The sequence below is a fragment of the Mchenga conophoros genome, linkage group LG1, assembly GCF_057382185.1.
Source record: "Mchenga conophoros isolate Kocher_MC1m ecotype Shallow Benthic linkage group LG1, M_conophoros_male_GT1.1, whole genome shotgun sequence".
NCBI classification, from domain to species: domain Eukaryota; kingdom Metazoa; phylum Chordata; class Actinopteri; order Cichliformes; family Cichlidae; genus Mchenga; species Mchenga conophoros.
Window position 1 is genome coordinate 13,361,290 of NC_140526.1, and position 223,201 is coordinate 13,584,490.

A 223,201-nucleotide genomic window follows, 5' to 3' on the forward strand; every position below is an offset into this window, starting at 1 on the left:
CAGAGCAATGAATGAGGCCTAGCACACACCCTGCAGCCTATATCTGGACATCTGTCTGTCAGCAAGGCCACATCCCTAACTCACTTATCCAGTAATAATAATAATAAAATACCATGAAAAGCAGTTATGACGGGGTAAGCTATCCATATGGCCAAAACTATATTCTGTACCAGGCTCTATACATGCTTTTTTATTGCTGTAAAGTTTGAAATGTTACAAGTCTTGGGAGTTTCTGCAGTTTTTGCCACTTCCACCCTGGCTCCTTTTTTTTTTTTTTATCTCCGCAGCTGGCCGTTGGATTTTAGATATTATATGTGTCTTGTTTTGATATATTAGTAATGTTTCATAAACACAAAGATTTTTAAAAAAGGGTTTTATTTGATGTGCTGGTGTTGCAAGTCCTTGAAGATGAGAAACTACAGAATCCATGCAAATCCATCATAGCTGTCAATGTAGAACCGCAGGCTCGCTTGGTCATGGGAACCCCCTTTTGTTCTTGCTTCTTATCTCTGTGGGCAGGTCAGCAGGTCAGAGAGATTAGATTGTGAGGAACATGGCAGAATTTGGGAAGTGAGTCAAACAGTTTCCTTACAGCTGTCTGCTACTTCCTCACCCATCACTGCTCCAACCCATTTCGTGCTTATTGAAATCTTTGAATGCTACTATAATTAAAATAGGATACATAGCATATTTTTTAAAAAACATTAAATATTTCTGGCTATGTTTTTTTTTTCAGATAAAGATAACATAGGTGATGTGCAGGTGGTTGAATGGCATGTCTGCAAAATTATAAAATCTTTGACTGATCAAGGTTTTACTTCATTCTGTGGGTATATAATTTTAAAAGCTCACTTTGTTCTCTTAAATATTTATGAAATTATTTTCTCTTAAAGTCAGTGTGTATTAAGGATGCAGGTGAAGAATTTGCCTTCATAGCTGCTGATGACCTGCCCGGGGCACCATGTACACAGAGCTCTCCAGAGCCTGGCAATTAGTTAATTGAAAAGTTATGTACTTGGCATGAATAATTGAATACAGTGTCTGAGGAATTAGCACTGCATTCAGAGTCACAAATGAATCCGGCAACAGTATAAATGCAAGATAGAGTCACCTCTGTTTGCGTGGATTTCTTAAAATTAAATCTCAACGGCTCAAAGCTCGTCTATAGCTTTTCAAGCCAAAAAATTTGAGCCACACATTTGTAGCGTTCACATAAATACCTCCCTGAAAGAATCCTTATTGGTTATATAAGAAATTCTCTGTTTTCTCTGGTAATTTAATTTGTTTCACGGTGCAATAATGGGTTATTTTTAAAGCCTATCTTTTAATCAAAAGACGGCAGCGATGTTGAATTTGTCACATTTTCATATAAACGGAATGAGGCAGACTAAACAATGTGGACTTGTCAGAATCATTCAAAAGAATGAAACACACATGGCTCATATTAGAAAACACCCAAATCAAATGGCTTTGACTGTTGCATTTGTGGTCTGTGAGGCCACTGAATTGAGAGTCTAACAGAAAGTTGATTCTAAGAAGTGTTTCCAAATACCATAAAACTATAAAACACAAATTACACATTGTATAAAGATAGCATTAGAGATTATGTGATTTATTATGCAAAATAATTATTATTGTAATTATTATTATAATGTATCATCAGGTATTAAAAATATCTAAGCTAGAATCGAGGGAACATGATAGGATGTCATATTATTAAAAGTTTGTTTTGTTCTTTTTTTTAAATCCTATTTCCTAATTATCACAAAGTGTGGTACACAGTTCTTCATTTGACATTACTCGCTATTTTTTGTTAACTAGACTCCTATACATTTACAGTAAGTGTGTCACAGTCCCAAAAACTCCAGTTGATATCAAGTTTAAAAGATGACTTCCCTATTTTCCACTGTTACTTGTACTGTCTGGTTTTCCTCCTCTTTATTTCTCCGTGCTTCTGTCCTTTTCTGTCTGTGCTTTACATTCTTTCTATCTAACAAGCTTCCTTTGAGCTCAGACTATAATGTCCTTCTGAAGTGTTAATTCTGGGATTGGAAGGTTGGCTCTGTAAAGCTTCCCTAGTTTGGCTCAGTGTTTAGCCGTGGTTTTCTGAACAGGGCTAACATGACCTGCAGGGCTCTGTTATACCCTGCTGCAAACACTTCCGAGACTTCTCACTTGCCTTTCTTTTGGCACCCAACCAGAAAGCATCTGTCACCGTGACTTCTACTAACCAGCTTCAGCCCTGAGCTTATTAATAATATAGAGACATGTGCTATTATTCATGCTGCAATGCTGTGGGATTCTCACCGAGACTAATCATCTATGAGAAGATACAATGCGCTTTGAAATTTTATGCAATGAAAATGTAAGTAATTTAAATTTAAAATTGTGCCTTTTTTTTTTTTATTTATCAAAGTATCATCTGATGCTTTTTAGTAGAATTTTTTGTTTTCATATTTAGTAATCTGACATCTGTCTTGTGGGGAAACAACTCTAGCAAATTGTTATTAACATATTTGCAGGTAGACTGTTAGATTTGCATTATTATGAGTTTCAGCTGTGAAATATCACATGCTTTATTGTAACTATGAATAAATTCACCAGTCCTATTTTTCCCTCCAAGCTTTCTCTGTCTTTCAGCAGGCCTCCTTCATCATGGTGACAGACGAATCAGCCCTGTGCAGGGTTTCCCTGCTTTGACGAAGGCGATCACTTACCGTATGAACATGAGCCAAACATTAGTACTACCACCTCTCTGTTAGCTAGCATGGCGAAGTGCTGGCCTGGCACGGTGCCTGTTTAAAACTGGCCAGCTCTGGAATTAGAACAGAGCAAGGATTCCATGACTGAGCTGTATTTACAGAGGACATTCAGATGTTGATCGTCTGTGCTTACAAGTGGATACATCATTTATATGAATAACTTGCTGATAGATAGTGTTTAATATTTATGAAGAGTTTTTAATTGAGCCCACTTTTCACTGGGTGCTGGCAGAGTCTTCTAGTGATGCCTTGTGGCGTAAATGATCACGGCCAGTCACTGAGATACAATTAGGTAATGCACAGATACTGTCACTCTTAAAATGCTACAATTAACTGTCTGCTCGCAGTGAAATTTGTGTTCATTAAAATTTATTCAGAGATCAAATTATGCTTGAGTTAATGGAATGAGGAAAGGCCAGCCATCCATTATTGGAGAGGCCGAGGAAAAGGGGTTTTAATCCACAATAAACAAAATGCGGCTGAATTGAGAGCAAGTGTGAAGTACTGGTCAGTCAGTAAATGACTCAAATCCTTCAAGCACTGTCTTACATGACAGTGCTTGAAGGATTATTCTTCTCAGCTTGCTGCCTGTAAACATTTCAGCTTGTTTAGATTTCAGCATTAGTTATTGTAAATACTTTTGTGCTATTCACATTTCATGTAGTTTTTTCATTGTTTATGATGATATAATTGCAAGAGCCATATTTCTTCTGCTTAAAAGCCAGAGAAATATAAACATGTTATTTTAAGATGCTTAAGACTTTCAAATCTTCATGATTATTGTAAATGTCACTCCACAATAGTAATTTGTAAATATATACAAATGATATACAAATTACTATTGTGATTATATGCAAAAGATATCTTTTAGGTTTGGAAATTTGAAACTAGAGCCACATTACATAAAATGAGTGACATAGCATCATAAAGGTGTGCATTTTAACATAACCTACCTCTTAAAAGATCACAGAGAAGTCTGTAATTTGAGGTAAATCACAATAAACTTTCATGTCCAAAGACTGACAAACTGACAATAGATGCTTTAGCAAACCCTTTTAGGTAAAGATTGTCATAACAACAAGCTTAAGTCCTATCGTGACATGTGACACACAGAGTAGGGAGACTGTGAGTAGTTTGAAATTGTAATTACTGCTGCATGTAAAGTCCGCAGTGACTGACAGCTCTAACAACGATGTGAATGAGTGGAATTGTCTTGGAGAAGGGGAAAGCTGAAAAAGGGCTCTTAGCAGCAATGATCGAACGCGGCGCAGCCTGCAGAGCTGACTTGATGTATTCTGACACACTGGGAGGTCTGGTGATGGACAGCTCTCTCTGCAGGGTATACCTTTAAGAGAAGTGGACTGCAGTCCCTTGGGGGCAGACATACCTGAGCCACTCAGACAAGGTGAGACAGATCCCTCCACTGGCTCGTCACAGGGCTCATAGAGCCTGACTACAGAAGCAGACCTGGTGACAGGGTAATAGGCCAATTACCAGTGATTTGTCCTACAGTGGGCGGAGAGAGAAAGTTCTCTGGAACTGTCACTGCCAGACAAATGTGTGATATCCCAATAGTGCTTTGTCATGGTGGACTCTTTCTAAAGGTTAGAGTATTGAGTTTCAGTTTCCCTTTGTTGGTGGATTTTCCCATTGTTGGAGAATGTTTTGTCATTCCCTGCTCCTCTGTACTTTGCTGCTATATGCCAGATGGACATTTCATATGAACAAAAAATAAATACTTTTTTAAAAAGGTAAAATAAATAAATAAACAGAGAGAAATATGATATAAGGTTTATTTTTATTTAATGTATGTCTAATTGTTTTCCCCAAGAATATCCACTTTTCCAGGATCTGTCTTGTCTCTTTCCACTACAGCTTGCTGGCATTGCTTCAGAAGCAGTCGTTTTGGCACAGAACTTCCTCTATTTCCTCTTCGACTATCAAATTTTCCTTTGTCACTTTCCACTGCCATCCAGCAAAAGGTGCCTTTCATTTACTGTCTGCATTATTCATTATTTTTATTTTTGGGGTTTTTTGTTTTGTTTTGTTTTTTCATTGTAGCAGTTAAAAGTTGCCAATTTTTCATTCAGGTACAAATGTAAGTGTGAGGAAGGGTTTCTTAAGTTTATTTAGGAGAAATAGAAGTACATCCCCTTATTTCCTCGGATTTTGATGGTCATGGTTTGCATTTTAGTCGTAGTCCATTGAGATATTATGCTAAGGCTGTTGTTTGGCAAAGCAGTGGACTGGCAGCCTGTTCAGGATGTACTCTGCCTCTCACTCACTGCACAGTACGTTACTAATAAACATGATTAATGTCACTTTTCTTTTTTGCCTGATGTTTATTCCAGTTCTTCAAAAGAAATTGTACCAGCAGTATGACATATCTTACATCTACGTTACTGATTCCTGTCTGTGTCAGCGTCGGCCCTCACTGTCTGCTCCTGCCAGCTACCATGTCAGCCCCAGCTGCCATGCTCTAATGACAGCCAGCTGTTTGATCGGCTGTGCTCCTGTCACTGAATATGTGTGAGAAACCTGCCCCTTGTTCCCTTGTTCATTCCACAGTCACATCATAACAGCAGTTTTCACAGTAGCCAGTAAATGTAACTTATAGTCATGGATATGAGAGAGTTATTGTCTGGGAATTCTGGAGCTGTGTTACTTACAGCAGCATGGCCGGGTGAGAAGGAGAAAAGAGGCTTCACTTCACTATGCATTTATCCAAGATTTAGTCCTCATACCCTGGTGTGTATCTATCTTTTAAAACATTACCTTTTGCACAGAGGCTCACTTGTCTTTGATAGTGTCTCAGAAGAGTCCATCAAGAAGTACCCCGTGGCATCTAGGAGACCTAATGATGTCTCTTTAGTGCCATTTGACAGCCCTGACCCTGTGGTGTCCAAGAGATGCATTGATTTTAGGCAGAGGAGGTGGAAATGAGCGCTTCTTCTCTCTTCCTCTTTCCTGCCTTGGTTTTCAGAGGACAAGAGTGCCACAGAGCACCGTTGGCTGAGGTACAATAGATGTGCTCCATACTCAAATGTCTTAGTGCAGCATTAAGTGTGACCAGGCAACCCCACACACAATCAGTCCCTTACACTGTGGAGGTATTGGCATACAGGTCTCCATCCTGTGCTAAGCATGCCACTGAGTAAGAGATACCTGTCCATGGTATTTATAGGAGGAAGTCCGTCTCTCTGATTTAGGGTGGAAAGTGGTGCAAATGTGCAATGAAAATGTTTGCTGACTCATTATAAATCCTGAAAGGGGTTTAAGTCACAGCACTCTGAGAGATCAGACATGTTGGTGTTTGTTTGTGTACTTGCTGTGAACAAGTTTAACATTTATTGGGTTGGACCTGGACACTAATTACATAATTAGTTTAGACAACTTGGATAATTAGGTGAAATCAAGTAATCGCTTGTCCAGCCTGTTGCTTTCCATCCTTTCATCTCAGCACAGTGATTTCTTTTCAGGATGTGGACTTTGACAGCTAAACCTCAACATTTAACGTCTCCTTCTTTGCAGACAGACTGCAAACATTTTTTTTATTATGCTGAATGTAAGTCAGTTACACCCCTGATGATTTGCACAAGTAATATTCTCACAAAGGGAGTATCTTGGAAAAATGTTTAGAACAATGAGCAGATTTTCTGCTGTCAAAATAATAAATACCTTATATTTATTTGAAAGCACAGTTCAATATGTCACTGAGATGTTACTCTACTTGAGTCACTCAATTCTACTTACGTTACATATTTATGCTTTACTCAATGTGTAAATTACGTTTTATACTCATTACTTAACAGACATTAGGACAAAAAACACAGTGTATGACTTCTTCAGTATATCGCTTTAAATCACTACCAAATGATCGCTTTTTTGTTGCCTTAATATTAATACATATGTGAGGGACTAAGTCTTGTTTGCCACAAGTCCATCCTAATGTGCCAGTACTCAGGGAAAAGTATTCTCATTTTACCTCTAAACTGTCATTAGGATAAGATGTTTCCTCTGCAAGAATGAACAAGTGTGACCTTTGGCCCCCGCCCATCCATCTTCAGGGTGGATAAGACAGAGCTATGAGATAGTGTTGTTTATTGCGTCAGCCAAACTCAGCAAACCTGCTGTTTTTCAAGCTTGCAACCTGAGTAATATGAGAAGGCAGAGAACACATTTTTTCTGTTATTTGCTTTGGGTGTTTTAGGAGAAGTGTCTATAAATAAGTTTGCTTTTTAAGATCATCTGCAAACTGTTCTGTTGAGAAAGACAGGCACTAAGCCATAAACAAACAAACAGGAGGAACAAGAGCTGAGAAAGAGTCCATATATCAGAGTTTCAGTGTGATTACTTTGAATTATTCTAATGTGATTTCCTCCCTTGCCCCTGCTGTAACTCAGAGCTTACTTGTGAAATATTTCCTCCTAAAAAAAAAAATCTGTTAGACAGCACAGACTCAGAGCCAGTCAAAGACGTGACGCAAAGGTTGAATGTGTGGTCAGTGATTCAAGTTTAAAGAAATCCAAAAGTCAGACTGCAGTTGTCTATAATATATACGGTTTCTTTAACTTGATTACTACAGAACCAGTCACGATGAGAAGAGTAAATATTTCCAAGTTTGTACAGCTGGCTGGACAATAAGCTGTGTGACAGACACGAGTGGAATGACTCATGCGAGATTACTAAATGCAGTGCCATTTGAATGAAAATATTTATTCAGATGGTAGTGATGACTTTTTGGAGTAGTTTTACAAAAATATGCAGGCTACACTAACTCAATTTAAGATCTTAAAGGTACTACACTTTATTTCAATATGTAGTGACACTGAGGCACACCTAATCCCCACAAGGTTTGGGAAAAAATGTTAAAAGGAGGAGCACAGCATTCACTCAGTCAGCGACAATGGTGACAAAATGAAATCAGCTGACTTTAAAAATTAGATGCTAAATATGTGCTTGCAGTCAATATACTTTACATTTCTTCCAAACGTAGAAAAAAAAGATGAATTTAAGATTTATTTTTTGAAGTTTACTGGGACGCAAAACTGTGATTTCTTATTGTCACGTCAACTGACTGTTAGCTGGTTATCCTAGAATATATGCAACATAGTCACTAAACAATGAAACAAAGTTTAAGAGCAGCATTTATGATCTAAAATGAAAAAAATATTCAGAAAATGTCTGACTTTAAGCTATTTGCACACCTAACACCGTCAATGTTGCAAATTTCCTAAATAAGGAAAAAAGTTCACTGATTGAAAAAGAGAATCTACTAGTATTTTATGTTGGTTTAACATAAAGATTATGCACTACAAAGAGGATGTGCAGTGTAAACAATCGTATTTCTCTATGGGCACATCTACTGTGGATATATTGGCAGAGCGGGAGATAGTGGACAAGCTATCACTGCAGTGTATTTTGTCATGTGTCAGTTTACATGTCTCTACATCCTCACTCAAACTCACTCCCACTTTAATCTACTGAGCTCCTGACCTGCTGCTGTTCTGTCACCCTGACATGTTTAACAAATACTGTCTGGTTCAGGCGGGATAGACCACGGTGTTACCGAGGTGTTGTTGTCTGTCGCCACAGAGGGTGATGGATTATGCAGGATTCTAACTTCTTCAAACTTCAAACGCCCCTGCTCTTTTCTTCAAGGCAGAAAAACAGATAAATCTTTGAAATACAAATATTTTTAATTTTAAAAGACAAAAAGTGATCTATGTATTGCCCTTTCCTGTATTTAATCCAGTGACTTCCTTTTCAACAGCAGCAGCACCACACAGACTGCCTGAACAGCTCCCTTCAATCACTCAGCACAAAAGCAACAAAACACTCCTCTGTAAATATTTCAGTGGCTTCAGCACCTCGTCCAGAGCCCTGCTGCTCGCTGTCTGCTGGTCCTCGGACTGAGCCATTGTGTGTCCCATGGCAAACTGTTTTGTGTTGTGCTGCTGGACATGGCTGTGCTGTTGTAGGAAGGCAGCAGTGCCTGCATGCATGCAGTAGCAGAGGAGAGGATTAGGGGTGGTGTTTCTCTGTCTAACTGGCTGCCAGGCATGCTCTGCTGACTTGGCACAGAATGCACAATTTACATCATTTAGTTCTGCTTATTGCTGACTGAAAATCCAGTTTAAATAGAGTTCTGATTGTTCATTAAGGTGGGGCAACAACCAAGAAGAAAAGAGAACATTTTGCTCACTAAGTTGTATTGACATTTTATTTGCTTTATTTTGTCACAGTGCCAACAATAGTCATCGCTTCTCTTTGTAAAAGATTTTTTAGTATGATAACAGTTTTACGGTTTGCAGTCTTTTGAGGGAAGTTGTTTATGCTCACATTCCAGGATCACTGCTATAATAAATAGGAATCCTGTTTTAGAATGGATTTGCCCTTGATATGAGCCACTGTGCTTCCGTGAACCAGTCTTCAGGGAGCGCTTTCCAATAAGAGTAATGTCCCCCCTGTGCATGGCCACCATTCAACAATTTACGGGCAGATTACAGATTCTAATAAAATTTTTGCAGCCTTAATTAAAGAATCTGCTCCCCATTTTATGATTGTCCAGTTCCCCTCCACCACTTCTATCCAATTTAATTATTCTGATGTACATAATTAGCACGAGCTGGCCATTGTTCACCTCATTTGCATATTATATTGGATAATTGAATGAGAGTGGCTGATGATTAAATTAGGGTGAATGACAGATGATTCAGCTCGCAGTGTGGAAAAGTTAACAGAATGAGCAGACTGGGAATACGACATGTACCTTTTGAATATTTATACGCCCCACCAAGGTCCTCCCCCAGCAGACGCACTCTGCTAATTTAAAAAATGTGCAGCAGTGCAGCAGCAAAAATTGGGTGCTTCCAAGTAACAGGATGTTGTTTTTTCACTTCTAGCTGCTCCTTGGTGCTTATTGCTTTGCATAAAGAGGAATGAAGCCAGTTTCGAGCATATGAGAAACACCTTTTTGAATGTTTTAAATGTGCCTCTCCATCATCAAGGCAGCACATTTACAGATTGATAAGACAAATGAGACTAGTGTGGGGAAATTCATTTCCAGGCACTTCCAGTGTAAACACAGACTCCCGGTGCCTGCCTGCCTGCCATACTATAGACAGGCTGGACTTTTCTGATGAAGGAAGAGACATGTGGAACATGTTTTAAACCCATGTGAAAATGGAAATAAAATGCAAATATATAAACTCCTAAATCCCAACTACGCAAACTTATTTCCTAATCAAACCCAAGAGTAAATAACTTTTTTTTTCAGTCAGTTAGAATCCTTTTTTCTCTGTTTATTGGTTGAACATGCATTTTGTCACCTTGTTAATTGATTTGTCATGACAAAAGCTAATTAGTAGTTGCATCCTACATCCATCCCTCTCCCTGGAATTTTTCCATGCGGGGTTCAGGCAGGATAAATGTTTAGAGGGAATATTTGGAACAGCTTTAGCCTTTCACATGCTAATGTAAGCACTGGCGGCACAAGAAAGCTGGCCTGACCCAGAGGCCACTCGGTGACACAGTCTGCTGATTCAGTGCCGGCAGCCCTGGCTTTGTTTATGTGTGTGCACGAGAAATAATGCACGTCATAAAAAGGAAAACTTTGAAGGGGAGCCACTATCCCCGGATGATAAATGCCCCCAGCTCTTCGGATGTAAATAACTCTTTCCAATAGTACAAAAGCCATCTCAGGAGTGACTTATACACCGTCATTTTACAATAACACTGAGCCATGTTTCCAACCCTGGAGTTCTTCACACATTGAATCATCCTCTTGTCATCTACAAATTTGAACAAAACTGTATGACTATTTAGAGGAGATTTTTTAAGTAAAATGTACTCATGCTACTGAGCCATCAAAGCAAAGCTTCTGATAAATACAGTAAATTAATATACTTACTTAATATACTGATGTATCCTGCAGGAGTTTTGTGCTAAATCACAGAGTGAGTATATGCAGACAGGGTATAAAGCACGCTCCATTAGTTTACTTCAAGGATTGTCCATTTTCAAACACAATTTGCAACACATGTAACTTGTGTTTGTCTTTGTGTCCCACATACCTTGTAAAATCTCTTCTGTTCTCTGTGTTATAGTAAACATCAGTACACAAAGTGTCGTCTCATTGTCTGGTCGGAGTCATTTCAAGGGGCAGAGGAATTTACACAGTCTTGGGATCTGTCAGCAGGTGGTATAGGAAACTGTAAAGATAAGTCTCTTCAGCAGCTTAAGTCTAGCTTCCTTTTCACAAGAGCCTTCGGCATTTCTCAGATCTCCCAGATACAGCCGTGCCCTCACTCTTATCAGAAACCTGACCATGCCCACTTCCAGCTCCTATTAGACCAATGCATATCTCAGATCTCCCAGTAAAGGATGTCCAGGATGTCTACACTAGGAACAAACATGTATCTCTTTTGTTCTTTAATATGTTGCGTTATTGTTTGTGCTTCGTGTCATTGTTGCAAAAAACAGCACATTACCAAATAAAGCAAGGGGATGACCATTTCCTTTATGGGTTACGGTTGAAATAAAAAACAATATGAAAAAAGTAAAAATCAAATGTTGTACAGCTATTGATGCTTAACGTTAAAGGTGAATAAAGTATACTAGCTAACAACAACCAGCTTAAATATGTGTAGATTTAGCTCTATCTTAGATGAATTGTTCATAGTTCTTTATTTAATACAGGTAACAATTTCACATAACACCCAACTCCCAGAAATACTTTTTTGATAAAGTTGGTGCTAGATGAATAGTCAGAAGTTACAATCATCCTTTGGAGTCACCATCTGGGCACCATGGCTATCTGTATAAAAAATTCATAATAATCCACTAGTGGATCTCCATCTCCAGAGCCACAGAACAAGAGCAGAAAAAAATCTATAAATCTACTTGAAAGCAGGCATTCAAAGGATTTGCTCGCTTATACATGCATGTTTTATTTTTAATCTAGTCTAAAAAGGAGTTATTTGTGAAACTGTAGTCTTGTGACTCTAAAGAACTGAAGGAGTTTACTTTATTTGACTCTGATAAACCGTTGCAGGAATAAGATGAGAGAAGAGCACATGTGCCCGTTTGTCTTATCGAGTGGTCCTTCAGTGCCTCTGTTATCCTTGAAATCTCTTTCACAAAAAGTTGCAAAGGGAAGTTTAATGTAGGCTGACAGGCTGAGAGTCGCAAAGACTTTATCGTTCTGTTTCCTAAAGCTACGAAGAGACTGCCACTGCTCTAGATCCAAGCCTATAGTTCTGCCCAGCTATCTGGTTTTGCTTTATGTCTTCCCCTGCAGCGAGCACTTGACGAAGGACAATTTGTTTGGACGTTTAATGCTGTGGCACTGCCTGGCGTAGGATTATATGAGATGGCCTAGTGATTTGTGGTGGCTGGTAGTGGGTTGGGTAATGTGTGTTAGTGCAAGGGGAGAGCGTAGGTCCATAAAGCATACATGCGCATCAGTCTTTGTGAGTGTGTCAGTGTGGGTGTGCGTTCAGTTCCAGTTCCTCGCTCTAGCACAGACTAGGTCTTGCACTGCTTATGCTTACATTTATGACAATAGCGTCTCAGTTCCCATAGGAAGACATTTGTTCTATGTTTATCCTTTTTTCACACTATAACATTCTTTGCTTGCTGAAAGATGACTAATCTTTGAATTTCATTGTTTGAAGATTTATGAAAGCCTTGCTGAGTCCTCTTTATATGTCTTGGCAGTCAGGAGAATCATTAACTTATCCTGTGAGGCTTTGCACACTGAAAAGTCCAGCCAAACGCTACCGTGAGCTTTCCCAGATCTCACTTACCTACTGACACACACACACACACACGCACACACACGCGCACGCACACACACACTTAAATGAGTGTATAGCACAACGGAGCCATGTTGACTTAACATGAGTCTAAAAAAATGCAGTTTTTTACAGGGGGAGCAGGATGTAAATCTATAGTTCTCTAGCTCTTTGCTGCCTTTTTTTTTACCACTTAAACAGACGCACAGTGATAGGTTCTTTTCTTACATTAAAAACTTGCCTCGCCTTTTAATGTTGAATATCCAGAGGACCATGCACATGACCGAAGAGTCTTCCTGCCCCATCTCATGACACAAGCCAGTAACTTCTGTTACAAGTACTTTTGTTTATTCGTTTCAGTATCGGTGTCCCTTTAAAATGTTGCCCAGTTCTTGGGAAAATGAACCCTAGTGTACTTTAATCCTCAAGAAAGAAAAGTGATCACCAGTTACGTCTCAACTGTTGCCCAAAACATCTTGCGACAGCCATTCATTTCATCTGTTTGTGGACCCTTTGAACACTGCTGTAGAAGACAGTCCTGAAGGGCTTCACCCTCAGATGATAAAAAAGTGAATTATTGGTTTGTTTATCATGCTCTTAAAACCTAAAGTGCATTATTAAACAGAGAGCACATTAAAAGGGGAGTATTGTTAAAAGTGTTTTAAAAATCTTGTAAATCCCAGTAATTTATGTCACTGTGGTCGAAGAGGCTCGCCCTGGCCTTCTGGTTTTAATTTGCTCTAGGGTCTGTACCTGTGATGCTGCCTTTTTTCCCAGACACAATCTGACCGATGAAATGGAACCCAAGCAGAGCAGCAGTGGCCTTGTATAAAAATAAATAAATAAATGAACAAAAAAAGCAATTTACTGGCTAAAAAACCAATTAATCACTTTTCCATAACAAATAACAACACAAGGAAAAAAGGTCAAAAAGATTTGTGAATGGACATCAGTCTTTTCATTCACAGTGTTTTCTTCTCTATTTTGGGAATCTGCATCTATATTGGTGATGATGATTTATTATGAAGATGCTTTCAATATTTAGTTTTTTAAATGTCACATTTCTCACCAGTACTGGAATACTGAGACACTCGAATACAAAATGAGAAAAAACAGGGATGTTGAATATAATGATGCAGACAGGGAATCCAGAAACTTCTAATGAAAACGAAAACAGTAACAAATAAGTCCACAGTACTAGCACCTGTATGAGAATGAAGTGTTTAAGAATACAGCGGTGGTTTGAGAATTAATTTAAATTAGAAGTGTTGTGCGTACATCATGATGATGTCGTTTGAGTAAAAATCCCATCATCACCTAAGTTAATGGGACTCATCCTTTAAATATTTGTAAAAGACTTTGTGTCAGTCCATTAAATCTAAAAGCTATGATGCTATAATTGACAGAATAAATGAAAACTTGACTTGTGTAGTGTGCTGATAGTGTAGTAATATAACAGTATCACCAAGTCAAAGCCACTACATCCTCTGAGCACTAGAAAATGTTTCCCAGCTACTTATTCATCCACTGTTGTGAAATATCAGTGTCACTGGTGGAAGAATGAGGAAACCTGAAAGTTGTTGGATTTATCCTCTGGGAATCATGAATGTCTACTTATCAAATAGACATGAAGATATATGAGTCTGGATCAAAGTTGCAAACGGCCATATTCTTACAGTTGAAAGATCCGCTGTGTTGATGTAAAAATAAATAAATAAATAAAAATAAAAACAGCATATGCATTTTTAAGTAGCTGTCTTTCTGTATTATTTGATATCCTAAGTGTGTGTGGCGCTGTATTTGGGTTTTTTTTAATATAACTCTTGGATGTTGGCCTCACATAACCCACAGTGAATTTGAAAAATTCAGTTTCCTTTTCCCAAATAAACACGCTTCATCCAGCATGAGTCATTTCTGCAAGCTATGTCTGACCATTGTTTGACATGAGCCTCTGCCCATGCTGACAAGTGTAAGAGAAAACAAAACAAAAAATTTCAACATTTTGGACTGACTCTGCATCAGTCTAAAGGGTTGTGACTGGGCCCTGTCTGTGGCCAAAACCTGTTCCAGCCTCTGGGGACTCCCTGGCAAAGGCAACAATGGGTCAGAGCCCCTCCTTTGTGCAGTTGCCCTCCTTAATCAAACTAGCCAGAGGAGTGATTGGATTTTAATACTGCTGGGCCTACCGTAATAGTGTGATGGACGGGGGACTGGTGAATTGGAGCAAGATGTCAGCCCTCAGAGGCCTCCATTAATGATATTGCTTCATTTCTTAAAGTGGCAGGACTGTCTTGGGACGAGGGGATCACAGCAGTTGGCATACAGAGCCCTCCCCTCCCTTTTTGTACCCTCTTCCCCCTTTTTTCATTTTGTTCTCTTTATCTCTCACTGACTCAGGACCATTTGTGCTGCTCCCTGTGTGTCCTCAGTGCCGAGGACCATTTCTTAAGCTGGTCACAGTATGTGGGCGTTTCCAGGCTGCTGCTGCTGCTGCTGCTGCTGTGGCACTGATGAAAAGGTGGACCTAACGCCTGTTTTTTAGGAACGATTTTGCATTGATATTTAAAAATATTTCCACATCCAACAGATGCAAATAGATGTAAAGCACACATATATAAAATTACGTATACTTCAGTGAGTGCATATATATGTGTTTTTGACAAACTATGGCCTCCCTTGGATGAAAAGATCAATATAAACTTGAACTTAATTTCCCTCTTTCATGAAAAGATGAGTCACTGTATTTGAAGCTGACAGGAACAGTATTTCAGCGGCATTTACATTTCATTTTCTGCTCTGAATGCTATAATTAAAGGTTATTTCTTTCCAAATTTTAACTCGTGAGTCAGGAGGTTAATTGAGCTTTAGTCCTAAATCTAAAACACAAAACATTCTTGAACTCCTGAACTGACACTGATATGACCCTCACGAACGCCAGTGTGTCTCCCTCAAACCTTTTGATGCCGTTTCTCATCTTAAGTGACTCACGCTCACTGCCTCATTGTTTGCTTCCAGTGACACTTGTTTATCCTTTTTGTTCGGCTAATGACAGTTTTCCTTCTCAAAGGGAGGTGGCAAGTACAGGTGAACCCTCATTGTGTTTTATAGCAAGTCATTGTAAAGCGGGGCGGCTCCAGCCTTTCTCTCTCCTCCTAATGGGTGTTGGTGTGTTGTTTTTGCAGTAGATTTATGTGTGGGTGGGGCGCTGTGATTTACAGAGATCTGACACTGTCTCAGCAGCGATACCAGAGAGGCTGATTGTGGCTCTCTGTGTGTGTTCCAGGTAAGCCTGAGGTCTGCTCACCATCCCTGCTCACGCACACAACATGCCCAGAAACTTTTGCATGCACGGATGAGAGCATGCATGCTTCAGTGCACACACATATGGCTTTTGTGGTGTAATGCAAGTTGCTACTGTTGCAATGTCTTTCCCAACAGATTCACCTAAAGTACCATAGAATATAAGAAAGAAACTTTGCTGCATGCAAAGTTCCCTCCTTTTGCAGTTTTAACTCATTTAAATCGAGATAGAAAATTGGCCTTAAAAATAAAACATGTCGGTCAAAATAGGTCACAGCACATAAAGGGACAATTTTTTTAAATTCAGCATTCTAAAATATCTCATCACACCTCAGGGATTTAAAATGTTTACAGGATAATATGTGGATATTTACTCACTGTGTCATTTTCCCGTAAAAGCAGCATTTATTCTCCAGGATCAATAGTGCACAAGATGCAAGGTAATACACACAGATGTTGACACTATCCTTTCATCATCACTGTAACCTAAGAGTACAGATGATTAAATTCTTGTCACCAGATGTTAAATTGGCTATTACCCATCTAAGATAAATTGGTCCTTAAATTTCACATTTAACACCTTGCCAGAGGTGCAGAAAACGTGTAAATACAGAATAAGATGCATTGAATTTCATACTGAGGGCAATGCTTGGTTTTTTTTGGCTGTTTCACATTAGAACAAATAAGACAAATAAAGATTTTTTTTTATTTCATAGGAATCAATAATTTTTAAAGGAGTAATTCATTTCTAGGTTTGCTTCCTAGTTAGTTAGCCAGAATGCCAGAATAAGTAGACTTTGCTTCACATCTTTGTCATATTAAATTATTTAATTTTAATAAATCTACTGAGAATCTCAGTCAACTCATTGTTTCCAAACGTGTTCTCTTACCCCACCACACTGAGCCCCCTTTTGTCTTGTCTCTCTCTCTCTCTCTCTCTCTCTCTCCCTCTTTTAAAATAGAACAAAACGTCCAGATATGTCTCTGCATTAAGTCAGTTTGTCAGAAAGCTTCCCTTGAGAGTTTCGGACTTGAAGTTCGTCCCGGCTGTTCCTCTGCTGGTGGCCCCCAAAGCTACACCAAGGTCACAGTGGAACTCAAGAGTCGAAACTTTCGCAGAGACTTCACAGAAATCATGCACACGCCACTTTTACAAAATTTCGACTATGTAGTAATGCTAATTGAACAGTATGAGCTCACTTTTTTTTCTAAAAGCAGTTTTCTGTCGTTCACTTTTTTTCTTTTTGTTTTTCTATCCGTACGAAATTCAACCTTTCTAAAAGCAGAATATAAACTGTCTTGATGAGAAAATCAGAGACGGTCAACATGAGGATGTTAGTTTAACAATAATACTAATAATAATAATAATTTGTGGTCTACCAATGGCAAGGCTGTTAGATTAAGTGGGTGGTTCACATAATATGACAGTTCTACATTTTTTAAAATTACTTATGCAAGTCAAATCGAGACAAAGTACATTAATCTCTTTACTCTGTGTCCCATTTTTTTTTTTTTGTCTATGTGCCTAAATAGTTGGATAGCTTCACTTTAACCACTGATTACCTAAAATTCATCAAAAGAAAAAAAAGAAAAGGAAAAACGAGTTCGGAGTGTCTTTATTTTTCTGTATTATTATTTTAACTTTATCAGATGTAATATCACATTTAGTAAACGGCAAACTGCTACGTTTGATGAACGCGAATGTGTATTATGAATGTGTTCGTGTTCAGTGCAGGATTACTGTAGATTATTACTAAAAATTACCAAGCAAGAAAAAGTAAGAAAGAAAGCAGCAATTTCATGAGGAAATGACTTCATTGGGGCCTAAAGAGCTCAAGATAAATAGTGCCGTAGCAATACCTAGAAAACGTTAAAATTTAACAGCAATTAAGGATCATTAATAAGAATAAATAATAATTATAAAGTGATGAAGGTCCATAAATATCTGACCCGTTCTATTAAATCATATAGAGTGCCATTTTGAATATTAGCTACAGTTGTTGTTTGGGGGGGGGGGGACGAATGCAAAAACGGATGTGGAAATCCAAAACGAGGCATTGTTATTTCCTTGTGCATTTCTTGTTTTTCTCTAGAAAACAGAACAAAAACTTGTCGAAAAAAAAATCTAATAAATAAATAAGTGATCCACTCGTGAAAGATGCGTCTTGAGGAGGACGGCACTGCTACTTCCCTCCTGATCTAATTACGCCCACCCCTCCACCAATTAGAGAATTACATCACACCTTTAAATGGACTCCTCCTCTTAATCATTAATGACATCGTGTCACTCCCTCCAACAGCATCTAGTTGCACTGTGGCAACATGACACGCGCAGACTCGTTATCAGCTCTGCTAGTTAATCGGGTGTCGGTGGTTCTGGGTCAAAGTTGGGAGGTATAGATTTAACAGGGTATCTGTCATAGCTTTAATGCAACGAACCGGGACACAACAAAGCCTACAATGTCTCCATTAAAATTAAGTCTGTATGGAAAAGAGTGAGAGCTGCAGACAAAGTAGCCATGCGTGTGTGTTAGTGCGTCTACTGAGCAGGGATCAGCGGTGTTTATTTTGGTTCTTATTTAACACACTGGGAGGAAACGCCCACTGATGGACGTGATAGAAGATCGTACTCCCAGCAGCTGGGCTACTTAAGCTCATTGTATAGATGTCAGAGGGTCTGATCTCTGATCTGTATTGGTAGCGCGGGATCGCATAAGAACTGAAAACACAAGATGGAAAATAAACTTCACACCCGAACGCCTGAGTCAAATGATTTTTGTCGAGTGTAATTGTGCGTTTAAAGGTTATTGAAGAGTTCGCCCTTTTCTAATTCAGTGAAAGTTCTCTTTTTTTCAGTTACATTTGAAGCATGTCCGGATTTTAAAACAGACTTGAAGAGCATCTAAGCAACAAAGGAATTATTTTTCACTTTAAGCAGAATCGATGATGTTACTCCACAAATAAAGCCTGAGCTTGTGTTATTTTAACAAATGTGGCTCGATTTGATTTTATTATTTTTTTATTATTATTGTTTTAAAATAATAATAGAAATTGCAACAGCGTCCATACATTATAGGAAAACGTCCCTTAATGATTTTCTGGGAGGGAGAGTTAATAGGCCTCGCATTCTTGCCTGTAAACGCCATTGTTATTCCTCGCTTATCTATGTTATCTTAATCAGCTCGCATTGTTTGCCTATCTTATTTGAAATAGCTCGATTACAAATCTATTATCTGCCCTTTGTCATTCAGCTTCACAATTAAGACACTGACAGAGCACGAAAAACAAAAACTGCAAACATTTGTTTTGGTGAAAAGGCGCCCGGTGTAAATACGAAAAATAAATCACTATATTGAGTCTAAAAGAAAGGAAACGATGCTCAAAATGTTTCTAGTTATTTCCGATAGAAATCGATTAAGAGAATTATCCGAAACCATTAAGTCTGTTGTTGGCACTGAAGACGCTTTTCACTCTTGTATCTTCCCTTTTGTTTTAGATTCCACAGAACCAAAAGTGCATTGAGTGAGAAATTCTTTAGAGCAAATGTAATAGACTAAATACCTAACAAAAAAAATTAAAGTGAGTAAATTCCTACGTACATCTTAAAATGCTTTATCCACAGATTTCACATAAATGATGACTTTGGTTTGTGTGTGGTTTGTTACACAGTGCAAGATATGCCAGTCCATTTAGTCTGAGCTGTCATCTCGGCTGACCCGAGTGCAATAACGCAATTTAGTAAAGGAAAATAAACCGAAGAGGAGAAGTGACCCTTTACGAGCTGCTCTCAGTTCCCCTCAGTTACGAGGGGCTTTGCTGAGGGTTTGAGTGTGTCAAAGGTGGGGGGTGTTTAGTTTGTTGTGGCTTCAGTCAGTGTATCGTTTGCAGGTGATGCCAGGACTAGATAAGAGGTCGCCGATCCCTGCGCGCTGTCTAGACCGGCTTGTGACTCAACTAGAGTAACTGGACTGAGCAGAATTTACAGCAGATTTTTGCCCCCGAGATAGTAAATGACCACTGGCCGATTCCTGCCATATAACCGAAGGGGAATACACCGCAAGATGGAGGGGGGTGATAAGACCACAGAGCCAGCTTCACTTAGGTTGAACAGGACAAACAACATATTCAGCGTAGCAGAAATTAATGCTTTTAAAATACGAAACACGCCCTAGAATGAAATTTGTAGGTAATTTGTTGCTGTGTTTTTTTAATCAGAAATTACACGCTGTCAGGAAGAGTGAAAATCTGTTCCCTGTATTTGGGACTGGACTGAATTTATTTTTATCACAATAAAAGCGCCTGAAAATCTTAATTAGGTCCATAAAGTGGCAGATGGGCAGTAGTTACTAATTTTAAAGCGTTTTTTAAAATATATTAAATTGCATTGCTTTATAAATGCACATGTGAAATAATAATGCGCCTGTACAATGACTGGTCACGAAGACACTTTATGTATTCAGTGTTTTTATTTTTTTCTCAGTTAATAATCCCTTAGCGAATCGCTTTCCTAACAATAAATAATATAACAATAATTTACTTTTTGTTCGAGAAGCTCAAACAACCTGTTTCTTGCCCTTAAGATAAAATATTTTACAACACGAATACTTTGCAGATTATCATGCTCTGACCTTAAGACAAAACGTCAACTGGACTCGACAACGAAATGAATGTATCAAAAATTCTCATGTTGAAAAAAAACAAGACACATTATGATCACATTAAATTGCAAGATGTCCATCTGGATCACCGTGGAAATGTTTCCAATTTGTTTCTGACGGTTGGTTTGTTGTAATATATCCATCGGGAGGTATTCTGTACATCTTCGTTCTCCGTATCAAGTCATGCAACAATTGTTCTGCTTAGTTTTTTGTCAATGAAAACTCCGGAAAAAAAGAAAGAAAAAGAAAAGTCGGAGTCAATTGGTGCTCTCTTGGTTCCGACTTCTGCGTGTCAGGAAAAAAAATGCTTTCTCCACTGAAAATTCGGGCGATGTGATGAGTTGGTCACATGCAAGGGACCGGGATCATGCTGCAACTGTCCTTGCAGGAGGGATGACCATTAGGATGGATGGATGGCCCCGTTTCACGTCTCCACCGGGCTGGGTACCATACTGTTCGGGGTGTCCGGTAACTGAGAAGACAAAGAAGTCACGTCGCTGCCCGAGGAGTTCCCGAGAGATCCCGATTCAGAGAAAGACACCTGAGAGCAGAAAACAACGTACCAGAATACTGCTTTAGTACCTTTTTTTTTAGTTTTTGTTTTTTGCAAGTGTGAAAGTGTGAAAGTCCAGCTTTACTTTTGCAAAGCACACGACGCACACGTGGCCCAATATAATTACTTTGCATGTGAGTGCGTGCATGTGTTGCATATCTGTATTTGACCGCATGCTACAGAATTTACTGGCTATTGTTTTCGTGCACATGCAGTGCACCAGCAGCCTGTATAAATCATGTCACATTCAGTCTGTCCTGAACACACACACCAGTTGTTGAAAAGCTGGCTGATCCAGGTCGCTCTGCAGGGCGAATTCACTCAAAGCTTTCCACGGAGGCTGGTAGGTCTGAACCTCCACTGGGTTTCCCTGCACGTTCCCCTCGTGTCGAATTGGACTCCCAGCCACAAGTGGCGTCCCCGTGAGGCCCTGCAGGCTCTGAGAATATTTTACAAAAACACACAGAATAAGAACGATGTGTCTCTTTTCTGCAAGGAAGAATTTGTCAACAACTGTGGTGTCCAGAGAACTTCTGTTTATCCTTCTGACCCCTATAAACCCTGCACATGCTCATCTTCATGGACCACTTGTGATGAGTGCAATATTTGTGGGAGGAAAATAAATAATAATAAATAATAAATAAAGGACGGGGTTTTTATTGAAGTTTTTTTAGGGGCGGAAAAAAGACTGAAAAACTGATCTAATACAGAGAAAGCTTGTATACCCTTTTTATCTTTTATGGCAGGCAGCTGAAGTCAAAGTAGGTGATTTATTATTCATTGACATAAAGTTTGAATACAGCATAGCACTGCAAGGGTGCACTGGGCCTCACTCTAAGTAAAGGTAAGTCGAATCACAAGTTTACAAAAGGTTAAACGCAAAGGATTAGCTTCTACTAATGGAAAAATAAAAATTCACAAAGCAAACAAAAAGAAAAAATTCACAAGCTATCAGGTTATTTTCGTGGGAGTTGCATCTGTTTGCAACTTTGCAGGAGAACTTGTATGTCACAAAGATGTATGGCAGCATCAAACAAATAACCGAGTTCACATTCAGGTCATGGCTTTAAATGAAAGAACGATTGAAGATAGTAATTAAGCGGTCAAACTTACGAAGATGCTTACAGTCTTATCGCTCTGCTGCTGCTGCTGGAGCTGCTTCATGAGGATAGATTTCTTTTTGTCTTTGCAGCGCTTGTTCTGGAACCAGACCCGGATAACCCTTGGGCTCAGGCCAGTCATTTCCACCAGCTGCTCCTTCATCAGCGCGTCCGGCCTCGGGTTGGCGTTGTAGCAGGTCCGCAACGTGTGGAGCTGTTTCTCGTTCAGCACCGTCCTGACCCGCGTTGTCTTCTCCGACTGCTTGTGGACGTGGTTCCGATGCGGAGCCTGCCGCACCGTTACAGGATCTGCTGAGGACGGAGAAAGGGTCTGTCAGTGACTGTGACACACTAAGAAGGTCTTGTACAGGAAACATTAATGTTTTGATACAATTACTCTGCAGCCCATTCGTCTCAATCTGTGCACTTTCGCCTTCTAAATCACTTTAGATGGATTTGCATTATGCAGGAAAAACCAGCCATATTCATCAGCCTGACGTGAATTAAACTAAGACAAGAAAAAAAACTCTGCAACGTTTTTAAACCACGTTCCAGTAAACTGCTGTTTAAATCAATATTGCCAGAAATGCCCGCTGCTTTAATTTTTATCTGAAGATAAGAAAAACAATTATGATTTCTACAGTCTCTCGCAGTGTAATAAAATAACGCACAATAAGCGTAAAAATCGATTTGTTACAATTAATAACTGTTTTTCAAGGCTGCACTTTCCGGCTGAACTCACGTCGTGAATCGCTGTCGCCATAAAATGGAACATTTTTATTAAATGTGAAAAAGGAGCAGCTATGGCACAGCTAGAGACCTGTGTTTTACTGACGTGTACAAACCTGTTCTGTTTTACTAATCAGGAAGTTGTGAGCATAATTCTCACGTTTACTTTATTTTCTTTCTGTGGTCAAACGCCCTCAGGATCTCTGCGAACACACGTACACACACGCACACACTGTCACAGCCGACTCAAATACCAGATTATTCAGATAATGGCAACAGAGCAGGTTACTCCTAACGAGATCAATTATGAAATTAGCCCTAAGAAAGGTCGCAGCACACAGCTGACGCACACAAACACACACACACACACACACACACAGTCCAATCACAACAAATTACTTGCATGCTGAGGAGCGGAAGAAGTTTTAAATAATAATAATAAGAATAAACCTTGACCATTTTACAAGGATTTTATTCATAATTTGTACATAAACTCTTATAATTTACAAGTTTTTATAAAAGAGCGTTTTTAGGACATAGTTTCAATAAATGCACAGGGCCAACAAGAACAATAATAATAATAATAATAATAATAATAATAATAATAATAATAATAATAATAATAATAATAATAACTGACCTGCCAGGTGCAGCGGTCTGTTGGAGTGGATGTGTCCGGGACTGACGGGGCTTCCTGCGGAGCTCCTCTCCAGCAGCAGGCTGTGGTCTGCCCGGCACAGCAGCTCCTCTTCCCGGAGAGAAAACTCGTCTCCCGGCAGCAGTTGCCTGCTGCACACGGAGCACCGAAAACACTCGATGTGGTACACGTTATCCCGAGCTCTCATCACCAAATCGCTGCTGCTGAATCCCAGGTTGCATTTTGCGCATTTAATTCCAAACAGCCTGGCAAGAATAGATTCATTGAATAGCATTAAAAATCTGCGGGAAATGTAAATAACAACACACACACACACACACACAAACTTTGGGGTGTTCAGTCAAAGATGTAAGTTTTAGCTCTTTTAAGCGTTTAAGGCATCATATCATATATTTTCATTGATAACATGTTAAAGCAGTGTGTAGGCCTAGATATGTTTTTCGTTAGTGCAAAATTTTATAATAAATTGCGCATTTAGGATGTATGTTACAGAGGTTTTCTTGTGATTTAGATTTTATTTTGTGTCCACAGTTCACTCACTTTTTTCATAATAGAAATTGTAATCAATAGCCTAAATACATCCAACATTAAATTTATACCGACTAATATCACTCGATAATTAGGGGATTTTTTTAATCCTACCTTACATAATCTCTTTTGCAGTAGGTTTTGCCGTCCCGGACGAAACAAGTACAGGTCTCATCCAAGTACTGGCTGCACTCCGCACACTTTAGACAGGCTGCGTGCCACTCCAGATCGGGAGAGACTCTCAGTATGTACTGGTCATGGATCTGACTTCCACATCCTACACACATCGCGAATCCTGGCTTCTCTGCAAAGAGTCCACAGACTGAAAATGCATCCGAAAGAAACACGACAAACAGCTGCACCATTTATTTCTATAATGTTTCACTGTGAGGGGGGGTTTTAAAGTAACTTCTCTGTTTTGCAGACTTGACAACACTTGCTGTTATGTAACAGCTGGGGACTTTAGCCAGTACTCAAAAAGCAAAATACGGAATCGTTTCGTTTATCACAATCTCACCTGAAACACACAGCCACACAAATTACTTTAGTATTACTGAGAAAATAAGTGAAATAATCGGCGCACTGCCCAATATATCATGTAGCCACAGCGACGAAAACAAAATCTGCCACTTAAAACTTGACCGAACAGCTTGGCTTACTTACTTTTGGAATGATCCCCCATATCACCCAAGAAAGAAGAGCTGAAAATAATATCCACCATACAGGACGGGTAGAGGGGATTGTAGACGAGGAAAAGATGTAAGAAGATGAACTGCCCCTTCGCCTGCCTCCCTGATAACTTGTGTCTCTCCGGACTGGAGGGGGGCCGAAGAGGCTGCAGGGTCCCACGCGCTGTTCTTCTGACGTCATTACGTCAACATCGGACTCTCCAATCGCTCCACCGCACCTCTCCTCCATTCTGTCAAATAATAAATAAATCTCGTTGATGTGTATGACTGACAAAAGCGTCGGAGTAAAGATGTTCATATTTTGTTTGTTTTTTAACAAAGATAAAATAAAACCGTATAAAGGCAACGAATCATTTTGACTCGTGTTGGTAAGAAAAATATGTTCATTATCAAAATCCTGTTGAATCATTTACCATTAAAATAAAAAAAAAACATCTAAATGATCCTTATGTTTTTACTAAAATTACTCTTAAGATTAAAATCCTTCTTTACTCAATGAAATGAGCCTGATTATTAAAGATGATATTATTTAGAGCACCTTGGGAATTACTCGTCAGTGTTCAGCTCGGTTCAGCTGTACTGCATAGATTCAAGAGGTGCAGCATTTCCATATTGCTTCCAATGAATTATTGATTAATCAAATAAACTATCTTAAATATCAGATAGAGCAAACTGAATCTGCCATGGCAAAATATGTTGCTGCTTTCTTCCATATCACATTTGCAAGCCTGGAAGAAAAGTCCGTGCATATTACCGCCCATATCTTCTTTTAAGTGTCTTTGAACCCAAAATAAGACATTAGTTCAGTTATAAGTACTTTTATAAATAAATTCAGTGTTTCTGAGCACAGTCAAAGTCTTCTGCTCTGTTCGGTCTGCTCATCTATGAGAACAAGGCCACCTACTGGAGGAAAACCAGAACTGCGTGTTAAAGGGCAGAATTGAGCGTGGGGCTGAGCATAGCAATTAGGACTGGCATCAAATAAATCAGTTAGTCAATCTACAAGAAAACTAAAGCTAACTAAAGAGAACTACAGATCTATGAATTTCCACAGGTCTACTTTAATTAATCATACAATTAAAGTTTACTGGTCTTTGTGAGTAGATGGAAACAACTAATGAAAGCATTCTCAACAGATGTTGATTTTTACATGTAAGGTCACTTTTCCCAGTTTAATTATATTAAAAGGATCTCTGCATGGGAAAATGAAAATTGTCGGCTCAGCAATTGCATTCGGAACCATTGTGACAGTCATTTCCACACTCTGTCAGGGTCAAGTCCATATGCAAAAATTTGATAAGAAATAAATATTGAAATAATTGCAAAACACTCAATTTTTTCTCTCTCCCCTCTCTCTCTGTCTTTTTCTATATGTTCCATAGAATTAGTTAAACCAAACAATTAGAAGCTTTTTGTTCTCGATTTGGACGTCTGAGTTTCTCCTTAGGCAATAATAATCGTTGAATGTTATCTTGTGATGTTTCTGTTGATATTTTTGTTTCTCTTTGTCAGTTTATTTTCAACTCTAGATATTTTTCTGCATCTTCCTCCTCTATATTCTCTCTTGTTTGCACGGGTTTAACAAGCACAACAACTGACAGAAGGGCTCCCAAATAAGTGTTGATAATATCCTTCAACTCTGGTTCATGCTAAGGGTAAAAAAATGTGTCCAAAGTTCTGTAAAGAGTTAGAGCAGATTCTTTGAGATTTTAACTCATAAAAAGCAAATCAAATTGCACTGCTGCCAGTGGTGCCATCAGCGAGGTGGGAAGAGGGTTGTCATGCCTAATCACCAGAGTAATCCAGTTTTTACCACTCAAAATTACCAAAATTAGCAGAAGTAGCTGATTTATAAAGTGTAGCTTTGAGAAATACATGTAGGTTTTGATGGTGTTTAGTTTTCTAGAGAGAATTGAATTTTATTAAATGAAATCTACATTTATAAGCAAAAATGCTAATGGTAAAAAATTGTGATTTTTTACCATTAGCATACATAATTATATGTATGCTAATGGTCAATATCTCTCTGCTGTTCTGCTTTAGAAAAATGAAATCCACTTTCTTGAGTACGTTAAGTCACATGTAAGCCACTTCCTATTATACAGTCTATGTGCAATACCTAATATTAAACATTGTATCTTTTACTTAATATCAACAAGAAACATGGTTAGCAGTTTAGCTCCAAACAGAATTTTTTTTTTTTTTTAAAAAAAAGCACTTTTTTCTTGTTTACTTTACTTTCGCTTTTATTTTTGCCTTAATATTCCAAGTAATAAGAATGCACACAAGGAATCATACAATAACGTCATATCTGGTAAACCCAGGCTCACTCTATAGCGTATTCTCTATTATAATATTATAATATTGATACATTTATATAGTGAAGTGCTTGGATAGACATGAAAGAGCCAGATGTCCAGATATATATTTTATTATGCATATTGGATTTTTCATCACAATGTTCTCGTGCATATAAAATGTCTTTCTTTTAGATCAGTGACCTAATTTTGTAACCTGTGATTGTTCAATAGAACTGTCAGCTTGCAGATCTAATGGTATTTCAATTGAATTAGGTTGCATTAGACTACATCATAGGTATTCCAATTCAACTCATATTGATCTTTATTTCTAGACTAGGCTTTAGTCTGTTTAGTATTAAAACAATATGTTGTGTGTGACTGATTCAATATGTCTGATTCACCAGCATCGGTCACTTTAGGTTGCATTAAATATAAAATATATTTCAGAAAGCAGTATGATATTAAAGCCACTGTTTTTACCATTTCAGAAGGAAGTTGTTGCTGATGTTTTTGAAACCAGACAGAATGGTGTATGCTTTCACATGACCTTTTCGCCCAACCTTAAGTGGGCTTATTATAACCATTACTTTAACTTTCATGGGCTCAGTCATGGTCACTGAAGATCTTTGATGGCTTTGTAAGCCTAAAATGTTATGGTTCTCTTTACAGCCGAGAACTTCCTTTTTAATCCTCCCCCAAGTGTCTACTCACCTGGCTGTTGAACTATTTCAGATCTAATTGAGTTCAAATCTCAAGAAACGTTTGTCAGGGCCGTGTATCCTGATCAGGTTTGTGCTAGGCTAAAAGTTAAGTACTATAAATAAAATGAAGGAAATTTATGTCTCTGTCATTGCTACCTTTCCTCCTGAGGAAGAATTATAAAGCGATATCATGGAAATATATCATAATATTAATAAAGAATTGACAAGGCCTGGTCGATTCTGTAGAAACATCCATTACGTTTGGTGCTCTTAATCATTCAACTTTTTTTGGGCAGTGTTTTAGCCAGAATGTGTAGTCTAAAGAATAAAACTCTGAATAAAAAGTATCAGGTACCGTCACTGTGTGGCTAATACTGTGGGGTCAAGGGTTGCGTGTGTTTTATTTATATATTCAGTCTGCAGTGTCAGGAAATATCACACACAGCAACATTGTTTGTGACCTGTTACTGACTTGATCTGGCCCAGCCAACCTAGTTGTCACTCTGGAATAAAAGCCTCCCAGAAGAATCTCTAATCACTGTTTGATGGGGCCCATTAACCTCATGAAATATATATGTGTGACTGAACTCATCCACTTAAACTTTGGCAAGAGCCAAATGTTCTTGTTTGGAATTCAGTTGGGCATTCCCGCTCCGCATTACTGAACTTTTCACAGTGACTCGTTTGCTCTTGAATGTTTTGGGTTCGATGGCACTTTGCCTCCATTGTCAGACCTATAAGTTATTTACGACGCCCATCCGTTCAAACCCTCCACAAGCTGGATTCAGTTGACATTGTGCCAGTTTGTATATCTCTGCTGGAGCATCTTTTTTTCTTTCATATCGACACACATTGTTATAATTAAAAAGATATGTGTCATTTTTCCAAAAGCATTTTTCATTTTGGACATGTTGGACTTGTTCATGAAAAGTTAGAACAACTGAGAACATGTTTTTTTGTTTATTCATCATGTCTGTCGTATTTGCCAGGCCACAGTGTGTACATGTGTGATTTGCTCATGAATTGTCTGTCATTGCTGGTTTAAATGAAGCTTGGTATGTATTCAAAAAGTAAATGAAGTTTTAATATATACAGTCTCAGAGGGGAAAAAATCTCACACCTCAAGTCAGTTTACATTTATATTTTCACATTAATTAAGGGGCTGAACAGCAGAGATAACATCATACTACTGTGTGACCTGGTGAATGAACTGAATTTTGGATGTTATGCTAATTTTTTGTATATGCAAATGTGAGGTTTTGTGATGTGTGTGCATTCCTTTGTGTATGGCTGTGTGTGTCTTTTTCGCTGCATGTGTGTTGTGACATAACTGCTGTCTTTCTCCCCTGTGATGTGCAGATTTGCCATAAGCCGAAAATTGTAATGGACACACTGTTTATCTGTCTCAAACCAATGACTCAATGCATTTTTTTATGCAGTGTCATTTTAATTTTTTTTTTATAAAAACCAAACACAAAAATCATGAACTGGAATATTTTTAATAATCACTTAAAATTCACTTTTAATTGAAGATTACTTTTATCTGATTTAAATACACCTGTTTATTCAAATAAAAATAAACATAACTGATACATAATAACCAAGACTTCTACTATTAGTGTAACACATTTTACCCCTGCATAAGATTTTTTGTTTTGACATGCTCATTTAAATATTTCCGCTAAAAAAAATTCATTCAAACATCCAGATTCTAAGATCTGATCAAAATCTTCTGAAGTCACTGTAATTATTTCAATACATAACATTGTTTTATTGTTGTGTGTTTTTCAGTGTTATATGTCCTCAAAAATGCCAGTGCTAGAAAAAAAAAGAGCACAAAAACACTTCCTTTATGCAAGTGAGGTCGTTCTGAGAGGGTAACCATGTTGCAGATTTATAATTCATCATTCTTCAGAGTTAATGCAGTATTCACGTGATAATTAGTATTAATTTTTGATTGGTGCCTCAGGGCAGCTCTGCATTGTTGGACTGAAAAACCTGCACCATTATTACCTTATTAGTGTAACTGTCAGCCGCCTGTTTTATTTTACAAATGCACATCTTGTATTTTTCTTATCAGCTGCTCTCATCAGCACAGAGCAGGCATCTTGTTATCGCTTATCAGTGACTTTACCAACAGGATGTCACTTAAATGAGCAAAGAAATATCTTTGTTCGGACCAGTCAAAACAAGACCATCAGTTAGTGTGAGGGCCTCACCACAATGAATCATATCATGTATATACTTCTAATGTTCAGTTTTATGTTTATGTTTTACTATTAACAAATTCATTTTACTAATTGTTTATTGATTAAGTAATTTTGTTAAGTTTACTGTAGCATTGTATCTGCATTTTGTCTAGTTTTAGTACAGATGGATTCATAAGGTTTTTGGACAATAAAATGTTTTTTATTTTTTGCCTCTGTACACCATCACAATAGATTTTAGATCGATGTGCAACTGAAATGCAGTCTTTCAGCTTTAATTTGAGGTTTTTTGGCTCTTAATTTGGTCTTCAGTAACTGAAAAGGATGAAACACATTCTTTGTTGGGGCTGAAATCAGGTGGCCAATTTAGACTGTGACCATTTGCAGCATCTAATCGAATCTGAGTGCTGTACTCTTCAGAATAAATGGTACTTCTATCATTATCACTTCTATCAGTAGTCACATCATCTTTTTAACAATACTGGCGTGGTTCCACTACATCCTGATGCCTCCACCATGTTCTGATCACAAGCTGTTTCTCTCTTTCTCCATACTTTTCTCTTGTTGTAAACACTTAGTATGTTTTAATTTGTAAAGTGCTGTCTTGATTGTAGACTTTGACCATGATATACCTGCTGCCTGACTGTGTGTTTGACTTGGTTAGATGTTGTGAACTTGTTGTTCTTCACTATGTTTAGTTGTCTGGTTTTTTGGTGTAGCTGAGCTGGCCGGCACATTCGTTCTTTTTAAGAATGTTGATTCATTTTCTTTTTTTATTTCTCTGATGGGTTTATTTTGGTCTTTGGCTCTCATATTGAGAGTTCCAGTGAAAAGCAGCCACACTTGGAATCAACGTCACATCTTCTATCTGCTTCTATTGTCATGAAAAAACAAGTTAACAGCTGGCTATAAAGCTGAAATTCTGCACTCTTAAATTTACAAAAATTGGGAAATTGTCCAAAAATTTATGGACCTAACTGAAATGAGTTTTGGAGTGGTGGCAGAAAGTAAGTCGTTTTTATTGTGATCTCCATGTGTTTATTTTTTACCACACTCACACTGTGATGGGGGCTTTTAAATAGACATTTTTCTATTTTTTTTTCCTAACAAAAAAAAGAGAGTCTGCTTACAGACCAGCTGATAATCTTAGCTGTGTCAGGATTTCCCGGTTTTGTAAAGCACTCATGTCCTTACACCTGAGGGGAGCTTTTCTGTGTGAAGGAAGAGGTTTCAGCATCACTTTGGGGTATTTTATTAACAGGACAGCAGGTGCAAGATTCCCTGACCTGCTGCCTCCACCAGCTGTGTGAGTGTGTGTGTGTGTGTGTGTGTGTGCACATGGTGTGTGTGGGCGAGTGCATGTATGTTTATGAGCATGGCGAAACTAAATGGCAGACAGCCAGAGCTCTGGGAAAACTGACTGACCTGGCAAAACTACTGGTGACTCTGGTGAACCAAAAACCTGCCGACTGCTGCCTCAGTCATTTTTTCTCCTGAAAAAGCTGTTTGTTTCCAGTTGGATACTGAAGGCAAAGGGTCTGCTTTTCTTGGGGCTTTTTTTTGTTTGTTTTTTTCTCAAGTGAAAAAAGGCCCTCTAGATTGACAGCACCTTTCATACTGTATTATCCGGCCTGGCTTTTAACTCCAGGAGAACTGTGTTCACAAATTGATGCTCTGCTCCTCTGGGGCTGTAGCTGAAACATTAAATTGTACTAAAATATTCATATGTGAGTGCATTTAGCTGAGAGCAATTGATGTGCGACTCCCCAGAGGCCAGATGGAAATGCTGCAGGGCCCCAGCACGCGCTGGCAGACACCCTGAGCTCTAGTCGGGACAGTGATTGTGATTTAGCTGAGGCTACAAAGTAAGGCCAAATTAAAGGCTACTGAAGTCAGGATGTCAGTGACTGCACTAGTGTCCAGAGATACAGCAAAATATCGAATCACTCATGCGCAGTTGAAAAATTAAAGACTATCTAGACTTTTAAGGCAAGAAAAATCATTAAGAAAACAACTGAATGATTTATTGGTGAATTACTTTTCTACTCATTCTGAACAAATAAGTAATTAGTACAAAAATGAAAGATCGGGTCAATCTGATAGAAACCCTGCTTCTTGTTCTGAAACATTTTAAGGAGAGAATAGAATTTATTTTTATTTTTTGAATTTTTAGTTGACCTTCTGTACACTGAGTGTAATTTGCATGTTATTTTAACCCATATTTGTACCTACAGTATTATTATTACATATTCATATTGTAGGAAACACAGTATAGGCTTTGCAGTTGACAAAACTTGTGTTTTTTATTCATTTTATAAAGTTTGCAGTTTGCAGTTAACATTTTCACTGAGTGTGCTCACATCTCCTAAAACCATGTGTGTAAATGTGTGTTTAGACTGGTTGTGCATTTGTTGCAAAAGTAGAATGCTGAATATGTAAATGTACTTCAACAGGATTTTTAAAAAATATGTTAACTGCAGAAAAAACATTTCCCAAAAGTTTTCCTTTAAAAAAATGTTTGTTAATTTATTCTTTATGTATCCAGTCAAGCATAGCTGTCTTCTTACATGCTGGATTGCTGAATACATTTAGATGTTCAGTATTTTATTGAGGTTCTTGGAGCACAAGCTGATGTTCCTTATCCCAAAGGGCTAAGTGAGTAGCGCCCTTGTGATTTTCACATGATAGTGTACAACTTCTTTTGATTACGTTAACATATGAAGGAGCAATGCACAATATTTTGTTGTTTTGTTGGGGTTTTTTTTTTTTCGAAAATAAGTGAAAAAAAAGCCAAAGAATTTTAATAATTTTACAAAATTTGTAAAGTTTACAAAAAAATTACAAAAACTTTGCAAAATCAGACTCAGGCAAACGTAGTTTCTGACTTTATTTATCTTCATACTTTACTACAAACAGGTTTAATAATTGATATTATTCCTCCAGAGAACTGAAGTGATTGAGCTTAGTCACTCACAGGGTCTTGTTTCGAGTTCTCTTTTTTTCTGCTGTTGACCCACTTTTACCCAAAGAAGCAAAGGAAGAATCTGAGGGGAGGGTACCACAAGAAACTGTTTTATGTAAATGCAGAGAAAAAAAATCTTCTGTAGCCATGACAACAGTCTCCCGAGTGGATTTTTTCCACCAGGCAAACCTCTGGATCCTGTGCACTTAAGAAGTATGTTTCAAAAAGAAAACCTGAGAAGCTTTTTAAAGAATGATTTATAATTTATTTGTATTTTTCTCCTACATCAGAGCCTCTTGAAGGAGTGTCCTGTGTGAGATGTGTTCTCAATCTGTCAGGCCACAGCAGCTGTGTTCCCCACATCTATTTGTTCTCAATGAGCTTTACTCTATTTAATATATACCCAGCTGTTCTGTGTCACAGGACCGTATTCAAAATCTCTTACATGCACTTTATAAAAAGTCACATTGACAAGCAAGAGCTCTTTGGAGTTGCATCAGTAAGGTCCCTCGAAAGAACACTTTTTTTTTCCTGTATACCTGTTGGTTTTAATGGTGTAAACATTCTTCATATTCCAGTTCATTTTACATCACAGTCAGTGTACATCTTCTAAATGGCAGACTAACGCTTTTTAAACATAACTGCAATTAATTTGAGCCTTTATAAGAAGTCATGAAATGTAACCTATTTTTAACTTTTTTGTTATAAAGCTGGCAGCACACGGCAGGATTCCCTGCTCTTGCATCACCACCAACAAACCCCGTTTTAGTCAAGTGCACTGTTAGATGCTGGTAACTAGGGTGTCAAAAAAAGTAAGAAGGCAGAAGTAAAAAAAAGAAAAAAGAAATGTGTCTGTAGAGAAATACTGTACAAATTATGAATAAAGATCAATGACAAGATTCTCCAGAAGTGAAGCCAAAAATTTCAGACATCCCTGTGGCTCAGTGTAGGTTATAAAACCTATATCCTTATTTAATACTATGAAGTTTGATTTGTTTTTAAGTAAGCTAAGCTTGAATGATAACTTTATTAGTACGCTAAAGTTTAGCCATAGATAAGAACACAACCAGTCCAGATTATTTTAGATTTCATGTGAACTACCAGTTATTAGTTATTATTATTATTACTTATCTCAAAAGATTTATTTTAACCCAAATTTTACAGTGAACATAGAGCAAGCATACCTCAAGAATCCGCAACAGTCCAGAATAAGATTCAGCCCAATTTCCATCATATTTTGGATTTACTTTGCTTCGCTGTCCTTCTGAAGTCATAAACACTGACATTATTGACCTTTAAAATGAATGCAAATACCTTGATAACTAACAGTTGCTTTAAAACTTTAAGCAACTGTGTTGCCTAGCAAATATCTAATACGGAGTCAGTTTTTGTCTAAAGACTCTAGTAACTCTTTAAGGTCTTTACCTGTTAAAAGTTAAGCAGGATGTTCACAATGTCTATAATACATGCCTAAATGAACTGAGCTGCTCCCATGTGATTGGCTGATGTGATCATGCACTTCATACTCTGATCATGGTAGAACCAGGATGACAAAGACACCTTAAGTTAGACATTATTAAAAAAGATATATTCTGCTACAAAGTACGCTCTTTTTGTTGTATAGCAGCTTTCTTTTAGCTAAAGATACATTAGCTAATAAAATAGTAATAAAGCTGTTTTTTGATTTTCTAAAACAAATAGCTTATCTTTTCCACAATGACTTTCAAACTTTCAGAGGTGGGGTCCTCTTGATCTCAAGGGTCCACAGATAATTCCATTAATACACACGAAAATCTGCAGTGACTGTTCAAAGTTCTTCGTCTATCATTTACAGAATTTGTTTAGTTATTAGTTTAGTTTATATTTTAGTAATAGGAGCCTTAATGTTACTATAGATTAGGAACTTGCATATTAAAGGAAAGAAGAAACACAGATATATGCTCCTTAGTCTTACAGTACCAAAGGGCTCGATAATGCAAATCTAATCCATTGGTTTTCCTTTGTTAACGAGAATGAAAACAATGATCATGTAATGTTAATGTAGCTAAAGGGACTCCCTCTGTGCCATTATTAAAACATTTCAATTATTAAGTGTCTAATGGTCACTGTAAATGTACCTCCTGTGAGTGTGACAAGACCTACCCAGTGGTTTCATTGGAGAGATCCCAAAAGCAATTTACTTCTTAGGATGTCTTCTGAAAGTGATGGGACACTTACAGACAGTTTAATTAACTAGGTAAATGTACTTTCTCACGGATGCCTATACTAGTACTTTAGTTTCATCACTGGACAGTGCTGTTCAGGGTTGAGTTGGAAATTGAACCATATGAGTTATCGCTTCTTTTACATGGCTGGTTGAGCTGGAAGGAGTTTAGGTTAGAGGCAGAGTACCAGGGTTTGGCAGGGTTTGGCACCCATATTCAACTGGATTCCTTTGTGTGTGTCAGGAGCCAAGCGGATCATTATTTATTTACTTGTTCCCCGGCATGCGATAGGCATTGTTGTTTTTGTGAAGTAGACTGATGTGATGAGTCTGGTAATGTCTAATAAGTTGCAGATTCAGGTTATCACATTACATGTCAGCTGTTTAAAAAAAAACACAGTTGGCTGCTGAAGCTTTTTTTTTTCCAGACATTTTTTTCTTACTAAGCTCAATTCATGCCATTTTTTTCTCAAGTGACAATGCTTGAATTGTGCAGCTCTGTATTGTTTATTGTTTAGGTACAATGTATCCATGATTATTTAATGTGTGAGTCTTATTTAAGAAATTGAAACAGTTATGGCTACATGGAGCAACTATTGCAAAATAGCTTTTTTTAAATATATATATGAACTTAAGAAATGTATAAAGTAACTTCTTTGTTACTTATAGTTACAGTTATAGTTACTTATAGCTACATATAGCTTTCAAATAGTTCGATAGTTTATCTTCTGAATTAATGATTCCAGCTTTAAGACAATAAAGTTATTCTATTTATTTCTAAATTTCACATTTTGAATGCGCCCTACTCACTACATCGACACTTATTTGGTCTAAGATGAACACTTTTCTACCATCTATGTCCATAAGACTGGTCTGTGGTTTTGTTACTCTGTATTCTTTGCTCTTCAAAAAGAGAGAAAGATCGAGATTTCTTAGAAATTAAAACTGATATTAACCTTATTATCTTATTATTGTAATAATATATTGTAATGTGTAATAGATAGATACGGTCTCATTTATGAATTAATTAAAAAAGAATAGTAATACCAATCCTCAAAGTCCGTTTTGCAAATTAAATACTGAACTCTGAAAACTTGTGTCGATAGTGTAACTACAACCATAATCGTTATTAACAATTAAAACATTCTCTGGATACTTGTAAACATTTGACAAGCAACAAAATGTAACAGCAGTTTATCTTCTGAATTAATGATACGGGAGGGTAATTAGGGGGGATGTCTCCTCTCACGACACACTTACAGTGACTTCACCAATTAGTGGTTGTTGTGACAGGTCCAATGTTAATAACCTTAAATAATTAAAATTTTTCAAAATCATATGCAAATAAGAAGATGACGCTAATGAAACAACGTGACAGTGGCGTGTGCAGCAAGAAGCGTGTGAAAAGAACATCTTTGATAAGAGTAATCACACGGTTCAATTATGTTTTATCCTGGTGAAGTATCTTTGGTACACCTTTAAATCATTTAACATCATAAATTCACAAGAGTCAGTGATCTAAGAGCAGTTAAAGAAATACTATCTTTTATTTTTTGCTATTTTCATTCAATTGACAACACCTTCATTTGGCAATGACTTCCTCCATATGAAGTTTACAAAAGTGTCTGTAAACATTAAAGTGCAAAGAATTTGCTCACCGTTTATGGCACATTTCTTTTAAAGGTTCATGCTACAAGCACTCCAGTCTAGTTCCATGTGAAGAGCCCAGTCAGTTACCGTTTCATTTCAACCACACAAATATACCCTACTAACAACTTCTGAAAACAAAACTGCTATTTAATAAATTTTGATGATGGTCCATGGTCTTTAAATCAAACAGGTGACAAAAAGGCAAAGGTAGAAAATTGGCTTTTCAATAGTTTAGCCAGTCTTACAGTATTTACCCTGTGGCTGTTTAAACAAAGAACAGCATAATTAATGTTTAAACTTGAAAATAAAACTGAAAAGAAACAGAACAACAACAAAAAGCAATAGAAAACACTCCTTTTACTGCTTGAAATTCTCAAGAGCAGTGTCTAAGATGGCAACACTGCTCAGCATTTATGTTTTTGTTCAGTATAGGCTTGAATGGCCCTTTGCTGGTTTTAATTCACGTAAAGTTCAGTGCATTTAGGACCTATTCAAAGTGAGAATTCCTGATGAAGAATGTGTCCAAAAACACATGCCCCTTTGATAGGGTGGTATTGTCTTTGTTGTGCTATATCTGGGGTTTTTTGGATTTCAAAAATCTATTAAGGAGAAACAGGGGAGGTTAGACAGGATGCCAAAGGGCCTAAAAATGATCATTTTTAATTTCTACTAATGACAGCTGAAAACAACAACTCAAGGAGCATCGCTGTTAGCTAGAAGCTAAGGCTTGAGCTTGCTCTGAATTGGCTAAGTCTCGATTTACTCAGTAACAGATGAATCCAATTTTCAAATCTTGTGTGGTCCCTCTCATGAGGTTTGATCTGTCACAAAAGTTCAGATATATGCCAAATGGGATGGCAGTAAAAAATAAAAAGAGTAAAAGCTTCTGTTCCTGTGTAAATAACGCTTGCTTATGTATCAGACATATGCCCTAGAGGTGAGTCAGCTGGTCCCAGTAGCCGGTACTTCTCCTCCAGTGACGGCTCAGTGCTGCTGCCCTGCAGGTGGATCAGTGGCTTGGTCTGCAACAGCACACAACCCCTTCCCCGGCCCCGTCTCTCCTCTTGGTTCCTGCGATTGAAAATGTTTATTCTGTTGTCCAGTTCGGGGCTGGCATTTTCTGAGCCAGTTGGACTGGGAAGCTTGAGGTTGACAGGGTCTACTACTAGGCCCTTTTGAGCAAGGCAGGAGTCCTCAGAGAGGGAGGAGAGTAGCTCCTGCACCACCATGCTGGGGTCCTTGCAGGGGTCCTGGCCTGAGAAGGAAGGGGGGCAGCAGCGATGGGAGCTGTAGCTCAGACTGAAGTCCTGAGCTGCGCTGCTGCTGCAGTCTGTCATTGATGAACCCGGAGTATGGCTACTCAGGCTGTGGGGGCGGGCTGTGAGGCTGCCACTGGACCGTGATATGCTGGTGGAGGCATCACTTACAGCGCTGCCCACCCGCTCCATAGCAAGCATAGGATTTGACTGGATGACGTTTGTACTGGTGGGTAGGTGAACGTCAATGGCTGCTGTTGTGATGACCCGCGCACCTAAGCCAGAAGCCCCAGCATCTTGACAGACACGTGTTTAGAAAAAGTATATGCAGATAAAGACATCCATACAAATATGGCTTTTTTTATTTGCTACTGTCACTTACCGCTGCTTGCTTCACTGTAATATTGGCTGATGTAGTTGTTCATGTCATCACGTACAACTGGATCTGAGTTAAAAATAGAGAATAAAACAATGACAGTTATTTTTGTTTCAGCTGATTTCTAAATTAAAATACTGAAACATGCATGAATATTTTTTTCAGAATCAATTTTTCTGGTTGCATTCTTACTTCCACTCATCCGTACTTTTTAACCATCCTCTTTATTTGTTTCTTTGGCTTGCTGTGCAACAGGAGATTCGTGGATGGTTAACTATGTGATGCTGTCATATCCCTATGGAAAAACATTTCCGAGAAATGTTTCCAACACCTTATTAAATCTATGTCACAAACAGGCGAATGAAATGCCAGTGAATGTATATCACAACTACAGCATGTGCATGTGTGTCTGCAAACCTCTGCATAGCACTAAACCAACCAATTGGATGCTGGGGCATGGACACGTCCAGTATATGTTAGGGCAAGTATATATAATCTATTTGCTAAAAGATGCCAGGCCCAGTTTTTCTTGCCTGTCATACAGTGTTTTGTATCCTCTCATGTATAGTTGACATGATAACTAAACAAACTAAACAAATCTAATTACTGTTGTTACTAACAGTACTGTAAACACTTTTTAACTATTATGAATATAAAATGGAATCAAAAGTATAATTATCTTACAGTAGTGTGAGATTAGGATTAAATATACTTTAACGGACACATCCTAATAATCATGTGTAAGTCACTGGGTTTGGATTACACACCTATTTGTCCAAACCTTGGTCCATGTCAATGTTCATAGTGCAAACTAGTCCAAATGGAAAATATCTTGTATGTTTACAACAGAATATTGACAGAGATGACTTCTGCCCCAGGCCACAGGTGCTTTATAGACAAGTGGCCTGGATCACGCACTGCTACATTTGTGCATTAGCCAAACCTTAGTGTACTAGGAATAAACTGGGACAGAGACAGGGTGGGGTTGGTTTCAGGGATTAGAGAAATGGGGGAGAGTGAGAGAGTCTAGGAGCTCTTTGTTCAGGCTCTGAGCCCTCCAGTCTAGCCTGCCTCAGTGTGCATGGTGAATAACTGTGATCTGCTGTGCTCTTCTGTTCGCTTGATTGGTCTTAAGCTCACTGTCCGCTGGCTGAGTGCGAACCCAGAGTACCCTGAGTGCTAGCCCCTGTCCCGCGGGACATGCTGCAGACTCTGATGGGTAATTTCATTTATTTTTCAGTCTAAAATATTAATCCCTGAGCCACCCCTGGAGAGGAAGCATTGCACTCACTAAAACAAGGCTGAGACAATCACTCCACAATTAATAACACATGAGTCTTAAGAAAAAAGAATGCGCAGTCCAGCATACATAAAGACTCTCCTCTTCTTTCTGTGACAGTCAAGTTACCAAGTCGTCATCTCTGTGGAAAAGGAGAGGTGACATGCCGAGGTTCTTTTAGTTCAAACTACAACTATAAAATTATTTTAGCACACCAAGCAATAAACCACAGGTGAAATAGTTGGGACAGATCCTGGGAAACAGAACAATTATGGAAACTAATGGTGACATATAAAAATTAAAGATAACTTTAGATTTGGAACATATGACTTTTGATTTTATAACACAATGTTTCTGAAGAGTTAGTGTCCAACACCTGTCTATAGAGACCTTTTAGCTACGCTAACTAAAAGTGTCATTAGAGGGACAGCTTAGGTTGATTGCATTAAAGACAAAGTCAGAGAGGTAAGGCTAAATAAAGTGTATATAACAGACAAAGGACGGCGAAGATCAGTCGAAGACCACTGAGAAGATTCAAGGATGCAGTGACGGAGAACATCCAGAGGGTTGGTGTGACAGAAGAGGATGCTAGGGAAAGACTGAGATGGAAGCAGATGAGCTGCTCCAGTGACCCCAAAGCAGAACACCCGAAAGAAGTACAAGAAGAATTTAAAAGTGTCAGTCTGTCATCTGGACTCAACAACAGAATATCTGATATTTTGTGCATTTTTTGTGCTCAAAATTCTTTAGAGACATTAGTGGTCTCTCTATACACTGTACAATACTATATGGTGATCCCATGAGTCTTTATCTAATGTCATCACTGATATCAATTTGTTTGTAATGCTCGCCAGCCTCTTATTGTAACCTTATGGTAACCCTGGGAGGCAAAAACTGAATTGTAACGTTATAAGTTCTTGACTTAAGAAGAGTTGAGTAAAGGTTTTTCCAGCTTGTGTGTCATTTTGTTCCCATTTCCACCCATTTTCAGTTTTTTTTTTTGCAATACTCAACTCGACCACAAGATGCCCACCTATCCTATGATAGGAAAAAATATGCCTTCATGCATTTCATCCTGAAATTAAGGCAGGTCTTTATAAGGAAGGACATGTAGTGAATGAAACTGCATTAGACTTATTCTTTGAATGTTTGTCTTTCAGTCTCGGTTTGGTTAAGATTAGGTAACAAAATTGGGTTTGAAATAGAAAGACCTGTGCTCTTTTAGTGTAATATCTAACTTAAGCATTTCTTTTAATAGTCACAGTAGGGTTTTTTAAAAATGCTCACTACAATCAAGAATGTTGATCCACCTTTTGTTTTACTGTTTCTGTACTATTGCAGCATTCAGAGTACATGTAGGTGTCAAAATCATCACACTCCTGATATATAGCTTATTCTTGCCTTTTATGAGCGCTTGGAGGTTTAATGGCTCTCCATGTGGAGGGTGAGAAGCCAGCTGAAACATTGTGTGTAAAACAAATAAGCTTGAATTGAGTTCACCTGACTTGACTTGAGCTTTGTGGTCTAAGTGCTCATCCCAGTGACCATGTTTCTGTAAAAAGCCCCACTTGTTTCTGTGTGCCAGATTTCCCACTATGCCCTCGGGGTAATATTGTGGCCACCATGGAGCCTCTTGGTGCCCTATTGTGGTTTGCAGGTGAAGGGGAACAGATGTTGACAGGAGCCGACTCCCTACTAACAAGGCCCAATGCACAGAACACTCTGTACCTGAAACAGCCCAGTCAGTTTGGGATTGCTCCGCTGGCCTTGCCATGAGGGGGGCAGTAAGAGAGATAGTTGGGGCATGACAGAAGCCATGCAACCTGACGTAGTGTCAGTGAACATACTTGTTTTCTCCAGGATTCACCAGATGCTAAAAGCTTTTTTGCCCCCGCATTGATCCCAGAGCGCCTGCGGTCAGATGGGTATTGCATGTGAGCATGGAAGGGCTAAGAGCTTGGCCTCAAAGATGCTCCAGGGGTACTGCTCCAGATTAAGTGTACACTGCTCTGGCATTCAGTTCACCTGATGCTACCGTGTAACAGACTTTTTGTTCCACATAATTATGTACATACTTTATGTTGCACCTCTCTTCTGGTTTGTTACACTGTTTCCTCAAACAAAATTTGCACCTGGTAGGGTATATAACCAATCAATCCATTCATCCATCCATGCATGTCCAGTTCAGAGTCTAAGCATGGATGAGAATCAAGAACTGGTTTTTGTAGAGAACTGGTTCCCAGCAGTCCAATTCCTTGGAATCGTTAGTCTGCCTGCCTATTGATCCCACTTATCGGTTCTTGCATTCTCGCAACGATCAGCTGATTTCAGTTCGTAGTCAGAGATGAAAAATATTGGAGCAGTCTACAGCATGGAATGGACATTACTTTTAATTTTATTGCACAAAAGTATGAGAGAATGATGGTAAAGTGGAGACTGCTCCAGGACAAAAACAACTGCATCATACTGTTAACACAACTTCAGATCTTCACAAGCGCAGCGTGCTAACTCTAAGCTAGCCAAGAACCCAGAGTGATTTTAAAGCTTGGTGAGTGCTAAAGGTTTATATTGTTAATTGATAATTATAAGACAATGAGTTTCAGGTCATTTTACAGAATAAGATGAAAGTAACGTTAACGTAAGTCTTTCTCTTGGGTGTAATTAAGTAACATACTGCACAACTTTAAGAGGAGTGTTCTTTATAATATGCATAACAATTTTTTTTACTTTATTTTACTTTATTTGACTTTTTTCGAGTAATGACCCTCAAAACTGATCAAAACAAAGAGGGAAAATACCTCCAGCATGCACAAACATTTGACTACACAGCATGGAATGTTCACCAGTCTGTTGCAGGGCAGATGAAGATACAACCATTGACACTAGCATTCATACCTAAAGCCAATTTAGAAGTCCCAATTATCCTAATATACATATCTTTGGACTGTGGGAAGAAGCCAGAGCCATGCTGGCACGGGGAGAACAAGGTCCACACAAAAATTCACCAGCCAGCCTGTGATTTCAGATCTTTTTGCTATGAAGCAACAGTGCTAACCACTGTGCTATTTTTTGAAGTTACAGATTTTAGTCTTTGATTCAGTCATTTTCAGTTTTTTAATTCATCTTTTATAACCAATTCAAACACCCTTCAGTTGATATAAGCTCAGTTTTAAAAGCTATACTATACCTGAAGTGACATGTGGCTCCCTGGGGTTTCTCTGACCACCCTCATCGTCAGACTCCCCAGGAGGCAAACCTTCCACAACCTGAAAATTCCTGCCCTGTTTGTCCCAAACATGGTGGATCTGCATGGCTGCTTCACGCTCTGCTGCAAGGTCCAGGTCCTGCTGGGCCAGATGTGCCCTCAGTTGCCTGATCTCAAACTTAAGAATAAATATGAAGAGGAAAAACACAAATAAATATGGAAAGTCACAGGGGGTTGTAGAAAAGGGTGAGCAAGTAGTTTGAGAAAGTGCAGGAACGTGAAAATTGAAGCCCGATAAAAAATTTGGAGAACAGCAAAACGAGACAAAAACAAAATAGAAGAAAGGGAAGAGAGAGGACAGGGAAGGATGAGGTGGTGCAGGAATAAGAGAAAAAACAGGAAAAGAAAGCATGTTTCTGGAATACACAAAAGTAGAAACAAGCAAACATTTTTTATACAGATACTGTGAAATACTGTCTCCTTTTTTTTAAAGAACCAGAATTTGGTAACTGTCTTCATCATAATTGTGGGAGTGTCAGAGTGTGTTTCCATTTTCTTCCGCTGATCCGAATCAGGTAAGCAGGAAACATGTTTGTGATGTTTTGCTGCCCTCTTCTGGTGAGAGATCAACTTACAGTCGCTTATGTGACCAAGAACAACGTGTATCCTTAATCAGTCCTTTAGTGCAGTAAAGAGTTTAATAAGGACAGCTAGATCCATGGCGTCTAAAGTTAAAATAAATGTTCTTCATTGCAATACAATGCAGTATGACTACATGCGCTATTAGCCAACACAAATTATTGTGCCTGCATCCAAGGTGCTTTTAAAGCTCTATTCTTGTCAGTTAATGTCCTTCGAGTTTTACACAGGCACTACTACAGAAAATGAGACCATCAAAGTTTTGTACTGTAAAGTCGCCATTAGAAAACCTTTCCACATCAATTAAAAGTAAGTAATGCAAAGTAAATCTCAGATGTGTTGGTACTCACAGCCTGCTCCTGACAAATCTGAGTGAGACGCTCCAGCTGCTCCTCTCTCACAGCCTTGGTCTTCTCACACTGCTGGATCTCCAGTTCCATTTCAACTTTGACTTGTAACACATACGCTAAAATTGGAGAGAAGGGTGAGAACGAGAATGGGCTGAAAATATTTGTAATGTATAAAGAGGCATTAAGACTTACTAACGAAAGTGTCACAGGTAACAGAGCTGGTTCAGTTAGTTAAGGCAATTTACATCAAGCACATCAAGGTCAGAGGGCAGAGATATTTCTTGACCCTGTGTCATTTGTTCCTAAGAACTCTGTCATCACACACACAACCTTTATTAATGCAATTAGTAACACTATACTGAATACTAAAGAATGAAACTAGATGCAAAAGATTTTGATCTGACTTAATGAGTCATAAAGTGTAAGTACATTCTCAGCCTATATTCAGTGCAAACATGTCACTGGACCTTTACAAAAACAGCACCTTAAAGTGAAGACACAACTCCATTGTGGTCCTGGAAACCACTTTAGATGCGAGGGTCTTCAAAGAACACCAAAAAACACAGGTATTTTGGCCTGACATTCAGACACTTGTGGTTAATGTCTTGCATCAATCTACCCTTCTCCAACTTATCCTGAGCAGAACAGTGAGCAGTAATTAGAAAATGAATCAAGCGCACATATATTGTAAAAATGTCACAGACATGAATACTCAGTCTGTTTGCATCACTTAATGTGATAAAAACAGAAATGTGAAGCTTTAAGATTCTTTAAATAAATGCTGCTATTGTGGCATGTGTGGTATGTTTCAATGTTTTTCTGATAGAATTTTCTGAATGTGTACTTTTGCATGGCCAGCAGACGATCACCTTCTACTTCATCTTCATCTAATAAGAGTTTATTGCTGGAGTGTTGCTAGAATACTTTATTTGACCTTTAATAACTCTTGCTTTTCTGTCAGTCAGTAACAGCTCTTCCTATAATTTGTATTTTATTTATACATGACACACTTTGTGGAGTAGGACATGAAGGAACCTAAAAAAAGAATGGTGAGAATAATTGTGGACTGCTGCTGTCAACACAGTTGGAAGACAATCAGTCTTTTACACCTTTTTTTGTCACATTTGTAAGTCTGCCACATGATATCACACATGCTAATGCTGCGTATCCTGCAATGAGTGGCATAAACTTGTCAAATATAATCATTAATTCTATGGGTCCTAGTCACAAGGACACACTAGGATTTTTCTGAACATGCTGAGATGACAATGAAACTAGGCCTTTTGCTACAGAGAGTAGCTGAGCAAAGCACACAGCCATCGCCACATGCTCCTTGTATCTATTTATAGTAATGTTGCGCACGCGCACACACATCAAACAGGAGAAGACATTAGATGGGGTCAGTTCAGTCAGAAATCAAACCAGCATGAAAAGCTCAATCAGAGCTTCAATTATTTAGCTACACAATGCAATACATTTGTGTGGCACTGTGCATTTACAAGTTTAGCAGGGTTGGTTATGTGATTATAGTGTCTGTGCGTGCATGTGTGTGCCACAGCTGTGGTGACAGTTTCTGCCAGCACTTGCACAACAGTGTAATTCACACCACAATTAATCCAACAACTTCTCAGAGTCCAGTGTTGGTGGTGGTTTGATTGCCCTGGCCTCTGTCCCAGTGTCCCAGGCACTGAACCTAAAGGCAGGCCAGTGCCTTGCATGGAATTGGTGAATGCATGAAAAATAAACACATTTTCTAGACTTTTCTAGACTGTATGTCAGGTTACATGATGTAGAATAAGTGCATTTTAACACAATCAGTGCATGAAAACATCCACAATCCTCACAGATTCCTTGCTGCACTTTCTCCACTCACATGTTTCACAGATCCCTTGTGTATTGAAGCCATAAAATCAACTCTCTCTCCAATCTGCTACACCCAAAAGTTACATTTCTTTTTTTTAATTACATTTCATTATATATTATGTACACACTATATACATATGCTTTGCTCAAGGTGTTGCATAGTAGCTTGTTGGATTTGTATTTTACAGACGTTTATCTGTACTACAAATTTTGGTATCAGAGGTCAATGCAGAAAATCAAAAACATCTTATTAGGCATTTATAATAAAGTATAGATAATTCATATTCAGTGATTTAGACCAACCTCTAGCTTACATTCAGCATGAAAAAATAGCAACTTAACCTTCCTGGTTCATTGTTAAGCAGTGTTCAAGCGCTGGTGAGTCAAACTGATAATGATGGAGATTTTTTTCTGTTTTTTGGTTGTTTTGTTTCTAGAGAACTAATTTCAAAGTTTGAGAGATTAACATTACCTGATGATCATGACAAATTGTGGTGAAATTCACTCTTGCACAGAGAAATAGAATGTGTGGGTGTGTGTTTCCCTAAACTCTGTATTAAAGCTTTGTAGAAAACAACAGACACATATTTACATTAAAATACTGGACGTGGACGAACTGTACACTGAATTCCTATGTGCTCTGCATGCACCTCATCCTGTATGCATTCAGAGATCCGTCATGAGGGTGACCTCTGAGCGGATATCGAACCAGTCTATATTAGCATAGGAGAGAACAACCACTATATTCATTATGGCTTCTGTGAATCTACTTAGCTAGACGCTTGCAATCAATACAAGTTAGAGTAGCAGAGTGGAAGCAATTTACTCTGAGGAATGATCAATAGCTGTATTGTTCTGAATCACAAATAATTTGTATAATCATGGAAAGAATGGGGTCACTTAGCTGCATCTGTGTGACCCCTTTGAAAAAGAAAAAGAAGAAGACCACTGGCATGCTGTGTGAATTTTATGTGTCACTTTCAAATTTCTGGAAATTGAGTCTGGATTTTGATGGAAAAAGAGTTTTTGTCTGCCTTACCATCAATGATCCTCTTGACCCTCCAAATGCGTAGTGTGATGATGAGGCTGATGGCGTCCCAGGGGCTGCTGGGCCCATTGGCCACTGTGGATGCCACCATTGGGGCCAGGGACAGCACAATAACTGCACCATCAAACACCTTTTTGGGACAAAAGTAAATACAGAATTAAAACAAGTTCAGCGTACGAGCCATAACTCCATTCCGTTAACCCTCAACCCCTGACCCCAGTTCTATGGTCTTGATTTAGCGAGACTCAAATATAATATTTATATGTGGATTTTATTCATGGATGTATGTAGTTTTTTGCTTCAGAGGAATATTTTAACATTTTGGTAAAGTCCTTATTTACCTAATTGAATTCTATCTGAGGTTCAGTTGACATGAACAGATGCGATCACAAACAAAAATAAAAATACCATGCCTTAAAGCGACCTCTTACGACTCTCGACTACTTTTAGATCGCTCCCCGTAAGTCACTTCTAACTACTTTCAGTGCACTTGCATTTTCACCATGGACCTCAACAAACAAACAGAAAGGAAACTGTGGCTCCAACAAACTACCTTCAGTGTAATGTGGAAGCTGCAGATTTCAATGAAAAAAGTCCCAGAACAGCCAGAAATGTGCACTTCATTTTCTTCAAAATTAATGGAATTGTGCCCCATGAACTCCTCCTCCAGTGTCATACTGCCAGCATTAAGTTCAGTAAGATTGCAATAAAGGGCACCCAATTTTTTGGGACACACCAACATAATCATTGTATATCACCCACTTTATTCACTAAAACCAATTCCCTGTGACTCCTTTTTTTCCCAAAAATTTAAACTGAGTTAAAGGTTATCGATTTTAATGCAGGAATACCAGCAGCTGCAAACACACGACAGCAAATAACTGGAATAGGGCATCCAGTGAGAGATTAGTAATAGCAAAGGATGCTATATTTTGATCTGTCGCAAATGACGCATTGCTCCACAAGAAGATTGCATTAAAGAGAATAACCACACGCTATCAATTTTTCGTTTTTAATGTATTTAATTTAACGTTCTGATCGTACTTCTCATCTGTCTACCAGAAACTGGCTGACACAGCTTAGCACTACTGGTGAAAACAGATAGCAGGCTGTGGCCCTGTCAAAAGGTTCAAAAGTTGTCACATAAGCATGAGTCAGTGCTGCTAACAACCTTTTTATATCTCATTTATTTTTGTATGGTTGGTATAGTTTTCTTACCTTGGGCACAACCAGCTATTTTCAAATGTTTCCAGTGTTTCTGTTAACCTCCAGCTAGTGAGTTTTTAGCATGTAGAAATGTCATGTTTACCTTGATGTTATTATTTATACAATCTTTCCATCAACCTTCATCAAGAAGGTCAATAAGAGTGTTTAAGTGGGAAAGGTCAGTATGGTCATACCATGCAAGAACCGGAGGCTAAATTAAAAATAATAAAAATAGAAAACGTTAAAAATAAATATTCAGATTAAACTGAATTAAACATAATATACTAAAATCTGACATGAAGATTTGTCGGTATAGCAGTACTAACCTCAACTTTGTTTTCTATGTAGTCCCAGATCCCAAGAACAACAATTCTGAAGACAGTCTGAGGCACACAGAGAGATAAAGGGATATTTTGAAATGAATAATTGAGGCAGCAAGCTGATAGATGTGAAAGACTCCTTTAAGTCATGTTTACATCCAAAAATTGCTAATTTTCTAATATATGGGAAAGAAAGTATTTTCTTCTTAATAGAAAAGTATCCAAAAATAAATATATAAATTACATTTACATTAAATATCTCAGTGGAGGTATTTAGTTACTGCACTTCTACATGATACCTTCCACTGATAATACTCTGTGGTAAATCTGTTATTGCATAATTATTTCTGTTGATGGAAATATGGCATGAAATTTGCGAAAACACATACACACATATCAAATTCTACTTATGCTCTGGAAAATGTGGCTAGCTGCAGTACACTGTTAAGCAGGGACATTGATTTACACTCTAATTAGCTAGAGGTGGTCCTGCTAATCCATCATCTGGAGCACATGTTAGACAATAATGCTGGTATCAGGTGAGACGAGCAGCTGCTCCGCCCACATGTAAGAATTGTGTTTTCTGATTGGTGCAGGGGGACTGGCTGGTGCACCTCTTCTTCTGTGATGCCAGTGGGTGCCCTGTGTGCATGGATCACATCACTGTAACCCCATCCCCACTGCTCTGTAAGCTCAGCTTTAATTATTGCTCATGCTGGCTCACCGGTAATTAAAGTTTGGGTTAGGGCATTGGGGCTGAGGCTGTCAGGGTAATTGGTTTGCACTGGAGTGGAGGCCTCTAGGCCATATTCTCCTCTTTATGTTATTTTCATAATCACAAAGTAATGAAAAGACATTACTTTATCAAACAATGGCTTAAATTTAATTCTGATTCTGCTTCCAGGTAGCATTTTTAAGCTATAGCTTAATCAAGACTAGACAATATTGGAATATAAATGGTAGCAACTACCTACTCTAGTTCCCTTAGGTTTGAACCTGGTTTGCAGATATGGAGGTGTTACATAGTTTAGCTGGTTTAATTTAATTGCAAATGAACAAGAAAAGTGAGATCTTAGTGAATCTTTGCAATTTAAACGTTCTGTGATTATTACGTTGGCCCAAGAGCAAAGATTTCGGAAAGTAAAAGAGGTTATGTTAATGATGGAACCAAAATGTGACGTAATTGAGAATAATATACAGATCTTACCTCTGAGAAGAAGAGTGACAGAATGATAAGGCTGATCCAGTGGATAATGCTGGCAAATTGGAACGCATTGGAAACTATTTAGAGAGGAAACAGAATAAATGTTTATTTGCACTGTCCTTAAGGTGCACAGTGTAAGAAAACTAATTGGTGTAATCATGTCCATCCATTAACTCACTGTGCTACCAGCATACCCACTTCCTATACTACTAATATGTTTCTGCACTCTCTTGCCCAATCCCATGTTATTGCCCATCTGCTATTTCTCTTGTGGGGCAGGTAGTGGACTTGAGAACTAGATTACAATAGATCTAAAGTGACTAGAGTCCTGCAGTCCCCACAGCGAGACTCGAGTATCAACAGAGCTGGACGCTGGCCAGTAATCGATGAGGATGGCTGCCTGCTGCCACTGACAAGAATCTTGGTTCATTATCACCTCTATCCATCACTCTCCATCATAACCATTTATTGTCCAGCTCCACAAGTTGTTTGTGTAGTAGGACTACACAAACAGCAAAAATGCGCACAAAATACAGTTAAATGTGGACATTATCACAAGAAGTTCAACAGAAAATTACTAATAGTTTCAATGGCACCTACAATAAATGTAATGGATCTTTACAGGGGTTATTTTTGTTGTTTTTGTTTGTTTTTTTTAAATAAATTACTATACATACTGAGGTGAAATAGTATAAGAGCCAGATTTCGGAGTTGCACGTATTGTGTAACTGTAAACTCTACAATATGTGACCATGACTGTAAACACAATCTAAGTCATATGCATTTATTTTAATGGAAAATTAGGTCTTTGTAAACAGCAGCATGTATTTTCATAATGGCATTATTGGAAGATATATTGAGAGGCTTTATTTGATCAAAAGCACAGATACAACAAGCGAAAGTTCAATATAAGTAAAAATATCAAGTATCTGGTACAGGTACTTATTCTGTAGAAAAATAACTCCTATTATAATATCATAGCTGTTTATAGTAATATGGAAGAAGCCCTTTTCTTTTGAAGCTCAGTAAAGTGAAGATAGTTTCAGCTTCTTTAAATGCATTATTTACATTACTTATACTTCTGCTTGACCTTAAAAGGGTTCCCTTTAAAGACATTTAGGCTGCAAAGCAGCGATGACTGCCCAGGTTGATGTATAGAGAAAGTCCAGTGTAAACAATAATGAAAAAAAATAATGGCACACCTTATATATTTCTGAAACTATATTTCCTTAATGTGATCCTAGCAGAAGGTAGGGCACAGTGCAGACACAGCATCAGTGTTTAATTCTCGAGGACACTAAACTGTTTAACTCCCCACTGCTCCAGTGGAGCTGCTACTATATGCCTCCCAAGTGTTTTATGAACGTCACACTGTGTATTAATGGATAAGAATATGCATGCTCAGCAGATTTTTCCTTACATAATGGTACCGGCTAAAACGGGACAAATAAAAGCACACTGTTTACATTGTAAGAGTTTGGTGTCTATGAGCAGCTCCAAAGACAGGAAAAGCACCACCAGGATAACGCAGGCCACCAGGATGCAATTGAAGCCAGCACTGAGCAGACAGACCTGCCACAGGGCCACTCGATGCCCACAGCATGGCTTCAGCCAGTTGGACCTAAAGGGACAAGGAAGGGGGGGATATTTTAATGCAACGTAAATTTCAACCAGCATTTACGATTTTAATTTAAATACCAAAGCAGAGTCAGAAGCTTGTAAAACCACAACCGAACCCTTAATAAAAACCACTGCCTTTTTTTTGGGTCTTTATCAACTTTATTGTTAGATTCAGTGAAGAAATGACAGGAAAGCAGGGTCAGAGAGAAAAGGGGGAAGACAAGAGGCAAAGGGCCACAGGTCGGTCTCGAACCCAGGCCCATGGGCACCCGCTCAATGCACTGAGCTAAACCAGGATCCAAAACCACTGACTTTTTGACTGTGTAGATTTATCCTTTTATCTACTTTAACTGTTTAATGTACACGGTAGAAATGAAAATTTAGGTTAAAAAAATAGCACAAAATAAAGTACTGATATGTGTACATATCATGTTTATATATACCATTTAGAATTGCATTTCTGACTGCAGAACTCTCTGTGACTGATTGCATGACCCCAGTAATTATATTTCAGTAGGTATATGAATATGAACAGCTGAACTCCCCGACATGGCCAAGAGAGGGTGGTAGTTTACACTTATGAAAGGTGATGTCTGTTTAAATCTGGCCAAAGTTTGGTAGTGATGGCCAAAGAAAAGTGTACTCAGAGGGAGCATTGACAGAGAAAAAGACAGTGAAGCTCTGTGAACTAGTGTTCTGACCATCAGCAGTGTGAGTGGAATACTGATGGCCTCTTTTTTATATGGGGATGAAGGGAGTCACTGTAGAGGATGCTGCTAAGAAGGAATGATTTCACATGTTTAGCTTGGGACATAAGTTAAATGTGGTGTGGAATGAAGGGGAAAAAAATGTAATTAATTTTAATAACCCAGTGTCTGTGGCCTATTTCTTTGGCTACGGCATACAGGTTTAAATAAAACATCAATGTTACTGTATAGAAAATGATAGTCTGTCATATAATTTAAAAACAGACAGACTGGTTTATGTTTAAGATAAAATGACAGATTAACATTTCAATACATTTCAGACTAAGCTTTATTTTCACTGTAAGAAATCAGCATTTAGGCCACTAGTGTGTCTGGCGAGATAGCCTAATTCTATTTTGAAATAGTGGGATGGTCATACAGATCAGCTACTACAAGGGCTGACAGGAGCTGAGAGAAACAATGCCTTTCACCGGCTCTCCAGCTGGTATGGAAAGTTGGCACTGCCCACCACCTTTCCCTTCTCCCCATGCTCTGGCATAGAAGAGGCAGACATTGGCAGAGCATTTCCCTCCTCTGATCATGTCTTCATTCCTTGGCATGCCACTAATATGAGCTGCAACGGTGGCAAAATGGCTCCATTTTCACCATAGCTTCAAAATGAATTTGCTATATTCATCACAGAAGTCATATCTAAACTCTCCACGTTCCCTGTTTTAAAATGTTGGAGGAATTTCTGTCTATCCTTGAAATTACTTCTTTTAAATGCTGTGTTGGAAGGGATGATATTAATGAACTCTAGGAGTACTTGAAGCATAAAAGTCCATTTTTATCATCTACTACCAGAAATCTTTGAGGCAAGTATATAGTGTATACTATATACTCACTTCACACGTATTTTTGATTATCCGATCAAGTGCAAGTGTTGAAACAGAACCTGCAAAATTATTATTCACAGTAAAATCAAGAATATCCCTTAAGAAGGAAATCCTAACAAAAGCATTTTCAGAGGGCCCCTCTTTATAATTTCCTCCCGCAGTGGCATGTTTACGTAGCAATGAGGAAAATGTTTTTAGCAGCTGTCGAGCTGATCACTCCACCCCCCCACTGCTTTCTCACATAAAAGTATTCCTTACAGCCTGGCATGGGTAGAGCCACAAGTCTGTAAACAATGCACGGCTAATGTAATAAAGGCATAATCATGCTGATAGCAATCATCTTCTTGGCACTGGGTGGGGTGGCACAAGTGTGCAAGCTCCAGATGGTATAAAATCTGCACCACCAGTCTTGCAGAGACTCTGTGGATGCCAGGTATGATGCCATTATGTGTATCAGCCTATATTCCAGAACACCTGGGCATCCTGCGATAAGAAAATATTGATGTATTTGTGATGCATATTTTTAATACATGTGCTTTCAGTTGTTTTGGAGTTAGTGTTAACACCTTCAAGGCCATAAAGTTTCTCAGAGTTAGAGAGCTCAAATCACAATGTGCAAAATAGGAAATTGACAAACTGATTAAGCTTTTGGAGATTTTGCATAAATATACATCATAATCTGACACGCTGAGCAAATTATCTAAAGAAAATTTTTGTGCAGTCTTGACCAAACTCAATCAGGGACCCACAGTTGATTTCACTTATCCTGTGTAACTGATTTGATCCTTGTTACTTACCATGGCTAAATATGCAGTTACGAGAGAAAGAAAGTTTTAACAAAATTCTGTGCAGACATGTGAACAGCCAAGTACATTTCATTATTCAATATCCTGTAGCACCACCGTTAGTTAGCAATCATTTTCTACATGAATTTATACATTTCTTACATTGTTATGGAGGAATTCCTGCTCGCTCTTCTTTACAACATTGCTTCAGTTCATTGAGGCTGGTGGACATTCATTTATGTACAGTTCTCTTAAGGCCCTATTACACCTATATCCATTCTGTTGTAGCTTTGCTGCTGTGTTTGGGATTATTGTCCTGTTACACGACCTAACTTTGGCCAACCTTCAACTGGTGGACAAATGGCCTCAAATTTCACATTACCACCCCTGCACCACCGTGCTTGACAGCTAGTATAAGGTGTATGAGCTGATATGCTGTGTTTGGTTTTTGCCAAACATGACACTGTGCCTTATATATATGAAATATTTTCACTTTGGTCTCATCTGTCCTAAGTAAGTTGTTCCAGAAGTCTTATTATTATATTATTATTATTTTTGTAGGGTCTACCTTACAGTATAAAGCGTCTTGAGGTGATGGTTGTTGTCATTTGGCGCTGTATAAATAAGAATTGAACTGAATAGAATACAAGAGAAGTGAATGTAATAGCAATTAAGTACACTACAATAAGAACAAAAAAGGCTTCCCAAAAAGTGTTAAACCTAAAGTAACATAATGAAACTGAGCTAGACGCTAAAAGAGAAAGCTGAGTTGACAGAACTGTTTTTTACTTGGTCTGTTTGCAGTTAAGACCAAAACAGACAAACAGAACTTGCTCTTGTAGCAAACAAATATTATCTCCAAAACACTGATCCTTGTGTGTTAGTTTCTTCCATGCAATGCAAGTTTTTCTTCTAGCAACCTGTGCACTGCTGCTCATGTTAGGTGTATACAATGCAAAGCAACTATTCTTTTAAAGTTTGAAGGTTGATCTTACTTTTCATCACTATATTTGTTAAAAAATGAAGAAAATATATATATAAAAAAAAAAAACACCCAGCACGCCCCTGCGGGCGGTTTATCCTTCAAGCTCGGGTCCTCTACCAGAGGCCTGGGAGCTTGAGGGTCCTGCGCAGTATCTTAGCTGTTCCCAGGACTGCGCTCTTCTGGACAGAGATCTCCGATGTTGTTCCTGGGATCTGCTGGAGCCACTCGCCTAGCTTGGGAGTCACCGCACCTAGTGCTCCGATTACCACGGGGACCACCGTTACCTTCACCCTCCACATCCTCTCGAGCTCTTCTCTGAGCCCTTGGTATTTCTCCAGCTTCTCGTGTTCCTTCTTCCTGATATTGCTGTCATTCGGAACCGCTACATCGATCACTACGGCCGTCTTCTTCTTTTTGTCTACCACCACTATGTCCGGTTGGTTAGCCACCACCATTTTGTCCGTCTGTATCTGGAAGTCCCACAGGATCTTAGCTCGGTCATTCTCCACCACCCTTGGGGGCATCTCCCATTTTGACCTCGGGACTTCCAGGTTATACTCGGCACAGATGTTCCTGTACACTATGCCGGCCACTTGGTTATGGCGTTCCATGTATGCCTTGCCTGCTAGCATCTTGCACCCTGCTGTTATGTGCTGGATTGTCTCTGGGGCATCTTTACACAGCCTGCACCTGGGGTCTTGTCTGGTGTGATAGACCCCAGCCTCTATGGATCTTGTGCTCAGAGCTTGTTCTTGTGCTGCCATGATTAGTGCCTCTGTGCTGTCTTTCAGTCCAGCTTTGTCCAGCCACTGGTAGGATTTCTGGATATCAGCCACCTCCTCTATCTGCCAGTGGTACATACCGTGCAGGGGCCTGTCCTTCCATGATGGTTCCTCGTCTCCCTCCTCTTTCTTGGGTTTCTGCTGCCTGAGGTATTCACTGAGCACTCGGTCAGTTGGGGCCATCTTCCCAATGTATTCTTGGATGTTCGTTGTCTCATCCTGGACTGTGGTGCTGACACTCACCAGTCCCCGGCCCCCTTCCTTCCGCTTAGCGTACAGCCTCAGGGTGCTGGACTTGGGGTGAAACCCTCCATGCATGGTAAGGAGCTTTCTTGTCTTTATGTCAGTGGCTTCTATCTCCTCCTTTGGCCAGCCTATTACCCCAGCAGGGTACCTGATCACGGGCAGGGCGTACGTGTTGATGGCCCGGATCTTGTTCTTACCATTCAGCTGACTCCTCAGGACTTGCCTGACCCTCTGCAGGTACTTGGTGGTTGCAGCTTTTCTAGCGGCCTCTTCATGGTTCCCATTCGCCTGCGGGATCCCCAAGTACTTGTAACTGTCCTCTATGTCTGCAATGTTGCCTTCTGGTAGTTCAATCCCCTCAGTTCTGACTACCTTCCCTCTCTTTGTTACCATCAGACTACACTTCTCCAGTCCGAACGACATTCCAATGTCATTGCTGTATAGCCTGGTAGTGTGGATCAGTGAACCGATGTCTCGTTCACACTTGGCATACAGCTTGATGTCATCCATGTACAGGAGGTGGCTGACAATTGCTCCATTCCGTAGTCGGTATCCGTAGCCAGTCTTGTTAATGATCTCACTGAGGGGGTTCAGGCCTATGCAGAACAGCAGTGGGGACAGAGCATCTCCTTGGTAGATCCCGCACTTGATGGTGACTTGTGCTATGGGCTTGGAGTTGGCCTCTAGTGTTGTACGCCACATCCCCATTGAGTTCCTGATGAAGGCTCTTAGGGTCCCATTGATCTTGTACAATTCTAGGCATTCCAGTATCCAGCTGTGGGGCATTGAGTCATAGGCCTTCTTGTAATCAATCCAGGCAGTGCACAGGTTGGTCAGTCTGGTCTTGCAGTCTCGGCTGATTGTTCTGTCTACCAGTAGCTGGTGTTTTGCGCCTCTGGTATTCTTGCCAATTCCTTTCTGTGTCCCGCTCATGTATTGACCCATGTGCCTGTTCATCTTAGCCGATATGATGCCTGACAGGAGCTTCCATGTAGTACTGAGGCAGGTTATTGGTCGGTAGTTGGAGGGGACCGGTCCCTTCTTGGGGTCCTTTTATATATATATATATATATATATATATATATATATATATATATCTATATATATATATAGATATATATATATATATTTATTTATTTATTTATTTATTTATTTATTTCTTGTCTGACATAAAGACAAGAAAGCTCCTCACCATGCATGGAGGGTTTCACCCCAAGTCCAGCACCCTGAGGCTGTACGCTAAGCGGAAGGAAGGGGGCCGGGGACTGGTGAGTGTCAGCACCACAGTCCAGGATGAGACAACGAACATCCAAGAATACATTGGGAAGATGGCCCCAACTGACCGAGTGCTCAGTGAATACCTCAGGCAGCAGAAACCCAAGAAAGAGGAGGGAAACGAGGAACCATCATGGAAGGACAGGCCCCTGCACGGTATGTACCACCGGCAGATAGAGGAGGTGGCTGATATCCAGAAATCCTACCAGTGGCTGGACAAAGCTGGACTGAAAGACAGCACAGAGGCACTAATCATGGCAGCACAAGAACAAGCTCTGAGCACAAGATCCATAGAGGCTGGGGTCTATCACACCAGGCAAGACCCCAGGTGCAGGCTGTGTAAAGATGCCCCAGAGACAATCCAGCACATAACAGCAGGGTGCAAGATGCTAGCAGGCAAGGCATACATGGAACGCCATAACCAAGTGGCCGGCATAGTGTACAGGAACATCTGTGCCGAGTATAACCTGGAAGTCCCGAGGTCAAAATGGGAGATGCCCCCAAGGGTGGTGGAGAATGACCGAGCTAAGATCCTGTGGGACTTCCAGATACAGACGGACAAAATGGTGGTGGCTAACCAACCGGACATAGTGGTGGTAGACAAAAAGAAGAAGACGGCCGTAGTGATCGATGTAGCGGTTCCGAATGACAGCAATATCAGGAAGAAGGAACACGAGAAGCTGGAGAAATACCAAGGGCTCAGAGAAGAGCTCGAGAGGATGTGGAGGGTGAAGGTAACGGTGGTCCCCGTGGTAATCGGAGCACTAGGTGCGGTGACTCCCAAGCTAGGCGAGTGGCTCCAGCAGATCCCGGGAACAACATCGGAGATCTCTGTCCAGAAGAGCGCAGTCCTGGGAACAGCTAAGATACTGCGCAGGACCCTCAAGCTCCCAGGCCTCTGGTAGAGGACCCGAGCTTAAGGATAAACCGCCCGCAGGGGCGTGCTGGGTGTTTTATATATATATATATTAGGGGTGCAACGATATTCGTATCGATATTGAACCGTTCGATACAGTGCTTTCGGTTCGGTACGCATATGTATCGAACAATACAACATTTGTAATTTATTTTATCAACTTTCCTTCTGACGATGCTGTCTGTGTTGAGCGCTCAGTGAATCTGCGTTCGACTACTCCACCTAGGCTGCACTGTCGAGCGCAGATCCACTGAGCGCTCAACACAGACAGCATAGTCAGGAGGAAGAGCGCAGGGCAAGCTAGCGAGACAGAAGTTAAGCTCTCCTTGCAAGATGGACCTCCCCCACCCTCATTCAGATCTGGCGTTTGGAATTATTTTGGTTTTCATGTGACGTATGACCCTGAAGGTAAGCGAGTCATGGACTAAAGTAAAACAGTATGTTGGATGTGCCATGCAATGCTCAATTACATTGGTGTGAACTAGTGTGTTAGCGCAGTTAGCTCGTTAACGTGTTGGCCGTCTAGCCCCATGCACGGGGCGATCGGCGGTAGCTCGTTAACGGAGATTTGCCGTGTTGTGGCGTTAAGGTCATTTCAACGAGATTAACCTGAAAGCACTAGTGGGAACACAACGAATATGACTGCACATTTACGCCGACATCATCCTAGTGCAAAGACAAAAACAACAAGCATGCTACTAACTTTACCCGAGTCATTTAGACAGCTGTTAGCACGTGATTCTCCTTATGCTGCTGAGAATATAGCCCAGAAGAAGCGGATAGTATAGCTTTTATTTTGGAAAGAGACATTTCTCTGTAATAAACTCTCTTTTCCAAAGATGAGTGATTCCTCAATCAGATACAGGGCTTGCAAAATCGCTAGCCCGACGTCCCGGAGCTAGCGATCTTTCCAGTCGGGCTACAAAAATCTATCTCTTCCCTGCCCGTCAGGCTATTGTAGGAAAAATATATGTCAATGCTTTTGCATTCTTTCAGAAATGTAGCTGGGTAATTATGTCATTGGCATCGGTGAGCCACTGTCAATATGTGACATATTGAAATCGCGTTTGAATTTGCGCTTGTTTTTTTGCTTTCACTTTGCAATGACAGCACTGATCTGTGAGTGATGATAATTTGTGCACCAATTCCTCTGACATCGTCTTATTAATCGTTAGCTTACTATGCAAACATGACAAGTGAAATCTCCCGCAGCAAGCTTAAACATGTGAGAGGTTGATCGCGCAGAGAATCGCTGAGCTTATGTGAGTCCGTGTGTAAAAGTAGCAGTATATATATTTTAGTTCTGCTGAGCCAAATAAGACAGGTCAGGGTGAAGAAGTGACAGCCAAAGAAAAGCTTACCACAAAACGGAGAAGTTATGACAAATGAGACTATAAGGCAAAAAGAAAGTGCAGCTTTATGGTTTCATGGACAAAAGAATTTCTGTGGCTGCAATATGACGAGGTAAATAACCAGGGCTGCACATAAGTGGTCCGCAGGTGCGCATTCGCTGTCAAAATAAAAAACGCGCACAAGGGTTAGGGTTAAATTTAAAAACTGTACTTTTGAGTTAAAATATATATTTATAATTTTAATAAATGACAAATTAAAAAGGCATGAACATTTTTTTGTATCGAAAAAATATCGAACTGTGACACCAAAGTATCGAACCGAACCGAACCGTGAATTTTGTGTATCGTTGCACCCCTAATATATATATATATATATATATATATATATATATATATATAAGCAATGAAACAAAAAAAACAATGACAATAAATCTGCAGCAGATTTTGCAATTAAATTTTTTTTAAAAGCTTCTCTTCTTTTATGAGTCAGAGATGTATCTCTTGTTTGTATGGGGGGTTTTGCAGTTCCTCTGGGCAGTCTGGCCTTGAGGTGAATTTGCTGGGATATTTACTGAAAATTGTGGCATTGTGTTAACACACACCTGGTCCAACAGCAGCAGCAAGGGTATATATAGTTTGCACGAAACTTTCCTTTCACATGACTGTATCGTTATGCAACTTCTTTACCATGATTTGCTGAAGCTGAATTTATCCAAACTTGTTTCATTTAAAGTAATTATTAAATAATTATAAGTACAATAGATTCTTGTCAATTCAAGTAATGCAAGTAAGGTATAGTTTTGAAAGGATAAACAAGGCCTTGTCAAATCTAAAAACAGAAATAAATGAAAATATACCAAAGTAAAGCAGTCTCTCTCCTTTCATCTCAGACAGTGCTGTCATAAAGCTCCTCACCTGTCAATATGTGCATCCAGCCACTACATTACTGCCGTCTTGTGGCTGGAGTCAGTTATTGGCTGAAAGCTGTGCTTATTTTAATCTCGTAAGAGACTGCAGCTCTCTCTGTTTTGAGTGTGTGTCTGTCTTCCTTTGACAATGACAATGATATAATGTTGTTATATCATTAACAACATTAACGTAAGAGCCTTCTTTTTTCTGCACATGCAAGGCAAGTTGTCGCTGGGTCTGCTCTCAGTGCTGTGAGATCAGTTACGATCTGCACTTTTTGTAGAAACACAGCTAGCATAGCATAGCTAGTAAACCAGTTTCAGTGATTTATCTTTGTAACAGATGATTGTAACAGCTTTGCCCTGCTAACCACCATGGCCAACTTGTATGATGTATACAAGATTAAATTTAACTCATTTAGTACATTAGTAAGGACAGCTTTGACAATGAATGGCGAGGGGATGGTACCTCTGATTATGTCCAGTCTAATAAACAGGCAAGGTGACCAAGTGTAGGGTCAGATTAGCATCTATGAGAATCTCTAAGTGTAATAAGTTTAGCAAGCTGCTTTGCCAACACTCCACGTTTGTTTTTCATTCATATTTTAATCCACCCGTACATACTGACAATTAACCATGTCACACACTACAGCAGGTTTTTTGTTGTCAATATTTCAATATACTTTGTTTAAAATCGAGATGAACAACTGATCTTTTTCAGTGATCCAATTTATCTTATTAAATAGGTAAATAGTAGATGCTTGTGTGTACGGGGGGGGGTTCTGGTTTCCTGTCTGTGAAAGTCACCGTCGTAAGCCATAGTTTGAAAAACTACTCTATGCCTTCAAGTCAATCCAGACATGTCTCTGGTGGAAACAAACTCGATTTCCGGACGTGAAACTTTTACCATAGGATCTGACGGTCCATAAAAGTGCATCAAATGATTTCATGCTTCATCAAACCTCTGCAAGGGGGTAAAAATAATAATAAGAAAAACATTACAAGTACTATAAAACTCTTTGAGGGGGAGTAGTAAAATGAAGTGCAGAAAAATGAAATATTATCCTCACAACAATTTTAAAGGGTACAGTCTTCTCAAGCTTTAATGGATCACAGCAATTATGCCAAAGTCAAGCCAATTACAAAGAAGAGTATTAAAAGCAATTTTTAAAGGCAAGGTCCACATCTTGGTAAATTTTACTGTATATCCCTTCATGGCAGTGGTGATCACTTTTAGATACCATAGAAAGCCTGCTTTCCTCATAAATTGGCATATTTTTCTTTAAAAACTTTTTTTCCAATCTTGCCATGTATATTATACAATTTTATACAATTTTTATAGAGACCCTGTCCTCTATTCCAGCCGCCACCACGCATGGCCAATAAATGCTTGGGGTCCCAGGCCAGTGGAGGTGCACCAAGGACTAATAAACTTTAAACTACAGCAGGGTACAGTGCAAAGTTTGCAATGACAGTGGTGGATACCTAACATTATTAACATTATTAAATTTACAATAACATAATGGAGATGACCCACTGGTTGGAGGGAGGCACATGCTCCCAACAGACCCTAGTAACACCACCGTCAGATGCTCTGTGAAACAGACAAATTAGATAAGCTAAAACAAATTTTAGCAACTTTAGCCATTTTAAACAGTTACATCTATTAATGCTCATCAAGGGATCAGTGCTGAAAGATAACTTTTGGTATATACACATACAGTGTTTCAATGTTTTTCTGCACAAATAAGTTACTAAATATATATTTTTTTTTTTTACAGTATGATTATTATATTTTAAAAATTGATGCTCATAATAAATGACCAACTCACCTTTACAAATACTGCCTTCTAATGAAGTCATTATCATCGTTTAAGAAAACTGCTTGTACTGATCTCCAGTAAGCTGGCAAACAACACATTGTGTAGTCAGAGGGGAACCAAGCAAAATTGACAGATTTGAGTTTCTTCAAACAAGAAATCAAAGCTTGAAATATAAAGTAACATCAAAAAGAACTAGGCATACATTGAGTTAAATGAGAAGCTAGCTCCTTTTCTGATGGATAGCAGGCTAAAACTGAATCATTAAGCACAAATCTAAACTTGCTCATGGAGCAAGATAAAATGTATTACTCCCATGGGCCATTAAGAGGCACTGGACAGTCATATTATATCTCAAACTCGAAGACAAGGATAAACCATGCACATATGTGCAATAAACATGAGAAGGTTTACCCAACCAGGTGAAATTAATAGGTCATTTATTATAGTTTAGTATATATGCACAATTCCCCACACACACACACAAGCCCTAAATAGTCCCTGTAAACTCATGTGTTTATAGTGCCTCAAAAGATATTCAAGATCGAATCTATTATGTGAGGATATTAAAATGAGTCAGCAAAGCAATAAATCTGTGGAACAATCTGTCCAAAATCAATAACATCCACCTGCTTTATACAGGATAAAGGACCACGCAAGTCGATACAACACAACACAGATAAATAAGAGGTGAGAGTTCACAGGCGGTTTGAAGACTCATCCTTGATATGTATGACAAATAGGCTGAATTCAGCGACTGTGTGTGTCCTTAACTTCATGTCATGCCAAAACTAGCCCAGCCCAGAGGGGACGCAGTCAGACGCTGCTGGTGACACATGCAGTATATTAATGAGTCTTATTAAAGCAACAGAACAGTGGCAAATGTTGTTTCTCTGACCCCGTCGGCCCTGACAGTCTGACAGAACCACCTGGCCCAAATCAGTAGCAGACAAGCACATTTAGTGGACAAGGTCACCCCTCAAACCGGTTGTTTTCAGACTGTCTTTGGCTTTTTCACAACCTAATATTGATTTACCAAATAACAGTTATAGTGCCTTTGTAATTTTTGGTCAACTTGCACGACAGACTATTTGAACACAAACACAAAGATATTTCTGCATTTCTGTCTCTCTACACTTCTGCTTTATGTCTGCTATTATCTCGCTATTCTCTGCGCTCCTTCCCTTGGCTCTGCATCCCTTCTGATATCAGTGCACGTTTAGCAGGTTGATATAGCTGTCAGTGTTCCCCTCTACTGGTGAGACTGAGAGAAGCTCGACAGGGAAATAGAGGAGGGAGATTAAATCAGGCAAAGTGATCAATACGAGCATGTCGAGTGAGCCACCAAACACTGGGACTGTCAGACTAACAGCACCTGATGGTCTCATCAGATAAAGTACTCCACTGCAGAGATGCTTCTTAAACGTTTACTCTTTGTACATATTAGAGTTCAAGTGCTATACTTCTGCGTCTCCTTATTTTATCCTTCCTTTTATTCTGCCATATTGGCAGATTATCAGCAATGGCAACACAATAAACTCAAGACTTTTTATTGTGCTTAAGGAAAGACGAGGCTTGATTGATGAACCGTTGTTGTTGATTTCTTTATGGATGTATAAATATCTAAAATTATTATTTAGGAGATGTGAAGACTTAAATTCATAATTATTAATAATAGAACAAATTCTCCTTTTTTTATTGGTTTGATTCATAATCATTGGATTTAAACATGGGATGAGAGCCAAGTTAATGGTCAATTGTTCAAACTAGTTTACAGCTAATGGTGGTGTCACATTATAGTGACCTGATGGACTGGACTGCATTTCCATGATGTAATAAATTCAGCTGAATCTTGGCAATGCATTAGTGATATCTGATGTAATGAATTGGGGCAAAACCTGCTGTAATTTTTATTTTTAGCCAAAACTACTAAAAAAAAAAAAATTCTTTGACTTGAGTTCTATTATTGGCTAGGTGCCCAAGGAGCTTTGAAAATAGCGATGACAGCTAATCCTGGGAAGAGAAGTGTGAGTGTGAATTTAGAAGTTAAGTGAGATCATCTCAACACTTATTTATATTGCAGTGCTATGCTAGAAATGTGACCCCGGTGGAACAAACACATTTATACCCATACAGAGACAGAGAACAAAAACTGCTGCACTGTGTTCATTTAATTTAGCATTTATTGTCTTGTTTGTTTCTTTGCTTAATCTTTATCATCCTGAGCCATTTTCATGCACATGCGCTGCTGCCCTGAGGTCCACGTAGGTGCATTCAGAGGAGCCAGATTTTCTTGTAATTTATTTTTTATGGTAGTTTTCATGCTTTTCCAGCTCTTTAAACATTTTTCTTTGGACTTCAACTGCTTTTTTTACTCATTTTCATTCCAGTCCTCGTACCTGACCTTTTCCAATAAATATGTGGAACACCTGACACAAAGGATGAGCCATTGTTGTGTCTACATATAACAGACAACTTGCAAATTGCATCTTTTGGCAGTTTGTTACACACAGCCTGTCATAAAACAAATAACTTGTTCCCACTTCTTTAGTTAATTTTTTTTTAAATGCTAATACAACAGAGTTTCATAGACATATAAATATAATTTTCACAACAAAAAGGTGATTTACAAAGAGTTATTAGCCAAAAACTTGACATATCTTAGCATGGTGTACAGTATATCATTAAAACAATTGGAGGAAACTCTACAAGTGTAAGACAAAAGCACAGTTCGTTAGTACCAAACCAGAAACCGCTACAGAGTGTGATAAAGCATACTGTGAAAAGGCACTGCTAGAATTACATAATTTGATTTTAACAAAAAAGAAGACAAGGGATAAAAGCCTTATTCTGAAGTAATGATTATGTGCATCCCTTAGGCAAAGTCTCTACCCGCCAATGACAAATTTAGTCCCAGCAAATAAAAATGGTGAACCAGATAGGAAGCATAGAAACAGACAGAGCTTGACAGCAGGCAAGCCTGGAAAAGAAGGCGTACCAGCTAAGCATAAAATACATGCTGAGTTTTCCCGATGCTGTCAGATTGCAGGTAATTAATTTTACATTTGAAAGTTTCCCCATTACCAATGCCTGTGTGCCATTCATCACAACACATCAGCAATGAGAAGGTAAGCCCCAAAACACCAGAAAAGCACTGACTCCTTTTTTTTCTTTGACTTTTGCAATCTAAAAGTAAATATAGCGACTGCATTTTTAGTACCGCATTTACCTTCTTACATAAACAACATCTCCAGACGGGCAAATTATTTATACTAATCGTTCACTTATTTGCACAGCGCCGGTAGAGGCAAAAGGATTCAAGTTTAAATGATTACTGTCTAAATGGTGACAGCCAGTGTACACAAAAGCAAACCTGAAAATTTACAAATTTACAGACTAAAAGAAATATTGTGTGTGTTCTTATTAGGATAAGGATTTTTAATATTTTATACCAGTACAGGTGTTGATTTTCTTACAGTGAATCAGAGATCAGAGGCCATCTGTCAGTGTTGTGGAGCAATGCAAAGCTAATGTAATGTGTAGTGAAGCACATTACTTTCTCCACAGAGTTCTCAAGTAACATAAAGTATTACATGTTTTTAAAAGTAACAAATAGTAATGACTGTGCAACTCTAATAGAAGCCAGGGACACAACCTCTGCATCAAAGGTCTGATATCACTCGTTGTTACAAAGTGAAGCCAACCTACAAAGAAAGACCTATAAGAGGCACAAAGCAACTACAAAGCCGGAGACTGTAGTTTTTTTAGAACTGCCAGTAGCAGCTGTTTCTTAATTTAATTTTACATTCAAAAGTCTTAACTAGTGTCGTTTATATTAAATTATATTAAATTATTATTGCTAGGAACCAGGGCTTTACATTTCATTTCCAATTTTCACTCACTACACATCTTTGAATCTGAGACTGAGTCATACAGAGAATGCCACCATACTACTTTTATATGGTTATAGATGCATTTTATGCCATACTTCCCAGAGCTGCATAATTACAAGCCTTTAAGCTTGATGCTAAAAGACATCACATTGATGTTATGTGTAGGCTACAAGAAAGATTTTAGATTACGCTGAACCTGCAGCAGCTAGAGGCTTAAGTTTACCGTGAGTAGTGCAAAACACAACGAACAAGGGCAACTGGTGTTCAGCTTCCCCCCTGAGTCCCGTGGGAGCGCTGAGGAAAGACTCATTTGTATGTTACAAGGGGACTGGAAGGTCAGTATGTGCACGTGTGTGTCTCTGTGTGTGTATGCCTGCATTTGATGTATTCTGTATTCCGTGTGTATATCGCATACTGTATATGTGCACTGATAAGGGTGCATGCACCCAATCACAGCAAGCTTTAATCAGTATAGCGTCACGACTGCAGATCGTTATGGATGTCAGTTCAGAATTGAGTAAATCTCAAACCATTTTGCTGCTTATTTAAGATGCAGGAAACAAAACCTGACAGGTTTTGACTTCATGGACAAGAAAGACTAATGAGACTGTGCATGGTGCTTTCAAAACAACACTTTCACATATCCCTGATAACAGAGCTAAATGACCATGCACCTTAAGGATGCAGCTGAGCAAAACACTCTAATAAATTGGCTTTTAAGGATCAATATTATTACACTTTACATCAGAAACTGAAATCTCCATGTGTTTCTTTAGATCTTAACATGTGCCATGTCACTACTGCTTTAGTACAGAGTAAAAAAAATACACAATACAATACGAATTTTCACTGACCAAAAGAAAAGTAAATTCATAATAAAAGATGTCAATTGTGTCTTAATTATTATGAGATAGATTAAAATAAGCACACTACTGTAGCTGGTTCAGCAGGCAACCCATATACCAAAGGTTAGTAGGAGCACACATTATCTTTGATTTACTGTAAGCTTTCCTTACTATTCCCTCTTAAAAAAGGCTAAAATATATTTAAAAAAATGTTTTTTAAAAAGCCAGGTGTCAACATTTAAGAGATTTCTTTAGATGACTTGAGTCCCACACATTGATTAGTGTGTGTGTGTGTGTGTGTGTATGTATGTATAGAAATATACTCTTAGACTGGACAAAGCCACTATTATATCAACACTTGGATAGAGAAGCCTTGTCATGATGTGTCGAACTTAGCATTTTGGTTGTTGTGATGTTTTGAACCCAAAACTGGTGAGAAAGGGGGTAGATCTGACTGAGATCTTTTTTAAATCTAATGGGGACCATGACTTAAAAAATGAACATCAGGCTGTAGTCAGTACAACTAAAAACTAGCAAATTAGACCATAAACTAATCAGGAAAGCATTTAAGATCAAAATTTAAGTAAACTACCATTTCCCTAGCAACCACTTTTGTTATAGTAAATGAGTAAAACTCTTCAGCCAGCAAAACTTTCTGAGTATCAGTGTGTTTCATGCACAGTTATTAGCTAACCTTTGTTTTTAATGAACACAGATCACATATAATTATTTTGTTTTGGGGAGTAAGATATCAGTTTGTTAGATAAATTATGCTTTAAATACAGATGTAAACACACAGAAATCTGCAACAAAACTTTCAAAATGGTCTCGACTTTTACTCAGACACTTCAACTCTTCTCCTTTGTGCCATGTGCAATGTGAACATGGTTATATGTGGTATATATGGCATGGCTTTCTACTAGAAACTGGTCGTTTTGTGTATCAAAATTACCATTTTTTGTGACAAAAATATTGCATCTTATGGTAAATGAGCAGGCCAATTATTGTATGAAAACCAGTTTCAATAAAACAATGTACACATAGTGATTTAGTGTTAAATTAACTGCTTTGCAGGAGGAACAGTAATGGCAGGGTGGCAAACTACAGAATCTATCATCTATACAGTTATCGTTTCAAAATCTAAAAATTTTGGTTTATATTTCAGGCCATCCCTGGCAGTAAAGGTTCACCATGTTTATTTTTCCTCAAAAGTTATGGATAATTGTGATTTGGCAAACAGTGAACTCCTACACTATACAGGCCTACAGCTGTCCCATTGGCAGAGGAATTAAGAAGTCTGGGAGATAACGAGAAGGACGGTCACTCCCTGGTCGCCGTCTCAGACAACTTCCCGTTCTCTCTAATTAAATCAGGCCAAATTGGCTCGACCGGGTGAAAGCCTTCAGAGAATGCATTATTCCAAAAAGTAAGACTTCAATATTTAATCTTTGCTCTCTAACAAAGTTAAAGCAGGTTGAGTAAAAATAGTGTGCTATCAACAAAAATACTAACTAGCAGCACAGATCTCACACCTCCAAATTCAGGTTAACAAACGTCTTTCTTATTTGACATATTCATGAAATCAAGATTGCTCTGAGATGTTTTAACAAGAAAGGTTTAAAAGTCCCACTATTCAAAACAGTAACAGTTTCGTTCATGCCCACGTTTTTAAAAAGTCTAATCTCAGAACCAATTTGATGACAAAATCACTCCAGAGTTGTTTGTGATTGTATAAAGAGGGAAGTGTTTATTTTCCTTCATCAACCACTTTCTAAGACTTGCAAATGGGCCAGTAGTTATTTCCAAAATAGAACATTTGGAACCCTGGCCTAAAGCTGTTGGGTGGTAAAGGGTAGGAGTCCTTTTTTTTTTCCTCCCCCCCACCCCTGCTCACTACAGATTTAGATGAACCATCTGGTGTTGGTACCTAACCCTGGACTCCTTGCACATTTGGACCAGCCGTATCAGCAACATATGCTTCTGTCTCCGTGTCTGGCAACCATGCGCCCATCACAACGATGGGAGGTGACATCATTCCACTGCTCAGGTGTGCACTTGTAATTGCAGTCCAGGAGCAGGGGCTGGACTGGTCTGGCAACTTGAATTTTAATATAATTTTACACTGCACTTTTTATCTAGATCCCTTGAGCTCAGACAATAATAAGATCAGCTAGTTCCCCTTATCCCTTAGCACAATGTCAGCATCATACCCCATACCATGACCAGCTTTTCATACCTTTTTATGTGCACATCAGACCTCGGAGGCTGGAAGTGATATAAGTTCAGGTACAGAGCAGGCTGAGCAGCTGCTGCAATTTTTTTATTTTAGTTGAAGGTTAAATTTTATTCTATATAATGTTTGCACTATACGCAGAGTTCTAATCATCACGATAGGCTTTATCAAGCAGTTGGCTTACAAAAAGCTGGTCTACTTTCTGTCTGGCTGATTATAGGGATAGTCCATTTGGCTCAAAATGTGTTTTTCAAGTTTAAAATAAGAGAAAATACGGTAAAGCTGGAAATTCTTTCAAAAAATATGTAATTTTGTTAAGAAGTCATCATCATCATATTGTCATCATCAGTCTTATGTTCAGTTTAAACCAAAAACGGAGCCTTTGATTAATGCCGTACCTGCAGATCTTCTTCTCTGTCGTTCTTTGTTACGCCCAAAAATCTTTTTCCGATGAAGTCGCACACTAGCAGCAGCCAACACAAATACAAGCTGAAATGCACCAAAAGAACCCTTCAACATAAAAAAAAGTGAGCAAACAAACAAAAGCAGCTTGATGACTATGGGGAGAGTGGGCGGCCATGAAAGTGCTGAACACAAGCCCACGCCACCTTGGTCCTCCCAGCATTTTTCCTAGACAGGAAGATGGATGGGCCCAACTCTAATAATAACTACACTCCACTTACCATGGCGCCAAAACTGCTAACACTGCAACTGCCCCCTGATGCTAGCTAGAACAACCACCTCCCACAATGTCGCCCACTTCTCTCCTGATAGGAACATTCTGTTAGGCAACAGTACAGAAAGCTGGTGGTGGAAATCTCCAACCTGTCCACCTTTCTTCAACATCACCACCGAATGACAATCCTGGATGTTCCTGCAGGATTGTGAAGGGGCTTCTGTACTGGTGGTACAGCAATGCAAAAAAAGAGAGCTTTTTTGGCATTTAGTCTAGTTACAGTCGAGATTGGTATTCAGTATGGGAAGGTGTACTTTGTGTGAAATTCGGCAGAAAAAGATGAGACGGTGAATGTGAAAAGAAGCAAGAAGCTGAGGGAATAAGAGAAGAAGCAAGAATACAGAGAAACAATGGAAATATGTAAAAAGGTGGTGAAAGAGAGAGAAAGAAGAGCCTATCTAAATGTGCAGAAGCATCAATGAAGGAGCACTATTGTTCCTAATGAGGTGTGACAGCCCAGTATAAACTGGAATATGAAGTGAACCATGATTACAGAGGGTTAGATAACAACCACTACGCAATGCAGTGAGAAAGCTTTTCAGGCCTGGCCTTGTTTCCTTTCTGTTCTCAGTCTATATATCCTCTACGTACTCTCCTTCTGTTCATGCATGCATATACATATGTGTGTGTGTGTGTGTGTGTGTGTGTGTGTGTGTGTGTGTGTGTGTGTAAGGAAGAGAGAGGAAAAGTAAATAAATGAGCGGCGATCTGTGAGTGACTACTTTCCCACTGTGTGAAGTGAGGGCAGCACACTATACGAGAGAGATAGCAGTAAGGTCAGCTCCACCTTCACAATGCTAAAGGCTATGATATGCGAACATGCCTGACAGTAGGTGCTTCATCACACAGTGGCAGCTTGACACAGGAGCCTTTTCTCTTGATTAATCCCCTCTGCTTGCATCCTGCTATGAAACACGCTGCATCTTTATAGTATTGGCAAACCATAATAACACAAACTGCTTTTCATTTTGCAATTAATCTGTAAATCTGTGAGAGGAGGAAAAAAGAAAAACAGCTTGTGCCTTGTCTTCCACTCCCAACATATAAATGTGTGATTTATTTTCCATGCAGATTTTCATTTCAGGATCTCATCAACAAAAGTGATTAGTTCAATAACTTTAAAATATGCTGCAAGCTGGTACATTAAATTTACTGTAAACTGTGTCTTTAAAGAGAAAACATATCTGTTTTGAATTTGCATATTTTTCATTTACACCCACTTTCTCTCTGGAATGAGTAGACGAGAAAAGTTTAGCTGACAGTAACACATTCCCAAACTGCCACTGAAAATAACTTCAGCCCCTCATCCAATGAACCATCACCTTGTTGATGAAACACCTCTACCATGCTTGTGACATTCTCACTTTCATGGGCGTGCACTCTCGTTTTGCCAAACATCGCTACAGAGCATGCCTAAACATTTCCCATGCACTGTTTTCTTCATGACGCTCTTTCACTCTCAGAAAGCCAATGAGCCATCTAATGCAGACTGAAAGTGGCGGGGTCTGCGGGGGTGTGGTGTCGGTGGCAATCGACTTTCCCAGGTAAAGTCAGCGGAGCAGCCAACAGATTTCTCTCCGACATACATTTTCATTTTGATGACTGTGGATTGCCATCGCGCTGCCGCTGTCTTGCCTCCTCTCAACTTCACTTCATCATTCCTCACGCCCATAAGAAAGGTTCATTTCCCCTGCCCCATTTCCCTAAAGGTGAGTTTTCCCATCAGTCACTCTGGTAGATGCACTCCAGTGGTTCCCATTTGCATTCTGAAGGCGAAGACAGATACGGGCAGGATGGTGCGTACACACTGTTACGACCCAACAAAGTCAACTCACTGGGAGGTGATGTTAAAGCGCTGATTTAAGAAAGCTGCCCACTGCCGCAGGGGAACATAGTAAAACATGATGATGGGGCATGGGGCGTGATGTTTGTGAATGTCATTTAAGGAGGGCTAATGGCTGCTGTCTCTTTGAAAGGTAGATCGATACGGTAATGAGGAGACGGAGGCACAGGCGTAATCACCGAAAGCCCAGCGGTGCTGAAACCCACAGAATAAAATAGATTCGGGTCTTGGAGGGCGTCAGGCTGAGTGACGCGTTCATTTGGACACACTTGCAACATCTTGCATTTTCTAATGGCCTTAATGTCAGTAGGCACTTTGTTTTTTTTAAATATTTTACGATTTTCACATCCAGTGCTTGCTTATGACTACTTCAGAGGGCTTTTGTTAAATCTCAAAATCTCATAGTTTAGAAAAAAAAATGTGATCTGACACGAGACCTATAAACAGCAAAGGTTTTTGAAATTTCTACACATTAGCCACAAAGGAGGAGATATGGGAACATCCTAACAAACCGGACAAACCAAAGGCCAGCGACAAGGACCGGTAACAGTGATTAATTTGAAAGATTAGTACATCGTTTAAGGTTTAGAGAAGATGCAAAGTACACGTTACTGAAGCTCATGCCTGGTGGATTTAAATGGAATTTCATTAAAGCTAAAAGAAAGAATGATGACTTTTACAACTCCCACTGGCAGCGTTTTTACAGGCAGACGTTTTACACTAATGGCTTGAATATGAAATAGTGACCCCATCACGCTAAGCTCGTTTTGAGTAAATTGAGCCCACTGGTAAAATAACCTTTAAAACGGTGTCTGCTAAATCTGTTGTTCTAGCCTCTTACAGCAGGGCTTCTTAAAGTTTTTCAGCATCTGGACCAGAAGGAGAAATTTAGTCTCATGCCCTCAAACCCAAGCTCATTTGGAGAGATTGCTGTTCTCATTTTTGTGATTACAACGGCAGGGACGTGACCCATTTACCGGATAACTCTTGGTTTAAGAAATGCCTTCCAGGTATATGTCACAGGTTGAGCTACAATAGGAAATGCTGCATTCATAATTCATATCTGTACACTAAAGTGTTTCCTAACAACACCAAATCCAGACACTGAGCTGGTGGTGTCACAGCACATTCACAACAAACACTGAAACATCTAACCATTAAGTATAGGGAAGGAAATGCATGGTACCAGTGACCCTGATCTGGAATAGGACACACAAGGACTGTACTGGTTGTAATACTGGCGCAGTGTGAGTGTCAGCACGATGCGTCTGTGAAATCCATCTGTTTCTGGCCATGAGAGGCTAACTGAAGCGAACCAATGGAGTGAGACCTGATTTGGTGTCAAACGGAGTACTTGGATGAGGCAGCATGTATGGATATGTTGTGTGTGTTTGTGTATGTGTGCATGTTTTGGATCCTGTAGTACAGCTTATGGTGTTTATGTGCATCCTAGTGAGATCTCACGCTAAGAGCCAGGTTTGAGTCACAGTTGCTGGACAGAATGCAAAGACTGGACGGTGGGCAGATTTTGCATGGTGAAAAAAAAGGTTGTTAATGTTGTGACTAATCTCAAAGACAGCTGTGATCTGACCTCATATCCATATGTCAAACCTAAAATTTGCACAATCATGTGAAAGGATAGAATAACAAGGACTGTGATAAGCAGTTCGTAAGTATCACACAATTACTGAGACAAAATTATTGTCTCGCTCACAGTAACTGAGATATGTTTAACATTTTACACTCTAGTACTTTATAATAAAGTACTAGAGTGTAAAGTACTACTACTACTACAAAGTGCTACTTCTAGTACTTTGTCTTGGAACAACTGTAGCCACACGATTTCCTTAAAGTATTCTGATTCTGATTAAACTTGAGTCCCATTTTCGTAAAGTTTACCTGAGAATCATGGAAAAGTCCAGGATTCCCAGTCATAGGGAAAAGTATGAATAAAAGAAAAAAAAAACACAAGATAATAATGACTAGTTACTGTATAATATGGATACAAAGCACAAATCATTATGGAACAGCTTTTGATCATTTTCAGGATTTAAATTACTTAAACATCAAAGACTAAGGAAAACTTGGAAGCGTGGAGGCGTACAACCTTTAACTGCCAACTTTTGATCAACTGCGGACTCAATAAAGTAATTAAACGTGACAGCATGTATAGTTAGACAGTAAAAGAAATTAAGTGTGTGATACTATCGGCTTCTGGCTCATGCACTGTAAAATGTCACTTACAATAAAGGCTCCTATTGTCAGCAGGCAGGCGAGGAGGGCAGATATTTAGCCTGAAATGATGAATTGATCTCAGTTAACTTATGGACGCAGGACAACCCAGAGGTTGTCACTTAATGATAAATGGACGTAATACTGAGCAACGGGGACAGCAAGTCAAGGACTTGGGGCGGGAGATTTAACACATGATGGATGATAATCTTGCATACCATGTGGCATTTATGCAAGTGTGATGGGTCGTGTGCATGTGTGTGTTGGTGTGTAAGTCTACAAACAGTGGCTGCTGTTTTATGTAAACTTAAAATCTACATTGTTGGCTGCGATAACCGCAGACAGCAGATTTAAGTGCCTGTTCCACAATGGCTGTGTTAATGGTCTTAACACTGGAAGGTTGCATGCCTCTAAATATAAAATTTAGACACATGCATACATGTACAGTACACATGAAATAAAAATATATAACAGCATAAGTGCATATAAATATAGGACTGCAAAATGTGCTAATACATACCTACTTTCTGTACCTAAACAGTATAGAAGAACTGGGACTGAGGTATGAGGCATGCAGTGCTATGAAAAAGTATACCACATGATTCAGTAGCTTTTAGAACCACATTTAGCAGCAATAACGTGAAGTAATGGTTTTCTGTATGACTCTTCTTTAGAACATTGCTTCAGTTCATTCAGGTTTGTGGACATTAGTTTGTGCTCAGATCCCTTAAGGTCCCACCACAGCAGGACCACAGCAGTCTAGACCTCAAATAAGTGGAGGTCTGGACTTTCAGTGGGCCATTGCAATGCCTTGATTTTGTTCTGTTTCAGCCATTATCATTGCATGACCCAATTTAGGCCAGGCTTTAGCTGTCAGACAGATGGCCTCACATTTGACTCAAGAATACTTTGGTAAACAGAGGAGTTCGTGGCTCACTCAGTGACTGCAAGGTGCCCAGGTCCTGCAGCTGCAAAGAAAACCCAAATCATCTCCCCAGTACCTCTGTGCTTGAGGTATGACGTATTTGTGTTGATATGCTGTGTTTGATTTTCACCACAACTGATTCACGTTTATGCATTATGGCCAAATATTTACACTTTGGTCATGTCTGTCCAAAGGACGTTGTTCCAGAAGTCTTGTGATTTGTTCAGATGCATCTTTACAGACCCGAGATGTGGTGCCATGTTCTTTTTAGAGAGAAGAGGCTTCCTCCTGGGAACCCATCCAAACAAGCTACACTTGTTCAGTCTTTTTTCTTAATTTACTATCATGCTTCTTAAATTTTACTGGCGATTTTTTTTTTTCCATTGTATTAACACACACCTGCTGCTCTCAACTAGCAAACTGCCCAAACATCTGCTTTCACAGAGGTGGACACAATTGCTGATAATCAGTTAATCAAGCACATTTGATTAGCAGTACCTCGGTGAATCTTACCCTGTTAATTCCAATACAAGTAATAATGTTTCATGCAGTTTTTTATAGGACAGCACAGAGTTTAGAGAAACAAATTTTACATATATACATATAAAACACAAGTTTCACTCACCCTTCCCTGTTTTCATCTTCATCTGCATTGGAGAGCAGCTGTGAGCCAGCCAGGGAGAGGTCCAGAGCTGCAAGGGGCAGATCTCTGTAGCCAAAACTCACCAGCTGGACTGGAGGAGCCAAGCACTGGTTCTCATCCTCCACCGGCTGGGAGATGATCTCCAAATCTGACAGACCTGCCTGCTCCACTTCGCTAGTTACATGCCAGCAACAACAAACAGACAAATGACATGCACACAGACAAGCACGCAGTGGAGAAAAACAGAAAAAGACAAGCATTATTTGAGAAATGATCACATTTTTCAGATACCTTTATCAAACTCATAATTTTATCATTGATGGCAAAGAAAAATTTACAGAGAAAATAGGCAAGGTTTGTTGAAGACCTATATGTATGTATCAAAAAAGTGGTGCAATTAAAATTATTATTATTATTATTATTATTATTATTATTATTATGCTGCCCAGCAGCTTCACAAGGAAAACATTCTTATTTACTGTAATGGCATTAGGGAATAAGCATAGGGTTGGGGAGGTTTAACACCCACGCAGCACCAAAGAACGACTACAGTATGTACTCCACTGTTAAGGAGCAGCAGAGATACAGGTGCCCCTTCCTTCAAAAGATCACTGAAAGTTTGAGTGGCTGTCCTCAAACTGGCTTACTATATAATCTAAACAGCTGAACAGCATTTAAGTAATGAGCAGCTGGGCACTAAGAGGTGAATACTGACTTTTTACTTGTATTTTCTTTGTTTGTTTTTTTATAGTGGTACATGACTGAAACCATACAAATGCAAATGCTTGTCCCAGTTGAACTTTCAATTGCTCCCAGATTTACTTTGCACTTTAGTTTATTTTTAAATTTCAATAAGCACAACTGTTTTGAACATAGGCTACAGTTCTCCTTCTATCAGTAAAACTGCATTACCCGGATTACAGACATGTATAAATATTTTTATCACAAAATTGCTGAACAGACAACAATAACAGACAATTGGTGTGACAACTGAATAAACAATTACTATAAATGAAACTCCCCCCAAAAAAAATCTTGAACACTTTCTAAGATATCTAAGTGCCACAGATTTTATCAGTCAGCAGTAAGGGCTTTGAACAATTTGACATTCCTTGCAGCCTCCACGGGGTTCATTTCAGCACCCGCATCAACCCGGAGTCTTAATATCTGAACACATCTTGGGTGTTCGGTTTAAGGCCAGCAGCATGTAGCCCAGCGTGCCCACAAGCCCCAGTTGTGTAAAAGCTGGGCCATCTCAGCAGAGCGTGTAGGTGAAAACAAACGCTGAGTGCAGCTGCAGACTGACTGTGTGTGCCCTGTGGTGTGTATTTTTAGACCAGAGCAGATGCTGGTGTATCATGTCTGCTGTGACGTCACTGCCTCTCTCTTTGTCAGCTGAGTGGATCCCCACTCTCCTTCAAACGTCAAAGGAAGTCAGAAAAAAAGGTGAAAGGCAAGGGGGAAATAGAGGAGTGGTGTGAGTGTAAAGAAACCAGGGGTTATTAAAAAAAAAAAAAACCTCAATTACGGCTGGAACCAGACAGGCACAAGAAAAAGTGACAAATGAGGATGGAAGACTAAAAAGGCTCAGGAGGAGGACTAGGAGTGTCGAAGCAGATGCAACACAAAAGTAAAAGCGATAAAAAGGAAGCGAGGTAGAGAGAAAGGGGTCAGGATGGAGACGTGGGGAAGGAAGCCTGACAACAGAAAGGGCAAAGTGAAAAAGGAAATGGTAATGTAGAGCTGATAAGTTGATGAGGAAAAGAAACAATGTGGTAAAAGTAAAGGCCCCTGTGCTCTATTTCACCAAGGAAGAGAAATGAGGACAGAGCAGGAACAAACTGAGGGAAAATGACATCCATCTTTTTAGGCTCTCAAGCTGGTAGCGACGTGAGAAATTTGGCCACTAAGCACAGGACCGACACTGAATTCTCAAAATTTTGCTGCAGAAGCATGTGATACTAACAAACATAAACCATCGTATGTCATGGTCACGCAATATTTCCGCCTACTCTCTATTTACATCATGGCTGAGGCACTCAAAAAAATTTAATTGTTGATAATGGTTGTGTGGCCTGGACTCGGATTTCATACTGTAGAGACTCACAGTTCCTTTTTAAACACTTTACAAAGTAGTACAAGAGACTTAAAAAGTCCACAAAGTAGATAATAAGTGGTGTTGTAGAGTGGTTAAGCAGAGAACAGTGCATGAACACAAATCCTTATTTTATTCTTTTATTTATTGGTGGGAGGGGTGTAAAACAGAGAGGGGAGAGCTGCAGGAGGATGGTTTTATATTTTTTAATTGTCTGTTTTTTTCTACCTAGATTTTTTTACTACTGAATCATACTGGCAGCACTGCTTGGGGCGATCGTGGCTCAAGAGTTGGGAGTTCGCCTTGTAATCGGAAGGTTGCCGGTTCGAGCCCCGGCTTGGACAGTCTCGGTCGTTGTGTCCTTGGCCAAGACACTTCACCCGTTGCCTACTGGTGGTGGTCAGAGGGCCTGGTGGCGCCAGTGTCCGGCAGCCTCGCCTCTGTCAGTGCGCCCAGGGTGGCTGTGGCTACAACGTAGCTTGCCATCACCAGTGTGTGAATGTGTGTGTGAATGGGTGGATGACAGGATATGTAAAGCGCTTTGGGGTCCTTAGGGACTAGTAAAGCGCTATATAAATACAGGCCATTTACCACTGTTAATAGTGGCAAGCTAGGATATCATTGACCTCTGTTTTTGTCAGTTGCAAATTTCAAAATAAGAAGTTCAAGATTTGCGGTGTGAACTGGGTCAATTTAGTTAACAACTTAAATCAAATGTCCTGCTCCTTTTTTTAACATAAGCCGTGGCTTTTGTTAAGTGTATTTTTAGTCAGATAATACATGAAAGTTTTTCAGAAGAAAACTTGAAACTTTCTTGCATCTTTCTAAGCCTGGGTTCTCAGTGGCAGTCTCTGGTAACATGTTGTGTGGCCTGCAAGCACGACAAGGAAAGACTCCACCACTGTGTATTTAATTCATTCAACAGTCATGTCATATTATAACAGCACAGAATGAAGCCAACGGATCATGTCTCTTCAGTATTAACACTTCTGTTCACGCCATCATTGCAGACTCAACAGTGCCAACATACACAAATACAGCTGGAGTCAGAAAAAAAACAGCCACTCAACTAAAGGCTGAAAAACCACAATGTAGCACAACAATTACACCTGCCAACATAAACCACCATTGTATAAACAGGAACATTACAAACACTAACTAAAAGTGACTGATGCATTTTTTTTCTGCCTCTCTGTGTTATGTGACTCAGTGGCTCCGTAGTGTAGTGGTTTACATATTTGACAAACAAGTGAAAGGTCTTTGGTTTGATTCCAGGAGGATCCACAAATCACTTTAGGGTTCGATCAGAGAAAGAAATCTGGCATAAAACATTTGCCAAATCTAACATGAGGCTGTGGCTGCTGTGGCGAACCCTTGTGAGAGGGCAGCAGGCCAAAATAGCTCTCTCTAAACTGCCATTCAGCACCCAGAACTTAGAAAACCATGCTCTAAATCAACTTTTCAATCAGTTTCCTGTATTTGAAGTTCTATTTCATGTGTAGGGGGAAAGAAGGAACTGCAAGAAATGAACTTGATAAGTCTGCAAAAGAACAAATCTGTCCACTTGTTTCCCCGTGGATAAGCATACATGGGTAGTTGGTAATAAATCTCTGGCTGTCGAGTTAGTAGCTTATCAGCATTCTTTAGGGCCTTCCGCATATCTGCATAAGACCAACACCATCATTAATCAATGCTAGCATAATACACCAAAGCTAATTATTAGAGAACTACTTTAATGTAGTTTTAAACAATAGCTCTTTGCTATAAGGTTTGGTGAAGACATATACATTTCCTACATACTGAAAGGTATGCAGATGTAATGCCCAAACCCACTTTCTGATTTATAAAAAATAATATTAAATAGGGTTATATTTGTATCGCCAGTACAAATCCAACTGGATTACAGTGCTACACCAAGCTGTTATCAGTTTGTTGCTTCTTAAATTATGTAACTGTAACATTAAAAAAGCACCAAACTGGAGTGTTTTTTGACACATAAACGTAACAAGAGAGTAACGAGAACGTTTGGAAACTCAACCACTCACACAGAAGTTGAATGAGTTACATTTCTCGTCAGGAGGTGTATTCTACAAGGATTATTTATGGGGGATGTGATCAGTGACCCCAAAACGCTTTGTCTGTGTAAACTGAGGTTCTGGGAAAGACAGAAATAGACACCAGTCACTCGGAATAGATCATGATGTGTTTTTTCCACAAGGCCTGAATATAAATTACTTAAGGAATAAGTGAATCTTTGAATCTCCTTTTTTTTCATTTAATCAAACCAAATTAGAGGAGAGAAGAAAGAACAAAAACTTTTGCCAAATTCTTTTGATGTAGGCAGGAAGTCAGTAAACCACAACCAGATGAATTTTCCAAGCAGCTGTTCAAGCAGAAGTAGTTTGTTTGACTGATGAGAAGTTACAACCAGGAGCTAATAGATACCAGAATAATGCACAGACAAGTTTTTATGTTGATACTGATATAAATAATGGTGAAGCCTTCTTTAATAAAAAATAAATAAATAAATAAATAAAGACCAGAGTTTCTGGGAGTTTCTGAGAACAGTGTCTTTGGTTTTTCATTATTAAAAGGCTTCACTTTCTAGAAGTGTTATTGCCGTCTAGTCTCAAAGCAGCTGTCCTCATCCCAATTTGAAGGGATGATTTCCCTTGGCAAGAGGGCCTTGCATTACTTTGACGATATTTATTCTTTATAGTTATGAATATATGGACTAGAGGTTATTCTGTTATTTTGTTGACTCGTGTTCAATAATGCAATATGTTTTATATGAGTGAAATATATGGATATTACATCATTAAAAATGAATAACAGACAATAGCTCTTTCTGCCCTGTTCATAACATGGCATGACTTTGCTAAAGACAAGGTACAGTACACGTGTAGGGACATAAAATAATGAACAACTTAAAGGAATAACTGTGAAGCAGCAGATGCGTTAAAATCTGAACATTCATTAAGTTTCAAAAATGGAGAGTAGTTTTTTATGTAAACAAAGTTTTCCAAAAGTTGGAAAAAAAGCACAAATATCTATAATCATCCATAATCCATATCCATAATTGTAAACCTGGGAGAAGTTAGCAGATGTTTGCCTGAAGACCAGAGATTACACGTTGGGTTTTGGGTGTTTTCTTTTTTTTAAAGGAGAACATTTGTAATGCAACATCATCGTTACTGCTCTGTGACCAGTGTTGCACTAAACCCCAATGAGATGCATTGTGGGGGGGTTTATCTTCCATTATAGCACATGAGATGGAGTATACTGTTGTACTGTAAAAATGTATCTATATGCCTCAGTGACAAAATCCTGCAGGCATATTTTACTTTGAGGCTGGATATGTTCAATATGATACCGTAGTGTGTAGGTCTGATAGTTGTTTTCTCCACTCTTTTCCTGCAAACAACATCTCATCCATACCACCTCTCATCCACAGTACAGCAGCAGGTTTGGCTGTTTTCCCAAACAATCAGGACCATACACATAACTACTCATGACAGACACAAGCTGTCCAGAGCCTAGCAGCCCATGTGTCTGGTGCTCTGCCTGGCTGGCAGTCAAGATATCAGGAAAAGGTGCTGACCCAGGCTATGGATTTCCACAATGTTCAGCAATTTTCCTATCTAAGGGAAAGGGCTTTATCGTGAATTTTAAGATTTTTTTTGAGAAATCTTTTCATCTTAGTTTTTCCTGCTTCACTTTGTGAAACTTAAAACCTTCCTGTGCATGTCATCTATTATAGTGTATGCCCATTTTATTATATTTATCTGGACTGGAAGAGTGAAAAAGTGGACCAATTAAGTTTACATCATAGACTTTAACAGCTTTAATAATTACACATATTACATAAAGAATTTATTTATCTCCTTGCGTAAAATGTCGCTTTGCTGCAGCTTTATTATAATTGTTTAATATTAAAGATGGTAATGTCTTCAGTGTATTAACATGAAATCCAATGAACCCAAAAACCTAAAAGGCAAATATACCTCTGTTTCTATCCAAGTGCAAAAAATAAAAAAAATTCTGCTGTCTTTAATACAAATACTGACCTTTCCAGATAACCATGACGCTCTTATCTAACAGAAAGGGGCAAATGCAAAATTCTGAAATTATTTCATGGAAAGACTAACACGACTGCAAACTGCAGAAGAGTACCCACAGGAAAGGAGTGATATTCAGGGGAGCAGGTCTCCCTGAGGGTGGCAGATAAAATTAAATAGTGGATTGTGGTGTTGTGGGCCAGGTATGAAAGGTCGTTGTGTGACAAAAGCTGCTCAAGGGATTTCACTGAGCAAAACATAAGGTCATGTTAAGTAACTGTGGGCCGGCAGCACCGAAGAGTGTTGTTCCTCAAACATGTGAAAGCGTCTCACTCATGAGCCTCAGTTTGCTCATTAGCAAATGTTAGCATTTTATTACACCAAACTAAGATGCCATGTTAGCATTGTGAGCATATAATAACATACAGAAGTCAGCATTTAGCTCAAAGCATAAACTGAAGCGCTAATGCAGCTGTAGATAAATTGCTCTTGTTGAAATATCTTTGTCCCGTTCCTCAAGAGCTTCCCTTCCATAAAAGTTTTGAAAAATAAACAGATAAATAGACTCAATTCGATTTATAGAAGATGGGACACCTCTGGGCTTGAGGGACTTTGGGGTTTCTCTGCAAAAAAAAAAAAGCTTTAAAATGTATGGAAGCCTACACTTAGAATCAATTTGACTTTAAACTCGCTTCATAATTGCATTTACTTTTTTGCAACTTCAATAAATCATAAAGTCCAACTACAAACTCTGAATTATAAGAAATACAATCTACTCTGTTCTGAAAAACCACCACTACATTAGCAGTGATAAAGTGTTGTGGTGTTATTGGATTCGACATGTGCACAGGTAGTATGTATGTAGTACGGAGAAAAATGTTGCCATAAAAATGGGAATTTGTGAAATATATGTCCAACATTGCTGTGCTTTACTGTGTTGATATACAGTGTAAACATACGCATCTATCAGTAAAATGAAACATAAAAACTGTAAGCCATCATTTCAGCGCAAACATTACATCAAGCACAGGTGCTACGCTGCCTATCACCTCCCCTCCAAAGGCCCAGTGGCAGCTTTGCAAATACACAGTCTGGGGGTGTAGAGAAAATATATAAACATCCAGGCGCATTTTATACAGAACCACACTCCACTCAGTTTATGGCCTCGGTGGACTACAAGATCAACACACACATGTTAGACTGGGTTGTTTGAGGCCAACGCCTGAGGATCTAAAATACTCCCAAACTTGGCCAGAACACTGAAGAAAAAGCAGATGTTCACTGCTCTCACCAGCTGCTGTGGAGAACTTTGGAGAAGCTGGGCATCATTGTGTATTAGTGTTACAGACTCATCATCTCACATGAGTCTGGAACAGCCAGCTGTAGAGTATTTCACAAGTTATATCCTGTAGTAAGACACAATACTTGAACCATATATATGTCTACATAAAATATATTCCATACTAAATACAACACAATATAGTCTTTTGCTTCCAAGACAGCAAAAGTCTAATGATGATTTTTAATGTTGACCCACAGACAAAGTAATATGCATAAGGAAAAAGAAAGACAGAATTTATGATTCTGGCATCATTCAAGCCTTTCCAAAACAACAATGCCAACAGCCACCAGTCATTTCAAAGCAGCAACTTTGCTAACAAATCTTGGTGTTTAACAAAACGTCGAGCTTGTAGTACCTGTCACTTCTGCAGAATTTACAAACTGCCTTGGGTAATTTCCTAGAAAACCCAATTCAACTTCCAGAAAAACTTGCATAATTTCATGCCAGTGGATATTAATGAAGTCTGCCAGGCACATTAGCTCATTAATAATATTGCAGATTAACCTATGATGAATTGGAAGACTGCACAATGGACTGTTCTGGCCCTGCTGTGACCAGTCTCTTATCTGACCTTTACAGATACAAGCAGCAGAAGACACGGGAGACACAGAGACCCTTGTGGGGCAGGACTAAGACAGCAGATGTCTCCCTCATAATGGAGAGGTCCATGGACCTTTTTACACTGTGTCAGTATCCAATAATAGATTATTTTAATTTCTACAGACACTTGAAGGAAAATTGGTCTTGAAAGCTTTAAAGGCTGGAAACACGGAGTTCTGTAGACTCGTAAAGCTGATTTTAACAGTGGTTTCTTCTCCACTGCCAAACGTAAGAGAAATCATAGGAGTGCATTTGAGGTGTCGCCTGTACATGAAGTATAGCTAAAACAGAAGAAACACTTGTGTCTTTTTATTGTGTTGTATTTAAATTGCAAGGGGTGAACTATATTTACAGGAACAATTAATGCACCATGTGAATGGAGATTCCATGACCCAGATTTGTTATTGTGCATAGGTGCATATAACATCAGTATAGTAGAATGAAGGGATTATAAGGTCAAAGGCAGTGTTTCTTCCAATAGCCCAGAAAGATATGATGAGCATATAAACTCCCACCCTCCAAACTAAAAAAGAAAAACTGTACAGCCTCTCCAACCTCCCACTAGCACTGCATTAACATCAGTGTAAACAGCAATGGGGTGAGAAAGATGAATGGTCCCGTCGAGCTTCAAGGAACCCTCAAAGTTCCAAAAGGGAAAATCTAAACTAAAATGTAGTTTACTGTATAAATTATTTCCACAAAGTGAGACTCTGTGAACATGAGCACATCTTTCTCTAAAGCTTCAGTCAAGCTACAAACCTCGAGCATTGTTAGGTGAGAAAATATGGAACTGCAGCAAAAATAAAGCTGTGGTGGAAAGTAAGTAACTAGATTACACTTTTAGCTTCAATTCAAGGGGCGTAAGAACGAAATACAGCAAGTCTTTAGAAATTATGGAACTTTTAGTACATTTATGTACATATTTGTTAGACAAACTAACATAATTTTAATATTTAGGATTGTTTCTACACTCGGATTAAGAGAGAGTTAATGACCGCCTGAGGAAAGAACACATGGACACCACCAGATCTCCTCCATTAGGATGACGCAGCCACCTTCAGTTGCTGCTTGTTTGTGGGTCTTTCTGCTCTCTGCTTTGTATTTAATAACGAAAAAGCTACTTTCTTGGGTTGAGATCAGGTGACTGACTTTGCCATTAAAGAATAGCCAATTTCTTTGCCTTAAGAAACCCTTGAGTTGCTTTTGCAGTATCCTTTGGGTCATTATATAGCTGCACTGCAAAGTGGCATCCCATCAGTCCAATCAAGCCTAATTTGTCTGAATCTGAGCAGAGAGTATAGCCTATACACTTCAGAATTCATCCTGTTCCTTCTATCCTAAGTCATAACATCAGTAAACAATAGTGACCCTGATCCACTGGCAGCCATACAAGCCTATGCTATAACATTGCCTCCACCATATGTGACAGATGATGTGGTATGCTCTGGATCATGAGCTGTCTCTCTCCTTCTCCGTGCTTTTCTCGGTGTAAGTTTTTGGTTTTTATCGGGTTTACTTTTTTATATATGAATTTGTGTATTTTATAATTATTGCTTGCTTTAAATTTCGCTTTAACTTAAACCAAATTGTTATGAAGCTGAAAAGATGTGCTAATGTAGAATCAGCCTTGCAAATTTGCCTGAAACATAAATGTAAATAAATCCGGTGACATCTCATCCTTAAAAACCAAGATGAGGTGGTGAATAGTGCACAAGTGGCTGGATGTTAAGAGCAATAAAAATATTAAATTTTTTTCGTTCTGCCTATAACATACTGCGTAATCATTAGTTTCGAGTGCAAATGTGGGCCACAGTCATCTGTTTTAGGATGCGTTTCACCTTAAACACAACATGAGACAGCACTGCTACTGAGAGCTGCTGAGCTGTGCTTCATATGGGACCATCAGCAGAACCGGTTCTCTCAAAAAAGCGCAAATGTAGCAAAGCTTTAGAGCTATTCATCTAGGTCAAGAGAATAAATGCAGTTGGTTACAATGAAACAAATTACAGAGTCATTCTACCAGCAGAATCATGAAGTGACACAGAATAATGATTTTCAGCATTCTCCCATATCTCTTACTTTGCCTTCACACATTCAAAACATACACACAGGCTACAGCATGTTCCCTCAGTAATGCATCAGCTGTTCTTAGTACACAGGTTGAAGAGGGAAGATTAAAAAGGGAAAGCTTGGAGAAAACTGGGGGTGGAGATGTATGCTGAAAGAATTGTGGTCATTTGTAATGGTCACGGGGCACAATAAAGAATATAGCGGATGTTGCTCCACAGAAGATATTAACATAGTGACCTGCGTTTAAGGTTGTAGAACAGACGCTCTACAGTCAGCATTGTGCAGGTGTGTTTGCATGAATCTGCATTTCAGCATGTGCCTGTGCATTCAGAGTGAGGAGGGTCAGAGATACCTCAACGGGCGCAGTGTCTGAGTGAATAAAGATCATTATTGTAGAAATGGAGATGGAAAACCGGGAAATGGCAAAAGAGGAAATCTAAAAAAAAAAAAAAAATGGGCACACTGGGAAAATAAGAAGAAAAAGGAAGAGTGATTAAAAAAAAGTCTTATGTCCAGCTGACACAGTGTAGCGTTTATGTGATTATTTTTCTGTCATTTAATGACACTTTGATTGGGGGTTTTTCTAAGACAGGAAATGTGTAGGAGTTCAGTTTTTTGGTATACCAGTTTGCAAATTTAACAGATAATGAGGAAAAAATTTAAAAAAAATCAATCAGTGGTCAAAATTGTGTGTACGCTGTACTTACTCAGAATTAGCCATGATCCTGGGTGATGGAGGAGATAGAGATGTGGTGGAGGTTGTCAAAAGGTTTCCACTCACTTCTGTCTGTTTTAGTGCTGCAGGTCAACTTCCCACCTGAGAGATGCTGCTTTCATGCTGAACCCTGAGAAGAATACATTCATTACAGTACAGTACATAAAGTATACAAGTATCCTTTTTAACAACTTATGGATATAAGTGTAAATGTAGGTAAAATCAGCCACACCTCAAATTTCGAAATTGTGCACGCACACTGTTAAACACTCTAATAATGCCAGTTTTAACACTGTCACAATTTTAGTGCACTAATTTATTTACCGTTTACTTACTCTAAATTGTCGTCTTTCTTTAATGCCTTGGAAAAATTTGAAATTTGGCAGCTTGCTTCCAACACATAACTCGTGGCCAACACATTTTATTATAGTGATCTGACATTTGATAGTGTATCAAACTGGCTTTCCAAATTAAGCTTCTTCACAACATAGTGATAAATATCTGTTGTGCAAGCCCTGCAAGTTTTCAAAAGTGGCAATCAGATTATAATATTTACAAATATTAATAATCTGAAGTCTACATTTTGTGCGGTTATTTAAACAAAAAGACTAGCAGAATCTCAAAAGAATACACAGTAAAACTTGTGCAAAAGTAAACTTTTGCTCAGTCATAAAGCTTTTATCTTCTCTTCTCTCTCAAATATTTAGCACTCCAACAGAGTTGGAAGCATGTCAGACTTCCCACGCTCCATCAGAGTAATAATAGCACCTGATATAAACCTGCACTGATTCACTTGCTGTCATGAGAGAAACTAAATGACAGTTGTGTGTGCAACTACTAACAGATCCACTCTGCACTTACATGAATTATGTGGCACGAAGGACCTACCTGTGTGAGATTTACATTGTTGACGGGTAATTGTGCCTCCCGCTGCCCCCTTGCTGATAGAAATGTCTCTCTCGGCGGTGATCAATGTAAGTGAAGCAGCAGCAGGCTCGCACGGTGTGTAGGCTGCAGCTATCCTTAGCACTTTTGCATTGGACGAGCACCACCACCGCCGCCGTTGCTGCTGCTGCTGCTGCTTCCGCTGCTCGGATTTCAGTGCAAAACCAAAGAGGGGCTGAAGCTCAAATGCAAGAAGCATCGTCACTCGGCAAGATCATATTAGCTGTAATTGTTATCAGAGCGGTGAAATAACGGCCCTTTAAGTGCAGCCTCCTCCTCGCTGAGATTGATGAGGCTTGATCCAGATCCAGATCCAGGTTCCGCTCCCCAGCCGAGGGTTTCCCCGGCGAGCGCAGCGGGGAACCCTGCGAGGGGAGCTGTCCAGGTGCTGAAGCGAGCCCCGATGAAGCCTCGGGTCTCTAACGACCCCCTTCCACAGCTGCAGCCGGGCAACGCAAAGCGAATTTCATCCAAAGGCCACCAAAACATTGACGTTTTTGTTCCGTAGACTGACAGTAGCCAGCGAATCGTGTGACATTTGCATCGCTCCGGTCACGACATAGCAGTCTAAAAATGTTGGCCGTGGGGTGGATGTGTGTGTGCGCGCGCGTGCGTGTGTATGTATGTATGTGTGAGAGAAAAAGAAAGCCTGAGAGTAATTTTTCTCAATTCCCGAATGAGGCCAATTTGAGAGCGGATTATCGCCACAGATGATTTTATTAGCTTTACGCCTGGTTGGTCGTCCCTCTCCGTGTCATGAGCGTTTTTTATGGTTTCCCAAAATAAAGATACTATGGGAATATAAATTGCCTTTACAGCAATTGGCTTAACCGTTTGTCATTCATCGGGATTAGCCAGTCGATGGTTAAAGCGCACATCAATCAGACTGAAGCGTCTCTTCCTTTATTTAAACACGCCTGGACGTGGGCTGCTGGAGATGTTATAGGCTGAGGTGCAATTTCAGGGTGTGCGCAAAAAACGAAAACCGGTGATCTAAATTAACTGTAGTTAGCCTGTAGTTACAACCGAAGACGGATGCTTAGCACCCAGTGGGCTCAAAGGATGTCTTTCAAAGATTCACAGTGCGTTCAAAAATAGTGGGTTTAAGAAAACAAGATAACAGATATCTATTTATATTGTTTTTGGGTGTAATTTATTGAGATGAGCAAAAGAGATATGATTTGGCACATTTAGAAAAGAACTTCAACACCAAAACAAGTTTGTTCATTAAGCCATTTAGATTCAGTTTAATTTCTTCTCCAAAAACGATTAAAGATGGGGGAAAATGAACAAAAAGAGAAACACATCAACTAAGCTGCAAATAGTCTTTCAAAAAGTAAAAAATAATGTACATTTCTTGAAAACATCCACTTTTTGCTACAATCATTGCAGTTTTTACAGAAAACGTAAGCCATTTTTCAACATACAACTACCTGACAAACACAGTATAACTTGGAAATTGCACCTTTATCTCAGTTTTTTTTTTTTTCAAAGCAACCAGAGAATGTATTAAAAGACAGGGCCATCTGAGGAAAAAGCCAAGATGTGTATAACATTACAGCGTCCTAAAGTATTGTACAATTCTGACAGCTTTTCACATTTCTTCAATTATTTCCAACCATCAACACCTGCTTTATAAAGTCAGAAAGTGCAGGAGAGCCAATACTAAAAGTAAGTAGGTGTCACTTGCACACCCAACAGGGCAGCTATTTGGTCCCATTCTCTAGGAGCTTAGTTAGCTGATGTGACTTTAAGCCCAACAGTTGGGAGCAGGTAGTGGCAGATGTAACTTAGCGTGGGTGGGTGGGGGGGAGACAAACTGTATTTTCTGGACCCAATTCAATAATTGTGAATCCTATCAGTATGAACTTGTAGGCTACAGTGGCGTGTACATTATCCATTGGTAAGACAGATGTGTAAAACCTTGGCTGGATGTTTTGAGGAAGGCCCAGAGTCATCACATGAATTAAAAGTGCATTTGCAGAATCATGAATATTAAAGTGCCCCAATTATACCCCAAGTTTTTTTGTTTGTTTGTCTTTTTATGTATATAATGGTTTTCAAAGTTACCGGGAGTTACACGTTCCCATAGAAAACACTCCTACTGAACTTCCTGAAACTTCTCCTTTGCAGGCCAGGCTTTCTTCAGTGACTTATCTATCACTATGGAGCACAGTGACACAGTACCAGCCTGGCTGTCTGACCCAGCTAAGCTAACCATGAGCAAAGTGCACCAAATGATCCAATGATGGCTACAAATCCCAATAAGATTAAATCCTTTCCATATTTTTTCTGGTTGTGCTGCCATATAACAAAAGTGAATATGAAAGTGTGATGCAAACAGAGCCCATCAAGTAAAGTAGGAATTCTCAAAGTAATTTTCAGCTAGTCGTACTGCACTGCTAAAATACTGATGCTATAGCAGCAATTTAAAAAAAAAAAGAAAAAAAAAAAAAAAAGCATTTACATAAGCAAGTTACAGAAAACAGATGTGTTGTGATTTCAGTTATTTACATATAAAATGATCATTCACAAAGAATGTCAGAACCTCTTCATAATGTGGCTAATACTTTATGTTGCTCTGTGTGTACTAAGCACGCCCTCACGTTCATAGTGCCATCTGACCAATCAGGACCATCTGGGATTTTCCTAACAAACTATTAAAGATATGAGGTAAGAAACAGTTCTGCAGCACTTCATAGTGCATGTGAGCCAATTCCTTCAGATACAAAGTAAACATTGCAGTTCCTAAGTGAGCATAATAGGGGCCCTTTTTCTTGCATTTTATTATATGTGCTATATCACATTCTTCCGAGTTTGTATTGTTATGTCTGAACTGTATGAATGCACTGGTTTTAATATAAAGCCTGGGTTTCCACACAGTCTCCAAGGGATACTATGCCACATGCTGCCATTACACTGAGGGTTAAAAAGATTACTGTTCGTCTTTATGAGTAGGAATAGTGACAGCGATATTCTTCTATGCTGTACCGTTACTCTGTACACAATGTTTGTTGCTCTCGACTGCTGTTACAAACAAAAGCATGACGTGTCATCTTTCATCCTCTGTGTTGACCGCTGCTGCGGGACATTCAGCCTAGATGGACCAGGGTCATGACAGTAGTGTACTCGTGCTGCAGGTTGTCCGTGTCAGTGTCACACAGTGTGTAGTCATCTTTTATGATTCGGTCGCAGCCAATCTCGCCGTTTCCAAACAGCCCAAAGAGCGGGGTGTTGGGGAACACCTTGCGGAAAGCATCTGCCTCGACATTGCTCTGGTTGTTGTAGTAGTTCTGCCCTCTCCCCACGCAGGCAAACATAAATCCCAGGGTGTTTTTCTCTGGAATTTTGGCTGCCTTTAGTCGTCGGATTGTGGCTTCAGCCGCTTTTGCGCTGATGACGTCTTCCTCCAACAGCACAGACGCCCCCTGAACTTTAGGCCCACTCAGGGCCAGGCCTATCACACCATATGAACCCTGGCTACAGCTACAGAGTGAGAGATCATGGAATGTGTGAGTATTGTAGAGTGCATACTGAAAAGGCTATTCATAATTTACCTCAGACACTACCAGTTAATTATCAAAATCAATTACATCCTATTGGTAGTGAGATAAAGGAGATACCCAATGGAGAAATATAGATGTCAAACTTCTGTTTTGAACAGCTAATATTTACCCTGTAGCAGTAGATCGTGATTGTTGTCTCTGAGTGGGGGCAGTCAATTATACTCTTGTATTTTTCCATATACAGACTGAAATACCATTTGATAAACTACCACAGGATCAGACCAAAAATATTTGCAGGAAATCCACTACTACATTTACCCCATAAAATATCTAGTTTACACTCGGGAAATTAACTCACCAGTATCTGGAAGGAGCGAAGGCATTCTCTACCAGGCCTCCAGCAATCAGAGCTTTGGTCTTCGAAAGCGGCTCTAGTATCTGGTTAAGGAAGCGTGCGCCTCCTGGTTTATATGCCTCATAGAAGAAAATCAGTATCACACGTAGCTCTGGGTTGTCAACTAGTCCTGGAAAGAAATAACAAAACAAAACATTAAAGATTTTATTGAAGTTTATATTATTGAATAACTAACAAGCAGGTAGTCGATGCTTACCTGCTTCTTTAAGGGCTGTCGGGGAGATGGTTCTCTTACAAAAGTGAAAAGGCTGGATCTGGACACCCTCAATAGCTGGAAGCATGATTGCAAAGCCAGCTCCCCCATCTTGGTACTCCTGGGGAGGGTTGCTGCAAGAGCCGCTGGGTGTCACTGTACAGAGAGCCAATCATGAAGCACCATAAAAGTATACGTTTTTATGCATGTTTTAATGGATTATTTGTTAACCAGCATCAGCAGCATTGTTTATCCTTATACTTAGTTATAGATGTACTGAAAACTCAAATGTTTAAAAAAGAAAAAAAATATTGAGCAGAGGTATGACACAAGAGGAAACCAGTGGTGACCTACTAATGAAGGAAACAACCCTTAAAGCTTTACAGTTTTTGACAATTGATATTACCATCAATAGAACCAAAGAAGAAATTAACTAAAGCCACCTCAAGGAAATTCTCTTTCATTTTTCATTTGAAGTGAGAAGTTCACCAAATGTATCTAAAGTTTCAAAGAGTCACCATCTAGTGGCTATGAGAGGAACTGCAGCTGGTAGTGGATTCAGCACTGAACTGGGTGTGTGCTACAGGGGTGAGAACAGTTTTAAACATAGAACCAATGTTTAAGTGTTACTACACAAACTCTCAGCCTTATCTGATTAAAGATCTAATTTAGTTGAATTAGCTGGGCGTGTTGACCCTGTGGTGACCTTAGGCTACTATATCACAAAATGCGAGTGTTATCACAAACGGCTGAGGCTTCCATTAAACCTGATAGACGATGGGAGCCTGATAAGCCATCATCTTGAGGAAAGAGAACATGGCTGATGGAGTGGCACTTCTGCAGAGGGTTGTGATTATATAGAGAAATGGGGAGCACAGCATCAGGCAGACTAGGCAATCTATCAGCGAGAGAGGCACAGAGATGCAAGCCACCAGTGGTACTTTCTAACTAGGCAGCAGTGGTGGGGATTAATGCGAGTCCTCCCTGCTGATATATGAAGTATTCTCCTTGAATATGCTTGAAAAGTGGTTAGCTTTCATATTTAGAGCATGGTAGTATATTAACCAAAAGCCACATTTGTATCATGATAGCTTTGAAACTCATTAAAAATAATAGTGTTTTATATCAAATCACATGATTTATTTTGGTTTGAGGGGGAAATTTTATTTTCTTCCTCATAAATGAAGAAATATGAGAGACAGAAATAAGGAACACTTACAGACTATTCCTGGTGTAGCAACGCCCATGACATCACAGCCTCTGGGGAAGAGCTCGTTCAGTTCTGCGTCGAGACTGTTGCGACTCTTTTTTGCTTCAGTGGGGAAAAAAACATGTTAATGAGAAGAAAGGCCACACAAGTGTACTACTGTGGAAACACTTTACGTTGTGATTAATACCATTAGGGCAGCATGTGATATATGTCCATTTTGTTTTATAGCATGACGATTCCAAACATACAGTCTGAATGACAAAGTATTAGCCATAGCAACAAAGTGGACTAAGAGTCTCCATGTCCCCAACTGCTCTGCTGCAGGGCTCTTTGCCCACCTTGTTGTTCAAAACTTTTGGGGATCTGGGTTTTGGTTTTGGAATTTTCTTTCACTATATTTACACTGTACAGACTTTACTTATTCTTTTAAAAGCAACTGAAGACATTTTTTATTTATACAGATAAGATTTTGACTCGCTGGTTTATGTTTTATTCTATTATGCTTTATATTGTTTTTGATATGGCTTTTTATTTTTTGTACTTCATCGTAAACAAGTCCTGACTTGTGTCCAGTTTGTTTGACACCGCTGAAATTGCTCCTTAATAGTACACAGATTATAAACTGACTAGTCTATTAATATTATTTAGAATATCCCATCATAAAATGAATTTTTGATTTGACTAAATAATAAACAATACGAAAACACTACGGATGCCATATAAGTGACACATCATATACTATCATTTACAGGAGTGTGCACGGAGCCTGAGGAAAAAAGCCTTGGTTAACAAAGATAAGTAAGCATCAAAATAGTTTTTTCTAAGCACAGCACACATTTTTCCCCTAGTGACCACCACCTGCTAATGAAAAATGTGTATTCCCCAACCAGTTGCAAGTAGTTATGGGAGACTGCTAGCAGTCGCTAAAAAAACAAAAAAAACAAATCAAGTCTTTAAAGCCTTGTTCATGGCGGCCCAGAGACCAGTCAGTCAGTGACCCCCTCCTGATAACCAGCAGTCACCAGTGAAATAATGTATTCCACAACTAGTTGGTGAATGGTTGCTGAAAGTTCTTGACACTCGCTATCATAAAATTGGCCACAAAGAAGTTAACAGCTCTGCTCCAAAAACCTTGTTGTAATTGTTCTGGTGACTAGCAGGTTACTGTAGTCGCAGTAGTAGTAGTTTGCATAGAAGACGAAGACTTGTCTGTCAGAATTTCCAAAATACTTACCAGGCAGTAGTGAAACTGTAACACAAACCATAAAAAGAAATGCTTTTCTCTGTTAAAGTCACCATTTTCATTGGTTTCAGGGGTAATGCACAACTTCCATGCAAACTAGGGCAATCACAACAAGGTTTGTGGTGCAATTTCACCCAGTGAGTGCAAGCAATCACACGCCAACCTGTTGTGGAATACACAGTTTTTCCCTATGGACGGGAAAGGTTGCCATTGGCATCAAGCGATCTCTAGGCCTGTGTGACTAATGGGAGAGGAGACAGAAGATAGTGGACCTAAATCCATAAAAGAACTGTAATTAAGTTATCTAAGATGCTTTGAACAGCTTCATTTGAGAAACTGGGCAGGTTTTTCACCTTTCAAAAACTGTTCAGGGTGCAACAGTTTTAAAGTTTTCTAGAATTCAAATAACAATGTTCTCTGTATGCTCTCTTCAAACAAACGCTTCTAAAAAACATGTGCAACGTTGTCTATATGGATAGAATAGGTGCACCTCAAATATCATTTCAAGGAAGTATGGCAGGTAATTAAAGATACCAAACAAACACTAGCCTGCAAATGTTTATACAAACAGACTTACTGTTACAAAATGACACTAAAATAAGCTCTTATTAGAAGTACTTATTTATAGAATATGTTGTAAAGACACTTCTGCTTTCCTAGAGGATTATGCATTTGCACCTTGCAGTTAAGTCAATAATAATGTATGAGAGAGTTGTGCCTTAAGGGAAGTATACAGTTTACAAAAGAAATATATTTTGTACCAACCTTTGTTCTGTTTGTAGCAAAAGGCTCCTCCATTGAGGATCTCAGAGTCTGCCATTACCAGAACTGTTTTAGGCAGCAGGTATACTTTCTGTAAAATTATTTGAATTAGAGTTTTTAGAAAAAAAACAGTTCCTGATCATACCCTCCTGAGAACCAAACAATAAAGTCTCTTTTAGCTTAACTTTTTTTTGTGTGATATCCTGCCTCTTTGGAGCTAAAAGAGGTTACACAAGCACATGAGATATCATTGGAAAGGCCACGATGTCCTCTATTCAGTACATCAGGACATAGTAGGGTAGTTCAAATAAGTCAAAAGATATAGACCAAAAACAACCCTCCATTACAGAGAACATAAGTGAATAGGCTGGGTCTCAGGAGGATATGTATAACACAAAGTTCATATCATAGCAATCTTAGTAGCATAAAGGCTACATATCTTTTGAGATTCTCCACTTCAACTTGAAATCTTTAATACTGCTTGCACGTGCGCATTTGTGATGCTCTTTGGATTTTCTCCATTGTGTCAAAAATGCAACCCTATAACTTAAATTCTATGTTGGGGTTGAGGATGAAGTTGTAAGTAGCCAAATCTATCAGGTAAGGTGACCACAGTTCAGATTGTTTGGTGCAAATGTTCTCCCTGAGACACCTCTGGACGTTACAGAGAAATTCTCTGAGGTATGCATAATAAGGAAGGTTCCTGGCTTGATGCAACACCTTTTTGCTTGAAGACAGCAGGGTGTTCCAGGGAGGACAGCAGGTTGGTGCCTGCTTATAGCAGGAGATCTAGCTCGCACCAATGTGACAAGAAAGGAGGGGGTGGGGTCAGTTTGATACAGATGTTAATGTACGGCCTTTATACAAGTGTGAGGCCCATGGTGAACTCTCGGGAAGTGTTTGAAATAAAGCTGAACAAATTTTTTGCGCGATGGATAGCTTACTCAAGGAGTGGGTAGCATATAGGGTACTGGTATGCTGTTTTAAAACTATTAACCAAGAGCTGTCTACTCACATTTATCTTTAACGTTTTCATTTAGTGTCACTAATTATTTAAATACCATTCTATGAGAGTTTTAAAGTTTACCTCCACTTCTTCGGCTAAGATGCTATTGAGGGCATGGGACTCCGTGCTGGGATGTCCAGAGGCCGACACCCAGGTCAGCTGTTGCTGAGTCCTAAGCACTCTGCGAGCACAGTTTCTCCAGAGTCTGCACACACTGAAACGGTAAAAGATAAACTCTGTCTCACTTGCTGACCAGGTACAATCGCTTAGTTAAAAAAAAGAAAGAAAGACTCAGCTCGTCTTTATATCCAGGCAGAGTAGCTGAAAGCAAGCCCTTGATTAGAGTCCAACAGACAATAACAACCGCTAGGCTAGCTGCTGCTTTAGCTCTTCCGTAAGTTTTTGCGTCGGAGTTTCACTTCTATCGGCGGCCATTAGCGTTAGCTCACAGTGATGCGTACAAAGATCAACCACCTACCTCGCGAGCTGGAGAAGCGATTTGGTTGGTATGAACGTAAGAATCCTCTCAACCACTTCCGCAACATTGCTGAGTACGTACTCTGCCTTAGAATCCGGAAAAAAATCAACAAAATCTGAGTTCTCGCTCATGTTTCGCTCTGTAGTAGTCGTGAGACTCACAACACAGACTCCAACTACGAACTTCGACCCCTGCACTCCCACCGCTGTAGAGGGATAGCCTGTTTATTGGCGCCTCCCTGCGGCGAGGAGGAACTATAGCAGTTAAGGCACCCCTACAGGCAAGTGAAAATCTTTCACTTTGATCCAACACATAATCAAACCTTAAATAATTGGATGATAAAGATGATTTAATTTATTTTTATTAAAGGTACAATTCGGGCATTTTCATCTCTAGACCCATATGCCTTTGGATGAGAGCTGTAACAACAAGTTTAGGGAGGTCCAGTTGCCTTTTTCCCCCCCAAGCTAGAAAAGTTTAATCTTGTGTTTGCCTTTGCATGTTGAGATGGCATCAAGAAAACTTTTTTTTTTAACACTACTATGCAAATTTCTTGAGTAACCCTTTATTTCTTTAAATTTTGCTAGGAAAATGAGAAACAGCCTGAACTCTTGTATGTAAACTTTCTTGAAGTGGTTTTCAGAGTTCTCCAGGTTTCTTGATGATCCCACACTTCTTCAATAATGTTCAAGTCCAGGTTCTGAGGATTCATCACTCCAAGACCTTGACTCCTTGGAAGCAGGCAGTCAAGGTCTTGGGGGAAACTCAAGCTTCTTTCTTCCAAGAACAATTAACAATTGCAACAGCCAGGTTGATTCGCATATTTATTTATGATTTGTACATCTCCAAGATAAAAAACAAAAATGAGTGTTTCAAAAAGAAAACACCTACATAGATAAGTACGCCACAAGTATTTAGTTTGCTTAGTTGAAACAATATAATGAGTTTCGCTACTGTGCTAAGAATTCCTTCCTTGCTAAACTGGAAGAGAATATCACTTACAGTGAATACATTTTTACAATACAAAACGAAACTAACACATAAGCAACTTTACAAAAGTACACATAATAAAAGTCCCTTTCATAACCTTGGCTTAAATTATGGCTTCATTCATGACGATCATGTGCAGTATATTCCCCAAAAAAGTGCAAATTCCCCACACGTACATGTAAACAATTAAAGATGTACAGTAAACTTTAAATGACCTTTGACTACAGTGCATAAAGGAAACTGTAGATGAGCTTCTAACTTGCGCAGCGCTTGTGTCTTCAAGATGCCACGGTCAGAGGAGACAAACACAAGCTCCAGCTTTGCGTGTAGCAGTCATAGTCATATGGGAGCCAGCCATATTCAGAGCAGATGAGGCAATGTGAGGAGGGGAACAGAGCTAGGTCAAAGGTTAACCATCTCCATTAGAGTATGATCCAGCATCTGCTTTATGCTCAGGCCCTCTTCTTTAGCACGTGTGAGTTTATCTGTTAATATAGCATTGCATCAGTTAAAATCCAAAAAAAAAGAAAGAAAAACAGTTGCAAGAGACACAGAATATAGTCAGACAAAGGTTTACCTCAGGTACAGTGACAAACATATGCTGGATATCGTTACATACCCCAGTATTTTTTTTTTTTTCCCCCCAGTAAGAGGTCAGCACTTATTAGCGGAGTCGATATCCTCAAGTTATTTAGATTTTCTGATATAACTAATCAGATTTGAACTTTTATTTAAAGTATACTAGAAATAGTAAAAACTCACACTATTGACAGGGCTGTGGTCAAGAATGGACGTGGTGAGTTTATGCAAGGGGGGGGGGGGAAAGCTTTCCTTTTTTGTAATATATGATTTGGCAGTGGAATTGACCAAAGTATAAAACCCTAGCACTTTTGAGGAAAAAACTGAAAACTCTTCTAAGCACTAATAATTGTCTCCTTTTACTATTGGACCAGTATCACTTTACTTTTATTGTATATGCACACTCCACGTCCTTTTTTCTTCCCCATTCACTTAGACAAATTACTGACAGATCATACAGGGGGTACTGTGAAATCTGTTATTCACATCTTCCTTACCGCCAACACTTCCTTGTTGCTACAGGTGAATCATATGATCAATCTCCTCCTGTGCTACGATTAACAAACAGTTCGCCGCTAAATAAAACTGCACACCTTTTCTTTGAAGTTCTCTTTATCCAGCTACACTGTTTTGGCTTAAGCTGCTATGTCCTGAGGATATATAATGAAACTAAATGTTGCTTGCCTTGCTTTAAGCATCACAAGGCAAGCAACATCTTGCCTTGTGATGCTTAAAGCGCCCCAAAATAAACATTGGGAAAAATTCAGCTGGAATGTTTCTTTCCTGAAGTCACAACCCAATTATTTGGCACTTTTAGCATCGCAAGGTGAGCACCATGTAGTTTTATTATATTCTTGGAGAAGGCAGACATCTCTACAGATAACTATGAGGTTTGTGGGAACAGTTCCCAACAAAGCACTTCGCTCTCAGACTGCAGGCTTACTTGTTGTTCCTAGAATTTCTAAAAGTAGAATGGGAGACAGAGCCTTCAGATATCTGGCTCCTCTCCTATCAAATGAGCTCCCAGTTGAAGTTTGGGAAAAAAACTCTTTACTTTTAAGATTACATTTGAAAAACAAAATTATTTTGAATAAAGCTTTAGTTATTTATACTGCTACAAGTTAAGGCTGCTGGAGGACGTCCAATGATGCACTCAGGATTTCTTCACTTCCCTCTTCACCCCTGATGCATTTACATGCCACTATTGTATACCATTATTTTTCCATCTAGTCTCTCTTGGTGCGTTTAGTCATCTTTCTCCTCACACCCCAACCAATCACAGTATGCTGTCATCCTCCCCAAGATCTCCCTGTTAAAAGACAGTTCCTTTTCCCTATTGTCACAGAGTGCTTCCTCAAAGGGAATTGTTTGATTGTTGGGGTTTCCCTCTAATCTTCAGGGCCTTTACATTATAATATTTAGTGCTTTAGGTGACTGCTGCTGTAAACTAGTGCTACATAATTGAATTTATTAAATTATTGCAATTCATAATTAAAATGTGAATGCTTCGCTGAAATGCTACAAGTAAAAACTACACACCTGTCCAACCATCCATCTCACCCAAGTACAAAAAGGAAAATCTGGGTATAATCCAAGTAATTTTAAAAGTGATGATATTTGTTCAGTCCATTGCAATATTCCAAGGCCTCCTTTTCATGGATAGAAGCACATATTGCAGACCAGATTTCAATTATGTAGCCCTGACAATAACTGAGAAAATATATCAACTGAATTTCGTCCCTCTCCTGAACCTGTGTAACCTTCCACTTGAAGCAGTTATTGGAACATGCATGTGAAAATCTCTCACTTGTATTCCCACTTTTTTGAAAGCGTAACTTGTTTTGTTTTTAAGACATAACTGCTGCTGTGTATAGTTATTTAAATAAACAGTACAACAACATTCCTGGTGACTGGAATTTCAGAAACATTAAAGCATACAAGATTCCCTTCCAGTTTATGCCTCGTTTAGAGCTACTCTCAGTTCATTGGTGAGAAGACGATTTTTCTCAAGCTGCTTGTATAGGTGGTCTTGACAGTCAGAAAGCAGGTAGGAGAAAAAGGAAAGACAAAGAAAGGAGGTTAGTATAAAGAGTGACGCTTTGAAGGTAATCACAAAATAAGTTTGTTGATTTCCTGACCTAATGAACACAGAAGGCTCAAGAAATATGTTTTTGTTTTTTTAAAGACAGTCATAAGCCTGCCATCTTGGCTAACCACAGAAAACTCACACACACTACTGGTTTTACAAACACTGTTTCCTTTTCACTGCTTATTAATTACTTAGACTAGAATGATAAGACTGCAACCACCTTGGGATTAGTTAGGGGACAAAACAACACACACTCACAAATAGAAAAATAATGATGATGCACATGTTTGTACTGGATCTTTTTGCATCTAGCTGCAGCAGCCACTTTCAATCACCAGAGAACTGCAGAGGTCACCTGATGGGAGTTAACCTGGTCCAACTCTGACTGCAGACAGTTTGTGCAGCCTGTACCAATGAACACATCTTATCTGCGCAACAATGTCACCTCATTGAAGCAGTGGACTTGACTCAACCGGTTGGCACCTAGTTGAACTCTGTGTATATTCCTATATAAAGGGAACATTGCAGAGCATGTAATTCTACAGTTAAATTGCCATTCTGTAGCAACTATGTCACCATTTGTGGGGAACTTTCTATTTCTACTTTAAATCTATGAGGTTCGATCTGCATGCAATTAGTTCATGTGAACTACTGTGACTATGACATAAGACATTTGGGCCACCCCAAACAGCCTTACAATTTTGTGGCCAATCCCATTCGAGTTTCAATAGATTTAATTTAGCAAGTGAAACTAAACAAATCTTATCCTACTCAATTGTTTATAATTTACAGTCGCATTTCTCTGCAATAGCCCCTGTGACTGTATTAGCATTCTTTAAATTAAAGAATTAAAAATAAATAAATAAATAAATAAATAAAATAAAATAAAATAAAATAAATAGTAGTAGTTTTAGTGACCATGTCTGCCAATACTGGCTTGGAGTCTAGTTGATTTGCTATTTAGACCTACAATATGAGGAGTGTTTATTTTTTGGTTTTATTTTTTTGGCTACGTTCACATCTGCAAACACTCAATGAGTATTGAAAATGTTAACTTGCTATTTCTAAAGTACATCAACTGCATTTAACTACAGCTGAATCTGAAGGTGTGAGGAAGCCTTAAAACAATAAAATATAACTAAAGATATAAAATCCCCAATCAGCTGATTAAAAAATTGAATACAATTCACTGCCACTACAAGTAACTCAGGAGTTTATTCAAAAGCTACTAAACAGTATAAATTAACACAAAGAAGGTAAAACAATAACAAAAAAGGACAAATGGAAATGAAGAAGCATTGCGAGAGAAAAAGAAAAGGATGACATAGATGGAAAAATGTTTATTTTATATAAAGCAATGTGGCTCAAAGGTCTGAAAGACAGATGGACAAATGTACTCCAGCAGCCAAGGCCCAATGTGCAGTACTGCCAGGGCAGTAAAGAAATAAATAGACAAAGGAGACAGAAAGTAGGGCTGTGCTGCACAGGAGAGAAAGGATGATGCTCAAGCAGCTTCTGGAGTGAAGAGTGTGAGAATTTAGCTGTGAACAAAAACAAAAGAACAAAAATGTTGGAGGGAGAAATAAAAGAATGAAAACATATGACATGAGAGAGAAAAATGGATGCAGAACTAAGAGAACTGAGACAGGGAACAAGCTCTACTAAGTAAGCACTCATGTTAAAAGGTCTGCAAAAAAAATTGTATTAAAATATATATATTTTTTAAAAGAAATCAAACATGATTAGGTCACTCATAAATTAGTGTTAGACAAGCACGGAAGGATTTAAAGTTGTAGTTTAGCAGAGTTAAGTCACGGCACTCAAACATGCCACAAGAGGGCGCTACTGTATGTTGTTGCTGTGGTTAAGGAGATAAAGCTCTAAGACAGCACGGAAACAAGCGTGTTGTGAATTACATGGAAGTCATGTCGTTGAGGGCGTGGTCCAGCTCCTCGCTGATGGCCTTGTACTTCAGTTTCTGGGCATACAGCTCATCTATAGAGTTGTAATTATTATAGAGTGGCAGTGAGGGGGCAGTGAACAGAAAAATAACAGCGTCAAGAAATGAAAGCCAAAAGAAAATGCAAACTGAGGAACTGAAATAAAAAGGCAGGACAGAAATAGGAAGGAACATGAACAGCTGCTGACACAGTGTCAAATTCCTGAGGAGTCACCGAGAAACTGCCTCACATGTTCCGTGACCCTGTGAACACTTCTCGGGGCTAGCTGGCCTTGAACGCTCAATACACCACCATGCCAAACTGTACTGCAGTGAGAAATGTTGATGCTAACATGAATCATATCATGGCAGGTTCTGCTTATTAGTTTTGTTTTTCTTCTGGCAGACAACTGACAGTGTAGATATTTGTCCTGGGAATTATTTAACAACCTGCTGACCAGATAAATACCTCAAACAGCCCCACATGAGAGATTTGCCTTTTATTAGTTTCCCTTTCAGAAACCAGGACTCTACTTTAGACGAAGACTTGTAACTGGGTTGCTTTTTGCATCAATAAATTTTGTAATAAGAGTAACAGATGTTTGCTTATATGGAAAATGAACATGAAACGCTGCACCAAAGACTAAAAACCAAGTGTAAAACATTCATACCCTCAAGGTCATCAATGGTCTTCTCCAGCTTGGCAACTGATCTCTCAGCGAACTCGGCACGGGTCTCAGCCTATGTGGAGGACAGCAATAAAACATTGGTAATGTAAACCTCCTAATGGAAATTAATAACCACAGCCCCAGAGGAAAGGAAGCCCTTAAGTATGAGTAAAAAATATATACACACACACAGCATATTTATTCAATTAAGTAATGCAATCGATTCAATCTTCAGTTTCAAGAGAAGCTTCTATTTAAAATTTAATTTAGGATACATAAACGTATGACTCACTGATAACTCTAACTCACCTCCTTTAGCCTGTCTGTCAGGACCTTGATCTCCTCCTCGTACTTGTCCTCCTTCTGTGAGTACTGTGGTTACATACACAGGGCAGAGTCACTCAAATATACAAAACATGAAAATGCAACAAAAATAAGTTTCAAACAAACTTTATAGGTTTATACTATGAATATTTGTCAATAATCTTACCTTTTCTGCCTGGGCCTCCAGAGACTTCAGGTTGTTCTGCACAGTTTTCAGCTCCTCCTCAAGCTCAGAGCATTTGCTGCAGAGTTATGGTGTGATTAAACACGTAGAGAAAAACCACAGAAAGCAAGAGAGGTGTGAGGAAAATGTGATCATTACCTCTCAGACAGCTCAGCACGCTCTTCTGTACGTTCCAAGTCACCCTCAATGATCACCAGCTTACGGGCAACCTGAAGTCACAACTCCTTAAGTTTAGTCCCACACTAGCTTAACACATTAGTGCATCCTATACTGGTCAGACATGTCAAGCATTGCATCAAAGTAAATAACTGAACAATTGTCAAAGTTCAGGGTGCACTGAACAGCTGAGAAACTCGCCTCCTCATATTTGCGGTCAGCCTCCTCAGCGATGTGTTTGGCCTCCTTCAGCTGGATCTCCTGCAGCTCCATCTTCTCCTCGTCCTTCATTGCCCTGTTCTCAATGACCTTCATGCCTCTGAGGGAAGGGAAGTGGTATAAGGTGAGTCTTAGTAATGTTTACACTATGCGTCATAGAGGAACAGGAAATTCCACTCTTAAAAGAAACATTTAGTGCAAAGCATATGGATCATACCAATACCTTGTATTAGTGAAGTAGAGATAAAATTAGAGAGAGAGAGAGACCACTACATGACTATATGGACAAAGTGTCTAAATACTTAACACACATCCTCATCTGTCATGTTCTGCCAAGCACATGGCAACTGTCTGAGAGGATAAGGATGAATTGAATACCAAATGAAGCACAACACAAAATCATGGGCATGAACCGGAATAACGTTCTATTAAATTTCCACAGGTGTGGATTAGCCACTGATCAGGAGCTATGCATTTTCGATCATAAAGAAACAGTAACCATCTCAATATTATAATATTACACAAAGCAACAATTAAATTAAATGCAATTATTTAAATACCTGCACATTTGTGAAGAGTGATACAATACAACTTCAAGCCACCGGTGGCAGCAGTGAGCCCAATCTTAAGTGACACTCAAAGAGCATGTGTCATGTGCAAATGTTTGGTTTTATAATATAATAAAGTTTAGCAAAATCCAGTATTAAAGCGCTTCATACTTAAATTTCCATTTATGTTTAATGCTTTTAACTCACCTGTTCTCAGCTGCATTTGAATAAAGCACCAAATCCACACTGTTTAACTTTTAAGCTTAAATTTCAAAACTTACATTTTAACTACTGATTTTATTTACCTTTCCTTCCTCTTTTTTCCAGTTTAAATCATGCTTTCTGTTTTTTAATGTCTCTGTAAAGCACTTTGAATCACCTTGCTGTTGAATTGTGCTATATAAATAAACTTGCCTTGTAAAAGTTAGCAACAACAAGAGACTCAACGCAGGATTTTCTTTTCCGAGCTTGTCTTAACCCTTCTTTGTCACCCTTTTTCCATTACAGTACTCTGCAAATGAGTATGAATAATATAAGAGGGGTGGGAGAGCGGTGCCCGTTTAGTGCCAGTTTTCCAGATGCAAAATACCCACCTCTCGCTCTCATCAGCAGCCTTCTCAGCCTCCTCCAGCTTGGTCAGAGCTGTGGCCAGACGCTCCTGAGCACGGTCCAACTCCTCCTCAACCAGCTGGATACGTCTGTTCAGGGAAGCTACATCACCCTCAGCCTAGGAGAGCACAACACCAGTCATCTACAGGCACAACAAGTTTATTCATTTAACTGAAATTCGTGTGTTATGTTTGGCTCTGCAGGCTTTCAGCTGCTGTGAGATCTTAGGCAGATAAAATAACTCATGCTCTCCCTGGAGAGATTGGCCTGGGTCAGCTTGTCCAATAGAGGGATGCAGGTTGTTTATGTACATTTTCCAACACCAGTTAAAGAGTGTGCGTCATTTCTCTTTTTCTAACACATTTTATTCTAACCTTTTTTTTTTGGTTAGAATACAACAGGATTTCTTAAAGGAGACAAACTTATCCACCCTCTCTGGCGTTTTCCCAGCCAAACCTGTAATTTCGTGGCTCGCTGTGATTTAGTCTTAAACAAATTAGCTAAACGGCTACGTTTTGTTATGTCGCAAGGTGGATAAATGGAGGTCCCTGTGCCTAAACTAGCCAGTCACACAAGGGAGGGCTTTATCTCACTGGACCTGCGGTGTTGCGGGGCTGCTGTGCCGTTAGCTTACTTGAAAAGGACCGTTTTGTTTATTCGGGATCTACCGGGTGGAGTCCTTTCGCATCCACCCATCCCTTACTCACATCCATCGGTGGGCTAATTTCAAACTCGCCAACCTGCTACCTGTTTTCGACCATATACCGAGGCGGTCTGGGCCTACTTAGCAACCATGCTTTTTGACCAGATTTACTCCTAATGCTCTGGGCTCCCCGGGGACTAATTGCCTTATAGAGTCATTAGCCGCTTACTGCTTCCCTCGCACTCCTCTCCTGGTTCAGGTCCCGCTGTAGTAACGCCGCCCGGTCCTCCGCCGCATCGGCCTGCTCCTGCAATGACTTGATTTTCTTTTTCACCGCTTCCAGGGAGCTCCCACCGGCCATTTTTTTGCTCTGTTTGTCTCAGCTAAGCTAGTTTTCTCTCCGTTTTTTGCGTGCTTCCCCACACGCAGACACAAGCACACTTGGAGATGCGGCGCGTTTGATCCCTGCCCCCACCGCCTTTAATCAACCGCTGATGAGGATTGGGACGTGCCACCAACCCCGGAAGTAACTCATTTTACTCGAAAATAGTTGAATAAATTTAGTGAACTGAATATGTGGATCATAATTATTAGTAATGGTCTTTTAAAATATTTATCAAGCCATTTTAATGCTTTTTGGCTACGACAAAACTACATTATGAACCAGTTAGTTTAAGTGCGTCCCCTACTGCTAATTTGAGCTAAGCCTTTCAAAATCACAGTTCCAAACATCAACTTAATCTAAAGACAGCAAGAGAGTGCCTTAAATCACTTATACACACATAATACACACATTATAAGTTTAATTATTCGGACAGTGTTATTAATGTTCTCGATATTCATAATTGTGCTAATTAGACCTGCAGAACTTTGTCTTCCTGCACTAAACTGGCTTAAAGAGCACAGAAGACACCCATGCTCTATTGTAGTCTATAATATTCAAATATATTGCTATGTTTATACTCTGTCATTAAATCAGTCAACATGAGTCTATCTCACGGATGTTAAAAATTTTGTTGCTGCTGCTGACGTCGTCTCTGCTCCTGACGTCATCAATTAGGCTTTATTGGCGTAAGAATGAACGCTGCCAATAAACTGGTAATTTCATCTGGGTTGAGTATAACCGCGGAGTACGTTCTGTGGCCAACAGGGCCACAAATCTGTCAAAATGCACTTCATAATATGCTTGTAAAATACACGACTGAAATCAGACACTGGCCCTCAGATTCGTCCAAATGGTGGTGGAACGCAACGGTAAGCCAGTGAGCTGTGACTTTACCTTATACAGCACAAGAGCTAAATTTAACTATCCATATATTCTTATGAAGCCCAAAACTCTCTTATAATTGATTAATGCATAACTTAAGCATTAGGGTGTCTGTTTCATGGCTGGTGATCTTAGTTTCCAGACGGGACTCAAAAGGAGTGTATCAAGGTCATATCATTAGGCAGTGGGTGCGCCAAATGGGTTCCTTCGGCCCAAACTCACATCTGTGGCTTTCTTCTCTGCGAGCTCCAATTTCTCCTGGGCCTCCTTCAGGGCTTCAGAGTATTTGTCCAACTCATCCTCAGTTGCCTTCAGCTTCTTCTGCAGTGCTACCAGGTCATCCTCAAGCTGGTACGCAGAGAAACGAGAAGATTTTTATTTACGTGAGGATGATTTTCTCAGATTAATTCTCAACACAAACAACGCGGAATCAAAACACGCTTTTATTAATTAAAAAAGGGACACACACATATATATTTGTTACTAAACGAATGAATTTCTATTAAAAGACTATTATTTCTATTAATTCTATTAATTACTATTATTTAAGGATTTCTTAAATGATAATAATAATGGATTGGATTTATATAGCGCTTTTCAAGGCACCCAAAGCGCTTTACAATAACACTATTCATTCACTCTCCCATTCATACACTGGTGGAGGCAAGCTACAGTTGTAGCCACAGCTGCCCTGGGGCATCGGCCCAGGGTAGCTGTGGCTAGGTAAAGTGGGAGGTAAAGTGTCTTGTCAGTAAGGTAAAGTGTCTTGCCCAAGGACACAACGACCAGGACAGAGAGCCCAGGGATCGAACCGGCGACCTTCCGGTTACAGATGCGATTCCCAACCCCCTGAGCCAAGGTCGCCCTTGAAATTGATATTTATCTCATTGCTTAACAGCATAACTAATGAATAAAGGATCCAACTAGAAATGTGCAGTTTCCAATCGTGCCAACCTCATGCAGTCAACATATGGAGTAAAGAAACGCTAAAAGAAAAGCTATTTTTAAGGTTATTATTTAAAAGTGATTTTTTTTAAATCAAATAATAATCCTCAGTGGGAGATCATCGGAAAGAATCATGCAGCGCCTTGCGCAACGTGCCAATGGCACTGCTGCGTAAAAGCATCAGAGCGAGTTTCACACTGGATGCCGACCTGTTTGCTTCTGTCCTCAGATGCTTTCTTATCTGACTCGGCCTGCTCAGCTCTGTCCAAGGCATTCTCCTTGTCGAGCTTGAGCATCTGCATCTTCTTCTTGATGGCATCCATGGCTGGTTAGTGTCGGCGGTCTCTGCGTAAACCAAACAAAAGAAACTGAATGAAGGGATCGGAGCGTCTGGACCACTCTGAACGCCAAGCTGGAGTGCGAGCTCGGTTAGTCTGTAGTGAGTCAAATATGTATTTTGGCTGGGCAGTTACTGGATACCGAATACAGTTTCGGAATGAACTACAGCTGCTTGCCAACGTGGAGACCCTTCTTTTTTTCCTAAATCTCTTCACTGATTCGCTCTTCCGAGACATTTGACCACTTCTATGACTATACATGGGGTACAGACGTCAGGAAGGCACTACCCTCTCACAGCAAGACGTCCACTCCTGTTTCTAACACCTTCCAAGTGGAAGTAAAGTGTCAGGACTCAAAGAGTAGTTCTCTGAGGGGGGTTATTTGGAATAAATGCGTTGGTAATGACGACTCAGTTAGCACCCAGAAGGATAAGCCACAAACTACAATACATGTGAGAAAATGTACATTTAAGACATCAACTGACGTTTATCCTATAATTATTTTAAAACCTACTTTTTACACAACAGAGCCAAACTGCATCCACCAAACTGGGCCAAAACCACATTTTTTATACCTTTCCAAAGCACTTTGTGGTTGTTTTTGCCTTAAAATTTGCTATATAAATCAATTTTACTTACTTGCTTACTTAATCAAACATTTTGTTCTGTATCCAGAAATAAACACTTAAAGAATTATGGTACCAGTTCTTGCATCAAAGCTATTCCCACAAAACAAATATATCTGATTGGTTAAGCCCCTGCAAAAGTTTTTCTCCCCTGGAGGGCTGTCATATTAGCCAGTATGGCTTGTTTGCTGCTCAGGGATCATTTCAGCAGCTCCCTTACAACATAGTTCAACATCCAAGCAGCAACCAGATAGGCTTTGCTTTCGGTAGAGTTCTATCATCAAGCCTGTCCAACTCTTCTCTGAGCTAATACATGCAAGATAATTCCAGCTCAGATTTGCCACAGTGGGTACAGTGGTGTGGACATACAGAAGCTCTGGAATTTCAACATCACCCCCTCCCTGCGCCTTAGTGAGAGTTCACACAGCCACTGGCACTGCTGCAGCTGTCACACACAACATACAGTCAGGACGGTTGAGGAATGATATTTTAACCTACTGTTGACTACAGTGATTGATTATTTGCATGTAAGAAGAACTGGACCCGAAAAAGAAAGTTGTGTAATACTGTATGAACATCATTGACCTCGTCTTACATCGTAACAAATAACAAAGCATTCTAAGAATATTTTGTCATCTCCTACTCGCCTTGTCCCTTATGCTATTTGTTGAGTGCATATTTTGGAATCTTGGTGCTTGGACAGCACCTGCTGGACTCTGTCCATGACCCCATACTCTTTACAGTCTGACTTTCAGAAGAGAGGCATCAAACACTTTTTAAACAAGCAAAGCACAAGCTCACCAAATGATTCACTGATACTGTATTTGATAAACCACAATTTTATTATGTGAATGATTGTTAGTTCACATGCTTAAAGAAGAGATTACAAGATCATTAAATAATTATGGTAAAATCTTGATGTTTTTAATTCTCTCCCTTTATCTCTGTGATGTACCTTTGCATTTTATTTTGTTGGTGATCTGGCCTGAAATCCTTCCTGTGGAGCTTTATTAAGGCAGTCAGCTGTCACTGTGTTGTCATTCTGCCATGTGTTTGTGGACAGTTCAGCAGCCAGGCAGGCATACCAGTCATACACAGAGATCAGAGAGGCTCAGGGTGCAATCCATGTCACCCTAGCACCCTGGATAGATAGAGAGACGAACATCGTCACATTGTACCTGTCCAACAAATAATGATTTCTTCAGGTTAGGTTAAGGGAATTTGAATCATGAGACAGAAATGTATTAATTTGATAATTAAGAATGATGTATTTTTTATTTCTTCTGATTTTAGCAAATATAGCTATTTTCCTCCATGGCCTTGATACACAGACAACATTTTCAGCCATTTTGCTATCAGCCAAAGTGATCATTTTCTTAATCACTTGGGTCCTTTTGACCTTTTGTTTTTACCACCAGACCTAAAATTAGCAGCACCATGGCTCAGTGTTTAGCACTACTCCCTCACAGCAAGAGGTTCCTGGGTTTGAACCTTCTGTGTGGGGGTTTGTACATTCTGTCATGTATGCATGGGTATGCACTAAAAGATGCATGCTCAGTTAATGGTTCCTGTCTGGGTCCAGGACACACATAGATAATTAATCCGAAAAGTTTCAGTTCAAAAAAGACTTTTAAAAAATGTCACTATTTAAATTATATATTAAATGAGTGCTGTCAAACCTGTTAAAGCTTTAAGGCAGACAGGTGTGATAACTGAATCAAACCTCAGTGTTTCCAGAAGTCCCTACATGCAAAGAAGTGCATGGCCTTGTTACCATTATGTCGCAGTCCTGTGAAGAGCCGCATGTGAACTTTAAATGCTGCATGTCTGTGAAGGTTCTCAGTCATCCAGGTCATCGTAGTCAAAGGAGCTTGCAAAGAAAAGCGTCTGGACTTCTTTAAGTTGCTTGAAGACGTTTCACCTCTCATCCGAGAAGCTTCTTCAGTTCTAAGGTCAAATGGTGGAGAGTCTGGCTGATTGGGACCCACACCCAGTTTCACACCTTGGCTCAGGCGATTAGAGGATCATCAGGGGGTCCTTTTGTCCCTCTGTGGGGGGTCACTCCCACTAGGTTTATATCTGGGACTCTCCACCATTTGACCTTAGAACTGAAGAAGCTTCTCGGATGAGAGGTGAAATGTCTTCAAGCAACTTAAAGAAGTCCAGACGCTTTTCTTTGCAAGCTCCTTTGACTTTAAATGCTGCAATTTCATTTCATTAAGTGGTGATTGCTTAAGACCTGTTTGCTGTTGCGAGGCGCTCATAAATCTAAACGCACTATGATTGAAAGATCAGCCGGGCTTATGCGCCATCTTGTAATTGACTTCTTTTATTTATGTACTTTTGTAACGCCAAAGGTATTCAGCAGTGTTTTTACAGTTTGGTGTCAGACCACAAATATAAACTTCGTCACAGATCTGTTGAGACAGCTGTGTAAGGAGCTCCCTGACAAACAAAAATAATAAAATATGGGAGTCTGGTGATGATATCACTGTGAATGTCTAGACTGGAATTTCTCACTTCCTCCTCAATAATTAAAAGATACCCACACATACTGCTGGCGTTTCACTTAAACCTGGTGAGACAAACTTAATGAAGCTCATCAAAAGGGTTTAGACAGATTCACATGTGAGGCCGTGCAAATGAAGGAGTGTGTATGAGTGTGCAGCGTTCTCATCACGGTAATCCATTTTAGTGCATCGGTGGAATAACACCACAAAAACCAGCTGATCTGACCCTAATCTTTTTATTGAAAAGAAAAGGTGAACGTGAGGTAGTGAATGTAGAGAGATGGGATGAAAGAGCAGATGAGAAGAAGGAGATCAAGATGCCGTTTGTCCCCAAGGCACCGCTAACTAACGACGGGTAATCTTACATTGAGCACAACTGAAGCGTCAAGACTTGCTATATAGCATGCTGTAGTCATCAGTAACTGTAGCTGACTTCAATTATAATTAGATTTAGGACATAAAAATAATGGATGAGCTGTCTTCTATCACCTGCTTGTCCACATTAAATGCAATGCCCTCGTCCTTTCAGCCAGGGTTTTTGCTGTCTTGTCCACAGCCAACAGGGCCTCTTGTTACAAGTCAGACCCACTGTTAACAGAAATGTTTTAGCAGCTACACAGTTTCAGATTTGTGCCAGATAGAAAAACACGAGGTATTTGCTTTAAAAGCTGATTTAGTGAGAAAATATCAGGGAAAAAAAGGACTCCAGGCTTTAAAACAGTGCCAGGAGCAGCTGTGTCACTGCAATTGACTTTGCCTCCTCAAATTTTAGTGCTGGACAAATTTAGCATAGGCTTCATTTTATAGTCCAGACTCAATATAGAGTCAGGTTTAGTGCTGACTCAGAAATACCAACTTGTCCTGACACAGACACTTAAAGAGACCTTGTTTGTTCGCCAGAAGTTACCCCTCTTGTTATTCACTTAGAGTGGTTTCACATTCTGCAGCTCCAACATCACACATGGATGCAACAGACATGATGAATCTGATGTTCTACATTATCAGCAGACTGTTAAATTCTGCTTTCTGTAAATATGATATCCCAATATAAAAGTCTTACAGTATGCTGGTAATAAACTTCTGGTAGAGTCCTTATATAGCATGATACTGAACCTCAGTGCATTTTAACTACACACTAAAACGAGTTCTTGACACACAGGATTAAACACTGCGTGGTCAAAGTTGAACGTGATATGTTTAAATTAGAAATTATTATTATAATTATTATTAATGGTCAAGAAGTACACGTACGATCTTATTCTCACCTAATTTGGTTAAAGATATTTTAATTTATGACGCCTTTGATTCAATGTGTGTTCCAGATAAATATTATTATTATTGGCAGAGGGTTTTGCCAGAATAGAAGTGCAATCTTGGCAGCCAGTAATGATCTACGTGTGATCAGAGTTCTCAGATATATTCAGAGATAAACCATCAACAAGCTATATGACAAATTGGAGTAACTTCAGTACTTCAGTTTCTTTTCACAATAATCTTGTACTTTACAATTGAAACTAGAGCAAACTTTAGCCCACAAAAAATATTTTTTTGTTTCATAATGCAAATGTTTCTATTGTTACTGAACCTTCCTTTAAACAGTCAGAGAATAGAGATCCAGTGCATTTTACAAAATGTTTTAGTTTCTTTCAATTTTGTCCTCACTAAAAGCCCAAATGGACCGTTTCTGAGGACAGACTTTGGTGTCAGTTGTCTCCAGGAAGCTGCACTTTCAGCATACCAGCGAAAAAGATGTTTCGAATGTGAGGTTTTAGCAGTTGAGGTTAATTCTAAGTATTAAAAGTTTCTTTTTATTTACAAGAATATTGGAAATTATATGCAATTTTAGAAGTCAGAAGCCCTGCATGGTGTAACAATCACTCATGCACTCTGGATATAGCTGCACGCTCCCATGAATTGTGGAGTTTTATTATATCTATCACTCTATATATACACATCTCTCTATATATATAGTCTATATAAAGTCTGCATTTCAGTTACATATTGGCTCTTTGGTTTTGCAACTATACAGAAACTTGCAGATCTGACTGCGTGCACATTACAAGTAAAACAACCACACACATTTTTATTACATTGAAATGCTTTATTTTCAGTGAATACAAAAAATAGTTTTTATCGAGGCCAGATAAATATCTTTTATATTGTATGTTATCATTTACTTTTATTGTAGCGAATTCCTAATTTTATTTCTGTCAAGGGAAGGGGGCGAAAACCAAAACAAAACATACAGAACACTTCAAATTGTCCACAGCATTGAAAATGAATCACAACATCTTAATGGTGACAGATATATCGAAATGTTCTTATCACATGTTTCGTTCATAGTTTTAAAAGCACAAGGAAAGAAAGCCCACCCATAAGATTTCAGTGACTTCATAACACACAATAAAGCAGTCGACAGGCTCACGTGTCCAGTCTGTCGTCATTTAGAAGCACTGTGGTACATGCCCATGGAATGTGTTCATCCGTGTAATATACATATTCAGTATCTACGGCATACTGATAATACATTTTAAAGGACGACACTTTTTTTTTTTTTGACTGGCAGACAGTTCCTCCATCATCCCTAAAAGGCCTTGCATGTGGCAGAGAGGAAAATAAAGGGGGTGCAGTTGCTTTCAGCACTTAGAGGAACAGTACGCTAGCGAGTGGGAAATCAAATGTTAACAATCCACAGACATGAACCTACATTTAAAAGAAAAAGAACCAAAAAAAATAGCGTGTCCACTACCTTCTATTGACCACTGAGGTGAAACTGTCACATAAGCAGACCAAACAGTGTATGGGCTACGGACTAAGGCACTAATAAAAACACTACAGACTTGACTGATAAAGCAGTGAACCCACCCCTCGCTTCTCACGCTCACACACAAAAAAAAAAACAAAAAAACACAATGGCAGAAAATGTCTCTGAATTCAGTTCCAATGCTTCAAAACAAACAAACTTAAAGGTGATGGTCTCACGTGGAGGTCTGAAACTATCTGCATCCGAAGCACAAAGCCATGCATTTTCACAGCAGGACCTATTCTCACAATCTACTGTAATATTGAAACAGAGTCCATATAGTAAGACATGTGAACAAAACACATTACAAACAAAAGGTTGTTCTATTGCAGCGAATAGCAAGTTCAGTAACGGAGCACCCAGAACAGGAGAAGGATTAGTGTTGCAGGCTCTTCACTTTCAGGCCATTCATGTTAAAGATTTATTCGTGTATTTATTTATGTATTCATTCATCTTTTAGATTCTGAATTTTGTTGTTTCCCGAATTTAGAAATGTGGAGATAAATAACATCAGTCCCTGGCAGTGATGAATTTTGCTGGAAAAAAATGAAAGAAAAAAAAAATACTAACATATAAGGACCAAAGTAAATCTGTTGGGACTAATCATCAGGAAAAAGTGCATGCATAGAAGTGGCACTCTGCATGGCATTCGGCTAATTCAACTGATCCCTGGCATCTTTCCAGTTATTCCAAACATGCATTACGTAGTAGTCGGCCTGCAGGGTTACGCAAACTTTTCCATTCTGCACGAAAAGTATAGGCAGAGCTCTGGATTATTACTTTAAGTTTACATGGCAGAAGGGAAGCTAATACTGCCCCCTAAAGCACCATCCATCTTATTGCATCATGATCATATTCTGTTTATACTGTATATAGGTCCCATTACCTGAAATGACAAATAATTGGGGAAAAAAAAAAAAAAGACTTTTGAAGGTCTTTGAAGATATTTGATATCTTGCCAAGAAGCCACCCAGGACTCTGCTAGTGGTAGTAAATAAATGAGACCGTTTGCGACCCTGAAAGAGACCCCTCTCTGCTAAAAATACTCAGGAGTAATAAATATCCATTTTATGGTAACATGCCCTGCGTAGGAAAGCATTTACATGGTAACATAATGTAAAACATTCTATTTGAGTCTTAGAGGCTGCACATGAGGTCCTAAAGTCAAGGGTTGTGACAAACGTAGAATTTCCTGCAAGTTGCATTAAAGAAGTTTTGCACGTGGAGCAAACAAAGAGTATAAAAATGAGAAGAAAGGAAACAAAGACGCTTATATACTGTAACTCTCTACACGAAGAGAGGATTGCCAAAAAAACAAAAAAAACAAACCCCAAAACACTTTCATTGTTGAAATGGCCCAAGAAACATCCATATGCAAAATCTGGCCTTCCTTCATATTAGGTTTTATGGCCACTGAATTAAAGTCAAGTCATGCCACAGTGATTTACACGATTCAGACAGACATTAAGGTGCCAGATTGGGGTATACAGGCAAACATTCATACAATATCAGAGTACCAAGCAGAAATGTTTTTGCTTTCAGGGTGTCGTTGCAGTTAAATGGCTATGTGACGTGAACAGCAATACAATCAGTTCTTCACTTTAAAGTTTATGCACAAGAGCTGCAAATTGTTAAACATTACAAAAATGGCGCTTAAGAACAAACGTGAGAGCACATGTGCTGTTTGAACTAAGCATGTCACATTCTGGTTTAGATCACATCAGTTTGAAGTAGTTATACGTTAGGACATGAAGGAGTTCTTCAGGCGATCACCACAATCTTTTTGTTGTTTTCACAAAGTAGTCAGTATCACGCAGTAGTTTTTAATACGTGCTAGAAGATGACCTTACATGTTGTCAGTGGTGTTCAATGCAGACCTGGGTTTGTTAATCAGTCACAACTTATCTGGATTCACTGGAGGACGGCGTACCGGTCCAGGTGTGCCATTAGCAGGATACAAATATGCACACAAAAACAGATGTGCTCTTCACACTGGTGCAAGCGTACGTAGCAGCAAAGGTGAGGCTGAATAACTAGTTGCTGTCCTCTCGCAGTTCGCTGGGCAGGAACTTGTACTGCTGCTGCCTTATTTGGGCCAGTTTCTTTCTGGCTTCTTCCAGCTCTCTCTCCTTTCTCAGCATCTCTTCCTGGGCGGCAATGATCTACACAGACAGTGAGGAAACTTTTATGTCAGAGCATATATCATTTTAACCTTTTTTAATACACACACGACCCAAAACCTGCAAAATATGTAATTGTCGCAATGTAATCGCAATTTTTAGAACATTTACTACCTCAGTGTCTTTATGCCTTATGTTTCTGTGTGTTTATTGGTTGTATGGTCTAACTTAAGATGTGTGTGAATGCACTTGTGTACAAAAACAGGGGATTTGAATTCCATGTATTGACTGAAGAAGACAAAAATCTTTTCTGAGAACACTGACAACCATCAGGAGACGTGAAATAATTAACAAGTAGAGGGCATTTCAATAGCTTGTCAGCATTTTTCAGCAGCATCAAATCAATAATTGCCCAGCAGTGCTGAAGAATGAGAAACTGAAATTATTTGTAAAGCTGGTGACTAGAGATGTGTGAACCAGTGGATATGAAGGACAAATTTCACTAACAATAAAACTGCTAAACACACCAGAATGAACAGATTAATTTTTTTAATGCAACAGAAACTGGTTTCAAAATTAAATGCTGCTTAAAAGCATTACCTGCGCAATTCCACCCACAAACTTCGTCTTCACCACCACGTTGTCTTCATCGGATTTTTCAAATGCTGCCTTCTGAGCTGCCCGCACCAAATTGTCAGATGCTTTCTTCACTGCATTTCCAGCGATCTAAAGGGCAAATACATCATTTACAGAACAGAACAACAACATAAAAACAAAAATATACAAGTACTAGCAGCTCAAGATGAGAAAACTACGGTGTTTGACTAAAAGCAATCAGTTCCTTTTAACTGGTGCAAAGACGAGCATAAACATTTTCTAATTAAATGCACACCTGTAAAGTAAAAAGCTATTGAAGATGATCGCTAATCCTCTTCATATCAACGCTTTTAAATTAACCTGCTGTGTTTACCTGCAGTCTCCTCATGGCCTCAGAGTCTTGGTCAGCCTTCACCTTACAGGCCACCAGCAGCTGAGCAGTAGAGGCTGCCACCTGTTTGGCTGAAGAGATGAGTTTCTCCTCACTGGCGTGACCCTGCACCGAGGCATTAGCTGCCTCACACAGGTTGCTAGTTGCTGCTGCTACCATACGTGCCTGTTCATGAAAAAATAAGTTAATTTATTTAAAGTTAATTTCTGGCAGATGTGATTGTAACCTGTGTAAAACAACACTTTTCACTCCAGCACTTACAGCAGAGATCAGCCCCTGGGACCACTGTCCATCATCCACAGCATTTGCAGGGACAGAGCCCACTTTCCCCTGAGCCACCAGCTCTCTCTGGGCAGCTGAGGCTGATTTAACCAAAGCACTGGTGGCTGCAGCAATGGATTTAGCTGCTTCTAGGATCTGCTCCTCAAAGTTCAGGGTCTCGTCTGCTTGCTGAGGGAGAAGAGAACCATTCAAATGATTAAGTCTTTCGCCAGGGTGAAATTTAAAGAAATATCAAAGTTGATTAATCCTCTACTCAAACTGAAGTACTTATCACTGGAAACAGATGAACTTTGGATTTATTACTCTGTTGAATAACATTTTGTATGCACATTTTTAGACAGGACTTGATTGATCATCAGTGACCAAGGCTGGGACACTTGGTAAGAGAAACAAAATGATGATTCATCCAGATACAGAGCTTCTTCTCAAACTGCAAGAGCTGATAAGGAGCTACATACAACAACATCAAGCAAGACTCTATAGAAAGCATCCTATTATACTCATCTGCTTTTTTCTTTTCTTTTTCTTTTAAACACATACGCACACACACTTTTCACACAAACACATTCACACTACATGTCTGTAGACAGAGCGGGACACTGTAGGAATATGTTTGATATATAGTTGGGACTGAATAACAACCTAATATATCAAACATATCAGACAGAGCCCTGCAGAGAAGGCCTCCGGTGGTGGGGGCAGGCAGGGAAGGAATAGGGAGGGCGGGGGGTTAACTGGGAGCTAGAAGACACAGACTGGGACAGGCTTAAGCTAGAACTACAATGAACTAACACAGGTGGCTGGATCGGTGGCAGGGTGGGTGGTGGAGGAGTGGGATGAACAGGAGGGAGGGCACAGTAAACATGATGGTGTTTGAATCGATCTGAATGAAGACAATATTATGTATAGTATCATGAATTTTAGTGAGTTTGTCAATATAACAAGTGTCAGCTACAGAGATCACATTAATACTTCCATGAACATGAATATGCAATTATATATATATATATATATATATATATATATATGCACATATGCGCACAGTACTGTGTAAGACTCTTGAGCCATCCCTCATTTCTTCATAACTTGCACGAAAATAGAAAATGGGTGGAAACGGGTTATTGAATTATGTAATTTAGTTTGGACAGTTCTAATGAGGTTATGACCGCCTTTATTCTTCAGCACAGCCTGAACTCTCTTAGGTAAGCTTTTCTGTAATTTCTTTAAATTCTCTTCAAGAAAAGTTCTTCAGTCTCTTCTTTGGATGTTGGCTGCCTTTTGTTTTCTGTCCAGATGAGACAACACTGTTCCAAAAATGTTGAGGTCCGGGCTCTGGGGAGGCCAGTCCATGACGCAGTTTCCCATTGTGTGGTTTCTGTCCAAGTATGGTTTCACTGCATTGGCATCGTTTCGGGAATCATTGTCATGCTTTATTCCTGGTATTGCATGATGGATCACAATTCTGCATTCATAATTCCATGAGTTTTGACAAGGTGGCTTACTGTTGTGAATTTCTCTCCTGACCTCTGTACATACATAGTTTGGCATACCTCAGCCGTTCATCCTGGTTTCCCTTCGTTAAGAATGGCTTCTTGACAGCTACCCTTCCACTGAGACCATTTCTGCTGAGGCTTCAGTGATCAGTAGATCAATCAACTGAAGGTCCAGATGCATCTCTCAGGTTTTGTGTCAGGTATTTGCTGGATTGCTCTTCATTACTTAAGACATTACTTTCAGATACTCTCCATCTGCTGTAGACAATTTTTAGGACAATTCTTCTGTCCTCCTCTTGTCCAGTTTCCTCAATTTAAAACAGTGCCAGTGTTTTGGGAAACACGTTTTTGTAAAAATACTATTTTATACCTGTCAAAATTTGTCTTTGGCATTTTTGTAGATTCAACTAAAGAAATGGGGACAAATGGAAAATTGGAGGCCTCATCTCTTTAAAATTGGAAACATCCTGTCTGAGAGTGATGCAGAAAAACTTCTCTGAGCCTTGTTCTGCCAGAGGTTTCTTCCTGTTAAAAGGGAGTTTTTCCTTTCCACTGTTGCCAAGTGGTTGCTCAAATTGGGTTGTTGATTGTTGGGATTTCTATAACGCACCTTGAGGCGACACCTGTTGTGATTTAGTGCTATGTAAATAAAATTGAATTGAACAAACTACAAGTTTGTGATAAGCGGCAAATAATAAAGTGCCTCAAGATACAACTAGAAATTGTTTCGTGTCTGTTATGTGTAGACACAATTCAGATTCATCATTTGACTTAGACTCATTTTTTATGCTTGCATAATTCATAGGTCAATGTTAAGCAGCTTAAAAAAGTCCTCTGAAAAATTGTCAGGTTTCAAGACTGGCCAGAAAATAAACAAAGAAAAACTTTGAAAACCTGGAGAACTATAGCTCAAGATCAGTTAAGAAAAATATAAGCCAGGCTGCTTCTCTGAAGCAAAATTTAAAGAAATAAGGGATGGCTCAAGATTTTTGCACAGTTCTGAATACAACAGCTTTAAAGACAGGACAAGCGATAGAGCACCCTTTCAGTAATGCAACAAAACAAAATGTGCTATTTTGTTACCGTAAAATTGCTCCTTGTACAACTTCCAATAATAACACTGAAACTTGGATATAAACCACACAAAAAGATGTTTACAGGCATGCACAGAGCACTGTTTAGGATATACTTGAACGTATTCCTACAAAGCTCATTTATGTAATGTACAGAGCTGTAAACACTCTGCAGTCCAAAGATCAAAATAAGAAGTTTTATCTAAAAGTCAACAAATCACTTGGCAGTTACAAGGATGAGCTGTAATCTGAAAAGGTGAAATATTTAGCGCTCCGATCAAAGTGCACTCTACTCTAAATCACTAGTTTTTACATTAAATAAACTAACACATGTCCACATTACAGCACTGGTTGGCTTGTTGTTAGGTGCTTGCTGGGCAACATCATAATATCAGGTGTTTTACAGTGAGACTATCAACCACATCCAATAACATTTCAGATGCCTCCTGTGACTCTTTGCAGAGGACCTGACCTTTTATTGGTCACACACAGTCAATAATAATGCTATGATAAACAAAGCGATTACAATAGGTCCTTCACACACTAGTGCTCGGGCCATAATAACACTCTAGAGGTTATCATTTTTAGGCAATGTGTGTATATTTTTACTTTTAACAGTTACATTGTTATGTTGGTACTTTTTAATAAAACAATTTTAATTTGGTTACCTGATAAAATTAGCACCAAAGTACTCCAGCTCACTAATCTATAATCTATATTATAGAAAAGTTAGATTATCATTTTCTTTTTAGACTTAACATTCACTAAAATTGTAAAGATTTAACTAATGTGGGCAGCAGGGGATCCTGAGGGGTTTGGTTACAGGTCTTTTGTAATGTTTTTGCGGTTTATTCCCCTTTTTGCGTCTTGGAAACAACTCTCTCTTTATCTTCAAAATAATATTTAATGATTTTAAAGTATTTTAGCTGCTCATCACATCATCTTTAAAATTCCATATAAACATCACCTATAGCCATTAGTAAATGGATTGTTTAGGAATGATTTTCCATTCATTCTTTAAATTTTCAAGTCAGGACATTTTCTTGTAACAGAGTATTTCTATCCGCACATCATCTATCATGATGAAAGACTTTTATGAGCTTCATGATGAATATTTCTTCTTTATTTCCAGAGACTGCTGACAGAAACAATATCTTAGAAAGCTTTAAACTGTAAATAAAATGGAAAAAGGCCTTTTGACAGGTTGTCTTTCTCTTTAACATTATGTTGACACGATTATCTCCTTCACCTCTCTCCTCATTTATTCACCATACAGTCACCCACCTTTGGCTTGGCTCTGGGTTTGAGTTGCTCGAGCTTCTTAGCTGCTGCTTCGATGGACGCCGCTGCTCCGAGCAGCTCCGTCTCTGCGATCACTGTTGGATCCTCGGGATCCACCCACTCTGAACCTGAGGCAGGCAAGCACACCCATATTCAAGAATAAGATTTGAATTTGCAAACAGGATTTTATTAATGCTTCACAAAGCAGTGTTTTGACCGAACATGCTTCACGCTGTGATCCAAAGAAAACAAGTACACCGTGACCACACACAGGAAAGTGTGCCATGTATCTTCACATCCCATGCATAGTTGACAACAAACCATCATTCACTGCGATGGAGACAGAGTAATGGAACATAAAAGAAAGCATGATGGATAGAGCAGATGGATGTAACTGAGAAGCCTGAGAGCAGCTGGATTTGATGAGATTAAATAAAATCGATGTTAGCGCTGAGGAGAGAAATTATTTAAGAGCTCACAACTGGCACAGAACAGAAAACGGCCCTAACTTACCTCCATCTGTAGCAAGAGAAGGAGGACAGGAATATTACCAAATGTTTGAGTAAATAAATATTTTTTTCTGTTACATGAGCTTTTTAAAAATACATTCTACTATTAATAGCAATATAATATTTGTTGGGATCTTTATTAGAAAGTAAATAAAAGCTTTACTCATATGTATTTGGGTTTATTGCATGACATCTCAAAAGGACTCCTTGTGTAACATGTGGTGATGCACTGTGTGCATTACCTTTCATGGCCTCAGCAGTCTGGATGAGCTCTGTTACTGCTCCGGCTACTCGCTTGGAACAAGCTGCCAGATGCTGCTTCTGCTCTGCAGTAGGCTTCTGCAGGACCTACAAACACATGGGTGCAACAGTGTAAACTTAAAAGAAACTTTTCCTTATTATTTTTTATATATAGATACATAAATAGTGTTGCAATGGTGGATGCTTATATTAAAGATGCTTAAAGTATCAAATAATGAGATTAGCGTTTGTACAAGTCTTTTATTTTTACAGACTTGCTGGTGCAGTATTCAACCTACCAGCAGTACATGTTCCAGTAGGTCAATGTAAGCAGTTGTACACTCTGCTCCGAACATCAGTGCTCTGTTCTTCACCTCCTCACTGACCTCAGGATGGTAGGCTGCTTGCTGAAAGACACAAACACACACTTATAAATTTGTGTGGGGATGACATTTGTGGGTCAGAATTCTAATTTCAGTTTTTGGTTTGCATTTGTAGTGGCAAAAACGATTGATGCTGATGATGCTGGGCTCAGCCTTAAAGATGGAATACCCTGCTTAGCCTTTGCTACCACAACCAAATTCAGATAAGTGGGAAATAATGGGTAGATGGACACATTTTCTTTTTTTTTTTGCAACATTTTGGAAGTACCACAATAAATCAAATTTAGACATGCATGACTTGTTTGTGGCAATAGAGCACCTTGCAGGTAGTGAGCATGTCTGACATGGCTTTGCGGCTGACGTTGGCAGTATGGATGATGTCCTCCTGTCGGCCAGAGTTCCCTGCAGCCACCGCTTTAGCAGTTGCCATGGTGATTCCTTTAGTCATGCGAATGAACTCCTCAGGTGTGGTTGTCTTGTTGGGAGCATCCCTGGATTGAAACACCTGTGGACATTTCAGATCACAAACTTAATTCAGGGAATATTAAAATCAATAACTCCTAACTGTGGAAAAAAAAAAACTAAAGATGTTTACTTTGTCACTCATGCGACATTTTCAATAATTACAAAAATACTCATCATTACTCATCACACTTCCAAACTGATCAGTCCCCTTTCTGAAATGTGTGATGCCACCATACTGCTAACTAACGTTCACAAGCTTAGCCTCTCGACTCGTCCTTACCGACATTTCCTGTTTAATGCACTCGATTGTAGCCTCAAGCGCTCTGGTACCGCGAGTAGCTTCGTCTTCCACAGCTTTGACCGTCTTCAGCAGGGATGTCACATTTGTCACCATCACCTGGAGAAAACAGAGAACATCGTGTTCAGCCACATCCAAGCTCTGAATTAGAAATAGAGGAAGGACAACAGAACAAACCGCAAATGACTGACATTATGGAATATTTAAGACAACAGTCTTATTACTATGATAATATTACCAACGAGGAGGTTCAGTATTTGGTTGTGTTTTTGTAATAAATGTATATGTAGTTGTAATTTATTTAAAAAAAAAAACAAAAAACGTCTAGGACTGTTTATTTTATAAGTAATTGAGCATATAAACACATCCCCAATCAAGATATTTCACTACACTGGTGGACACAGCCCTGACGATCATCATATATGGGTGACACACTTTTTTAAATATATATATTTCCTTGGCTCATCGTGTCTTCATTTATAGTTTGAACTAATTTAATTCAGATGACATTTCTATAGCTCCGTAATTTCACACTTATGTTGGAACAATGAGAGGACATAAAAACAGAACACATCCAGTTAAAATCAGCTGTAATGCACCATACTGAAAGATAGGGGGCACACAAGCCCCATAAAGGAAAGACTGATTTGTCAGAGTTAACCCCCCCACCACCCCACCTCCGGTCCTAAAATTGTATGTGAGGCATGTTGTGATCTTCAGAGAGACTTCATGACACTCTGTGGTGTTGCTGACTGAGAACTGACTTTTTTTTTCCCAGGCTTTACAGGTTGAGGTGATAATGAGCAGTCGACAGTGTCATCGGTGAGTTATGAGCCGTGACTCTGAAAATTTACAGCGCATGTGTGCCGGAGCAAAGCACTAAGCATAATCATCTTGGTTAGAAGTATTAGACGCTTCCTGCTATCCCGAACAGCCTGACAATTTCCATTACCAAGTCTCCAGTTTAACTATTGTGGGTGATTTTACTGATTAATGACTCGGCCTGAGTAAGGGGAGGATGTCTGCGCATACAGGATGTAGGACGGTGGAATTATTGTCATCAATTTAAACTGATGTCAGTTTCAGTTTTCCATTAGTATAATCAGAAAATATGAACATAAGAGAAACCAACAAAAATCAAATAGATCTCTGATTGTTTTTGTTGAGTAAAATAAAGAAAATTCCAATATCCAGATTTCTATATTCGAGCCCACTGGAGGATGTTAAATTAGATGACAGTTTCAGCACTTGCAGACTGATCTCCTCACCTTCGCAGCGCTCTTTAGTTGGTACATAGATGGATCATCGGCTGCCTTGCCAGCGGCACACTTGGTGGCACTAATGAGCTCACCCAATGCCTTGGCCACATCTTTGACAGCATTTATCAGCACCACCTAGAGAAAGGACAGAAAGACACTGACTAATCACTGCGCAGTCCAGGAAAGCAGAAACACTGAAAGGTTATTGCCAGTCGCAGTTCATAATTCCATAATTCCTCCTATTAAACAGGCACACTGGACAAAGGACAAACAGAAATGAGAGGATTACAAACACAATAATGGTCAACCTGTGTCTCAGGGTCATCAGAGCCAATGCTGGCAGCACCCAATTTGACCACATCTGTGAGCTGGGTAATGGTCTTGGCAGAAGACTGAGCAGCCTGTGCCAACTTCTCCTGACCGGAAGCTGCGCCGGACACCAGCATCTTTGTGTCCTCAACCAGAGCTTTAGCAGTCTTCAAAATGTTTTCCCTGAAACAGAAAAGGAAAGATTAAACAAGGGGGAAAAAGACATAAAAAATCAACTGTGTGAGAACTGCTGTGAAAAGGACATACATATTGCTGCACATCTCTTTTAATATTAAAGGCATTTCTTCATGAAAGCTTGTGCAAACATTAGGAGGATTGCTAAGGTTATATAACAAGTCATGTCAGTTATTCTTTTCCTAAAATTGACAAAAGAGATTATAGCAGCTGCAGAGTTTCTTCTATTATTCTGAGGTAGCTGTGTGAGCTATGCTCGGAGATTAAGTGATTCTGTTTTCTTTCATCGTGTCCCGAGACTGCTTATCTACACTTCAAAGATTCTTCAGTGAGATACAGTGACGGGTAGCGGTAAGTGACGGAAGGAGAGGGTAAGTGACGGAAGGAGAGGTAAGTGACGGAAGTGATGTTGTAGGTGACGTCAGACGCCGGAGATTTTGGCGGAGAAAAAGCAAATGGTAGCATAGAGTTTAACAAAGGTTTTCCAAGCTTCAGTATTTCCAAATATTTTCCAAATATACTAATCAATTGTCATATAACTAACAACATCTGTTTTATCATCTCTAACACCCTGGAGGACAACGGGGAGAGTTTAGACGCTCTCCAAGATTACATCGACCGCTGTTTTCAAGATTTAGTAATGCATAAGGCCCAGAGTGCATCTTCCCCGGCCAAAATCGAGACGCCGTCATCGAAGAGAAGTCGCCAGGCAGACTCCCCCGGTACAACATCGCCTGCCGGCAAAGACATCGCAGAAATCCTGGAGTCCATCGACAAGCGATTGTCCAGTTTCGATGCGAGGCTGTCCCTGGTGGAGATTTTACACCGGGAATTTAAATCTCTGAGAGAATCCCTGGAATTCAGCCAGCGGCAGGTGGAAACGCTTGCCGCTGAAAATGCCACGCTACGGGAGTCGGTTAAATCTCTCACCGATAACGTGACCCAGCTAAACATTGAAAATAAAAAAATAAAAGAGTCCGTTATCGATTTACAAGCCCGTAGCATGAGAGATAATCTTGTGTTTTCTGGTATTCCAGAAACTGCCGGAGAGGACGCAGAGGCAACGGTGAAAAGCTTCATTAAAATCCACCTGAAGCTGCCGGAGGACACCGTAAAGAACATCGACTTCGATAGAGTACATCGCTTGGGGGGCGTGAGGTCGCGGACCGGGAGACCACGGCCTATTGTGGCCAAATTCAGCCAATTCAAACAAAAGGAACAGGTGAAGAGTCGCGGCAGAGAGCTGAAAGGAACGGACTTCAGCGTGAACGACCAGTTCCCCAAAGAGATCCTGGAACGACGCAAGGTCCTGTTCCCAGTTCGACGTAGCTTTATCCAGAAAGGCTCCCGTGCTGTCATCGCTGTGGACCGGCTCTACGTGGACGGACAGCTGTACCGCGACCCCGGCACCACACCGTGGTTATACTGACTGCACTCCAGATAAGAACCCGCTACACTCTTTTCTTATTCATTCACACTTTCTCCTTTAAAATGTGTTTAACCTAGTAATATCAGTAGGATGTCATAGCAGATATAATACCGTCACCCTCCGTCATTGCTTTAATTGGAATGTTTCCGTTTCGTTTCCTTTTTTTTGTTGTCGCTCACAGTTCATGTGGTTTCTTTCTTTCTCTTGTCTTTCACTGCTGTGATCACCTACTTCCCCACTCACCTACAAACAACACCCTCTATTTCTCCATATTTTCACAACACGATCACGCAAACACATCAGCTCAACGGCAGCACATTCACAACAGCCTCACAGCACGCACAGACTTGCAGGACACATAAGCAAGCCACGCTTGTTCATATTAGTGAATATTCACACACATAGTCAGACTTATGGAGTCTCTCACCACACTTCTTTTTCTCTTTCTATTTACAAACAAGGGATGTTTCCATATTCTCTCCACCTGTCTAAACGAAACACCCAGCATACATCATTAAACATACACGCACAATTAAGGGCATGCTGAGGTTTGTCACATGGAATGTAAATGGAGCTGGCACCAGAGGAAAGAGGTTAAAAATATTTAACCAGCTTAAAAAACTACAGGCAGATGTTGTTTTATTACAAGAAACTCACAAACCTGTCACAGGTTTAAACGAACTTAAAACACCTGAGTTTCCTAACGCGTTTGCAGCCGGTTATAATTCTAGACAACGGGGAGTAGCAATTTTAATACATAAAAATGTTAATTTTACAGTACTCGATACAGTTATAGATCCAGAGGGTAGATTTCTAATTATTAAACTATCAATATTGAACAAAAAACTATGTATTGTTAGTATATATGGTCCAAATGTTGATGAACCCTCATTCTTCCACGGTTTTTTTAGTGCACTCTCTGAACACCTTGATTGCACACTCATTCTTGGCGGTGACCTCAACCTTGGACTAAATGAAGAAATGGATAGGCTCAACACAACAGGAACTCAGCGTAATTGGCAGTCCACAAATATAATCAAACAGTATATGAACGACTTTGGTCTTTGCAATGCATGGCGCTCTCTTCACCCCACCAGTAAGGAATATACTTTTTTCTCGCATGTTCATCACTCTTACTCTCGTCTGGATTATTTTTTGGTCAGCAGCTCACTGCTGTGTGACATTTCAGACACTGAGATTCATCCTATAGCTGTCAGCGATCATGCTCCTGTATCTTTAACACTAATGCACAAGAATAATACTACGCCAAGTAAAAACTGGAGATTTAATATATCACTACTTAAAGATGAAGACTTTATTAAATACTTTAAAAAGGAATGGACTTCATATTTAGACTTTAATGACACTCCCGGAATATCTGCTTCTGTTCTATGGGAAGCAGGGAAAGCTGTGATGAGAGGTAAAATAATTTCTTTCTCATCACACAAAAAGAAAGAAGAAAACAAAAATATTCAGGAATTAGAAAAAAACATCAAATCACTAGAAGAAGCCTACGCGTGCGACCAAGATCAGGAAACATTGAACAAAATATGCAAAACAAAACTAGAATTAAATGAAATTATTAATAAAAAAACACAATTCCTTATACAAAGACTTCGCTTGCAGAATTTTGAACACAGTAACAAATCAGGTCGATTTCTAGCTAACCAGCTAAAAATAAATAAAGAAAAAACAACTATATGTGCTGCTAAAGATTTATCGGGGAACACAATATATGATCCTGGAAGAATAAACAACATTTTTAGGGATTTCTATGAAACTTTATACTCACCACAAATAAACCCATCTAAAAATGAAATTGATCTGTTTCTTGACAACGTAACTCTTCCAAAATTACTAGACAGTCAAGCAATGGAATTGGATTCGCCACTGACGCCAAGTGAACTCCAGGAAGCCCTGATAAGTATGCCCAATAATAAGGCTCCAGGTCCAGACGGCTTCCCTGCAGAATTCTACAAAGAATTCTGGACAATTTTGGCACCAGTATTCCACAGCATGTTGCAGGAAATCGAGGAAAATGGCAGACTACCACCAAATATGAATTCTGCCAACATTAGTCTCCTGCTAAAACCAGGCAAAGACCCTTTATTTCCCTCAAGCTATCGTCCAATTTCTCTTTTAAATGTAGACCTTAAAATAATCTGCAAAGCTCTCTCAAAGAGATTAGAGAAAATGACCCCCCTCTTAATTCATCCTGACCAAACTGGTTTCATAAAGGGTCGGCACTCCTCAACAAACACTCGTAGATTACTTAATTTAATAGACTACTCATACGATAAAAACATCGAAGCCATAATATTATCTCTAGATGCAGAAAAAGCATTTGACAGAGTTAATTGGAAATTTTTATTCGCAACTTTACACAAATTTGGTTTTGGAAACTCTTTCATAAACTGGATAAGAATATTATACAATTCCCCAACGGCTCGTATCAGAACAAATGACCAGACATCCTCCAGCTTCTATCTCCTGAGGGGCACCAGACAGGGATGCCCACTCTCCCCCTCACTTTTTGCAATTTTTATCGAACCTCTAGCAGCAGCATTTAGACAGGCTACAACAATTAAGGGCATAAAATGTAAGAACATAGAACATAAAATCAGTCTCTATGCGGATGATGTGTTGCTTTTTCTGCAAAACACACAAACCAACCTCTCTGAGGTAATTACTCTAATAAACTGGTTTTCAAGAGTTTCAGATTATTCAATTAACTGGCCAAAATCTACAGTTCTCCCCATTAACTGCTCCTTCCATAATTCTTCCTCTGCCCCACTGCAATCCGGAAATATTAAATATTTAGGTATTAATGTCTCTCCTAAGCTTTCAGACTTAACTAAACTAAACCACATCCCACTTCTAAAGAAAGTAGAAGGCGATCTGACTAGATGGAAATCTTTACCCATATCACTCATGGGAAGGGTCGCCACTATAAAAATGATGATCTTGCCAAAAATAAATTACTTATTTTTGATGATCCCTAACAAACCATCACAAGATTGGTTCAGATCTCTGGATTCATATATTTCCAAATTCCTTTGGAAAGATAAACCCCCGCGTATTAGCTTAAAAACGCTACAAAGAACCAAGGATAGAGGAGGATTAGATCTGCCTAATTTTCACCAATACTTCTTAGCCAACAGGCGTCAGTTCATCTCAGAATGGTTAAAACATACCTTCTTAGTTGAGCCCTGGCTAGATGTTGAACAGGCACTATGCAAGGATCTAGAGATTTCAGACCTACCATTTATTAGCTCAAACATCAAAAGACATGAATGCTTTAAAAGTATCAACATCAGCTTTTCTCTAACAGCATGGTGGGAGTTTCTAAAAATAACGGAGTCTTCATTAATCCCATGCAAACGTACACCTATCTGGAATAACCCTGACATATTACAAAACAATAATATGATTAATTTCCCAGAATGGAGTTGTAAAGGAATTAAATACTTAGAACATATATTAGAGGGAACAGAATTTATTCCATTTGACAGACTAGTTGAACAATATGGGATCAACAAGACAAGGTTTTTAGAATATCAACAAATTAAATCCATAGTAAAAAAGAAATTTAACCTCAGTCAAGTTGAATTACAAACACCACTAAGTGCGGCACATTTTCTTACTCTTAAATCCCCCAAATTATTATCTAAAATATACAGAACACTTTCTAAATTAGATGAATCAATATCCCTTCCTACTGCAAAGTGGGAAGCAGATTTATCAGTCAACCTAGACCAAAACTTCTGGTCTCAGATTTGCTTAAAAACTTTTAAATTAATTAAAAATCCCAGTCTGCAATTAATACAATACAAAATACTTCATAGAGTGCACTATACAGGTCATCGGATGTTTAAGATGGGCTTTACATCTTCCAACAACTGCTCACACTGTCAAGGCAATACACCAGACAATTACATCCACGCTCTTTGGTTCTGTCCACCAGTGCAAAAGTTTTGGCGCGAGATATGTGAAGACTTATCAAAATGTCTGAAATGTAACATTCCAACTTCCCCCTTAGTGTGTTTGTTGGGCAGCTTAGATAATGTCACTTCAGAAAAGAATATAGCCCATATGATCTTCACTGCCCTATGCATAGCCAAGAAAACAGTCCTCATGAACTGGAAAAATAAAAATAATCTTAATTCTAACCAATATAGAAATTATCTATTAGATTACATTAGTCTTGACACAGCCTCTGCCACCACATCAGATCAATTGCTCTGGGCCCCTTTTATCAGCTCCATCACCTAGTGGGGGTGGGGGGTCATAGTTTGGTCCCGCCTTCACTGTTGTGATTGGTGAGGGGGTAGGGACAGGCTTAGGGCGTCGGGGGGTTCCCCGGAGGCATCTTCCTTGGGGGGCTCAACCCGGGGTAGCGGTCACGTCCGGTTGAGGGCTCTGTTGGCTCTCAGGTGACTGTTTCCTCGCGGCTGCGTGCAGCGGGGCTAGGGGAGGGTCTGTGCTGACGGACGTGGGTTACTGACCTGGCAACCTGGCTGCCCCTGGGTGGGTCCGGGATGGGCGTGAGGTTCTGGGGGTGCTCCGTCTCTGGGCGGGGGCCCGGGCCGGGCCTCGGGGGCTCGGGTCCTGGTTGGTGTGTTGCCGGGGCTGTGGGCGGGTGGGTGCATGGGGGCCCGGCCCTGGAGCAGGGTGCCGCCGGTGCATCGAGCCGCCTGGGGGGCTCTTCAACTGGTGGGGGGGATGGTCACATCCGGCAGGAGCTTTCTTCTCTCAGGAACTCTCTGCAGGAGGGGGAGATACAGGAGAGGTGGAGGAAGATCTCAGCCTGGGCGTTTACCGTCTTATGTAGTCTGGAAGATGTGTGGTTGGTGGGGTGGGTGCAGTTTTCTCTGTGGTGGGGTTGGGTGGACTGTCCAGGTCTCTGTGGAGCCGGGGGGCGCTACTGCACTGGGCCCCGGTCTGATGGGCCTGGGCCCCCCTTCCCTGGCGGGTCGCGGAGGGTGGGAGTGCCTACTGGGGTCAGCGGGGGAGCTGGCCCCAGGGAGGGGTTACCTGCCCCTCCCTTCCTTCCCTCCCCATCTCCAGCTGCCTCCCTCTTCCCGCTCCTCCACAACCACCCACACATGCAGGGCCTTGGAGTGGGGGTATGTCACCAGGGTGCAGAGGAGGCTACCCCCCCCCCCTGTCCCCTTCTGGCTGCCTCTGCCTCAATTTTATCCCACAACTTAGACATTCACATTATTCACACTCTCATTACACATACATATAGGATCTTGGGGGTGGGCACAATCACGGAGTCCAAATCACCATCAGGGTGTATACCTCACCCCTGACGTCGTTGCCCACCTCTCAATTTTAAATACACTTAGTCATTGAGGGCTAGCAGGAGGGACCATGTGCTTACCTGCTGCTCCTTGGCAGGTAGCTCCATGCCCTCCTGGGTTTTAATTGCACCTTAGAACACATATGCATCAACACTACAATGAGCGGGTGGAGGGAGGTTTGGAGTCTTCTCCCACCCCCATTCTCTGCGGCCTGCTGGAGCGGGGGGGCTAGTAGGAGGAGTTGGCCATCCGACTGCGGTCTGGGGTGTGGGGCCTCCCTGCTGCTGCGGAGTCGGGGTGGTCTGCCTCTCCCCACCGCAGGGAAAAGGGTAACACCACCTGGGTCTGGGTGCAATTCCCCCCTCCAGGGGCAAGGGTACCTAGACCCGGTTTGTAGAGTACGCTTGGGGAGTGTGATTGTGTGTACAGCGTCTCTTTATGTCTGTCTCCACGTTGGTTGAGTGTGGAGTGAGTGCATATGAGAGCATGAGGGTGGGAATGGATGTTTGTGTCTGTGTGTGCCTGTATGTCTGTGTCTATATGTCAGGTTGGGTATCAGACGCCACCTCTCTGGGGACACCTCAGGCCCTCCAAGGTTTGGAGGCCTATCTCCACCCACCACCACTTCCCCTGCCGGTGGCGGACTCCCTCAGGTGTCGGTGTGTTGGTGGTTCTTTGTGTCTGGGGGTGGGCGTCCGGGTACACACCGGCTCACTCCTTGGCGGCCGCTTGTCGGGGCCTGGGGCCTGGGGCTCGCTCGGGCCCCTTTGGAGGTGGGGTGCCCCCGGCCTCTCGGCCTAGGGCTCGGTCACTCAGGCGCAGCTGGGGGCCGGCGGAGCTCACGGGCGCGTCACTGCAACCCCCCCTGGCTTCTGCTCCGCGGCTGCTGGGTGAGCCCTCATCTGGGACTCTCCTCAGCTCTTACTGGAACAGTGGCGCGGCTGCCCCTCTGTTGGTCTTCCATGGTCTCTTGTGTTCTGGGGGCCTCTGGATGTCTGGAGTTTTGATCTCCTCCATACCCGCTTCACACCCTGGAGGATGGGGCTGTGGCCCCCCCACACTCCCTAGCAGATCATTACATGGAGAAACCTTTGGAATGCAAGCATGCTGATCCACACAGGTATGCACACATGGGTATTCACAGACGCGGACTAAAGCTTTCTTGGCTGCTGCCTCAAAGCACACTGTGCGCTGTCTATCTTGCGTGCTGCACAATATCGTTTATTACTTAGTAAATACTGATATCTATGACTAGCTAGTTTATTGTGATGGTGCTTTGTTTTCTCTATTATTATGTTGCTCTTTGTTGTTTGCTGTCTCCTCTGTTTGTTTGTTTGTTTGTTTGTTTGTTTTTTCTCCATACAGGTGACCCAGGAGTTTTTTTTTTTTTTTGTCTCTCTTCCCCCCCCTTCTCACCGTCTCTTCTCCCCTTGGGTTTTCTTTCTTTCTCTCCCCCTCTCTCTCTCATTCATTCCCCCTGTCCTATTTATTAAAAAAAAAAAAAAAAAAAAAAAAAAAAAAATGACAAAGGATGAACTGAAGCTCTGCCATCACGTAATGTCGCATACTGCTGTTTCTGATGTCATTTAAAAAAAAAAAAAAAAAAAAAAAAAAAAAAAGAGATACAGTGAAACGTCACAAACAACCATCTGTAAGGAACTACAATGATAATTAAGTAATGGAACACGTCTATTCTCTACTTGTTTTGCTGTATTTTTCTTCACGCACTAGTATTTAACGGCGGAAGTGCTGCCTTAGAGCGGACAAGTGTGAGAGCAGGACAATAAGAGAAGTGTCACTCTGTGCATTTTTCAAAGCCTTAGGATAATTTATTGTTTCTATCAGCAGAGATTTCCTCCCCGTTCAGCAGGTAATATGTCACTCTGTCAGTCTGGGATGAAAGATAACAACAGGGTGGATTTTAGACTCCTGTTGGGTCTTGTAGAAATGTCTTGCACCACTGGGTGCGTTTCAAGCACTAACCTGTGGTCGGCAAAGGACTCTTCGTTCTCTGCGTTGAGTGTGCCGGCGGACGCAAACATTATTGTGGTATCCAGATCAGCAATGATCCCAGACACAGCAGTGGCTGCTGTAATGCAAGCCTGAGTGCCCTTATTGCCTGCCTGGAGGGCTGAAAGCACCAAAGACACCTGGGGACGTGAGCAGACCATTAACCACACAGGTGAGGATGCTCAGATGAAGGCTTTTTTCGCCCATCTAGGATAGGTTGGTAAATTTTATGATGCACATTAATAAGGACAAACAACTTTGGCAGTTTGCAGCAAAGTAGTGTTACTTTTGGCTCAGTTTGAGTAAAGTATATTTTTACTGGTCAAAACAGAGAAGAGCAAGAGGGGAAAAAATGTCAGTACGTTGCAATGTCACTGAAATAAGTATGTGTGATGTTTTTGAAGTATTTCCTTCTTATGTGTAAGTGGTATTAAAAACACTGGATGGGGGAACTAAGATCAGTAGTGGGCAGAACTATTGTAACAAAACCGGAACAAAATTTAAAAAAGCACAGTGTGTTTTTAATTAAATAAGGCGGTCCCATTTTATTGACAGAACAATACCTTCTCTGTGACTGCACGGGCACAATCAATGAGCTCCCGCTTAGTAAAACTGTCAGACGGGGTGATCTGCAGAGCTCCGGCCTTTTGTACCAGAAAGATGCAGCCGTGACCAAGGTCCTGCACTCGGGTTTTGATCTGGAAACCAATCTACAAACACAAACCAAAGCAAGAACATAAAGGAGTTTTTTTTTTATTATTATTAAAATAATAGTTTAAAAAAAAGTATGTATGTATGAAAAAATGCCACATTTATGTTCCTGGACTAGAGAAGCTTTGCATGATTATACAGGTCATGGTTCAGCCCCTCAGTTCATGTATTGTTTGAAACAAGCTTTTTTTGCTCCATTCCCCTGCCCTTCAAGCCAACTTTCATCTGACTGGCTGCCCTTTGTAAATAAGAATTGAGCAGGTGGATGGAGCTTCTGTGTTCACAATGCACACAGCCAAGAAAAAAAACAAAACATAACAGAGTGTTTAGAGAAGCCTGAAACTAGAGTTTTGATGAAAATTCACCTACAGTAAATATATTTATATATGAATAACAGAAAATAAGGAAGAGCACATTAGGTTCTCTTTAAATCCACAGCAGCCTAAAGGTCACAAAAAGAAAATTCCCATATTGAAGGAGCAGAGCTCTTTTGTAAGTAAAAACTGTTTTCAGAGTCCTCCTCACCTCCTCTGGTTCAGCTGTGTGAGCAGCCAGTCGTCCCTGAACAGCGAGCTGGCTGTAGTCCACAGTCACCTGTGATGCCAGGGCTCCCAGCTCATCTGGACAAGTCACTGATTTGGTCATCTGATAAATGGAGGGAAAAAGAAATTCGGCACTAAAAAAACCCAGATTAACTTTTCTTCAACAAACTATCAAAAATCATTAACTCATAGTAAAATCAAGGCTATGATCACAAGGTTACCAAAGTGATCAAATGAGAGGACGAAAGTAGAGATGTGACAAATGGAGAACATTAAAATAAACGAGGGACTGCAGGTGGATAAATAATTTTAATCAGATCTTTGGATTCTCCCAGGTAGATAAAATCATTAAGTCTGTCTCACTTACTAACTACGCTATGAAATGCTGTGAAGTCAAAATCAATTTTTCTTTTATAAATGAGCTTGATTCGCTTCGATTTAACCGACTAGTCATCTCACAAAGATGGAGAATTAGGACCACACGACAGGACAATTTCTACTAACCGCAGATGGCTGATAAACTACAACATCAAACCGTGGATTATCAGAAAAAAGCTTGATTTCAGAATTGACATGTAAATCAAAGTATTTCGTTTATAATCAACAATAACCCAGTCGTAGGTCACAGGTGTACTTCAGGAACAAAAATCTTAAGAGTTATTTTGAGAGCTTACCATTTCCTGAGCAGTGACAGCAATGGCTTTAGAGTATTTCACCATACTGGTCTGGTAATCCACAAATGAGCCCTCAGGTTCGGGTGGTGTACCTTCATCCAGCTAAGGAAAAACACACACATCAACACACAGTTAAATTGCCACTGCATTTTTTCATTTTAGGCACGATCGGTTTGTCCTTCGCAAAAGGAACAAACATCTTCAAACGTGAAGGAAATCAATTTTTCAGCTCTTTAACTTGTAATGGCACGTTACATCTAATCTACCCTTCAATTATACCAATTTTGTCAGGTGTGCAGGCATCAGCAAACCGACATTAATGCAGCTTTCTATTCAGGGAAACCCTCTGTATGAATGATAAACACTCATTATGAATTATGCACTCTGTAATTACAGCTTTAAAACCGCATCAACCCCAAAAACATTTGATCATCAGCTTGCAGTTCAAACATTATACGTTTCTAGCATTTCTGCCAAATTAGACTACTTGTAATATCACGGAAAAGGCAGAGAAGACAAAAGAGATTCCAGAAAAACATGCTGGTACTGCAAGATAGCATAATACTGCAAGTGCATGATGTTTGCACCTCCTGCTGATAGAAATAATACGTTAAAATCTGCAGCCTCGACTAGGTGACTCAAAGTTAATCAGAAAAGCTGTTTAAATCGCCGCTGCTAAAAACCACAATGGAGGGTGACCATTACGCCAATGGGATTATTGGGGAGGATTATCCCCATTTAATCAACTGCACTGACTGACACGCAGACAAAACACGCACCTGCATGCTCAACATGTACTAAAAATGAACCATTTTCATAAATTATTCATGACATGCCACACAAAGTTGATGCAAAGATGCTGTTCCCTCTGGTGAAGCCACACTCCTGAGACGCTTCTTCACCTTTGCAATGCTCCTCACTCAGCACGGTAAGGAGAAATATAATTAGCTGATGCTAGCTGCTGCCTGTACTCGAGATAAAAGGCTTTTTCTTGGTTTTCAAGCCAATAGTTTCACTGTTAATTGGAAAGATAGGTCAAATTATCTGACTCCGAGTAAGAATGGCTGCGTTCACAGTCAATGTTCCTTTGCTTCAGTTGCTCGTGATTTGTATTAATATGTTAATCAGTGACTTTTAAATGACGCCTGGGAAACATTATGGTTGTAATCAAGATGTTACACAGAGCAACGGGAAGTCATGGGTCAAATGAACACAAGAAAAGAATAAAACTTTAATTAGATGCTGATTGCTCTGTAACATTTGCTTCCATAAGACAACTTCTGTTATGGCTATTAACTTTTAATCCATTTACCACACACTCAGTTTCTTTATAGCATTCTGGCTTCCGTAGGTGGGAAATCTTTCAAAACAGGATGTTTCCCACTACGCAGGTTTAAAAATTCATACTAAAATGGACTCTAACTGTGGAATAAAATATCAAGTTGCTGCATTTTTAGTTTTTAGTCTATGTTTAATTTTCCATGCCTGTTTTGGATGTTGGGAACAGGGTGGACAGCAGGTGGTTTTGCTCATTGTAAGATAATGTTGGATGATGTATTATCTGACTAGCAGCCATGCTGTCTTGCAACACAAATGAAGACAGAATAGAGCTGTCAATCACCACATAGTTGGTGATGAGCTGAAATAGATGATGGTGAAAAGCAGACAATCGCTGATGCGGACAAAGAGCTTAAAGGTGGAGGTTTGTTTGTTTTTTTAGAGCTGCAGTAATGTCTGTTATTTATGAACCAGAGAGTGCAATTAATTTAACCAAATAAAACTCTAAACATATCTTTAAATTGGTGTAGATGTTATTCTGTGGCTTCTGATCCAAATGACGACACACTGTAACCGGCTGCACTCACCTTGGCCATGGCATCTGCGATCGACTCCACCATTCCTCCCACCATTCCCACCTCACTGGCAGCTTCATTAAGTGTCACCATGATGTCATCAACCGCCTCCTTCATGAGCTGAGCTGCCTCTGCTATAGCATCATGGGTATGGGATGCCTGTGAAATGTGACATAGCACAAGCACATGTGAAATACACGCACCCCATTTTCAGAGGTTTAAAAATGACCTTGTCAAACTAACCCATATATCAGGATATCAGGATTTATTTGCCTTTAGTAACATTTAGGTTTTTGCAATATGTATTTGGAACATTATCCATTTGCACTGAAATCGAGTCACTTCTGCAGCGTTTGGCTGAATCTGAGCAGAGAGTATAGCTCTGTACACTATAAACACTAGCAGCCATGACATACTAGTACCCATGCATGTCCATGTCATAACATCGCCTCTAGCGTGTTTGACAGATAATGTGGTATGCTTTGGATCATGAGATTTGTTGGATGTGGACTAGCATGAGGCGAGCGCCATTTGCCCATCATATTATGGCCAAATACTGCGTTTTTACCTGAGGTTATTCCTACAACTTATAGCTCTATGAATCTGAGCTTTTGTCACCCCACTTTTCCATCTGAGGAGCAGAGTAGGCTGTATTCTCTATGTCTGGTGCAGTGTTTCCTACCTATATTGACGATACTCAGTGTGATGAATTGTTGGTCTGCTTAGTTAATCCATCCAGAGGTAGATCTCCGTCTAAACAGAGGCTCTCCTACCGGATTATGGAGTCCATCTCCCTGGCATATGGTACAAAGGGACTCTCTTTTTTCCTCAAAGTGTGAAAGCACATTGCACCAGAGGAATGGCATCCTCATGGGGTCTTTTTACAGGTATTCCTGTGAATGATGTTTGTGCTGCAGTTACTTGATCATCACTGCACACTTTTGTTTGGTTCTATCATTTGGACCTGGCAGTCCCGTCAGTGGTTCATTGTGTCCTCTCGGCTGGATCTACCCTGCAGTCGGATGATGGTGGTCTGACTCTGGTTCAGCGGCTGCTTTGTGAGATGTATATATATTTGATACTATGTGTGTACAGAGTGAATTGCCTGAAAGGGTACAAACTGTTCTGTCCTCAACTTCTGTTCCCTGAAGGAGAGGAATTAGATACACCGCCATTGTGCAGCTGGGCTCAGTGAAGAGCGGCTATCAAAACTGAGGGATGACTGTGATGATAAGGGTGTATTATATGCAGGCAGGGCCTCACATATGTCACATATCGTTTGCATTAATGGCGTGAACAGAAGTGTCTTCAACCAGGAAGTGTTATATCTCATCCTATATGTGTTATATCTTCTTCAACCCCTTCAGGGAACAGATGTTACTGACATAACAGTTTGTTTCTTTCCTCCATTTGGTTTCATCTGTCCAAAGATTTTTCTTTTTTATTTAGAGATATACAAAATCTTGTCTCTGAGTGTAACCAGTGGTTTGCACTTTATTGTAAACCCTCTTTATTTCCATTCATTACAGTTTTTGAAGACAATTATGTGCTTACCAAGTGTTCAAGAATTGGTTAGATGCCGTGAAACTGTTTTACTTAACCATGGAAATAATTCTGTAATCAGACCTTTTTGTGCTGCCGAGCTGGTCAGTGTGCATTCATTATTTTAAAGAATTTAGCAGATTATTATTTCTTCTGGGATTATTTACTTATTTTGTTTTTTCCACCAAATATCTGTAATTCCAAAATGGTTAATGCAGAAATTTTGTAAAACCCTTTTAATTAAAGCTGAAAGTCTCCACTTTAATCGTATTTTGATCAACTGATTAAAACTGTGGTGGCACACAGGCCCGTCTCTCCCTCGTCACGCATGTGTGATACTCTTTTGCTCCCGTTGTTTGGGAGGAGTTAAAAAGGCCTAAATGGTGACACCCTTTGCTCCACCCTTTTGACACATCATTGTGTATCATAAGTGTGCAATAAATACAGTTAATTATACTTGTTGATGCACTGGAAAACTGAATGATGGAGATCATTTTCCAATATGTGTAAAGGAAGCGAAGGAGCACTTTAAACAAGGTGCATAAAGCATAAAATGGTCGTGCCTTTGGGTTTCCTCCACCCTCTTTGGCAGCATAGAGCATTTGCAGAGCCGACTCAGCCAGCGTCTTTGTTTGGTCCAGGAAAGTCATCTGCTGCTGGTGGTCCTTCAGCTTGGACGCCACACCCACGGAGGCCTTGATCAGTGGCTCAAAGTAGCCAGCCAACTGAGTCACCTGAGGTAAAAGAAAAGTTTTTAATGAGTCCAGAGAAACAGCACGAGTCAGCGATATGTAGGCTGAAGTGCTAAGTGTCACATTCACACGTGAAGAAGCACGGTTTCAGAAAATGAGCAGCTTCTCAAATTATTTCAAAATGGTACGGTCATATAAGTGTTAAACCTTTTATACATTTCACTTACTGGGCACAATTTCAGGCCATTAAGCAGACTATTTGGTGTGCAGACAGAATAAAAAAGGAATATGTTGCAGTAATAATCTTCTTTACAACACGTGAAGAAATGCTGATAAGTTTGCAAAGATGGACAGTGACACAGAGCATTCTAGTGGGAGGTGAAAGTTTACTCATATAAAAGTCAAACTAACCCTGCTGCTTGAACAATGCATCAACTTTTTGTTTCAAAAATCACTATTATTTAATGATAGATAATGCTGAGATAATTATAACAGCCCACAGCTAACCTAAACATATAGGCAACACTCCTGCCACTGAATCCTGCTGCTGACAAAGACAACTTTGTTGCTCCACAGTTGCAGTATAATAATAATTAAGGCACTGCCCTATATACCTTGTGTCCTAGTTGGGAAGCTTCGCCCCTGGCAGCAGTGGAAACGGGGTCAATTAAGTGGCCAATTTCCTGCACGGTGGACGTCAGTTGCTCTTGTAGTGCCTGAAGAGAGGAAATAAAAAGAAATTGGTTTTTGTGTTGCTTTTTATGGGAGACAGAGGTGCATTCAAAGAAGGCAGCTGGGACCTGCTAAAAAGCAGGAAACATAACAGAAGGATAACTGCCCTGAGCTACTCTGACTTTTAATATGCGAGCTTAAACTTTTTATTATTTAGCAGGTGCCAAAACTTCCCCATTAAAGCCAGTGTCAGGGTGTTAAACATAAGACTCACATTCTGCCCATACTGTGCTGAAGGACTACTGCAAGAAGAACTACTGCCATTCAAATGTTTTGTTACACTCAAAGACACAAAAGGAAAAGAAAGAAATAATCCCTAGTCTCTCTTGAATGGTCTGAGAGAAGGACAAGGACAGAAAACCTCATTAATACCACTAAAAATAGACTCAAAACCGACAGATTTAGCATACAAAAAAGTGGGAAAAGTGGAAGTGGGAAAAAAGAAAAGGCAAAAGGAGCAGATTAATATCTACGCAAGTAACAAAAAAACAAATGAAAACACAGACAAAGTTTGTGTCTGCAAAGATTCGGAGCCATCTTCCGATGGCCGCTTACCTCCAGTGAGATGTCGTCTCTGCTGGGTAAGTTCTGGCTGACAGCGGCCAGAGAGGCCTGCTCAATGTCCCGGATACATTTGTTGATGTTATCAATTGACGAATCGCACTCCCGCTGGCCTGGGGCCTTGTCCCTGCAAACAGGAGAGGAGAAAAAGGGAACCAGAAAGACAAAAATGAGTAATGAAGAAAGGAAAAGACCAGAAGAAGAAATGTTAACATTGGAATTATTAAAACACAGACACATTGCAGGATTTCTATCCCCCCCCCCTCCCCCTTTCTCTACTGGCTTCCTCGTCTCATTGATGCTCAGGTCACATCTGCCAAACTGTGGCCTGTAGGGTCTCGTCTCTGCATAGGGAGATCAAGCCAGGCAGCAAAATTAGCTTTGAAGCCTTTGATTTGTCTGTGGCTCCGGCCTCATGGGCAGATTAAGTTCGTTAAACATCCATTTCCATGCACGGTGGCACACCAAAAGTAAGACTAAAATAAAACCTCGTCTCTGTGCTTAATGAGGCTGACAAAGTTATGAGCCCGGCTGCTGCAGGATGCTATGTGTATTCTTTGGCCTGAAATATATCACTGAATTCTATTACACTCCCAGTACTGAATTTGCAGTCTAAAAAGGAAGACGGGCGATAAGGGCATCAGAACTGAAAGCGACGCTAAGCCGGCTACGCATGAATGCTAATGTGCAGATGTTCTGAGACGAATGAGAACCTTAACATTCAGTGTGTTTGGTCTCATGGAATTAGCCTCTCATGGGCATCAGTTTTGTTCTGATCAAGGTCAGGTACAAAACTGTGTGAAAGAGGAGATTAAAAATGTGAGCTGCACAAAACACAAGTGTACGTAACCCCAGGTTACAGCTTTTGGCTGCCCCCTCTCAAGGTGCTTTATACAGCAATACAAGCAGATAAAAAGGGAGCACAAACTGTGTTACGCACAATTCATCACTGCACGGAAATAGACTACAGTGGTGTTGAAGTGCGATAAATTATTAAACTGGTGATTTGGAGTCTTCCTGGGTTGAAAGGGTTTCACAATCCCTGCCAAATCATGATATTATTTTGTTTTTGTTTAAATTCTGCTGCCCTAGCTGTTTGCCCATTTTCAAACCTAAATCTGAACAGATGATGGCACCAACTTCATATTTATCTAACAGACATGAGCAGTATTGATCTCCTCACCTAACCATCAGCAACAAAGTGAATGTACCTATCACCCAAAATGTCAAAGTGTTCCTTAAACCTTTGCATAAACACTCCTGCTGTAGTTTGTCTTTTGCAAGTCTCACTGAATCATTGTTATCTAACCGGATGGCTGTGATGAGACTCTTGATGGAGTCGGAGACAGTACGAGAATGACCGGCCAGGACGGACCACGTGGGCGGGTCTTTTGGGTTGATAACCAATGAGCGTGCGGTTTTGAGCAGATGGGTGGAGCTATCAAGCATAGACCGTGCCGACTGGAGGATGGGCTCCTGTGCTGCAGAGCCCTAAAGAAAAAACAAACTCAATCTAAATTTTGCATAATTTTCCAAATTTTTCTTCAACCGGTAAACTGTAAAAACGCACAACAGTCCTGCACTAATGTTAACAGAGCCACACCTCAGTGCTGATTTTAGCGGGCACGCTGGCAAACTCTGGGTTGGAAGCAAATGTTGTCAAGTTTTCAACAGCTTCAATTAGTGGAGCCGTGGCGACTCGACACCTGTTCCTGTTTTCCTCTGAGAAATCACCATCTAAAGCCTGGAAAGTGAGAGAATGGAATTTTAAAAAGGGTGTATGAAACAAATAGCATTAAAACTGACTGTATTAAAGTTATCAAACTTTTGACAAGATAGAAACATACCTTAATTGTTTTGACCAAGTTGGCAGTGCTGTTGGCAACCTCCTTGGCAGACTGCACAAAGTGCCTCTTGGCAACAGGATTGGTTGTCTTAGAAGAAGCGAGACGACAGGCATTGCACAATGCCGAGGTGTGCTTAGCAACGATGGTGGCTGCTGAGAGAACCTGTAAAACAGTAAAATGGTCAATTGTCAGTGATACTGCAGGCATGGGCAATCTTACAACATAAATTCAGGACAGTATCTGTAGCGATAGATCAGATCAAAGCTGACTACTGGAAATACTAGATTTGATATAAGAGGCCCAAATGTACAGCAAATGTACAGTCTTATTATTTTTGTTTTGAACGTTTTCTGGAACTTTTGGCTTCAGCAGACAGTCGCCGCAGAGATAAGAAGAAATGAGATGAAAGAAAGTAGGAGAATGCAGTTAAGGTCTGGTTAGCAGGGAATTGACTCAGGAACTCCCTGCAGACGCCCATGTGGTATGTATGCAGTTTTGTGCCATTTCCATTTATTTGAACTAAAAATCATTTACTAATAAAAGATTTTCATTAAAATCTCTGGTATAGACCGATGAGCTGAAATGTGACTTATGTGAGAGTGCTTAAGAAGTTGCATAATTAGACAAAAAGATGTTAATCTTCAACGCAGACAGTTGTTGATGGAAATAAAGGCAATAATAGAGCAAATATTAATATTAGACTTCCAGATCTGCAGGGAAAGCATCTGGCTACCAAACAGTTGGATGCTTCTGCACAGAATATTAAGCAATTCTGAGCAAACGGATAACCGTCTGCTTCAATAATTCTGTTTTCTAGAAATGCTATTCTGAACACATATCAGTCCAACACACTGGTCTGATAATGAATCATACTATAACATCTCTGCAGAACAGCGTAACCACAGTGCTATGTTGGCACTGTATATTACACTTTTATATAATTAACTGGCTTTGGTTGTATATGAGCAGAACAGTGGATATACCTGGGAGGGGCTGCTTTCTGGGTCAACAAGATTCTGACAGGCCATCTGGATTGCTTGGTTGGCTTTAGCAAACTGTATGGGATCCACCAAACCCTGGTGTCCCGCCTGACTGTTAGGGTCTGACACACCCACCAAGTAAGAAGCCTGTGGAAAAATAACACTCATCAAACAGCATTCCCCATAATCACCCCGACTGCTGTTTCTTTATTTGCCCAGGGAGCGTGACAATCGTTGCTCTAACACTCTGTACCTGTCCTGCGGCTTCAGTGAGGCCACACAGGGCTTTAGACGCTGATCCCACACAGTCGCCAAATGCAGACACATCCCCGGTTTTGCAGTTCTGAGAAATGCCAGCCATAGACTCTCCCAGGACCTGAACAGAGAGTCAGCAGAGAAGAAATGGTACGCTTAAGATGCCTAATTGGAAGTGTGCCGTGTGCTTTGTGTCTGTCTGCTTTAGTCAAAAGCCTACCTTCGAGTTCTCCATCACACTCTCGATACAGTCAAAGTAGGAGAGGTCACTGACCGGTTCATTAGGGTTGTCAAGCATTCCTCTGACAGCCTGGGAGATGAATAAAGGTTTTAAAGAAGTTTGAGAGGCTTTTATTTTCACTTTATTCTCATTAGTCAGTGCCAGAAAAGAGAGGCGTCTTATAATCCACAGCTTGTATTGAAACGCGCTGACACCATTGATGATTGCGAATGCTTGATCGCGAATGCTTGATCGCAAGGTGGAAAAGTTTTATTTACCTCCAACTCTCTCAGGGCATTGTCACACTCCTTCTGCCCTGGAGCCTGCTGTGTGCACAGAGTGATCAGCTGGTTGATGCTGTCAGTCACAGCTCTGGCATAGAGAAGAGGAACAAACATCACACTCCAGTCCACGAGAGCGTAAGGGAAACAGGCTTTTATTCTGTGCGCGTCGCTTTTGAAATGTGAGAATTATTCCTGCTTGTTTCCTTGTGCTAATAACACAGCTTATACACTCACCCTTGCAAATACCTACGTCTTTTTTGTTTGTGCAAGCTTATCAATTTCATCCCCTTATCTGATCGTCTCAACATTTTGTTTGCATCTCTCTTTTTGTTTGCTTTTAATTTTTTAAATGACCCGTTTTGGTTGGCAGCTGAAATTGGCCCCATTAAACCCATTAATGAGTATGTTATCATAGCAAGCAGATGTCTGAGTGCATTTTGCTGATAATGTGAAAATCATAACAAAGCCCACTTGCCTTGATAGACGCTTTTACCATATGCTCATTACCGAATGAGTAAAGTGGTAGTTTAAAAAACAGATCTAAACCAATAGCAATAAAATAGAATTATTATGTTCATAGCTTTGAACAGCTAATTATTTGCTGTTAGTCTTATTACCGAACCCTGGACCTTGAGCCTTATATCAACTCTTTGATCTTAAGATCTATCATGAGATACTACCAATCAAATCTGCTGTAAATATTAAAAATCATGGTTTGTGGGTGTGTGTAGGGGCCAGTTGTAGTACCTTGCTGCAGCAGCTAGCAGGTTCTTGGCGTTTGCTGCTGCTGGGTCCACGGACAGACTTTTAGCAGCCAACAGCAGTTTGCTAGAAGCCATGGAGATGTTCTTCAGGTTACCAATCACCTGCACCTGGTCGTCCTTTTTCTAGAATGACACACACACACAAGCGTGTGAAAATACATTTCAAAGGAGTCTGAAGTCTTTGTCTCTTTACTGGGATATCTGAGTTGTGATACGTGCTACTACTGTCTTAATATTGATGACCAGATGTTGGAATTGAGATACAAAACCAACCTGAGTGTGCCCAGCCATCTCGATGCCAGCATCCAGGAACTCATCAAAGTCTTGGCTGAACTTTCCAGAGGCCACAGCCAGCTGGCTGCTGGAGCCTCTGGAGGCGTGGACCACCTCGCCCGCTGACTGGTTTAGTTCAGCTGCTGTTTGGTTGAGCTCACTCTGGGCCTCCTGGAATGACTTTGAGGCGGGTGGGATCTGAAGGCAGCACAAAATAGAATGATTCAAGATGAAAGAAATTAAATTATTTGTAAGCGTCAGAGTAATATCTAACAGTTCCCCAATGCATTTACAGCAGGTGTATCAGCAATAATGATGTCACTTTAGTGCTAACCCTATAAACTGAAAACTGTCTGTAAACCAAAACATGTTCAGTCTTAAATTTGAAACTTGACAAATGTCTAAAAAGCAATAGAAATGTAAATCATGCCCCTTTCCTGACTTGCATGCTTAAATGAAATCAGGTTTACACTCCCGTCAGATGAACAACGCTGCTGAATGATTTAAAAGTGGTCACTAAAGAATGCTTGAAATGATATTTAAAAGGTCAGTCCTGCTCTTAACTTGTACGCGTCATTAATCACATATTTCTCGAGGTTGTTTCTTTTTTTTCCCTCCCGCCGTGGGAACGGAAAGCAATCTGTGATGCCGATGTTGTGCCGGCAGAGCTCCGATGACTCACGGTTTCAATCAGTAGCTTCTTGCTGGCCTCTCCGATGCTCTTGAGAGCCATGTCCACATCCTTCTGGCCAGGTAGACAGTTAACGCAGTTGTTTAGGGAATGAGACACAGCCTTCGCCACCTGAAACACACAGCAAACTGGGTTAGGAGGGTGGGCACAGGTGGACAAGCTAATCTAGAAATCCAAACTCAAAACGTTAATGAGCATAGCAATTATCCCCAAAAAGTGCCAGTTGTCCATAAGGCTGAAAAGGTTTTTGTCAGATGTAGTGAGACTGTTCAGCTGTCACGCCTCTGAAAACAAACATTTTTCACTTCAAACTGCTGCACTTTTTAATAGACTTATGGAGCAGGCCATTATTTTTATTTTAAAGGGTCATTTATTGTATAGTTGATTAGTTTATAGAATTTTTTTATTACATTCATTTGTTGTACTACTTTTATTTGTATATTTTATTTAAGCCATTACTTATTTTCATAGACCTGAGTCTTAAGAAACTGTCTCATTCTGTCATGTTTCTTCATGGAAAATAACAGAATTTTCTTCCATCATAAATATCACATAGCGACCCCTGAAGCACACAACAACATGACATCTCAGTGAAGCAGTTCAAAGATAACAGAGAGGCTCGCACATCCAAAATTTATTTGTTTTACTAAACATTTCCAAAAGGTCTTAGATAACACTATTTGGTTATTCTAATATTCATTTTTCTCCATTGATACCACATCATTTATTCATTTTGAGTGGAAAACACCTGGGCAACGAGGTATAAATAATTAAATTGCCACCTGGTTTATTATAGAGCTACTTGCTAAATTTGACAGGTGTTCACTTGACTGCATCACCAAGCAGACGTAGATATCCTTCTAAACGTAAATATTCAACTAAACATATTAACCAAAAGAAAGAAAGGCTGATTAATAAATATATTAAACAAAAACAGAACCTGGTTTCATCTTTAAAAGTCACATCGTGTAAATTCACAACATATTCAGTAAGATCTATTATTAAACTTCCTGTTCAATTCCTCCGTGAGTCCCAGGGGAAAAATATTACTTTTAACAGTGTATTTCATTTAGTTCATGATTGTTCAGGAGTTTATTTTGATGACTTTACTTTTAAGGCACAGGTGCCATAATCTGAAAGGAAGCCGAGGGCTGCACCGAGCCTTCCTGCCATCTGCAGTGTTGGACTCCATAACCTCGAGCAATTCTGAACCATCTCACCTGTGCCAGTCTCTGCTGGCTCTCAGCGTCTCCGGGGGAAATCAGTGCCTGCTTAGCCTCATGTATGAGAAGCGCAGAGCCCTCCATAACGTCACGGGCCGAGTCCAACATGGCAGCCGCGCCCTTGGGCTCCGTGGTGGAAGCAGCAACGCCACGGGCTGCTTGGGCGAGTGTTTTTAGAGCCTGAGCTGTCTCTCTGGCTGCTATTCCTACACGCACGATGATCAGAGGTAAGAGAGAGTACAAATGTAACTGACACAGAGGCATCACAGTGCGTTATTAAAGCTATGACACTTTGTGACAAGACAGTGTTCACTGTCATCTTCGAGTCATAAAAATTTGTAATGGCATTTGTTAAAGGCACAAAAAGTAATTCTTCTGTCTCGAGAAATGTGAAGCAACAAGGTGCCATGAGGCTCTTTCCCCTCACAGACAGGAACCGACAATGAGAGTCTCATGAGAAATGTGACATCTCATCCACAACAAATTAGCTGGATAGGATAAAACAAATGGAATGAAGCCATATTATGGTTCGGATAACAAGATTACTCAAGGGGGAGGAAAAAGGAAAAACGGGTTCCAGGCGATGGGTGCATTTCTCCTCTGGTTCTTTGGGCTGTGCTCTAACCGAGGATACTGTTAAAGCTAATGAAATCACCAGCGAGCCTTGTGTGTGCTACATTCTGGAGAGCAAAGCAAGAGAAAATAGCACAGGATGAACTTGAGAAAGGTCAAGACAACTAGTGACCATAAATTCAGCTCATTAAGGTGCGACATCAAGCTGCGGGTCTAGTTGGTTTATAATAAAGAAGTAGGCCTTCTTGAGGCAATAGATGAAAGGTTGTATGTGGTTTCCTAAAACGATAAAGATTTCTTCCTCTTGCCTCGGTTTGACCGTTTTTTTACTAGAATGATGTCAGCAGTACCAACCTGTGTAGTGTTCATTTCCTTGTGCAGCACAGGTGAGCAGCTGAGCCATAGAGGATCCCACAGACTTGGAGGTGCTTCCCAGATCCTGAGCACACTTCTCCAGCTAGAGAAAGGGGGGGGGGGGGGGGGGGCTTTGTATTTTAGTAACTGAAAACAAAATATTAGTCTGCAAACTCGCTTCTGACATGCTCATGCACTGGCAGCATGAGCATGTCTTGAATCTAGTGCAGCTGAGTCCCGACTCTGCTTTATGGGGCTACAATGTTTCTTACTGATTCTCCAGGAAGTGGTTTTAGTTGAGCATTCACAGCAGTCATCTTGGCATCTTGTAGCTCACTTCTTAGGGTCTGGATGGCTGTAAGGGCAGAGTCTATCTCCATGGGGCCACAAGCTTCATGAGCCTAGAAACAAAAGCAAGTATATGGCATATGTCTATATGGCTTTTTGTCTGTTCCTATGAGGTCTAAAATTTGTATATGAACCACAAAGGTAAAATATTTTCTTGCACATGCGATCTGCATGTCCAAAATCCAGTCATTTTGTGAATACTATGCATGCAAGAATAAATTCCTACATGCACACATGGGAATGCAAGAATTCCCGTGCGTGTCTATGCTCTACCTTCTGTGCAGACGTCCTCAGCTCCGCCAGGCAGGTGGCCAGGTTCTTGGCACACTGACCCAGTTGCATGGCTGCAGCCTGATCAGTCACCGTGGGAACAGATGACTTGGCCGAGGTCACCATCTTACTGCCAGGCTGCAGAGAGAGAGAGATGTGGGGAAAAACCCCCCCAAAAAACATTAATTTAAATTTTAATAAAATTGTATTTATTTAAATCGTATAGGGCTCAACGGAACGCGTTCCCTTAGAGAATCAAGCAACCAGTGCACTGTGTAGTTCACAGACTTGTTGATATTTCTTCAAAGGGTATTATGTGGGGCTCTGAAACCCCAGCTAGGTATTTAACACATAATACCATCACACCAGCATTTCTGTAACCGCCCGCTAACACCAAAAAGAGGTTACCGGCCTATTTTTAACGTCCCCACATGACAGAAGCACTATTTATACTTTTAGCCTGGTTTCCAATGTAGGACTGAAGTTACCCAGTACGAGTGCGGGCACATAAACTTTTAACAATCCCCACACCAGCAAAACAGGCAAACCAAAAGATCATAAAGGGCTGCACCTGTAAGAAGTTCTGGCTGGCAATAATGAGGGCCAACTGTGCACTCAGGTCCTCCGGTTTGGCCTGACTGCCACGGACTCCCTGGACAAGCTGTGGGATGTGATCTGCAACTGCCTACACACACAAACATGGAGACACATTACCATAAAGATATGAAAGAAACATAGTATGAAGCACAAAGTTTCAATGCAGTTCACATTAAAAAAAAAAGAAGCCAAAACCACCAAAAATAAATGGCACCCTGCTGTTAGCAACATCCCTCACCTTACAACTCTGCACCAGCTGCTGGTGAGCAGCTGTGTTCTTGTTGGAGGCGGCGGCGTTTTGAGCAGCGGCGATTGTCTGTGTGGCTGCAGCTGCAGCTTGCTTGGCAGCATTCTGAGGAATAATGACAAGACCCACACAAACGTCACATGTAGAATATGGTTTCGCAGTCACGGTGTCACACTCTCTTCACTCCTCTGCTTCTGGATGCTGAAATGGTAAATATGCTGCTAAATATGCAGCATAAAAGACTAATAATTAAGAGTGGGACTTGTGTTTCCATACATTTTCTTCCTATATTTAAAAAAAAAAAAAAAAAGGCGTTATGTAAAAAGACTATGTACAAGGAAAGTGCATTTAAAAAATGAAATTAAATAAACAAAATCAGGTGAATTTTAGAAATCCTTCTGAACGAGCTCAACATTATTATTTGAGGCGATATTGAGTTGTGAGTCAAGCAACCTTAAGGCATACGAGCAACTTTCGATCCATTTCGATTGCACTTCTTTTCCCATTTCAGGCAAAAAGAAAGAAATAAACAAACTGAAGCAAATATTTAAAACCTGACATTTAAATGGTGAAAACAGCTTAGTAAACATCAAAATCTCATCTTCCCTAATCTTTGGTGCCTCATTTGAACTTTGTAGACGGTGACACAGTATCCTAATACTAATACAACTTTAGAGATGGTGACATTTAGAATTGGTGCTGGAGATAGCACGATATCACCTCTCAGGCTAAATTCAGGAAGAAATATCATCTGTCTGTGGTAGCTTATTCACTTGGGTCGATGTGCAACTGCTAATTTTGCTCTGCTGACCTCCAGTCTGTTGATCAGTTTCTTCTTGATGGCATTCTGAGCAGCAGCATTAGTGGCCACACGCAGCCCCTCTGCAGCCTCCCTCAGTCTCTGCTGCTGGTCTTCATTTTCTGGGTAGGCTGCTGCTCCCTGAGAACACACACACAGATAAGCCTATACATGACAGATAGGCAAGGCAGGAAGAAATAATCTTAGAACGTCCAGTCCCGAGAAATCTTTGAAAATGACTTTCCCACTGCTCAACCTGATGCAAACAATCATTTCTTTGTAGACGGCTAAATGTCAGGAGCTGTTGTTTATTCATATCAAGAAGCTTTTCCATCTTCCTGTTTATACATACAGCGGTACATGTTTACTGGGTACTCGCACCTTCCCGTCTCCTGCTGTTGGAGAGAAAGCTCAGCCTTCTGCCATTAAGTTAATTAATGGGGAGCATCACCTGCAGCTACACAGAGAGGAAGGTGTGCATGACAACACATGTCATTAAAGAAATATTTAACCTCACTGATGCTACTGGCAGAAGTCACTGCAACCCAATATATCACGAGCACACAGACAAAAACAAAACTAATTTTGTGCTCCAAGAGCATTAATCAGAGTTAAAATGTTGTTAGTAACCGGTTTCGAGTCGGTGCAGTTTGCAGCTGTCATCAGCCTGTTGGCAACTGCTGACACCATTTAAATAGAGCAGACAATTTGCATAATTATTAGAAAGTGATGTTTTCCACAGGGTGTAACAACACTTTGCAAGAAAGAATTCATCCTGGGGAACTAGTCTTTAAAATCCGAGATTGTTTAATAGCAGCATGGTACGCGAGTTTCAGCAAGTCAACAGTGCTCAAGCATCAGCATTGATTTTACAATTTGGAGCAAAAGAAATAAGCTAAATATGCTAAACCCGTTACCAAGGCAATGGTTGGCTAAGGTCTCAGCTTCCATTCACACGGATAAACATACAGCTGTGATGGTGATAAGTCTGGCATCAGACTCTACCAACCAGCTGGAGGGCATCATTTAATTTTCATGGTGGAAGTTGAGAGTTATTAATATCAGCGTGAGATTCTGTTGAAAGATAACGGGACCGATGTCGAAAGATAGCAGATAAATAATTTGGATAGAAGACGATGAGATAAGAGGCAAAGCTAAGCCTGACCTCAAAAGTCTGGGGAGAATCAATTTTGATGTCCAGGCAATTTTAATGTTGCTTTCATAAAAAAGTTATGAAGTAATAAGTAGATGAGAGAAAACTAAACAATATATTGCTTCAGACCAATTCTGTGAATTTTACACTTTAGTTGATTATTGTTTCTGTACTTCAAAGTAATTCCTAATCTCAACTATTGCTGTTTACCAGAGGAAGGTTTAAGGGAGCAGGATTTTCTTCATTTCATTTCAAAGTATAATTCACACAACTCCAAGTGTCTATAAATCAACTAAACAAGGCCTAGATTTTTAATGTGTAATTTCAAAGTATTTAAAATAAAATAACTCTAACACACAAACTCTACAAGTACAAAAGAATGAGCAGTGTCACTAAACCACCAACGCTAATTCACAACATTAACCAACAACAATTCAATATGCAGCTTAACAAGAAGACTGACCCTGTAGATGTTGACTTTGAGAAAAGCATCCTAGAAATAAGGATCAAGAGGGGCTTTTTTTCTTTTTAAATTGAAAAAGTTTTTAAGGTCATCTTTTATTAAAGAATTAGAACCGTGCCAACAAGACCAAGCAGAATAACCTCTCTCCCCTTTGTGTGAACACACACACCTACCTCCCCTCTTGGGGTCTCTGGTTCTGCTTCTTTCCCCTCTGCTGTCACTATAAAGGTCATTTTATACATACCGGAGAAGCAAAGCCAAGCCCACTGGATCTTTACACAATCTTAAAAATGCCATTACTGAGATTAAAATGAAATCTTTAGCTCAGTTCAGTCTTTTTGGGGACAGAATAGGTATCAAAGCCAAATTCCAAAAAAGATAAACAGGCATGTTTTTGAAATTTTAGCCTAAGGAGAATTGGAAGGTTGCTGGTTCGATACCTGGCTGCTCCACTCTGCATACTAAAGGGGCAAGATGATGAACCCTGAGTTGCCACTGATCCCTTGATCGCAGAGTGATTATTAGATGGAAAGCACTTAGATGCAAAAAAAGTGCTGTGCGTAGGATAAAGTGTTTTGATTGCTCAAGTCGACTAAAAAAAAAGTCCATTCACCATTTAATAAATATGATTCTTACCTTTGCTGCCTCCACCATCCTTGCTGTGGCATCAGCCAACAATTTAGCAGCTGCCAGCAACTTCTTAGAATTGTCGACGTCGACCTCGGCTTCTGCATCGGACCTCATGGCATTCACCAAATCGGAGGTGGCCTGAGCCAAGACTCGAGCCTGACGCACCATCTCTCCTGAGAAACGCAGCGACGGATTAAAGAGGAGAGATGAGGGGAAACAGAGACATGGGTAAATGTAGAAGTCATACTAATGACAGGCTCCTTTAATCCCTCCTCGTGGAGTGGTTTTCTCAATGAATGGATTAAAATTATGTCAGTGAATGTTTCCCACTAATGTGATGTATAACCCTACAAATTATGAACAAGAGGTATTTTAAACACCAAGATGTACAACCATGCACTAGCAAAAGCAAAAAAGCAAAAATGGTTCAACAAAGTATGAAATTCTGGCTTAGGAGGAATAAAATAACACAAAAAAATAATACTGGCTTTGGAATTTTGTTCAATTTCAGGAGCCCAGTGATGGACTAAGGATCTATACAGGGTGTACACAGCCTCTCCCAATGTCAGCTGGGACAGAATCGAGTCCCTTCCCAAAAAAGACCGGGTGGTTGCTTGTTTTTAAGAAACCTGTACTGGGTACTTTTAGATCTCTTTACTGCAAATGCTTCCAAGTTTACTGAATAATGAACAATTTGGATAACAGCATTTAAAATTTCTTTAACCACTTGCAATATTAGTCAAACCCTTTTCAACAACTGCTTTCTTTTGTACTGATTAGTGATAACGATGCAATAATGTTCCCATGCTGGCAAACCCTAGCGGAGCAGATAAACATTTTAACAAGACAGTATTGATTTTTAAATTTGAAATATTTTAATTTTCTATCAGTAAGACAACATAAAAGATCCCCTTCAGACATTTAAGCTTATATAAAATTTACACTGCTTTGAGCAATCTTTTTGTTTCTGTGGTTTTGCCACAAAAAAGCTCAATTAACTAAAAGGCAGAAATCTTTACAAAGATTCAAGTTTCACTAATACAAGCACGACTCCAGCTACATTATTAAAAGAGATGCATATGAGGTATAAGCACTGCGATGAGTGAACATCAGCTTTTAAACAACATGTGATATTAGAAATCCTGCTTGCAGGTACACATGTTTTCAGGTGAGCTCAGGGAAACGTTCAAAAGAATCAGATAAAATCCCTCTGGTGTCAAAGTGGAAAGAAAAAAGCCCAACAGATGTAACATTGATCAAAAGACCTTTTTTGATGGAAATTTTAAACCCAAGAAAGTATAAGGTAAGATACAGAATTTTTAAGCTTCCTTATTGTGCATTCACTTGTATTACCACGGTCTGAAGTAATAAATGAGTCATTCCTACTATTCGGTGCCATTTCAGTGTGATCACTCTTCATCAAAAAATACAAAATTTTGAATTATTTTAACATTTCATCTAAAAGAGGGATTTTCAACCTATAAGAAAAATGTATTGGTCCAGCTAAGGATATTATATTATAATATTTTTTAAAATCAAAGTCTTTACCCATGACGTGCCAAATGTCCACCCTGTTACAGGACATTCAATTTTCTATTAATAACTGTTTTGAATACACAGTTATAGTAATATTTACATTTTCTAAAAGCTACAATGTCCCTTTTTAAAATCTGCAAGGAAATTTCATGTTACAGTGCATAGCAATAACAGGGGTGACGGTAACAGGGGGGAGATTTTATGCTAAACTTAGCCATTACTACTAGTATGATGAACAACAAGCTAGTACATGGTGACCACTAAGAACCATTTTTAACATGTTTATTAGCCATATTATAAAAATTACAAAAAAAAAATTGTTTCCACTATTAATAAGCGTAACAGGTTGGACGTGTTATGCTTTGCCACATTACAAAATCTTGCTAAAACATTGAAAAAAGGGTTGATTAAAGAGTGGTACTTACTCGTCTTCTTCTTGAAAGTTTTCCCTCCAAAATATGTTACATCCGGGAGTGTCATGTGACTAAAAGAATAATCAGGTGATGTGTTCTATGGAATTCTTATCAGAGTAACAGGGGTGACAGTTGATTCAGGGACACAACATTTTTTAAAGATTTTAAGTATTAAACATGCATTAATAATAAAAAAGAACATTTGATGAGGAACATTAGAAATAAGCCAATCCAGAAATGATGAAAAATTTTGATTTTTTTTTTTTTTTTTTAAGTTATATTTGTAACTGAAGTCGAGCAAGCATGACTGGGGACATAGTACTTTAGTGACTTGTGCTAAAATAAAAGTAATTTACTTTTAATGTATTTATCCTGTGTATATATCAATGTGTTCTATGGTAGAGGGGGGTTAAACATACAAGAAAATGGTTTAGAAATAAGCATTAGACAAGTTTTACACTAAATATACCATATTATGTCATTAGGACTCAAATGGCACCGAATAGTAAGAATGACCCAAATATGACTGAGGTGTAACAAGGGCCCTTTAAAAGAGAGCCTGGTGGGAGAGAAAGAAAATATACAAACATGTTTCACTCTGTGTGGGTGAAGAGTTGTATTCCTAATAAGATCTGGAGGACTTTATATCTCCCTTGTGACACACAAAGAAACCAGTGAATGTAAATATTACTAGCACATTTCAAACTTTCCTAGACTAAGACTAAGATTACAGACTAAAATAGGGCTGTGCGATAAGACTATAATCTCATATCCCGATATTAAGACACCTATCGTCCGATAACGATATAAATCACAAAAGTGTAACATTTTCTGTAAATTCTGTGAATCTCCGGCAGCTCGACTTGCGGGAAGTGTTTCCAGCTGGGCGTCGTGTACCTGGAGTCGAGTGTTTTAACCGATGCATGAAACGATACATTTTTAGACATAAGTTGTAACAGCCGCCGTTTGCTTTGTGAGTATTTATTACACGGCGTGCTGCGGGGGAAAGCCTGTTCTAACGTTTGAGTCTAAGGTTTATTTTTTAGCACCTGACCGCTCTTTTTTGCTTCTCATCCGTAAACACTCGTCATCTTTCACGTGATTCAGTTTATTTTGAAAAGTCTCAACAGGATCTTGAGCTTTATTGTGAAAGGTTCATGTGGAACAAGCGGACACGCGGTGGTTTTACCGTCGTTGTTGCTAACGACAGCACATAAAAACAAACGCTTGTCTGTCTGTAGTGTGGTTATATTAAATCTAAGAGAAAGAGAGAACTTTAAGAAATTAATATAACCACTACAGTGACCATCAAAATAATGAAAAAATATCGCCCTAAACAGTTTATTTTGCGACACCACGAAACAAACGATAGCGTAAAATGAAACGATAGACGTTTTTATGTCTGTGAAGGTTCTCAGTCATCCAGGTCATCGTAGTCAAAAGAGTTTGTCAAGCTCTTTTGTCTATCGTCAAAAGCTCTTTTGACGATAGACGTTTTTATATCGTCATATCGAACAGCCCTAGACTAAAATATTTAAAAAAATAAAAAATGATGAAAGAAATTATTGTTTATAATCTATGTGCCAAAGACACACACCCTAAAAGCTACTTTACGATAAGCCTCTGTAATTCATGTGACTGTCTAAGGTGATCCTTCAACCTGACACTACTGACAGAGCGACTCTTTTAATGCTCTTCACACTTTATCTTTTTTATACTGGGTGTGACATAACATAACATACCGTCTTTGACAACCAGTTCAAAGGCGGCGTTTTCTGTCGTTCTTCTTTTATTTAGCTCTCAGAAGAATAAACAGCAATTTCTACTGTCAGGCCAATCACTTTGTCAGAGCTGACCTCTAGGCCCTGACATTCTCAGTGCATCTATATCCATCTATTGGTCTTTCTCTACTGTCAGGCTTGTTAAAATCACTGTCAGCTTTTCTCTGTGGACTCACAACGCCTGACAGGAGTCCATTCAAACCCAGCATCACATCAGTCTGTCAGAGGAGAAGACAGGAAGAGGCACAGATACACAAAAGCATCTACTCAGGGACTGCAAGCCTTAGAGATGTGGTAAGCCAGTTTTTTTTTTTAAAGAAAAATGCACCTACTGGCACTGTTTTAATGTATTTGTCTATTTAAACTCAAACTTCTTAGAATAACAGGTTGAGTTTCACATTTTTAGCTCTAGAGTAGGCTGTGGTAACTATTTATATACTTATGGCTGGTTCTTTGGAGGATGCTTCAGGCCGATTCAGCTCTCATGGGTTAAAAGTGTTGATAAGTCAACGCTGACACTTGATTTCACTTGGACAGCTTAGATGGCACTTATCAGCTAGTAGCTGTGAGCTTTGCCTACAAGCCAATGAATGTGTTTTAGTCATTGTTTCATTTCTTCGTGTTCATTTTTCCCCCTTCTCCAGATTATCAGCAATTACTTTCATAATACTTCTAAATTTGGATGATGGAAACAGGTCATCAGCAAGACAAAGACACATAACATGTTTACTTTATAACTGTCTCCGTTTTAGCATATTAGCATGCTGAGTTTTCTAAATGAGCACTTGACCCAGAGTTGAAGATGATCTGGTCGCCCCACCAGTTCATCTGCCTCCATCCTCTTTTGTCACATCAGTCATGAATTTTTTTTGTGGTCTTTCTCTTTTCCTCGTGCCCAACAGCTCCATCTTCAATATCCTTTGTCCATTGTATCTGCACATGTCCAAACTGTCTCATGTCTTCAAACCGCTAAACCTGCACCGTCTCTCTGATGTCCCCGTTTCTAATCCTGTCCATCCTGGTCAATCGCAACAACAATCTCAGCATCCACAAATCTGCCTCCTTTTTTTTGTTTAAATCAGTGTCACTGTCTCCAAACCATCATAGCAGGTCTCACTACCACCTTGTAAACCTTCACCTGTCACAAATTACCCATGACGCTCACACTGTCCATTGCTTAGGATGACTGACCCCAGGTATTTAACTTGCTTCTTCACCTGTCCACTTGCCTCTCTTTCACACACTGGCTCTTACAGACTTTAATTCCTCTTCTATCTAGAGCATACTTGCACCTGCTTCCTACTCTTACTACAGAGCACAATGTCACCTGTGAGCATCCGAGTCCATGGAGACTCCTGCCTGCCCTCATCTGTCAACCTGCTCATCACCATCACAAACAAGAAGGGGCTCAGAGCTGATCCCTGATGTAATCTCACCACCACCTTGGACCCATCTGTCACGTCTAGCACATACCTCATCACTGTCTCACTGCCTCCTCATACATGCCCTACACCACACTCATATACAGCACTTGTCCGTCACTCCTGTCGTCCTCATACAATACCACCCTTCCTGACTTCAAGTGAGGAAGGGTGGCACTGTACATGCACTGAATGCACAGCATATTTCAGATTTTAGAGTACTAGAAAATTCTCCTCAATTGGACTCACCAGCATCTCCCATTGAGCTGAAAATACTCTCAGTGACAGTCATAATGGTGTCCGTTGCCTGGTCATAGCGCCCAATCGGTTCTCCCCTTGAGGTGTACTGACGAACGTGTTGCAGGAGATCTCCTAAAGCCTGGCTAACCACGCTGGCTGCTGCACTCACCTTTAACACAAGAGATTCATTGTTTATTATTCCACCAGGCAGCAAAAGGTTTAGCGCAATGTTGATCTAAACTAAACCAAACTAACCTGCTTGAGAAGTTCGCCATCTTCTGTGGCTGAAAGGCAGGCCTGGACGCAGCTTTCCACCGAGCGGTCGACAAGCTTTCCAGCTTCAATTAACTGCTCTTGGCAAACTGGAGAACTGATAGTTGGGCTTACCACCTACGTCAACATAAAGATGAAAAAGAATATATATAATTACCTCTTTTGTGTGAGAAATGTAACACAAAAACATTTTTTTTTAAATAAAAAGGCCTCAAATCCAAACAGGAACCTGGAATAAATGAACCACTTTAACACTCTTTCATCATTAATTAAACAAAAAACCAAAGAACAGAGAAAACATAAATTTAAAAGGACTTCAGCATATGGCTGTCATCACGCTGATATGAACAGAGGTGAGGATTGGCTTTGTAAATGCAACTATTCAGATTAGGAGCCGGCAGGGCATTTAAACTAATTAGAGACATGTGGGCTGTACAATTACAGATGCACAAATATGATGAGGGCACAGGGTATTTATCAGTGCCTTAGCGTATACTGATTTTTTTTCCCCCACTATAAAAATGGAAGTTTGCGCTGCAGAAAAAATGATAGGAGATTCTAATATTTGAGGAAATCATTTAGTTTTTATTAAATCTACAACACGGTTTTGTGATTATATCGCAAAGAGGAAACCAAATGCAGTCTTTCCCAAGTGTTTTTCTTGTAAAATTGTAAGTGTAATATTCACATCCAAGACAAAATAAACGCCAAGAAAATCCCCATTATTCAATCATCATTTCTAAAAAACAAGCATCATATTTAATGTATCTCATGGAAATACTGCTTGATGCGAGCCATTTAGTATAGCTTTGAAAACTTCTGTCTGAAAAGATTACAGAAAAAACAAAATAAAACCGCAGGGCAATTTAAAAATGAATCCAGTACATAGTTTACACAACCAAGCACTGACACCGAGTACTGTCTGCAGCACATGTAGCTGAGTAGTATCACAACTGAGGAGATGATGGCATTGCTTAAGTTTTTGAAATAAACAATTAACCCATAATTTTCCATATTGTACACACAAAGAATTTTGTTGGATCTTCACTATAATATACACAATCTCTATCTGCTTGTTTATGAACTCTTCCTGCGTGATTAATAGTTAAGCCAAACTTAGTACACAGGTACATCTTTGGCCCTTAAGGGTTCAAATAGGGTGCAAATAATTACATCATCATGTTGCCCAACAACCACCAACCAATGAGCTGAAATGACCCATTTGCAACATTTATGTATCTGTAACATCTTATGAAAGCATTACATCCTTTTAATTTCTTGAAAATAATGTCTTGAATCCATAAATCGTCAACGTTATTTATATACCGAATCACATTGCCTGGCATCCACCTAACAATGTACTAGCGCAGGACCTGAGCATTGGAGGGGATCAACAAAAATGGTTTCATTACGATACTTTCTCGCTCCTTCTTATTATGTATATCAGTTTATAAACAGACCAAACAATACTGTTGCATGGGCATGTACTAGTATATTAAAATCTGATCCAGTAAAAGGACTAGGATGTTACAATCCCTGACAAAGCATTGCTTTAAATGGAGAAAATCTTGGGGGATGGGTGTCATGAGGAAAAGCAGCCCAGAAACTTTACCCGCCGCACACATTGTTGTGTGCCTCAAGTTTCGTTCTTTTACCCAAGCTAATCTGCCAGTTTTCCTTGGTTAGGTTTAGGGATTAGAGATCTGATCTTAGTAGCTAAAAATTGGAAAACTTGTACCTGGCAGACTCTCTTTGTAAATCATTCAACATTTCCATGTTTTTGTCTTTCCTTTGTTACTCATGTTATAAGCTCTTTTAGCTAGCAAACCCAAAGCTACTGTCATTCAGAACATCAAATCTGACCTTAATATCCAGCATCTGCTTGACTCAGTTAAGGACAGAGTTATGGGGAGTGGTCACCAAAAACATGCCAATTAGGTTGTTTTTTTAATGGATTAACTATATATGAACCTTATTATAAACATAATAAATGTAATCTTTTTCGCCAACACTTGCAGTCAAAGTAAATGACGCTTACAACTCACAACCTCCACTACTTTGTTGTATTAACTAAAAACAGGAAAGAAGTGGGAGTATTTATGTCTGTTGGTTTGGTCCAATATTAGTAATGCTGGATGTAAAATAAAACATTTTCTTCCATCGGCTGTGTGTGGGGAGAACACAGTGAAGAGTAAAGGAAAGACAAGTGATCTGTTTCACACACACACACACACACACGCACACGCACACACACACACAAAAAGACTGAAAAAGTTACTGATCCACATGTCTAAAGAAGAAGAGACAGACAAGAAGATATCATAATTAATACTATTTCCGATGTTCAGCTGATTCAGGTATATCCTACATTAATTCTCTTCAGGCTGTAAGGGGGCAATCAACTCCCCAGGCTGTCTTTTTCCCCCCCATTTGGCTCACATAGTTTTGATTATGGAGCGTGGACAGTTTAAGCTAAACGCAATGAATTGTTGTCAGTGTCACAGAGGGCCGATGGAGCAACGGAAAATATCTCTCAACCAGGAGTGAGATAGGAACTTCCGTGCTAAATCCCCTAACATTGAAGATCTATGTTTAGTTTATGGAATACATGCAGGAATATTAAAACAGCGGATGATATTTCAAAGTTGTATTCCTTAAAAGCCAGTACTGGTGTAGGCCCAAAAATGTAATATCGATCAAGTTTTTAAAAACATATGATTCATGCTTGTGACGACCGGTGAAGGAACAGAGCTCTTCACTTTCATTTCATATCACATCCAACAAAGCATATTTTTGTACCTTGGCACATGCCACCAGCTGAGAGGTGGACAGGGCACACTGTGTGGCTGCAGCAATGACCCGGTTCTGAAGGACGGTGTCCTCTGCAACCTGGGCCACATTCTTGGCCTTCAGCACCAACATGGCTGCTGCATTGGCCACTGCTTTCGCCAGATTCATCAGGACATCCTGTAAAGCAACAAACATAGAAAAAAACTTGGAAATCCACCTCATTAGCAACATTATGTACCTGTACATATATAACATTTGATATAATAGCCATAAACAAATGGAAGAAATTGCAGCAGCAGCATCTTACAGTAGAAATGAACATTTAAACCAACACTATTGTGAAGCAAAAATCAGCGCAGGATTGTCTGCAGTTATATGCAACTAAATAAATCTCATCAAAGCTTCTGCCTCAATAATCCAATTAAACACACATACGCATTTAGCCACTCCACATCTGTTCAACTCATTAACTGAATTGTTGTAAAATGCAAAACAAGCAAAAAATGGAATGTGTTTAGGAAGGCAGGCTAAAGAAGAGCTTCATTGTATCTAGATTAAAAGCTAGAAAATCCTTCAACTCAAACCGAAAACATGGTCAAAATATGGAACAATATTTTGGTCTTTTTCCCCTGGATACAAGGCGATTTTGATTAAGTGAGTGGCAGTTCCAGAGCATTGACTTTTCTCTGAATGCAGTGAGGTGATAAATGGCTGCAGTCTCACCTGAAACCTCTCGTCTGTCTCGTTCTCTCCAATCTGGCGCAGGAGGTCTCCGCTGGCCTGACCAATGCTGCCTGCTGCTGTCAGCACAGTCTGTCTTGGCTGCAGAAAACACACAGGATGTGAAACTGTATTTAAACACCCGGCAGCATTTTATATCTTGATTTGTGTGTTGTGTGCGTTGGATCAGTAGCATCTAAACTCAAATCTACAATTCACCTTTCCAACTATCCGCATGCACAGCGATGCACACCTGTGTAAAGCTTAATGGTTTTCAGTTAAACACTGTACAGTACATAGATTATTTTTTTCAAACAAATTAACAACACATCCTTACATTAAAGTCCTTCAAACTAACTCCAAACTACGTGCCGATCAGCTCGGCTTCAATATCCCGTCTTTATTCAGATTCACCATAACAATTTAGTTAGTTAAAGCTGTCAAGCAGTGGAAGATGGTAATATAATTAGGTTAGTTCAGGACCAAGAGAGAAAATAGATTATTCAGAGACGATCCATTGTCTCATGGTAGAGCTGCTCTGTGACCAATTTGATTAGCGTTTTTTAGGTTGCCCATTTGGACTGAAGAAAAAGCTCCACAGGCACATACACACAAAATCTGGCATTTAATGGAGTACAAATGGTGAAAAGTTTGCTTGATGCTTGGAATCCAGAGTGAGGACTCATTTTCACACATTCTCCATTTTTTATGCCTCTATCAATGTGGCTACCCCTCCTCCTCCCCCTCCTCCCTCTGGTCTCAACACAGTGTGCAAATTTGGTCCTCCCTTCATACTTTAGCTTCTATTCTAATACCTCCTTTATGTCCAGACCTTATTTGACTTTAAACCGACAACCAAAGCTGACCTTCCACATATTACATATGCAGTAGACAATATTAATGCATACACAATGCTCCTTTTTAGCTTAGTAGCCATCGGTTTTGCCGCAGTAATAGATATGGCACTAAAATGTAAAGTAAACCTAAATACTGAAAGAGCTTAAATTGGTTTATTTTTATATTCTTAGAGTTTGGGGTGCTTTCGCTCACCTCTCCAGAGGCCGGCTCCACAGCCTTCAGCAGGTCAGATACGGTCCCTGCAAGTGTCCTGGCGGCCTTCATCAGGTCGTTGCCTCCTCCTACGTCGTCCTCCATGAGTGCAGCCAACAGCTTCACACCCTTTGACATTTCAGTCAGGTTGGAGGATATGGTGGTGATGGCGCAGCCCACTGCTGTGTAGTCTGTGTCGGTAGGATCGGCTAATTATGATTAAGAATGAACAGAAGAGAGGAGATCAGGAAAATATACAGTCTCAGAGAAGTGATTATAATAAAGGTACCCCAAAACGAAAGATTCACAGAGTCAGTCAGCTAACTATCAAAAGTATTTGCCTTTAACCAAGATTACAGACTTTGCATAATCACATAAGTCTATTTCAGCTGAGAGAAATAAGCACAAAAAAAAAAACAACCCTAAAAAATAGTGAAGAAGCTGAAAAAAACCACACCAATAAATGATTTTCAACATGAAGTGGCAAGACTGGCACAAAGCCAGCCGACACCTTCAGCAGCGCACAGTCTCCAAACCACAGCAGGATATGAGAGAGCTATTAGACTTTATACAGGTTCTACAATGATGATAATGAACACCAGAGTGATGGAAAATGTCTCCTTTAAAGTCACTAATTGGCCAAATAATTTTAACTGCAAGAAAATAGCGCCGCTAACACTGCCTCGTAAAAGTGTGAGCACCACTACTTTACAGGCCTTATGTAGAATTCCCAAAATACCTAATTGTGTTTATTTTAAATAAATGTCAGCACTGAACAGTGTATGCCAGAGACACGCTCTACTATTAAGACTGAAATGAATTATATTTTTTCCTATAAGCTAGACTAAATCCACGCTTTCTTAGTGGACAAACTGATTCATGTTCTGAAGACGAAATTAATAAAGAAAAGCATTATCAGATTGTGCTGACTCCTGCCAGAGCCACTGACCAGCCGTGAGGTTGACAACAGAGGCTGTTCCTGCAGTGATGGCGTCGACTTGGGAGTGGATCTCGTGTTTTGACTCATCCATCTTGTTTTGGATCCACACCTTAGATGCCTAAACAGAGACCACAAATCATCACTGACACATGTAAAAATACTACAAACATGATTTTCAATAACACATCTCATAGACATATTACTACTATTACAATATCAGCATATATATTAGAGTTCAAGTGCAATGCAGGGTACCATGTCTTGTCCCAGTGGTGGAAGGTTGTCCACCTCCCCCAGGTCTATCTGGGCTTTCTGCACAGCTTGCATGCTGGTGTTGATGGTTCCCATCAGAGCTTGTTGTGCTGAGCTCTGCACATAAAGATAAAAACATGTCACCTTACACTGCGAATATTAGACTGATTCTTAAATTCACTAGTTAATGTGTGCAGCAGCATCGCTACAACCACCTCTTACACGTGCGGCTTTAACAGGGAAGAAAACTTTACAGGCATCATTACCAGTGGTGGCATGTGTCCACGGTGCATCTGACCCATTGTGATCTGCTGCTGAGGGGATGGCATGGTACCCATGCTAAGTGATTCTGCGCCGATTGAGCCAGAGCGGATCACCCCTGGCAGCGCCACAGAGCCGTGCTCCACCCGGCCCATACGGTTAAACTGCTGCTGAAGGATGGTGGACCTGCAAATATGATGCATGTAAAACATTAGTCTTCTCATACGTGCATTTGTGACTGTGCACAAAGCAGAAAGATACTGAAAAGTCTTTGCAATGTGTACATCTGGCAGACAAAGGTTTGTTTTGTTTTTCTGCAGATAAGGCCTTCCAGAGTTTGGCTTACTATGTCTTTGTAATATTAAAGACGATTGCCTACAGCCAGTGAACAAGTCTGGATAAAAGCGGGCGAAGGAGGAGAAAAAAAATACAATAACAATTGCAACAAATACTCTCTCGGTTGAAAACAGGAAAGCAATATCAACTGAGGCATGAAAGGAAAAGGACTTCAGTTACACGCCGAGAGTCCACTGTGGCTCGGTGAGCTAATATACATCTAATAAGGAAATGTTCAGACAGAGCCTTTGCCTGTCCGGTGCAGCAAAATTTCCTCACATAATGATTATCTTTCAGGATAAGGAAGTGAGGTTCTGCGAGATGGATGTCTGAGCTGTGGTCACAGGCGGCAGAGAGACGGAAATAAAGAAAGACTTAATCTTGTGCTTTGTTCAAATAATATGAGAACGCCTTGTGCCGTGCTATTGTGCTCACAGTCAAAGCATCATCATACGACCGTTTATACTCAACATATATTTGAATACAACTGGGCTTAAATAAAGACTGCTGATTTATGCTAAACAGAGGCTACATTGCCACTTTTGTTCAGCAGGAATGCACATACTTTTTCGGGGATACAGACTCCTCGAGCATTGTTGACTCCTCGTCACCTTCTAATCCAAAGCGATCCTTGCTTTGCTTCTGCAGGAAACAAAATAACAGAACAAAAATTTGAGTGACACAGAATTGCACACTTGCACAGGTTCATGACAAATTAGGTCATTCAGAGTAGAATACAACTAAACCTTGAACACACCTGTGATGGATGGTATTCTAACCCCCAGAAAAAGGAGGGGACGACAGTTCTAATGCCTATAATAGTGATAGGTAATTGTGTTAACCATGGAACCTCAGCTGTTCACTCTAAGCTTTATTACCAGCTCCTGCTGTATACCGGTGCCACATGAGCCTTTCCACATGTGCTTCTTTTTTATTTAAATGGAGCTGTATGACACAGTGGCTGGGCTGTGTCTAGTATCAACAGATGTGAGAATTCATTTGTCACAGGAAGATATTGATTCGCGAGGATTCATCAGCATCTCCAGAGATAAATGTCTCACCTTTTTGAGAATGATGTCGATGTAACCGGCAATGAGCTGGGAGATCTGTTCCCCTTCAGTGGTCTGTACAGAGTAGTAGCTCTCTTGGTACTCCCCAAAGTCCTACACACACACACACACACACACTTCATTGTGGATTGTAAGGAAAGTAACCACTGCAGAGTGCGCTGTGCAGGCTAAGGATTTACTGCAAGGATTAGAACACTGGTTGACATCAAAAAGCTGCAACATACAGAGAATTGGATTAAACCAACAGCAATCTTGGGGTAGACGTTTTACAGGACACTGAAGATTTCTTTCAGCGGAGCATTGCAAAGGTTACTTCCACATGTATTGTTTAAAAAAAGGACTAAGTAAAATAAAGAGTTCTTTACACTCGCGCACTTAAAATGCTATACCTTTCCACCATGACATCTTCCGAAAGCTGCAAATCAAACCTGAAATCACAGCGTCACGAAAAACACGCGGACTAAACGGCAGAGCACTCTGCCGAATTAACAGCAGGAAAGAGGCTGGGTTAATTTAATTAAGATGTTGCGTCTTCCAGACCTGCAAGATTAGACCCATGTTGCTGACACAAAGAAGGGATTTTGACACTGACAAAAAAAAGAAAAAAGTCTGTTCAATATCTGAAGTGCACCAGGGCCAAAAAAAGCCATGCAGGCTGAGCGTAACAGTGATTGTTTGCACCGCAGGAATCGTTGGGTTTACCGTGAGCCTGTCACTCTTATTTAGCATTAGCGACAAGATGCTCAGTGCAAACAGAATGAATAAAAGATAAAACACACCCCCCAACAGAGCCAGCATATCATGAAGTATTCAGAGCTCCTGCTTTCTGTAATAAATGTGCTACAAGTCTTAGGCTTAAAGGTAGAAAATGTGGCTCTTACCAAGGTGAAGCTCTTGGGTGATGCTGCCCACCTCTTCACAGTGGTAAGTGGCCACTCTTGAACTACATCTTTGGTCTTCTCATCCACTCTCATCACAGACTCTTTTGTGATACCCAAAAGCCGCGGCACCAGTTTATTCTTGCTCTTCATCTTTTCCTGCAAAAACAAATTTGAACCATGTAAACTTTACAACACTGTCAAAAACCACAAAATATAACTGAGGGTATAAAGTGCGATCAGAGACATTTGAAGCACAGGGCAGATTAACAAGTTAAGCAAATCATGTAAATTTATCTTCCTCTCAGCACAAAGGTCTAATTTTTCTGTCACAATGATATGTCAAGATGGGTACTTATCTGTTCAACCAGTGGGGGGGAAACGTTAACTTTTCCCAGTTAGCAATTAAAATGTTGCATCTTAAATCTTGTCTTTATCTGCCTGTCAACATCTTTCAACCTCCTGCTAGATCTCCTGTATTCACTAAACCTTTAATGTTATACTTAAGTTGCTTCCTAAGCCATGAAGCATTACATTTCCCCCCCCCCTTTTTTTCTCTTCAATGGAAAGAGCAAACATTTGTTCGGGAGCTGCAGTTAGAGAAGAGACACAAAGTGATGGACTGTGACACGAGGGGCAAAGAGGTAAATTGTGCAAAAATCCTGAGGGGCCTGTAAACTCACTGGGGCCTCTGCAGGTTATAGGTAGTGATGTGCGATATCACTGATTTCCTTTCCGATCCGATACCAAGTAAAATTCAGGGTGGTATCGGTGATACTGATCCGATACCGATACTCTGTACAAAAACTTAATGTTTCATTGTATTGCATAATGCAATATATAATTGTATTATGTAATTGTAATAATAACATAACCATATTGCTTCATAATGATTAGAGGACAACTTGTTTTTATTGCTTAATAATGCAGAATAATCATATAGAAATAAAAAAACAACAACCCTGAAGTTGTGAGCTATTTGAGCATGTTGCCTGCCTGCAGCACTATGAACTCCGCGAGAGACGTCTGTCTCCCCCTAGCAGCACCTGCCCCTCTCCTCTTCAGTTCGCCTCAACATAAGCTCATCATATTCTGTGATATGATTTACTCTGAGGTGTTTGACAAGGTCAGTGGTGTTGCCACAACACCTCACTGTCTTGCCACATATATCACAAACCGCGTCTTGGCTGTTTGTGGAGGTAAAATACATCCACACATGACTCTGTTTGCGCTCAGCCATTGTTGTGAGTGTGCACCCTAGGGGCTGCGACACATTTATACAGCCGTATTTCGCACATGACTATGAAAGGCGTAAGAGGAAGTAGTTCCTTCCAAATTAGACAATCCGAATGATATAGTTTCTTTCTACTGCGTTCATTTTAATGGAAAACTACAAATTTACCCCACAGTACTAAAATATCGATATTATAATATGAGAATCGATTCTAGAACATAAATTGCTGGTATCGGAAGAATCGATATTTCAGTATCGATCCGCACATCACTAGTTATAGGTTAGAGACTATCGGCGGATTTTTTTTTCCCCCCCACGGTTGTTTTTAAAATGTTTCTGCTCCGTAAAATTAACCTTAGTGATGACAGACAACAAAAGGTGAGCAGATATAATGGCTATCTATATTTTTATGTATAGAATAAAAGGAATACACAAGCCACTCGCTAAAAGCTATTGAACCAATACAACACAGTAAGGCTGTTCAATATAACAATATATATCAGATAACGATATAAAAACGTTTGTTTTGTGGTGTCGCAAAATGAACTGTTTACAGCAACATTTTTTCATCGTTTTGATGGTCACTGTAGTGGCTATATTAATTTCTTAAAGTTCTCTCTTTCTCTTATATTTAATATAACCACACAAGCGCCTGTTTTTATGCGTTTTGGTTAGCAACAAGGACGGTAAAACCACCGCGTGTCCGCTTGTTTATGTTCCACATAGACCTTTCACAATGAAGCTCAATATCCTGTTGAGACTTTTCAAAATAAACTGAATCACGTGAAAGAGCAGATTATTTACGGATGAGAAGTAAAAAAAAAAAAAAAAAAAACCTCACAAAGAAAACGGCCGTTACAACTTATGTCTAAAAATGTATAGTTTCATGCATGTGTTAAAGCACTCGACTGCAGCTACATGACACGCAGCTGGAAACACTTCCCGCAAGTCGAGCTGTCCGAGATTCACAGAATTTACAGAAAATGTTACATTTTTGTGATTTATATCGTTATCGGGATGATAGAATTCTTACATCGGGATATGAGATTTTGGTCATATCGCACAGCCCTACAACACAGTGTTTTTTTGTTTTTCCTTTTCAAAAAACAAAAAAAACAAGATACATTTTTGCTCTTTATCCTTTTGTGATGAAAGCTATTAATGAAAAGCGCAAGTGACTTGTCCCAGTAATACCAGGAAATATCCAATTTTCTACTAGAGCGCAGCGAAGCTGACAGGAACAAATGATGCAAATGGAGATTTCCATTGCAGGATGTCCTCTTTGTCCTAATTACGTGGGGGGAAAAGTCACTCTGATACTCTTGTCAGAACAGTTTTATAGGTACTGCATTTGGAAGTCTGCAAATTGCTCCCATCAGCTTGTATCTGTTGGCAGCTGGACTTCTTCAAGAGATTCAGTATCGCTGGTTTACCTGTGCAATGTCTCCTTGTATATCTCATTCACTCCACTTCCTCCCTACTCACTCTGAAATAATCTTAGTGCCACACTCGGCTGCACAGACAACATTTGGTTTCCTTCCAGGAACACACTGAACTCCCTGCAGAGGAGGTGCTGCCAGTGTGTGTTTGTATGTGTGTTAGCGAGAGAGGTGTGCAAGGGGAAAATGCATGGCAAACAAATCACAAAAGGGTTCTTGCTTTTGCACGCAGCGCATTATTTCATCTTGAAATTTTGGTTTTTTGCAACAGGTACTCTGCTTAGTTTAAGGTGACATAACGAGCTGCGAGAGTTCAAATAGGAGCAGACAGTTTATACAAGCGGAGTCCACCATCAGCCTCTTTATCCAGTTAGCACCAAACCCAGAGGACAGATTTCATGCTGTGAAGATAAAAGGCTCCGACTACAGTTCGGATAATTCCAAAATCTGCTTCCTATTACAATAAATAAAAAAATAAAAAGGCAAGTAGAGAACTTGAGGCTATATTTTTACTTTTTGAAGGAATAAAATAGGGCATTGGTACTTCAAACATTTGGTAAAAGGACAAATGGATGATTTTAAAAACTTACCTTGACGAGGAAGAAGGAGACGCCGTATGTCCGCAGAGACCGCGCCAATTTGACATACTTTACTTTTGCCTCAATCTCGGTCATCTCGCCACAGTTCTTGTGCTCCTGCAGGTCAGATTTTTCATGTATTGATTTTCAGAACACTGAAAATCCCCCCGTTTCACGCTTGTGCACCAATGTGTACATTTATCAAAAGGGACAACACGAACACACCTGGAATATTTTCTTTTCAGCTCCTCTCTGCTTTATGTACTCTTTGGGTAGAAACTCTTTCAGGCTAGAAAAGAAAGGAAAAATAAGAAGCTGAAACTCATGAAAAAAGTCTGAACTCTCCTTTTGTTGTTTCCTTTTCTGTTTATTTCTGACAAAAAGAAAAAAAAAACCTAATATTTTACAAGTTTTTCCACAGACGTCATGACACAGATGCTTACTCCAAGAATCCGGGTTTGTGTTTATGCTCTATGTGAGGTCCAAACTGGATCTGGGCCTGAATCCCTCCAAACTCGCAGGCCTTATCAAACGAGACCGGGTGGGAACCGTTCAGGATATCATCTCGAGCCTAAAAGACAAATTAAAACGGTCAGTAATTAACTGTAGACATCAAGTTTATGACTTTATTTTCCACTGTATCTGTTTTCTAGACTTGCATAATTCTTAATTGATCAAAAAAAGCCAGCCGTGTGCACATTTTGTAGCTGCTTGTCACCATTAGGAGACAAGAGAAAAATGGATTTTACTGCATATCGTCTGCTCACATCCTGTTTTACTCAGGAGAGGAGAGACACTCTTATCCGAGTGTCTGTTTTTGACACTGGCAAACTGCTGCTTCAACAGTCATGAACTGCTGAAATGAAAAATGAGAGGAAGACATATTTAAAAGTAAGTTCCAGACCTGTACGTAAAGCAGGTTGAGTTGAACTGGGTCTCTGGAGTCTACATTCTGGTCAGAGTAGAAGAACTTGCGTCTCAGGAGAAGAGTCTCGTTCTCGTCCACTCCCTGCTCCCTGAATGTTCTGCTATGGTCCAGCCAGTTCACTAAAAAAATTAAAAAATAACAAGTTCATAGAAATCTCTTGTTAAAGAGGCATAGGTCTATTATCTTTATTTAATGTTCACCATATACAATAGCAAGTTTGTTTTGTGTGTGTGGTTTATTTATTAATTTTTTTTTTTTACAAGTATTTGTTTTTGATAAACACCAAATTGCATCTTCACATTCGTGGCTGGAAAAAGCAAATGTAAATACATTTTGCCCAATTAAGAAAAAAAAGGGCCACCTGTCATCTCTGTAGCAAATTTCCTCATTTGTGGCACGTGGCCCTTTTTTGTAACTCAACTGTTTAAATTGTGCGAAAGCATAAAAGTTCTGCAGTGTTAGGGGCGTGGCTGCTTTAAGTGGCAGGTGGGTGCTGAAACAGGCAGCTGCTGTCTGCTACGCTGTAGCTAAACTCATAACAGTGTTTGCAGTGCTGGAGGCTCACTTTGCAGTTAACTGTACTACAAGCCAGTTTAACTATTTACCTATATGTTACTTAGCACTAATAAACAGGTATCTGTGGCTATGGATCCACCTTGCCACCCAGGTTTGGTAGGGCTGCATATTCCTCCAAATACCGTAACTTTTGGCTTCTGAAAGCTAAGACGGCTAAAATGCTAAATTGAGGTTTAAAGATGGGACTTCAAACCTGCTGTTCATGGTGGCTCCATCTTTGTTTTATATACATTATAAGCTTATGGGACAACAAATGCTGCAAAGTGAATTTATGGACATTTATTTGGATTTGACATCAACTATAATTACCATAAATTAAACAGACTATGGTCCCAACCAGACTAATCTACATCCCCTTATTCTTGAAATACAAGCAAGTCCATCTTTCCTGTCTCTATTCAGTCCTTCCCAGGTGAGGCTCACCTTTATTACAGAGTAAGGCTTTAATCTTCTGCTATATGTGAGGGAGTAAAAAGGGAAGGAAGCAGTGATTTTGCACACAGGCACAGAATAACAGCTGCATTCCTATCTTGGATGCAATATAGGCAGGAAGTGAGATGTTTTGACCTGGGATCAGGAGTTTAGATTTAGTACTCCCACATTCCAGTGAAAGCTGGTAGATATCGCAGAGAGCTGTGAACGTGGGCTACTAAACTGCCGCTTTCCATATATAACATGTTTCTGGTAAAAGACTTCACTTTAAAAAAAAAAAAAAAAAAAAATAGGGAAAACTTGTGTTTTCATTTTCTTTCTTGAACTCACAGTCATCGTCTGTGTGAAGCTTGGCTTTCAGCTTTTCCATCTTCCTCTCGTCTCGCAAAAGTGTTCTGTCTTTCTTCAGGGTACCCATGCCATCCTCCTTCTTCTCCTCCACCGTCTCCTGGATCAGAGAGTATTCCTCGTAGTTTGTAATGCCTGGGGAAAGAAAGGATTCCCATCAGAGATAGGAGGAAAAGGATTTCACATGGAAAGATTATTCTTTTCTTGTGTGTGTGTCCATAAAGGTTCAGCACAGATTCAACAGATTTGTAACACAGAGAGGATTGGCAGCACAAGAAAACAAAGATATGATGTACCTATTCTACTGCATATAGTCACAAGCAGCTCTCCCACTGTTTTGGAGTCGTCCACCATGATAGTTTTGACAGCCCCATCCAGCATTTTAATTTTCTGTGGTCTTTGCTTCTTCTTGTATTCAAGAATATCCTGGTTGAAAACAAAAAAGGTAGAGAGAGGGGGAAAATGTGAGTAAAATGAAGAAAGAAGAATGAAGGGAGAGAGAGAGAGTCAAAGGAACTACTTAGAAAAAGATCACAAGCATCCAGGTTGCGTAGAGAGAGGGGAGAATAAAGGCCAGAAAACCGTATTTAACGGCTGCCTATCACAGCCTGCTGCTCCCCTCCAATCTCAACAATGAGACGAGATTTGGTTCAGAATAATTGGTCACAGTCATGCCTTCTACCTGGGTTGCCTTTGGTAGATTTAAAGAGGAGAAACCATTTAGAGCTGCAAAACCACAAGCACAAATGTACCGAGGGGCTGTGATATGCAGTTAAATAGAACACCAGAGTGTATCAGGCCTTTGGCAGTGAGAATCAGAGCCTCTGAAACAAGCTGGCAAGCGATCTAAAGCTGGCTATAGCACTTCTTTAAGGATCGCTTTTAAAATCTTCTTTCGATGTTCTCAGTGTCTTGGTTCCCAGTTTTAGCTTATGCTTTTATTTTCTCGGGGTGCTTCTTTGTTTTGTCTTCCTGTGCATGATGTGTGTCTGAATGAGATTTTTGGCAGCTGTTTCAATTTCTCTTTAGTGAATTTATGTCGATCGAAAATGTTTTGTTTTTTTTTAAATTCAGATAAAATGTTTAAATACACTCAAACAATGAAGCATTTTGCTGATATATTCAACACTGCAAGGCTTTAACTCCCACTCCCAGTCTTAATGCCAGGTAACAGAAGTATTGTTAGCAGAGGCGGGAAGTAACAAAGTATCAAGACTTTGAAATTGTATTTAAGTAGAATTATTTTGTCCTTCCTACATTATAAAACAAGTACCTCTAACTTTGTACTTCTTATATTTTGAAAACAGGCTTGTTACATTACATTAGGTAACATCTGAGGGGAGATATTTCCTGCCGTTACACACATTTAAACAAAACTAGACAATATACTGGTGGATCAATCAATGGTTACACACTTAAAGGGGAGGGTGAAAAAGACAAAAAACAGGAAGAAAAAATACATAAAAAATACACAAAATGATATGACTTATTGTACTACACTCAGGGGTTATGGTCGCAATACTTCTGATTCTAACTAGCACTGCAGAAGAGGAGTGCGCATGAAGGGAGTAAACTCTTTTTCTTTTAAGTGACGGGTAATTTCAGATTTCTGGCAGCTCACCAAATATCAGCAAACACACAAAGTGCTGGTCTGTAGTTTGTCACACAGTGTGTCTGCTAACTAAATGTTCAGCTGCCGTATTTCCCAGGAAGGGAAAAGAATGAGCTCTAACTTTACAAAGAGATGGAAAGATATAAAGCCGGACAGCAGAGGGAGAAGGCAGCTACTCCAGGACATTTGATAATGTGGAAATTTAAAGCCTTTTAAACACATATGGGATTTATAGAATAATCTTGCTTTTTTCATATTGTGAAATATTCTGCAAATCAAATTAAAGTGCAAAGGTTTCACTGATCTGTTTGCAGTAATGCACCATGTTGGATTGGTGCAGCAAAGCTGTGCTGTTCATAGTCAATGTTATGTTCCATTGAGGGTAAATTATATTTAAGTTGATGATGCTGATTAGATTCACTCACTAAATTCCACCTTTATGGGAAATCAGCCATGATAACTCATATAATATCTGCGTATATTTGCTCAGGTGTGGTGGCAAAGTCACTCATCTATAATGCAGGCAAAGGCAAAGAGAGTTTTTCTCCGCTTCAGTTCTACTTAACAGATGTTCAAGCTGAATAAATTCATTAGAATTCGAATTTAGGTTGAAATGAGATTCACATTCCTTTGTATTAATATTATTTTTTATATTAGTATGGTGTTATTATGGCAGGAAGTTCAGTTAGCCTTTTATTTATTTGAGTTAAACCAGTACTTCCAACTTTTACAACTGTATTTTTTTATTTTTTTTTTAAAACACAAGTATCTGTACCTCTACTTAAGTGAAGAGTGTTTGTAATTTTGCTACCTCCAATGATTAGAAAATGTGTGAGACGCTGGGACCACCAAGCATCAGTTTATGCTGTTTATGACACAGCGTTATTCACATGCGTGCGTGCGTGCGTGCGTGTGTGCGTGTGTGTGTGTGCGTGCGTGTGTGTGCGTGTGTCGCCCCCATGATGCCAGTTATCCATAATTCACGGTTACATTTATTTACCCCATTGCGGAGCATGTAGTAATCCAGCGTCCTTCCAGATTCCAACCAGATGCCTTTTCTGGGGTCTTCATCCGAAAGAAACAGGCCATAGTCTGAAGCTGTAGCAGTGAGAAGAAACAACTCTACTTTAGACATTAAAGAACTGAAAATGACTCCCTAGGCCAGGATCAGATTAAATGACATCAACTCTATAATGACCCCTCTATGACAGCATTCACCACATGTTCTGTAACAATGGTCATAAGAGCGCAAGGCAAGTCTGTAAACATGGAAAATCAAAAGAGGGATGATGACTTTGGTGCTGCTGAATGGAACAGATAAGTCAGACCTGCTACTTGTGTAAAATGGAAAGCTAGCATTGGGGTCATGGAAGTAATGGCAAAAATTTCAGATTCCATGGTTGCTTAATTCAGTGGTTCTTAAACTGTGAGACTAACTTTGCAGAGTAAAGAGCCAATGAAATTAATTTTAACACTAATGTGATTTATGTAAAGCAAATTAAACACGATTTAATTGTCATATTGACATTTCAATCGCTGGATGTCAACTTGAATCAGTGATTGATACACAAAAACAAGTTGTTGTGTTTTTTGGGGGGGGGGGGGAGGGTCTGAAAGAAGGTTCATGTCTGAAGAAGTTTGAGACCCACTGACTTAATCAGAAGCAAAGCAGCCAAAATTGTGACATAATCTAATCCAAGCATTAGTTTATTGACTGCAATCCAATTTAAAGCAGTGTAAATGACATATAAACCTACCAAATGAGACTTTAACGTCTCTACATTTTGTAAATCAAATATTATCTAAGCCACATTTCCATCATATTGCTTTTTGCTGCAAAAGTCTTCACCACAGCCAGTAAAGTTTATACTTCTCTCTTTGTCTTTACAAAGAAAACCAAGTTTTTGCAACCAAGTAGAGTTAATTCTCACCCTGTCCAGTTTGAGCCTCTGGGACCCTCTCTCTGATGATCCTGCAGGCATCATAGACAGCTGTGGAGGGCTCAAACTGCATCGTCTTCACAACGTTGCATTGCCGCACGCAGATTTTCAGTGACAACGCCACCATCTTGCCAGGCGGTGCGGGCGAGCGCTGCAGCTACACCTGGCAAAAATCAAAGAGGTTGAGTTTATTAACAAGGCGCGAGTCTCAAATTTGAGCAGAGGGAAGAAACTCGTTGAACAGGATAAAAGAGCCAGATGGTGAAGAAGAAGAATGCCCCTTCAGTTGTTTTGGAGGGGAGGGTCTCTGAAACACAAATCTCTCTATGCTGTTTTTATATTCTAATATTTCTAATATATCCAGTGTGGCACCACTGTGGTGCTTCATGCACGGGAAAATGCATAACCTAAGCTCTTGTAGTATATCACTCTTTCATAACACATACTTAAGGAAAACATCTCCTTGCACCATCATAAACAATGAAATTTTCATGCTTCATAAAACAAAAAGGAGCTAACAAATTTATCACTTTTTGAAAATGGCCCATCTGGTCCCTGCTGGGGACAAAGAAAAAGTCTCTTCTCTGTGAAAGATTTAAAACTAAAGCAGAAAAGCAGCAACAACAACAACTGGAAGCAGAGAGGCAGCTCTCTACAATTGTTTTCATACTAGGTGGGTAAAACCCGCTTAAGTCGTTGATGTTTCTTTGCCAATGGGGATGGGGGGGGGGGGGGGGGAGCAGCAAGAAAAGCCTGCATGAAATTTCCTTCTTCAGAAAGGAAACAGAGCAATTTCCAACTTATCTAAGATAAAGTCAACATGAGTCCTACATTGTTGAAATAACAGAATGCTTGATATTCTCTTGCAACACGCAAACCAACAGTGTAAGAAAACACACGCTGTCAATCATCTGTCCATACTTTTTTTTTTTTAAAAGAAAAGAAAAGAAAGACAATACTGAGATGAAATAATGAAAGTCCTCTCACACACTGCTGCATTTTTATCTTAGATGCTATAAAAATGCTTGCTTTAACAATAGTTTTCAGCGTGTAATCCATCTTAGACAGTTTTATGTCATTAGAAATGCACGAGGAGGAGGAGGATGCTCGTACACTTTCAGATTCAACACTGCTGCGATTCACAACTAAAACAGAGAAAAGGGAGAAAAGAGCCGTGACCTCGCTGACAGAGCACATCCTGTCTGTCACCAATGAGAACATAGGAATACCCTGTGGCACAGGAGAGTCAAAGGTCAGAGGTTAGCCTGGGCCATAGCTGAAGTACACAGGCAGCTTCCCCTCTGCTCCGCTGGCCTCTAACCCTGACTCAGACTCTCAAAATCTGGTTCCTATGTGAGATTAACTCGCACAAAGGATTGGAGCGTTCGTCTTGCACCATGTTGACATGTCACCGTGGTATTCTGAAGCCGGTAATAACACAGCCAGGCATTTTTCAGATATGCATCTCAAGTTGGGTAAAAAAAAAAAAAATCCATTATGTTAATATGTGTTGTGTCTCAGTTTAGCACTTGTTAAAATGTTCTATTAACAAACCATTTACGCAGACTTTCAAGCCTGTACATTCCTTATTGCTGTGTATTCCGTCTTAGTCAGTCAAGCCTTTTCCCAAACCTCCTGCTGATAGTTCCTGGAGCCAATCCAAACACTTCAACTGCTAACAACTGGCTCCTACTCAAAATATAAGAGTGTCAGATCATGACACTAGCAAAAACACCATCCTAAAATAGATATGAGCTGGAATTCTGGTGATCGCCCGCTAACCAACAATATAAAAACATCTGTCTTAAAAGACCAGTTATCAGCTATGAAAAAACCAACAAGGTGAGCTTGTGGGAACCCTGTCAGGGCTGAGGGTGATTTACACGTATATGAACAGATTTCTGGAATACTACAAATTCTGCATCGCTGCGTGAAGCATCAGCAGCATCTGTTTCAGAGTCACGGTCAGGATTGTTTTGGGGTCTTTTTTTATATTCCCTTTATCTGCTAAGCTTACAGTGCTTTCTATCTTTTTGCCAAGAAACAAACTTTACAGAATTTCAGAAATGTAATCATCAGCCATTAGTGGAGAAAGATGAACAGGAGGAAAAGATAAACATTAACCCCATTTCCAAAAAAGTTGGGAATGCTGCGATCACAATAATAATGGAACCAATGATTTGCTTATAATTTAACGACATTAGCTGGCAGCACTACTTTCTTCATATCATTCACTTCATATGTATTCAGTAAAGGTTTTCAGTGGATGAAATATCTGGAATCGCTCCAGTCCTTCAATTGAGCCAGCCCTCTTCTGCTTCCAAGGAGCCAGAGTTTCTTGCAACCTTTTAAAGTGCTCTTGAGCAATAGTTCAAAGTTTTTCTTTGGACATTTGCTACTTTTTCACACCAGTGATTGTAATTTTCTGAAGAATTTTTAAAATTCTTTTTATTTAAACAACATTCAAGCATTTCTGTAAAAAGGTTTGTAATATTACAAAAAAACTGTGACAGGGGAAACACAAGTAGATTCAGCCAATCACTAACAATAAAGGAGGTATGGCACCACAAGCACAAAAATCCATTTTTGACTGCAACTTTATGCATTTTCCCTGTTTTGAACATTTAAACTGTAGCATAACACATCTTATTAGTGTCAACCATGCTGCTGAAATGTTATTCTGTGCAGTCTCCCATTTCAATACAGGTGGCAAACCTGGCGATGGATAAGCACAGTGAATGCACAGTAAAGCCACACACCGTTTGGGTCCCGAGTCAAATCGGAAACTAAAAAAAAGAAAAAAAGAAAAAAAAGAACACCCACACAATCGGCTCACACAAAATCCTTTTAGCCTTAGCAGTAATATGAAAATTGGTTGTCACACAGCATGTTTTACTTATCCTCCTTTAAACCCTTTTGAGCTTCTGTAAGATGTGAATCCTCTGTGAATTATAATTCCATTTCACTGCACACAAACAACATATTCACGAGAGGAACCGATTTGTTTCTGTAAACAAACATGGCTAAAAACATCCCGAGCATGATAGCCGTCAAACATTTTACCTGCTAAAATCCAAATCACGCACGGTAAACCAAATGATGAGCTTGATTGAGAGCATGACACTCCCGATAAGGCCCATTACGCAAATATAAAGGTTCATCCTACATTAAGGCAAAGCAGCGTCTCTGTCGACGCCAGATTACCGGCAAAGCGTCCCATCGTGCATTTTCGCTTCTCTGAGATGAGAAAGGATTTGCCGAGATCAAATGTGATTGTAAAGCCCCCAAAACACTTGAGTACAGCCAACTCATTAGACCGCAACAAAATCCAATGAGGGAATACAGCTCCAGTGGGCATGCAGTACCAACTAACCTGCTCAGTAATCGTGTATGCACCTAAATTAAAGTGGCAACTCTCTTGATTTAGTTTTGAAAAAGAAAAAATGAATATTCAGACATAAAAAAAAAAAACACAAATTCTAAGAGGAACATAAATGACATATAAAGACTTTACCTCATTAGGATATTAAACTAATCTGTAAATAAAACTAAATTAAAAAAATGCATAGCCTTCTTGAAGAAAAATATGAAGACAAAACCAAATCTTTTAAAACACCTGAGACTCGAGTCATGTGAGCAGCTAACATGAACCTGTAGCTGTTGACAAATCAAGTAGGAAATCCAATCAGTTATTGTAATTTGGAATGGATAGACTGGTGTTGTTAGCATGGCATTTAAAAAAGTATTTTTTTTTTTAATTTTGGTATATTGTTAGTCAGCCAGATGTTAATTAAAAACGAGTGTGGGAAAACATTCTAATATTACAACCCTTAATTTCCCAGATTTGGTAGTATATTAGCCAAAGCAGCAGGTAAAAGACCAATTAATTGATCAGTTTACAGGCAAAGAGAAAATCTATGGGTCTAAACATTTTTTATGGCAATAACCTAACAAAGAACTCAAAGACTTGCATCTCGAGTTTCACTTGATTCGATGAAGAGGAGTTTTGTTTTCGGTGACTACAGTAGTCAGCTATTTCATTCTTGGCATAATTTCGCTCCATTCTGGCGAATCCATCTGGAGGCAGGCCCGTCTGTTTGCCTGCACACTTTGATTACCTGCTCATCTGCTTTTATGTGGCTGTACAATTCATCCACCTGCATCAGGGTGTTGTCAGTTAGCAGCATTTTCTGTCTATTTTATACACCTGCCTCTCAAAGCTACACCTAAACATCAAAGCTAATTGCCACCAAACAGCAGAAGAGGAGTTAAAACCACCAGAATGTGAGGAAACGTTAGCGATTTTTAGGAAAGGAGGCCCCTCGAGCAGAGGAAAAGGTGCCGCTGCCCTCACACACGAACCACCAGTACATGTAAGAGTAACACAGACAGAGAACGTATAAATCCTTAATCATTAATACACTGTAGACTCCCACACTCAACACAAAGCCTCCGTTCCCCTCCTGACTTTAAACCCACTGCACCAGTTACACCTACACTCCTTTGATGTACTGCAGGCTCACATAACGACGAATATTCAACAGGACCGCTTTGCTGTAAACAACATTTTTCATGTGACGTACACCAACCATAGCAGAAACTCATTCAGGGCCAGTTTAATCACAGTGCACTGGCCCTGAATGAGTAATAAGTGTGGATTTTCAGAGAAGTGTCACTAAACATGATGACTAATATACATTGTTCTATGTATATGTTCTATAAAAGTCCCCTTTATGACCACTCAGTACATTTCATGCATGGATTTTGGGATGTAATAATCTAAATTTAAAAACAGTTTGTTTTACTTCAATTTCTTAACCTTCACTAATTAGCACTACAATCAAAGAGCGTTTTTCACCAGAAAATTGCAGGTTATTACAGTCTATAGCCACGTGGTACAGTTTGGCCCTCTAATTGAATATGTGGGTGGAACATGTCTGCTGGTGTCATTACTTTTAGATCCTGCATAACTTGGCACCCTCATAGCTCAGAAAATTTAAGGAACTGTAAGAGCGTGCAGTTCAAAATCAAGCTATTACATTTTCCTAACCCTACCCAAATAATGTTCACATCAAAATGAAATCAAAACCTTAAATTGATCCCAGCAAAAGCGCAACCCCAAGTCATCCTAATACTTGGTTAAACATCCGCACCTTTCTGTTAAATGCTCTGCATTTCTGATAAGAAACAACTTGATCCAACGTTAGTTCATTTTAGTCTTGTGCTCTTACCCAACTAGAATTGTGGGTGGGTGGAAACTATCACCTCTATTATTGAGCAGAAGCTGGGGTAAATCCTGGTCAAACTGCCAATCCATCCACAGGATTAACACAGACAGGAAACAAACACCCATAATCAATTTAGAAAATAATTAAAACAAGCCAATATCTATATCTTTGGTTAGTGGAAGGAAAACAAGGAGAAAACCCAGCAATGTCCCAAATAATCCACAGGTTAAAATCCAGCATATTCGAGCTGTGATGCACCGACACGCCATACTTATTCTTGATTCTCTGTCCTATGATGAATGCCATCACAAAGAAAAACTAAAGTAAGGAAAAATTCTTTGCCAGCAACAATGAGCTCAGATTTCAAACAAGCGAGCCCTGAAGGTCTTCAGCATTTTATCTACGTATCATATTTACCCTGAATAAAGGTGACAATGTACATGTACCTGCCGCCAAAGACTATGTCCGAGAGGCCGACAGGGAAGTTAATACCCTTCAACAGAATTGCCATGAGCAAAAGGGAAGCGCCGTGAATGTGTTAGCTTAGACACGTCCCAGGTGCATCCCTCGATCTCCTGCCACCTGATCTAGACAATACGACTTCTATATCCTGTTTAAAGTACTGAAGAGTGAGGAATTACTCTAGGCTTGTAGTTACTTGCAGCACTGTGCGACAATTTGTAGTACTTATGCTTTACTCATGCATTTCTATTTTGGCCCGTTTTAGATTTGTGTTTCAAAACAATTCCCCCAAGACCCACACCTCTTAAACTAATCATTCAGGTATCGTCCATCCCATTGCCAAAGGTGTAAAGATGTGTTCTGATGTTATCAGTCTCTTCTAAACAATGGTCTACCTCCATCTCTCATCACAAAAGCTTTGTCAACATGGAAAAAGTCCCCCATCTCAAAGTGCACTGATACATTTACTTAATGTTTGCATTCATGTGAGTTACGAAGCCTGCAGGCTGTGTAACCCAGTCTATTCCTAAGACAGCACTTTGTAACAGACCTGGTACAATCTAACTTATGGCCTGCCTGCATTTGTATAGCGCTTTTCTAGTCCATAGGACCCCAAAGCGCTTTACACTACATTCAGTCATCCACCCATTCACACACACATTCATACACTGGCGATAGCAAGCTACATTGTAGCCACAGCTGCCCTGGGGCGCACTGACAGAGGCGAGGCTGCCGGACACAGGCGCCACCGGGCCCTCTGACCACCACCAGTAGGCAAACACGGGGTTAGTATCTTGCCCAAGGATATTTGGCATGCAGCCAGGATGCAGCCTGGGATCGAACCACCGAACTTAAGGTAAGTATTCTGCCTGTGAGATAATACTGGCTTAAATACTAAAATAACAGAACACACCAAGTGTCTACACACAGTAAAGATGACAGATTACAGGATATGCTGTGTTGTAATGGAAGCTTTATTCGGTACGGTGTGCACCGATTCACCTGTGTCTATATTTTGGTAACTACCGGGTAATTCCAGCCGACAGGAGTCAGGGGTTTTGCCATACATCTGCCACTACACCTCTAGTAAATTAAGAAAACTACATCTCTATCAGAGAAACAAGATGTAGAGAGCCCTGATAATCAAATAGTGCATGCTTGTGTCTTCCCTGTATTTGCACAGACAAATAAATCCCACACATCTCAAATAGCGACTTACAGGTATCCCTAAACTCCAATATAAAAACTAACTGTATGTCACCACTTATTATAGCAAATCAACTGCATTGAATTGACTTTGTTGCCTATTGACTGTCCTAAATGAACGCATTATCTCAACTCTGTGGACACACTCTATCAATAATAAAATGACCTGCCAAGACTGCTGCCCTTGCTTTGGGTTAAGGATTAGGCTGCACTGACCTCCACTGGAGCTAGTAAATGCACATCCAAGAGAACAAATGCTGACAGATGCCAAAGGATGGGAGCTGTCAGTATGGTTTGTGTTAAGCATTGTGTCATTTGAGTTAGAAACTCAGAGGCACAGGGTTTGACACACGCATCACACCAGTGGAGACAGACAGCTCACAGAGAACATGAAAGAGTAAAGGGAAAGCGTGTTACATTTTGTAACTGTGCACAAAGAATTTGATTTCATGTGTAGAGAACTCCAAGACAAAGAGCTCGTGAGATAAAAGGAAAATTAGAACGAGCGCTAGAACATGTAGCTACCGCTCAATAGATCAATGAGGCAGAGTAGTGCCTGCTGGGAATGCCCATGCCCTATTACAGTAACATGTCCTCTAATCCAATAATAGAACAGCTTACAAGTCAAACAGGCCAATCCTAGAGGATTTCTGAACCAGACAGACAATCAATTCGATATTTGACCAGAGCATGTTAGTACCCTACACAAGGCCAAACTGGGCTAGTGCAAAGCCCATGTACACATAGTCCACCTGCCTCTCAGTTTATCATAGTAACATATAGCAACTTGTTGTTCCAGATGAACACATCACTTTCTAATTTGAAGTTAAAAGTTGATTTATTCTCTGACCCAAAGCACTGCACAAAGGCAGCGTGTATTTATCATGCCGTAACATTCACTGTGCACATGCCCCTAGGAGATTGAGAGCAATCGCTGTTGTTGTTCTTTTTTTTTTTTTTTTTTTTTTTTTTTTAAAAAGAAACCCCTTTTTAAATGCTTGATAACAAATACCAAGATAACAAAGTTTTAATTAACCATGTCTGATAGCCAAAAATAAATAAATAAATCAGTGAAAACCACATACAAAAGCTAAAACTTACACTCTAGCCCCAGGGTGGAAAAACTAATGTGCTCCTAGAGCATGTTACAAATTGCGATCCATCCATTTTTTATGCACTGCTAGCGAATAATGACCATGCTGTATAATGCAGTACTTTGTCAGGCTTCACCATAGTAATTCTGAGTGGGTTTAGTTGAATTATTATAAGGCGACACATGCTGACACTGGCTCTTAAACTCAAAGTCGCTGGCATAAGTTAGCATCTTTGTCAGTGGTTCTCAGTCTGAATGCTGCAGACTGGTTCAGAAAAAAAAAAAACTTACAGCTTAGCATTATGAATAAAAATTGAATTAAAATTGAATTAAAATATATACTGATTAAATAACACAGAAAAACACTTAGAAGAGTACAAGCAGTGGTTACATTCATGTGAGACAAAGCTATTAGGATGTTGGCCAACAAGTGCGTTCTATCATCTAACACAAATGTAAGGATTCATTTTCTAACTTGATCTGTAAGCTCACACAATAATCGACGTAGAGGCTGCGAGAGTTCTACTGGAGGTAAACCACAGGAGGAAATGCTTGAAGCTTTGAGAAGAACGAAAGGGCACCGTTTAATCAACTCCTTATAATTCGGTGCTGTGCTGATGTTCTAAAATCCTAAATCGAAAAGAAACCACCCTCCAAGCGCTGTAAAAATCGGTCTTGCTCATTTTTAGCACCTCTTGCACATCTAACAGCCTGCTGGCCTTTTCCATTGCTCCTCATCTCCACTGGCCTTTCAAGTGTTTCATATATTCGGTTAATGTTTTCTCAACTACACAAACACCCTCCCACAAGTAGGGTTGGTCGTCCTGACAATTATTCCATGATGAATGAGTTTCAGTGTTTACCAATTTCATGTACATCTGGAACAAGCCAGCCTTTTCTTCTAAATAACCTCAGCTGCCAATAAATCAATTTTTATGACCACTCATATCCAAGGCAAACGCAGTGTAAACAAGGCATTCTAGACCCTCTCTTGACTATTCATCAGGCAGAAATGAAATTGATCTAAAGCACACAAGCTTAGTCACACACACAATCAAACCAGCACAGTTAGAAATGACGTCATCATCATCATCCAGCCAGCATGAATGGGGCTGCAGAGGACAGGAGGTTGAAAGAGTCAGTGGAAAGTGTTGGACGAGGAACTGAGTAAATATCGCTCTCTCTCTCTCTCTCTCTCTCTCTCCGAGTGCAACTGAGTCAAGTGGTGACCCTGCTTACTGCTCACCATGTGCATTCCAGTTCACACAGGCTCACGCTGGGTAAAATGTTTTTAAAGTAGAGTCACCGGACTGAGCAGATGCTGGAAGTCTTTCAAATGCATCAGTGCATAGGAGAAAAAAAATGAAACCCTTTGGGAGTACAGTCACATGCACATACAAACACATCTGGTTTCAAGGTAAACTTGTTAATGAATATTTATGCCTGTGTGCCACGAGGCCTGTGGTGTTTTCTTCTGTTAGTATCGGAGAGATAGAAACACTCAAACTCCACTGTTTAGTCTTTTTAAGTCCCAGAGGAAGTTTTGATAAATGCAGGTTGGAAACAAGTGTGACTGAGGGAGGGAGGCTTTACAGGTGTCAACCAACTGTATTTTTTATCTTAGATTTTTATTTTATTTATTTTTTTAAAGGCCAAATTGGAAAATGGAAAAGAAAATTCATGTGTCGGATAACACTTTAAACAACCAGTCTTTCTTCTTTTTGGCTTTTGGCTGTGTTACAAATGCTGAAATAAATATAATTTAACATCCATAAAACTAAAACTTGTTATACTTTAACTGCTTTTCATTATTGCCTGGTTTTAAAAAGGCATGTAGGATATAGAACATTCACACCCTTCTACGTGGGGGGAAAAAAGTTGCATGTTAAAAAACCCTGCTTGCATAATTATCCACCTGGTTGGTGGTGGGGTTAGGTGACAGACTGCATATGCTACAGGTCACAAACTCCAAGTCTTTTGTGTGCCTGTGTGTTTTTGCATGTGCATTTGAGAGAGAGAGAGAGAGCGAGCTTGGCAAGCAGCTAAGCCAGGCAGGTGATGCATCTCTGTCGGCAGCGGCTCTTGTGCAGGTGTCGAGTTTCATGCAAGCGAAGAAGAGAGGCAAACAGTCCCACAACTGCAACACATTCAACATAATGAGGCAGTGTGAAACACAGTCAGCATGATCATTTATTATCATTACCCTGTTTTTTGTTGTGTTTGCCTACATTAAGTAAATAAAAGTTAACGGAAAAAATTGCTCAAGCTGTTACTAATATTTCCGGGAACTGAAAATCTTGAGTGACGTGAACCTGGACCATATCAGCCTCTTAACTAGAAGTAGGGAGTCTACTTGAATCTATTCAAAATATGAAGCCAAACCACAGTCACCACCATAATTTGGCTCAATTTGTCATATGGATATCAGCTTTGACGGGTACTTGAAAACAAACGTGGCTGTGTAAGACTTCTCGTTTCTGAGCCAATACTCGGACTTGATCTTGCATTACAACCCTCACTTACTCCCACACTGCAGTTTTCAAGTAAAGACCACAGCTTTTGTTTTCTATTTAGAATATGGATTCAGCCTCTAACAACTCCATTGCTACTCAAGGATTTGTTCAAATACAGGTTGCTATGGTTACCGAGGCAGGTTGTGGCTCGACTATCATCTGATCTGCTTTATAAGGCATTAAAATGAGAAAACACTGTTTGTCTGATATTCACGTGAAAAAGAAAGTTTTCACAAGACTTACCAGCACAAACATGCTACTGTGGATCATGACCACTTTGTGCGTCATGAGATGGCCACATCATCTCCACCGTGGACCAATGAGAGCAAAGTGAAGATGCTTGGTTCAAAGTTGATTCACAAGTTTTGTGCTTTGTTCAGATGCAACTTTGTGGACCTAAGACATGCCACTGTGTGTGTGTGTTGGTTTTTTTCTGGCGGCCCCTCAGTATGTTTCTAATTGTGCTGTCATGAACGATAACATTTAACATACTGAGGCCTGTAGCGTCTCAGATGTAGTTTGAGGGTTTTTCCAACTTCTGAGCACTGCACTGGGCTGAACATCGTGGCATTTTGTTAACACACACATGAATGCTCTGGACCAGTAAACTGCCAAAACTTCTACTTATATAGCAGTGCTCACACTTGCTGATGATCAATTAATCAAGTGCACTTGACTAATAGCACGCAGTTGCTATTTACCCTCTTAACTCCTATGGAGACAGTAAGGAGGTTCTGCATAGAGGGTGCACTGATTATTATGTTTAAAATCACAATTTGTCAAGTATAAATACTTTTCTTGTTTGTTTGTTTTTTTAATTTGCAGTTATTCAGTTCCCCCTTTGGTAAAGAAATATTTGCTGTTTCAATTCTTTCAGCTTTTCACATAATTTTTTGAACATTTATCCAGCGCAGAATTCAAGAAAACAGAGAAATATCAGCAATATGTTACGTTTTATTTTTCAACCTGTCAGTTTCAGTGAGAAGGGCCAGTATCTGCTAATGCCGATATTCGAACGATATGTCTGTGCGTCTCATCTGTTAAAGCAAAAATTAATTAATTATCAAAGATTAAACTCAGTCAAGAAAGCAGCCAAAGCTATTTTAATACCCTAAATAAATGCTATACATTCTATTAACAACCAATTCTATTCTTTTTATTTGATTTGTAGCTCTTGAAAGCAGAATGAAGAAGCAGTACATAATGAATGACATACTTTTATAGATGGTAGAAACAGACTCGTCAGCCTACTTTGACCAACAAATTTGGAAGTCAAACTCAAAATATGATAAGTATCAAAGTTCTTTGTGATATCCTAAAAAGCATAAACCATACAGCAGAAAGCTAAACACAAAGTCCACGATTCAACCCATCGTGGCTCCATCGTGACGGACAACTGCAGCCACACATCACAAAAAGAAAATGTGTATGTGTGTGTACCGAAATAAAGTGAAGGACAAAACTCATTCTAACACAATCTTTTTACAACAGCAAGGCCATTTCAAACACGCTACCAGTGCCCACCTTGTTGTTCCAGGTTACCAGATTATTAAAAGACCCAAATCCAATTCACTGCCATCGTTTCTTTTTTAGCTGCTGTTATCTAAAGAGCTGCATCAAGCAGAAGTAGCACTATTAAATTATTATTATTATTTTTTATTATTAATCCTTTATTTATCCAGGTAAAAAAAAATCTCATTGGGATTAAAAATCTCATTTCCAAGAGAGACCTGGCATCATGGCAACAAAAGTCACATACCACATACAGTAGGTATATAACATTTAAAACGAATACAATATCCCATACAAACATGTGTAAAATATACAATAACAGATCAAATTAAGAGTACGGTACATTAAAAACAATCACACTGAGTAAAAGAGCTGTTCTCTCGTTCCTTTAAGACAGACTTAAACTCTCCCAAGGTAACCAATTCTGATAATTTCAGTTCCTTCTGCAGATTATTCCAGGAAGCAGGGGCAGCGTATTTAAAAGCCTTTTCCCCCAATTCTGTTCTGATTTTTGGGACAATCAATTGTATGATTTTGTTCGAACGAAGGCTGTATTGGTTGTGGTTTTTACACATATAAACACATAAATAAGATGGAACCAGCCCAAGGAGAGATTTATAGCTATTTAGATTTATTTAAAAAAAGATACATTAAAAAATAATAATAAAAAAAACCCAATAATAATAATAAAATGAATGAAGGGTCATCATCATATGGAGAACAATGTAAATAAAAAGACTGGTCAGAGGTCTATAAAGCTCATCTTCCTCTCAGACATAATTGAACACAGATCTCAGTGGACAGCACCACTTCCTCTCATCCCATCTGAAAACCACAGAGGACAGCTGGGCAACATCCATCAGAGAGCCAAAAATCCAAGAGTCACCAAACCATTGACAGACCACCACGCCAGTTAGAGCTTTGACACAAATGTGACTCACTCCACATTTGTTGTCGTTCTTCCAGGCTTTGCAGGTTCTGAACAGACAAACAGGCGCGAACAGATCTCTGTGCATGAATGTGCATTTGTCCATCTACTTTTCTTTACCCAATTCCTTCTGACAGGGCTGCAATTTGTCTAGAAACAGAACCGAGCTGATCTATATCGCGTTATGTAAAGCCAGTGGCGTAGGGGTAGATCTGCTATAGGGAACCGTTTTAAAAATGACTCAAGTAAAAAGGATGAGTTATAGCTCAACCTACTCTAAGGGCTTGTATTTTAACCATTTCCATTTTGCACTGCTATTCTTAATAAGTCAGAGGAAATAATTCACATTTAAAAGATTTTAACAATTTTTACACTTGCAAGCAGCTTTAGAAATCAGCTGTAATATTATACATACAGACTTTTGGCTTTACAAGTAAGACAAACTTTGGAGAATATCAGCTTTGGTAAACAAATGCATCAGAAACACAACATTTATTGAGGCACAGCTTTTACTTTGAATTGAGTCATGGTGTCATTTATTGCAAGGTTTGCCTTCAAAGACAAAGAGCTTTTCGTGCTAAATCCAGACCAGGATCAGAATATGACACATCCTACTTTCAACAAGTCTCTGGTAAATAGTGCTCTAACAAAGATATTATGGAGCCAGTTTGCGCAGCTGAGTGTACAACAAGACATAAGAGCTCGGGACAATGTCGGGAGAATAAGGTGAAGAAGTTTGCTGAAGTTGTCCTTTCTCAGATGTAGTACACGACGAGAGAAAGTCCACATTAGATTCACTTTCACAACTGAAAATATTCAGTTTGGTTTAGCTAAGGGAGCTTCCTGGCCCATTACCTGTGCTACTCTTACAATAGTCCAAATCAGTCTAATCAGACATCAGACTTTGTACTGGGGAGCTGATGGATTTAACATGTGGATTTAAAGCCTTGATTGTGCTTTGTCTGCTATGGTCCGCTCAGGTCCGAGTGACTTAAATTTCATCATCAGACAGTGAGTGCAAGGACCTGGGTGGACCCCACGTGACTGTGCAGATTTGTATGGGAGAATTTACATTACAATGCACCAACTATGCATCCGGACAGCAAAGGCCTACAACCGGACTTCAAGGAAGTATAACAGGAATGACTCTTTGGCTATCATGTCTCCAATATGATATCATATTTGTGCGTAACAAAGTATAACCAAAGCTCAATATGCCATTCATTCTCATATGCACTGCTGTCAAGTCTACAAAAAATGTAAACCTTTTATTTTATTTCTTACAATGTGATTTTCATACTTATTTCTCAAAACACTTTACAGTGATGACATTGTAACCAATAAACTCTGCCATTCACTAAACGTTCATATAATCTCTGCTTTATATGGTTTTAAATGTTTATTGGATGGATTGCGTTTCACGTGTGACCGGTTTCGTTAAAGTCTGAGGATAATCCCTGATGTCAGATAATTTCCATTAGTCACTTTTCTCCATAATAATTCCACATCCATCTGTAATAGCACAAGATCTTCAGTTTGAATACTGTTTGGATGAATGCAGATAGTAGTTAAGTCATTAGTGTAGCAGTGCCGACTCCAACTAAGGGCCGACACTGATGAACACAGATATAATCACGGATGAAAGTGTCACTAGAGATCAAATAGAAACGACAGTGTATCAGTATCAAGCCAATTTATACATAAGTGACAATATTAACATTCAAGGTCCAAAGTACATGCAACATTTTTTATTTTAGCATGCTGAAAGTGGCTGCATTTATTGAATTTGTAGCCATTTCACTGTAAATCTATTTAAAAAAACAGACTTATTTTTTAATAACCCATAACAAAAACATATAAAGACAAAAAATAAAAACCCCCAAAAGAAAAGAAATCCAGGGGAGAATACCCATGATAGTCGGGTTGATTTGAATGCCAAGAAGGCCAAAGGATTCCCAGACTCTGAGGCCCCCCTCTATTTGGCAGTGATGCAATTCCGATTACACAACCCTTCCCAATGGCACAGTCACTCTGACTGGAAAAACAGGTGATTCACTATAATGGTGTCAGTTAGCTGGTGTGGCGATGGCCTCAGTCTCACCCACCAGGAGGCATGACCTACTACTTGCCGGTAAAATGTCTTGTTGTGGAAGGAATTCAGCGATAGCTTGAAACAGTCAGGGTGTGATGTGGCCGAGAGCCATTCACTTCACAGGGCGAGTAAGACCAATTCTCATATGAAAAATAAAAAATAAATATTTAATCTGTTTGCTGACAAACCAAAAAAAAAAAAAAAATAGTCACATCTGCTCATCACTAGCATTTTACTCTCTGAAATCACAGACAGTCCTGGAAACAACAACAATAAACGAAGGCTATTTAAATAGAAAGTACATATAGCATTGCTACAAATATCACAGCATCAAGGCAGGTTTCTGCTATGAAAGTGAAATCACTTCTTCCTCAGCACAGCGCTCCTTGTTTAAGAAATACTTGCCATTGCTGTTGAATGATGCCGCTCTGACTCACTAATTCCACAACATCTGGTCATAGTCAGTTGTAACCACTGCTTTACAGTCACCATAGTGACACACCATATCATCATTGTTAGATAAACCACAGACAACCTCAGCTGCAAGGTATCAGATCAACTGACAGAGATTTAGTGCATGATACTATACAAAAATATATCTGTAATTTAAACATTTATATTTATATAATACAAGTTAGTTCATTCATTCATTCATTAGTATATTGTTTCAAAAGAGTGCGATAACAATATAAATCAAAATTATATACGTGCAAGGAAAAAGACAAAGCTGCTGGGTTAAAAGTGACTTATTTCAGTAATCCAGCATTGGGTCAAACATGGACGAATAGAGCACCAAGACAGTCCAACCCAGAATTGTGGGTTGATGTGCCTGGAAACATTAGGCTCTTCATATCCAGCACAACAGTTCCCATAATAAGACTACATAATAAAATAAAATCTGTATCTTCACAGCATTATTACTTCCATTTACAATTAATGAATCTTTCCTGGCAAGAAAGAGGCCGACAGTGCAACAATACATCCACTCAGGGCTGTACCATCGGCAACAGTTGCCGTGTTTAAAATGCAATATGTTGGCCATGCACAGAGAAACAGAACTAAAACAATTGGCAGTGATAAAAAGAAACAGAGTACGGATTAAAAAAATAATTTAGAAAGGTTGCTGTTTCATGAGTAGCAGAGCAGAGGTGCTTCCACAGCATGTGGAAAAAGCATGTGAGGATGTCACACAATACCTTGGAAAATTAATAAATTATGGAAACCTGATCTGCTGCTAGCTCAGACTGCTTCTTTGCTCATCTACTGAGATAAAGTCACTGACAAATAAAGGCACCTTTGTGTCTACTTTTTTCAGCAACCCTACTTCACCCTATTTTGGTGTATTGCCGGAGATCCAAGGAAGTGTAGTGTAGTTTAGTTGGCAGCCGTTAGGATGTGAATAAGGATAAACAGCCCTCACAATGCAAGATACAGGGAAACCCAGTGCTGTTGTTTGTGTCAATGCTGGAAAGCAAGCTGCAGTAAAATCTTATACATTTCACATTCACAATCCTGCAAAATGTGAAGAAAAGATCCTGAACTCAAACTAATATTTTTATAAATATATTTTGTGGGAATCATTAAGACAGCCAAAGCTGGTCTATATACTGTATGCGCCGTGTATCAAAAGGTTCATCTGCTCACAGCTTCACAAACTGAGCTCATGCTGGACTAATCATGTGAGAGCAAACAGAGTACTGAACAGCTGGAGGAGGCTAGGATCACACAAACTAGCTGAGCCATGACAGATATAAACAGACTTTTAAGGAAAGGTTTGGACCGAGATACAAATTCCTTGTCCCCCTCTTCCTCTCCGTCTCTCTCTTTACTGGCAGCTCAATTCTGAACATCCCACCATATTGAAATTAAGACACACTACCATTTTCAAATGTAATGCTTTGTTAAATGAATTGGGAAACCCCTTTAAATCTGGGTTACGCTACAAAAACATGCAAATGTCAAACACTCTGCAGGACACCGATTTGTTTTCAGCTGTGTCTCTCGGGGCGTTAAACAACGGTCAACGCCAAACACAAAAGAAGCAATTTTTTAGCAGGCACAGCAAGATACAAAACAGCAGCGTAATTAACATGTTATCACTTCAAAAAGCCGATTCTTAACCTATAGCCTGATTATAATTTAGGATTACACTTTAAGCACATCTGATTACATTGAGATCTGCCTGTTTATTGAAGCTTGGTACAAATCAACATCAGAGCTCATTAATTGCTAGAAAACTAAAACACACAGAAACTGTAAACTCATTTGCAGAGTGGAGCATAGTTACAAAGGAGTTGGGCACCAGATGTTGCCTAGTTAATTGCCCCCAGAAAGCAGCACATTGAGTCGACTTGAAAATGTACATTATTGTGTGCTGTTAGAGAGGTCTGTATACAGGCAAACACAATTTAATATATTATAAAGTCTACTGACTATTAGTTAGTTGAATGTAAATCTCGAGTGTCCACAGAAAAGATCACAGAGTAACTGATAAATTGTACCAGGTGTGTCTTGCTTACACACTCTCCCCCTTGCTGGGTAAACACACAAATGGAGCGGAAGTAGACCGTTTAGTTTCAGCGGCTCCCTCGACTGGTGTGTAATGCTTTAGAGTGAGCTGTACAGGTGAAGTGCTTAAGCTTTCACTGTGAACCTGTAATCGTGTAAGTGAAGAGAATGACAATAATGGAAACAGAGGAAAAAAAGCGCATTGAAAAATAAAAGGGCAGAAAATACAGTAAAACTAAAGATGCTGCTGCTGCAACTCCAAACAGCAGATAAAAGCAACACGACTAGAAATCATTTAGTGTGCTTCCATATGGCTCCCCGGCAGCTGGAAGCTACTCCTGATCATCCCGATAAGCCTCGTCAGAACAAACATGTAGCACGCGACAGAGCAGTAACCTAACTGTATAGGTTCCATTAACACAAAGTAGCACGTCTTCTACAATATACACAAACTGGATATTTTATCAGGTAGCTGATATGGCATCAGAATGGAAAAGAAATGGCGTGGTTGCTGAGCAGCAGTTCCCTTGGTGAAAACGCCTTGTGGAGGTCAGAAATTTGACAATGACCAGACTGAGCACACTGAGGTCCTTTCAGCTAAAAACATGAAACTGAGGCTCATCAAACTGAAGAAAAGATGAATGGAAAAACATTGCCACATGTGATCGGTCTTGAATTCTGCTGCAACATTTGGATTGTAGGGTCAGAATTTGGCGTGAACAACATGACAGCATGGATCCATCCTGCCTTGCGTCAAAGGTTCAGGCTGGTTGCTATAATGTAACTGTGTGGAGGATATTTTCTTGGCATACTTTCGGCCTCTCAATACCAAATAAGCTTGTTTTAAATCTTTATCAGCAACCTTTACGACTAGAATACTCAAACACATTTCTTGTCAATGAGTTCACTGTACTGAAATGGCTCTACAGTTATCAGATTCTCAAACTGTTGGAACGGCAGATTTCCATCATGGATGTAGAGTGGACGAATCTGCAGCGACTACGTGACGCTATTGTGTCAATATGGAATAAAATCTCTGAAGAACGTTTCCAGCACCTATGCCATACAGAATTAAGCAATATCTGAAGGCAAGACGGGGTTCCACACAGTACTAGCAAACTGTACCTTTTAAAGTGAATGAATTTCATATTCATCCTCTAGCATTGGTAGCAAAGTAAGAGCTTGCCACTGGGAAAATTTCATTGGCGTCCAATCTGTCTCAGTACAGCATAAAAGTGAAAACTGCAAAACCTCCATTACAATTATCCAAATGTGTGATTTCACACTTTAATTTAATTTAATGAAAAGCCAAATCACACATTTTCAGCTACTTCTCTTTCACCCGTAAGTGGTGTTGTGTACCATCTGTAATGACTTCTTTTTTTTTCCCCCTCACAATCTATCCAGCCACAGTCCAGACATGTGATTTAAAAGCTTTTCTGTCACTATATGTGTGCACCACATCTCCATTAACAGCCTCTTACCTTATTGCTCAGGAAAATGCAGCCCTGGATATCTGCTGAACTTCACAGCTGAAAAACAGAAAGGAGGGTATTTATGAGCCACATTTGCAGAATGCAAAAATATAGACTTGCATACAAAAGATAATTACAAATGTTAATCTATACAGTGATTAAAGCAATGGATTCACAGCAGGAGTATTCATGCTCCACTGAAACAAAACACCTAGGCCTATACTTTTAGATATGTGTAACAGGCTATGACATATTTAACAGCAAATAAGTATAAAATACACTCCAGGCAAAGCATAATTAGGATATGCACAATAATTACTTCCTTGCTGTTAAGAACAAAGAGGAAATGAGACAATAAAAAAAGCAGAACAGTTTAACTAGAATATTTTAAATGTCAAAAAAATGAATAGTTACAACTATGTAGCACGCTTATTACACAGCAGTCAGACATTTTGACTAAATGATATTTAACCAACAACATTGTGGTTTAAAATTACCTACTTCATGTGAAGACTGCACTTTACAGGTATGTCAGACTAAAACATTTGAGGTTTGTTTATTAAGAAAATGAAAAAAACAATGTCCAAGGATATAAAGGTTTTACAAACAATCTACCACAAAAAAAGACAGCAAATTTAATCTGTGCTATAGCTGTATATGCAGTATTTTTCTACAGCTACAGTTTCCAAATGTTCAGGGCTGATCAATACAGCAAGACAGCCAGAACATTTCACAACAGGCAGCATGGATTATTACACCTGCCCAGGCAGTACAATATCATGCCCACAGCCAGAGTTAATGACAACTGGCTGCAGTGGCTCCAGACAGGGAGGAGGACTGATGGGTGGACAAGTGAGAGACACTCTTAAGGTGGATCATCGAAGGGTAAACCAGCACGCTGCAGGCACACTGTCATGCCTGTCCTCTCTCCCACGGGAGGCTCTGCACACACTGCGGTAACACCGTCACTTGCATTACTGCACAGTCGTCTTGAGTGTGAGAATGCGACATCCTTGTAATCCTATACCCCAATGAAGTTATTCGTTTTCACATACAGCAAAATGTGAAAAGATAAAGTACGTTTCACAGGAAGCCAGAACTATCCGTCAATTAATACATCCAAGCGGTACAAACAGTGTGATATTAGGAAAGGCAACTCCAAAGGGCTGCATACTGATGAAAGCAAACACTGGCCAGTGCTGCTAATGATTCTGATTACCTGCTTAATCATCAGACTCCACTGGAGCTTGGCTTTTGCTCAGGCAATGTGCCCCCTGAGTATTATTGACTCGCTGACATTGGCAGTGAGTTGAAGAAGGGTTTAGGTTTCTTACTGGGAGGCAACTGATTCACACAATGACTCACTTCTCCAGTCCCACTAAGGAGGTAAGAAATCAAACTTTATGATAGCAAATGTTCATTAAAAGAATGAAACAAAGAGGAAAAAAGGCCAGGAAAGCAGCATGCACCCACGCACTCATGTTGTGATGATTTTTTTATTTTTTTTTTAATTTAGCTCCTTCTGCCTTGACAGGAACAATTAAACTTTTTGCTACTTGACTTCCAACAGCTTGAGAGATTCCAGTATGCTAGTGGCTAAAGTAGCCTATATTAAATACTAATAGCATATAACCCACTAGTTCCAAGCATGCCTGTAAAGCAGAACATACACTCAACTAATAGGTTAATTCACTAGAATTGGGGGGGGGGGGTTAAATAACTGTTGGCAAGTTAGTCAGTTTAATTTTATTTCTATAGCACCAAGAGATCAGTAATATCTTCCCCACTCGCTGTCTGAGGAGGGTGCACAGTATCCTGCGGGACCAACATCACCCTGCGCGCCACCTTTTCCATCTGCTGCCCTCAGGGAGAAGGTACAGGTCTATACAGGCCAGAACATCCAGACTGGCCAACAGCCTGTATCCACAGGCTGTGAGGCTCCTGAACTCTCTGCCCCCCTCTCACGGACAATAACCATATCCAACTTCTTAATAGCAATGAACTGGTCTGCATTGGTGCATCATATCTTTATTCTCTTCCCCCTCCTGCCCCCCCCCCTCTTTCTTAAACAGATAACTATCATATCTGATATCATATCTCACAGTACAATAATATTGAATGGGTTGCATTGTTGTATTTTGTCATGTTTCTCAGGTCTTTGTCTGAATTTCTACGAACATTATTGCTAAGGATTGTCTTATTGCATTGGAGTCACACTGGGTTAAATATGTACACTTGGGTTTTAAGGGGTATTTATTATTTTCTTCTTTTTTTTTTTTTTTTTGGGTTGTATGGAAGCCCCAAACGCAATTTCATTGTTCTTGACAATGACAATAAATAAATAAATACTAAATAAATACTAATACTAAATGACAACAACAGTTGCCTCAAGGTGTTTACAGAGTTTCCTGCTAAGCAGCGCCATTAGCTGCTACTTGCGTTCAAGCTGATAGCCTTAAGCAGCGATAGAAATCTACTTTCAACTGAAAAGCTAGGTGCCACAAACCACTTTAGTTTTTGGGTTATTATGCTAATAGTAGCTAAAGTAGCCTACATCAGCATCTACTAGCATATAAACTGATAGCCTCAAGAACAGAAACACCGCTTTCAACAATAACAAGCTATTTTTCCCCCAGCGATTTCCAGAGTGTTATGCTAGCAGAATTAGCCACTAGTTATAGCTGATAGCCTCAAGCAGAGATGAATGTCACCACTGTACACAGACAGGCTATTTGCATGTTCTTTTGCCTTAACAAAATCTAGGAACACTGTTAACCCCACTGCATCTTTTCCTAGTAGTGGCTAATGTAGCCTACTACTATTAGCATACTAGCTCCAAGATGCATCAGATGTGAGTGATTTTCTAGTTCTCGCTACATGTGCAGCATCATTTCAAAGAATCACACTGCTCAGTTTAGCAAAGTAGCAGGGGAAGTAACAGTGTCTTATTTTAACATTCAAATTACAGTTTTGCATAAAATAGTACACTGTTCCCCAATGTTTATACCCTGTGATAATAGATGGTTATTAGATGACATTTAACAGGGTCTCCTATCAAAGACACATTAGAAAATGAAAAGGAAACTTTGACACAGATCAAACAACAATAATTAAAAAAAAAAAACAAACATGAAAAGAATCATTGGTAATGCCTCAAGGAAAACAATTAAGGACACAAATTAAGCAAGGTACTTAAAGAGAGACAACTAGACACATATTTGCACTCCTATAATTCTTTCATCTGAGTCTGAGGGGAGTTGCTTTGAGCAAAACTCAACATGCTTGATTTAGGAAACTCCCAGGGGTCACCACAGGCATAAGTAGCAACTATGTGCTTAAAAACCACACTTTACTTTAGGATATTTTTGTTCTATCTTAATTAGTCCAAAAAATAAATAAGGCTGCAGGAAGTTATAACTGAGTAGGGGAAACTCTCACAAGGTATCCCTGGGGTTTCCAGAGGTGTGGCGCATTGCTGAAGGCAACCTTTGGAAGCACAATGCACCACTGGGGACCTCATTGTTCAGTCCTGCTTGTTTCATTAATAACACGGTGTAGAAGAGGACAGAGTGGGGACAAGCTGACAGTGTGTTGCCTAGGAAAAGCCCAAAAAGGAGGCCTTTAATTAAGCTGCCCACTATGATCCCCCAGCATCAAACTATCAACAGGAGATGATGTTTGCCATTAAGCAAATTTAAATGAATTACCTTAAACAAGTTTACTACAAACACAGCTGCCACTAAAGCTCTCCTCTAAAAACTCGGGGCTGGGTGCTAAGTTCCTTCATCCAGGTCATCTCAAAGATCAGTGGCAGCTGTTCACTGCGGGGGAGCATTGCTCATTCACATCTTTACCAAATTCTTCAGAGATTTACACAAACACAGTCTTGCTCAAAGGAATAGTTTGACATTTTGGAAGACTTATTATTCTCATTTTTGTTGCTCTCTGCGCCTTAAATATGAAGTTAAGTGTTAACTTCATGACAATAAATGCACTTGCAATGCAATTGTCCTGTGTTACAATCTGAAATTGACTTGCAAATAGAAAGACTGAATCCCAAATCATGGCCAAATATTTTCATCTCAAGTACATGGAAGCTTATTATCATTTGAAATCCATCGAATAAATCAAACAACTCTAATTACATTGAATTAGCAAAACAAGTGGCTCAGCGTCACGGACAGGCAGATCTACCACTACCATCAACAGCAAACCCTGGCTCCAAATGGCTTCACAAAACAGAAGTGTCTCGATAAAACCATAGCACTACTACCTGAAAAAACCCACAGATGTAATAGCAGGGATAATCTTTGTTCCATAAACAACCCGTCTATAAACCACAGACTGAAATTGTCAGCTCTTTGCAGAGAATGGGTTTTGTTTTTCGTTTTTTTGTTTTTTTAGAAGCAATGCTGATGGGAAAACAACTTCTGGATGATGCTCCTGCTGTTTATATGTCAGTAGGGGAGCACTGATAGTCCTAAGTCATGGAAGACATCCCAGCATTGAAGATACTGACTAATCGTCTGTGTTCTTTCAGCACACTTTGTATAACTTGATATGCAATGACCTAAATGGTAGCATGGATCTGGGAATGATAAATGTGATGGGGGAGGTGTGAAGAGAAGACTCTATCCATTACCCTCACTGGAAGCGACTAGAACTATAACTGCACTAAAAAAAAAAAAATAGAGATAATAATTTAATCAATAAATTAAAAAAAATAAAAATAAAAATAGACCTTTAGAGAACTCAAGATATGACAGGATGAAACCCTGCAACAGAACTAATTGATGCAAAAAGTCCATGAAGTAAAAGTAAACAGATATATTTTAATCCGTACCACCTGTGTGAAGCAGATAACGTGACCTTTCGGTGCAAATGCCAGCTCGCGTTTCACTAATATCAACCAGAGCAAAAAACATTTAGTGATTCAGTGGTTAGAAGGTTCGACATTTGAATCGCATGGCTCTCTAAAGCCTTTCTTTGCAAAAGGTGCATGTTCTTCCTGTACCTGCACTGGTTTTCTCTGCATGCCAATCTTTATAAACACAAATCATACTGTTCTGCTGACGTGTGTTCCATTAACATAATGCTGAAAAGGAACAAAGTTTTGTAGCTTACAGTTCAATCCCAAAATGAAAAAGAAACTAGGGAGCTTTGCTTGAAAGAAAAATCAAAGACTAGTCCCTAACCTGAAAACCCTGGACAGATAATGATGTGAAAACATTTATGAATGAATCTAATAGGGGAGGAAAAAAAAAATAATGGCAGTAATAGATTAAAGAAATTCATAGCTTCTACTTTTATCTGCTGTTATTTCCTCTGTATCCTGCTTGCCGACCTCAAAAGTGCCACAAAAAAACCTTCAGCTCCTTTTTTAAAATAATACAGATGTATCTCTGTACAGCGTGATGTGAGAGAAAGGCAGACAGAGGTGAATTAAAAGTGATGGATATGAGATGAAGAGGCAAAAGCAGTTTAAGTTCAAACAAGCCATTGTTTAAAATCATGCTAATAACATATTATCTAACCCAACAGTTGGAGCTGTGGTATATAGGAGAAGGGGGAGGGGGGGGGGGAAGAGTCCCCTAGTGCTTTGGCCTACCAGGTGGTCAATTTAGGCCCAGACTTGTAATACAGTGGCAGAAATACTTATATTAAATTATGTAAGACATCTGGTGCAACACAGTGCATGCCCCCTATAAGAATAAAGACATTTTCACTAGGAAATTAAACATAATAATAAATACAGGGCCTTATCACTCCTCCTTCAGTTTGGAGTTTTTCCCCCCCTCTTAATTCTCTTCTCCCCCCCCCCCCCCTTTTTTTTTGGCATGACATCTGGGGAACAGCTGGTGCTTTGCATCATATGCAAGCACACATACACACAGTTGTTACACAGGGGTTAGGAGGTCAGAAGCCCGGTCTCCAGACACACCATTTAATCTGGTCTACGTATAGATAGTCTCTGCACAACCACAATTAGACAAAAACTGAGACACACACACACCAGACCCTCTCTCATCTCTCTTCTATACAAGGCAACCATTCAACCCTCTCTGGGGAGGGCAGAGATTCTCACTGATTAGCTCTGCCTTTCCAGATAGTGGGGAGTGGTGAGGATGGGGGGTGCGGGTGGAGGGTAGGCACGGCTACTAATTCAATTACACAGATTCTCGTCTGTGTTCAGGCCGACTCCCAGTTCCATGAATGGAATCAAAACCACCCCGGCCGAGGGGGGGGGGGGGGGGGGGGGAGCAGAGTGCCAAAAATGTGTTTACATTTGTGATTTACACTGGTTGGTTTTGTTTTAGCTTGGGAGAGGCCGCTATTATTCTCTGGCTGAACACTGGAAACCCCGTTATGAAATAAGGGTTTCACAGGATTTCTGACAAAACATGTAAAATGACCCCCTAAAAAGGGGAAAAAGACAAAAAAGAATCTGCAATTAGTTGCTATTAAAACTCAACTTTATCCACTCAGAAAGATATTTATCCCCATGAAGCTAAAGTGTATTTAGACAAGAGGCAAAATAGGCAAAAGTAAAAGACAACACAAACTGGAAATCCGAGTTGCTCTATATACTAAAAATAAATCTAAATATCATTTGTGTAATTGCTTTTCGAAAGCTACATCCACCAACAATAGTGCAATGAAATACTCCTATTTAAAGTTCCTGCTGCCAAGTTTCTGTGAGCAGCTGGCAAACAATAAGAACTGAAATGACAAAAGCACACACACCTGAGGAAAACTATCAAAAAGAAGCAGAAAGAAACTAAAACTACTCAAATAATGTGAATGTACAAATCATAAAATTATACATTTATAAATTTATGAAGCACATCTTCAGGTGCCGTGGTTAGCACTGTTGCCTCACTGCAAGAAGGTCCTGGGTTCGAATCCACCATCTGGCCAGGCCCTTTCTTTGTGGCGCTGGCATGTTCTCACCATATCTGCAGCCCACAGACATGCAGTCAGTCGGGTTAGGTTAATAGGTGATTCTAAATTACCCAAAGGTGTGAATGTGAGTGTGAATGGTGTCTGTGTTAGCCCTGCAACAAACTGGCAACCTGTCCAGGTTGTACACAGCCTCTTGCCCTGTTTTAGCCAGAATAGGCTCCAGCACCCCGTGACCCTGAATTGGAGCAGAGGAAGAAAAAAAAAAAAAAAAAAAAAGAAAAAAAAACATGGATGGATGTACAAAGTTTTCTTGTTAATTACATTCACTTCACATTTCACTTGTTTATTAACCATCATCCATCCCTAGAAGTAAATCTGCCCTAAAAAGAATTCCCTGAAAAAGCTGAAACATTAAAGACTGGCCAAGTCAACAAGATCCTTCCTTTTTCACCATCATAAAACAGAACAGAGAAGCCGTCAAACAAAAGTCTTAGTGCAACATTTAACATTAGATTATGCAAATGCACAAATCAAATTGGCAGAAAAATAATATCAGTATTAAATCGACATAAATACCATGTCATAACTTTTTTCTTTTTTGCTATCCATCTGTCTTGAAAATGGTTTCTGAAGAAGCTCACCAAGTTTCAGAGGTAAAAATCTGGGCCTTGGTCCAGTGTTTCAAGCAGGTTTTGCTGGACATAAAGATACCAGCTGCTAAGCAGTCACGGCATAGCTGAGCAGCTTGATTCTAATCATACTTTTGCACTCCTTGGCAGGGTGTGATACATCCTGTACTCTGGTTACACCTTCTGATCACTTTGCACAATCCTGTACTGCATTTGGAGCTAACATCTTGATGGGAAAAACACCAATTGCTTTGGTATAGCAAAGCTTCACCACTGGACTAATCTAGAGCTACTATCCATTGTTACTTTGGTCAATACACGGTAAAAATGTTGCCACTCACTGCTGGCAAAATAATAAAGCTCTTATATGTGCCAGAACAGCTGATAAAGGCTCAAAACAGTACCAACAGTGCTGCGTGAACATCAAATCTAGTAAGAAAGCTACAGAAGTTACTTGAGAAAATGTAATCGATGAGTGCCTTGATTGGAGGGAGTTTTTTATTTTGACACATTACACCAGCGGTCCCCAACCCTTGGGCCACGGACCCGGTCCGTGAGTCATTTGGTACTGGGCCGCGAGAGTGAGACTCGGGTGTGAAATGTATGGTTTTCACGGTTTTTAGCGTTATTTTGTTATTGGTTTTTTTTTTCCGTTAACTCGGTTTTCCGGATGATCTGATATCGTCGTGTTGGTGTTGTTCCTGGAATAACATAGTAAATGTTGTTTCAGGATCAATATTGCAAGTGACCAATCACATTCTTGTGACGTTATTCTTTGGCGCGCCAAGCCATTCATGCATTTATGAAATTCCAATGTTGCAAGGACAATATCAATTCTGCTTAGCGTTTATTAAAGGGTTAGGGTTAGGGTCAGGGTCCGTTGATTGGCGGACAGGGGCAGTTTCTTGCAGCTTAAGTACAGTTTTTTGTTTTACGGCGGTTTTTCCCGAAGTCGCCAAAGTATGACGTCACAACATTCTGATTGGTCACTTGCAATGTTGATCTGGGAACAACACCAACACGACGATATCATTTCGTGCAGGTTTTCCTGGGTCTTTTCACGTGTGTTATGAATAAATCTTATTTTTTTCGGTACAGGTACTAGTTTTATTTTGTTGTATTTATCCGCGACGCCTTAAAGGCCGGTCCATGAAAATATTGTCGGACACAAACCGGTCCGTGGCGCAAAAAAGGTTGGGGACTGCTGTATTACACCACAGAATAGTTGGCTTCTTTTTCCTTTTGGTCCTCTCGGGCTTTAAATGTGCTCACAGACATGGCCGCCAGGGTCAGTACATTATTTACAAGGTACAAGAAATCACCGGTTTAAAAAGCCATGTCTCAGTCTGGCAGTCTTGCAGATTAGGATGGTCCAACCTTCCTCATGAGCTGCTGACCTAATCTTCTTTTGCATCTCAGCCGCACAGATATGGGAGTCCTCTAATCCGCTCATTGGATGGACAGCTGCAAACAGACACTTAACGGTCTGCTGCTGTAGCTCTAGTCATTTTGGCCTTCAAAAAGCAATGCGGCCACGAGCTACAATATATGGATCGACATGTTTAAACCAGCAAAAGTACCGCTGAGCCACCCTTCATCTTTTTCATTACCTGCATTTGCAGTCAAGGTTTTCGAAGTGGTTTTTTTTCCCCCCCCAGGCATGACACTTTCTTAAAGCAAACTCCACCCCCACCCCCCAAAAAAAGTGTATGCAGCAATTTCAGGACAAGTGGATGTGATAACAGTTCCTGGCAGGTAAGCCGACAAACAGGCAGGAAAACCAATTAAAAAGCAGTCTGCTGGCTGCTCTGAGGCCCAGGCACAGCAAAGGAGAAGAAAAACATGACATGGGAGGTAAAGTGACTTACAGGCCTCCGACTGCCTATTGTGGGTGAACAATTCAGCTACTCCAAGCCCAGTTTTTCAGAGCCGTCTGCAAAGTGAAAGCCTGACCTCTTGCTTGTCAGTTCTATTGTTAGGAGAAGGCAAGAGCCGCTCCCAATTCACCTCATACTACATTAAATGCTATGAATTGTTTGGAGAGTTTCTGGCAACAGAAAGCAGACAAGGTGGTGAGCGTGCACACACTCGTGCACACATGCTTCTCGATTTTAAGATCCCATCGTTTCAAAACAGAGGAATTATAACAAAGACTGCATTTAATTCTAATGACCTGACCTTTGTTTTTAAAATACAATATCCACATTACTCACATTAGAGCAGGGCGATATGACCAAAAATATTTATCATGACATACATACAATTTGCGATAACGATATAACTGACGATATTATTGACAATAGACAAAATACTTTACAACTCCACAACTTTATTAGTGCAAAAGAAAAAAAAAGAAGAAAAAAAAAGATCAATGAATTTTCACTTAAACAAGCAGCTTTTATGTGCATTAAAGTTATATAAAAATTTAACAGTGCAAATGCAAATTCCTTGCTGACAGTTTAACCAAAAGGCATTTCCAGTGGAAATTGGCCGACATATGTATAATATCTACAAAACTTAAAAGGAGGTTATACACACAATATGGTAATATTATGTTGAAGCACAGTACGTATCACTCCTCGAAGCTCTGCCTACGATAGCCGTAATGCTCCGACAATCCATCAAGCGGTGTGGGTTCGTAGCTTAGCAAAGTCGTACTAAAACATTTGACAGATCTTCGAGCGCCGTGTACCACATAAAATCGTTTCGAGGTCAGTAAACACAACCAGAATTCATACATAAGGCACACGGGATTATAAGGGGCACTGTCGCTTTTCAGAAAAATCAAAGGATTGATTTTAAGTGTGCCGTATTTTCCAAAAAACACGGTAATAACGACGGCTCGCTAGCATGCGCTACCAAAAAGTGCTTTGTTGTGTATCTGACGGACGAAAGCTAAACCAGTTCCACACCACTGAAGTTGCAGCCATGCTTTTTCCACCATGTGCGTATGAGAAGAAAAAAAAAAAAAAAAAAAAAAAAGGCACTGCGCATGCGCGTTTTACCCAAATTCTATCGCGATATTTCATTTTCTTATCATTGCCTAACATTATACCGGTATTACCGTGAACGGTATGATATGGCCCAGCCCTACTGCTGATGTCATTCAGCTAGCATATCAGTGTTGCTCTATCATATTTAAACCATCTTGAGCTTACAGACCAAATCGTTGTAGTTAAAATCTAACTGGTGTCAAATTTCTTCTTGGTATTATTGAACACATTATCCAATCCACGCTGACAACCAGGTCTTGGTCAGCCATTTAATATATTAGAAACTGATTTATAGGCTAAACTACACCTGTGTCAAAATGACATGCAAAGTCATTATCTAATTAGTGTAATAATCTAATGTATGTAAAAATAATTAAAATTAACAGATGGAACAAAATGCTGGCTACAGCACTCACAGCATTTGTAGTGTAAAAGCACAGAAGTATAAATGAAGAGGAAATCGTCCTTAAGTACCTCATTTAGCATTGTAGTAACACTATAATTCTAGTGGTGTAGGAAGCATCTCGGCAGGGTTGTTCATCGTATTATGTTTTCTACGCAAGTGACAGTAATACTAAACTCAAGCTAAGTTAAGGCACGGTGACCCATTTCCTGTCATCACAAATCATGCAAGAGGAGTCAATTTTTTAGATACCCAGACAAACACAATGCTAAAAATTCAAAATGTCACACAGGCAGTGTGAATATCCCGGCCCTCTATGCACCACACTTCATCCGTTTACCAGATGTCTGTGCTGATTTACAGCCTAGCGAGCCCAACCTGTGTTATTTCATCCATGTGGCTGGGTCGGGGCTGAGGTGTTGACATGCTCGCTAACCACAGGCTTGGGAAGAGATAGGGCTGTAAGAATTAAGAGAGGGTTAGATTCGAATGGGGGGGAAAAAGAAAAAAAAAAGAAAAGGTGAGATAAAGAGAGAAACCGTTAGGGGGGGTTGTGGGGGCTGGCACAGCTACTGTTTCCTGCGAGGTCAGCAGACTGGGGCTGATTCCAGGACAGCTTATCTTTCAGCAGGAATACCACAACCAGACCAAAGGAAGAGACAGGAGGCAACCAGCACTATGAATTCTTAGCATGTTACATACCCGGAGGAGTTGATGACATTAATGACAGATACAAAGGGTTTTTTGTTTGTTTGTTTTTATTAGATGAGATCTGGGGCAAATCAGGAAAAATAAAATATGGTCAATGTGACAATTATGAACATTTCAAGTCCCGACATCCATATTTAAGCAACTTATACAATCCCTACCACAGTGTTTTAGAGGTGATGGAAGTTTAACCTTGAGCTCGACCGTGAGATTAGAAGGTCCAAACATCTGTGACGACGGAAGTCCTTCAACATAATAGCAGCATAAATAATTCACTGCTAATTATTATTCCAAATCTGCAGTCTGGGTTGCTGATATAAGGTTAAATAGTCTGTGCCACTGTAAAGATAATTTATCTAATCACAGCCTTATATGGTACCATAAAATCTGTTTTCAGAGTTATCAGGAAACATGTTGCCTTAATTTGTTAGTTTAATGATTGGGCGTCACAATAGTTATGGTCTAGTCTTACAGTAATGATACACGTGTCCCATAAATAATGTAAGCTGGCCTTGTTTCATTAACAGGAAAAAATAACATTAATATCATTAATCACTTGATTATTACTAGTGTAGGAAAATGGGTGGGGAAAAGTTCAGATAGTATTTTTTTTCCCTGTTGTATTGACCAGCTCCATCTATGTGTTTGGAATCTTATAATGTTCAATCAGGCTTTAAGGGACACAGGGGACTGGTGGAAATAGCTGGAAGCAAAAAAATTTGACTTCAGCTCATGTTTTGTAAAAATCAAGTTCAGGCTATACTCGTGGGGGAATTTCATTCATATCCTCTGATAGGTCTGTCTGCCTTAAGTACACGAACTGTCTTTTATTCTCTCTGATGTTAATGGACCAGCGTCAGAATTGAAATATGAGAAAAGTCCACCAATGTTTGTACTTTGTATGGTGTGGATAGAAAAGCCTCTTTAACCTAACTTTTTTTGTCTATTATTCATAAAGGAAGGGTTTTTGAAGTTTCCTTTGAGCCTGGAACTAAAAGTCAAAGCATGCGCAACATACCACAAGTACAGGAATTAGCAGCCATGGTGACAATGCCATTCAAACCGTGCTTGTGACAGATCTGTTATTAGTGTTGATCAACTTCTAAGGGAAATATCTCTCTTTAGCTCCTACGTATTCCACTTTGTTCACAAGGTAGTTGCTAACTTTCCTCCTGCTGTTTTGTGCTGCATAGTATGGAGTGGTTTTGGTAAAAACGACATGTAGCTTAGGAAAAATCCAGTCATTTTATAATTCTCTGTAGACTCATTATCAGTCTCTTATTGTTAATATAGAAATATGTATTGCAGCCATTTTAATGGACAGAAAAGTGCATTTTTGTTCTTGTCTCTCCATAAAAATGCAAGTAGTACCAGTCTGTTCGTCTCAGTGACCATCTGTGTATTAAAAAGGAAATTCCCTCCAATAAAAAGAAAAAAAAAAATGTCTGTTTCAGGTGAACACAGCCTGAAGTAAATCCATGCAAGGTGAAGAAAATCATTGGAATGCATGGCAGTCCAAAGTACGCAAGGGTCCCACGTTTCTCGCGAGTATTCACCTGCTCACACAGCTGCATTAAAAATAAGGCTTGGCAACACACTTAACAAAACTCTAATCAAGGAACAAGCTGCACTTGATATCTTGGAAAACAGATCAAAAAAATCCCATCTGCCACTTGTAACTGGCATATAAACCCAGCATGGTAGCAGTGCCTGTCGCCAGTTCAAAATCCAGACTGAGCCCCTGCATGAACATTTTCCTTGACAGCGGCCAGCAACAAATTTCCACCTGCTATCTGACCAACCTTATGAAAATAAAGAATATTTGAGCAAAATAAAGCTGAGGAGACTAGCGGAGCGCAGATTTATGAAATGCCTATTGAACAGACTGCTGCTTGTAGTATGAGAGATCGAAATCAAGAAGATTTTATCATTCCAGTAAGAGGGAACCCATGCGCTTCCTTACTCAACACCCCACCCCCTACAATAAAGAGGACCTTTAAAAAATAAAAACAAATCATGCCATTCTAATTTTTCCCCTCACTCCTCTCTCTATATTTTTACTTGATGTGGTCCAAATATATCACTGTAAGATGACTTTAAATTTAAATCTTATAAAACTTAAAAGTTAGTTTTTAAAACAACTTTTAGCGTCAGTTGTTCAGCTCATATATATCTAGTTTATATTTTTGAATAAAGTACTAGTGTATGTAAATGAGGATCACTATTTTGGTGCACTGCCGCTGTTATATGTTATGCCCCAATCACTGAAGCCCACAGAACTGGTCAGTGACCCCCTGGCAACCTCCAGCTGACAGGGAAAAATGACTATCCAGTGACAAATTGGCAAAACCTTTACTTTGAAGACAAATTGTCTCCATTTCTGGTTTTCAGTTTCACTACCGCTTAGCCATGCAAACTATGGGCAACTCGCAATCTACTAGCAACCAAAGCAATCACAGGGAGGCTTTTTATGCAGTAACACCATTGCAATCAAATTAACCTGAGGAGAGGAGGAACCACTCCCCAACCAGTTGGGGAATACACATATTTCCCTATTAATCAGAGGTTGCCACGGTGCCTCTATGTGACTGAGGCCTTACTTTCTCTTTATGCTGAAGCAGGTTCCAGGTCTCTCTTTTTCTGTCTTATCAGCAACACTGAGTCATCTCAGAATAAGTAGTAGAGCGATACGTAGCCTACGCAGTTCTGCTTTTCTGTTTGTACCACGCAGCCTGCGTCTATGCCAGGTGGACTGTGCTACAGTAACTGCGGAAAACCTTTGTGTATGCGAAAGATTATATGTGCAAAGCTGCCAGTGTGACTCAAACATTGTGAAGTATAACACTATAGAGATATTATATCTGATATGTATGTATATGTCTTGTTATAATAATATATCCCTTAACTGACCGCCTCTGTGTGCAGAGTGCATAAGACAGAAGCATGCTGCATTCACTGATATGATGAGTCTTAAAAACCCCAATAAGACAAGACTCAGCTGAGTCCAACAACTTTTTTCTGGCAGAAACCCTGAAGAGAGACATCATTCAATCATGTTGTCAAAGAGTTGAAGGAGTGGGCAAGGAAGCCTCCCAAGTAATTTCCCTGGGGGTGTGCTCTGCACTGGGGAGATAAGTAACCCGACTGAGGACAAGGCTGGCATTCTACCCCAACTCCAAAAGACAAAATGCCTGAGTCCATCTAAATAGAGGAATCTGACAATGGAGCATTTGTCTCTTTGCCAGCTGGAGAACAAGCTCCCCACAGACATGTAGATATGAAAGACAGTGCACAACAACTTTAAGCTCAGAAGATTACTAGGAACAATCTTATTTTAAATTGGCAAAGCAGAAAATACTGACACTGGATTATCTCAATTAAATTCAAACCAGGACCACGAGTGATTATACCGCTGTTTGCAAACAGTGGCCTCTGAAATTAAGCATGCGGTGATTATGAAGCATAAAATCTCATGGTTTTCATTTATTCTCCACCAAGAATAATGCCAAGATGAAGTCAAGACCTTGTGGAATCACATGCAATTCATGTAGTGCACATACATACAGTTACTTAGAAGCTAAAGGTGTAGCAGTGATTACGCAAAGCCGACAGCAACTTTTGACTTCGGATCAATGGAAAAAAAACCGCATCTCCAGACATTCCTGCCTGAATAACATTTCAACATGTGCAGGTAGTACATTTAGCAGCCTAGAGTTAAATTGTAACATGTTAATATGACATATCTTATTTGTTGATTACACTTTTAAAAATGCAATGAAACTGTAGCAGAAGAAGAGACGTCTGCAGCCAGCAGACTATACTCAGTCAGTGGCAGCTAATGTTACCACAGTATTCTTGGGGGCTAGCTGCATTAGTGTGCACTGTCCATAACCCATTGCACATATAAAATCCTATTTTAAGCCACTTGATTAACACTGAGCGCTCCACATGTAATGTAAGCCAGCTGCCTGAATCGTTTCACTGCCCAAAAAAAAAAAAAAAAAAAAAAAAAGGAGGGGGGGGGGGGGGGGGGGGGCAATGTTTACAACTCCACATAGCAAAGCACACTCTGTTTGAGTGGTGTTTTGTCTTCTTCTTACTGTCCCCATTTTCTACTCCGAGTGGCCTGGCAGCGCTCCCGTGTGCTCTCCTTTAACTAATAAACAAAGGATGGTTTCCCTTATATAGCTCTTTTCAAAGTCTACAACATCCACATGCAACATCAGAGGTTTGCAGGGAGGTGGGAAGCACAAGCCTGTTCCAGACAGAAAGGCTTCGGCCAAGGGCAAAGGAGCACTGACAGTGCGATTGTGTAACACTCATACATTAACAGCCACTTAAAGTGCTATTTCTGGTGCCATCCATCTGCAGAATTTTGCAGCGTCAGGTTGGATAAGTTTGTGAGGGGTGCAAAGCGAGACACATACTATGCAAAAGTATCTGGGGGGGGGGGGAAGCATCATACCAAGAGGAAAGCAAAGAAGGGAAAAAATTATAAAAGAATATTAGTATAATGTTCGAACACAAAATATGCCTCCAGTCAGATTTTACAAAAAAGGACTTGCAGAATATCGGATTTTCACAACACAATTAAACTTGATAAAGGATTCACAAAACTTATGATATTACAAGACATTTAAAAAATAAAAATAGCATTCATTGTAGTATTTTTTTTTAGATGAAGAGGTTAGGTCTAGGGCTAATGTGAACCAGGAGGGTGCAGGATGGTGGTTCCAACTGGCATATCAAGTGACAGTAAACATAATTACCACAACATACTAACATCAACAAATCTATAAGGCAAATCGTGGCAAAAAATACAGGATGAGCAAATGCCTTTGACATAGCTGGGACTCGGTTTGTATACAAAATAACATGAAGTTAAAACAAAGAACCAAACCACAGTGACCCAAAGTGGCCAGCAACCAACTCTAGACACAAATATGAGTCAACGTGCCGGCCGCAGTGGCCAGGTTAGAAAAGGATTCAGCTAGAGAGAAGCCTCAGCAAGACGCCTCATCGTCCCATCATCCAGATTTTAAAAATAACCTATACTACAACATAAACTTTGCAAAGATAAAAAAGGAAAAGAGAAAGAAAGGATAAACATACTAAAGAGAGGCATGTTGGTAACAAGAGGATAAAGTCAACTCAGTGCTGACAAAGCACATTAGCAATCAACCATGTGTTTAACTGATGTTTAAAAATGTATGTGTTCTGCTCTCTGATACTGATGGGAGCTGTTTTGGAGCCTTTATAGAAAATGCAGACTGACCTACAGAAGCTCAAAGGAATAATCCAGTTCTTTCTAGTCAAACGCCTTGTAATTTGATTTCTATTTGGACTGATAGTAATAAACTAAGTGGTGAAGGAGCCATGTTAGGCTAAATAAGACAAATGCATTTAACAACACTTTATCAAAGCCCTTTATCAAAGATTTTCAAAGTTCTCTTTTATAGCAACTATAATGGTTTTAAAGCATTAAGGCCTGCCTGCGACCATGTAGTAATTAATATGGGAAAATCTGCATGAACATATGGTGTTTCATTTTATGTTATATTATGTTACATTGGAAAAGGTGCCCAGCCTACAAACATACAGATTTCACCATCACTAAAGAAAAACAGCCACGTCTGATGTGATCCATTAAAGGTAAATGATGTGAAGTTTTACTGTCATAGTTCATGATTTTCATGTCCAGACCATTTGCTCTTTCTGCTCTGCAACACTGAAGCCATTTCGGTCCCTCTGCCAGTAGGGCGGCCTTATATAGAGAGGTGACTCCCCATGAAAAGCATTTAGAGCAAGAATTTATACTTATGGGAAAACCAAGAATAGCCTCCCCAGGCTGCAGGAGGGCTAGGGAGGAGCTAACGGGTGATGGTGGAATACATTTCCAGTACTCCCAGAATGAACACTCACCCCTGTGCAACAAAGCTCCAAGCTGCTCCACAACAGCTTCCAGGGGGAATTCCAGAGTAGGATTATTTTTCACGAAGCGCTACGTCACAGCGACAGAAATAATTTGATGAGTGACACGAATGTTGAAATTTGTCAACAAACAACATTCATGTCGAGTAACGAGAACACCATTTGTCCATGACTTCGTCGTGACGTTATTCCCCAGCTGCCCAGGCGGCTTCAAAGCGACAGAAGAAACATGTCCTCATCTTTAAAATAGAAGGGTGGGTCTGAGGTTTTCATTGGCAGAGCAATCAAATCATGATGTGCTCATCCACCACTGTTAATTTTCTGGCAGTGGATTCGCTAGATTCCCAATGGATTCTGGAGATGCTGCTCGCATACCACCACAGCAGTGCATTTTTCCTTTCTTTATGCTGTTGTCTTCTTACACCACAGCAAAACTCTTGCTCTTTTTGTTGGACAATGGTCCGGCATCTGAAGTTTTGGGTTGGTTAAAAGAGACAGGACAACAACCTTTGATAAGTAGACCGAGACTGCTAGTGTGAAATCTAGTAAATGCCCAATATTCCCTTTACTGACCAGCAGTTGGAGTTTTTCAGTGTTTAAATTACATGCAAGTTATCCAAGAGAAACAGGCATAAGATGTGTAATCAGAAAACAATTACTAAGAAAGACAACATTTAGAGAATCCCTATAATCTGAAAGAGTTCTGAGAAATTCATCATCGCATGTACAACTCCCGACTTCAAAGATTCATTAGTCGATTCATGAAGTTAAACCACTGCTGTAGCACAGAGATAGCTGCATAGTTTAATTTCTACTGCAGACTGACTCTATTACATTCTCTATTTAACAGACAAGATCCTGCAACCTTTAGGCAACTACTACGTTTTCTGGTTACTTCAGCCAAATCAAACAACCCCCAAGCAGAGAGAAGAGGAGGGTAAATGAAGATTGAATTTTACTGCCTAAAGCAATGTAAGATTTGCTGAAGAGAAATGTGAAAATTACAGCATGTTACATACTAACATGGTTCACAAGGGTGGCTGGCCACATGTGGTTTTGTACAAAACAGCCAATCTACACTGTTTGCAGTGAACTAGGAGTACCACACACCTGATTAGGTTTCATTTCTGCCCTGGTGACTAAGAGGCATGAGCCTCGAGGTGGCAACTACGGCAGCATGGATTTCTGCCAGAGATGCAGTCCAGTAATAGCTGAAGAGCTCAGCTGTAACCTGAAACACATTTCGGAGCAGATACTCTTTCATCCAAAAATTGAGATGATGGTTGACTTTGTCCAAAAGCCCTGAAACTGCAAGCTGATGTTTTAAAGAGAACCTGGATTTGTTCCAAGAAACACTGATCTGTCTTACAGATGTTTATGTAGCTTAAAAGGACATGTGTTTCATCATAGTGAGTTTAGATTACAAGCAGAACAGCTACCTTGGGGCAGGCAAGTTATTTTCCCGAAGCACCACATGGAAACCTGGGACTATTGCGGAGGCCAGCACAAATAGGTTTATAAAGAGATAAAAACATCCATCCGTCCAGTCGCAGGGCTAACACACAGAGACAAACAACCATTCGCGCTCATTAACATAATAGATGCACACTAAAACCAAAGTTCATTATTATAATCCAAAAGCTTGCAACACAGCCCCATCACAAGCACTTAAAGCAAAGAAACAGCACTGGAATTCAGCAATGACTGGTGTTCATTTCAAAGTATTAAACTGAAACAGGATTACTTCGCCACACTTCACCTTGAGAGCGCTACATCATATTCAACACGGTATTATTTCCTGAATTTATGAAAGCGATTGTCAGACAGCATAAGAACGTCTATGTTCCAGCTGAAGGATCGACCATCTCTAGTTTTGACAGAGATAGATAACTGCTGCGTCGAGGTTGGAAGCTCTGTTCTTTCAGGTGTGGAACATTTGACAAATCAATTTGGCAGGACAGTAAATTCTCAGCTCCTCTGTTGCCAAATAAGAATATCCTGTGTTAAAAGCCCACATTAGATGCTTTAATGCTAGAAAGTATGATTCGGGACAAAATATAAATGTATTTCTGGGCACAATAGCACTCATTTGTTCCAGTTTAAAACCCTGTTGTCGTAGTAAGCAGCATGAGTTTCCATCTCTCGTCTCTATGACAACCATACTGGCTACCGCTGCTCCAAACTGCAAGGCATGACCAAAATTTTGTATTTTTAAACCAGACTGAGGGTCGTCCGCCTCGTATCAAAGAATGTACAGAGCCACATACGGAGCCTGCTGCAGGGCAACAGTTGCTCAGACAGACTGCTTGCTCCTCCTAAAACATACTTCATGTTTAATTTTAGACAAAACAGAAACCACCACCCCCTCGGCGCGCACACACAGTGAACATGTCCTGCCCTTGAGTCATGCTGAGTATTTAAAACTAATCAATTAGGAAAGGCTAGTTGTGCAGAAATAGCTCTTCATGTTACCAGTGGGCAGTCACGGTACTGGCTTCTATTTGTGATGCAATCTACATGGGATGGTGAAGTGAGTGGGAGGCAGGCAAACGAGAACTCAGTGGGAGGTGGGAAAAAACAGAAAGTAGATACGATGTGCCAAGAAGGCAGCCTCTGCTGCATCCATCCAACTGTAACCATCATCCTAAAGTTACACATCACAATCAGTGCACTTGTTTGCTTGTTCAACTGGTAGTATTCTTTAATATCTGGGCATTAATCTTTACACTGTTCATTTTTTAATGTCGCAATACAATATTCTTTTTTTTTTCCCACAGACATTTTAAAGAATTAAAAAGCCTGGCACTGAGACTTCGATATGTTATGAGCCAATCACTTGCTGCCAGTTCTTACCTCATAAATGAAGGATAATCGAAAGTTATCCAATCGTTTCTCTATCTGACACTATCCAAAAAGTGCACATGAGAAGAAGGCAGGCACAGGGAGCCTCTCTGATGGGAATCTTGTGATTTCACTCTTGCATTTAAGGCCATGCATGCCTAGGTTGGGCACAACAAACTGTAAAATTCTCTGATTTTGTTAACTTGAACTGGGCCAGACACTCATTAAAATGTCTCCAGTCAGATCCTGGCATAAAGAACACCAAAATATTCTTTTTTTTTTTTCTTCCCAGCATGTGAGACATTTAATTGTACAAACTGAAGTTTGAAAGAAAGAACCCTTTGTATTTTAATCTTTCTGCCTCTCCCTGTTAAATCCAGAATCAAACTCCTTCTCCTCACATACAAGGTCTTGAATAGTCAGGCCCGTCTTATCTTAAAGACTACATAGTACCACATCACCCCAACAAAGCACTTTGCTCTCAGAATGCTGGCTTACATATAGGATGGCTCCTAGTTTGGATTATGGAGACAGACTCTCTCTATATTTTTAAGATTAGGCTTCAAACTTTACTGTTTGCTAAAGCATATAGTTAGGGCTGGACCAGGTGACCCTGAATCCTACCCAGGTTACTCTGCAGCAGGACTAGGCTACTGGGGGTTTCCCACTGAACAGTGATGTTCATACACCACTCTGCATTTAATCATCCACAGTGTCTATTGTCCTGCCTTCCTCCTCTCACCCTGATCGGTCATGTGCATCCCTGACCCTGGTTCTGCTAGAGGTTTATTCCTGTTAAAAAAGGAGTTTTTCCTTCGCACTGTTGCCAAGTAATTGCTGATTGTCTGATTGTTGAGGTTTTCTCGGTTCTAACACAGGTTGTTAGAACGTTGGATGGCTGAAAATTTCCTCCAACTCAACGAGGGGCAAACCGAAGTCCTCGTATGTGCTCCTGGCAGATTTTTATCGCAGATAGTGAAAGCTCTTGGTCCTCTCTCGGGCTACGTCCACACTAGCCCGGGTAGATTTGAAAACGGTGAAAACGCGTCTACACTAGCGTTTTCAGTCGTTTTCACAGAGTTGTGCATCCTGATTGATACGACCCAAAACGCTTACATTCCACGGAGATTTTCCGTTTCCGTTTTAAAAAAATAATCCTGTCCACACGTAAACGCAGAAATGAAGGAAAACGCTGCTAGGAACATGCCAAAGCAACAGGTGGTGATATATTCCTAACCGTGTAGAAATGTTGGCCAATCAGAAGTCTAGAAGCCTCGGTGGGAAAAAGTAAACAAAACTGGGGCATAGAAGCAGAACCAAGTCGTATGTGTGGAGGGACAGTAACTGTGTGTATATGTAAGCATTTAAACACCGCAGAGAGTAGAAGTAACAGTATTGTAGAAATTAATTTCACCGAAACAATAACGTGGCGCACAGTGTGACGTCAAAAAAAAAGGCGCACATCTTTGACGCTGCGTTTTCTCCGTTTTCCTCGTCCACACGTAAATACAAAAACGGAGTTTTCAAAAACATCCACCCTGGCCGGAGTTTTTAAAAATCTGCGTTTTCAGTGACCAAAAACGCCGTTTACGTGTGGACGAAAGGTGCAAACGCATAGAAAAATCTGCGTTTTCAAAAATACCCGGGTACGTGTGGACGTAGCCTCACATTGGATGGTCATGTGAAATCTCTGGTTCGGTCTTGTTTTTATCATTTAAGAAATGTGGCTAAGCTAAGCCAGATTTTATCTCGCTCTGAACTGGAGATTGCTATACATGCATTTATTTCCTCGTGCTTGGACTATTGTAACTCGCTGTTTATGTGTCTAAGCAAAGGTTCTCTGGATCGTCTGCAGCTAGGCTTTTGACAAAATCCTCTAAGTATTCACATGTGACACCGTTGCTATCTCATCTCCACTGCTTCCTGTTGAATTTAGAGTCCATTTTAAGATCCTGGTCTTGACTTACAGAGCTGTGCACGGACTGGCACCAGCCTACACCTCTGATCTGCTACAGCTCTGTCTTTTCTTTTTTTTCAAAAAAAAAAAAAAAAAAAAAGAAAATTTATGACTCGTTATCTTATGTGCAGCACTTTGTGATTCTGTCTAGAAAGGTGCTATATAAATAAAATTATATTTATTTATTATTTTGGGTTCATTATTTTAAAATATAAAGCGCCTTAAGGTGGCGGCTGTTGTTATTTAGCACATAAAAAAAAACTGATTTAAATTGAACTGAAAATTATTATATAATTATTATACATAGAGGGAATTCTGCAGTTGTATCCAGAACCGCAGAACAAGAAATATAACAATGGAACAGACACTTCTGCCTCTACTGTGTGCAGGTCAGCCATACGGCCATGTTGAAGCTCTTGCCTCCATGAAAATGGCCCTACAGAGCCTTTTCAGATGAACTCTGTGAGCTGACATGAAACATTAAAGTTGTAAATCTTGTCACTGGGTCAGGCCTATCTGATTTAACACTTTGATTTACACAGCAGCATCAGGTGGGGTTTAATGTGGGCTGCAAGCGCTCCTCGAGTATTTAATTTGTCATAAACACAGCAGAAGAACTGATTTATTTGCTTACAGAGCAGCCATGCAAACTCACACTGCAGTTATGCATACACAGGTTGTTAGAATACAAGGCAGGAATGTTGGACTCCACCAGTAACAGTGCAAAGAGCTTCAAAGAAAGGTATGTAGGGAGTATAAACCACTGAATAGCTTTTGCTTAACAAAAACAAAACACTCTTTTTCAATAAATCTCAAGGATTATATTTAAGAGCACGTTTGCACCCATGGATTGAAAAGATTCATTAGCTGAATCCAAAGTTACAGCTATGCTTTTTTCCATCACTGAGGCTGAAGAACATAAAGGACAAAGATAAATGTCAAAATGTTAGTTTCACCAAAGAGACCCACCACACATACTGACATGCTGAAGTCAAACAAAAACCTGATTTAAGCGACGGAAAGTTAGACCATCAACCATTCACGACTGATAAAACAAGTCTGCTAGTCTAGTTGTTCAGAGGCTGAACTAACAAAGTAGCAAAAGAGAGGAACAGGTGATGTAAAATAGCCCAACAAGACATCCCTAAACAAGGGCAAGCAGGCGCCGTGTATCCAAGTACGAACGCTGAACGTAGATGAGACTATTCTGACTAAGCCTGCTCAGTGCATGCTCAGGAGTAAAAGCTTTAATGTCATCGTTAAACAAATCAACAGCATCAATGTGACATGAGTCAAACTGCAAATGTGATTAGGCATGCTTGAGGTCATCACTCCCCTTTTCACCCTGACAAGTAATTCATACAATGATCATCTATAATTGCATACCCACACAAGAACATTGTCACTCAAACAGTTTAAACTACACCAATTATCTTTGCCAGCTTTCTCAGCCAAACAGCGATTCTTAGTTACCAATCTGGCAACCAGCTCCAAACATTTGTTTCAGGCCCTGAGAGCCACGTTAAAAAAAACAAAAAAAACAACAAAATTAATTCCAGGTGACCAGCTGGGAGCTGCCCTGGGAAACAAACGAAGAGTAGAGACAGAGCTTCACGAGGTCAGTGCAGCATTAAAAGCAACCAGAGCTGGTTTACCTCAGAGCGACTCTGGAACGAGCATCAAGGGATAGCTGCTGCTTCAGAATTTTGAACCTAAGCTGTATTACGTTTGATGAATGTAGCTTTCGTTGCACAACTTTCACTGTTTTCCCTCCACCTGCATTACAAATAGTCTGTTCACTTTGCAGCTTTTGCATAAAATACTTTTTTAAAGGGTAAACAGTTCACAAGCAGAGTGTTTTTTCCCCTTCTTGCAGTCTCTCAAAGAAAATCTCAATAGAAAACTTGAACTTGCTTGCTGTACACAACAACACTGCTGACCCTGACCATGAAAATAACACTTTCTGTATGTTCCTTTTCCCCCTGCCAACAGAGCACAGCAGAAATATCTGACTGAGCATGGCAACCGCAAACTAATCCGCTGCATTATCAGTGTCATTAAAGTGTCATTACAGTTTGCTCATTACTTCCTCTCTGTGGTCAGAGGTGACAGCAGAGGCCTGATTTCATGCAGAACAATGAGAAAAATCAATAAACTAGCCATGTGCAGCTGATGAGTAACCCCACAGATTGGACTTGAAGCCAGGAGCACATTTCCATTGAAAGTTAAAATCCCCAACAGATATCGACAAGCTAAATGATAATCACACTCCATGCAATCTTCCAGCTGTAAACTTCTGCTAAACCTATACATACAGCATTTATTAATGTGAGAAATCTTTAAAATAAAATAAATAAATAAATAAATTTTTAAAAAAAAGTGTGATACTTTGAAATGCAGATTGAAATACTTTATCAAGAACATCTCTGCAATTCTCACTCCATCTCCATTGACTTCAGCACCAAATAACTGAACAGTTACACTGGGGGGGAAAAAACAGAAGGAAAGAAAAATTTAAAAAAGGGCTTTTGTGCAGGACTCCGCTTTGAAAAACTACTAAGAGTCTAATGGATGCATAAACACACTCTCCAAAAGGTCAGCACGGTTGCTAATGTAATGAAAACGCTGTTGATTGCTGCTTTTATGTCAAGGAAGCCAGAGTGAGTTTGGCCAGTTTAATAAATGATCGGTGTCGTCGCCGGTGCCAGAGCTGCATACCAAGCAGCGGCGACGGCAGATAGTAACAGCTAGGTACGGGGGCTCGGGAGAATGACATTTTCAGAGATGTACAGAAGAATAAATGATAAGCACGAGAAAACAGAAGCTGGGCTCATTAGACGAGAGCTGCCATTTTGAAAGGACAGATTTTAACAAAGGGCAACTTGAGGTGGAGCGATGACATTCTCTTTTGCTGAAGCCTCTTTATTAACTATAGATTTCTGGGCAAACATATCCGATATCTGCCGAGCATTCCCCACGGGGTACGCTGTCCTACTGTCAGCCGGATCTCAACGCTCAGACTCATGTTCAACATACCTAAAAGAACAGTCACAGGAGAGCATTCTCCCGAGGCACTACACACACGCTCAAGCCTGCAGCCAATAAGGTCATGTGTCTTCTTCTGACAAGCCAAGGTCTGGGCAGCTTTTGGGGGTGGAGGAATTCAAGGGGGATCCAAAGGAGGTGTGTGTGCGCGTATTAAGGGGGGGGGAGGGGGGGGGGGTTCAGGAGAGTACTTTTGCATTACAGGCAACTCTTCCTCCATACCTGGCCAGCAATCTCATGAGAACTGTCACAGTCTACACACCAGGCTCACTGAAATTCCCAGGCTGCTGATAGGTCCATTCATTCTAATACTAGCAGCGATGGCCTGCACTGATCCTTCCTCACACACAAACTTAGCATACACACACACAGGTGATCTCCCAGCTCAGTCCCACGCCAAACAAGAGGAGACATTTGGAGACATCACCAAATTCCCTGCTATACTAATAATAACAACAACATGTGATCAGTGTAAAAACATAACCAGCCTCGTCTTTCTATGAAGGGGTGTGGCAGCTGAGCCACTCATCCTCACCATTTAGTCCATACAACCTGCTGCAGTGGTGGAGCCATACATTACTCCAAGATGTCGCGGTTCGCATTTTCCATCACAGGTTAGCCAGAAGAATGGCAATCACGTGCACTCAGCCACGGATAAAAGGTGGCAATAACGCCTACAGCTCAAACATAGGTGCTCCCCTCCTCCTGCAAGCCATGTGATATTGGGCGATTGTAACTGGCTTCGTACAGGTTGCAGCCTTTAACGCGTGCGTTTCCGACGCAAGCGCGTGAAAAACGATGATTTAAAAAGTTGGAAACAATTGCCTGCTCGTACGAGAGGCAGCTTGACTGACATGGAAACATGGCGGAGGTTGGTTTTCTCCGGCCAGTGCAATGCAAGTTAGGATACCAGCCGCTCCGTGAACTCTTTAGACTCCGCACTCACCGCACGCTCGATCCTGCGGCTTCAAAGGCCAAAAGAAGGGAAAACGGAAAGATAAGAGACAGAAAACCAAACTCACCGGGCGACCCCCTGCTGCAACCATGTGGTCTGTACAAGTCGCCCAAGAAAGAAAAAGCAAAAAAACGACGCGATGCAACCACAAAAGTCAGCAATTAGAGACCCCCACAAGTTTCGTTAATTCAAATGAGCATCACGGCGACTGAAAGACCGCAGATCCATTCAGAAAAAAATGCAGCGCAGTCACAGAGCAGAGAGAGGGGCTGGGACTCTCACGCTCACACACAGCATGCAGTTTGATTAAAAAGCTTGGTCGGAGAGGTCAGGCAGATCTGCTGCTGCCAGGGGGGGGGGAGATGGTCACCAGATTAAACCGATTACGGGGGGGTGTAAACCTACCTTCAAATGCTGGGGCATTTCAGGCAAGTCAGCCCTGAGAAGATGCACATTAGCCGGCAGCCCCGCTCCTCAGCACTAAAATATCCTGCGCGTTGAGGGGAAATTTCCAAGTGGCCAACAGTGTGTGAGCAGCAGAGGTACCGTGTGTATGTGTGTGCGTAAATGGGGAGGGGAGGGGACGGGGGGATAATCCTACGGTGGGGCAAAAAGGAAATGCGTCATTATTAATGGCCCAAGCGTTTTGTAGTCCGTTTGGTCATATCTGTACCCAGTTAAACTACAAAATGGATCGGGTTCGGTGATGTAGTGTTAGTTTCACACTGTTCTTTTTCTTCCTGTTTTTTTTCTTCTTCTTTTTAGTAACAGACGAGCATTGATGTGCTAAAACCAGAAACTAAAAAGAAAAGAAAAGAAGAAGAAAAAAGACACGCAAAAATCACCACCTGCTCAAATATTTTGAAAGTCCAGGGCTTGGGAAAAAATATTCAGCTTTGATTTTATAACACAGAAGGAAATGTACCTAGTTGATAATTCTCATATTTAATGCTACTGCTTCTTCCCACACTGAAAAAAATGGAAATATCTGACTGACTAAGCAGTATAGTGGACAGCAAAAGATCTCTAAACCACTTGTAGGGTCACAAAAACATGTTCATACACCAGTGACTGAGAGAAACTTTCTCTCTCCAGCAGACAAATATGCAGATGTTGATACTGATGTACAAAACTGCACAATATGAGCCAATTTTCCAAATCAGGAAACACTAAAAAAACAACAACTTTTTTTTGACTGAACACTGAACTGAAAATCAGCAGATAGAATAAATTGAGCTTGAGCTTATAGGACTGGCACATTTTCTAGAATGCATCTTAGACTGTCTCCATCACCTCTCAGGTTATATACACACAGTCCCTTTGACCTTGACTGAGTTATTGTCTTAAACTCAGTGAAGTTCCCCCAAAGCCCCAGAAGACAGCTGCACATATGTCACAATAGTAATAAATGAAGAACTATGTATTAAGTCAACGTCATGAAAGTGGATGTCTGAACTGCTAATTTCATCCAGGCCACAGTTCTGAATCATCAATGTTTGTCAGCCTTCTTACTGACATTCACATCACCCACGGCCTGCCACGCCACTAAAGTGAGGAGCTGAGCCAGTAAGTTTCTTTTTAATAACCAACTGAACTGCTTAGCGGCTTTAGAACTGGGAAATAATGTAAAAACAATCAGTTATGTGTGTTATTATGTTATACCAGTTCAACCCACTTAATCAAAGTGGTCAAATGGAGCTCTATGTGCTCCATGATTTAAATGATGGATTTAAACCACTGATTTAAGCCATTTGGGAAATGGGACCCAGCAAACTATGTGGGAGCGAGACAAATAAAGGAAACTCTACACAGTATTTAGGTGTTTTACTTTACAGGGGCCACTCTGGTTAAAACTGAACAAGAATATAAGTTGAGGGATCGGCAGCAGTTGTTCCACATGTTGTAAGTGGATATCGGGTTCTTGTTGTCAGGGCAAACTGGGGTGAAATGTGAACCTACATGGGGGGAAAAGCTCAAAGATGTCGACCCCAGCTGGAGCAGGACAACTACAGCTAAATACCAAACATTCTCATGGAAGCCCCTTGATACCCTCAGTGCCGTTAACTCTGTCTGCCTCACGCTGAGGTCCGTCTGCCCCTGTAATCTCAATACTTCCACAACGACTCCAGCTTAAATCACCAGGCACATTAATGAGCATTACAAAATAAAAGCCTGCAATTTTTCATTTTGCTTTCAACAAGTACTCATAGACATGAAAGAGGAGGGGGAAATCCTTTCAAGTACTGCAGACCTACCACAATAAGAGCTATTCGGCTGTAACACTTTGATTACTGCTTTAGTTTGATGAGCTACATCTATACCACAAAACAACATGCAGGGAGCCACAGCACACAAACTACTAGGTGGGCACATAATATGCTATTTACACTGTGCCGAGTTAATTGCAATGAGCAGAAAGCAAAATAAAGAAATGCATAAATCCTTCCCCTGCACATGTAATCACCTTTAAACCCTCTACAAACCAATATCAGCCAAATGCCGCCACCTTGTGGCAGAATACATGCAATACATAAACGAGGGCAACACTAACTGCAATTTAATGCTCTTACAGATTTTAAAACTTTTTATGAGGTAATAACTAAAAGTTTTGGTT

The 223,201-nt window shown here is 39.9% G+C and overlaps 5 protein-coding genes across 15 annotated transcripts; all 5 read right to left on the minus strand.

Moving 5' to 3' along the window:
• Nucleotides 1–20,306: 20,306 nt before the first annotated feature.
• On the minus strand, nucleotides 20,307–24,908 carry isl2b (ISL LIM homeobox 2b). Of its 5 annotated transcripts, none has more exons than XM_085266582.1 (6): nucleotides 24,749–24,908; nucleotides 24,200–24,389; nucleotides 23,540–23,802; nucleotides 22,196–22,479; nucleotides 21,342–21,509; nucleotides 20,307–21,058 (listed from the first exon to the last, which is right to left on the minus strand). In XM_085266582.1, the coding sequence occupies exons 1-6, from the start codon at nucleotides 24,804–24,806 to the stop codon at nucleotides 20,942–20,944; spliced, it is 1,080 nt and encodes a 359-aa protein (XP_085122708.1). In that variant the 5' UTR covers nucleotides 24,807–24,908; the 3' UTR covers nucleotides 20,307–20,941. The 5 variants fall into 5 exon arrangements, with proteins under 5 accessions (XP_085122708.1, XP_085122691.1, XP_085122664.1 ...); XM_085266565.1 differs by having other exon boundaries at nucleotides 22,184–22,479; XM_085266538.1 differs by having other exon boundaries at nucleotides 22,184–22,482.
• Nucleotides 24,909–36,669: 11,761 nt separating this feature from the next.
• Nucleotides 36,670–87,744, minus strand: LOC146583063 (transmembrane protein 266-like). Its single transcript, XM_085266653.1, has 11 exons — nucleotides 86,933–87,744; nucleotides 86,037–86,174; nucleotides 75,147–75,338; nucleotides 51,010–51,164; nucleotides 49,547–49,620; nucleotides 48,346–48,402; nucleotides 46,805–46,943; nucleotides 43,903–44,018; nucleotides 42,896–43,091; nucleotides 38,436–38,498; nucleotides 36,670–38,349 (listed from the first exon to the last, which is right to left on the minus strand). Exons 2-11 carry the CDS (start codon nucleotides 86,048–86,050, stop codon nucleotides 37,709–37,711), a joined length of 1,647 nt encoding a protein of 548 aa, XP_085122779.1. The 5' UTR covers nucleotides 86,051–86,174; nucleotides 86,933–87,744; the 3' UTR covers nucleotides 36,670–37,708.
• Nucleotides 87,745–88,208: 464 nt separating this feature from the next.
• fbxo22 (F-box protein 22) lies at nucleotides 88,209–95,988 on the minus strand. The gene is made up of 7 exons (XM_085266683.1): nucleotides 95,803–95,988; nucleotides 95,406–95,538; nucleotides 94,322–94,409; nucleotides 92,323–92,415; nucleotides 91,107–91,259; nucleotides 90,854–91,019; nucleotides 88,209–90,475 (listed from the first exon to the last, which is right to left on the minus strand). The coding sequence occupies exons 1-7, from the start codon at nucleotides 95,931–95,933 to the stop codon at nucleotides 90,082–90,084; spliced, it is 1,158 nt and encodes a 385-aa protein (XP_085122809.1). The 5' UTR covers nucleotides 95,934–95,988; the 3' UTR covers nucleotides 88,209–90,081.
• Nucleotides 95,989–96,613: 625 nt separating this feature from the next.
• Nucleotides 96,614–107,437, minus strand: LOC146583065 (tropomyosin alpha-1 chain-like). 7 transcript variants are annotated; one of them, XM_085266696.1, is made up of 10 exons: nucleotides 107,172–107,433; nucleotides 106,240–106,365; nucleotides 104,092–104,225; nucleotides 102,933–103,050; nucleotides 102,714–102,784; nucleotides 102,558–102,633; nucleotides 102,377–102,439; nucleotides 102,071–102,140; nucleotides 101,377–101,455; nucleotides 100,786–101,001 (listed from the first exon to the last, which is right to left on the minus strand). In XM_085266696.1, exons 1-10 carry the CDS (start codon nucleotides 107,283–107,285, stop codon nucleotides 100,998–101,000), a joined length of 855 nt encoding a protein of 284 aa, XP_085122822.1. In that variant the 5' UTR covers nucleotides 107,286–107,433; the 3' UTR covers nucleotides 100,786–100,997. The 7 variants fall into 7 exon arrangements, with proteins under 7 accessions (XP_085122834.1, XP_085122863.1, XP_085122837.1 ...); XM_085266708.1 differs by lacking the exons at nucleotides 100,786–101,001; nucleotides 101,377–101,455 and adding an exon at nucleotides 96,614–97,277 and having other exon boundaries at nucleotides 107,172–107,436; XM_085266711.1 differs by lacking the exons at nucleotides 100,786–101,001; nucleotides 101,377–101,455 and adding an exon at nucleotides 97,620–99,399 and having other exon boundaries at nucleotides 107,172–107,437.
• A 5,079-nt stretch (nucleotides 107,438–112,516) lies between these two features.
• Nucleotides 112,517–221,131, minus strand: LOC146583066 (talin-2). The gene is made up of 58 exons (XM_085266750.1): nucleotides 220,993–221,131; nucleotides 194,232–194,279; nucleotides 175,197–175,368; nucleotides 174,266–174,363; nucleotides 171,950–172,079; nucleotides 171,636–171,788; nucleotides 170,274–170,416; nucleotides 169,813–169,940; nucleotides 169,595–169,658; nucleotides 169,382–169,486; nucleotides 166,122–166,277; nucleotides 165,232–165,333; nucleotides 164,736–164,812; nucleotides 163,840–164,020; nucleotides 163,577–163,690; nucleotides 163,331–163,439; nucleotides 162,382–162,590; nucleotides 161,335–161,433; nucleotides 160,621–160,788; nucleotides 157,804–157,938; nucleotides 157,558–157,717; nucleotides 152,164–152,330; nucleotides 149,924–150,052; nucleotides 149,104–149,217; nucleotides 148,840–148,953; nucleotides 148,272–148,406; nucleotides 147,923–148,051; nucleotides 147,651–147,753; nucleotides 146,721–146,929; nucleotides 145,492–145,611; nucleotides 144,810–145,007; nucleotides 144,520–144,659; nucleotides 143,767–143,860; nucleotides 143,489–143,578; nucleotides 143,267–143,389; nucleotides 143,017–143,160; nucleotides 142,034–142,195; nucleotides 141,790–141,930; nucleotides 141,496–141,677; nucleotides 140,181–140,313; nucleotides 139,508–139,609; nucleotides 138,765–138,935; nucleotides 136,672–136,818; nucleotides 134,807–134,908; nucleotides 134,116–134,235; nucleotides 133,443–133,589; nucleotides 132,853–133,019; nucleotides 123,939–124,122; nucleotides 123,640–123,765; nucleotides 122,354–122,470; nucleotides 121,928–122,113; nucleotides 121,525–121,632; nucleotides 121,228–121,333; nucleotides 120,480–120,604; nucleotides 116,609–116,797; nucleotides 116,330–116,512; nucleotides 115,960–116,085; nucleotides 112,517–115,401 (listed from the first exon to the last, which is right to left on the minus strand). Exons 3-58 carry the CDS (start codon nucleotides 175,330–175,332, stop codon nucleotides 115,273–115,275), a joined length of 7,629 nt encoding a protein of 2,542 aa, XP_085122876.1. The 5' UTR covers nucleotides 175,333–175,368; nucleotides 194,232–194,279; nucleotides 220,993–221,131; the 3' UTR covers nucleotides 112,517–115,272.
• Between the last annotated feature and the right edge of the window lie 2,070 nt (nucleotides 221,132–223,201).

Bases quoted from the DNA above. Each gene is read 5' to 3' on its own strand.
- LOC146583065 (XM_085266708.1), bottom strand. From the start codon at position 107,285: ATGGATGCCATCAAGAAGAAGATGCAGATGCTCAAGCTCGACAAGGAG. The intron at 102,785-102,932 runs GCGAGTTTCTCA...TTGTGACTTCAG, and splicing joins CTGACCGCAAATATGAGGAG to GTTGCCCGTAAGCTGGTGAT. The intron at 102,634-102,713 runs GTAATGATCACA...ATAACTCTGCAG, and splicing joins CGTGCTGAGCTGTCTGAGAG to CAAATGCTCTGAGCTTGAGG.
- isl2b (XM_085266538.1), bottom strand. From the start codon at position 24,806: ATGGTGGATATTATTTTCAGCTCTTCTTTCTTGGGTGATATGGGGGAT. The intron at 23,803-24,199 runs GTAGGATTAAAA...TATTCTTGCCAG, and splicing joins TGCAAAAGAGATTATGTAAG to GCTGTTTGGAATTAAATGCG. The intron at 22,483-23,539 runs GTCAGTTATTAT...CTCCGTCCTCAG, and splicing joins CAGACCGCTGCACCTGGCAG to CAGATCCTGTAACGGTGCGG.
- LOC146583066 (XM_085266750.1), bottom strand. From the start codon at position 175,332: ATGGTGGCGTTGTCACTGAAAATCTGCGTGCGGCAATGCAACGTTGTG. The intron at 148,052-148,271 runs GTAGAGCATAGA...TTTTGTTTCTAG, and splicing joins TGAGGACGTCTGCACAGAAG to GCTCATGAAGCTTGTGGCCC. The intron at 116,086-116,329 runs GTAAACACAGCA...TTTGCCCTTTAG, and splicing joins AGGCCATGAGGAGACTGCAG to ATCGCTGGAAATGCAGTGAA.
- LOC146583063 (XM_085266653.1), bottom strand. The intron at 43,092-43,902 runs GTGAGTACCAAC...TTTATTCTTAAG, and splicing joins AGATTTGTCAGGAGCAGGCT to TTTGAGATCAGGCAACTGAG. The intron at 38,499-42,895 runs GTATAGTATAGC...TTTTTAACTCAG, and splicing joins GGAGCCACATGTCACTTCAG to ATCCAGTTGTACGTGATGAC.
- fbxo22 (XM_085266683.1), bottom strand. From the start codon at position 95,933: ATGAGCGAGAACTCAGATTTTGTTGATTTTTTTCCGGATTCTAAGGCA. The intron at 92,416-94,321 runs GTTGGTACAAAA...TCCCCACTGAAG, and splicing joins TTGCTACAAACAGAACAAAG to CAAAAAAGAGTCGCAACAGT. The intron at 90,476-90,853 runs GTGAGTTAATTT...CTCACTCTGTAG, and splicing joins TTCGCTCCTTCCAGATACTG to CTGTAGCCAGGGTTCATATG.